At 41.3% G+C, this 288,358-nt stretch overlaps 1 protein-coding gene across 7 annotated transcripts; it reads right to left on the bottom strand.

Annotated features, from left to right (window-relative positions):
• Positions 1 to 72,522: 72,522 nt before the first annotated feature.
• PIK3C3 (phosphatidylinositol 3-kinase catalytic subunit type 3) lies at positions 72,523 to 209,985 on the bottom strand. Of its 7 annotated transcripts, none has more exons than XM_073343431.1 (25): positions 209,823 to 209,985; positions 207,768 to 207,956; positions 206,407 to 206,550; positions 204,738 to 204,867; positions 184,328 to 184,414; positions 182,556 to 182,651; positions 175,684 to 175,755; positions 169,911 to 170,015; positions 169,257 to 169,349; positions 164,917 to 165,102; positions 163,340 to 163,494; positions 160,139 to 160,229; positions 158,837 to 158,904; positions 153,779 to 153,884; positions 152,759 to 152,875; positions 149,643 to 149,774; positions 142,472 to 142,600; positions 142,030 to 142,099; positions 136,495 to 136,559; positions 133,889 to 133,973; positions 132,320 to 132,394; positions 112,984 to 113,152; positions 106,948 to 107,038; positions 79,625 to 79,750; positions 72,523 to 73,592 (listed from the first exon to the last, which is right to left on the bottom strand). In XM_073343431.1, exons 1-25 carry the CDS (start codon positions 209,888 to 209,890, stop codon positions 73,578 to 73,580), a joined length of 2,664 nt encoding a protein of 887 aa, XP_073199532.1. In that variant the 5' UTR covers positions 209,891 to 209,985; the 3' UTR covers positions 72,523 to 73,577. The 7 variants fall into 7 exon arrangements, 6 of the variants coding, with proteins under 6 accessions (XP_073199532.1, XP_073199534.1, XP_073199537.1 ...); XR_012158836.1 differs by lacking the exon at positions 72,523 to 73,592 and adding an exon at positions 97,413 to 97,548 and having other exon boundaries at positions 79,661 to 79,750; XM_073343432.1 differs by lacking the exons at positions 72,523 to 73,592; positions 79,625 to 79,750 and adding an exon at positions 87,396 to 87,479.
• Positions 209,986 to 288,358: the final 78,373 nt, after the last annotated feature.

Raw genomic sequence — 288,358 nt, 5'->3', positions numbered from 1 at the left:
AGATCATAACCTTTCCCCTGATCCCTTCCAAGGCCTGCTTCATATGTAGGATCACAATCATACATAAATGAGGAATATGGGGGTTACAGGGTGTTCCCCCAAGGTACAAAATGTCTCAGTCAGCTTAACTACTTGCACACCCCTGAGCAACGTAGGTGGGGAGATCTAATTTTCTAGTGTTGACCCATCCCTGGCTACCGCCTCTGAGACAGGTAGATTATCTACGTCAACAGGAAACCTCTTGCCATCAATGTAGGAAGCACTCATGCCTCTTGCCATCAATGTAGGAAGGACTCATGTGAAAAGGCATGATTATTTACAGCTGAGAGCACTAACAATTCTTCAAGTTAATATCTCTCACTGGGTCTTTCTTGCCCCACAATCATTCTTCCATGTTGATTTCCCCAACAGAAAACATCTCCTGTAACAATAATCTCTTATTAGTTTCCCAAGTTTAGATATGCTTATGTCTGCATTTTATTTATATATGTTAAGGAGATGGTCTCCAAGAATATCTGGAGTCCTCTAGACATGAAGGCACCCTAGAGTTATTAAATACAGCAGAATGAATAAATTCCTGAATAGGGTTACTTATTGGACAAGACCAGTGTTCTAGGCCTTAAAATTCAGACATACTCTTTGTTGAAGATAAAGATTCTAAAGAATAGTTAATATATACAAATCAAACATACAGAAAGAATTAACTAAAGGTATTACTAACAGGTACTAACACATGGTCACCAACAGAAAAGCCCATTCTGTTGACATAGGCTGAGACTACACTATGGGCAGCTGGTAGTCACTATCTCACAGGTTCCCTTTGGGATGAAACGCAGGTACCTGAAAGGCAGTAGGAACTGCACGATAATAAGCAATTGGTACATAAGGGACAGTGTACCTGGATCCCAAGTGGAAGAGTTATGAGATTGAGATTCCACCACAAGACAGCTAAAGGCAAAAGGGCTAACACCTGAGGTGTGTACATTCAGAGAGACCAGAAAGGAGAGGAGGAGCTATCCCTATAACCATATGCATAAAGAAATACATTTGCAGTAAATCAGCCAATGGTTCCGCTTACCACCTAAAATCCTCCTTTTCAGCTGAAAAAAGAGATTCCGCCACCAAAAGTGGTGCAGCAAAACTGTTACACAGAAGTATTTTCAGAGTTAGTTTACAACAACAGGCACGTCTGTGCCATGTCTGTTTCAAAGTAGAGTGGGCACTGCCTACCTTAATAAACCACAAATACTTTATGCAGTGTTCCAGCAAATGATATGCTTTCTATTCTTGTAAAAGCCTGGTAAATGAAATCAGTTAGAGTTGCAAAAACCTTTTGGAGAAACCCAGACTAGGAGAATCTCTCTTGGTTTTCATATATACTCAGAACCCTGCCCAGATTAATTAATCTTCCATCAGAAGGCTACCCCCAATCTACTACACCATTTTATACCTCTGCAACTACACTGAGAGCATTTTGTAACCTCCAAGAAGCTTGCCTGGGTTCCTGGGTCTCTGAGTGCTAGTAAGTCAGGGAGAGGTACACTCTCCCTGGAAGGAAGGGGGCCAAGGGCCAATTCAGTCTTCTAGGCAACCAAGAGGGAATGAGGAGAGACCCTGTTTAGAGTGATAGGGGTCCTGTTGGCTCAGGGAAGCAACAGCTGGTGCATCTGAATGGCCACTAACATGCCTGCTGAGACTTGGAGCAGTGCCTGAGAGAAAGGAGGGGGTTAGAGTCAAATGACAGACAAGTAAAAGCCCAGGATGATGTGCTAGCCTGACCAATAAGGATAGTCTTCAGGGAGATGCCTGCCTCTCGGAGCCCTATGACTGGGGAGAAGACACTTTGGAGGCACCTGGAGCCAGGCACTGTAAAGGTAGGACTGACTGAGCTCATGAGTCCCGGGCCTGCATGCAGGGTTTTCCCCTGAGAACTGCCCTCTGGGTGCCTGAAAGCAAGATCCCTTAGCATAGGCATTTCCCTATTCAAGGGAACTCCTAATTTATAGAGGTCGATTAGGAAAACTCCCAACCCCATCAGTTTGTTAGCCCTTCCGCTTCCCCTATTTGAACCAGTCACCACCTGGCAAGTACTGTTTTGGCTTCTAGTTCAGGGCTGCCCGCCTGCTCTGATTGAATCTGAGTTCTAGGGTAGGAGATCAGGCGTTAGGAGTTTTAGGAAAGTTACTGTAATTTTCACCTGATCCCTGTATCCCTTTATGGTGAGGGGAAATCTTAGGGAAAGAAGCAGCTGGATCCTTGCAGCTGGCACTTGCCCGCTACGATTGTCAGCCTCTCTGCAGTTGCTGAGGAGTTGAGTTTCAGCTCTGAATCTGAGGATCCTTCGCGGAGTGGTGTGCGCACCGTCTGATAGGTAGACAGTCAGGGAAATTGTTTGGGAGACCCCCTATTCCCCGAACTGTATCCTGAAACCAGGGGAAAGGGTTTGCGGATTTTATTACCTATTAAACCTATTTATTACCCGTGGAGGGACTTACCATCTTATCCCATGTGAAAGTTTTTTAGGCTGTACTAAACTAAGTCGGCCAAGTGGTTTTATTGCTGCTGCAGATGATATCATTGCCACAGGTCAACAAGGGCCCCTATAAAATATGCGTGCCAATCGGGCACCAAAGTTTACTCTTACTATATCAGGTTACATGACTGGGGAAATTAATGAATACCTAGCATTGTGGGGAGGGCACTGGTGGCCTAGTGTTTTACCTGATTATGTTAGATTTACTTCCTGTTTAACACAATTGTTCTGTTGAATATATTGTCTGTGTTTATGTTATTCCTTGGGAGTCTCCAACTATCCAGCAAGTAACTGGGGGTTACCCCGTAGGCAGAATTTTCCTTCCAAGCTGCCCAGGTGGCTCTGCCAGGAAGGAGCGAGAGGGGTGGAGGTACAACTAAGTCAATTCATATGGAAAGAGAATAAAGACATTACACCCTGCAGAGCTGGGATCCAGATGAACCCAGGCCCGTCCATCAAAACCTGTAAGGAGACTGGCGCTAAAGCAAATAACCAGGTGGATGGGACGCTGCAATTTCTTTCAATGGGGTTACACCAGATTTACATCAAGGCAGCAGCAGAAACTCAAGCACCAAACTTTGAAAGCCTCCAGGGTGGTGAACGCCCTCGGTTCCCATTAGCTTCTCAACCGATGGCCCAGAAATAGCTCAGGACCAGCAACTCAGAAGCTTGCTGGATCAAACTGTCTAATTTTGGATGTGTTTGCAATTTAGAGCAAACCCCAGGGGAAGAGGGAGAGGGCCTGCAGAGCCACCTATACTGAAACCAAATACATGGCTCTCCAACTACCAAGTGAAAAGAAACAGCTGAGCTGCACAAAACTCCTGTGCAAACACCATACCATCAATGACCATGGAGGAAAAGAAGAATGGTCCAGTGGTTAAGGCACTGGCAGGATACCCAGGTGCAAAGCCCTGGACCATCACAGACTCCTTGTGAGATTTTGGGCAAGTGACTTACTCTTTCTGTACCTCAGTTCCACCTCTGTAAAATGGGGATAATAGCCACTGCCCTACCTCACAGAGGTGAGGTGAAGGTGAATACAGTAAAGATGGTGAGGCACTCAGATATTATAGGGGGTCAGATAAGTACCTCACTAGTTTGGTCCCAAAGCACTGAAGCCCATGCTTAAGCACTCTACTGAATGAGGACCTAAGCAAATGTTATCTTTTCTATTCACTGGATGGACAGATAGGATTCAAACAACATCATTCACCCAGGAAAATAGAACTAGCCATAATTTTCGCAACATTTTGCAAGGCTCCCCCTGCCTGCCCAGGTAGCCACATGAAGGAGGAACTTTGCAACAGAAGGACACGGTCCAGTAGACTGTGACATTTAGTGCTGTTGCGAAGTTAACGATGGCGCTTCTGCTCTTTGCAGCATAGATAAGCAGGGGAAGCCATTAAAATTGTATCCATTTTGCAGTAAAAAGAATCGAATGGGCTTTCACCATTTCAATCAATCCCAGGCTGCTTTTCATGATGGAAAAGACATCCATTCCCTCTTTGACCTTTTTAAAGGCAGGGAGGTTATTGTGTAAAGATGATAATTAATTTGTAGCTTTAAAAATATATATCTAGGAAGAGCCCAAAGAGCACAACAAACATTAAAGTAATAAAATATTGGCCTTAATTTTTTCCCCTTATCTATTCTTTCCCAGTCCCAACATCTGGAGCAATAATGAGGCTTCACAATCAATGGGTTCCTAATGAGACTGGCTTGCAGAGCAGCTACAATAATCAGCTTTTGAAAAAAAATCAATACAGAAGGAAATGTGAAAACAATTTGATGTGAGGTGTGACTTCCTTTATTTCCATCTATTCTCATAGTCCACATCTCCTTCCCCACATCCTTTCCCCTCCTTCGAGACAGGAAGTATATCTACATCTTGGAAGATAATCAGATAATTAAGATGTATGAAATGTGTCTGCCTAAGACACGTGAAATACAAATATAATGAAAGAAACAACACAGGCATGTATTAGGGGCCTTCTTGACCTGAGTAAATGCATTTGCTGCCATGCATAATATATATAATCGTAAAAAATAGACCTTCATAATAAATGGGCTGCATAAAATGATATTTGCCATGGCACTAAGGTAGTATGATAGAATGGATACCAAAAGGCAAAATATAATTGAGCAATAAAATGTATAGAATAGATGGAGAAAGCACAAACCAAGATAATCCTGGGCTTCATTCTGTTGTCTTATGCCAACAGATAAACCCACTGCGACTGGTTCACCACTACGTGTTGCTCCCATTACAAGCTAGTGTAATTTAGTTATGCTATTGTGACTAGTCCTTAGGACATGGCTAGGTTATCCCTGTACCCCAGAGATCCCCAGCTTCTAGAGTGGCCCCTTGTGGCCACACTGGCACCTGTGTAAAATAGAGCAGCCCTGAGTCTGTTGTGGACCACCACAGCAAATGACCAGCTCCGAGGGCAAGGGGCCAAAAATATGTCTTAAAGCCACCTGTGCATGCCCATTCCCCGAGCTGCCCTAAGCACTCCTCAAGCTTCAAGAGCTTTAAAAGAGACAATGGGAGCGCTCACTGGAGTAAATGCCCATAAGACAGGCTAAAATAAAGGCTGTGACTGATCACGAACACTCTCTCTTGACAGAACAGCCCCACTTTCCACAGTGGCAAAGTGAGGGATTGCTCTCCGCTGTGCCGTTTGTGAACTTTTCCCAAGCTTTAAATGAAACCTCTGGATACGAGTCAATGAGCCCATGTTACTAACTGCGTAAGTCATCCCAGTTCCAGTGCAGCCTCCAAAATAGCCCCTTTAACATTGCCAGGTGGAAAATAATTTTGGAAAAGTGTCATTTCAATAGAGCGCTAGCTCAGTAATTTTCAGGGGATGGAATAGTCGGGGGGGATGGATTAGAACTTGTCTGTCACCCTACCAGGTAAGATAGGAATAGAAACATCTGTTCTGTCAAATTGAGTCCCCACCTGCTTTAGCACTCATACTTCTCTTTAGCACCAAGATGTCTTGGGCTTTAAATCAAATGTCAAATATAATTTGACTCTGGATACAGAAGATACATGGCTGCCCGTGGAGAAACTTGATAACTCAGCGCACTGTGAGCCAAATGTGTGTCTACCTGAGAGCTCACTCCATAAAACCCCTACCTTGCTCTCCTAGGACTGCAAAAAATAGTCAGACTCCAAATGGGCTGCTTGCAATTTACGCAAATAGTCCCAGTTGGAAAGAAAACCTTCACATCGGAAAGGCAAAACTGATGATTGAAAGTTGACTTTGAGTTAAACTCTCAAATGGCATTGCTGCACATTGCATTAGTATGCCACAAGTAGACATTGGTTGTCACATTAGCCCTGGATGGCTCAGCACAGGGTGAGATGTTATGCTGAGTTACACATTCCGTTTCCCTCTGGGATTTAGCTTTGGAAGCCAATGTGTTTCAGACGTCTTAGGTGCAGAAAGTCTCCTGAGATGACCCTGGGAGAAAACAGCTACATAAATGTATTTGTGAACCTGCTAGGTTCTTGAGGCTCCATCACTGTATTTGCAGAGCACTTCACAATCACGAATGCATTTATCCTCACATGCAAGGAATTACTATTGTACCCATTTCACTGATGACAACCCCATGCACAGAGAGACTGTGGGTATGTCCACACAGCAAAAACAATGCACAGCTAGCTTGAATATACCTGAGCTAGCTTGAATCCAATTATCAGAGTTAACAATAGCAGTGAAGACAATGCAACACAGGCTTCAGCATGGGCTAGTTAGCCAAGTATGTACCTAGGACCTGCACCAGGCTTGGACTACCCATGCTGAAGCCCTTATTGCACTGTCTTTGCTATTGTTATTACTATTGTTGCCCATGCTCACCGGGTTTCGGCCAGCTTGGGGAGGTTAGTCCAGGCACGGATTTGGCTGTGTAGCTATACCCAAAGTCTCTTGACCAACGTTAAGTTAAAAAACGTAAAAAAAAAAAGACAAGAGGTAGACTGACCTGATTTAGCTCTGTTCTGAACTGTTCCATAATTTATAGACATGAACACACAAATATATGAAAACACACCCTTGGTACGCACTACAGAATTATTTCGGTATTATTACATTGCTTAGGGGTGTGAATAATCCACAGCCCAAGTGATGTGGCTATGTCCCAGAAGGAATTGGAGTGTGTTACTCAACAAAACATCTCAGTCTGTGCTGAGCCATCCAGTGCTGATGTGACAGCCAGCATCTACTTGCTGCATACTAACTGCGTGAATAATCCACACCCCAGACCTACGTGCTGGGGTAGATAGTGCTATGTCAGCTGGAGAGCTTCTCCCGCCAACATAGCTACTGCCTCTCCTGGAGGTGGAGTTAGTAAGCTGATGAGAGTGCTCTCTGCCGTCGGCTTAGAGCATCTTCACCAGAAGCACTACAATGGCACAGTTGTGCCTCGGCAAGTTTGTAATGTAGACTTCAATACAGTCAGGGAACCCTCTCACCTCTTTTACAGGTTGGGTGCAAATTAGCTGTAAGAGTTGCTACTAAATTATTCCCATGTTATTATTTTCTATCGTGTTTGACTCATGTTCTTATATTGCATCCATTACCATGATTAGACTGAACCATACTCATTCCACTATTAGCCTGTGCAAGATGTTGGAAGAAGAGCTCAATTCATTTAAAGTTGCAGTTTTATTCTTCAGACTTTGCTGTTTTTGAAAACCCTGCAACAGTAACATTCTCGGAAGAGTGGCAGACATTGCACAGAAGGATAGAAATAAATATGCAATATCCCTGTCAGTTACACAAAATGACAAGTAATTCATAAGCCCAAATAAAGCTCATAAGTCGACTTGACCTTATCTCTGAAATGGTCACATCTGTGAAATTTTTGTGTTCTTGTTCCAAGAGCAGCGGGTAATAAGTTTGACTCCTGTATCTAAACAATCTCTGCCCTTCGTTACCTCCCTGGCATGAGAATATTGTTTGCAGTCACTTAGGACAGGAAAACGGTTCCGTTAAAACAACCCACCTTGATTTTCACCTATTCCTCAAACCAAGAGATAAAGCTGATGCTGGACCTACATACCATCCCTGTAAGTTTCCATTTGGGTCATCAAAAAGCCTGGAGGTATTTGTCTAAAATTCACGTATATAAATTTAAAGTCTCAAAATAGTCACTACACAACTCCACCAATTCCATCGATTTCCCCAACCATGCAACTTTTCTCCCCTTCTCGGATCCATTTTCCCCCTCCCCAGTCCAGTGTTTCTCTCTCCCTCATCAATTCTATCACACTCTCAGTTCATTAATCTTCCTCCCCTTCTCCTAGTACCCAGTATCCTTCCAGCCCCTCAGTTCTCTTCTCCAGGTTCCCATGTTCCCCCAGTTCTCTCATTCCACCTTCCTTAGCCAAAAATACCACACACAGGCTGTTCTGGGTTCCAGGCTATTTATTATAGGCTCAGAGGAAGAAAGAATGCACTTGAAGAAGGAAAAGGATGTTTGCATTGTAACTAATACTCTCAACATTGTTGACAAAATTATGAGCAAATACAAAAGTTAAAACACTAGCAGGTGGTTAGGGAAGGAGTCAGGAGAATAAAATAGGATGAATGTACAAGTAATCCCCACTTACATATCTGCAGATTCCTGCTGAAAGCATGACATTTCATCCGCCATGCAACAGGAGGATGCATTACAGAAGCCTCTAATTTTCCTCCATCCTTAAAGTTCTCTGCATCTGTGGAAATGCACACAAAAAACGAACCCAAAGCTTTCAAATTCAGAGCCAGCAGTCCAAGGTCAGACCCATAAAACTCAGCCGATGTGAAAATGCAGGAGCAATCCATTCCGCTCAGGATCCATGACCAGCAGACATGCAAACAAGAGAACAGTCCAACAAGGTTAAGTATTGGTATAAATTAAACAGAAAGCACATGAGCGCTAGCATTGGCCTTTCAAGTCAAGAGCATAGGCATGATTAAATAATTGAACTCCCTCACCTTGCACAGTCAGATGGAATTCCGGCAGGAATAATTCCTCCGTAAATGACTGCTAAGAGAAGGGAGAACATACTCAGCAACTGGGTAGGGCAAGTTTAGAACTTGCTTCCTTAATGGGTTTTGGACCCTTGTGATCAGGATCAATAGGTTGCTTTGTTTTTTAACTTAGTAAGCGTGTCAGTTCCTTCATCAGGCCTGATCTGGCATCAGCTCCTTCCCTCGCTAACCTGAGATTCAGCTGTTACTCATGTCAAGTGGTGTTGCAAATTATGGGTCATTAAGTTGCCCTTTGAACACTGATTCATGCTCCAGTGCAGCCAGAGTGTCATTTAAAACCTGAGCTGCAGGACTAATGCGGAGTCTGATCAAGGTCTTAAGGACTTTTGTGTATATTTCTAGGGCCTTCTGCAAGTACCCAAACAAACAAGTGCCGCTTAAAAACAACAGGACAGGCCTAACAAAGAAAATAACAGAACGCCACTAGCCGTCACCTTCAGCCCCCAACTAAAACCCCTCCAACGCATTATTAAGGATCTACAACCTATCCTAAAGGATGACCCAACACTCTCACAAATCTTGGGAGACAGGCCAGTCCTTGCCTACAGACAGCCCCGCAACCTGAAGCAAATACTCACCAACAACCACATACCACACAACAGAACCACTAACCCAGGAACTTATCCTTGCAACAAAGCCCGTTGCCAATTGTGCCCACATATCTATTCAGGGGACACCATCACAGGGCCTAATAACATCAGCCACACTATCAGAGGCTCGTTCACCTGCACATCCACCAATGTGATATATGCCATCATGTGCCAGCAATGCCCCTCTGCCATGTACATTGGTCAAACTGGACAGTCTCTACGTAAAAGAATAAATGGACACAAATCAGATGTCAGGAATTATAACATTCATAAACCAGTCGGAGAACACTTCAATCTCTCTGGTCACGCAATCACAGACATGAAGGTCGCTATCTTAAAACAAAAAAACTTCAAATCCAGACTCCAGCGAGAAACTGCTGAATTGGAATTCATTTGCAAATTGGATACTATTAATTTAGGCTTAAATAGAGACTTGGAGTGACTAAGTCATTATGCAAGGTAGCCTGTTTCCTCTTGTTTTTTCCTACCCCCCCCCCCCCCAGATGTTCTGGTTTAACTTGGATTTTAACTTGAAGAGTGGTCAGTTTGGATGAGCTATTACCAGCAGGAGAGTGAGTTTGTGTGTGTATGGGGGTGGGGGGGATGTGAGAAAACCTGGATTTGTGCAGGAAATGGCCCAACTTGATTGTCATGCACATTGTGTAAAGAGTTGTCACTTTGGATGGGCTATCACCAGCAGGAGAGTGAATTTGTGTGGGGGGGTGGAGGGTGAGAAAACCTGGATTTGTGCTGGAAATGGCCCACCTGATGATCACTTTAGATAAGCTATTACCAGCAGGACAGTGGGGTGGGAGGAGGTATTGGTTCATATTCTCTGTGTATATATAGGTTTCAGAGGAACAGCCGTGTTAGTCTGTATTCGCAAAAAGAAAAGGAGTACTTGTGGCACCTTAGAGACTAACCAATTTATTTGAGCATGAGCTTTCGTGAGCTACAGCTCACTTCATCAGATGTGGAAGTGAGCTGTAGCTCACGAAAGCTCATGCTCAAATAAATTGGTTAGTCTCTAAGGTGCCACAAGTACTCCTTTTCTTTTTGTGTATATATAAAGTCTGCTGCAGTTTCCACGATATGCATCTGATGAAGTGAGCTGTAGCTCACGAAAGCTTATGCTCTAATAAATTGGTTAGTCTCTAAGGTGCCACAAGTACTCCTTTTCTTTTAACATAAAATTCAGTAGACCCAGGCTGTTCTGCTGTCGTTATCAATGAGGGAAGATAGCTTTTTGCAGTTCCTTTTGAGGGATAAAACCACACCTAGCTCAGCTCACACCTGTGATTTACGTTACAAAAGAGTTTCCCATCATTCTCCCTGTCATGCTGCCTGCAGTGGTTCAAGACCATGAGCAGCCTGAGATCAGACTATCAAAAAAGTAGGGCAGGCACCCCAAACTGGCGGTGTGTTCTATTGCATTTTATCAACCCAGTAACACAGGTGAACACCTGACGCACAATAACAGTCTTATCTATGGAGTCCCAGATAGGCCCCTTGGGCACCCCAGTCTATCTTGCCACTCAGACAAACTGGACTTAGTGATAGCTGATTGCCATACACCAAAGATCACACAAGATTCAGGTTGCTCCCAGTCCTGAGACCAGTCACTTACCTCAGATCAATGTGTACCTCAGATCTCGCACCAAAGACAACACATGTAGCTAATCCTATAGTAAACTAACTAAGGATTTGTTAACTAGGAAAACAAAATGAGAGAGTTATTTACAGGTTAATGCAGGCAACATATATACACAAATGAGTTACAGTCTATGGTTTTAAAAGTTGTAGCAATCTGACAGCTCTGACTTTTAGGGCTAACCCAGGTTGACCCTGGGGATCTTTGCTTCTGTTTCCTAGCTCCAGCCCTGTGAAAGACCAAACAGCAAAAGAGAGAGAGAGAATTTTTTTTCTTGTGTTCCTGTTTTATCCCCTTCTTCCAGCATTCAAGTTGATGAGATGGGTTTTCTTGCACACAGCACCTTCATAGGTGTGAGATGGCCATTAACCAAATCTTTGTATTGTGATGTTCCACAATGGCCCATTTCGTTTTGACAGTCCTTCTTGATGGGTGGTGGATTATTCCTCATGACTGGGTTCACAGGCATAGAGCAAGCATTTTCACAGTTATAAAGCAACACTTACATATCACCTGTTAGCATGGGATAATGCATGCAGCAACTTACAAGCCTTCCATAGAGTCTAAACACTAAACATATTCTTACAGGTCTAACAATCTTGAACAATACTAACATGCTGGTGAGATGGTCTGGTTTCCAGCTATGAATTTGTCAGTGCTCAGCTGAAGTTTACAGCTTTGGCAAAAGCTGGAACCTGATTTGCCAGCCTCAGACTCCCATTTCCAACATCAATGTTTCTTGCCTTTGACTGGCCCAATATCTATTTTATATAGATTTTTATACCACACATCATCCAGTGACCCCCATCTCCCGAACTTGATTGCCAACAGAGTCTCAAGTCTTCTCCTGAGTTTTGTACCCCGAAACAGCAAGGCAAGTAAAAGTATATTCTGATATCCCCTACCCAAGATCCTTTCTCCTTCTGCAGCTGCCACCCCGTTCTCCTTTGAAACTCATTGAACAAAGGCTGTCCGATGAAGTGAGCTGTAGCTCACGAAAGCTCATGCTCAAATAAATTGGTTAGTCTCTAAGGTGCCACAAGTACTCCTTTTCTTTCATTGAACAAAGTATTTTCCACCACTGCCTCTAGCTCCTCTCTTCTATCTCCATCCAGCATCTCCTCCAACCTTACTTCTATCCTGTCCACTCCACTGAAACTGCTCTCAGCAATGTCTCTAATGAGTGATTTCTGGATAAATAAGAGGGCCAGTATTCCATGCTCATTCTTTCACCTCTATTGCCTTAACACTGCTGTTCATAATTCCCTGTCTCAAAATCTTTCCCTGCCTCTGTGCTTTCATCATTGTTCTCTTTCTGAGCATCTTTAACCATTACTTGAGTCTCTCATTTTGAGTTTCCTCCCACCCTCTCCCAGTCTCTTTTGGGTGCTCTCAGAGGGTCCTGTCTTCATTCCTTTCCTGTTCTCATTCTACACCTTTCTTACAGTCATGTCATCTACTCTCACATCTTTATGTCAATCACTCACTAATCTACACATACAAGAAGGTATAATTTGTGCATCAGTAGCAGATGTAAGCAGGTGTAAACAGCCCTAATCCTGCTGAAAAACTCCCAGAGAAACCAGAAAGGATGTAACTTACCTCATGAAAGCATAAGTAGATGATGTCCTATTTTAACTAACACATACAAGTGCTGAAGTCGGAGGCAAAAACTCCTTTGGGGGGGCTCAAAGTAAGAGGTAATGTGTAAGGAAGGTGGCGGGAGGGGAGGAGATGGCTTGTTGCAATGCGGGAGTAACAGAGTCTAAATTTCTGCAATGCACTCACCGAAGGGCTGGAAAATGGTGTAAATTACATCATCTTAATACAACTCTGAATTTGGCCTAAATAGTTCAGTGTGTTACGGAGGTATAACCAAGAGTACTACGATGGAGTATGAACCTTTCATTAGTTACATTTCTTCCACCATCCATAACAATGGAGCAAGAAAGCTACATTCAAGCTGAAACAGGAAGGCAGCTTCTTAACACTCATGTCTCATGGACTGAGCATTAGTTTTCTCTAGGGAAGAGGTGGAAACCCCACGATCATGTCTTTTATGAAAATATTAGAGAAGGGGCTGCAAAATATACTGGAGGCAACAAACCAGCACTGGCAAAGGTATGGACTAGATAATCTAATGGGCCTTTTCCATCTCTATCACCTAGGATTTTGGGTGCATTGTGTGTTCTTTCTTTCATTGTGATAACTATGCTGCTCCCTGGGTGAGAAAGGTGTTTACAGACTAACTGTTTAACATTGCCAAGCCAAAATGTCTCCTGCATTGGGAATACCGTGGCAACATATCCATGAGAACAAAGATTTAGTTTATTGGAGCAATGGGCATACATTGCCAATATGTAGTCTGTCAAAAAAACGTTATTTAATCTCCATAGAGATAGCCATTCTTGACCCTGGAATCACTCAGGCAGCCACAGGTGCATAGCCTTCTTCTTATAAATGTCAATTATTTTTGATCTTTGACACGACAGTGAAAAAGCTTTTAACATTTTGATCAGAATGGTTGTTAAACACAGAATCATATCTGCTTGGCGGCATTTATTATAGACATAACCGATCCACACACTCATTCGCGGCTGACACAGAGATGACCAATAGTCAGCAGCAATAAATGCAGGGTACAGTAAGTTATTTTACTTGCCTTATAATTCTATTAGGAACCCATTGTGAGGTGGTGTCACCTGGTAATTCTCTAACTGAGATGGGACTTGGGAGACCCACATTCAAATCCCTGTTCTGTCACAGATTTCCTGTGCAACCTCTGGCAAGCCATTAAATCTCTATGCCTCGATTCCCCATCTTCTAAAATGGGAATCACAGCACTTTCCTACCTCACAAGGGTGTTGTGAGAAAAACTGTGATGGGCTCAAATATTACAGTAATGGGGGCCATATAAGTAGCTAATAATATTTCTAAACATAATTTTCAAAACAATATTTTACATGTCAGTCCAGAAAACAGGGAAGGAGAGAAGACAACATGTACAGTTAACTGGCTGACTGTTCTGGTACTGATGCGTGTTTATTAGATTTTGCTTATTACATAGTCATGTCCTAAGTTGTTTTACTCAGTAGTCATATCCTAAATTATTTCACTATGGCAGAAGTGAAAGGTCAGTCAGTTAAGAACGACTCAGCGGGTTTATTCTGCCTCCCAGTTGTATTTGTGATCACAGAAGTTGCTGTCTTTTAGGTTGTGCTAACGCAGTAATGAGTTTGCAGTTCATTTCAGACTGACATTGGAATTAGTTGTTGGTCATTATATGCTGGGATTATCTATATTTATCTCACATTATTAATATGCATTATTCACATTACATATATTAATACACATTAAGCACACTATATCAACATAACATTATATATTGTGTGTGTATATATTTCTAGCAGTTATGTAGCCTATGTTTTTTCTATAATCCTGTTAATTTATGCTACGTATCCCATAACACATTGCAAACCTGCATTGGCATTAGAAAATAAGAAACTGGTCAAAGGCCAAATACTTTAATATTCTGCCATAGTACAAACAGGAGAGGTACCGTTCTGTACGGGGAAACTTTGGCAAACCAGTAAAGTGCCTGAAACCACTATGGATTATTGCTAAAAGCAGCCAAGTCAGCAGGCTGTAAATTGGCCATTCAGCACTCTCAGTTTGACCAAGGCAGGAGGGGAGGGGGTTTTGGATGCCACAGAAAGCGCAGCTTGACCCCGCGTCCCACCTGATAAGAATTGTGTTGAAGTTGCTGATTCAGGCATTTTAGAAGAGCAGGATGTGCCCCAGGAATGTCTATTGAGGCCTCAAGGCTGCAAACTCTGGAAAAACCCACACCTGGTTAATCAGTAATCAGAAGGAACCTCTTTCTTGACCATTGAAACTGCTTACTTAACAAGTTTTCTTTAAGGGACATGTCATTCTATTACTAATGTATAAATAAGGGGAGAAAGTTTGAGGTAGTTGGACCCTTTTTGGACTCTCCCTCTGGATACATCTTGCAGTCCCCACTGGGAGACGGAAGATTTGGTCACCGGAAGCCTGCTGCTGTGTCACTCGAGAGCCACACTCAGCTTCAATAATTATCACGGGTTGGGGTGTTTTACTAACCTGCTGCGGACGTGTATAAGTGCTTCAGACTAAGTAAAGTTTAGCTTTAAGTGAAAGTACTCTTGTGTTGTCCTGTTTGTGCCAGCCATCGATCGGTTGGACGGCCGTGTCTCCCCTGAGTTATTTCCTGACACCACCTCTCACAGAGAAAAAGTTACCAAGAGCATTGGGTTGAAAGAACCCCGGGTAACAGTTCCAGTATCTGGAATGCTAGTATCCAAAACAAAGATAAGAAAAGTACAGTACAACAAGTTAAAGAACTGGTATGAACTGGTGGGTTGGATTGTAGTGATGTGCAAATAATTTTGTAAGCTGTAAAATCATGCTATAAATACCACTAGCTGAAATGTGCAACTTGGAAGCAACCCTTCTTTATTAGGGGAATTCAGCAATGACACACAAGACAGCTTCCTAGAAATCGATAGCATATTGAACTTTTTTTCCTGTACTATACTATTACTGACTTTTAGTAATAAACCTAACTGGTATTGGTTATTTGATCTCTTGAGTATATTTGATAACAAATCAAAGTGTGGTCAAGCAATTGACTATACACTTTACCAACATTATTAGCCATTAAAAGGGTAAATGGAAAGTGACCATGTGTCCTGCTAAAACAAGGAATAATCAGAGTTGTCAATTGTGCAATTCTTACTGTACATACATGGAGAAAATTAAATAGCTGCCCTCATTTTGGTCACATATCTTATTACAAGCAACAATGATATCTTGTACTGAAAAAATTACCCCAAGCACAGTCTACCATTTGTTTCAGCTGAACCATATGTGCGAATAAACCATAATTAGTGTTGCCAGCCCCAAGCATTCAAAAATCATGAGTTACACTGATTTGCACCAGCTGAGGATCTGGCCCTAGGCATTTTGAAAATTCCTCTATGCATCTAGCTGTGCCTTTACATGCCTAAATAGCTTTACAAATCTGGTCCGAGTTTTTTAAATACACTTTGCCTTCTCAGAGAAGCTGATTATTCAGTCATATCCACACCTCCAGCTTTTTTTCTGTGCATACCCAGTGAGCAAAAATTGGCAGAAAGTCTGAATTTCACATTTTGCAAGATTTTCTGCATGAGATCTTTCAGAAGGGCTCAATGTTGACTTAATTGAAGTCACTGAAGTCAATGAGAGCTTTACCTTTGATTTTAATTGGAGCAGAGTTAGGCCGGTGCTGGAGCACTTGTGAAAACTCCTGTGTTTCCAAGACAAGCAGTCCAACTTGCATTTCCCCGATGGCTGGGACAATAATATGGCTATACTGGCAATAGCATAGCTATAATCACTCCTTGGAAGTTTTTCAAACATGTGTGGCATTGTGTAGCACACATCCCATTAAACTGTGTAGGAGTTAAGTCACTGAAACTTGACAGAACATTACCGCTTATTTTATACAGAAATCCAAAAGATGCTGCAGCTTGTTAAATCAGTTGTCTCTAACATGCTGAGAATATTTAAATAGCAGTTAGTGGAAAGCCTGATGGCAAGCAGTGAGAAAATTAACATCAGGTGTGTCTGTGTATATTACTTTGTCAGTGCCAGAATCCTATTCTACTGATACTCTTAAAATTGGAAATCATTACTTTCCTTAATATCACCTTGCAGCTTAACACCGCACAGGAGGATGGGGGACTCACTAAGTCAAATTCCTCCCATCTAGGCTGAATATGATAACATGCTAAGTAGCGCTGATCAGGGAAAGAGGTTTGGATTTCAGCTAGCGTGGTTCTGATAAATTGTAGTTACTGGGATTCTTGCCAGTGGGCTTGGGAAGAATGCGTCTTCTCTAAGGAAAACAATCAAAGATCATCTAATTTTTGTAATTAAGAGTCTGGGGTCAGTACCCTTCTCATTTAGCCTGCATCCTGCTAACAGAACTGACCCCTGCTGCAGAAAGTTATTGACTTCTTTGGAAGACTGGGACTGTGGTTCTTAGTATTAGCATACAGCAGCAGACCCATGGTCCATCTAATCTAGTATCCTGTCTCTGACTGTACCTAGTGTGATGGGTGTGGTCACAGAGACCCCCTTGGGACTATCCCCTGATGTGCTGAAATTACCTCTGAGCCCATTTTCCCTGCCATCTTGGGACTTCCAGAACCCTGCCTCATTAAGCCAGACACGCTAGCCTGCTGCAACACAGACTCAGGTCTGGTCCATGCCCCCAAAGCTGAAGACTAACTAAAAACTGCTCAGCAGGTTACTTGCCTCCAGCACCCAGACACCAAGCTCCCAATGGGATCCAAACCCCAAATAAATCCGTTTTACTCTGTATAAAGCTTATACAACGTAAACTCATAAATTGTCCGCCCTCTATAACACAGATAGAGAGATATGCACAGCTGTTTGCTCCCCCAGGTATTAATCACTTCCTCTGGGTTTACTAATAAACAAAAGTGATTTTACTAAGTATAAAAAGTAGGATTTAAGTGGTTTCAAGTAATAACAGACAGAACAAAGTAAGTCATCAAGCAAAATAAAGCAAAAACACGCAAGTCTAAGCCTATTACATTAAGAATCTGTTTACAGGTAAAATCTCACCCTCAGAGATGTTCCAATAAGCTTCTTTAACAGACCAGACTCCTTCTTAGTCTGGGCCCAATCCTTTCCCCTGGTACAGTCCTTGTTAGTCCCACCAGACAACTTAGGTGAAAATCAGGGGTGTTCTCATGACTGGCAGCCCCCTTTGCTCTGTTCCACCCCCTTTTATAGATTTGGCCCAAGACAGGAACCTTTTGTCTCTGTGGGTCCCCATGCCTCCTTCTAAATGGAAAAGTACCAGATTTAAGATGATTCCAGTAACATGTGACATGGTCACATGTCCTCTGAGACCTCATTCTTCATTACCTAGGGGCTGGCCCACATATACACAGGAAAGCTTACAGGTAAATAAACCTATTCACAACCAATTGTCCTAGTCAATAGGAGACATCAAGATTCTAAGCCACCATTAATGGCCCACACTTTGCATAATTACAATAGGACCTCAGAGTTATACTTCATATTTCTAGCTTCAGATACAAGAATGATACATACATACAAATAAGAGGAATATATCCAGTAGGTTAATGATACTTTACAAGAGACCTTTTCCAGAAAGCATAATCCAGTTACATTATATTCACATTTATAAGCCTAGTTTCATAAAACATATGGAGTGCAACGTCACATGTAGCAAAGCTGGTCTGAAAATTTTCATCAAAACAGTTTTACACTGAAAAAATGACCTTCTGACTAAACCAAAATGTATTGTGAAATCATATTGAGTCTGATTAAATTTAATTTAAAAAATTGGAAGACACATTTCAACACTTTTGAAATGAAAAGTGCTGGTTTCTGTTTTGTTTTGAAAATTTACTTCATTTTATATTCAAAATTAAAAAATAAAAATATTCAAATTTATTCCAATGAAATATTTTGATTGACCTGAAATTATTCTTTTTCTAGAATTTCATTTCACAAAAAATGCAAATGACTGGCTTTACAATCTGATTTTAGATGTTATATATGTTTTGAAACCTTGACTTTTTTTTGCAGGATAAAACATCCATATTCTGATCAGCTCTCGTGTCCAGTACCAGATGTTTCAGAGAAAGGTGAAAAAACCTGTAATAGGCAGATATGGGATAATCTCCCTTCCCCCTCCAAAAAAAAAAGAAAAAGAGATCAGAATGAGTCCTAATAGTTAGAGACTGTATTAAACCCTGCAGTCCAAAATTTTTACTGTTATTAGTTGTAGTAACTCAGCATATTCTTGTTATCCATATAAATGTCCACTCCCTTTTTGAATCTCATTAAGTTCTTGGCCTCAGTGACCTTCTGTGGCAGTGAATTCCACAGTTCAATCACATGTGTGAAAAAGTATTTCTTTTTATTGGTTCTGAATTTTCCACCTTTTAACTTAATCTATTGCCCCCTCGTTTTTGTCTTATGAGAAAAAAAGAACAGAGATATCAGATTTACGACCCCTAGATCAGTTATTTTATTTTCTTTATCATGTCTCCTTTTATTCATTTCCTTTTTAAGATAATCTCTTCAATCTCTCACTGTATGAGCACTTTTCCAGGCCCTTCATCATTGTTGCTCTTCTCTGAACTTGTCCTAGTTCTCATATGCATAGTCTGACTGGTTTCCAAGGACTGCATGCTTGAGTAAGGATTGCAGGGTACAGTATGAAAAGAGAAATATGCTAGAATTATAGATCCTGATTCTGATCTGATTTACCAATAAATCAGGGGAACTCCACTTACATCACTGCAATTACAATTAGGGCTAGACAACAAATTGGAATTATTTTCCATGAACATTTTTTAATTAAATGATTTTGCATTTGCTTTATATTTGCCACTGATTTTTCAGTGACATTATTTATAATGAAAATTGATTTTGAATTAATTCAAATACAAACACATTCATTTGGACTATTTAGTGAAGTGGAGTGGCCTCCCTCTGAACTGGAGAGAGAGGAACTGCTATACTCCCCCTGATGGCTGGAGCTAAATCCCCCCCACCTCCCTCACCAGAAGTCCTGAGTCATGATGTGAAGTATAAAAGGAGAGCTCTGGAGCTCAGTTGGGGCTGGGCCACAGCAGGGAGCAGACATCTCTTCAAGGGAGCTAGGACTTCTGCAAGAACCTGGACTAGCTGCCGAGATGAGCTGTGCCCTGCTGTCACAGGAGACAGAAGACCCCCAAGGAGGGACTAAAGTGGCTGCCACCCAACTGTGCGCAATGAGACAAAGCCCCTGCTCGACGGAGCACCAACCACTAAGTGGTGTACAAAGTAGCCCAAGAGATCCATACCTTGATGCAGTTGGGCTGCCGGAAAGCAAGACAGTGTGGTTCAGTGGTTTCCCCGCTGACCCAGTGTTGGGACCACCTGCCACTAACGGGGACATGGGCTGGGACCTGGTAGAGTAGGGTGGGCCCAGGTCCCCCTTCCCTCCCCTGCTGCCATCCCACACCTGGGGTGGCTGCAAACTCATTCTAGGCCAAGAGGCCTGCCCAGAGTTCCAGAACCCCCTATAGACTATTACTTTCTGTCTGCTCCAGTCAAGAGGCTGTGGGCTAAAGACTGTGCTCTGCCCCACACAGAGGACCAGAGCTCCCCTAAAGACTGGCTGCCTGTTGTGAGGCAGAGTGTCCTCCCTCACCACATGAGAGTGAGGGACCACTACATTCTCAAATAGAATCAAAATTAACATGGGGGGGGGGGGTTGTTAAACCTTCTCTCTGCTTTTTTTTCTGTCTAAAAGACAGAGGGGAAGAGAGGAAGAGGAGCAAAATTGAAGGGGAAGGGGGCAAAAAATGACATTTTTCACTGAAAAACCTTAGATGCAAAATTTTCAACCAGCTCTAATTACAATAATATTAAACTAGTTGAAGAGAAATCAAAATATTGCCCCCATTCAATCTGAGACTTTTGAGTTCAGAGGAGACATTCCACTTCCTGAAATCAGAACTTGTCAAAATTCTAAAAGGGTATGATTTTTTCCCCAAAAATTATATTTTTGTCAAATAAGAGGGAAATGCCTGAAAAAATCACCATTTCCATCTCCATTTTAAACCAGATCTATTTGCAATATTCTCCTGCATAAAATATATAAAATTGCTCCATCCAAGCTATAAATATAAAGGGAAGGGTAAACACCTTTAAAATCCTTCCTGGCCAGAGGAAAAACCCTTTCACCTGTAAAGGGTTAAGAAGCTAGGATAACCTCCCTGGCACCTGGCCAAAATGACCACTGAGGAGACAAGATACTTTCAAAAGCTGGGCGGAGGGAGAAACAAAGGCTCTCTCTCTGTCTGTGTGATGCTTTTGCTGGGGACAGAACAGGAATGGAGTCTTAGAATTTAGTAAGTAATCTAGCTAGACATGCGTTAGATTATGATTTCTTTAAATGGCTGAGAAAATAAGCTGTGCTGAATGGAATGTAGATTCCTGTTTTTGTGTCTTTTTGTAACTTAAGGTTTTGTCTAGAAAACTATGATTCTGTGTTTTGAATCTAATTACCCTGTAAGCTATTTACCATCCTGATTTTACAGAGGTGATTCTTTTTACTTTTTCTTCTATTAAAATTCTTCTTTTAAGAATCTGATTGCTTTTTCATTGTTCTTAAGATCCAAGGGTTTAGGTCTGTGTTCACCTATGCAAATTGGTGAGAATTTTTATCAAGCCTTCCCCAGGAAAGGGGGTGTAGGGTTTGGGGAGGATTTTGGGGGGAAAGACGTTTCCAAATGGACTCTTTCCCAGTAATATACCGGTTAGACGTTTGGTGGTGGCAGCGATAAAGTACAAGGGTAAACGGTAAAACAGTCTGTACCTTGGGGAAGTTTTAACCTAAGCTGGTAAAAGTAAGCTTAGGAGGTTTTCATGCAGGTCCCCACATCTGTACCCTAGAGTTCAGAGTGGGGAAGGAACCTTGACACAAGCATTGGCTAGTTAAAATTATTTAAGCATTTTGGAAGAATCTTTTTTAATGTTTGTTGTAACCTTTTGTTAAAGGGACATTTTTAGGATTAAAAAAAACTGTTAAAAATATTATTTTGACCCAGGATCAAAAGGTGACTTGATTATGAAGTATAACTATCTTCACAGGGAGAAAATGCCACATAACTAAAGAGCTGTTTAATCTAGTGGGAAAAGACATTAGAAGAACCAAAGTCTGACAGTTAAAGCCAAAAAAATTCATATTAGAAATATGGCACAAATTTTAACATAGTGAGGGTGATTAACCCAGGGAAGTTGGTGGATGGATTCTCCACCCCTTGAAGTTTTCAGATCAAAATCGGATGCCTTTCTGGAAGATATGCTTTAGTCTAGCTCAGTAGTGCCGCTAGTGCGGATGATGTAAGCTGATAGGAGAGAGGTCTCCTGTCAAATTAATTACTCCAGCCCCCACTAGCAGTGTAGCTATGTTGGTGCGAAAAGTGACTTAAGCCATGAGGAAGGGAGTGCAGAAGGCCTAGAGAAGGAGTTGAATATTGAACTGTCAAACACCCCCGGAAGGGGATTGGACAGTTTAGTGGCCCAACTGGAGAGCTGGGACCCAGAAAGGACCAGAGCAGGCAAAGACCGGGTCTCCAGGGAGGAAGCCCTGGGGATATGGCCCCATACCAAAGCCAGGACTATTTAGTCTGCAGAAGAGAAGAGTGAGGCGGGATTTGATAGAAGCCTTCAACTACTTGAAGGGGGGTTCCAAAGAGGATGGAGCTAGGCTGTTCTCAGTGGTGGCAGATGACAAAACAAGAAGCAACGGTCTTAAGGTGCAGTGTGAGGTTGCAGTGTGAGGTGGGGTCTAGGTTGGATATTAGGAAAAACTATTTCACTAGGAGGGTAGTGAAACACTGGAATGGGTTACCTAGGGAGGTGGTGGAATCTCCATCCTTACAGGTTTTTAAGGCCCGGCTTGACAAAGCCTTGGCTGGGATGATTTAGTTGGTGTTGGTCCTGCTTTGAGCAGGGGATTGGACTAGATGACCTCCTGAGGTCTCTTCCAACCCTAATATTCTATGATTCTAAGTAAGCTGGAGAAACATGGACTCGGTGGAACTCCCATTAAGCGGATATATAATTGGTGAAACAACTGCAAACAACATGTAACAGTTAATGAAATGATGTTAGATTGGAAGGAGGTCTCGAGTGGGGTTCCATATGGATCTCCTCTGGGTTCTGTGTAATTTAACATGTTTATTAATGACCTGGATGTAGGAATAGAGAGTATACTGATCAAATTTGCAGATGACACAAAGCTACAGGAGCTGCAAACACTTTGGAGGATACAGCTAAAAGGCAAAAGGATCTTGATAAATTGGAGAATTGAGCAATAGAGAACAAAATGAAATTCAACAAAGATAAATGGAAGGTGCTAAACTTCGTGAAGAAAACCTAAATGCACAAATACACAATGAGAGATAATTGAGGTGGCAGCAGCACTGCTGAGAAGGGTCTGGGAGTTGTGATGGATCACAGCCTCAACGTGAGTCAACAGCGTGATGCTGTTGCAAAAAAAGGAAATATAATTATAGGTTGCATTAACAGAGTCATAGCATGCAAATCACCGGAGGTGATAGTACAGCTCTATTCAGCACTGGTTAGGCCTTGGCTGGAGTACTGTGTCCAGTTTTGGTCACCAATGTACAGGAAGGATGTAGAGAAATGAAAAAGGATACAGGGGTGAGGAACAAAGATGATGAAAGCGATGGAATGCCAGCCATATGAGCAAAGGCTGAAGGAAATGGGTATGCTCAGTTTGGAAAAGAGGTGATTAAAGGGGGACATGATAGCAGTCTTCAAATACTTGGAAGGTTGCCATAAAAAACATGAAGAAAAGTTGTTCTTTCTTGCCACAATGGGCAGGGCAAGGGACAATGGATTCAAACTACAGCATAGCAAATTTAGATTAAATCTCAGGAAAAACTTCCTAACTGTAAGAACAGGAGGATAATGGAACAAACTGCCTAGACAGATTGTGGAAGATCCTTCGCCGGAGCTTTTCAGAAGGAAGCTGGATAATCATGTCTTGCATGGTTTAGCATCATAGAATCATAGGGCTGGAAGGGACCTCGAGAGGTCATCTAGTCCAGTCCCCGGCACTCATGGCAGGACTAAATCTTATCTAGACCATTATTTAGACACAACAAATCCTGCATCTTGGCAGGGGGTTAGACTAGATAACCCTTTTGCGGACCCTTCTAGCCCATGGTTCTATGATCTCTGCTAACTTTTTCTCTTTCCCCCCAAAAAGGATAGTTATTACCATATTTGATACTATCTAAAAGACTATCAGAACAGGGGTGGGGTCTCCTTATAAACTTCTCTACAGCTAACGGGAAAGGGAATAACAGATATTGTTAAAATTATAGCTTTTCCTAATACTTCATATTTCAAATGCTTTAACTGTTTTTCCTTCTTTTATGTATCTTTAATAAATGGTCAAAAACTGGTGTATTTGCCATAGCACTCAGCAGGCTGAGGTCTCTCTATTCCCAAACTCCAAATCAGGTACAACGTTGTAACAGTCTGTAGTGATAAAGTCACTTTTGACTCTTGGGGCTCATTTATTCCACCAAAATTAATACAATCACTATAATGATGAAGAATTTCAGCCCTTCTAACTATAGAAGTCATTTCCAAAAAGCAACAGCTGAAATCAATATGTGATTTCTCAAGTGGAAACTTAGGGTCTATTCAAGAAATTATCATTATTTGGGAAACCACTTAAGCACACGCTTATTTCCCATTGAAGTCAACGAGACGTAAACATGTGCATAAATTAGTTTCCTGAAGAGGGGCCCTGCTGAGCTTCATGGGTCAGAGGGTATAGAACCTTTCACATATGGGTTGCTCCTTCAAATCCAATAAAGGTTGTTAGTAAGTGACTGAAAAATGTTACCATCTTGTTACCAGTTGTTGCCGCCTGTGAAATTAGTTTGGTGTCTCAATCTAGCTCTTCACGCATGGACATGTGCCCATATTCCTACAACCACGGACACACCAGGCTCTAAGCGGCAACCTGTTGGTAGTCTCAGCAGAACGGGCTATGGAAACAGCACTTCCCTTATGAGGTGTTCCCCACAAGGCATATAGGTGGAGGAGCATAAAGAAGCATCCATTCTGTGGAGAAGAGATTTTAGTCTCCAGGGCTGTCAGCTTTGCTCCTTGCATATAGCCCTGAACTTATTAATAAATCCTAACAAGCCATAGTCCTCAAGGAAGGAAAACAGACCTGAATAGCTTAGCCCTTTATTATCCGTGTAGTGGTACATAATGTTAAAGTAGAATGAAAGCATTCTAGCATTCAGGACTGTTGGAGTTGTCTGCTTTTGCTCCTGTCAAAACAACAACAACAAAAAAAAGCTTCAGAAAAATCCATGCACAAGGGGCAGATTTTTTTTCTAATCAAAGGATAAACAAACATGTTGTTCGTCAACTTCACGCCATCGTTTGGCTCTCTACACTCTCACACTGAGGTCTAGCTTTATCATGATTTCTACTTTGCCACTAAGCAAAACTAGCCCACTGCTGCTGGTCCAGACAAAGCAATTCCAGCACAATAACCGCTCGGTCTGCTGTTGCAAGGAGTCTACAACTCACTGAGCAGACATTTCTGGGATAACTGTAGTTCTGTGTTTCTTGCTGCTCCTTACGCACAGTGCTTTACATCTGTCACCCTTAAATTTTGCTGGTTAGGAGTAATGGTTGTCAAACAGTAGGTTGTCTAAAGCAAACTTGCTAAAACCACCGATACTGGAAGGCTGTCACAGAATGACTGGCCCTTTATGAAGGAGTGGGGTCCAGTGCACCTGGACTAATTACCTGCTGTCTAACTAGGCTTAAGGGAAGGCACCTGGGCTTTATAAAGGAAGAATCAGCATCAGGAACCTGGAGTGGAAGCATGGTGATGCTACAGAGAGTTAAAAGGCTCCTGCAGCTTCACTCTATCACAGCTTCCTCTTCTGGTTCCCCGTTTTGAAGGCTCAGGTGCTGTCCCTTAAGCTCAGCTGGGCAGCAGGGAGTCAGTCACAGGTGCATTGGAGCCCATTCCCTTCTAAAGGGCCGGTCACTTTGTGCCACAGACATTTTAATTTCCAACAAATTTCAAAGGGAAGATATCAATTCACAGAGGTTAAGTGAGTCCCAGCATACACATCCTTCTCTGGGGACTGGCTTTTTATCAAAAAAATAGAAGCCTGCCTTTTTCAATTACATCAGTGCACGTGGAGACAAATTCCTTTCAAGAGCAACAGCCAGTGGAAAGAGCTAGATGTCAACAAGAGATCATATGGAAAGTCAGCAAGGCATTTTCATGTTGGCAAAAAGCACCCTGCAAGGGAAGGCCAATTGGCACCCAAAAAGAAATTCCTCTGAATGATGAGCTAGATCACATAGGTGAGATGCGATCACCTTTTCTATATACACTCGATAGATCTGAAGTATTAATCAGATGTGTTTCGCTATACACAGATGCTTTGCCATTAAAGCAGTTGGCAATGTATAGACAGTCTGTATTTCTTCCTTCCCAGTTTCCTTTTCCCATTAAAAATGTTTTTTAAAAGTTAAATGGGTAAATGGAAAGCTTGAGCAAATGCACTCCTGTAAAAGCCAAGGTCTTTGCACTGGGCTTTGTATACCTTGTGTGTAGATATTCAGTGGGTGTAAATTGTCATAACTCCGATAAAATCAATGGAGCTATAACAACTCACATCAGTATGATTATCTGCCCCATTATGTCAGCGTGTGAAGAGAAAGGTAATTTGCTATAGTAATTTTACTTTGCACTTACGGCATCTTTCAAATGAGGATATCAAGAATATTTTATACATGCATGTAAGCATTGTTATCCGCATTTCAGAGATAGCTGAAGAGGGGCAACAGGAGGTTAATTGACTTGGCCAAGATTGGCTCTATTCCCAGCCCTACACAAAGGCCCCAGTCCTTCAATGGGTTCCACACAAGCAGACCCCTTGCTCAGAGACCCACTGATTTCATTGAGGATCTGCATGAGCTCAGGGGTCAACCCACACCAAGTTCATTGCGGGAGCAGGGCCAAAATCTCCAGTCCTCTCCTCCAATAAACCGAACACATTGCCTCTCCCATTGCTTCCTCTCACGTACTCCCCATTCAATATAGGCCCACTGGTGCTCAGTACCGTTTTAACACTCTGATTGATAATGGAACATTGATGCTTATATGTTATTTTTGAGAGACAGGGATTGCTACCTGCCAAATCTTAATTTTAGAATAAGTAAATAAACAAATAACCTATAAACAAGTGCTTCCATAGTTCTTGGAGAGAGACTGCCCCTTTAACAATCCTGCTGCTGGAACAAATGATTGCTCACTGATAACATACACATTGCAGTTGTCATAGAAACACACCTAGCAACAAAGAATCCCTGACCTTTTCCCCATCTGTTTTGAATTTTCACAGTGGCACATATATACATGTAATCAAAGGCCACATTTTATGTGGCTCCCAGAGGCCAGTGGGGGCTTAAAAGCAGAGGTCCAGGTCATTCTCAGCTGGTGTAAGTGGTTGACTTCAATGGAGCTATTTCAATTTAGACCAGCCAAAGATCTGGCCTGCTATGCTGCTTAATAAGATCAAATTAATTTAAGCTCCATCTCTGAAAACTCATACTGAGGTTATTACAGCGCCTGAAAACTTGATTCAAACTGGAAAAGCTGAGAAATTAACACTGGTTTATTTATGAGATGTTTTAGTTGGGAAAGAGCTATGCAGCCAGGGTAGAATCAGAACATTCTCTGTGAACAGATGGAGCCCATGGAAGACAGGTTGTGTTATTACATGTGTATATAACAGCACCCCCTACGTAATGGAGTCAGTCCTGCTCAGAGGACATAACTAACGTCCCAAAAGAGAGAAACTGATGACTTTAATCCAAACTATGAATAATGATGTAAAAAATACCGTTGTTGCAGACACACAATTATTAGATAAATCACACTCATGCAGGAAGGTAGGGTTAGATCCCTGTCTTTTCAGTCATTACATCACAAGCATTTGCCATTTGAGATAAATGGGATTAAATTAATCACAGGATAATTTAGAGCTTGTCAAAAAAAGGAAAAGCAGTTTTTCAAAATACTTCAAAGTTAGTTTTATTCTGCATTGAAATGAATTTTTGTTTTTTTAAAGAAACATTAAGCTTTTTTTTCCCCATAAAAATCCTTCCCCCCTTTTCCCTCCAGAATGCACTAGAATGAATTATATCCAGGGTGGAGTTTTTTCTCCACCTTTTTCCAAAGGTCCTCTAGTCCAGACTCTGCATTCATGGCAGGACTAAGTATTATTGACTAAATCATTCTGTTGTGTTCAGTGGTAAAATCAGGAGGGGGGACAGATCAGAATGGGGGAAAGGAAAATGGGGATCAACAAAAAGCAATTTTCAAAAATTTTATTTTAAAAAGTTTTAAAATTCCAATTTTATGGAAAATCAGGAATTTTTTTTTTAAAGGAAGATTTTTGTGAAAATTTCCAGTTTCGAAATACGATTATTTTTCCTCAGGAAAAGTTTCAAATAAAACATTTCAGCCAGTTCTAATTTAATGTGAATACCAGAAAAAACAAAACCAAACAATCTAACTGGGAGATGGGTTAGGTTGTAGGGCAGTCATATAAAGGAAAACCTTCCATTAAAGTAATATAAACCTGAACTGGACAAAGCACTGGTCAATATATTGTAGAGAACAACTTTGCATTTACTGGAGGGATGGATCACTATAGGTTGTTTTTAATTTCTAGTTGCTACGACTGTACACCTGCCACTTTAGTGTGAAATAAAGAGGATAATTGCTGAATATTACTAACACCTATAGAAGATGGTGTCTACAGATCTGCTGTGTCCCATCACTGCTGTTTATTGTTTAGCCATCCTGGCTAATAGCGATTGAGAGACCTATCCTCCATGAATTTATGTATTTCTTTTTTTAACCCTTTTATAGTCTTGGACTTCACAACATCTTTTTGCAAAGAGTTCCATGGGTTGTCAATTAGCAAAAATATTGGCCCAGTGAGGACAATTATTGACACCATATTTTAATGAAATATTATTGCAGCTAGCTGATCCCTTGATATTTCTGAGGCAATGGACAGGAAAGTCACTCTGCCTGATACACAGAGGAATGAAAGGTAAATTTGGGGGAGTACTCAGCCAGAAAAAAATGGACAAAGAACCAACTAGGAGAGAGAAAGACATGGAGAAGCAAAAGTGAGCAACAGAAAGTAAAAGAGAAAAAATAGTCCAAGAAGGATCATAGAATTATAGAAGATTGGGGTTGGAAAAGACCTCAGGAGGTCATCTAGTTCAACCCCTGCTCAGACCAGGACCAACCCCAACTAAATCATCCCAGCCATGCACATACAGGTTATGAGGGCTCCCTAGCATGCACATTGTAGGGAGAGTTGTCACTTTGGATGGGCTATCACCAGCAGGAGAGTGAATTTGTGTGGGGGGGTGGAGGGTGAGAAAACCTGGATTTGTGCTGGAAATGGCCCAACCTGATGATCACTTTAGATAAGCTATTACCAGCAGGACAGTGGGGTGGGAGGAGGTATTGTTTCATATTCTCTGTGTGTATATAAAGTCTGTTGCAGTTTCCACGGTATGCATCCGATGAAGTGAGCTGTAGCTCATGAAAGCTCATGCTCAAATAAATTGGTTAGTCTCTAAGGTGCCACAAGTACTCCTTTTCCATTTTACAGATGGGAACTGAGGCACTGAAAGGCTGAGTGATTTGCCCATGGTCATACAAGAAGTCTGTGGCAGAGCGGGGAACTCAACCCAAGTCTCCAAAGTCCTAAGATATCACCATAACCACTGGATTATCCTTCTTTTCTCATGAATTGGGACAAGAGCAATCATGCCTAGTGGTTGGAGCAGGAGCAGGAGTCAGGATCTGAAGCCAGTGACCAGTACCAGATTCAGGAACCAGAAGGAAAGCAGGGCAGGACAGAATTGGGGTTTGGATCAAGACCAGGAGTAGGGGAGGCACAGGAGAGATCACAGCTGCGGGCAGGTGCATGGGGCAGACAGAGATCAGTTATTGCTGTTGGGCTTAAGGGTAGGTTTGCTGACTTCCTCAGCCAATCATGTGGACTAGTCAACCAGGCAGCCCGACCGTGGCTCAGATATGCTCACACTCTGCCAGGAGACTGAGCAGGGGCAGCTGCAAGTTCTCATTCCTGATACTTTCTTTTCCAAGACATGGCACAATGGAAAAGCAGGAGCAAGGCTCCATCTGCAGAGGAAAGAGTAATTAACTAAACAGATCTTCTCTTTCTCCGTTTCTATAATCCTACTATTCTGGTTGATGTTTAAGATGAAGATGAGGAAGAAGGCTATGAATATTGCATGTAGTGCTCTTTAGAGAGATTCCCCAAAAATCCCGAGCATAAAAATCACAGAGCAGTGTCCTGATGTTGGTACAGCTGTATTTCAAATATCATTAAACTTTGCTGAAATCATAATGTGCATCTTCATATAAACCTCTCAGTGGATGGATTTTAAAAGCGAGGTAGATGCCTCTTAAGTATGGGAGGAAGAGTGCAGCATGGTTTTCAGACGCAGAATCTGCAGCCTACTCATGGTCAAGAAAGCCATTCAGCCTGAAGAAGCAATATTTCAGGGAATAATTGTCCTATGACATCCTCTTTCCCTAACTTAAATCAGGGATGTGACAAGTGCTGGAAGAAAAGAAATAAGCCAAAAAAACCCACAACCTTTCTTCCGCATGGATAGGGGAGGGAAAACATTTTACACAGGGCTAAACAGAGTAGGGCAAGTAATTTTACTTCAAGGAAACTATTACAAACAATGGAGAATAATGTATTTTTAACAGTACTGTAGATAGTCTGTGACCACATGGGACTTCAATGACAATGACAACGTACTACACCCATTTATGATTTCATGATGGCAGAGGACATTAAATCATGATATTTCTTCTCCAAAAGCACAGGCCAATACTACTTGAGCTAAAGGACAAACTTAACCATCTGTTAAGAGTGTATGGGGTTTATGACATGGAGCTGAACAATTCTAAACCAGTCCAGCAGAATGCATTGGCACACAGTCACATGACAGTTCATTGCAATATTTAAAAAAGCATTTGTAGGTGTCCACTGCTTTTAAAGACAACAAGAAGCAGTCTGAATTATCATATAGTATAGTCTCACTAATTGACCTCTCAGCAGCTAGCACGTATATTCCCTACATTTGCATTGCATTCACTAATTTAAGTCACACATTAAAAACAAAAACAAGAACAATCCTGCCCCAGCCGCCCCACACACACAATCTCTGAACCTAAATACAATAGCATAGGGGCAGCAGGGCATGAGAACCATTGTCAGAGACACGGGAAATGAAGAGACAATTGACAGCCGGCTAAATCCTCTGGGGCCATTCACTGAAGGTGCAAATGTAGGAAGAACATACCATTCCTGATAATGTGGCAAGTGGGAGAAGCAGCAGGAAGCATCTTCTGTACATCACAGAGGGAATATCTGGCTATATTCCTCCAGCCTGCAGTACGTTTGGGGAGGAGGAAGTTGCCATGTAGGGTTAAAGAGTCCCAGAAAGTCACTTTCTTCCAAAACTGAAAAAGAAACATTATTAGAGTAAGGAAATGTATTCCCCCTACAGCCACACGCTCCACTGTTGTTTCTGCCTAATGTTTTCTCCTGGCTGCCTGCTGCAGATTTAAGGAATAAATATAAAAGGTAGAGAGAGAGGAGTAGGAATGTTGCCAGCATGGCCAGGATGCAAATATGAAAGAGCCAATCCTTGTCTTGGAAGACAGCAGTGAACCATGTCTGCTGTTCCCTTACACAGTGTAGTAGCCAGCTATTCAGTTTGATGGCCCTGTAGCCAAAACACTCCTATTGTGGGGCAGTGCAGCAACCTCAGAGCAAAGCCTTTTTCTCCACTTTCCAGGATGTGGTCCAGCATCAGCAGTGAAAAGCAAATGGTTTGTTATTGTTTAAACGTATCTCCCTATGAAATCATCCTAAAAACATAGGACCAGGAAGGCGCTCCTGGGTCATGGAGTCCAGGCCCCTACTATTGCATGAATAACTGTAACCCTTCTATCAGGTAGAGCCGGCAGCCACCAGGGCCGGGTCCAATATCTAGGGGTTCCTTTTTAACAATACAACACTGAACCATCTTGAGTCCCCACCCAGTAATCTGGGGAAATTACACACCATCCCTGGGCACCTCTGAGAGTCAATACTTCCCCACTCGCAAGCACAGAGTCTGAGTGTAGAAAATATTTTTTAATGAAAGGAGGGAAGTCACCTGACATTAATTAGGGAAAATGCCACAAGCAGGATTCATAATCATAAAACTGTGAGCAGGACGCCCACCCCCGAGTGTGTGGGGCAGAGCCTTCTGTGCCATGTTCTTGAATTCTACAACCAAAAGTTCCTTTTCTCTGCCCCCCTCTGCTCCCTCACCACACCCCACTCACAGTGGTTGTCCTTGGTCAGTGAAGAGCCAGAGTTCAGAGGTGCATCTGTGTGAGTTCACCTCCCACCTGGAGAAGAAGGTACCTGGCTTGTTCTGCCATCTGAGAATCATAGAATCATAGAATATCAGGGTTGGAAGGGACCTCAGGAGGTCATCTAGTCCAATCCGCTGCTCAAAGCAGGACCGATCCCCGACTAAATCATCCCAGCCAGGGATTTGTCAAGCCTGACCTTAAAAACTTCTAGGGAAGGAGATTCCACCACCTCCCTCGGTAACGCATTCCAGTGTTTCACCACCCTCCTAGTGAAAAAGTTTTTCCTAATATCCAACCTAAATCTCCCCACTGCAACTTGAGACCATTACTCCTTGTTCTGTCATCTGCTACCACTGAGAACAGTCTAGAGCCATCCTCTTTGGAACCCCCTTTCAAGTAGTTGAAAGCAGCTATCAAATCCCCCCTCATTCTTCTCTTCTTCAGACTAAACATCCCCAGTTCCCTCAGCCTCTCCTCATAAGTCATGTGTTCCAGTCCCCTAATCATTTTTCTTACCATCCGCTGGACTCTTTCCAATTTTTCCACATCCTTCTTGTAGTGTGGGGCCCAAAACTGGACACAGTACTCCAGATGAGGCCTCACCAATGTCTAAAAGAAGGGAACGATCACGTCCCTCGATCTGCTGGCAATGCCCCTACTTATACATCCCAAAATGCCATTGGCCTTCTTGGCAACAAGGGCACACTGTTGACTCATATCCAACTTCTTGTCCACTGTAACCCCTAGGTCCTTCTCTGCAGAACTGCTGCTGAGCCATTCGGTCCCTAATCTGTAGCGGTGCATTGGATTCTTCCGTCCTAAGTGCAGGACTCTGCACTTGTCCTTGTTGAACCTCATCAGATTTCTTTTGGCCCAATCCTCCAATTTGTCTAGGTCCCTCTGTATCCTATCCCTACCCTCCAGCATATCTACCATTCCTCCCAGTTTACTGTCATCTGCAAACTTGCTGAGGATGCAATCCTCACCATCCTCCAGATCATTAATGAAGATATTGAACATATCGACCCCTGGGGCACTCCACTTGATACCGGATGCCAACTAGACATGGAGCCATTGATCACTACCTGTTGAGCCCGACAATCTAGCCAGCTTTCTATCCACCTTATAGTCCATAAATCCAGCCCATAATTCTTTAACTTGCTGGCAAGAATACTGTGGGAGACAGTTTCAAAAGCTTTGCTAAAGTCAAGGAACAACACGTCCACTGCTTTCCCTCCATCCACAGAGCCAGTTATCTCGTCATAGAAGGCAATTAGTCAGGCATGTCTTGTCCTTGGTGAATCCATGCTGACTGTTCCTGATCACTTTTCTCTCATGTAAGTGCTTCACGATTGATTCTTTGAGGACCTGCTCCATGATTTTTCCAGGGACTGAGGTGAGGCTGACTGGCCTGTAGTTCCCAGGATCCTTCTTCTTCCCTTTTTTAAAGATGGGCACTACATTAGCTTTTTTCCAGTCATCTGGGACCTCCCCCAATCGCCATGAGTTTTGAAAGATAATGGCCAATGGCTCTGCAATCACATCCACCAACTCCTTTAGCACTCTCGGATGCAACGCATCCAGCCCCATGGACTTGTGCTCGTCCAGCTTTTCTAAATAGTCCCGAACCACTTCTTTCTCCACAGAGGGCTGGTCACCTCCTCCCCATGCTGTGCTGCCCAGTGCAGTAATCTGGGAGCTGACCTTGTTCGTGAACACAGAGGCAAAAAAAGCATTGAGTACATTAGCTTTTTCCACATCCTCTGTCACGAGATTGCCTCCCTCATTCAGTAAGGGGCCCACACTTTCCTTGATTTTCTTCTTGTTGTTAACATACCTGAAGAAACCCTTCTTGTTACTCTTAACATCTCTTACTAGCTGCAACTCCAGGTGTGATTTGGCCTTCCTGATTTCACTCCTGCAAGCCCGAGCAATATTTTTATACTCATCCCTGGTCATTTGTCCAATCTTCCACTTCTTGTAAGCTTCTTTTTTGTATTTAAGAGCAGCAAGGATTTCACTGTTAAGCCAAGCTGGTTGCCTGCCATATTTACTATTCTTTCTACACATCGGGATGGTTTGTCCCTGTAACCTCAATAAGGATTCTTTAAAATACAGCCAGCTCTCCTGGACTCCTTTCCCCCTCATGTTATTCTCCCAGGGGATCTTGCCTATCAGTTCCCTGAGGGAGTCAAAGTCTGCTTTTCTGAAGTCCAGGGTCTGTATTCTGCTGCTCTCCTTTCTTCCTTGTGTTAGGATCCTGAACGCGACCATTTCGTGGTCACTGCATTTGAGTGCAACTAGATTTATTAAAAGTAATAACCTCTATGATCACACAGAACATCCTCTAGCATTCTATTTATTTTTGTATGACTTCAGAGATTAGGAGTCCCTGCTATTTCATTGATGAAAAGGGCAAAAACTGCAAAAAGCTCTCTATAACAGAAGCAATCAAATCAAGGCTGGGCTCCTTAATAAAGGCTCTAGTTGTTAAGTTCTCTGCATTGCAGGGAAGTTATTGTACATATAAATTACACCCATACAGACTATGTTAAAAGCATGTGAGGTTGCAAAGTCAAACACTCAAAACTTAGAAATGCCAGAATTCAGCTTGCCTGTGCAACCTTGAGTCATCCCTCTTGCATTGATGGTCTTTAATTATATGTTCACATACTATTTTTCCCACAAGACCCTTGTCTCATTCTAGAGAAGCAACTGCAGGAAGAGTCATTCTCAGCCTCTGGAGCCCTGGGATGGAGCATGCACAATCTCTCTGAGGGAATGGCATATGACCACAATCTAGTCAGCATGTAGGAGCGATGAAGGGGTGGCACATGTTCAGTGCAGACAATGTCTTTGGAGAATTTAGATGCAAAACTCAAACAAGTCTCTATGGAGCATGTGTAAGTTTTTTTTCAGAGACTTATGCATTGAGTTAATTTGGGTGAATTTTCATACGGGTAAGAAGCATATCACTGATACCTGGTGACAACCCCACCAAATTTCAAGTCTTTGTGACAAAGCAAGAGAACTTCTCAATGAAATGGTTGTAAGGATTTTTTTAACATGGGCTAAATAATGTATTTTCTCCTCCTCTTGTTCTCAGAAATATCTGGTGTGTCTGACATGATACCTGGCCAAGAAAATTTCAGGACAAATGTTCAAGTTTGACAAAGTGTAAGCAACTGAAAGCAGGGTCTTATAAAGGAAAATGTTGGGTGAACAACTTTGCATGATGCTACCTGTGCCAATTATAATATAAATGTAGGGCCGGAAGGGACCTGAGTTCATCTAGTCCAGCCCCTGTGCTGAGACAAGCTTACAGATACCTAGACCATCCCTGACGGATGTTTGACTGACCTGTTCTGAAAAACTTACAATGAGAGGGATTCCACAACCTCCCTTAGAAGCCTATTACTATGCTTATAGTTATCCTTATAGTTAGAAAGCTTTTCCTAATATCTAACCTAAATCTACTTTGCTGCAGATTAAGCCTATTACTACTTGTCCTACCTTCAGTGGACATGGAGAGCAATCAATCACCATTCTCTTGATAGCAGCCCTTAACATATTTCAAGACTTCTGTCGGGTCCCCCTTCAGTCTTCTTTTTTCAAGTCCAGATTTTTTCCTCTCATAGGAAAGATTTCCTAAATCTTTTATCATTTTTGTTGCTCCCTTCTGAACGATCTCAAATTTTTCTACATCTTAAAGTGTGACACCCAGAACTGGACACAGTACTCCAGCTGAGGCCTCACCAGTGCCATGTGGAATGGAGCAATTACCTGCCATATCTTGCATATGACACTCCTGTTAATATACCCCAATATAGCCTTTTTGCAGTTGCATAACATTGTTGACTCGTATTCAATTTGTGATCCACTATTACCTCCAAATCCTTTTCAGCAGTAGTACTGCCTAACCAGTTAGTCCCCATTTTGTTGTTGTGCATTTGATTTTTTCCTTCCTAAGTGTAGTACTTGTCTTTATTGCATTTCGTCTTTGATTACAGATCAACTCTCTGATTGGAAGGTTGTTTTGAATTCTAATCTTATCCTTCAAAGTACTAGCAACCCCTCCCAGCTTGGTGTCAGCTGCAAATTTTATTGGCATTGTGACAGGTTGGACTTGGCCCTGAGGGCCTCCTGCCATATCCTGACCCAGAATAGGGCAGCGAAGAGGGTTCTCCAGGCTGTCATGAGAGGGTGTGTGGGATGCAGCCAATCAGAAGGGGTTAAAGGGAGCAGCCAATTGGGGCCCAGCAAGATAATATAAAAAGAGCTTCAGGGCCACTGAGTTCAGTTCCTTGCTGGACCTGGAGGAGTGTGGATGGTGTGCCTGGCTGGCTGAGGCAGCAACAAGACTTCAAACAGACTAGTGCTGGCACAGACTGGCAAGAGCAAGAAGGCGCTCCAGGCTGGCTGCTGGGACTCAACCAGGACAAGGTCATGAGCGGGTTGCTTTTATTTCACATACAGTCTGTGTGCGATTTGGCCGGAGGGCTGAGTTGCTGAAGATCCACCACAAAGCAGAGAGAAAAATACAGGCACACACACTCAGCCAAAGGGGGTGCTCTCAATAGTTGAGGGCACCCCATTACAGGCATACTCTTAGGTTGGCCTGGCATGATTTGTTCTTGACAAATCCATGTTGGCCATTAGTTATTACCTCATCCTCTAGGTGCTTACAAATTGATTGTTCAATATTTTGTTCCAGTACCTTTCCTGATACTGAAGTTAAGCTGACTGCTTTATAATTCCCAGGTCCTCCTTGTTACCCATTTTAAAGATACGTACTACATACTATTTTTGCCCTTCTCCAGTCAAGTGGGACCTCACCCATCCTCCATAAGGTCTCAAAGATGATTGCTAATGATTTCAAGTTTGCTTCAGCTAGTTCCTTAAGCACCCTAGGACAAATTTCATCAGGCCCTGCTGACGTGAATACTTCTAATTTATCTAAATATTGTATAACCTGTTTCCCTATTCTGGCTTGTGTTCCTTCTTCCTTGTTGTTAATATTAATGGTGTTAAGTATCAGGTCACAATTAACCTTTTGTAGTGAAGTCTGAGGTAAAACAGGAATTAAACACCTCAGCCTTCTTGATGTAGTCTGTTAGCTTTTCTTCCCCACTAAGTAGTGGATCTACACTTTTCTGCATCTTTGTTGCTCTTAATGTATTTATAGAACCTCTTCTTGTCTTATGTCCCTTCCTAGGTGTAACTCATTTTGTGCTTTACTCTTCCTGATTTTTGTCCCTACGTGTGTGCTATTCTTTTCCCCTAGTCCTTAGCAATTTGTCCATGTTTCCACTTTGGGTAGGACTCTTTTTTTATTAATTAAAGCACTCCCGATGGAGCCATTTTGGCCTCTAAATATTCCCATCCTATCTTTTCATCTCATTGGGACACCTTGCTGTTGCAACTTTAATACTGGTTTGGGGTGGGTGTTTTGGGGGTTGTTTTTTGAGAAACTGTCAGCTCTTCTGATCTCCTTTCTCCCTTAAATTTTCTTCCCATGGGACCTTATCTACCTATTCTGTTTGTTGCAACCTGCTTTTTGGAAGTCAAGTCAATTGTCCTCCTGTTCTCACTCCTTCCTTTCCTTAATCATGAAATCAATCACTTCATAATCACTTTCACCCAAGTTGCCTTCAGATTTGCAACCAATTCCTCAGTCATAATCAAATGTAAAATGTAAAAGCACAGGATTATCTTCCGGATTACTTCCTCCACCTTCTGAAATAAGAAGCTGTCCCCAATACATTCCAAGAACTTATTGTGCATTTTGTGTTTTGCCATATTACTTTAACTACCCTGATATTTGTTGAGGTAGTCCCTCATTACTACCAGCTCTTGTGTTCTATTTGTTCTAGAAATGCCTTATCCCATTCCTCCTGATTTGGCGGTCTATATAGACTCCTACTTTGTCAATCCTACTTTTTCCCTTTTGATCTTCATGCAGAGACTTGAAATATAGCAGGTAAAGTTAGTTATGGGGCAAGGATCTTCTTTTTGTTCAGTATTTGTACAGCGGCCAGCCCAACAGGGAACCTAAGCATGATTAGGGCTCCTAGGTGCTACTGCATTACAAATAAGATGTTTGAAAGACATTCTGCTTGTCTGAAATATATATTCCAGATGCCTGTGAATTACTTGAAGTTCATATCCTCTTATTCCCTCCATCAAATATGGGCAGAATTGACCCAATGGTGGCTTAATTAAACAGAGTGCGTGTTCCACGGGATAATCCCTGCTGAAGTTCACTGTACAATACTACCCCATTCCTATCTTAATCCTCAGGAATACACTCTACAGGAAGTTACAAATAATAAGAGGATAAGAAAAATACTTAAGAATTCAACAGCTAATTGCTGATCCTCTGTTTATTACCTTTCAGTTCTATAGGAATAATCCTCTTTTCTCAAGGAAACAGGCTTACTTTTAAATTAAAAAAAAAACCCACAAAAGTGTAATCAAGTTCTTAAAGGTTACCCATGAGGTCTTAACAAAATAATAACCTCTACATGCATTTTGCCTTTCATGCCAAAGCAGCATGCAGATTATTAGATTCAGTCTCACCCTGAGGCACTATACTCTTCTCTGGTGCAAAAAGGAGAAGAGACAATCAAAAGACAGAATAATTCTGCCTCTCCACAAGGAGTCTCTCTCACATTCAAATACACAGCCAAGACATTGGCTTGAACTGTACACTATTAGCAACTGAACATTTAAACCAGAAACACTTCACTATGGTCCTTATTATATAACAGCATTCTTTGGTTTCGGGTTTATGGTTTCACCTGTGGTCTTGGTCCAGCCACTGGTGGATACATAGCTCTGTCATAAAAAGCCGCCATCACAACTGGCCCAAAGTAGAGAGAACAAGAACTGAGCAGATAGGGAGATCTCACTCCCCTCTAGGTTGGGAATGCTATGCACTCACTGGGTAGTAGGAGGGAAAGCTATCCTGTCGCTTCTGGTGATATATCTGTTGCATGGTTAATGAGAGGACCCCACATGTCATTGGGGCACCCTTACCCAGCACTGGAGTCATTTTGGACTAGAGTCACAAATGGACCTGGTGCTTAATTGCTCTTTAGATGCTAAATCCTAGAATCAGGCCCCATTCGGAGACACAAAACACCCGCTCAACTGCTGCTGAAATATGGAAGTGCCTGAATTTGCTCGGTGCCTGTTATTTTTGCAGTAAAAGCTCCCTAGGCACCTATGTTCCAGCAGCCAAGCTGGTGCCCTGCAGCAAGATGCCTAAAGACCAGAGTGATTCATGGAAGAGGGAAGATAAGCATTCCTCTGTGCTCAAGCTGACCTACCAGATTGGTCCCCTGTGGCAAACTTACACAAAATTGTGGTGATGGCAGCACTCCCTCCTAATCTTTAGCCCAGTGGTCAGGGTACTCACCTTGGATGTGGGAACCCCCTGGTTCAAGTCTCTCCTCTGCCTGAGAGGGAGAAGGGATTTGAACAGAGATCTGTCTCTTATCTAGTGAGTGCTCTGGGATATTCAAATAACCAGGTTTCAGAGTAGCAGCCGTGTTAGTCTGTATTCGCAAAAAAGAAAAGGAGGACTTGTGGCACCTTAGCGACTAACCAATTTATTTGAGCATAAGCTTTCGTGAGCTACAGCTCACTTCATCAGATGAATAGACCAGCTCCCTCAATCTCTCCTACTGAAGTTGTTCCACTGTGGACAACTAATGAAAGTTATTGGGAGCAGAGAAACAGCACCCTGGGTCTCCCAGCTCTCAGGTGAGTGCACTAAACACTAGACTACAGTGACAAGGAGGGTGAGAATTTAGTTTACTGAATCAACTTCTGTTGGTGAAAGAGGCAAGCTTTTGAGTTTACACAGACCTCTTCTTCAAGTCTGGGAAATGTACTCAGAGTGTCACAGATACACACAAGGTGAAACAGATTATTTAGCATAAGAAGTTAACACATTTCAAGGGACTATTCAAGTACCTTGTCTCTCTATTATCCTGGGACCAACATGGCTACAACATCGCTGCATACAACACTAGACTACAGTGTCATTCTCATGTTTGCATCCTTTCTGGTCCAATGAGTCTTTCATTTTTTTTTCTCCACAGGCATAGGTGTGTTGATGATCAACATTGTCACACCTAAGTTTCTTTGAGTGTAGCCCTTTAAGGCTAGATGGGTACCAGCTAAAATGTTTAAAAATTAATGTCTCAATGCTTAAAACAAAACCCAGAAAACACTTCCTCAGCCCTAACACAAGCCGCACAATCCTGCTGCTCTAGATACACTTGCAAATACATTTCTTTCTGGCTTTTTTTTAAATTAAACTCTTTTAATCTTCACAGTAAGTTGAAAGAAGATCATACTAAGATGAGGGGATAATTTCCTCCCTCAAGTTCCTACTTTCTCTTTTGCTCTTGTTTTCACTCTACAAAAAAGCGTCTATTGAAACACCCACAGCTTTTCTTCTCTGTATGTCTGCTGAGTAAAACTCCCCCAAACCATCAGAGCATCCCCATTGGGGTTATACAGAGGATCCTCCATTGATGTGTATCGATCAGAGGCAAGAAAAGAGCTTGAACATACTGTCCTTTTTAAAAGCAGAAGCTGTATACAAAAAGGATGGCTTAGTTCAGAATACCTAAATCCACTGAAACTCCTCTGGTGGAAGATGTGTTGCCATGGAGATGCAATTCCTACAGATATCCACCTGAACTCTGGAGAAATGTGATCTAGACACAGCATCTGGTCACTATTATCTGGGTAATAGACCAGACCAAACCACAACCATATACCTGGGGAAAAAACCACAGAAACAATATAGAAATTCAGATCCAGTTCCAAATTCTGTGGCTCTGGGACTGAGTGTAGACGTTAAAGACTTTCTGTACAGTTCTGAGGGAATAAATGGGCTGAGCAAATCAAAGGTGTTAAGGGGGACATGTGACTGTCCATCACTAAACAGATTTGAACATGGTTTAGGGTTTTGGAATACAGAGATGTCAGCCTGCTTAGTACCATGGCAAAAACAACATTAAATTCCTGTTAACCTTTAAAATATATGGGGGGGGGGCACATTTTAAATGTAAAGTATTAAGGCTTTTCTTTTAACAATATCCCTTCTTTCCTCTTCCTTTAGCTGGAGAGAGTCTTTAGAAGAAAAAACCCTGTTTGACAGTCATTTAGATGATATTATAGTTTATGGTAATAAACTGTCCTTTTGCATGTGTGGTGAAATTAGAAGATATCAGCTGAGATGGGCCAGAGCTGCTGTTCTTGCTGTTAAAGTTCCAGCCTGTTTTCCTGAAGACAAAACAGGATAAACACAAAATGGGAAAGAACAGAACAGCACAGATAAAAAATCCAGCTGGATGGTAAATAGGGGTTCTCGTGGCCCTGGCCAGTGCAGCCCCCACGATACTTCTGCTGGTGCTGGGGGGTAAATGCCTCACCCTAGCTGTGCCCCTTCCAAGCCTGCTGCTCCCGTGACAGGCCCACAAGGCCCCACTGTTTCTCATAGTTGGGCAATTCCCCCACCCCGAGTCTCCTGACCCCCAGCAGCAGGTCTATCTGGGCTACTCCAAGCCAGCCTCATCTTCTGCACGGCCTGCTCAGCCACTCTCCAGCAAGCTCCAGAGCAGCTGCGTGACTCCTGCCTGCTCCCAGTGCCCACTGCACTTCCTGAGATTGTGATCAATGTCTCCATAGACTCCTGGGTATCCCTCTGCTCTGGGGCCGGCACATACTGCCAGCTGTACAACCCTGCACTGCTCCCACACTTGGGGAGACTCCTGCCTGTTCCCTTTTGAGACAGTGAGGCTGGAGAGCAGGGTCATATCTGACCCACATTGCTTGGCCCCCAGGGGCACTGTGGGGCAACAGGTTCAAGGTGGTAAAGGATGTGCTGCTGTCAGTAAAAAGCATGAAAGGAGCCCACAATCTGCAACAGTGGGCCCTGACTCTCAGCCATGATGTCTGTGCCCATGGCAATTGGTCAGCACCCTATGGGAGCCCCAGCATGGACTCTGCCCCAACTCTCTTTCTAACCCCCTGCCTCCTAGGATGGGTTCTTCTGTCCCTGGAGCCAGCCCAAGCTCGGTCCTTTCTCCACTGAAATGGGTCTCTGTCTCCCAGATGTAATCCCTACCCCACCCTGGGACATAATCCATGCATGACCCCACCTCCATGGGATGGGGGGTCCCTGTATGCCCCCCCACCCATGGGAACATGCTCACACAGGGTCAGCCTGGCCCTGCCTTTACCCCCAGGTCCTGGAGGCCATGCTGAGGGAAGCCACCATCCAGTGTAGACCAAGTGTGGCTTTGTCTTGTGCAGAGTGCAGGTAAAGCAGCACCTAGAGGACATGGCTGCCTGGGGCCAGTGCCAGGACCCCCAGGACTGAGCAGATGCTCCCTGGCCCAGCCTGTGGGCCACTATTCATCACTCAGAACCAGAGACCGAGCAGGCCCTGGAATCTGCCCGATGGCTGGGTTAAGCCCTGGGAGGTCTCCGCATGCCCCTGTATGGCTGTGATGTGGCCTTGTCAGGAAGCCGGCATCAGCTCTCCTTTTACTGCCAATGGGGCACCAGTGCTGAATATCTGACTCACACTGCCTCAGAGCCTTCCAGCCTCAGCTTGACAGGATTGTCCCCATCACTAGGCCCTGCACCTGCCTCCTCATTTTGCCCCCCCTCTCTGGCCAGACAAAAACTAGCTCCCACCTTCCCTGCAAGACTGCTAGTCCCCACCTGGCAGCTCTATGCTATAGCTGTTCCTCTCCCATACACCAGAGTAAGCCAGTAGTGTCAACCCAGTGTACAACTGGTGTGAGGTAAGAATCAGGACCAGTACTTTGCTTTCTGCTTAATAATTTTGGTGTGAATTCCTCTTTGATCACATGTGATTTTTTAAAATTAGTATCTGGCTGATAATTTGTAGAAGACTGTTTGAAGGGTTCTACAGTAATTAAGTTTCATCTTTTTAGCCTGTTCTTTAAATGTAAAGGTAATTGCTTTCCACAGGTATAAATCTTAAGCAGAGTTCTTCAAGCAAAAAACAGGGAACTGTATCTTAGTAATTGTCTATTGACTGCACTTTCCAGTATGAATTAATTTTCAATTACAAACTTCCTTTCTTACTGGATCAGGTCAAGAGTCTGCATCTTCAATTGATGAATATTCTTATCCTGTGTAGGTTTGTCTCATATTGTACGAAGGTGGAAAAACAAAAGAGAGATTCATTTAGCACACATTAATCTGAATATCAATACAGTATGACAGTAATAGCATGTGTCAGACTTGCTCTCCAAATTCCCAAAGAACAACAGAGACCTTTCCAGCCCTTGGTATTTTCATTGCTGCTGCACCGTACTCTGCCACAGTGTTGCTGTCGAAGCTAATGATTTGATTTAGAGGGAGACCCAGGCTATGTGGGGGGAGGGATAGCTCAGTGGTTTGAGCATTGGCCTGCTAAACCCAGGGTTGTGAGTTCAATCCTTGAGGGGGCCATTTAGGGAGCTGGGGGAAACATTGGGGACTGGTCCTGCTCTGAGCAGGGGGTTGGACTAGATGACCTCCTGAGGTCCCTTCCAACCCTGATATTCTATGATTCTATGTCTAGACTGCACTCTAGTGCAGACTTAGGCATGAACTGGAGAGCACACTAAGTTGTTGCACTCAAACTGCCCCATGTGGATGCTGCTGGTGCGAACTAAAAGGTACGGAGTTCATATTAATATAGTCTTCTTTCAAACAGTACTCTGTTAACATGAAGTAGGTACCGTCTAGTCCCAGCATCCACATGGAGCAATTAGAGCACAACGTGCTAGCTCACACTGCAATTCATGTCCCTGTAGCCCGCACGGCAGGGTCATTGTAGGCAAGCTCTTAAATTCACTGAAATCGCCACGGCAACCACACTCCAAATCCACTCCTACCACCGCTAGCTCATATTATTTCAGCTACCAACTCTAGGTAGTTCAGACCTACAATAAACATTTTCAAAAGCAGTTAAGTGACTTTAGAGCCTAGAACTAGATTTTTCAAAGGTATTTAGGTTCCTAAAGATGCAAATAAGCATCTAGGGAGTTTTCAAAAATGCCTAGGAAAGTTAGACATTTAACTCCCAGTGAGTGTCATTTTACTGGAATTGTTAACATAAAATGGAAAAAGACTTTTGGCAATGTTGAAACATCCTGTTTTTACATTTCCAGGACTAAACATTTTGGATTTTCATATTGAAACAATCTTTCATTTCATTTTTTTTAAATTTTATTATAATACAATTTTTTTTAAAAGTCAAAGATTAAATGAAATATTTCAAATGATCCAAAACAATTTTTTTCTGAATTTTCCATTATAAGAAATTTTGGATTTCAGTTTTTGCTTCAATTAGGAATGAAGCCAAGTTTCAAAATCTTAAAGTCCTTCACAAAATGGAACTTCCATCCTCCACAGAGTTCTATTACAAGGAAAGCTAAACTGCAATAAGCCACTCTGAAACCCCAATAAGAGTGCCTATGGCAGGTTTTGCACCAGTTTAACTTTTTTTTTTAAACCAATTTAAGTTAAGAGTACAACTTTCTCATGTAGACAGAGCCTTAAATCTTCAAGCCCATTCAGTCCTTGATCTATCCGCAGAGACTGAGAAAGAGGATGTTTGTTCTGACAGTATTTTTGTGATGTAGAAAATTGTGTATTATGACCCTACTGAGTCCACTAATTTATTTCATACTGGCTACCAAACAGCTCTCTCTAAATGACTGGTTTCAGTCCTGCCCAGTCAATTGAAAGACTATGCACTGGGTTTAATATTTGTGTGTGGTCACTTAATATTTTTCCACAGGATAGAATGCTAGATGGAGCCATTTATGGGAGCAAAAAAACATGGTCTTGTTGTATTTCAGTTCCTGGATGGAAGATATAGCATAAGGTGCGGTCTCATGTCATTTTAGCTCCATGATGGCTCCCCGAAACAAAGAAAGCCCATGAATATCATAAAGAGACCTGAATAAGTGCTCTGTGTAAGCTTGAAAGCTGGTCTCTCTCACCAGCAGAAATTGTTCCAATAAAAGATATTACCTCACCTACCTTCTCTTTAATATCCTGGGATCAACATGGCTACAGCAACACTGCATATAAAGATACCAGAATATTCAAGTACACATGGATAAACTGTACTGTGCACTTTAGGAGCATTTTCTGCCATAATTATTCAGATTGAGTAGTTCCTTCCTCCGTAAGTAGTTCCATTGATTTCAGTGGAATTAGCTGTGAGGTAAAGCACTACACTTAACATTGGAAAAGAGGGTAGGATCTGGCTCTTCATTCATGCATAGGAAGTGAGGAAAAGGCAAAAGATCTTTTATAACCATTTTCTAGGGGAAGCAAAGTTTGTCTATAAAAATCTTGGGGGGGGGTGTTGGGGGAGAGGAGAGGGGCCAACCTACACGTTTTATATGGAAACACGGAGCTGCTTTTAAAAAAAATAAATGAGGTAATTGAGTTTTTCCTCTATTACTCTGCTTTCTATTGCCTCATTTTCAGTTTATGAATCTGAATAAATATGTTGGGCTCAGAGTTATTGATTTGCCATAGCTACAGAAAAAGGTTACATCTGCTGATGACAGCATAATTGGGTATCTATCTACCATGTGCCATTTTTCTGTTCTCTGGTATTTGTTTCAATTGGAAAAAAAATTTAAAGAAGACTGAATATCTGCCTGACGCTCCCATACATGGAAATTGTGAAGATAGGAGTTCAGGGGGGTATATATTTACTGGGGTCTAAACATGCCTTTGACTCTAGAGAGTTATAGGTACTGTACTGTGAATGTGACCATTTTAGACAACCCACATTCTGCTTGGGATCTAAAAGGACAGAACTTTTTCCCCCCTTCTTCTCCACAGGCTTGAACTCCCCTTCCAACTGGAGGGATGCAAAGACTTCCTCCGACGGTGTCACCTCCTGGGAATTACTAGGTACTGCATTGCTGCAACCGTAACTACACACTAACATCTATGATGTCACAAAACAAAACCTTTCAGTGATCCTGTTGGTTTCTTCCTCTCTTCTCATCTTCCATATCTTTGAACACCTGGTCGAAAAGGGACCCGCCCCAATCCTTCCCTAGCCTGGTGTAAATGAGCGAGTGAGTGAGGGTGGGAGAGAGCAAGCAACAAAGGAGAAGGGGGAATGGAGTGAGCGGGACGGAGCCTCTGAGAAGGGGAAGGGCAAGGATATTCAGTTTTGTTCGGTCAGAAAGCTGGCAACCCTAAAACTTGTAATTTCATCAAAAAAAGATATCAAGTTAGTTTGACTGGATCTATTTCCCATAAACCCATGTTGATTTCTATTAATTATTACCCTTCTTTAGTGCTTTATTAATCGAGTCCCATATCAGCTACTCCATTATCTTGTGCAGGATCAATGTCGGGCTGACAGATCTATAATTCTCTGCTTCTTCACACCGTAGTGCATTGGACTAAGCAGAGGTGGACTGATGCTGCAGAATTCAGATCTAAAACTGGATTGCTAATGCTCATTATGATTGGTGATGTTCTGATCTGGTTGTTTTAGTTTGGGCCTGTCTTAAGTGATCAATGGCTCCATGTCTAGTTGGCAGCCGGTATCAAGTGGAGTGCCCCAAGGGTCGGTCCTGGGGCCGGTTTTATTCAATATCTTCATAAATGATCTGGAGGATGGTGTGGATTGCACTCTCAGCAAATTTGCGGATGATACTAAACTGGGAGGAGTGGTAGATACATTGGAGGGGAGGGATAGGATACAGAAGGACCTAGACCAATTGGAAGATTGGGCCAAAAGAAATCTGATGAGGTTCAATAAGGATAAGTGCAGGGTCCTGCACTTAGGACGGAAGAACCCAATGCACAGCTACAGACTAGGGACCGAATGGCTAGGCAGCAGTTCTGCAGAAAAGGACCTAGGGGTGACAGTGGACGAGAAGCTGGATATGAGTCAGCAGTGTGCCCTTGTTGCCAAGAAGGCCAATGGCATTTTGGGATGTATAAGTAGGGGCATAGCGAGCAGATCGAGGGACGTGATCGTTCCCCTCTATTCGACATTGGTGAGGCCTCATCTGGAGTACTGTGTCCAGTTTTGGGCCCCACACTTCAAGAAGGATGTGGATAAATTGGAGAGAGTCCAGCGAAGGGCAACAAAAATGATTAGGGGACTGGAACACATGAGTTATGAGGAGAGGCTGAGGGAGCTGGGATTGTTTAGCCTGCAGAAGAGAAGAATGAGGGGGGATTTGATAGCTGCTTTCAACTACCTGAAAGGGGGTTCCAAAGAGGATGGCTCTAGACTGTTCTCAATGGTAGCAGATGACAGAACGAGGAGTAATGGTCTCAAGTTGCAGTGGGGGAGGTTTAGATTGGATATTAGGAAAAACTTTTTCACTAAGAGGGTGGTGAAACACTGGAATGCGTTACCTAGGGAGGTGGTAGAATCTCCTTCCTTAGAGGTTTTTAAGGTCAGGCTTGACAAAGCCCTGGCTGGGATGATTTAACTGGGAATTGGTCCTGCTTCGAGCAGGGGGTTGGACTAGATGACCTTCTGGGGTCCCTTCCAACCCTGATATTCTATGATTCTATGATTCTAAGTGCTGATATTGCCCCCCCCCCCTCATTTCTATAGGGAAAAAAGCATTATTACTTATTTGTGTGACAATGACCAAGGTCCCAAAAGAGGATCAAGAAGCTGTTGTTTTAGGAGTTGTACAATCCTATAGAAAGACATATTCCCTCCCTTAGAGACATCACAGCCTAACTTCAACATGCTAAATAGATAAATGTCCAGGCTAGCATGTATCATTGACCTCTTCATTACAAAGTTAGTACTGTGTGTTGTAGAATCTCTGCTGCTAGGTATTTGCAGAGGTTGTCATGTAGGTAACATGGAGGGGGGCTGTGCAAGAAGATCTGAATTGTATATTAGCCACCACACAAGTCACAATGGACCTGGGTGTTTAGCATCGGGACAACCGTGGAGTCCTAAGCCTCACATTGCTGGGGAAAAAAAACAACAACCCTGAGCCTCTTAAACATCAAAATAAATTGGAATGTAGGACAGTTTAGTCCCCATTCAACAGCTAAGTCATACTAGGCTGGCAGCGAGTCTTGGACTATATTTGAGTCAAATCATGGAATCAAAGAAAGAAAAGTTACAGGAAGGAGAGAGAAGGGACCTGTTTTCAGGGGGAGATCAAGAGTCAGGGATTTTACTTGCATTAGGTCTGCAGGACTATGCCCAAAGATGACAGAACAGGATTCAGTTTTCATTGCCTTGAGTAGGAATAATCTTGCTCGATAGTAAATTTCACTCTTTTGCACAGCAACAGGAAATACTGAAGAAGAGAGTGAGTGGCAGCATGTTTAAGGTGTATTTTATAACAGTACCAGTACTGCCGACTCCAGGCATTCAAAAAAAATCATAACTCAGGCCCCAAAATCATGAGATTAAAAAAAGTATGATTTTTGAGCCAAAATATAATAAATTTGGGGTTGAGCTTTTAGCTTGCACTCAAGTCATGTTTCCAGGCTTTGCTCTGCAACCATGAGACACAGAATTTTACATTAATAAAAGAAAAGTAAAGCTGAGGTTCTCACAACAGAACGTAACTCCAGGCTCTAAAACACAAACCACAAAATATCACAAGATTCATCATTAAATCATGAGTTAGCAACACTATGTCCTCTCTTCTGTATTCTAGCAGCATGATCTATTAGAGTTTATGAGTAGAGGAAGGGTGGTCAGAAATTGAGCGCTCTAATTCTGTATCTATCACTGACTTGCTGGGAAGTCTTGGGAACTCAACCTGTGTCTGTCTCTCAGTTAAATGGAGATAATACTGTCGACGACTGGCTTGTATATGTCGCTCCACTGCATGAACCCAGGACTGTTCGGCTGATAGAGATTCCCAACTGATAACAGATAAGACTCTTCATTATTGCCTGATCTATTGATTGTCCATTAATTATTTTGATCACTTAGGAACTCCCAATTAACTCTGAGGTTTGGTAGGTTCCTGCCCCAGGATCAGGTCCAGTATTATTAGAATTTCAGTTGGGAATCCTGAGGTGCGTGGTTGCAACACTCACACTCAGGGAAAGCCTTTTGAATCTGTAATAGTTTTATTAACACAATTAGAAAAGTCACAAACACTCCAACCCAGAAAGAGAAAGATACTACAGAACGAGTGTCCATATACTTACACCATCCCTTGCAAAAGGACCTGAAGTGTTAGTCTTCATCCTCATGATCAGACTCACCATCACCAGTTGTCATCCTGGCATCCCCCAAGAGTTCCATCTCTCAATGCATGCAGTGTTGTTGCAGCCGTGTTGGTCCCAGGATATCAGAGAGACAAGGTGGGTGAGGTAATATCTTTTATTGGGCCAACCTCTGTTGGTGAGAGGGACAAGCTTTCACCTTTACACAGGGTCTTCTTCAGTCTGGCAGAATGTAAGCTCGAAAGCTGGTCTCTCTCACCAAAAGAAGCTGGTCCATTAAAATATTACCTCACGCACCGTGTCTCTCTATTATCCTGGGACCTACACAGCTACAACAATATTGCACCCACCTCACCCACCTTGTATCTCTCAAGGCACACAGGGTGGGATACAATTTGTGTGTTACCTGATGCCACCATGCCAAATCCATATTCACTAAGGGTTTCATCCTCTGGCCTTATTTATATTTCCTCGCCCTACTATAGTTGGGGTTCCCTTCTCTCATAAGTTACTAGACCCTTTACCTCAAGCTTATTAGCATATATATCAGTTACCCTGCCATGCTTGTGGTTAGACATCTGCTGATGTTCCTGACTTAAAATATTCCAAACGGGTATAAAGTAGCATCTTGTGGTTACCTGTCAGCAGCGTAGTTGTTGCAGCATTCTATCCTGTGATATCTTATGACCTGGGGATAACTCCTGGTTAACTGCTTGTGCAAAGGCTTTTGGGTCTTATGCCTTATTTGTCTAAGCTATTTCCTTGCAAGCCTTGTAGGCTCATTACATTACTGCCTTAATTGGTATCTGTGCCCACCTATAAGCTACATCTTTAACTCACATGGCAGGGTGGCTGTGGTTTTGGGGCAGAATGATATGGGGTAAAATTCTGACCCCACACTGAAGTCAATGACAAAATCCCCACTGTCCTCAATGGAACCAGGATTTATTTCATGGATTCCATCATTCCCAGGTTACAAACAGTAATCACCTTGAAGTTCCTAACTAGCCTCTGGATTTGTTACACCACCTACTGAGAGGTGCAGTGAGGATGTACTAGTCAAATGTTTGCACTGTTGTGTGAAAGGTTAGCTGCAATTAAAAAAAAAATCTAACATACAAATGTCTACTAGTCTCCTGTACACACTGATTGAATCACATAGCAAATTGCAGCTTAAAACACCTGCCAGCGTATATTTAAGGCCAGAAGGGTCCACAATGATCATTTAGTTTGACCTCCTGCCTAACACAAGTCACAGCAGTTGTGTGGAAGGGAATTACTCTTTCCTATGACATAAATGAACTCTATCAACCCCAATAACTTATGGTCGAACTAGAGCATCTCTTTTAGACATCCAGGCCCTATTTAAAGACTCCATGTGAATGCACCACATTTCTTTGTAAGCCCTCCCAGTGGTTAATTACCCTCATGGTTCAATAGTTATTGCTTCTTTTCAATTTGACTTTATCTACTTCAACTTGCAACCATTGGATCGTTTTATGCCTTTGTGTGCTAGATTAGAGACCGCTAATATCCAATACCTTCTCCCTGTGTAAGTGTAACCCACTGCCCAATGTGTGCTACACCCTGCACTCTCTGCCTGTGTGATGGCTGCCATCTTGACTGACACCAGGGTTTGAATTTGCAACCTCCAGAGCTAAACTCATGACTCACTACAGCTAGAGGTGAAGAGCCAGGCCCTTGAGGAACATCCCTGCCTCTGTTGTGGCTCAAGCCCAAAGAGGGACATAACACACACTGATCAGTGGGATATATCTAACTTACAACAGATGTGTATCTGTTACATTTCCAGCTAGAGCCTGATTCTTAAATTCAAGCACATGTTCAAGCTTTTGTAACTACCATCCTTTTGGCTGGCACATGGGGGATTGGACTGAGGATCTCCAGAGCTAAAGAGCTATGATTCTGTAGCTAGGGGCTCTAACAAGTCATATCCCCTCTGTATTGGCCCCAGGGCTGCATTAACGGAGGGGCTTGAGGGGCTGGGCCCCAGGCTAAGGAGGGCCCCAGCACAGCAGGGCTCAGGCAGGCTGCCTGCATGCCATGGCCCCACGCCCCTCCTGGAAGTGGCTGGCTGCTGGCATGTCTCTGCGGCCCCTGGCGGGGGAGTGGGAAGGGGGCAAGGGGAGGCAGCTCCGCGTGCTGCCACCACCCCCAGCACCATCCTCACTGCTCCCATTGGTCAGTTCCTGGCCAATGGGAGCTGCGGGGGGTGGCACTTGCGGGCACAGGCAGTGCACGGAGACACACTGTCCCTCTCCCCCCAGGGGCATGCAGTGACGTGCCAGCAGCCAACAGCTTCCGGGAGTGGCATGGGGCCACGGCATGCAGCCTGCCTGAGCCCTGCTGCGCTGCCAGCCAAGAGCTGCCTCTGCTAAGCACCTCCTGGCTGGAACCTACACCTCACACCCTCTCCTGCACCTCAACCCCCTACCCCAGGTCAGAATCCCCTCCTGCACCCAAACTCCCTCCCAGACCCCGCATTCCCTCCTGTACCCCAACCCCAGGTCAGAATCCCCTCCTGCACCCAAACTCCCTCCCAGACCCCGCATTCCCTCCTGCACCCCAACCCCAGGTCAGAATCCCCTCCTGCACCCAAACTCCCTCCCCCCAAAAACCTAATATAACAACTGTTCTAAGGTAAGAAGCAGACTATTTTGAATTAACTTAACTATATTCTACATGTTTTAAGACTGAAATGTAACCACAGAATGGCTTTATGTTAATTAAAAGGCAAGTTTAGTATAGCGTTAATAGCCTCGATGCCATAATTGTGATCATTGTTTTAAATTAGGAAAAAGACTTGTATACAGGGGCCCCACAAAATCTAATAGCTCCGGGCCCACAGGAGAGTTAATCTGGCCCTTTTTGGCCCAGAGAAGGACCTGTAACACATGATTACCAGTGCAGGACACTTTTATCTCTGGAGAGCCCTAGTTCAAGCCTTGGTGGTGGCCTAGACGGTGACCATCATGTCATGATAATGCTTGGGGAAAGTGTCACCCCACAGGAGAGGGTTTTGAGGTCAGAATGGAAGACCCAAACCAGCACAATATGCTCATAAAGAAAGATTTAAATATGCAGTGCAAACTGGTATGACACAGATTGCTAGGCAGGGGCTGAATAAAGCCAATGCATTTTTCATATTCTTTGAAAATGTTATTTTTTAAATGAAAAGCTGGAATGTTAAATCAGCTAAATGCATCAGTTTGATAAAAGCCATGCAAACCTTAACAAATATACAGGCACCATCTATAACACTGACAAGTCAGATAAAGGTTTTGGTTTCAGTCTAAAATATAAGTTCCAAATATGGAATGTAAATGCAAACATTTTTTAAGTGCACTGTATTTTTTTTTCTATTTCTGACAGTTACAAATTGCATATATTATTCATTCCCCCCCTCCCCTGCCCTCCCAAAATTACTTCTTAATATTGTAAGAGACTGGCCAGAAGCGTACAAATATATGGAGGAATAAATAGGGAGAGAAATGATACAGCTTAAAATAAAATAAATAGCAGAAGGCAATTCAAATTACCGAATTTAGGTTAGATTTAGTGGTGTTTCTTACTAGCCTGGTATTAAAAATTAATCCATCAAATATGCCAGAGAAAAGTTTTTACCACATGGCAATCAGTGAGATTACTACCCTTTATCTTGAGTCACAACCTGTTCTTTTTCACTTGAGAACTGATTGGGCTTCATGTGCCATGACCAGCTTCAACTTCTGCCTGTTTAGAAAGTGGACAATACAGCTACTAGCCCTGAGGAACTAATCCATTCAAGTGATTTGCCAAACCAGGTCTGCCTGGTGAAAATAAGCCTTAGGAAGTATTCAGTTCTATCCATTTGAGTACAGTAGAGGACATTGTTTGGTGCCAAAGCTGTTTTGCTGAGATAATATATGTAAATTATCTCCTTAAACTAAACCTCTGACATAATTGGGATTTTTGGACTGGCAATTAAGACAAGTGTAAGGGACAATGAAAATCCAAGAAGCTATCCAGAGATCTGAACATTAAGAGGATAAACACAATTGTGAATTAAAACAGGCTGCATTTCTTATCGTTTAGAAACAGGTGAGTCAGTCTCATGTCTCCTGGAATCAGGATAGGTTATAATGAATTAGAAATTCCAGCCCTCCCTCTCTTGATTATATAGATAACTAGAGTTTAAAGGCTCACCATGAAACTCAAAACATGGGAAACTCACCTGGGTTATTAGCAAGTTTGCAAACTGGCCAAGCAATGTGGCCTCTTTTGGCATAAATGTAAGTGTGATACTCATTTAATATTTATATTTCCGCAGTGACCAAGAGTCCCAGTCAGGATCAGGGCTCCATCAATCTAGGTGCTAGGCAAAAGCCCCAAAGAGTTTAGAATCCAAGTGCAGTAAAGTGGTCATCCTGGGTTTAACTGGGTTTCTCAGAGTATTACGGCTCAGAGCCATGCTTGTTCCCTGCCACAGCAGTCCTCCATCCTCCAACCCCCCACAGTGGTGCCAGCTGGCAGGTTTGGCTTTGTTTTCCTCCTCATGCTATTGAGAGCTCTCTAACTGAATTATTCTTTCCCTCCTCCCCCCTTGTCAAAGTATCATCTTATAGTTGCTCCTCGGGCTAATCATCACACACATACGCATTACACCTGGGTGCTCCATGCAGACACCTTTTGCAGTGCACCAATCTTTTGCTCCATTGCCTCAGTTCGCTTATATAGTACACTTGGGTACAATGTTGAAGTGATATTTGCATACTTCAGGGACTTTTTGCTCCATCACTGAGCCTCTAACCGAGACAGAGGCTGATTATTGTGCCCCTTAGCTTCCCTCCCCACCCCCAGTTTGAAACCATTTAGCCACCCTGCAGATATTAAGAAGAGCCTCTGAAAATACTTGTCTTTTCTGAGATGCATTAAAGCACAAGCCTGGAAACCTCTAGAAATAGCAATTTATTGGAATGACTCAGACAAAATTGCAAGGCTGGGCAGAACTGTTAGAACGATTGCACCTTGATTGACCTCACCTGTAATCCCAACAAAATGCGGCCATTTGGACTGTTTATAGACTTGAGCAGCTAGCCAAGCTGTGTAGCAGAATTTTAAAACTTTTATCAGCTACACCCCTCAATAAACTGTAATCAGGGCAGCCATAGTCTGCTCTTAGTTATGCAAGTGTAAATTCAGAGTAACTCTGGAGTTCCACAGAGTAAATCTACATGTGCGCCAATGGAACCGATAGCAGAATTCGGCCCAGTGGCCTCAGACAAAGATAGCTCTAGCACCTCTCGTTACAGCGACCAAACCAGCAGAGGGGCTAAAAACAAACCCACAGCTGGGCAGTTTAGCATCAATATGTAGTGGGCATTTCTGAGTTTTGGACGACTGTATCTTTTAAAGCAGAAATGGTAAAACTGCTTTCTTTAAAAGAGGCACCATCAGGTCACATCCGTCCAAAAAAATTTAGATTTTTGTAAAATCTAAGCTTCCGTTAACCATCCCAGAGGGATGCAGTTTAATATAATTCTATTTTACAGCGAGGGAAGCAGGCACAAAGGGTCTTTGTTAAAAAGTGGCCTCTTATTTTGGGTGCTCAATTTACAGTCCATCTCCATATTAAGTCAATGCGGAATTAGTGGTGCTCAGCATATCTAAAGGAGGCCATAATTGGCTCTCATTAGGCCAATAAAATTTTAGCCTATGCAACTTTTATCCATAACACAGCACATCAGCAGTAGAATCATCGATCAGAACTCCGGAGCATCAGACTCTCAGTTCCGCATGCTAATAAAAAAACAGAGAGGCACCTATTTTGCAAGATGCTTTATGCATGTCAGTAATCTCATTGGTTACTCCTGTGCTTAGACACATGTCTAAGCACTTTGCTGAACAGAGGCTATACTCCCTTTCTTTTTCTGTATCCCCAAGTCCAAACTGATTCCTGCATAGGATGAGCTTTCAACGAGCAATTAAATCGTAAGGATTTTGGTGGTTATAATGTGCAGCTTATGAAAGGCTAGTTTAGAATGGTCAGGAGCAATTTGTGAAAGATGGGGCTCAGCAGTCTTTAAAGGAAGCAAGCACTGCATTATTGCATTTGATTCCATTTGCAGTAATGAGGATAATGAGGACAGTGGTGATCTTAAGGGAATGAGTAGAACTGACATCTGTGACTCATGACTGTCCCTGATGTTTTCAGTCTGCTATGCAGGCAAAGCAGCTGACTCGTGGGCCATGAAATGCACTGTCATTATTATTGCTAAAAAGCTTTTAAGTGCTCTAAATTTACATGGCACTTTCCAAGTGGAGGAAGACAGGCGCCATCCCAAAGAATGTACACTTTACTGATATTTCAATGCACTTCCATTTCTTAAAGACCAGCTTCAAGTCTTCTCTATTAGATTGCCTAGCTCTGAATTAAAGGTTACCTTACACTCTCAAATTATCTCCCTGGAATTTATGCATTTGAATGAAGTCTGATTATAGGATCACATTCTATTTTCCCCCCCACATGGCTCATCAGCAACCTCTGAATGCAGGATCTTCAGGTCCACAGCACAGAGCCCTTCCACTCGAGCTGTACATTAATGAAGAACAAATAAAGAGAACCTTATTTTGTGCCCATCCTACTCTTAAACCACATTAAACTATACTTTTCTTCCAGATCTGGGACTAGAACCCCCAAATCCTGATTCCCATTTCAGTGACTACAGCACAATCAGGGTCATTCAACTTAATAGGGTAATTCTGGATTTACACGGGTAAAACTGGAGAGCAGGATTTTCCCCAGAATATAGAATCATAAAAGATTAGGGTTGGAAGAGACCTCAGGAGGTCATCTAGTCCAACCCTCTGTTCAAACCCCAACTAAATCATTCCAGCCAGGGCTTTGTCGAGCCAGGCCTTAAAAACCTCATATCAGAAAAGCAAAATGTTTTTGCATAGAAATTAGAAGTGCTTCTTTGTTCTTCACCCCAGTAAGACAACGTAGTTACTATATGTGACTGGTATTTCACTGCTATTGAATATGAATGCCTATGAAGTTTTTTGGGTTGTTTGGTATAGTTCTTGGTTTGTAAGGTAATTAAAAACATAGGATAAATGACTGGAAAGGACCTCCTTGGTCCTCATATGTTCAGCCCCCTGCTATCATAGGAAATCCCCTTATATAATCCTGTTAATAAATTTATCAAACTCCATCATAGGAACAGGAGAACAGCCTTACTGGGTCAGAGCAATGGTCTATCTAGCCCAAATATCCTGTCTTCTGACAGGTGCTTCAGAGGGAATGAACAGAACAGACAATCAAGTAATCCATCCCCTTTAAGAGCCATCTTAAAACTAGTTAGGGTGTTCTGCTCTGCTACTCCTCTATTAGAAGACCCTCATTCCTCCTATGATTAGAAACCTGCTAGTTCTTAGATTCCAAGGGTTAATGCATTCTCTGTTATGGCTAAGGAAGGATATTCATCCTAAACAGCACCATTCCATCCATCCAACTCTGAGACCACTTTAACTATGGCATACAGAACAGGACCTTCACTAATCTTCTGCACCAGAATAGAATGTATACTTACGTGAATGGAGCTCGAGGTTTGAGAGTCTGGTTCTGAAAGCCTTGTCCAACAAACAAAGCCTCTATCTGGTGACACACATAGCAGGCATGCATCCCCGAGCTATTTGGAGGCAGGAATTCTAACCTACTGTAGCAGTGGAAAGAGGTTAATTGCTGTCAAACACTGAAGATTTCATCCAGGCTAAAATTATTCCTTATGTGATACCAATCTCATTGATTGGTGTTTACTCAGTGTAGTTATTGTTCTTTAAAAGACTTAGCTGAAGCAAATATTAATGTAAATATATGCAACTATAACCTTTATTTACTCCCTTTATCAGAATAGGGTCCATTCTCATTAAGGCAACTTTAATTTGCCAGTAGGGGGGCAGATTTTGCTCTCGCTCAGCTGTGAATGCAAAGTATGATGAGTAACTCCATGGAAGTCAGATGAGTTAGCTAGGATTTACATCAGTGAAACAGAGCAGAATTTGTACCTACAAGTTTTTTTGGGGAAAAATCCTTTTCAATTGTATCACAGTGCATTGACCCGTTGGATGCAGAGAGTTAAGCTGTGCTACAGAGTCAGAAAGTTGCTCCTGGAAGATGTTTGCGATTATAAACCTTCCTGCTCAACTTTACCAAAATAAGAGCACCAGACTTATTGCAGGTCCCCACATCTGTACCCTAGAATTCATAGAATCATAGAATAACAGAGTTGGAAGGGACCTCTGGAGGCCATCTAGTCCAACCCCCTGTCCAGAGCAGGACCAATCCCAACTAAATCATCCCAGCCAGGGGCTTTGTCAAGCCTGACCTTAAAAACTTCTAAGGAAGGAGATTCCACAACCTCCCTAGGTAACGCATTCCAGTATTTCACCACCCTCCTAGTGAAAAAGTTTTTCCTAAAATCCAACCTAAATCTCCCCCACTGCAACTTGAGACCATTACTACTTGTCCTGTCATCTGCTATCACTGAGAATAGTCTAGATCCATCCTCTTTGGATCCACCTTTCAGGTAGTTAAAAGCCGCTATCAAATCCCCCCTCATTCTTCTCTTCCGTAGACTAAACAATCCCAGTTCCCTCAGCCTCTCCTCATAAGTCATGTGTTCCAGACCCCTAATAATTTTTTGTTGCCCTTCGCTGGACTCTCTCCAATTTCTCCACATCCTTCTTGTAGCGTGGGGCCCAAAACTGGACACAGTACTCCAGATGAGGCCTCACCAGTGTCGAATAGAGGGGAACGATCACGTCCCTCGATCTGCTCGCTATGCCCCTACTTATACATCCCAAAATGCCATTGGCCTTCTTGGCAACAAGGGCACACTGTTGACTCATATCCAGCTTCTCGTCCACTGTCACCCCTAGGTCCTTCTCTGCAGAACTGCTGCCGAGCCATTCAGTCCCTAGTCTGTAGCAGTGCATTGGATTCTTCCATCCTAAGTGCAGGACTCTGCACTTGTCCTTGTTGAACCTCATCAGATTTCTTTTGGCCCAATCCTCCAATTTGTCTAGGTCCCTCTGTATCCTATCCCTACCCTCCAGCGTGTCTACCACTCTGCCCAGTTTAGTGTCATCCGCAAACTTGCTGAGGGTGCAATCCACACCATCCTCCAGATCATTAATGAAGATATTGAACAAAACCGGCCCCAGGACCGACCCTTGGGGCACTCCGCTAGATACCGGCTGCCAACTAGACATGGAGCCATTGATCACTACCCGTTGAGCCCGACAATCTAGTCAACTTTCTACCCACCTTGTAGTGCATCCATCCAGCCCATACCACTTTAACTTGCTGACAAGAATACTGTGGGAGACAGTGTCAAAAGCTTTGCTAAAGTCGAGGAATAACACATCCACTGCTTTCCCTTCATCTACAGAACCAGTAATCTCATCATAGAAGGCAATTAGGTTAGTCAGGCATGACTTTCCCTTGGTGAATCCATGCTGACTGTTCCTGATCACCTTCCTCTCGTCTAAGTGCTTCAGAATTGATTCCTTGAGGACATGCTCCATGATTTTTCTGGGGACTGAGGTGAGGCTGACCGGCCTGTAGTTCCCAGGATCCTCCTCCTTCCCCTTTTTAAAAGATTGGCACTACATTAGCCTTTTTCCAGTCTTCCGGGACTTTCCCCGATCGCCATGAGTTTTTAAAGATAATGGCCAATGGCTCTGCAATCACATCCGCCAATTCAGAGTGGGGAAGGAACCTTGACAGAGCCTTTGACAAGGTCCCTCACCGAAGGCTCTTAAGCAAAGTAACCTGTCATGGGATAAGAGGGAAGGTCCTCTCATGGATTAGTAACTGGTTAAAAGATAGAAAAGATAGTTCTCTGAAAACATCCACTCAATGTGCAGCAGCAGCCAAAAAAGCGAACAGAATGTTAGGAATCACTAAGAAAGGGATAGATAATAAGACAGAAAATATCATTTTGCCTCTATATAAATCCATGGTATGCCCACATCTTGAATACTGTGTGCAGATGTGGTCACCCCATCTCAAAAAAAGATATATTGGAATTGGAAAATGTTCAGAAAAGGGCAACAAACGTGATTAGGGGTATGGAACCGCTTCCCGATGAGAAGCGATTAATAAGATTGGGAGTTTTCAGCTTGGAAAAGAGATGACTAAGGGGGGATACAATAGAGGTCTATAAGATCATGACTGGTGTGGCAAAAGTAAATAAGGAAGTGTTATTTACTCCTCATAACACAAGAACTAGGGGTCACCAAATGAAATTAATAGGCAGCAGATTTAAAACAAACAAAAGGAAGTATTACTTCACACAATGCACAGTCAGTCTGTGGAACTCTTTGTCAGAGGATGTTGTGTTGGCCAAGACTATAACAGGGTTCAAAAAAGAACTAGATACATTAATGGAGGATAGGTCCATCAATGACTATTAGACAGGATGGGCAGGGTGGTGTTCCTAGTCTCTGTTGGTGAGAAGCTGGGAATGGGTGACAGGGGATGGATCACTTGATGATTCTCTGTTCTGTTAATTTCCTCTGGGGCACCTGGTGTTTGCCACTGTCGGAAGACAAGATACTGGGCTAGATGGACCTTCGTTCTCACCCAGTATGGCTGTTCTTATGGCAAACCTCAATATTTCTAGATGCATTGACGCATGTGAAAGGAACTCAGCTCTAAAACGTTCCAAGGTATCCTTGTACAGCTCTCTCACTCAGCAGGTGCTGCATTTGTGGCTTGCAGAGGTGGGTGGGTGGGAGATACAAAGATGCTTTTTGTACCTTAAGAAGATTTACTTAAATCACTCACAAAGTAGAACTTGGCTTCCTATCCCCGTCATTTTGAGGGAGGCCTGCTGGCTTGTTCCACCTGATGTCTTAATGGCAGAAGTAGGATCACCCCTCTCACCCAGTTACTAAGGTTCTCTCCCTTTAAGGGCCTCTCCATCTCCACTCAGCATACTCCCTGCAAGCCATCCTCCATCCTGCTCATCGCAGAAGGGAGTCATCCCAAAACGGAGCTAACAGTACCAGTGGCTTAGTAACCAAGAATTCCTCTCATTGCTACCTCACTCCAGACCCTTAAAAGGCACAGTCAGTCTTTTGAAAAAAGGCAGCTTTAAATAACCCCAACATAAAATTGGTTTGTGTTTCCAATCACCACTCCGTGGGCACATGCAGAACTTCCCTAATAAGATGTATTTAATCACAGTGCCCCACTGAACCCAGTCCAAAGGCTGCTTCAATTGCTATTATCTTCAAGAGGGAACTTTCTTGCCTAGACTTCGATTAACCCCCAAGACATCTGATTTCTCAACATACCTAACCCCAGACAGATCCTTTTCACAAAAGCCTGTCACTGCCACTTTGGTTTTCTTCTCAGTTGGAATCTACTAGTCTGAAGCCAAAAAAAAAAAAGAGAGTCTCTTGTCCAGATTTTTTCTATTCTGCACCAGTGTAAGACTCTTATTTAGATTCACAGTCACCCCTGTGTGTGATCCATTTTATTAGTGATAGCAAAAACAAAAAATATGATCCTCAAATATTCAGTGTCCCGAGTTACAATCTCTTTTAGAGATTTGTCTATTTCTCTCTTTTATGCAAAGTAAACCCTTTGTTATTTTATTTCCCCTTTATCATTTCAGAATTGTTCCACAGTGTTGCCTTTTCTTAAATAAACACAAAGGAAAAGTTACGATGACCCACTGCTTTGGCATATACTCCAGGTTTTATGACAGTTTCTGATTCAGTCCTCAGAATAAGAGATGCCTATATCCCTTAAGAGTCAACCTCTTCCTTTAACCTATTCATTGGCGGGGTGGAGTAGGGAGGAGAGAGAGTCCTTAATTCCCACCTCATTCTATTAGAAACATAAACCACTCATTTTTTCAAACTTATCTACTCTGTTGCATGCAACCTGCAAAGTCATATTAAAGTTCCACTTGTGCTTGATTAGTTTTCAATATGGAATTTGTTAAATTATATTAAAAGTAATCCTTTCACAAAATAGCAGAGTCCTAAAACAGGGATTCTCCTGACCCCCAGTTTGAGGTTATTACATGGGGGGTTGCGAGCTGTCAGTCTCCACCCCAAACCCCGCTTTGCCTCCAGTATTTATAATGGTGTTAAATATATTAAAAAGTGTTTTTAATTTATAAGGGAGGGGTCACACTCAGAGGCTTGCTATGTGAAAGGGGTCACCAGTACAAAAGTTTGAGAACCACTGTCCTAAAATATAGCACTACTAATGAGTGACTACACAAAAGTGGTACCTTCTTACTCACCAAATTTCTCCTCAATTCATTTATTTCCTTTCTTTGTTTGATCCAAGACCCCTTTTACACTGATTTGGTCATAAAAGGGGCCTTACAGTGCCCACACATTATATTCACACTGTAAAGGCCTCGTTAGTAGAGCGGGTTTTCTGCAGAAATATTCAAACTTTCCATTACCGTTGAGTTTTAACCCCTCCACCAAAAAAAAGAAAAAATAATCCCCATTTTTTGCCCATTTCTCTCCCATCTCTTTTCCAGTGGCAAAATGGACAAAAGACCTGAACATGTCCCAAGAATGAATCTTTTGGGTGACTATTCTTAAAGGCTTTTTCTATTGAAGAATGTTTGATGGAACATTTCCTCATCAGCACTACTATTTACACTGTAAGGGGAGTGTACAAGAGCCTCAATACAAATGGCAATCAAGCCAAGGCTGGACTCTTAGCTCGGCCCTGTCCCAGCATAGTCACAGAGAGATGGATTTTATTCTGGCTCCGCTGCGCCTTTTAGATTGCTCAATTTTTGTCTCCAGTGACGCTGTAAAACACAAACAGCCCAAGTTAATTTTCAGCGCGCAACCTGATTTTCCCGGTCACCCTCCAAGCCTTGGATTTGCATTCACAGCTCCGTGTCTTCCCTGTCAGCTCCCTAGACTGCTGTTTTTTGTCATGAGACGACAGGCCTCGCACGCCAAACGCAACAGGTGACCGACAAACTACATGACATACAAGGAAAGAACCCTCCCAAATTAACACAAGAAGTGGCAGAGAGAACACATTCAGAGACAGCACAAGGACTAACCACCAGACATTAGAATCATTTGACTATTCAGACACATATATCGAGGTAGGAGTGACTATCCAGGGTTGTCTCCTCTACACAAAGAGTTGGCTGCCTGCAGGATTGTGCCAGTTGTCTACACAAGTTGGTTCAGTCACAGCAGTTCACTTTCATAATGTGTTTTTGAGGGGAAAAAACCACACCACACCTCTTCTTTGTCTTACATTGAAACGGACACAGTGAAGATGGAAATTGAACATATGTGCTGGTTCCCTGGTGATAATCTCATGAATTCTGGCCCAAATTTAAGATGAACTCCCATTGATTTGGGCAAACTTCTTTGCAGATTTCCAAGGTCCCTGCTCTTTGCTGTAGTAAACACTTCAAACTACTAATCAGTGCCCAGCTATGTTATGCCAGTGCACTTTTTCATTTGTGTGTGGTTTGGGCTGAATGTTCTATTAATGATTTGTATTGCACACTGACTGGAGGGCCCCAGCCCCACTGTATTATGCACTGTACATAAGAAAGCAAGAAAGAAAGAGATGGTCCCTGCCTTGAAGACCTTTCATTCCACAGGTGAAGCAGTAAGAGACCACAGATAGTTACTGTGAAGTAAGAGCTGCTTGAAACACTGGAGTTTGAAGTCTAGGATTCTGGGAGGCTCTATACACGGTATTTATACACATGGAAGTGCAAACAGCTGGCATCATTTCCACAGAACACAGGATGAAGTCCTCATTCTACTGTGCCAGAACAAATTCATTGTAATAATTCCAATTTCCTTTCAATTAATGCTCATATCTTCATTTGTTGTTAATAATGCTTGATGATGAGGATTTTTAAAAAGAGGATCATACATAAGTGTTGCCTCAAGGAGCCATCAATAACTGTGCCGTCATTACCAATATATTTGTTAGAAATATAGTTCAACCAAATCTTCAGCTTGTGCTATGTAAATAATTCAGCCTTTAACAGAAATGATTTACTACTTAATTTTTCATCTGACACCTTTTCATCAAGGATCTCAGAGTGTATTAGTTACCGTAAACCTCACACAATGCCTGAAAGTAGATAAAGAGGGAGCAGAAACACTGCAGTTGAAATGTAACTATCACAGCAGTCCACACACAGCAGATGATGGTGTCATAATCAGTGTGTAACAAGTGAAGTAGACGATCACAGTCACTTAGAACTTCTGGGGGAACAGTACTAGCCAGGATGTAATTATCCGAGTTGCAACTGAAGCCGGCCTACTCTTGTGGGAGATGTCTTAGGATCTTTGACCATGAGTGATTATGAATTTGGATTCCCATTTCATTAGAAAGAGGGCACTTCCGGTAGCATGGTGCCTCCTACTTCCTCCACTGGGACATTGTTTCAGTGCTAAATTCAGATCTGTTGAGACACCAATGCTTAGTACAGTTCCTAGAGTTCTTAAGTTTCAGAGCGGTAGTCGTGTTAGTCTGTATCAGCAAAAAAAACCGAGTACTTGTGGCACCTTCTTAGGAGGCCTCTCATCCACCTGTATAATCCTGCCTGTAAAATGGGATAAGGATAGGTTAGATGCTGAGGTTGGAGTACTAATGCTTTGATACAGGTAGTATACTAAAGTTGAGAACCTCTAGCGTAGAAATCAGGTTTGTGCAAACCAAGTTTCTTGCAATATTTTCAGCTGGAAACATCAGTTGTATTATCACAGCACTTAGAAACCTTAGTAACAAACCAGGAAACCATTGGTTTAGGTGCTGTACAAACACAGAACAACAACAGGAAAGATGGTGCCTCCCACAAACAATTTACAACCTAAGAATAAGACAACAGACAACCGATACAGACAGGGGAGACAAGGAAACAAAGAGACAATATTGGTCAGCATGACTGGACATGTTCACAGCACACCAGCAGCCTAACCATTGTCAAGTTTTTTGTAGGGGCAAAGGAGAGTTTTGACGGGGTTTTTGAAGGAGGATACGAGTTAGTTTTGCAGGTGTTTACAGCTAGAAGATGATGGGGATGCCCAGCCAGGCCTGTCGCCATTAATATATTCTGTCCTTGCAGAGGACTTACCATGGCAGAAGGGTAGAGACATGGTGCTGTGGACCCCTGCCTGCCTGCTCACACAGGATGGGCAGATCACCGTTAAAAGGTCCCACCCATTTCAGCACCAAATACTGGAGTGGTCCAATCCCTTGATTGCAACCTTTAAATATCTGACCATCTCACCTCACATGGAAAGCCAAGGCATACAAGGCTCAGACAACAAAGCTCCTGGCTTCATATGCTCCCTGCATTTGTGTTACAGAAAGGTGTAAATTCTAATACTTAACCCAATTGTAGGCCTGAACCAAAGCCCAGCAAAGTCAATGGGAGTCTGTCCATTGGCTGCAATGGGCTTTGGATCAGATCTTATATGAATATGACTCAAAGTAAACATGCTGAAGTCACAGAGAATTGGGAAAATCAGCAACCACCACTAATCACCCAGGCTTTTTGCTGATTCCAAAGATATTAGAGAGCCCAGAAATTCAATAAGGCACCTGGACACAGTATGGGACCAACAAACAGGACAGAAAAGATCAAATTAACAGTCTGCTATAAAGGAGTATAAACAGGCAAATGGCTAGTGATTTAACTTATACTTATGCAATAACAAAAACTGGAAAAAACATATGCTAAAGGAACCCATTCTGTAGGACACAGATTAATGGAGATGTAAAAATGCATTCTGGGTGTAGAGATTTCTATAGGGTTATACAGTCGTGTCTTAAATGTGTTGGTTTCCTTACTACTTTGTAGCTCACTGTCCATAAGCGAATTCACTCCTTGCAATTCATACTTCTGAATTATTCATCTACAAATCCATTTATAATCCATACAGTATTAAGTTAGGGACAATACATATCACCAAGATACTGTAGCTGCACATCCACATTGAAGAAAAGACTTACCTGCTACAGCATTTATTTTAATTTGTATCAAGCTGTGGGTCCCATTAGACTAGACAATGTACACACAGTAAAAAGAAAAGGAGGACTTGTGGCACCTTAGAGACTAACCAATTTGAGCATGAGCTTTCATGAGCTACAGCTCACTTCAAACAGTGAAACATTGGGCCTGCTCAAAGACATTACAATGTGTCTGGCAGTTGTTGGATACTTGGATTATGTAACTGATAGTTTCTCATTCTGTTGTATTTTTGTTAAACTTTATGCTGTGCACTTCATTGTATCTTTCATCCTGATACAGCTGGAGTATGAGCAATGACTAGCGAAGACAGATGAAGCACTCTCATTCTACTTCCTTCTTCAGTAGTCTTCTTGAGAGAGTGCCCCCAGAGAGCAGGAGAGGAAGGCAAGGACAGAATAAACACAGTGGATTTGGGATAGAGTAGGACTTCTAAAATGAGTAGCTTTTTATTAGAACCTGTCAAACTTGATCTCTGGGGGTTAATTTTAGGTTTTAAGCCATAAATCAAAACTGAGTTTGAAAAGAGGAATTCAAGTGTTATGTGTATTACAGAATGCCTGGAGGTTCCAGCCGAGATTAGGATCCCCTACAAAACACAGTGAGACAGTTCCTGCCCCAAACAGCTTACAATCTAAACAGACAAGACACAGGCACAAGAATTTGAAATGACTTGACCAAGGTCTCACAGCTGATTAGTGGCAGAGCCAGGAGCATAACCCAGCTCTTCCGACTCCCAGTGCAATGCTCTCTGGTCTATCCACCAGACCACGCTGCTTACCTAAGCCTTAATGTCCAAGAGCAGTTAATGAAACTAGACTCTTGAAATAGGATTTGGGGCTTGTTTACACACGAACATATTTGCTGAATTTTTCCATCAGCAACGAGAGTGACTAAACATGCTACTAGTACTACAAGTTACTAAAGTGCTAGTAAGATAAGCACAATATTGTGTAACCCTGATCTGAGAAACAGCTGCTCAGAAATCTCGAACAAAGTGTTCCAATTGTAAAGAGCTTATTCTCTTTCAAGGTCTTGTACTGTTGATGTACGTTCCTTAGTAAAAATATTGAATTAACTTCCAATGTGATGCTGACAGAATCTGGGAAGGGACCTCAGATGGATCACTCCTTAAAAGAAACTTTTTCCCACCCATTCACATTGGCAGCCTCACCCCAAGGTTTTGAATGAATCAGATAATCATTACAGCAGCAAGTGGATTCTCCCTTAAATAATAACCTGTGGTGGGTCAGAAAGTTTAAGTCAGTCAGTGCAACAAAAATAACTAGGGGGCTAGAGCACATGACTTACGAGGAGAGGCTGAGGGAACTGGAATTATTTAGTCTGCAGAAGAGAAGAATGAGGGAGGATTTGATAGCTGCTTTCAGCTACCTGAAAGGGGGTCCCAAGAGGATGGATCTAGACTGTTCTCAGTGGTGGCAGATGACAGAACAAGGAGTAATGGTCTCACATTGCAGTTGGGGGGGTTTAGGACGGATATTCGGAAACAAACTATTTCACTAGGAGGGAGGTGAAGCACCGGAATGGGTTATTTAGGGAGGTGGTGTAATCTCCTTCCTTCGAGGTTTTTAAGGTCAAGCATGACAGGAGTGAAGCAGTTATCAATACAACAATAATTCTCAGTAGGGATTAAAAAAAAAGCTTAAACTAGAGCGGGAAAAGTGCCTAGCTACAAGCTGCCCAGAAGTAGTATTGGACATTCAACAAAAAAAATCAAACAAGCCCAAATCAGATATATCATTCCAAGTGTCTTATGAGCGTTTCCATCACAAAGGATATCACAGAGGAAGTCTTCTAATGGACGTGAACTAGGGCAACTAATGTCACCAAACAAATCGGGAAAAGTTCAAGTATTTACTAAAAAATAATCTAACGGGTTATAGAAGAGGAGATTCCCCCTTAATGGGGCATAAATACCATTGTTATGGGGCACCTTCGCTCTAACCTTGCAGGATAAGTAGACCTCTCTGTACATTAGCACACATGCATGGAGTATGCAGTTCCATCTGAAGTTTAAAATTAATTGGTTTGTGAACAATGACAGCTTCACTTCATTTTTTCCAAGGACACGAAGAGCTGAAAACCTGTCCAATTACCTCCCACTTTCCTGCTAAAAAGCTGTGGTTTTTGTAAACATGCCAAAGATGACGAATTTCATTTTAAAATTATGACAATTTTTTGTCTCTTAAGTGGGTTGTTAAGTGTGCAAACAGTGAGGGACACTATGTGAAACAGATATGGCAGAGACAGGGGTTACAAGATCAAGGACAGCCAAAGCAGTTAATTCACCTCTATGGTATGTCTATGTTTCTAGGCTATTTCTTATATTTCCCCTTTCAATGACTGCAGCACCTGAGCATCTCGTAATCTACAATGTATTTATCCTAACCACTCGTGTGAGGAAGAACACATTTTACCAATTGGGGAATTGAGGCAGAGTCCATGTGACTCACCCAGGGTCATACAGGCAGAGCAGGGACTTGAACCCAGATCTCCCACATGCTCAAACCATCGGAAAATCCTTCCTCCCAACAGTCTTTGCTGTTCTTCACTGTTGTCATTTATGCTCTTCCCCTCCTTCAAATCTCTCACAAAGCTCCACTTTAAACCAACTAATGATGGCTCAGGCAAGGGGCAGTTGGAATGCTGCATGTTGTGGCAAACTATTTCACTCTGGGATGTTCTTGAAATGGATGTGGTTAAGCACTTTTCTTCTCAAGATGCCCCTATTTTCACTGGGCAGGGTCCTTTCTAAATCATGGCTCCCTGGAAGGACAGAAGAGCCCCAACATAGTAGTAAAAGCTTCTTCACTATTACAAAAAAACCCCACTTCAACATAACAGTTTCAAAGACCTATTTTAACACAATCCACCTGCAATTTTATTTTTTCAATGGGTCCCTTAAGACTCCTTAACTGTACAAGCTCTGGATATCTTGTAATAACCACTATATTTTACCATCCACTGATGACACTGGGTCCTAGGAGTAAAGCCTGGGCTCGCAACAAAAAGAGGGTCATTTAACACCAGCTTTACTTTGTAGGATTCTCTCAATGTGTGTTTAGATTCTCTCCTCCTCACCCCCCAAAGTCTCTCCAACTTGCTTTCTCTGCAGACTACAGAAACAAAATGCTGTGCCAGATAACTGTCTATAGAACAGGGGAACAGGAGCTAAAAGGATTTATTATTTTATATAAACCCTCATACTATTTCACACTGGGATTTAACCTTGCAATAGGAAGAGAAACAAAGCCCCATATTATTTCACAATGGGACTTTAACCTTGCAACAGAAAGAAAAACGTTTGCAATTATTGCATCCTCTAAGGAAGAAAAACTGGAAGGCTTTGTGCCATTTTGTACTTCTGAAGCATGTGCATCTGAAAAGAACCAATAATGCTATATAGCCAGGGGAGAAAAATCTAGTGGATGATTTCCTCTTCCCCTCACCCAGGACGAAACAATTGTAGGATCAGGGCAAATTAGAAAGGGATTAAGTGAATGTGAAAGTGGGTGGTGGTGCTCAGTATTGATTATATTGCTAATTGTGTAAAATGTCAGTGCTAGGGAAACAAACTATGGCAAACCCACTGTCCATATGATAATTTTTTTCTGTAGCTATTTAAAGGGACAATATATGAAAAAACCCATTGAAATAAACATCCTGACCCCATATTACTCAATACTTTAGATTTCTGGAAAACAGCATGAATGTTAAAAACAAAGTTTATTATACACTATTGATGCTTTGTTTTTCATTGCTCTCTTCATGGGTTGTTAAATCAGACTGAACAGTTTAAAGGCAATTTCACCTTCTGTCTCTGTTAGGCACAAAGCTACCATATTTGGGTTGCAAACCAGAACAGCTTTTTTTTGTTTTAATTAAGATTTTCATTGGATTTTTTTTAAAAAAAACATTGTATTAGCCTCTGGATTTGTAAAAGTTTGATTTTCAAAAGCCTACCTTTGGGGCCAAAACTGATCAACAGTGTCCTTTTAACTAACTCCAACATTGAGAAACAGTACATTATAGAAACACAAAGGCCCCAATCCTGCAGCTGACTCCATACAGGTAGACCTTTGAGCCCCATTGTCTTTGATGGAGGCTTTGTGTGGGTGAACTCAGAAGAGCTGGATTCTATTCCTGGCTCTGCCACTGGCCTGCTTAGTGATCTTGGGCAAGTTACATCACCTTGGTGCTTCACTTTCCCTATATGTAAAACAGGGATAATGATACAGACCTCCTTTGTAAAGTGCTTTGAGGTCTACTGATGAAAAGGCCTATATAAAGAGCTAGGTATTATATTTAGAAATAGGGATTCTATTTATAGTTTATGAAGGATGAATACATTAATAGATGTTTTAATATATGGTTGTTATAATTACACAGTCCAACAGGTTGCTTATAACCATCCATAACATACTACTCATATGTGTCCCATGCTTATTCAAGCTGAGTGAACAACTGATTTTTCAGTTTGCTGGCAGTTCTGAAATACGCCCCCCAAAAATTCTGTTGGGATTTAATAGACAGAAGTGGTGATGAGCACATTAACTAGTGGGCTATAGAGTTAGTCTCACTCTTTTTCCCTGGCCCAGTGATTACTGTCATTCATAGTGTCAATTCATAGACATTGAAGTCACAAGTTTAAATCCCTGCTCCAGTGTCTAACTATTTATAAAAAGTGGAATAGCAACAGGAGAGATCGACACCCGAATAGCCCCTAGCCCTGTGGCTAAGGTGCTCTCCTGCTATGTGGGAGACCCAAATTCAAATCCCTTCTCCACACCAGGCAGAGGGGGTAACTGACCCTGGGTCCCTTATACCAGATGTGTGCCCTAACCACTGGGCTAACAGTTATGAGACCACCACCAATTCCTCCTCCCTCATACCTCCATCTTGTGAATGGCATATAAATCCCAGGAAAAAAGCCCAGACGAACCTATTTAGCAAATTCATGTGAAATTCACAAATAGTTGTGGGTCTCCAGAAGCTTCATTTTTCAGCAAATAAATTCTTCATCCAAAAAAAAAAAAATCACCGAGCTTTAATGCTTTATAACATGTGTTACTCATTTAACTCTTTATGCCATTTATAAAATGGAAGTTGATATTAAGTATCTCCATATATAGTTTAATATTAATTAGGCTATTGGCAACTTTCCTAATTAACAAATTCTGGATGAGTAATTTAAGTAGGATAAACTTTAAGTATGAGTATGATAATTTAAGTACGAGTAGGATAAACACTCAACGTAAGCATTTTTTAATAGAAAATTTCTAATAAAATTGGAAATCTCAGTAGTCCCTATATTCTCATAACTATACCAAACATCTCAGGATGATGGGCAAAGCACTGTAGACCTACAGAGAGAATGAATTGGGGGTGGGGGGGGGGGAGAGAAAAAACACACAATGGGCCAGATTCACCAAAGCAGACCGGGACATAGTAATTACTCTTCCCTCTGACAGCCTGGCTCCATGCTCTACTGGGGAATTTCTGGGAGCAAATGCAGTATTGCTGTTTCTTTCCGGGAGCAGTAAGTTTTGCAAGGTAAGGGTAGCTTTACTTAGGGTACGTCTACACTGCAATTAAAAACTCATGGCTGGCATGGGCCAGCTGACTCGGGCATGGATGACGGGGTTGTTTAATTGTGGTGTAGATGTTTGGGCTGCAGCCCAAGTTCTGGGATACGCCAATGGGGGTTTAGAATATGCACTGCTACACTGCAATTAAACAGACCCGTGAGCCCAAGTCAGCTGGCATGGACATGCTGCAGATTTTTAATAGCAGTGTAGACATATCCTCAGTGGCCAGCGCTACATAGGTGCTAGGACAGCAAAGGCTGCTGACAAAGGTGAAAGTAAGCCAGTACGCCCCGGTACGGTGTACCGGCAAGAGCCGGTGCGCTGTACCAGGACTAGCTTTCCCAGACAGCAATTTAAAGCCCTGGGGTAGTGGCGGCAGGGCTCTGGTGGGGATTTAAAGGGCCCAGGAGCTCCAGCCACCGCTACCACCCCGGCCCTTTAAATCCCCTCTGGAGCCCTGCTGCCGAACCCCTAGGGTAGCAGTGGCGGGGCTCCAGAGGGGATTTAAAGGGCCGGGGCGGTAGCGGTGGCTGAAGCCCCGGGCCCTATAAATCCCTGATGGAGCCCAGCCGCCACTACCCCAGGGCTCAGGGAGCAGGGCTCAGACGGGGATTTAAAGGGCTTGGGGCTCTGGCAGCCACTACCACAGCGGAGCCCCAGGCCCTTTAAAGCTCTGCCAGAGCCCAGAGCGCCAGGCTCCCCAGGGCTCCTCAGTGATTTAAAGGGCCTGGGGCTCTGCTGTGGTAGCGGCAGCTGGAACCCTGGGCCCTTTAAATCACCCCCAAGCCCCGGGGCTCCCAGCCACCTTTGCAGCTGGTAGCTCGGGGGTGATTTAAAGGGCCTGGGGCTCCCAGCCACCACTACTGCAGCTGGCGCCCCGGACCCTTTACATCAAGATTTAAAGGGTCTGGGGATTTAAGGTCCTGCCGCTTCCAGTTTAGGCCACGCCTCTTCCGGTTGAGGCCACGCCCTCTGCTCTGGACTCCGGTGTATTGGTAAGTCCTTTAACTTACTTTCACCCCTGGCTGCTGAGGAGTTGAGCTGTGTTGACTCTAAAGGCCATCTGACCAAGATAAGGTTATAGATGCGCTCTATCCCTAAAAAGAAAAGGAGGACTTGTGGCACCTTAGAGTAACAAATTTATTTGAGCATAAGCTTTCGTGAGCTATAGCTCACTTCATCAACTTTCTCCTATCAAAGCCCCTTGTCTGGGTGTAAGCCAGCAGAAATCAGCCTAAAGCCAGATTAGCTGTGTTTGATATTCATGAGATTCAAACCAGTTGATTTTTTTTCATTTCTGTAAGTGAAAGTCCAGCTGGCTTTCCTCTCTACTCCTATCTTCTTTGTTAAAACATGTTTATGAAAAAAAAAAAAAAAACATACATGCCCTTTGAAAATGTTCATATGCATATAAAAAGCTAATTATACTTGATCATTCAAACAGATTCAGCATAAATCCTTATGTGTGACATGATCATTTTCTTGTAGCCTTATTTTTACAGCATTTCTGTATTGGTATTAAGCCAGGAGCGCCAAACACAATCCTTTAGGATGCCAAGTCGGTGTAGGAAAGGACAAATTCAAAAGCTTAAATGAGACATCTCAAAACTGCATCAAGGAAGAATTTATTAGAGTCAAGGAAAATATTACATGTGGTCACTGTACATTGATGTTCATAGTTAAAGTTAGACTTTGCTATGAACTTATACTAAACCTATCACGGTGCCTTCTGGCTAGTCTTTAGGTTGACAGATTCAGGCTAGCTCTCTAAAAATAGCGGTGTGGACAGCGTTTCAGAACTGTGGCTTGGGGTTTGAAGCCTACCCCTTTCTCCCTAGGCTGTGGAGCCTGAGCTCCAGCTGAAGTCGCAACTTCAAAGAGCTGTCTACACAGCTATTTTTAGAGTACTAGCACAAGTCAGCACTAGCATGAGTCCATCGAGCTGGGCTGGCAGGCTCGCTGCCATGGGCTACATACTGATTATTTCTAATTCTGTGCCTGTATTTGGCTAACTTATCAGCCATTAAAAATATCGTTTTGTAAAGTAAAGAAGAATGATTGTCCTTTCCATATGAGAACTTCTTTCCAAATTGGGAAACGGTTAGATGAATCCATTAAAAACTTTAATTCCAGGTGAAAACTGTTGTGTGTGTTTGTTTGGGGGTGGGGTGTTCAATTATCCTGTTTCTTAGGCTAATGAGAAATCACAATATATACCGTTATAGGCTGCACACTGCATGTATCAATGTCCAAGTTAAGTGCAGCAATGGACTTCAGTTTCTAGGTCCCAAAATATAGTAACCAAGACACAAAAATAAATTCACCAGCAAGTGCTGGATCTCTCTTCTGCAGCCTCTTCCAATCATCCATGACATTGGAGGAAGTTGCCTATTTTACCTACATGGCTTAAGTATCTTACAAGTAATATATGCAGGAACATCTAGGCCCAAAGTGGGAAATAAATACATGTTTTCTAAATAATTGTCATTTTTAACCTTATAATAGTGGTAACCCAGAGACCCCTGTCCTCCAAGCACTCTGTGCTATCAAATGAGCAGTTCTCGCCTTCAGGTGCTGTCTTGAAAAGTCCATAGATGGCTCAAGAAAGTCTCCTTGTTGAGCATTAGATGATATTTCCATTTCCAGCAAAAGCCGTTGATGGGTTTATTTTCTCCAATACTAGAAAAGAAGACAAACACAGTAGGACATTTATTCAGCTTTGATATTCGCAGAAAATCAGTTAAGTGTAATTGTACTCTGGGCTGTAGATTTCACAACTCCATAAAATGCTTAAAGGCAGGTGAACCTCATGACCCTTAGCAGAACAAATATCTATGAAACACACTCTGTTTATGTTAGTTTTTCCACTTGACAAATTGTGTGTGCTGGATGAAAACTTTCTCCCCGGCATCTGAGGCATTTCATTGGGTTTACAGGGTTTGCTTTTCCAAATTGGAGAACAAAATTGGAACTTGGCAGAAAATGAGAAAGGGGCACCATCTACCACAGATTTGAGATGCAACATGGGATGCTGCCAAGGCTGCTAACTAAGCCCACAGTGCTTGAGAAACCCAAAAGCAAGTCACCCAAATATGATTTAAATGCAGCTTATTCCCACTCATCCCAAATTAAAACCCTGTGACTAAGTCTTTGAACTGTTTTGCTACAAAAAATTGTAAAGCTGTACTGAAGAGTTGCAAACATGAAAATGCTGAACAGTGCTTAACATAACAATCCTGAAATGCAACTGACTGAGTTTGTAATTTATAAGGAAAAAAAAAGAATTAAATAATATGGTAACTTCCTCAACTGGAAATGATCAAATCTCATTTCTACTATTTTCAATCTCTATAGACATGGGGACTGCTGCTAAAATGAAAATAACCATCTCCAGAGACAAGGATATTTAGTCCTTTATAAATGTGAATTGAAATTAATATGTGCATCCTCTTCTCTTGAACAGTTACTACACAAATATATTACACTTTCTTGAGGCAAACTGTATTTAAGGGACATTCAACAAGAGAAGATTGAGATACTGAAAATGGAGATATTAAAAAAAATTATACAGGATCTCAGGTGTTCAAATAGATTAGAAAAAAAACAGGCGTGTTTTCAAACAAAGAGTCTCCATAACATAACTTCTTTGAATCATGTCTCTTTAAAATGTTGTCATTTATATCAATATATATCACTGCTTCTCAGTAACACAACAGATGCCAAAATAATCAGTTCTCTCCATACAACATGAGTTTTACATACACACACGCACACACACAAAGTGGTGTGCAAGAGCACTGAAATACAATTGTTACTACAATAACCAACCTTATTAAAAGCTCTTATATTAACAGGTGAAACAAACAGCACAGACTGCATACTAGTATTTGCAAGTCCATTTTGGAGGTGGGAAGAAAAATAAATCGACAGATGGATAAACAAGCATAAACAAACAACGAACTGAAGGGCATTTCAAACAAAAAATTGCATGGCTTTATGCCAATATCTGCTGTTTAAACAAGTGCCTAATTTTAGACAGTATTTTCAGTTGCTATTTAGAACAATACTATTTGCAATTCATCAAAACAATATTATGACATAAGCACAAACTGAAAACTTCAATTTGGCCATTGTGCAAGATCACTGGTTTATTGTCAATTTAATTGAGTATTAATTGTTCCTTTGTCTACTATTTTACAGCGGTAAGTCCTATAATTTTTGTACAGCAACTTCTCCAAAAAGAAAGCTAGACAAAGAGAAAGTTAAACTGATTAACAAGCATTAAACATTACCAGAGGATGTTGTGAAGGACAAGACTATAACGGGGTTCAAACAAGAACTAGCTAAATTCATGAAGGATGGTTCCATCAATGGCATTACCCAGGATGGGCAGGGATGATGTCCCTAGCCTCTGTTTGCCAGAAGCTAGGAATGGGCGACAGGGAATGGATCACTTGATGATTACCTGTTCTGTTCATTCCCTCCAGGGCACCTGACATTGGCCACTGTCGGAAGACAGGATACTGGGCTAAACAGACCTTTGGTTTGACCCAATATGGCCGTTCTTATGTTCTAAGAATGCTCTAATTCCAATTGTAATAACACACAGCTTAGAGGTGAGGTTCTTACATTATTTCCCTTGAATAATTTTTGCAATCACAATTTTTTTTTTTTTAAATTGTCTCACACTGGGGTTCTCACACCCCAGTCCACCAATGCCTCACTGCTCCTTCAGTCCCCTCTGCCCTCTCATGGCTTTGGACCTTTTTGCATATGAGACCCCAAGCCTGGAAGAACGTCCTAATTAGCATACTCTAACCCCTCTCTTTTCTACAAAAATATTGCTAAAAATCCATCTGTTCCATGGAAGATTCCCGCTTCCATGACCACACACTCCAGGTTTGTTAATGAGATGCATCCTCACTTGTTTTAGACTGTTTTCTACTCACTCATGCCCTTTCGGTTTACGTGCATGTTTTTCAGAGGCACTGGGCACACACAACTCCCAATCAATGAGAACTAGGTGCTCAGCATCTCAGACAATAGGCAACTGTGGCAGGAATTTTGTCCTACATTTAGAACTTCTTATGTATTACAAAGCACTAAAACCCAGTATACTCCAGTGCCTATTCAGCACTAAGTCTGTTTACATGCACAGGCTAACAGAGGGTGACCAGATGTCCCGATTGTATAGGGACAGTCCCGATTTTTGGGTCTTTTTTCTTATATAGGCTCCTATTATCCCCCACCCCCTTCCCGATTTTTCACATTTGCTATCTGGTCACCCTAGGCTAATATCACTTACCTTGGGAAAATCTAGATACTGAATCTAGGGGAAATATGGAGCTCAGAATTAGAGATGAGGCTGGTAACACTACCGATTAAGGGTGCCTGATACTTTCCATTGTAAGACTTTGTTTTCAGTTCAGTTTCACAGATTCCAAGGCTAGAAGGGACTATTGTGTTTTGCTTATAATTTTGACAAAACTAACTGTTTGGGCAGAAAAATGTAGCCAAAACAGTTCAGCCATTTCCAAGAACTAAGTTAGGGAAAATTACATTGTTACACACATGTTAAAAATTCTGACCAGTTTTTCTTTGGAGCTCTAGTGTGCCCTACACAATGGAAAAGGGACTTGAAATTTGGCAGAGGTGGCCTTTGTGTCAGGAATGTGCCTTTTGCCATTCTTGTGAAAATCTGCTCAAATTTGGGCAAGTTATAATCCTTACACCCACAGAATCAGTTCCACTATATGCTGCAATATATAGGCATAGTAACAAGGTGAAGGACAAAGCAGCAGTCTATATACTTCTCATCCTATTAGAAACCATTAGTTTCCTGAATCAGGGGCTCTTACAGGTACAGCCCTCAATCAATATGAAAACTGGGTGTGTGCTGCTAAACCTTAGGCCCTGTTGAACACAATTTAAGCCAGCTTTTAAATGCTTTATCATCAAACACGTCTGCAATTTAAAAACAGTGGGTAAATTAAGAAAATAGTTATGAATGAACAAGTTAATTTTTTTTTTTAAATGGATGACCAAGATCAAATCTGCAAACTCTGATTTATTAGTGCTGCTTGGAAAATGCATTAGCAGCTAGCTGGGAAATTCTGACAGCCATCTAAGACAAATGAACTTCTATTGCAGACATGTCTACAAAAGGGCTAGCATAATACTTTAAAAAAAAGAAATCTGTTTACACCTATGTGGGTCCATTCAGAATCAAAATCAGTGTTGTAGTCACACCAACTCCCCCACCCAAAAAAAGTGTACAATTCTTTAACTTAAGGTGATAGCTTCTTAATACTTGTACTCTAAGCCCTTGTCTACACTGGGGGGGGATCGATCTAAGTTACGCAACTTCAGCTATGTGAATAACGTAGCTGAAGTCGACATACTTAGACCTACTCACCACGGTGCCTTCACTATGGTGAGTTGACTGCTGCCGCTCTCCCGTCGACTCTGCCTGCGCCTCTCACGGCGGTGGAGTACAGGAGTCGACGGGAGAGCATTTGGGGATCAATTTATTGAGTCTAGACTAGACGTGATAAATAGACCCCCCCCCCGCCACTGGATCGATTGCTGCCCGCCGATCTGACAGGTAGTGTAGACATACCCTTAGGGCCCTGAGCTCAGTTCTTACAAGGAATCAATCATTGCCTGACATCTAGTAATTACAGTAACCTAGAGTGACCAAGTACAAATATGAAAGATTTCTCTTTTTCTCTGCATTTTCCTTCTGTTCACATATAAAAACAGTCATAATTTAAAAACACATATATTAAGTTAAGTTTATATTGTTTAATCTGTACGACAGGAGTAGTCAATAGGCGGACCATGGGCCAAATCTGGACCACCAGACGCTTTTGAACGGACCCTGAAATCTTTTTATTTACTTATTATCATTATTATTATTTTCTCAAGTCTGGACCTTGACTATACTTTGACCAAGAAATTTGGACCTTGACAAAAAATAACTGACTACCTCTGCTATAGCGTAACACACTACTTGAAAATAAAAGATACGAGTCTGCATCAAAAAGAGAATTAAGTGGAACATCTTTTGCCCAAAGGATAGCCATAGAAACAGTCCTCCGCACATGAAAATTACAGTTTGTATTTGATTTTGATCATTCTTTTGGAAAATAATTTTTTCTAAAAATATTTGGAAGCCTGACTGGATTTTTTGAGATCAACATTTCTTGATTCTTCTCTGAATTGCAAGTTTCCTCATAAGACTAATAGGTTAGGCCAACAGGCAGATTTAAACAAATCCCTGATAAATGTGAGCTAGACAAGTCAGAAAAACATTATGATCTCAAAGATGAACTAAAATGCTTTTGATTTTATTGCACAATGGTATTAGTCATTTTATCACACCCACAACGGACTACAGTCACATTAGCACATACACTTTATGTGGCTAAAATTTCATTCTTCACATACGGAAGTGTGCATTCTGATATTAAAAATGATAGCAGGAAAGGAGAATATTCCCCCATGGAGGCTTCAGAGGTTTGTAAAGATAATTAGTTGGAATACACTGTTTAGAAGCCAGCAATAAAAGCCACCATCAACAAAAGTCAGTAGCTGTGGGGGAACCAAAGCAAGAGTAGGAAAATGAGAACTTTAGTCTTACTTGCTAAAATTTCTCTTCTTGGCGATATCATCCTCAGGAGTGGCAGGTCCTCCTCTTGCAGGATTCAGAGACAGCACAGAGCTCTGTCCAACAGGTAGACTTGACCCCTAAGGACCCACCCATGCAGAGCCTGCCAAAACAGACTACTTGCAGGACTGAACAGCACTCTCCAAATCAAGAGTTTAGCTGCTCACTTGCTCCTGCAAAGGGAAGACTTTTTTGGGGGCATGTCTTTAAGAAGGCTGTCCCCAGCTGAAAACAGTGTTCTACTGCTTCTGAAGTCTGCCAGGGAAAGACATACCTAGACAAGGGGCTGCTGGTCACAAGACAAATGTAACCACACAGTATATTTAACAGAGGAATAACTGACAGAAGATTGCTCTTATTGAACTTTTTTTTCTATTGATTTAATTTTCGTAATGTATAAATAATACAAAGGACTATCTAGCTCATGTTTTGTGAACTGTGAATCTTAAAGCTGTTTAAGATTTCAAATCTTTACTACATAGGCAGAAAATTTAAAAACTTTAGGAAAAACTTTTTCACTAAGAGGGTGGTGAAACACTGGAATGCGTTACCTAGGGAGGTGGTAGAATCTCCTTCCTTAGAGGTTTTTAAGGTCAGGCTTGACAAAGCCCTGGCTGGGATGATTTAACTGGGAATTGGTCCTGCTTTGAGCAGGGGGTTGGACTAGATGACCTTCTGGGGTCCCTTCCAACCCTGATATTCTATGATTCTATGAAAATTACAAATAAATACACTTCAAAGCTAAACTCTTGGGAAATCCTTAACTTGCTAAAATATGAGATGGCAGGCCCTTAAAAGTTTCCTCTCTCCTGGTCGAGCCATTGACCATACAAAATTGCAGAACCTTAAGGCAAAGCAGTATCTGTAATGTCATCCATCACTTGGGCAGCTGCTCTGAACTTAACATTTTTTAACCATTTCAAAACTCCTTAAAGCACAGGCTGGCAAAACGTTCATCTCTCTGTTCCCACAGTCAGTCACTCTCTCTACCCCTCTTTTCACCGTGAGGCCACAGACAGCCCATCAGTCTGTAGTATCTTACCTGAGCAAACTTGTGTATTTGTTCTACTACAGCTGCAAAGAGAGCGTGGACACTTTCATCAATTAGACTCTGCATGTAATGTACAGCTTCTTCATCAGAGAGGTCCAAACGGAACTTGTCCTGCACCTGGTAGGAAGAAATTAGAAAGATCAGCCCTTTTATGCAGAAAGAAAACTCTGGCCCTGTAATTGTAGAATTCCATTTTTATTATATTTATATACAAACATCTTCCAAGCAGCACAGACAGCTGCCACTGGACTCAGCACAATTGGGGTTGCCAACTTTGGTTGGATGAATTCCCAGAGATTTCATCACATGACATTATCTTTGATTTAAGAATAATCTTTAATTCCTGGGGACTCCAGGACAATCCTGGAGGGTTGGCAACCCAAAGCACAACTGAGCTGCAAACAAGTATCTATGGGCAGAAGAATTCAATCCTATTGTTCTATATGCATTTCTTGGGGGGAAGGTGAAGAAGGGAAAACATCTGAAAGACCAGCTATATTTAAAATAGAAAGAAAATCCTATTACTGAATCACCTTCTGGGTGTGCTGTTCTGTCCCATCTAGTGGCACTGAGACCACTTAGAGACAGAGATAAAATGAGTCTGCTCTACAGCCTTAGGTAACAGCCATTTGGCTTTTAGCTCATGCAGTAGAGGCTCATGCACTAAGCTCCAGAGGTCCCTGGTTCAATCCTGCACGCTGACGGCCAGGGTTTGGCGGTGTTACAATAATCTAATTCCAAAGCAAAAATAATTTCTCCCAACAATTGAAATCAAGTTTTTTAAAAAAAAGTTTTGGAAATCTGATTTTGGTGAAATGGCCAATCTATTAACACAGAGTTTCAAAACAGGCAGCCTACTCAGTGCTCAGCTAGAGCAATGGGTGTCACTACAAGAACCTACATAAACAGTGGCTATGAGTAAGCGTAGCATTCATTATGAGACACATCAAGTTTGATCTCTACATGTAGACGAGCAAAAGCTCTTTGTTTTATTGTGAAAATGCAGCTGAAATATTTTGGATGGTCCTAAGAGTTGCTGAAAGCCTGCAAAGTTCCTTTTGCCTAAAGTTAAATTTAGAATAAACTGTCTTTTTGAAACTGTAAAGCAATTAAGTAAAGAATATGGAATCAGTGTAAGAATGAGCACATTACTCCTATGAAAACTGATCTCCATATGGTAGATGAGAATTTGATTAACTCAGATTACATCCTTCATAGGTAAACAGTGGATTGGAGATACTGCTACTCTTACATGATTTGTTGTTTTGACAGCAGCATATTTTAAATATGGTGCCAAAACGGTTTGCACAGTACTTACAAATTATACACAAACTAAATGCTGAGAGCATTATAATTAAGGACAAAGCAGCAAAATGTCTAGCTTTTATTACTAGAGAAATTCTCCAGTTTCCACTTCGTTTTTCTTACCTCTACTCTGAATAAGCAAAAATCACCCCACCCTGAGATGAACACTGCAGACCCTGAGCATGCTCAGTGATAACCTAGGATTTCTAAATGGTGCCCTGGCAAAAAGCCAAGTGTGTGTGTGTGTGTGTGTGTGTGTGGGGACAGGCATAATCACAGCTCTGAGGTAAATGAAAACAATGAGCATGTGAAAGATTGGTAGCTATTGAGCATGTGCAGTAAGGGGTGAGAGAGGTCAGTTAACTGAGCACCTAGCTGATCAGAGCCCACTCATATCAGTCAGAACTTGTTTTAAAGGTCAGAGCTGTCAATCAGAACTCTGAAGTAATGGTTGATACTGGGCATGTGTGAGTGAGGTAACTGCTTCTAAAACAGAAAGATATATTCGGAGGGAGATACAAATGTAGCTACAATGTAGCACAAAAGGCCAGCTGCCAGGAGGCAGTTTTGGAGTCTGAGTCTGAGTCAGCGAGAGAGAGAGAGACGATCGGAAGAAGACAAAAGCCAGGAAGATGAGCCAGAGAAAAAGCTGATGGAAAGAAGCCAGAAAAGCTGCTGCAGAGAGAGAGAAAGAGAAAGACGAAAATCGGAGCAGAGTAAAGTTGATTGACCAGAAACTGTGCAGCAACAGGTTTTTAAAGGAATACAAAAAGGATTTATAAAGTAAGCCTGTTATTCATTTAATTAGAGTATTAGTATAGTGTAGAATAGTATATAGGGTTAGCGTGTGTGTGTTTATAAGAATGCATACGATTCTGTTATTAATTGTAACATATCTACTTAAACTTTAAAGCAATTTAAGAACTGCTGTCAGCAATGTGTTACAAACTGGCCACTTGTAACAAATCGCTTTGCTTAGCATCATTTAAATTATATACTATTGTAGTTTGAATGCTCTTTAACTCACAATAAGGGATTGCGTCTCAGGGATTTTTGTGTTTCATTTAGGATTTTAGGTTAGACTGTATTAGGGATTATTATTTACATCAATTCATAGATATTTTGTTTTGGAAAAGAATACTGCCTGTGTCAATTACTTTATCGGAAGGATATATCCATGTCCTTTAATATTTCCTTAACAACCCTTGAAACTTATACCTCGGGAAGAACAGACGAAGTGGGCGATAGGCAGACTATTATAGCAGTGTCCCCAAATCCATTTTTCGAGGTAAAAATCTTTTTCCCAACCTCACGCAAAAGCTTGACTTATGTACATTTCATAAAGGTGAAATCAATAACTTTTCATAAATGGAGACCATCTCGTTAAGAATTGTTCAGCAGTTGTCAAGATAGCAAAATTGCAGAAGTGTCTTCCAAGCACAGACATGTCTTCCCTATATTCAAGCCTTTGTTTTAATTCAGCTGGCAACAGCTTAGCTACACTAGCAAACAGTACCTTGCTTCTCAATAGCATTGGGTGGCCAAGGAACCTAAAGTGCTTTGGGGGCATTTATTAAGCCTCACAACAGCTGGGTTAAAATGACCATTTCACAGATGTGCAGAGTGAACAACTTCGAGGCCAACATCTTCAAAGGAAGTCCCTAAAGTTAGTCACCTAAATATCTGGCCTATTTTTCTCATGTGTTGACCACCTAGTAGCTTTCATCAGTAACTGTGAGTGCTCAGCACCTCAGAAAAATCAGGGCCCTTGTACAGCTGGCATAAAATTGCCTCAGGTGGCTTATCCAAGATCATGTGAGTCCGTACACCTGAGAATAAAACCAAGGAGTCTAATACACTGTCTCTTCTAACCACTACCACTCTTAGCCCTGCTGTTTAAAATTCCCAGTAGCAATTTCACAGGGTGACTAGTCTCTGCAACAATTTGACTAATGTATGCCTACAGGGTACATTTTGAAAGGGCTAAGGTTCAGTCTCTTATTTTGCTGGTACAAATTTACCGCTTCATTTTGTGGTCCTAAAGAATGTTGTGTAACAAATATGAGCACTTGCACATCTAATTAATAGATATTAGGAGCAGAATGGATCATTGTACTCACTAGTCTTACCTCCTGCAAAACACAGGTCATAGAACCCAAGGAATTTCTGTACAAGCAAATCACTTTTTGAGCTATAAGTATATTTTTTAGAAAGGCACCGTCTTCACTTAAAGACTTCAGGAGACAGAGAAACCTCTTTGTCCCTAGGTAAGTTGTTTCAGTCATTAACTATCCTCATTATTTAAAGACTGTCTTATTTCTAGTCTGAATTTGTCCAGCTTCAGCTCTCAACCACTGGATCGCATCACACCTTTTTCTGCTAGATTAAAGAGCTGTCCATCATAAGAAATCTCTTTCCATACAGGTATTTATAGATTGTGATCAACTCATCTGTTAACCTACTCTTGGATAAGCTACATATATACTGAGTTTTTCAAGTCTCTCCCTATATGTTTGTTTGCATGACTCTGAATATTTCTGTAGCTTTTTTCTGAATCCTTGCCTATTTATCAACATCCTTTTTAAAGACTGGACCATAAGAACTGGACACAGTAGAGAGATATTACTTCCCTACTCCTACTTTATATTTCTCTGCTTATACACTCATGATCATGTTTGCCCAATTAGCTACAGCATCATACTGGGAGCTCATGTTCAGTTGATTAGCCACCATTACCCTCAAAGTCCTTTTCAGAATCACTGCACTGCAAGACACTGTTTTGCAATTTGTAAGTGTGACCTTCATTCTTTGTTAGCAGATGTATGACCTTGCATTTGGCTTTATTAAAATGCATACTGTTCAAATAAGCACTCTGTACAAACCAATATGGTCATCTGTATAACTGATCTGAGCCCATCACTATTTACCACAATAAGTGTGTCTCCTCTGCAAGCTTTATGAGCAATGATTTTATATTTTCTTTCAAATCATTGATAACAATACTGAACAACAAAGACCCAACAATTATCTGTGGTAACCCACTAGACATACCCCATTTATAGTTACTTTTTTATCTCTAGCAGCTAACCAGTTTTTAATCCATTTAACATAGGCTACATTGATTTTGTATAGTATTACTTTTTTCAATCTGAATGCCAGGCAAGACTAAGTCAATGACTTACAAAAGTTTAAGTATATTACATAAAAAGGGTTACCTTTATCAAACAAAATTCTAATCTCGTCAAAAATCAACATCAAGTTTGATAAGACCCATTTTACTTAAAATCATGTTGATTTGCATCCTTTAGGTCTTTATTGACTATCCCATATCAGTCTTTCCCTGAATTTACCCAGGACTGATTTTGTGCTAACCAGTTATAATTACCCTGGTCGTCTTTTTAAATATTGGCACGTTGGCTGTTTTCCATCCTCTGGAACACTGAAGAAGTTCCAAAAAGTGTTAAAAATCAACATCAAAAGTTCAGAGAACTCTTTGGCCAGTTCTTTTAACATTCCTGAGAGCAAGTTACCAAGTCAAAAAATATTTACTAAATATTAATTGAATAGTTGCTGTTTAGTACTTCCCCTAGTGATGGAACAGAAAATATATCACTATAAGATATGAATACATCCTTTTCCCCTCCCCCTCCACCCAATTTCCTGAAGTGCGCTAGCAACTGAATTCTGGATAGAAAATGTGGGTGTCAGAGAGCAGAAAAAGCAATCGATCTCAGAAATATAAAAGAAAGAAAAAAGTAGGCTAACAAGTAAACCTATGAGTGGGAAAAAATGTTCAAATTGTTCAGAGAAAACAAGAAAAAAAAGCAAAAACCAGATGAGCAAAATGTATGGTTTTAGCTTAATGCTGCGTCTTTCCATCAGTGTCACCCCATTGATGAAGGGGCAGCAAGACCAAAAGAATCAGAGGAAAAAACAGTTTCACCTTCATCCCAGGCATATTTATACAATTGACAATCCATCATGCACATACTGATCACAATCAAGAGCTGAAAACAAAGATCACTCACTCATTGCTCGGCACCAGAACATCCTTACAGCAGTTGGTCATTTATATGTCTATTACTTGCCTAATGCAAACATTTTTTCTAAATAAGCCTCTTATTTTTTACATTATACAGTTTCAAACTTTTACCAAGCCACTAGGATCCCTATTCAGAAAGATACTTTAAACAAGCAAGTAGTTCCCAATTGACTTCAATGAGACTAGTCATGCTTAAAGTTATACACGTGCTTAAGTACCTTCCTGAATCAGTGCAGAGATATTGTGAGGACACTTCAGCAAACATGTTAACTACATTTATCTAAGAAAAAATGAAACCCTTGCAATGCTAAACTGTGCTCTGTGCAATTCTTGTAATCAAGCACTTACTCCATCCACCTTTTAATCTGCTTGTAGAAGAATGTCCTCTTTGAGAGCCTTAAAGCTACTGATGTTAAAATGCTGTATCAGCCAAACGCTGGTAATGACGATTAAATATTTATTGCCTTTCTTGAGAGGAGACCGGCACACATTTCTGTTCAAATATACCAATTCTAGATTAAAATTAGACTGCTATTAACAGTAGGATCAAATGTTGCTGAGCACTAGATCCTTGCATGACAGATTTTCAGTGCTGCAATAAAAAAAATGACTGCTACAACCTAGGTGAGAAGGAATATCATAAAATGACAAATTATTTCTTGAGATGCAGTAGTACCAGAAGCAAGATTAATGAACATTGACGTATGGCTCTTATAACAAAACTAATACAAAGGTGTTACTTCTAATCTCTCAGTAGCAAAGTAACCCATAATTTCTCAAAGAACAGGTAGTACTGGAAAGAGATTTGGGAGTTTCAGATCAGATGATTTGGGAAATCATAAATACTTTAATTTGTGTGTTTCATATCTGAAACAGACTGGAAAAGGGCTAATGTAGTGCCCATCTTTAAAAAAGGGAAGAAGGAGGATCCGGGGAACTACAGGCCAGTCAGCCTCACCTCAGTCCCTGGAAAAATCATGGAGCAGGTCCTCAAGGAATTAATTCTGAAGCACTTAGAGGAGAGGAAAGTGATCAGGAACAGTCAGCATGGATTCACCAAGGGCAAGTCATGCCTGACTAATCTAATTGCCTTCTATGACGAAATAACTGGCTCTGTGGATGAGGGGAAAGCAGTGGACGTGTTGTTCCTTGACTTTAGCAAAGATTTTGACACGGTCTCCCACAGTATTCTTGCCAGCAAGTTAAAGAAGTTATGGGCTGGATGAATGGACTATAAGGCGGATAGAAAGTTGGCTAGATTGTCGGGCTCAACGGGTAGTGATCAATGGCTCCATGTCTAGTTGGCAGCCGGTATCAAGTGGAGTGCCCCAAGGGTCGGTCCTGGGGCAGGTTTTGTTCAATATCTTCATAAATGATCTGGAGGATGGTGTGGATTGCACCCTCAGCAAGTTTGCAGATGACACTAAAGTGAGAGGAGAGGTAGATACGCTGGAGGGTAGGGATAGGATACAGAGGGACCTAGACAAATTGGAGGATTAGGCCAAAAGAAATCTGATGAGGTTCAACAAGGACAAGTGCAGAGTCCTGCACTTAGGATGGAAGAATCCAATGCACCGCTACAGACTAGGGACCGAATGGCTCGGCAGCAGTTCTGCAGAAAAGGACCTGGGGTTACAGTGGACGAGAAGCTGGATAAGAGTCAACTGTGTGCCCTTGTTGCCAAGAAGGCCAATGGCATTTTGGGATGTATAAGTACGGGCATTGTCAGCAGATCGAGGGATGTGATCGTTCCTCTATTTGACACTGGTGAGGCCTCATCTGGAGTACTGTGTCCAGTTTTGGGCCCCACACTACAAGAAGGATGTGGAAAAATTGGAAAGCGTCCAGTGGAGGTCAACAAAAATGATTAGGGGACTGGAACACATGAGTTATGAGGAGAGGCTGAGGGAACTGGGATTGTTTAGTGTGCGGAAGAGAATAATGAGGGGGGATTTGATAGCTGCTTTCAACTACCTGAAAGGGGGTTCCAAAGAGGATGGCTCTAGACTGTTCTCAGTGGTAGCAGATGACAGAACAAGGAGTAATGGTCTCAAGTTGCAGTGGGGGAGATTTAGGTTGGATATTAGAAAAGCCTTTTTCACTAGGAAGGTGGTGAAACACTGGAATGCGTTACCAAGGGAGGTTGTGGAATCTCCTTCCTTAGAAGTTTTTAAGGTCAGGCTTGACAAAGCCCTGGCTGGGATGATTTAATTGGGGATTGGTCCTGCTTTGAGCAGGGGGTTGGACTAGATGACCTCCTGAGGTCCCTTCCAACCCTGATATTCTATGATTCTATGAATAGAGTGCCTACTGCAGAGACATTAAAAACAAAGACGTTAAGCTTGTGCAACTTATATACAACCTCATTTTTGGAATTTGAAGTACACCAACATTCCTCTGTATGCTTTTAAAGTTGTTACTGGTTGGCTGTCACTCAGCAAGAGAAAGGAACATCCTCTGTTCAAAATGTACAGGATAAATCTGGTTGGATTTCTTTGCCTAGATTCCAGAGAGGTATGTTTAAAAATTCAGCTTTTCTATTGAATCAAATTAAACCTAATTCCATATAAATATTGCCTATCGTGATTTATATGTTCTAGAATGAGAAGCTTGGACAAAGATTAAAAGGTTGGATAAAAAATTGACTGACTGTCTTTTAAGGCTTCAAGTTATTGTATTATTGAGGCATCTACAGCCCAAGCCAAGGACCAGGATCCCATGGTGCCAGGCACTATACAAATACAAAACAAAAAGGGCTTAAAGTCTTCCCACTATTTAATTGTATTGTACCTTCAGTACATTAATAATAAAATTATTTTTGGTAGCACCCAGTGTGTGCTAGGAATTTTCCAAATACAGAAGAGGCACAATTCTCATCCCCAAAACAGACAATAATAGGGGGAAAGAGAACAATAGTTACGTTAATAAATACATATGATTATGACAAGAAAGCTAGACTTCAGTTACCCTCAAGCATGGCAATGGCAGTATGTTTCTTATAGTCTTCATAAGCAACTTGACTGTGGGGAGGAGACAGACCATGAGGATGAAATAAGGAAGGCCCTTTTGTGAGCAAGGGATAGCATGGATGAAGACATGGAGACAAACAGAAGAAGCTGCTCACTATTTAAATTCAATGCATGAAGGAAATGAATAAAGGGCAAAACAATATCATATCTTTGTTCTGTTTATTGCAGGCCCACCTGAACTGTGAGCTCAGCTGGCTACCGAAGAAAGTAAAAGGAAAATTGCAATATAATCCTAAAGCCACTTTGCTATGTGATCTCAACAGATAGCAGACAAAACTGGGTTAGACTTGATCAGTAAATGGTTGGGAAACATCCAAGAAACAAAAATGCCACAGGAGTTGGAATTGGAGATTTAGTAGGTGATACTCCCCTTAAAATCTTCTCTGAGCCAGTGACCCAGCACAGGGCTATGAAGCATTGCAATTCTGGACAAAGATTTGTTTTAACTGATATGTGCCAAAGCTCTTCGATATTCCATTACTGCTGCACCAAACAGGTTCCACAGCAATTGGAGAGACTGCAGATAAAGCGTCAAACAAAGCCTCTTTCTGCTTTGTCCGACAGAGAAAGCTTTCATACAATATTTGTTTTAACATGGTCTAAGCCACACTTAGTTGGAAATTCTGGGTCAACTATAGAAATGATGTCTGAGTTATTGCAATTGGGAATATTTTACCTGCAGTTCAAATGATTTGAATGTGGATAGAAGTAAACAGAGTATTGTATAACTGAATTTCAAGTGTGTTTTACAAAAGAAGTGAGAAGACATTTCACACGTCCTGCTGGTTCCATAGTCATGTAACAGTTTATTTCTTGATTCATTATGCTTATACATACTAAGCCATTAAAGTATGTTATTTGGCTAGGATTCCTTTTTCTTAGTAAGCTTAAAAATATATAGGTAATTATCAGCGAAAATCATTTACAATGCTATTGTTAAAGAAAAAAGTCTTATCTATTACCAATTTGAGGGTCGACATTGAACTTATTCTGGTTTGACTGGACTCCCTTTTAAAGCAGGCAGCACTGATCCTTAAACCAGTCAGAGAAGTTGCACATGAGCGACACACATCTCTCTCTGTTCCCCAAAGAGCTAACCTCTGCAGCACTGCTAGCCTGAGCTGAGGTGTAGGCTAGAAATGTAATTATTTTCTCCAGATTCATTAAAAAAAAAATCTCTAAGGCAGCATAGGACGGCTAGCCGTTTATTAACAAACAATATAAAGGATTGACTGCACATAAATATTCGCCAAAAGCCTGAGATAAAAGATTGGCTTTGTAGCTTGCTCAGTAGGTTAACAAATCTGAGCTCTGGGGGACAAAGAAGGGAAAACTAGTTCCAAAGCCAAACAACCCTCATGCAGTATGATCTGTTACCAGCTCCTTCTTGCAGGCATTAAATGTTCTCCAGATGAGAAACTGCCATTGATCTCATTTTGGGGCAGCATCACACAGGGAGGGAAGCGCTTGCTCAGTAAAAAGGTTCCAAACTGTTGGTGGCTTTAACTTGCAAAGCCCTAACCTTGAATGTCATATAAAAGTTCACAAAGCCAGAGCTAGTGCAGTGCTCTCAATGTACTCAACATGTTCTCTATGTACTGAATTTCAGCCGCTTGCGTGGCCGTGCAGATCAGTACCACTAGGACAGTGGGCTACCTCAAGTGTGTGTGTGTGTCTGAAAATAGTGTTCAAATGTAACATTTTAATTTTACTTTTTTGGGGGTGGGGGGGGTGGGGGCGGGGGCTGGTCTGAATACCGTCCCACAAGTGCTGATCATAAAAGTTCTGCCACCTGGGACTCCTTTCTTCATCTTTGTGGAAAGTTAATTTGATGCAATCGAATACAAAATGACGTGTGCTAGTTTAAATGTGTAATTTGTTTTGCTCTATGAGAAATAGGAACAATCTAGGGAATACAGAGAAAATAACAAATCCAATGCATAGTTCTTGCCCACGCCATCAAAATTTTGGGCAAGAATTGAGTATTTCCCATTGCCACAGATTTGACTTCCAGTGGTGTGCCATAGCCACTGTCTTCCCCAAATAAAGGATTAATAGATTTTTACACCAGAAGGGACCAACAAATAATCTCGTCTGAACTCCCGTACATTACAGGCCATTACATTTCACCCAGTTATTCCTATATTCAGCCTAATAACTTGTGTTTGACTAAAGCATACCTTTAGGAAAGAGATCCAGGTTGATTTCAAGACCTCAAGAGATAGAGAATCCACCACTTGACTTGACAGTTTGTGCCAATGGTTAATCACACTCACTGTTAAAAACCTGTGCTTGAAGTGAATTAGTAACCTGGGGGGCGACTTCAAGCCTCAAATTTTCAAGATGTTTTGCAAAACTTGAGTTAGCTCTTTAGGGCAATATGTTATCACTATTTAATGCTTATCCAAAGCTGCTTGAATGCTCCACATAGTTAAATGAGAAAAGATACCAATGTTCACATTTTCACTGAATAGTACATATGCAAGCTTTTTCCTTAAACGCTCTGATAGTTATTTCACAGACTAATTGTAAGTCAGTCATTGTGAAAGCTGACTGCTACCTGTGCCTCCAGCAAGGTTAAGTACCACTGCAGGTGTTGACTACGATTAGCTACTTAATAATTTGATCACTGGAATACAGAATTACTCATTGCAAAGTCAGCTAGTGACATTTTTAAGACACCTGTGTGCCTACAACTGAGTAACATCCTCTAGATCAGTGGTTTTCAATGGGTTTTTCATTTGCAGACCCCTACAAAATTTCAAATGGAGGTGCAGACCCCTTTGGAAATCTTAAGACATAGTCTTCAGACCCCAATGGTCCACAGACCACAGGTTGAAAACCACTGCTCTAGATCAGTGGTTCCCAAATTTGTTCTGCTGCTTGTGCAGGGAAAGCCCCTGGCGGGGTGGGCGGTTTGTTTATCTGCCGCGTCTGCAGGTTCGGCCGATCGCGGCTCCCAGTGGCCACGGTTCGCTGCTCCAGGCCAAGGGGAGCTGCTGGAAGCAGCGTGGGCTGAAGGATGTACTTGCTGCCGCTTCCAGCGGCTCACATTGGCCTGGAGCAGCAAACCGCAGCCACTGGGAGCCGCGATCGGCCGAACCTGTGGACACGGCAGGTAAACAAACTGGCCTGCCCCGCCTGGAGCTTTCCCTGCACGAGCGGCGGAACAAGTTTGGGAACCACTGCTCTAGATGAAAAAGCAGTGTGTCTTTTGATTAAGCCGTATAGTACACATGTACATACATACCAGGAGCACCATTGCTAGGACTTAAAGAAAGGCATTTGATATCAAATGCTATACAGAAACAATAATGCTTTGTGCAGGGATTTTTTCCGTTTTGCATCTAAAGTTGTTAATGACAGTCAGCATTCAGTGTTCAAGATGGAGAATCTAGTCTTAAGTTTCTGCCTTGACTCCTACCACACTTCACAGTTCCCTGAACATGGGCATTGTCTGGTTATCTCTGCTCTACAGTATTATGTCAAAATAAAAGGAGTACTTGTGGCACCTTAGAGACTCTAAGGTGCCACAAGTACTCCTTTTCTTTTTGCGAATACAGACTAACACGGCTGTTACTCTGAAATATGTCAAAATAGTTAATTCTTTCACCTATTCACATGTTTCTTGCATTCACGTGGAGAGATTTACCGAGGTGGTGTTCTGGAGAGGACCACATCTTTTGTCTTTGGGCAAAAATCCTACCATATGGAATAGACTACACTTTCTATGAAAGCATCTAGAGTTTTCTGTAAGGTTTCCTCTACAGCTGCAGTTTTTACAGAGATGGATGGAAAAATCAAATAGGTTGCTTACCTATAACTGGTTCTTTGAGATGTGTGGTCCATATCTGTATTTCACTGAGGGGTTATGTGCATGTGCCAGGAGGCAGAGTTTTTGAAAACAGTACTGTGTGGCAGTCCTCACATGTGCCCTGTGCCACTTTGTGGTCTCACCCAAGGCAATAAAGGGCACAGCGTGCTGCCGGCACCTCCTGTTCCTTCTCTACAACACAGCTGTTGAATCTACAGCAGAGGGGAAGCAGGCTGGGTCTGGAATACAGAGAGGGACCACACCTCTCGAAGAAGCTTCAGTTACAGGTAAGTAACATTGTTTTCTTTTTTGAGTGATGGTCCCTATTGTATTTCACTGAGGGTGATTAGCAAACAGTACCTATGTAGGAGGAGACTGTGGAATGGAGGACTGCTGCTCCAAACGAAGCATCAAATCATGGACTACAACATAGCGTGTGGAAGAGGTGTGCAGTGAATTCCACGTGGCTACCTTGCATATGTCTGCGAGGGGCAAATTGTGGAGTGTGGCCATAGCGGATGCTTGCACTCTGGTGGAATAGGCCCGAATCCCTTCAAGTGGGGATTGTCCCAATTACTGATAGCAACGTGTAATGCACCCTGAGACCACACTGGGAGATTCTTTGGCTGGAAATGGCTTGCCCTATCATTCTCTCCGCTATGGCAACAAAAAGCTGAGGAGATTTCCAAAAGGGTTTTGTCCTCTTAAGATAAAAAGCCAATGCCCTTCAAACATCTAATGAGTGAAGCCTTCTTTCCTCATTCGAGGCATGAGGAAGAAGGTAGGTAGTAAAAGCATGTGTTGATTGAGGTGGAATTGGGAAACCGCCTTGGGCAGGAACTTGGGGGGGAAGTCAGAGAGACCTTATCTTTATGGAAAGTGATGAAAGGTGGGCTAGCAATCATGGTTTCCAGTTCGCCAACCCTCCTAGCCAATTTAATGGTGATGAGGAAAGAGACTTTCATGGAAAGGAGAGAGTGACCATGGGGCCATAAGTTCAAAGGGGGCAGACGTCAACAAGGTCAGGACAAGGTTGAGGTCCCATAAGGGGGGAGGGGAATAGGTTGAATGGGAAGGTATTTTCATAGAAGGCCCTTCCAGAACCATTCAGTTAATGGCCGTCCACCGGCAGGTGAAAAGCGCTAATGGCAGCTGCATGCACCTTAATGGAACTGAGGGCCAGTCCCAAGTCCTTCAGATAAAGAAAATATTCCAAGAGTCGTGGGACGCCCACTGCTTCAGGGACAAGGTTCTGCCAGGTAGCCCTGGCAATGAAAAGTGTCCATTTGGCTACATACGAACATCTTGTGGACTCCTTTCTGATGCTTGAGAGAACATCTCACACTTCCAGAGAGCATTCCTGTGCTAGTGGAGTGTCCACCAAAAACCAAACCGCCAGGTGGAGTGTGCGCGGGTTAGGGTAAAAGTCTGCTATTGTTTGGGTCAGTAGCTCCGGGAGCATCCAAAGCCTGAGTGGCAGGTTCTTTGACATGCAGAGAAGTGGGAACCAATATTGGCAAGGCCAGAAAGGGGCGATCAGGATGGTTGTTGCTTTCTCCCATCTGATCTTGTGGATTATTCATAGTAGGAGGGCTGGAAGTGGGGGGTGGGGGGGAGGCATAATTTGTCTGGTCCGACCAATCGAGGACTAGGACGTCCCCTTATGATTGAGTTCCAGTCCCTCCCCTTGAACAACAACGGGTGCATTTGGTATTGTTGTGGGATGTGAAAAGATCCCTCACAGGGGTTTCCCATCAGCCAAAGATGTTCGTGATTACAGAGTCATGCAACTCCCATTTGTGGTCAATGGCAAAGTTTCTGCTGAGAGCATCAGCAATCACGTTCTGGGTGCTCGGTAGGTAGGCTGTTGTCAGAAGAATATAGCATGTGATGCACCATTCCCAAAGGTATGTAGCTTTCACACACATGGCTCAGGATCTTGTCTCCCCTTGCTTACGTAGAGGACTGTGGTGGTGTTGTCTGACATGACAAGAATGTGTCGGTCCTGGATGGTTGGTAGGAATGCCTGGCAAACTTTGCATGCTTACCAGAGTTCCAGTATGTTTATGAGCATCCTGGCCTCTCGTGTTGTTCAGGTGCCTGTGTCATGCAGTTGCACATCTGGGCACCCCAGCAAAAACAAGAACAAACATTACTTCCAGATTCCTGATTCCTACTACTGGATTGTTAATTAGTGGAAGTTAGTGAAGAACAGACAGCTTTAATGTAGTAATGTTCCCTACCAATCACAACAGATCAGCCATCTCTTAAGCTATACTAGAGCTGACTTGTGGCATGGTACTGACTTATTGGAACATCCCAAATGCAAATCAGATGCCTCACATATGTTGCTTCATTGGTATGAAGCGCTGTCTAGTGATTAGAGCAGAGAATCTCTAGAGCTTATCTATTTATCCAATGTGTGTAAGACCTAATTGCCTCACAGATGTACTAAGAGAATTAGTTATTGCTGAAGTACTTTATACTGCCTCTTACCGAGGATCTCAAAGTACAAGAGTGAAGGATTATTAATAAGTTCCTCTTTCCTGAACCAAAGGACTCCCATTGACTTCAATGGGCACTGGATCAGGCTACCAGTTCTGCCAGTGATAAATTCTGTAACCTTAAGCAAATCCCTTCACCGACCTCCATTTTCCTGTCTGTAAAACGGGGGCATATTATAGACGCAGAAAATTTCAACCTGTGAAATATCAATGAAAAAAACAAAGCCTCCCCCTTTCCCTGTTTTCTGACAAACTCTCCTACTCATCTCAAAGAAGTGCTGTGCGGATTAGTTAATATTTGCACAGGGATTTGAACATGCAAAGTGCTTTATAAGTGCCAAGCATTATTATATTCTCCAGCAAGAAAATTGCTCCACTTGAATATCACTGCCTTTCTGCACATACTTAACTACCCATACTGTAGTTAACAACTGCTTGCTGGGGGCAGGGGGACTTTTCTAACATATCCTGGCCTATAAATGAAACAATAGTGACATCTACTGTAATCAGTGGACAGTTGAAGCAGAGCTCAGTCAATTTGAGTACTGTATTCTTTAATGCTTGCTGAGTTCTGTGTGTCTCGATGAATCATTGATCCCTGATGTTTTCTAATTTAAAGGTCACATTTGCTATGAAGGACAGATACAAGCCATCTGGCTGTTCTGTTCAAAATGGGAGGCTTTTTTAAAAACTATTTTTCTAAGTGTGACAATGGTGTATGCTCCTTATATCTGGAGAATGATGCTCCACCTTTTGAGATATTGGCTTTGCAATTGGTTGCAGATTTCAATCATTATTAAAAAAAATATAGAATTGTCTCTTTTTGAAAAAAAAACACCCCACAATTAGCAATTACTGTAGCAGCTGCATTTTACTGAAAGCAAGCTGTGTTGGCAGGGAAACATAATAGGCATTTATATTATGATTACTAGTTATACAATGGCAGCGGAACATACATAGATTTTAAGGCAGTCCCTATTCTGGAAATCTTCAGATTTAGCAGAAACAGACCAAAAAAACCAAACGGGAAGATTCAGAAAAAAGGGATTCCCTTGCCCGAGGCTGGGGGGGTGGGGTGTGTGCAGCACTGCGGAAACCTGCCTTTCCTTCTCATTCTAGTTTTAATTGTGTGACATTCTGTGGGCAACTAGGGGTGGCGCATTGCGAGTGAGTTCCATGCAGAGGGATGGGGAAGCACGAAGCAGGTGCTAGTCGCTGTGACTGTTTCCTTTGTAAGTAGTGACAGGAGGAGAAGATGGGGAGACCAGAGGCAAGAAAGATTAAGGCTGCTAGTCTTCAGCTATGATCTCCAGAGCCATTTGTCACATGCTGAAGCATTTGCTATCATCAAATGCTGAGACTTCCTGCTAGTTGTAGTCAAGACTAGGAGTGCTCCCAAGGCTGCATGTTTGTTTTTGTTTTGTTTTTTGCTGGGGGTGGGGAGGGGCACTAGTCCAGTTTCATTGATTTACGTTTCCGTCGGCTAGGTGTTTCTATTCACTAAGTTTAGTTTTAGTCCTGCACAAATTTGAGGGGCAGCAAAACAGTTTTTTTCCCTGAGCCGGAGGAGGTTCACAGCCCTGGCATGTACTAATACATATATGGAAACAAGAATATTTTTAAAGTTGGAAAATTGGGGAAATTTTGACTTGGAAAGATCTCATTTAACTTTTTGAAGTGCTACCAACAAAATATGTAAAATTTAATTGTTTGATATTAAACATAAAACTGTCCAATTAAGTTAGCATCAGTTTGCATGCAGAGAGATCTGAACCTGAAAAAGATGGTTATTGAAAATAAATAAAAAGACAGGGCCTGACTTTCAGAAGTACTGTACATTCACATCCCCAGCTGAAGTCACTGAGAGGAGTTGGTGCTTGAAAAATCAAGTCCATATAGTTCTGTATTTGGTGTCAGGGCCGCTAATGGGGTGGTGTGACCTAATGGTCAGTCAAAAATGGAGTCAGGGCCGCAATCGGAAGTCAAGCCGAAGGTCAGAGTCAGGAGCCACACCAAGGGTCAGTGCCAGGGTAGGAATCAGGAGACACATCAAAGATTAAGACAGAATTGGAGTAAGAAGTCATGCCAAGGGTCAAGCTGCAGTCAGTCAAAAAGAGTGATAACAGGAGCGACAAGTGGGAACCAGGCAAAGAGGCAGAAAATTGATCTCAGAGGTCTGATCACCAGCAGACCTACCAACTAGTTGCTCAGAGAAGAGGTGGGACAGGAACAGGAAGCTTTATATCTAGTGGTGTCCAATCAGTAGTCTGCTGCTAGTCACCTGACTCAGCTGAGTCTCTGGGTGTAGCCTCTGGTAGTGGGGTGTTTAGCTACAGTTCCCTCATCTGACTTTGCAGTGCAGTGGTACAGAGGACAAGGCTCTCACTCAGCCAGGCCAGGGTTCAAGACCCATAGCACCTGATAATTCTTCAGTTAGTTTTCCTATCTTGGCAAACAGCGAAAGTCACAATTTGGCACTATATCTTGCTCTCTGAATAAAGAATGCAAAAGCATCTTCACAGATGAGATAGGCAGGAAGGCCTGCTCCACTTGCTCCGTCCTGTGCCATAAACCATGTCAAACAGGTGTAATCTATACTTATTTTACAGAAAGCTGTACATGACATGCTGCTATTTCCATTTTTTCTTCCCTATTCACATATTTCACAGCTATCGGACTCAAGTGATATCTGGGCAATTTGCTTTCAGTTAGATTTGAAGGTTGATTATAAACTTACATTCTGCCAGCTAGTTCCTTGAGATATAGCACATGCTTCAGGAAAAAAAGATGATTCTTTGGAGAAAGCATCCTCAATTTATAAAGAACTTGCCTTCCTGTCCAAACCTCAGCTTGCTGATATTTTCCTCTTAATTCTTTATGCTTTTGCCAGTGACAAGGAAAATACCATGTATATGGTGCTAGCAATGGTTGAGAGAGTCATAATTTTGAACCCCTGGTTTTTCAATTAAAGGCCATTTCTTGTGACAATCAAATGTTAATCTCAAAATAAGTATTTTCTGAAAAAAGTCTGCTTACATTAATTAACTTTTTTTTTTTCAAAAATATTCTGTTATTTCACTATTACCGTAGTAAAATCAAAGACTGATTTCATTCCATGGAATCTGCTTTCATGCAGCTCCTTGTCAACCGACTGTGTCACATCCTGATTTGCACGAACAGGAAAAAAAGGGACACTGTGCTCACAATTCATCTGCATACACCTACAGGGAATATAGCAAATGCACCTTCTTAGTACGTGCTTTGTTTATTCATAGAAAGGTGAAGGTGAAGTACAAGAATGAAAGGAAACTCAATCTGTAAAAAAAATGGCAGCTCAGAGTTTGTTTGTATTCTGTTTTAAATTGATTTTTATACTGTGCCATAATGATGAACATAACATCAGGGCTGAAGAAAGAAACTTTTATATTAAGAGGTGTTTTAAAAGATCTAATTCTTTTTCTTTTTTTTTTTTAAATAGAATAGAGTATTCTCAAGCTGGCGGTGGGGAGCTAAAGAAGGATTTTTGGTGAAGTCCTCACCCACAAACCAGTAATAAATAAGAGATATGAGATTGCTGATACCTTACACACATGCACTGAATACCAAGTGGATTACTGTGGTCATGTACACAATCCCAACTCCTCCCACATATACTGAGAATGTATTCTTTGTCAGGTCATATGCAAAGTTTGCAGGTTAGACTTGAACCCATAGCCATCTGGCAGCATGGTGTCTTAACTTCTCAGACATCTCTCTGGTCACAAACATGCTTGCATAACAAAATCTTTCCTTCCATCAGTGAGCTTCAGAGTCCCTGCACCCTCAATGTATTGTTCACTGGAAATGAAGAGCTGTAATATAGCCATAGGGTCACCTCCATTAGCTTTAGATAAAAGTAGAGTAATTTCAGATGTCTAAAGATAAACATGTTCCTTTGTCTTCTAGTCCCCACCATCTCTATCTATATAGACATAGTATTGTTGGAGCAATCTACACCCATTGATATTAACAGTATTACAGTTAAAAAGAAAAGGAGGACTTGTGGCACCTTAGAGACTAACAAATTTATTTGAGCATGAGCTTTCGTGAGCTACAGCTCACTTCATCGGATGCATTCAGTGGAAAATACAGTGGGGAGATTTATATACACAGAGCATATGAAACAATGGATGTTACCATACACACTGTAATGAGGGTGATCAGGTAAGGTGAGCTATTACCAGCAGGAGAGCGGGGGTGGGGGGAAACCTTTTGTAGTGATAATCAAGGTGGGCCATTTCCAGCAGTTGATAAGAACATCTGAGGAACAGTGTGAGTGTGTGTGTGCGCACGTGTGTGTGTGTGTGTGTGTGGGGGGGGGTAATTTTACTTTGTGTAATGACACATCCACTCCCAGTCTTTATTCAAGACTAAGTTAATTGTATCCAGTTTGCAAATTAATTCCAATTCAGCAGTCTCTCGTTGGAGTCTGTTTTTGAAGTTTTTTTGTTGAAGAATTACGACTTTTAGGTCTGTAATCGAGTGACCAAAGAGATTGAAGTGTTCTCCGACTGGTTTTTGAATGTTATAATTCTTGACGTCTGATTTGTGTCCATTTATTCTTTTACGTAGAGACTGTCCAGTTTGGCCAATGTACGTGGCAGAGGGGCATTGCAGGCACATGATGGCATATATCACATTGGTAGATGTGCAGGTGAAGGAGCCTCTGATAGTGTGGCTGATGTGATGAGGCCCTATTATGGTCTCCCCTGAATAGATATGTGAACACAGTTGGCAATGGGCTTTGTTGCAAGGATAGGTTCCTGGGTTAGTGTTTTTGTTGTGTGGTGTGTGGTTGCTGGAGAGTATTTGCTTCAGGTTGGGGGGCTGTCTGTAAGCAAGGACTGGCCTGTCTCCCAAGATCTGTGAGAGTGATGTGTCGTCCTTCAGGATAGATTGTAGATCCTTGATGATGCACTGGAGAGGTTTTTCCACTGAATGCATCCGATGAAGTGAGCTGTAGCTCACGAAAGCTTATGCTCAAATAAATTTGTTAGTCTCTAAGGTGCCACAAGTATTCCTTTTCTTTTTGTGGATACAGACTAACACAGCTGCTACTCTGAAACCAGTATTACAGTTGTGTCTACTGAAATACTTCAATGTTCTGGATCACTATAGCAACTGAATTCTTCATTACAATAATTAAAGCAGACAACCCTCTTCAGTAAGTGTTTCTTGCTTCAGGATAATGAGCATCAGCTTTTTAAAAAAAATACCTTCTACTTTCCTTAACCCACACACATTTCATTATAGTTTCACCACCAAAATAATTACAAAAAATATTCTTTCTCCTCTTCAAGTTTAAAAGAGGGTTAACCTAAACATTATTTCCTTGCTGAGTTTACTTCATTACTTCAGCCAACCCAGCAGATGAGCATGTTTTTCCTGTCTGAATGCAGCCCTGATGGATCACTAGCCCATCATTAAAAGTATAGCCATTGTAAAACTGAGAACAGCAGAATCTGAGTACTTCAGTACGAAATGAGAAAATGCTGGCTGTGAACTTCCATCCACATTAAGAGGCAGAGGGGATTTGTTAGATAAACAAAATGTTTTTAAATCTTCACCTCAATCTTCCATGAGAGTGAAATTATGGCTGAAATGGCTATTGACTTTACTCAGACACCAAAGGTAATTTAATTTTACAGGTCAGTCCAAAACGGATCTTTAGCTAATTTGAGTTTCTTGAAATATATATGGATTTTTTGTTTAAAGCTGTAAAAAAAAACAAAAAAAACCCCTGAAAACATCTATTTAATTCTCTTACAGTGAGGTACAGTATTATCTTGTTAAATGACTCTGAACGAACTTTTCTCTCAACCTAAGAAAGGTAAAACAGCTAGTTCCTTTTTTATTAGTATTAAAAAACTCTCATAACTGATGTCACACCGGCCACTGCATGTTTAGTAATTGTAATACAGGTATTTCCACAACAACAATCTTGTCTTAAATCTAGCAGTGATTTACACACATTCTACAGGGTACCACGATAATGTTTCTGATCCTACCTGATTTTTCATAAACTTTTAGCTAACAGTGTATAATTATTTTTCCCTTAAAGTAAAAATGAAGTCAACACACCCAGAGTATAGAATCTCTCCAAAAATCAATGTCACTGTAGCTTTGGATAAAACTATAGATTTTTTGGTAGGTCATGAAGCCAATTTCTGCCTTGAAGAGAGGAAGTAGGTTTAAATTTTTCTTAAAGATGATGGGATCCTTTTATGAAATGGAATTCTCGCACAAAATTTAGTAGTGAATTCAAACTATAAGCATTAAAATCCATGAGAAGGAATGGTTCTCTTGGCTTCTAAGCAGTAAAGTGTTTTGAACCTATAGAAATTTGTTTGAAAACCTGAATGCTGACATACAAGGATGAAAAAAAAAAAAAAAACCATGTAAGAAAAATGTGATTAATAAAGAAGTAGCAACAAAATTGAACAAATAAATTCAATCTAACAAAGGAACTTTAGTTATTCTTTTGAGAATATCAAGAGTGAATCCAGACCATAGAATCATAGAATCATAGAATATCAGGGTTGGAAGGGACCCCAGAAGGTCATCTAGTCCAACCCCCTGCTCAAAGCAGGACCAATTCCCAGTTAAATCATCCCAGCCAGGGCTTTGTCAAGCCTGACCTTAAAAACCTCTAAGGAAGGAGATTCTACCACCTCCCTAGGTAACGCATTCCAGTGTTTCACCACCCTCTTAGTGAAAAAGTTTTTCCTAATATCCAATCTAAACCTCCCCCACTGCAACTTGAGACCATTACTCCTCGTTCTGTCATCTGCTACCATTGAGAACAGTCTAGAGCCATCCTCTTTGGAACCCCCTTTCAGGTAGTTGAAAGCAGCTATAAAATCCCCCCTCATTCTTCTCTTCTGCAGGCTAAACAATCCCAGCTCCCTCAGCCTCTCCTCATAACTCATGTGTTCCAGTCCCCTAATCATTTTTGTTGCCCTTCGCTGGACTCTCTCCAATTTATCCACATCCTTCTTGAAGTGTGGGGCCCAAAACTGGACACAGTACTCCAGATGAGGCCTCACCAATGTCGAATACAGGGGAACGATCACGTCCCTCGATCTGCTCGCTATGCCCCTACTTATACATCCCAAAATGCCATTGGCCTTCTTGGCAACAAGGGCACACTGCTGACTCATATCCAGCTTCTCGTCCACTGTCACCCCTAGGTCCTTTTCCGCAGAACTGCTGCCTAGCCATTCGGTCCCTAGTCTGTAGCTGTGCATTGGGTTCTTCCGTCCTAAGTGCAGGACCCTGCACTTATCCTTATTGAACCTCATCAGATTCCTTTTGGCCCAATCTTCCAATTGGTCTAGGTCCTTCTGTATCCTATCCCTCCCCTCCAGCGTATCTACCACTCCTCCCAGTTTAGTATCATCCGCAAATTTGCTGAGAGTGCAATCCACACCATCCTCCAGATCATTTATGAAGATATTGAATAAAACCGGCCCCAGGACCGACCCCTGGGGCACTCCACTTGATACCGGCTGCCAACTAGACATGGAGCCATTGATCACTACCCGTTGAGCCCGACAATTTAGCCAGCTTTCTACCCACCTTATGGTGCATTCATCCAGCCCATACTTCCTTAACTTGCTGACAAGAATACTATGGGAGACCGTGTCAAAATCTTTGCTAAAGTCAAGAAACAATACATCCACTGCTTTCCCTTCATCCACAGAACCAGTAATCTCATCATAAAAGGCGATTAGATTAGTCAGGCATGACCTTCCCTTGGTGAATCCATGCTGGCTGTTCCTGATCACTTTCCTCTCATGCAAGTGCTTCAGGATTGATTCTTTGAGGACCTGCTCCATGATTTTTCCAGGGACTGAGGTGAGGCTGACTGGCCTGTAGTTCCCAGGATCTTCCTTCTTCCCTTTTTTAAAGATTGGCACTACATTAGCCTTTTTCCAGTCATCCGGGACTTCCCCGGTTCGCCACGAGTTTTCAAAGATAATGGCCAGTGGCTCTGCAATCACAGCCGCCAATTCCTTCAGCACTCTCGGATGCAACTCGTCCGGCCCCATGGACTTGTGCACGTCCAGCTTTTCTAAATAGTCCCTAACCGCCTCTATCTCCACAGAGGGCTGGCCATCTCTTCCGCATTTTGTGATGCCCAGCGCAGCAGTCTGGGAGCTGACCTTGTTAGTGAAAACAGAGGCAAAAAAAGCATTGAGTACATTAGCTTTTTCCACATCCTCTGTCACTAGGTTGCCTCCCTCATTCAGTAAGGGGCCCACACATTCCTTGGCTTTCTTCTTGTTGCCAACATACCTGAAGAAACCCTTCTTGTTACTCTTGACATCTCTGGCTAGCTGCAGCTCCAGGTGCGATTTGGCCCTCCTGATAACATTCCTACATGCCCGAGCAATATTTTTATACTCTTCCCTGGTCATATGTCCAACCTTCCACTTCTTGTAAGCTTCTTTTTTATGTTTAAGATCCGCTAGGATTTCACCATTAAGCCAAGTTGGTCGCCTGCCATATTTACTATTCTTTCGACTCATCGGGATGGTTTGTCCCTGTAACCTCAACAGGGATTCCTTGAAATACAGCCAGCTCTCCTGGACTCCTTTCCCCTTCAAGTTAGTCCCCCAGGGGATCCTGGCCATCCGTTCCCTGAGGGAGTCGAAGTCTGCTTTCCTGAAGTCCAGGGTCCGTATCCTGCTGCTTACCTTTGTTCCCTGCGTCAGGATCCTGAACTCAACCAACTCATGGTCACTGCCTCCCAGATTCCCATCCACTTTTGCTTCCCCCACTAATTCTACCCGGTTTGTGAGCAGCAGGTCAAGAAAAGCACCCCCCCTAGTTGGCTCCTCTAGCACTTGCGCCAGGAAATTGTCCCCTACGCTTTCCAAAAACTTCCTGGATTGTCTATGCACTGCTGTATTGCTCTCCCAGCAGATATCAGGAAAATTAAAGTCACCCATGAGAATCAGGGCATGCGATCTAGTAGCTTCCGTGAGCTGCCGGAAGAAAGCCTCATCCACCTCATCCCCCTGGTCCGGTCCATCTTACAGAACTGGTGAATACCTTGCTGTGCTGAGAAAACAGGATGACTTTAATATGCCCTGCTACCGTAGTTTTTTTTTTTTTTTTTTTTGCTTAACCAATAGTTGTAAGCACTGTATTTCCCTTCCCAACAAAGCAGCATTTTAAATGATGGAACTGATGTGCTTTTCTTTTAAAGTATTCATTAAATAGGTTGCGGGTACTGTTTCAGTTCTAGTATTTTATTGCAAGAGGAAGCAAGGAGGGAGAAACCCCAGGACAGTGCATCTTATGAAAGATGTAGATGCCAAGGTATTAATAAGGAGCAAGAATGCTATATCCTAACTGGCAAAGAACACTGGAAGATTCAGTTTGATAAAAGCAATGTCAGGAAGCTCACAAGAGAATGTCCAAGGAGAGAATGAATACTATTAAGTCAAGCAACAGTGAACTCCTGACAGAGATGAATGAGATTAAAGTAAGTGGTATGTCAGAACCTAAACGATACAGATGAGAAAAGGACCAAGACTTTTGAAATTTGGTACGACTGCCAATTATATTTCTTGATTGTTTCAGTCAATGACAAAAATACCCAAAAACCTTGCACCAGAAACCCATAGGTTCTTGAAACCAGAATCTGACTTTATATAGCCCAGTCAGAGGGAATTCACTTGGGATGTTGGAGACCTAGAGTTCAAGTCCCTGCTTTGCCTAATTCAGACCATTTGGCTACCAGCTATTCTGTGGTAAGGGTCTTTTTTTTCCCCACATCATATTTCAAAAGGTCTTTTTCTTGCTGATATGGAAGAAAAAAGTTCTGAAACCTTGATTTTTTTTTTGTGAAACAGAACTGTGCTTTTTTGACCAGCCCTACTGAAAAGAAATTGAGCAAATTCTCTGGTGTTACAGAAGAAGCCTGCAGCAGAAGTGGCATTAGAACACAAACCTCTTGGATCCTGCAAGTCCAGTGACTTCATTTAAAAAAAAAAAAAAAAATCTTTTCCTTTAATGATGCAGTGAACTTTATTCTACTTTAAAAAATTCTTTGGATAACATTGGTTATATTAAAACATGAAAAAGTTTTGTCCATTAAAAATAAAATTCTGACTCTCTCTGCATTATGGAGAACTCTCAACAGACTACTGTGTTGATAGAAAACTACTGTTGATGATGACAAATATGGAATATAAGTCCCTTTTAACATTCTCTTTATTGCATATATACCCCCTAAAGTCTTGCATAGAACTAAGGCAACAGATAACCTCCACTGTAAATCAAGGTATCAAAAAGCCAACATTTACCTACACTACCACTGTAACATAATTAGTGCTCTACCAAATTCACAGTCCATTTTGGTCAATTTCACGGTCATAGGATTTTAAAAATCGTAAATTTCATGATTTAGCTATTTAAATCTGAATTTCACTGTGTTGTAATTGGAGGGGTCCTAACCCAAAAAGGAGTTGTGGAAGGGTCGCAAGGTTATTGTAGGGGGGTTGCAGTACTGTTACCCTTACGTCTGCGCTGCTGCTGGCAGCGGTGCTGCCTTCAGAGCTGGGCGGCTGGAGAGTGGCAGCGGCTGGCCGGGAGCCCAGCTCAGAAGCCGGAGCCTCTGCCAGCAGCAGCGCAGAAGTAAGGATGGCCTGGTGTGGGACTGACACCCTTACTTCTGCGCTGCTGCCTGAAGAGCTGGGCCCTCAGTTAGCAGCCGCCACTCTCTGGCCACCCCGCTCTGAAGGAAGCAGTGCAGAAGTAATGGTGGCATGATATGGTTTTGCCACACTTACTTCTGCGTTGCTGCTGGCGGGGCGCTGCCTTCAGAGCTGGGCACCCGGCCAACAGCCGCTGATCTCTGGCCTCCCAGTTCTGAAGGCAGTGCAGAAGTAAGGGTGACAATACTGTGACCCCCCCCGGCCCCTAAAATAACCTTGTGACCCCCCCAGGCTAACATTTATATGAATAAGAATACTCCAAGGTAGAACAGTTAATGTAACTTATTTTTAAAAAAACCTCATGCTTCAGAGATTAAACCAATTTAACTAGTGGGGTGTTGACCTCTGACTGTTTCTTATGCTTCCTAACTAACCTTAAGCTCGCTAGATGCAGGATGACACTATAGCAGTATAATATTGACCAGTGTGGATAGCTTATTAGCTTGGAACACGCCTAATGGCAAGTAGGTGAACTTAAGTAACTGGATTATTATACTTGCTACGATTAGGGGCCTATTGTATTAGTGTGAAGCCTTATGGTATTAGTTATGCTAAAAATTGATTTTAATAGGAATATAATAGGCCTAAAGAGATATCCAAAGGTCAAACTCTATATACTCATTCTCAGAGGCAAACAAGTGACCACAAATGAGTACAGTATACCACAGGATTCCACAAGAAGGGTGAGTGGGAGGGGGCTTTAGCAATTGGGTTTCTATGCAGTAAGCAGAAGTTAGAGCACATTTATATATAGGAATTAAGAAATGTGTCTTGTAGTTTATTAATATTAATGACTATAGGAATGGTTATGACACTCAGAAGGCCACATATGGATAATGGAAGGGAGACAATTTTGTCATGGTCACCAAAAGTGGTCAAATATTGTTATGCATCTGAAAAGTTACCTAAATATCGGGTATAAAATATCCTGTCTAGTTCCCTATTTTTAAGTTCCTCTGGGCTCTTAATTGGTATCAACTGATCCACGGACTTCTGTGTGCTGCTCCACTTACTGATTCTTCATCCCTATGTAAGTCTTTTCTTTTAGAGTGTAAGTATGAAATGAGATTAATTATCTCTACTATGTTGGGTACATGGGTTATCTCGATAGGTTTGTGCTGTCTAGCCATTTTATGCAGTATAATTATCTAGTTTCTTTGTAAAGTTATAACTGAATCTATACAACTCTATCACAAATTACATCAATCCCTTAAAGAAAAAGAAGAGTTTCTGAGAGAAACTTGTGTAGCCTACCTTGGGAAAGAACTTGTGATAATCAATGGACATTACAAGGGTGGAAAATATCTAGTGTCATTATTTAACATGGCTACTGGGGATTAAGAGGAGACCTTCATGGGGCAGTAGTTTCTCTCACATTTAACGAACAAGAGGTTTCCTGCATCTTTCTCAGAAACATCTGGTATTTGCCACTGTCACACTGGCTACTAGACTAGATGGACCACAGTTCTTATCCAGTATGGCAATCCCTACATTCTTATGAACATAACAGATTGTATGCACGAGGTGTTGAAACTCCATCTATTTATATATATTAGTTAAACTACACTAGTCCCTCTAAATGGTAGAACCCCATTATTTGGGACAGTAGACTGGATTATGGACTAATATGTGTACAATAGCGAATATTCTTGAGTGCATTCACCTGCAAGCACAATAGGTATTTTCCATCTCTAACTTCAGTGATTCTATGAATTGCCTGAGATCCATTATCTTGGCAATGAGTAGTCCAGAGGTCATAATTACATGTAAATTGCCCTTTCTGAACTACTTAAAAACACATTATGAAGTACACAATCTGTTTACTCTATCTAATAAATAAAGTTTTGTGGTTACCTTTTTCACAGTCTTGTCAGGTTCAAGAGCAATATCTGGAATGTTTGCATCCACCATGAGGGAAAACAAGTTCAAGATCAAGTTGGAATACCTAACGAGAAGAGCAGAATAAGTAAGGAACATTTTGTGGACAACAGTCTCCTGTATTAGTCTTTTCCCTTATCTAAAATATTTCTCACACACCACCTCCAACATAGGCAATGTGAGTTGGTAATGCTCAAAAGAGATGATTTGTACATAACATATTAGTTGGGTATGTATTCTTGTTATGAATGCAATGGCCCTGCAGTTTGCTCTGTACTGAAAACTAACTTTTGTATCTCAAAAGCTAGAGCACAGATATGCTCAATATTTTTTTCCTTTTAAACATCTAAAAACATTGAGGAATATAAAACTGGAGATCTATGTAATATAGATTATAGCAGCAAATATTTCTGGAGTCAAGAACATTAATCTCTTTTGTACCTTTCTATTCCACCTGACATACAGAAGTATGCTAGATTAAAGGGACCCCAAAGTGTATTCTTTAAAACAGGGACATTCCATGCAACAGTGATATCTACTTAAATTAACAGTCTTAAAAATTGAAGTCTTTAAATTAAAAAAGATTTTTAAAGATGTTGTATGGGAGGTTGTCTAAATAGGATGAGTATGTCCCTTAACCACTTGGTTTAACCGGAGTTAAGGCTGCAGCTGCTCAGTGAATCTGTAATAACTTGCGTAAGTATGCTGCACATCTGAAACACAAAAGGTAATTTATCACCATTAAAAAAAAGCAGCCCTGTCAGAGTTCCAGTTTAACATGCTGTGGTTGGAAGTACTCATGATTTTTTTTTTAAAGACCACCATTTTGCCATTGCAGGAAATTAACTGCAAGTCACTGTTTCAGAGAATAATTTTCAAGCTGTTCAACAAACTGGAACCTTCTTTACTCTAGCCACAGAACTATTTTTCCCGCCTTTTGGAAGATGCCTTTTATAAAAGCATTTTAGGAGCTTAGAAGGTGATGGTGATGGAAAGGAAATTCAAAATAGCAAAATAATTTTAGCACAGCTTCTGAATACAAACAAGACAACAATCATATGTATTACTGTGTAAATTGTCATTTTAGTATCATACAAAAGAAGAAAGGACAGGATTAATCTCCAAAGAAAACAATCAGATCATAAAACCATATTTCTTTTTACGAACTAACAGTACCCTCTTATGGATCAAAATTTTTATGTTTTCATTGTGTGCAAACCTAAGTAGTTTGATTATATGCAGAGCTGATAATCACTGCCTACAGTTTAGGTTGCCTGACACTTTCCATTATGAGACCTATTTTATAAATTACTGAACTTTGCAAAGTTTAATCATTCAGGCTGAAGTTTTCAATGCTCAGCGTCTGCCTCAAGCTGGGTTTTTTTTTGGCAGGGGGCAGAGGAGGAAGCGGGATTTCTTGTAAACTGTTAAAACAACATTAGGGAAAGATAAGTTTTGGATATCTTAAAAAAAAAAAAAATCTAACAATCGTTATGCTGAGACGCTCTATTCCCTTTTTAAAGCCGGGCCACAATATTCAGCAGAGCAGTTGCCTGGGTGTTAGGGATGTCTCTTTTGTAATCCCCATAAAAACGTGCCCATATTTGTCCAAGTTGTAAGCCTTTGAATCATCTCAGTTCCCACATACTCAGCAGATGCCCATTAGAGTTTGGCACTCAATTCTCTGCAGGTTCTGTACTGAGCATATTCCAGCTAAGCATTGCAATTTGTCCAATGCAAAATCCCCTTTTGTGAATCTAGCCCTAAAACCAAAATATTCAGCAATTGCATTTCAAAACCCTTTTCTGTACACTGCTGTTATTTTTGCCAGTTCTCTGTTCTCAGGAATCCAACCAATCATGGAATGCCATCTAAAAATATCATATTTTATTTTTAATATTTATGTACTTTTAAAATTTGTGAAATGTATATTATATGGATTGGACAGTATACCTCATTAATATCCGAAGTTTCAGAGAGCTGCATGAGCCCCAAGACCATTGTTATCTGCATACTAATACCTAAAAAGTATTCTACAAACTCTCACTCTCTTTTATAGGCAGAAGCAAGATTCTTTAACGAACCTCACATTTTCATATTTTAAGTGGTTTTTACAGAAAAAAAATGGTCTTGCCTTCTTTCTACCATAAATATTTAAATAACCCTTCTGAATTAGTTGAAATATAATCTAAAATTTGACACTTTTTTTTTTGTTTCTTCAACTATCCTTAACATGTTTTATTTTTCCGAACCAGATTGTTTATACTTTAAAAGCTACAAGCTTTCTGCTGCTCTGTGCCCTTGCTCAGGCAAACTAGACTGTTTTGCCCTTCTGTCTATTTGGATTTTACTGGCATGCATTTCAACTGCAGCCCTTCCAACTGTTTCTATATTTCCCACTTCTATGCACTTGATTTCAAATACATCATAAAAACACTATAAAAACTCCTTAGACAATTTCAGATTCCTTCAATGTCAGCTTTCCTAAAGACACAGGCTCATGTTATTTCTGCTGTGCTCTTATAAGCATTTCAGATCAAATCAAATTGTTAACATTACATCCTAAACGTACCTCGATTTTAATCGTATTATTTATTACAGGCTTCTTTCCTGACTGGGGTCCAAAACTAGTTGAGCCTTAGGCTCTTCAATAAACCATGCAAGAATGCAGTACTCCATAAGCTAACTTCAAGGCACATGTTCCTAACAATATGGGGATAGGGCTGAAAAATGTGAGAATCTCTATCATTATGCATTTAAAGCCTTTATTTTCTTGGCCTTCAACTCCTACAAAAACCAAGGATGAGTTCACAGAGGGATCACATTGGCCTGAGGTCTGATTTCCCCGAAACCAAAAAGGAATCAGTAACAATTTTAAAAGTCCAGTATCTTAAAAATCACCAGCGTCATTTACAACTTTTGAACTACGTACACTATTTGTTCCTACTCCTGGCAAGCTGAGTCATTAAGTGAACCCCGCACCATTCCGATTACCATCTTATATTTTTTTCTCCATTCTTCTGCCTCACTTGCTATGATTAGCATTCAGCAACACTAGCATTCCAAACAAAATCTTTGAAACTGTTTCCAAGCTTTCAATCTATGAAGCACAAATCATTGGCTCTAAATATAAGAGATAATTTGGCTGCTTAAAAAAAAAAAAAAAAAATCACACCCCCATCACCGTTGAGTTAGAAAGAAATTATAAATTCCAGCCAGGCTGACTCAATTTTAAATTTGGATTTCTCACAACTTATCAGGCCTAATCACACTTATGTGGATCAATGAAAACACTTTCAGGACCAGTACAAGCACTTTACAGGCACTGGTCCTGAATTCATGTTCAGGAGAAAAAAAAGTCTAAATTTATGTCAGACTCTTTACTCAGAAAGCCTCAATCAATTAAAACAAAACAAAAACAAATCAAAACACATTTTCATGAAAGATATTGAGGTTTTCTCAAACACTCATATTGCAGGTCAGTAGATATGTAACCTCGGAATCTCTATTGAGTTTTTCTAAACTATTCTCTTCATCACTGCCAACGAATGCTAACTAGACTTTTTTTCTATATGAGCAGCAAAACTGCTCTCTCTTACATTACTCCTTGCTTCTTGTGGCTGAGTCATGGAGTTTCCATGGTTCACCATTAAGGCCCTGATTCACCAGATACTTAACTATGTGCTTAAGTACCTTGCTGAGTCATGGCCTATGTCCCTGGCTCTGAGTCCCTAGTTTACCATTTCCAATCTACTTTAGAATAATAAATTTATGAAAGGGTGAATACAAATCTAATTGCCCCATAAATAATCTGAAACAAAACACAATTACTACAGACAAACAAGACAAAACAAAACACCTGAAAGGCACTTCTCAGCATGGCCAACAAAATGAAACTGGACATCATAAGCCAAGAGATAAGCCACAGAAATATTAGGAAATTTTGAAAAAAGTAATGGACAGGAATTTTTATTAATATAAATATATTATTGTATTAATAAAATACAATAATATTAATCAATTAATATATTTTATTAATATAACAGTACTATGATGTCTTTTTTTTTCCCCAGCATGTGACGTTTCAGGGACTTTGTTTTTCTTTTGGTGAAGTTTGGTGTGAATGGGGATGAAAATTAGACGTGCAATACAAAATTTGCTTCACTCTTAACAATTGGTTAAAAAGCAAAAAATAGGTTAAATAACCTGATTAATTTATACAACTGTCAGTGTATCAAATAGATTTTTATGCCAACATGCACAATGACAACAGCCTAGTCCTCCATTCTCTAATCCATTAGCCTGCTCTATAAGTACACATTCCTGCTAACCATTATTTTGAGCCGCAGATGCTCAGAATGTGCTATTAAGATTCATATAGTAAAGTCCTTATGCCTTTCACATCAGGAGCTTAAGAACTTCTGTGAACATGACAGATTTACCTAGAACAGTAAGTTAATATTTTGTATTTGTATAATACAAATACTTTCACATTAAACTGTATGTATACCGAAGAAATGAATGATCTTCAAATACAACTACAATCCTAGGGATTTCAACTAATATTTTAAAATGTTAATTTTATATTAAAAATTACTGGATCAATGCACACCATGCTACTAAGTATGTCCTCTGATGCCAATCACTGTGTTACCTAGTTAATTCAATGGATAATCTTGCAGAAATTTAAAAGCTTTTCCCATTGAAATAGTGAACATCAACTTACATCTCTTTAAAGCATCTATGGAAACATAAGAAATGAGTAATTTTGTATAATAACTTCAGTCCTCAAACAATTTTGACTTATACTCTGCTTGCAGAGTACACAGATTAATCCCTTCATGATTATTCTCTGGTGTGATGGTCGTTATCGTGGCTGCTGATTAATAACTTGTCTTTGTTTTCTCATTGTGTTGAATTGCTGCTAATGCATTACAAATGACAGTTTATAAAGGCAGTTACTTTTTTTCTCCTTTCAATAAGACGGAATACGTTTTACATTTCTTCAGCAATTATTTCACATTATCTTGTCTGCCTCCTTTCTAAGATCACCATTGTTCAATATACTTTTTTCCAGGCTTTGGAGTATTTTAAACTAGACAATCCAGATATTAAAGTGTAATTTGTATATCTCCATGGAAGACTTCCTGAATCACTTAGCAAATAGAAAAACTGTTCACCTGCTCACTGTTGTAACAGGACTGGAGGGCAAAGCTGAGCCATTCTGCCACCCAAAGGACAAACAAGGCAACATATTTTAAATGAATTTTGTAGGACATGGTAAAAGGTGCTTAGCAATGGAGAACGAAAGTCTTATTTGTCCCCAAGACAGACAATGGCAATGCAAGCTTCTCCGATCCTGTGCCTGAACTCTGAAAGAGGGCATTCTTGTGGTAAGGGGGTAGTATGGTAGTTTAGTCTCTATGCCTGTTCAAATCTTTTTGAAGATTCTACTATTGCCAACGTTTAATAGTGGATTCTGAGAAGTGAATACTTATTCTCCAGGAACAGGACTAAGATTTCCCAAGTCAACTCACGTAGGCCACTGACAAGCCAACAGAGGATACATGTGTTTGGCTGTGACTAATCTGAATTTGGGGGCAGTAGTCAAGAATTGAAAGGCTCTGTATTTCATCAGTGATAACCTGAGACACCAATTTGCCTAACTAGAAAACATTCCAAGATTTGCTAAGCAACAGAACACCGCATCTCCTGAATACGTTATCAATCATTTACCACCTTGCAGGAGTGTTGCAAACCTAAATTAATGTTTGTAAAGTAATTTGAGCTCTTTGGACAGAAGATACTTTATAATGATAAATGCTACTGAAGGGTAGTCAGTGCCAAAAGCGTGATTAGAACTCAAGAATTCCCATCTCTCAGTCTCTCTTCTTTATAGCACCGTGGACATAAACAGGGGTATATATAAGTTCTCATGGTTTTGGGGGGAGAAAAAGCACCTCCCCCCCACTGTTGATCAAGCAATTGTTAACACAGAAATAGGGTTGCTACCTGCGGAGATGTAGAAAGGCTGTGTAACACTGTTTGCGGAACTCCTGGTACTGCTCACTCTGAGTGCCTCCCATACCTTCCACCATTTCCTTATTCAGCTTCATTGGGGGAGGCAGAGGCTTAGGGTCACGACCCAGAATGTAACCAAAATCGATGTGAAACAGTTTACCTGTATTAGGCAAAAAATGCAAATGTGTAATTTTATTTTTTACTATTACATTTAAAACAGTAAAAAAAGTGTTGATGTTCGCCTTCAAAAATCAATCAGCAGATATTAATTGAACCACACTTCAAAGTTTTAGCCAAGTATCTTCTTTAGTGCCCTTCATTGTAGACATTGTAAGGCATTCAGATTTTGGATTATCTCAATTCCAAATTATGTTTGTCTGAGCTGAAAGCTAGTCTCCAAGATCCATTCAGTTATTGGCATCTTTGCCCATGTTTCCAGTCTGTGAACCACTTGAGGTTGTGTCATATGGACATTTGCTCATGGGTAACTGAATTGAGACAGAACTTATTTTATATAGGCCATTAAACAGATATCAGATGGTAATTTTAAAGAAAACTCTGGGGATTAGTGATAATCTATTGCACAACCGTATATTCACTAAATGAAAATACTCTTAAAGTAGATTTTATACAGCTTTTAGTTCTTCCACGGATTGCTCACTCTCTCTCCGTAAAGAGCATTGTTTTAACTATATAGCTTTGTGATTCCTGGGAGGAAGATAAGCCTCACAATCCACAGTATGAAACAGAAGATTTATATCCCACTTAAAATCACTGACCAACAAAATGGTTTTAAACTATTGTAAAGTAAATTCTCTAACAGGTGGTCCGAATGTGGTTAAACTCCATGTATATAATTAACGCTATTCACTCTGAAAAAGCTCCAAAGTTTAGTGCTACGATTCTAATTTTAAAAGTATATTTCAGAAGCTCAAGAGTCCATTTAGTAATTTACTTTTCTTTGTACTAAAATGCAGTGATTACCTTATCTTGATAATTACCCAAGTAACTTTCCTTCCAAGATTACTAAAGAACTAGGCTGACCAGTTCCAGGTTTGAAAAATATGTATGGCCCATAACCTATAAACATCTTGTGACACAGGGAAATCAGCTTAGATTCAAAACAATAGGTGGTTCACCTGTCTGTGAACTTCAGAGGAATGTGAAGAGGCACTGTAATTTGCAAACCAATCAATGTATAAAGTGCAACTGAATTGTTAAATTTGACTATATCCTGTTGCTTATTTGTTATTATGCATGCCTTATAGTAAATAACCCTAGATCAGAAGAAATATTAATGCTATTGTATCCACTTGTTAGAATAGAACAAAGGAAGATGTCCTCACACATGGCACGTGTTACATAAATTATTTACACTAAGTTTACCTGTGATTGCTGTCTCTATATTTAATTCTCTATTTAATTAACCCTGGAACAATGTGTGTTAGTGTTTAGTTGTGAATTCATTTGTCTAAAGTTGCTCAGCAAGGAGGAACACTGACTTCAAAGTGTACGGCGTTGTGTGCTCAAAAAAGTGAAATCTATGGACACATGCTATGCTAAAAACAGTTGGTAGGCTGTTTTCAACTATAAATATTGGACTTTGGGAATGATCCTGCCATCTCTTGATCTTTTAGGATGTTGTCAGGGAGGTGTCCAGATACAAGACAGAGTTTCCCATATCCACTTTGGGAAAACCCTGAGAGAATTTATGAAAAGACTCAGACTGGCAGATTGCTACATCACTGCTTTCATTTTGAACCTACAAACCCTAATTCACCTGTAATGTATTTTATCTGCTTTAATCTTGCTATAACTCATTAGTTTTTCCTAATTAATAAATCTTTAATTTTAGTTTACTGAAGGATTGGCTACAGCGTGGTCTTTGGTGAGATCTTGAGCATATTGTGGGTAAGTGACTGTCCCTTTGGTGCTGGAAGTAATCTAAAAAGGTGAATTTTGGTTTTAATAACCTTTCATCATTAAGTCCAGTCTGTCTGGGTGGTAAAGTAGGCTCCAGAGAGCCTAAAGGGGACTGTCTGTGGCTCCATGGTAAAACTAATATAGTGATCCAGGAGTACACTTTTGTTACTGGGTAGGTGAAATCTAATGATACAATATGCCATCAGTCTGGGGTGTCTGCCCTGATTTCTGACCGGAGTTTGGCACTCTTAGCTGTGAGCCACTCCAGGCACCGTGACAGACCTTTTCACATCTTTGGCTGTAAGAACAGAGTAAGTCTATACAAAATCAGGGCCCATGCAAATTTAGAATTTTACTCAAACATTTTGTTTGGAATAAAAAATGAAAGCATTGTCCAGTGTCCATTGTCAATGTGGCTGTTTTAACCATTTACCAAGAGATGCAAACTCTCTCATGTGGTACTAAGTATGATTACAACTCTCAACCTCCTCTTGGGAAGCGTGCATTGCCAACGAAGTACCAATAGTTACAGATAGTTAACATTTCAAAAATCATCAGAAAGTTTGTAAACAGCTACAAATGAACAAAAAGAAAAGGAGTACTTGTGGAACCTTAGAGACTAACAAATTTATTTGAGCATAAGCTTTCGTGAGCTACAGCTCACTTCATCGGATGCATTCAGTGGAAAATACAGTGGGGAGATTTATATACATAGAGAACATGAAACAATGGGTGTTACCATACACACTGTAATGAGAGTGATCAGGTAAGGTGAGCTATTACCAGCAAGGGAGCGGGGGGGGGGGGGAACCTTTTTGATAATCAAGGTGGGCCATTTCCAGCAGTTGACAAGAATGTCTGAGGAACAGTGTGTGTGTGTGGTGGGGGAGAATGACAATAAACATGGGGAAATAGTTTTACTTTGTGTAATGACACATCCACTCCCAGTCTCTATTCAAGCTTAAGTTAACTGTATCCAGTTTGCAAATTAATTCCAATTCAGCAGTCTCTCATTGGAGTCTGTTTTTGAAGTTTTTTTGTTGAAGAATTGCAACTTTTAGGTCTATAATCGAGTGACCAAAGAGATTGAAGTGTTCTCCGACTCATTTTTGAATGTTATAATTCTTGACGTCTGATTTGTGTCCATTTATTCTTTTACGCAGAGACTGTCCAGTTTGGCCAATGTACATGGCAGAGGGGCATTGCTGGCACATGATGGCATATATCACATTGGTAGGTGTGCAGGTGAACGAGCCTCTGATAGTGTGGCTGATATGAGGCGGCCCTATGAATAGATATGTGGACACAGCTGGCAATGGGCTTTGTTGCAAGGATAGGTTCCTGGGTTAGTGGTTCTGTTGTGTGGTGTGGTTGCTGGTGAGTATTTGCTTCAGGATCACTCTCGTTACAGTGTGTATGGTAACACCCATTGTTTCATGTTCTCTGTGTATACTATGAATATAAATCTCCCCAATGTATTTTCCACTGAATGCATCCGATGAAGTGAGCTGTAGCTCATGAAAGCTTATGCTCAAATAAATTTGTTAGTCTCTAAGGTACCACAAGTACTCCTTTTCTTTTTGAGAATACACACTAACACGGCTGCTACTCTGAAACCTACAAATGAACAGTTATTCAATAACCTCTCATATATACAGAAGAAATTCTAATTTTCTCAGTCTCTAGGAGGTCTGTTATACTTATCTTATTACTACTTGTTAACTGGCATAAGTCAATCACACATTAGGAAAGGTATTCTTGCAAATTTTTTTTGAAAACCAATCTCCCAATTTTGTACAAGTGATAGATCTACTCAATATTTCGATAGAAAAGCAAATACCTTTTTCATGATTTTTTGTTCAAACTATCTCCGACAACACAGAACTCAAGGGCGCAAACAAGGTTGGAAGGAGTTCAGAAAAGCAACAATGATCAATGGACTAGAGAGACTTGATTTATAAGAAACCAAAGAACAATATATATGAGTGAGTTTGCCTAAATGATGGCTAAAGCAGGATGAAGGGAGACTAGAACCTTTTGAAACAAGCACTGTAGGGAGAGGAGAGGAATCATTTAGGATGGTCGGAGGAGGTCCATATCTTGAAAATTTAAGCTGAATACGAGGAAGGTTTTTGACAGAAGTCTATTAGCCAGTAGAATAGTTTCTCGGTGGAAAAAGTTAAAGTTCCATCATTATAGTAATTTAAACCTAGACAAAAACAGCGAAGAGGATGCACTGTAGGGCATAGAGGGAAAATCTTAAAACCAAGTAACTTCAAGATGGAAGAGACCTGGTATGATTTCATACAGTTTGCACCTCATGCAGTACCTAGCATACACTGAATATACATCTAGAAAGCCTTTTTCAAAATTATGTATGTCCAAGATTTTTTTTAAATAGGTGTCTCAAGTTAAAGCCCCCAGAGCCCATATTTATGAACCTAAAAGTGCCCTATTTTGTCAGCTTCTAGGTGCCAACTTTTAAAAATCAGAACCATTAATATTTTTGAAAAGCCATGCCTCCCTGTCCATTTTACTGACTACTTTATCACTGGATGAACTCCTCATGAGCCTGGACTTCAGTCCAAGATGCATACATTTCAGAATGGTCAGCTTTCAGAGAGGCCACAAAGATGCTTTATTAGCATACAAAGCAATCAGTCATTGGCAAATGCCACAATCATTAGTTTTTGAGCCTGGTGCTCAAAAAGCCTTCTTAACCATTTGAAAGACCCAATAAAGTGAATCACCAGTGAAGTGAATCACTTTTTAAAGTTTTTAACTTTTTAAACTTAGTTTTTTAAAGAAGTAGGCTTTGCTATATATCAAAGTAATAAGGTATGTTTAACTCAGACGTTTGAGAGGTTCTTTTTTTTCCTGTCCATTTATTCAAACCTGTCACCTTGAAGAGTCAAGAGACAACAAGTAGATAAAACAAAAACTCTTGTGACTAAATATGTTTGTATTTAACACTGTAAACGCAGAATAAGAGAGTGCTAATTAATACATTTGTATAGGTAATTAAGATGTTTCTAAAAAATTTAGTTCAAACCAGATTAACATTTTAACAGCTGATGCTGACACAGGTTTATATAAATTAATGATACAAATAATTGACTTTTAATAAACAGTCTGTTTTCAGGACTGAAACATGAAAGATAATGTTTAAACAATTATGATCCTCTGGTGCCTTGCTCAAAAGTTTTAAATTCCCAAATTACACTTCACAGTGCACCAGTGATTAGTCCACAGCTATGACAATAATGCAAAGTGTCAGAGTCCTCTTGAATAAAAATAATTCTGAGCCACAGATGGGCCTAACTCAGCACTCTTACATTGCTGTAACCACTCTGAGGATCAAACAAGTTACACCTGTATAAGGAAATGGACAATTAGGCCTCAAGACACAGCTGAAATATCTGATTCAAAGCCCCTACTAAAGACAGGATATTAACTAGGTGGACACTTTATTTGGTCCACTGTGGTCATTTTTAAGCTTCCTACAAAGGATATTTCTTTTTTGTGTGTGCTCTCCGTGGAATGCAATCTACAGATAAAAAGAAAAGGAGTGCTTGTGGCACCTTAGAGGTTAACAACTGAAACTTTATTTGAGCATAAGCTTTCGTGAGCTACAGCTCACTTCATCGGATGCATTCAGTGGAAAATACAGTGGTGAGATTTATATACACAGAGAACATGAAACAATGGGTGTTACCATACACACTGTAACGAGAGTGATCAGGTAAGGTGAGCTAATACCAGCAGGAGAGCGGGGGGGGGGGGGGGGGGGGGGGGGCTCTCCTGCTGGTATTAGCCTATGAAGTGAGCTGTAGCTCACAAAAACTTATGCTCAAATAAATTTGTTAGTCTCTAAGGTGCCACAAGTACTCCTTTTCTTTTTACTAAATACATTAAGACCTGTCTTAGTGACCATCCAATGTCCAAAAACAAGACACTGTCCAATGGGGGAGAGAGGGAGAAGTCTAACTTTAAAAAGCAGTGACAGTGTCCTAAGTGATTAGTTCTGGGGATAAGGAGTTAGGATTTTTGGGTTCAGTAGTAGATTCTACCACCAGCTTGCTTTGTGACCTTGAAGAAAGCCTCATCACCCAGGTCATCTCAAAGATATTAACACCTATCCAACTTCAACCAGATCAATGGATGCTAGATGCTGGGAAGCTGCAAAGTATTTAAGGGTGGAAAAACCTGTACTTGGAAACTTTGCGAGATACTTTAAAGAAATGGCATAAACTAGATGTGTCTTACTGAAAAGGATCCTTTCAGTATGTTTTGCCTTATATAAACAGTACCACAATTTAGTACATTTCTCATTTTTATTTTACTCTTGATGTGCATATAAAACAAACAGTGGGGAAAGTCTGGGGTAGCATTTAATTAAACTAAAAAAGCTGGAACCTCGCTTCCATTTTAACTTCAAAATCCACTATTTCAGCAAAAGAATCACTGTTCCATTTAATGTTAGCAACACTCACCTGCACTTCCTGCAGCCTTCAGTATATCAACCTACATGGACTTTTCTGCCACTTAGTCTTTCACTCTCACCTCTTTCATCCCTCATTTCTGTAAATTCACTGGGTTGATCCCTCCGATCTGCTCTCTTTCCCACCTTTGGCTCCCATGCCTGCCTCTCTCTCACACAACGAAGTCCATACCACTAACCCAGAGCTCTCAACATCTACTTCCTCAGCACTTGCTTTTTTTGGTGTGATTAAGAGCTCAAAACACACCTAACCCACCACGGGTGCTGCAAATAGCTAGTAACTAAATAATACCTGTAGTGCTGTGAAACACTATAAACAAACTGTGAAACAAAGGTAACATATCCATTTTCCTTAAGCAACAAGGGCTATGCAGAAAATGACACTGATCTAAAAAACTTTATCCATTTGAAAAGGATTTTCCTCCCTCCCCCCGCCTCCCCCCCTCCAATCTAGGTAACATTTTTGTACTAAAATCACAGTAAAATAAAACATTTGCCTTATTTTTCAGAGAGTTTCCACCATTCATACACTGTGACTGCCCTTCAGTTGTGAAGTTCTTACACAGTCCTTTAATTTTTAATATAACTATTTACCCAGACACATTTGTAGGGAAGGATGTAAAAAAGCCATCCAAAAACATCTTAGCTGTTCTTTCCTGTCAATTTAATCAACCAGTTTCCTCCAAAAGTGGTACTCCTCAATACACTACTTGTTTTAAATTGCTCAGATTCAACAGATATTGCAGTGCCTGAAAACAGCCTCAGATAAAAATCCAGCTGAAGTCCACTGGCGAAACCAGCACCCCATTTCAGAAGTTACCATCGTTTTTATGCAACATGACAAAATTTGTAAACACTTATTTGAAAGTTTCCTGGAAGTTAGGTAATTGGGTGGGAAAGAAACCTTTTCAAGAGCTATGTCAGTATTTTTCAGAGCAATCTGTATGAATTAAAGACCGGAAGCCTGATAGAAGCATCAACCCTTCCACTCTACAAATCAGTAGTGAACCAGTGTGGACACTGTAGTAAACATTTATTTTAAAGGCAACTTAAAAACCCTGTATTCTACAGAATACAATTAAACTCCTTTCCTTCTAAATATAGTGTCATTATCATGTGATAAACTGCATTTATTCCGACAGCCACATCACACCTGTGCTCCAGCTACTAATCCAGCTTTTCTGAACTTGTTATAACAGCTCAACTCAGAGAAGCTTTAAATCAGAAGGATTCTCTAATTATTAAGTCATTCACCTGGGACTCCAGAGATCAGAGTTATATTCCTATCTAAGCAAATGGGTACGAGTCCACTCACATCGAGCCCCACCCAATCAAAAAAATATTTGAATTGGTACAGAAGTCAGTCCATGCAGAGCAGCTGGAAATGTAGTTAATCGTGATAACAGAAATATCTTTTCTGATTTCCCAATTTTAGGAGGTAATTTGTTTTCTTTATGGAATATATAAATAAATTTCTTATCTTTAAGGAACAAATTACTTTTTTGGATTAAGGATTTTAAATCCTCAAATAAATACAATCCAAAGCTTTGGCATCCAGATCTGAGTCTGTTCTCCCATCTATAAAAGTAGGTCATTTAATTCCCTGGTTTTCAGCACAGTCCTAACCAAGACTTCATTTTTGTACCTGAATCTATTTGCGGTGTAGCAAGTATTTACATAGTTGAACAACATTAAACTGCACCCACAAATTAGATACTTATATATAGGGCCCTACCAAATTCATGGTCCACTTTGGTCAATTTCACAGTCATAGGATTTTAAAAATATTAAATGTCATGATTTCAGCTCTTTAAATCTGAAATTTTACGGTGTTGTATCTGTAGGGGTCCTGATCCAACTCTGAAGGCAGCAGCGCAGAAGTAAGTGTGGCATGGTATGGTACTGCCACCCTTACTTCTGTTTCAGAGGAACAGCCGTGTTAGTCTGTATTCGCAAAAAGAAAAGGAGTACTTGTGGCACCTTAGAGACTAACCAATTTATTTGAGCATGAGCTTTCGTGAGCTACAGCTCACTTCATCAGATGTTTTTTTTTTTGAAAGATGAGCTTTCGTGAGCTACAGCTCACAACATCTGATGAAGTGAGCTGTAGCTCACGAAAGCTCATGCTCAAATAAATTGGTTAGTCTCTAAGGTGCCACAAGTACTCCTTTCCTTACTTCTGTGCTGCTGCTGGAGGGACACTGCCTTCAGAACTGGGTGCCTGGCCAGCAGCCACTGCTCTCCGGCCACCCAGGTCTGAAGACAGCGCAGAAGTAAGGCTGGCAAAACCATGACTCCCCTACCTTGTAACCCTCCCACAACCCTCTTTTGAGTCAGGACCCCCATTTTGAGAAATGCTGGTCTCCCCCGTGAAATTTGTATAATACAGGGTGAAAGTACACAGAACACCAGATTTCACAGGGGATACCAGATTTCACAGTCCATGACGCGTTTTTCACGGCCGTGCATTTGGTAGGGCCCTACTTATATATGTGAGTGATATCCATTGAGTCCCCTAAATACAGGTAGGTGAAGTGTTGTGGCTGTAGATTGAAGGGGAAAACAACAAACAAAAAAAGAACCCTTCAATTTTAAAACTCTGCCTCCGTATGCTCAAGTATTAATACCTGCACCTTTGCCAGCATTGTCATCCAGTCAGATTCTTGCAACTGAAGTAGGGTTACACCAGATTAGCACTAAAACTGGGAGACCACCAACCAAAACTCAGTGCTGCAGGGAGTGGTCTTTCCTTTAATTACGACTGAATAAATGCTACAAGGAGCTGCAGGAGCTAATATGACACAAAACGCAGGTCCTAGCAATTTATGATCATTAAGATCCAACTGCACTTTTTACAAGAGCAGTGCTCTGGCCAAATTCTATGTCAGGTAATTACACTCCACCTATTTAGAGTCCCCTGCAGTTTCGGATAGATATATTTCACTAGCAGGTGTTTTGTTTCTTATGATATCCATCCTCTATCTACTTCACTGGAGTGTTATGAGGATTAACTACTTAAAGCCTCTTGAGTATTTAGAAGTCCTTGAATGAAAGTTACCACAAAACTGCAAACTAGATTTTAAACACCACTGCCAAAGGGCTTCTTACATTTTAATAAGCTGAAAGTCCCCTCAAACTACTCCAAGTTCATCTTTCCCCATTTTCAGGAAGATAATTTACTGACATTGAATTTAAATTTTGAAGATGGCATTAATTTTGTTTCAAACTACAGCTTCCATAGTAATTTTGAAAGATTGCTATCCAGGATCCTATATTTATTAAGTAGCAAAATTTATACTCTGAAAGGTGGGCCACAGCTAAAAGGGGGAACTTCCTCTCATGAAAATGGGATGGTAGCATTCAATTTCCCCTAGAGTTATGCTGTCACCATGAAAAGGTCTGACCTGCTAAGAGAAAGCAACAGAACCCTTATGGTGGTTGCACCTCTGCTGGAAAATTACAATTCCTAATTCTCCATCATTGCTACCACTGGTAATTCACCACCAATGCCGTTCTGCAAGTCCTAATTTTACTAATTTAGACAAGGCCAGTCTGTGCCTAAGTAGGAAAGTGAAGTAGAAAGGAGAGTGTAAAGTGATGTGCTTATTGTTCAAATTCATTCAGTGTGCAGATGTTAAATCCTAAACACACTGACAAAAACTTTAAGGTGATCCAGATAAATATATTCTGCACTTCTATTTGTATTACTGTTGCACCTAGGAGCCCTAGTCATGGATCAGAACCCCATTGTGCTGAGCACTGTATAAAACACAGAATTTAGTAAGACAGTCCCTGCTCTAAAGAGCTCACAATTTAAGGATAAGACAATAGATAGATGGCTACTGCCAGGAGAATCCAAGAAAACAAGGAGACAATATTAGTCAGCATGATAGGCAGTGGTCTTAGGACAATGGCAAGGCTGCTGGTTTAGTAGGCATAACAGAAAAGGAGTTTTAAGGAGGGATTTGGAGGATAATTAATTTTGGAGATGTTTACAAGCTAGTATGTTCATTCTCTCTCTCTCTCATCACGTTTTTTTTATTTTTTTATATATTCATACATAGGGAGAGAGAGAGAGAATGTTTTAAAGCTTCTTTATTTTACATACAACAGGGTCTGGTAAAATCAGCAAATCTACTTATAGTGCCTGCAGCACTTTTGGGGAGCATCTGGAGTCCAACTATCTTTCACTTTGGCGTCTCCTCAGAAGAGCTGCATTAGACGATCCAATTGTAACAATGAAGAGCTGAGAACACTTAAGGGCTTGCATCAGGCACAAAAAACTGTTCAAGGGCCCTGTTGTCTGGGGGCCTGCAATCCTGTTCTGACTTTGCAGCTCTCTCCAATGAGACCAAGGCATGCAGAAAAACCCGTGTTCTTTCCCTAATGTCAGGCTGGGGTCCCCATTCTTGGTAAGACTCCACAAAGTTCACAGCTGGTACAATCCTTGAGTTCATTACGTTCTTAGACTCAAGAGCAATGTGCCCTGCCACATACACGCTTGAGGTTTGAGCATGCTTTATTCGGCTGGCAAATAAAGTCAGGACCAAAGTCTCTATTTCCATTCATATGCCAACTTGTTTTACTGATGCAGTCATACTGGCTCCATGCTTTCAATAATAAAAATAAAAGAGGGGACAAAAGCAAAACAAAAACCCCCAAAACAAGTTGCCTTCAATAAATGGAAGAGACAAATGTTTTAAGATGGGTTGTTTCAAAAAGATGCAACTTCTGGGAACTTTAGTCTTTTTAAATGTGTTCCATCAAGTCGGTGACAATTCAGCTTCACAACTAGCAGTTCTTTCTAAGGCAGCGAAGGGTCTACTGACGGATGGCATTCAAGTACCAGTATTTATATATGCAACGATTTGTGATGCAGCAATGATCGATTGATGTTGTTTGAAACTGCGTATTTTGCTGGAAGACAAAGTGTCTCATTACATAGTTGCTGCCATACTGCCTGATCTTGGCTTTGGAAGCAACAAATTAAAAATGCATAGGAATCAATGACAGTTTATAATGCCAGGTTTCAGAGTAGCAGCCGTGTTAGTCTGTATTCGCAAAAAGAAGAGGAGTACTTGTGGCACCTTAGAGACTAACCAATTTGAGCATAAGCTTTCGTGAGCTACAGCTCACTTCATCAGCTACAGCTCGCTTATGCTCAAATAAATTGGTTAGTCTCTAAGGTGCCACAAGTCCTCCTTTTCTTTTAGTTTATAATGCATCTCAATTCGGTGAGATGCAAGACAATATCTATTCTCATACAAAAGGAATCGCTTGCAGTGCTGTTATTTTGAAGTATTTTACAGAAACAATACCGAGGCATAATACGTACATTTTAAGTTACATAGGCTCAGGTACATTGTATATGAATTGCCAAAATATGTATTCATGTATCAGAAAGGCTTTCGAGTTTGAAAAAATGAGAAGCTACATGACTTAGTTTACACAATTATACTTTTATCTATTAAATGTAATTAATACTTTGTTCGTTACCACTAAATCTCTTTACTGAACATATACTGAAACAATACATGGCAGAGTAAAAATAATTGAGCTTACTAAAATAAATCTAAAAAAATTACAAATGCTTCAGTATTAAAGGGACAATAAAAAAATGAAATAAATCAGCTATGGTTACCGGTAAAAATGGGGGGAGGGGAGAAGAGAAAAAGAGCGATCTATTTTCATTTTGTTTACTTTATGATTTCAACAATACTTTGTAAAGTGTCAATTTTATTGTTTCTCCTGTATGGTCAATCTCTTCTTTTGTAGAAGCCCCTTTAGCTCCCTGATTTAAAACAAACAAACAAACAAACAAAAAGAATAAGGACATACTATTTAAAAGTTACTCAGACTCTGGATTCATTTTTCTTTGTCCCCCCCCCCCCCTTTTTTTTTTTTTTTTTTTTGTTAAAGAGTACATGGTGACACTGTCCCGTTTAAGCTCTGGAGACAAACTAAAGTGGCAATTCTCCAACAAAAAAAATTCAAAAACAGACTCCAATAAGGGACTGTTGAATTGGAATTAATTTGCAAACTGGACACAATTAACTTAGGCTTGAATAAAGACTGGGAGTGGATGGGTCATTACACAAAGTAAAACTATTTCCCCGTGTTTATTTCCCCCCCACACACACACACACACTGTTCCTCACACGTTCTTGTCAACTGCTGGAAATGGCTCACCTTGATTATCCCTACAAAAGTTTTTTTTTCTTTTTCTTCTTCACCACTCCCCCCTGCTGGTAATAGCTCACCTTACCTGATCACTCTCGTTACAGTGTGTATGGTAACACCCATTGTTTCGTGTTCTGTGTATATAAATCTCTTCACTGTATTTTCTATTGCATGCATCCGATGAAGTGAGCTGTAGCTCACGAAAGCTTATGCTCAAATAAATGTGTTAGTCTCTAAGATGCCACAAGTACTCCCTTTCTTTTTACAGAAAATTTTAGAGCCCATAAACTACTACATGTATTGTTATCTTGGTTCTACAGTACACTGATTACATGTTTCTGATGTAGAGTAGGGAAGAGCTGTTTTCATATCCTGGTGTTCATGTTTAATGCTGTATTCTGCCTAATAAAGGACTAATTTTACATTTAGTTTTGTCATAAGCACAAAATACCCTCTACAGAAAGAGCTGTGATGGTGCCCATACTCATGCTATCCCACAAAGGAATTACACCTCTTCCCATGTGTTGAGAGGAAAGACAAGCCCTATGGAATGGACTTTAAATGCAAGACTTGAAGGAGCCGACAGCTATGGACTATTAAGAGAAAGCCATAAAAGGCTCCTGGGATCTGTTGAATTTCCTCCCACATGGAACATAAGATCGAGTACTGAAACCCACAGCTGGGTCCAGTAGTACCCTATTTATGGCCCCCCATTGCCCAGGAGGGCTTGCACGGTTTAAACAAATCCTGCTAAGAAGGGAAAGCTTTGTGGTTATACAAACTATATTGCCAGAAAAATGTTTGTGTTTAGCTTCTCAACCACAAGAGAAGACTAGAACTAGTCTTTTTGCACCAAAGTCAATGGGAGACTCAGTGGTAAGTATAAGGCCGGATACCAAGTGTTTGTAGGATTGATTCCATACAGGTACTTTTAATAAACAGGTTCCACACTTTCAAAAATACCATAAATATCAGTTTATATATTTTTCTTCCTCAAACTGATGCAGAATTTAAGATTTTGAGAAGTCTGCTTACCAGTCACAAAGGAAATCATTAAGGAAAAAGGTACATTCAAACCCACATTGTTTTACTATCTTATGGAGTATATATTACAACACAGAGATAAGAGGAATTTCAGACAGAATTTATCATGGATAAGTACTGCCCTCTGCTGCACTGCTTAGGATTTTCCAGTGGAAAAACTAAATTCAGTCCCCAGTGTAAGGATTTTCATGTGAATTGGAGTGCAAGACAGGGGCTTTATTTTCTGCAGCCTTTCGTACGCATTGTATTCAAAAATATTTTACAGGTTCACAATACAAACAGCAAACTGACACACAAAACTAGATGCAAATACAAAGGAGAGTAAATGTTTTGGGACAAAGATATTTTGTTAAAGTTTCACGCTAGTTTTCAAACAATTTAAATCTGATAAAAATGAAATGAACACAAACTGCGGCCCATCCAGGAAATAAATAAAACCTTTACTAAAGAGCTTAGGTCAGAGATTCATTCCATATCAAAATTCATACTCTGCATTAATACTTAAGTGCATCATTTAACAAAATCAGAGTTTATACATTGGCTCAGTTTTCTCTCCAGCCATTTAATGTTGTGTTCTGTTGATTACTCTGTTTTAATTTAAGAAAGGTTTTAATTTAGTTACAGTGATACCAGTTTCACCTTTAAAAATAACAAAAATGCTAACGTAATTATGAGAGAGGGGCTTTGGGTAAATATCAAATTCCAGATGGTGGGTATTTACTGAATGTAAGGATGTTAAACCAATATATTTCAACTGTGGTTTTCAACCTGTGGTCGGTGGACCCCTGGGAATCCTCAGACTATGTCTAAGGTTTCCAAAGGAGTCCATACCTCCACCTGACATTTTTTTAGGGGTCTGCAAATGAAAAAAAAAGGTTGAAAACCATCGTCTTACAACACACTTCCAGACACAAGTAAGAATTTGGAAACTCTTCAGAATTGTTAAACATAATGTAGATACCGGATCATCATAAATGGTGTGTGACAAGCTCAAGTTACCTAAAGTTCAGTCAAGACCGTGGACCTACATTTTATTTGCCATAAATTGAAATGGGTAAAGCCATTGTAACTGGTTTGGTCCCCAAATCCTTTTACTACACCAGCCTGTTTGAGGTCTAATAAAATAGCAGAAACATACACTATGCTAATTATGTTTTTATACTTATAATAAAATGTTATCAGGTGGACTTAAAGAGTCAGGCTGGAAAAATGCTATGTAATTAGGGAAATTATAAATTGAATGCTAGAAGCCTTACATTCTTCAGTAAACAAATTTGACATATTGGAATTTAACTAATCTCTGCAATTCAGGAACTGTGTTTGACCAGTTTTAGGGTGACAATGAAGAAATAACAATACATTTATTTACATCACCCACACATTCCAACTTCACAAAACCTTGACAACTATCAAAATGGGGTGCTAACTGTGACCTGCTATGGTTAAGGTTGCATGACACTTCCCATGGTAATGTCACTTTCAACAGTCTGGGGCTTCAGAAAATGATCATCTTTCAGGCTCAAAATCTCAATCCTAGGTTTATGTCCAAGGTACTTTTTTTTTAAAAATTTTTTTTGAGGGGTGGAGGGTAAGGAGAGAATAAGAAAATGTTCCTCTGTTTGAATATATGACGAAAAATACACTCTTTCTTCATAATAAAAAAGATCAACTTTATAGAAGTAACAACTGAAGGTAGAAAGGTGATATTTGGCATGGAGATAGTCCTAATTGCCTTTAAGCCTTTCAGAAAATTAGCTTTTTTTTTTTTTTTTTTTTTTTTTTTTGAGTTATGAGCCTTTGAAAATCATTCTGTGAATACGGAGAACATTTTGCATGGGTAACTGCTAAGCTCATAAAGGAGGCAGCTAAGAAAGGTCATACTCTGTTAGCTGGAAAACTACGTGACAGCTGAATGCTCCACACCTGTCCCTATAAAAATACCCTCTCCAAGGAAATGTGCACAGGTTTGGGAGTCTAGTGGTCTGAAGTTCTGTTCCCATCTCCCCAGCTGATTGGCTTTAATTCTCTGCCCTTATTTATTGAAGCCTCATACTCTCTGGAAAGTAATACATACTACCCACCTTTTACAGAGAACAACTGAAGTGAAGCTAACATTTTCAGAAATTGCCTCTTTATTTTGGGTCCCAATTGTTAGACTAAGTACCTAGATATTCAGAGGTGCTGAGTTTCTGGATCTCAGATTGACTTCAACTGTTATATAATTAACAATGCAAAGAGGTTGCAATCAGGAATAGGGAGCCTTTTTGTTAAGTGTTCTACAAAGAACATGTCTCAGGGTGTACTGGCTCTTTAAAGACATGCCCAAACCAAGGCCCAGTACACTTGTTACTATTGAAGCCCACATCAAACACATTCTGGGACTTGCAAGTTCTAGGGTGCTCAGGTTGAGAGCAAAAGCTTCTGGGAAAGGGGTTGGGACCATAAGTAACCTTCTCAGAACAGGGAGAGAACATGAAGTGAAGTGACTCCAGCTGAGAGGAAAGCATAGAGGGAACCTACAGGGAAAAAAGCTTGTGGAATAGCTGGAGAGGAGGGCCAAGAAGCAGGCAGGAGGATAAGAACTCTGGGAAGGAATGTGATGTGTGTGTTTAGTAAAGAACTGCCTGTGAACCCCTGCACCATCAAAGTTTAGCAATGCACCAAGGGGTGAAGGTTTGTGGACTTCAGTTCTGTTGGACTCGTTTACCTCAGAAAGGGAAGAGGTAAGGTTTTGCGGGAGGGCTAAACTACCCTACCAGGAACAGTGTAATTGAGACAATGACCATGCTTAACTATAAACCACTACAACTATATTATATGGTCACTGCCTCTAAGAGCTTACAAGCTACAGCAATTAAGACAGGATGCAACAAGTTTAACAAACAACAGGGTACAGAAGGGTAGGTAGGAAGAATGTGTTTAAAAAGGATAGCTCTATATTTACAAAGGCTAGCTAGTGCACAATTTGGTGAGTCCAATTCAATTGTAAACATTTTCAAACACACGTGCCTATTGTTTTTAAAACTTCTGCCATTGCCTAATTTGCTTTTTTAAAAAAGTTTTGCTTATGAAAGTTTCCAGAATCTCTCTCTCTCTCAATTTTAATGCACAGGGTTTTTTAAACATGCATTTCAGATAATTGTTATACCTTTGCCTGTATAATTATAACAACATGCGTTAGAAACACTGAGAAAAAATATTAAGGATTTTAGACATGCATTTAAGATTCTAGGACAGGGGTCGGCAACCTTTCAGAAGTGGTGTGCCAAGTCTTCATTTATTCACTTTAATTTAAGGTTTTGCGTGCCGGTAATACAGTCATGATTTTAGAAGCTCTCTCTCTATAAGTCTACATTATATAACTAAACTATTGTTGTATGTAAAATAAACAAGGTTTTTAAAATGTTTAAGAAGCTTCATTTAAAATTAAATTAAAATGCAGATCTTATCAGTTAAGTGCAGTGGTTCTTAACCTGGGGTGCACGCACTCCCTGCAGGTGCGAGACATGCAAGATTTTTTGAGAAGGTAAATCATCGAAAACACAAATTAAGCACAGGCACATAAGTACAACTACTTTGTTTCATCAAACCTATGTATTTATTAACATTATACATTTAACAATTACTGTAATATACAAAGTTTTTAAGTTTTCAAGTTTTTAAGGTTTCAGAGTAGCAGCCGTGTTAGTCTGTATCTGCAAAAAGAAAAGGAGGACTTGTGGCACCTTAGAGACTAACAAATTTATTTGAGCATAAGCTTTCGAGAGCTACAGCTCACTTCATCGGATGCATGCAGTGGGGTCCCAGCGACCGGCCCCGCTCAGCCTGCTGCTGGCCTGGGGTTCCGTTCACACAGGTAGGCAGCGGGCTGAGTTTTTAAGCTAACTGTAGTGCAATTTTTTTTTTATAAAGGCTGCAGAGCGCTGGGCCCAGGCCAGGAACAGAGCCCTGGGCTGGCTGCCAGTACCCCAAGCCAGCAGGAGGGCTGAGCAGGGCCGGAGGCCTAGACCCGGCTGGCAGGGGGCCGAGCGGCTGGAACCCCAGACCAGCAGCGAGGTGAGTGGGGCCGGTGACCAGGACCCCGGCTGGCAAGGGGCTGGCGGCTGGGACCCCAGACTGTCAGCGGGCTGAGCTGGGTGACGGACAGAACCCCAGACCAGCAGCGGCTCACCCACTGCCAGTCTGGGGTTCCGCCAGCTCCTGCCAGCCAGGGTCCCAGCTGCCAGCCCCGTTCAGCCCCCTGCTGGCTGGGTATTCCATTCACTCAGGCGGGCAGCCAAGACCCCGGCTGGCAAAGGGCCGGCAGCCGGAACTCCAGATTGTCAGCGGGCTGAGCAGGGCCGGCGGACAGAATCCCAGACCAGCGGTGGGCTGAGCAGCTCAGCCCGCTGCCGGTCTGGGGTCCCGTCCGCCGGCTCCTGCTAGCCAAGGTCCCGTCCGCCGGCCCCGCTCAGACTGCTGCCAGCCTGGGGTTCCGTTCACCCAGGCAGGAAGTGGGCTGAGTGAGACTGGGGGCCGGGACCCCGGCTGGCAGCAGCATGCCAGTAAAAATCAGCTCGCATGCCACACGTTGCCGATTCCTTCTAGGAATTGACAGAAGGACACATGGAACCACTTTTAGGTTAAAAACAGTATTAGAACCGCAGGAATGAGCAGGGATATCTTGGTGTAATAATCAAGATGGTCGAATATCAATATAACTAGTACTAACCAAACATGTTTAAACTTGTACTGTATTTGGAATGCAGCTGAGTGTATAATAGCTGCCAAATCTGTCTGCAAAAAGTCTTTTTACAACGGGCACACAATTAATAGATCCTGAAATTGCTTTGAGACTGTGTGAAAGAGCCTATGAAAAATTAAACAATTTTATAAAGAACAATTAGGATTTTTGGAGCCAGCATTACTTTCTAATTAGTAATTACCCATTAATTTCATCGTTTTCCTAACGTTTCAGCTAAAACTTGAAAGGTCTAAGTTATCAGTGTCAAATTTCCTGTTTTGAGGACAAAATTAATCAGAGAGGCAGTTACAATAAGCAACTCAATTTCATTTTAATCTGCTGAGTGTTGCTTTCCAGCAATGCACATTTTAGTCAACCAATTTTGTAACTGACAAAATTTTTAGCAGTCCTTAATTTGCACAGAACAGGAATTTCAGTATTATTGCATTGTTTGTACATTAGCCTGTAAAGAAAAAAATAATTCGTTTCCAAGCCACTTTTAGTTATGAATTCTAGTTTTTCTTTAAACACACAAGAATGTATGTAGGATAGGCACAACAGTATAAACTGAAAAGTGGAGAGAAAATGTATTGTGTATAAGAATATTGGTATTTAACTGCAATTACTAGACTCCCATTATATACCTCTCCATTGACATCAGTATCCAACATGCACTCATTTTACATGGTGAAATAAGTATTTAATTCTATGCATGATGCAGTCTGCTCCCTACTTGCTACCTCACTAATACGTTCAATCTCAAGCTATAAATTACTAACAAGTCAACTTTAGATCGTCTGATGTAGCCTTAACATTAAAAAAAAAGTCTAATCCACAACTATCATTTGTTGGATGTTAGAGTGTCCATAAAATAAAATTCAACAAAACATTAGGCCAAGATATATTTGCAAAGTTATACTGTAGCAGAATTTGATGATTTTTTTTTTTTAAAATACCTGTTTTTGTTAGCAAGAGATTATCCAGATGTCGGTCTCCAACTCCAAGGATATAGGTAATAACACAATAACCAGCTGCAATGACAAGTAAATTATAAACAATCAAAAATATTCCATATCCTGGATATCCTGTGTTCCATACTGTTCATAGTAGTAGGTTTACCATTAGCTTAATTCTTGAAAAATGGATAAACTGGGAAAGCAAGAACATAGGGAGTATAAAGAACAACTTTTGAAATAAAATGAAATGCAAAGAGAAATGTAGTAGGTATCTTCTTATGTATTAATGAAATCTTAAAATCTAATACTGTATAGTTGTATGTACATTTACAAGGCTACATATGCTTAAAATCTGAAAGTCACCTTATTTCTTCCAACATTAGATCAGCAGGGAATGATTTAATACACCATGAAAGTGAAACTAAAATAAATATTTTAAAGTCCTGCAAATAGTATCGTTTACACAATTCTATTTGCCAGTGTTATACTGCTTTCACACTTGGCTCCTATAATCTTATGGTGACAGTGAAGTTACAACTAAGTCATCAGTGAGTCCCTAATGCTAACAATGCTCACACTATTAACATTAGACTTGGAGGGGAAAAAAAAAATCACTGGAATAATTTTTCTGAACAAAACCAAAAATAAATTGGAAGAGCGTCTAGCTTGTGAGTAATAATACCTGAGGTCTCAAGAGAGACCAATATAACAGCCTTTCAAGACTTTCTGTAATCTGCCTGCAACAATATCTAGAGTGAGAAATACTATTTGTAACCAATTTCTTTAGTGAAACTAGCTTAGTTTGTGTGTTTGGTTTCACTTGCTTAGTAATCTGCTTTGTTCTGTTTGCTACCCCTTTTATCACTTAAAATCTGCCTTTTGTAGTTAATAACATTGGTTTAATATAATAATAAAACCCAGTTTCTATCATTTCTAACTGGGGGGGGAGGGGCAAGAAGTTGTGCATACCTTCCTCCACATTGAGGGAGGAGGCAGATTTCATAACACATCTTTGGGTCTGCACTCCAAGGGAGGTGGACACCTGAGTGCTGAAGCAAGTCCCTTAAACTGAATCTTCCCAGAGCTGATCTGCAGCTGGGTGTGGCCCTACCTGTGTGTGTGTTAAAGGAGGCTTTAATAGCCTGGCTCAGCAAGACAGGTTAAAGGGGGCCCATGCTGGCAGAACTCAGTGGTAGACTCAGTAGACTCAGTGGTATATCAGCACATCAGGGGGCTTCCTAAGGGGCCTAACCCGTCACACTGCCATCATGTTGTTAGACAGGAAAATACATGATTGCAAGATATGTTTGGGAAATCTAAGTATTCATTGGTTAACCAATATTTATCAGGATCACTGTGATACTATACTACTTAAATGATGAATTCCTCTCATTTCAGGTACTTGAAAAATGAGAAAAGTTAAAAATATCTATCACTATTTTTTAATAAATTCTACCTACAATGCATCTGAATATTACTAACACTACAGGTCCAATAGTGGCACACTACTGTCCTTTGTGCCAATAGTGGCATATCTAATCATCAAGTAAACATTTGTAATAAACTTACCACAACTTTTAACATAAGTGTCCATGACCTCTGCACTTATCCCATTAGGACCAGTCTCGCTTGGCGCATGTTTTCTGAAGAAGTTCTGGAAGGACATCAAAAAACTTACTTATCCCATAAAGCTTTAAACTAACTTCAGGGAAGATAGAAAAGTTAGCAGTTTATGTCCTTGGTAAATCTATTACCATACTCTGTGAAGAGACACTTCTGGTATTAATCTTGAAACTTATAAGAATGTCAAGGTTGAATTCAAGAATGTGTTATGTTCAAAGTTGACAGATAACGTGAAACCAACAAAAAAAATGTAGCAAGTTATGTTTTCATGCTACAGTTTAGATCTCCGTTCGCATTTTCTTATTCACCAAAGCAGAAACAGATTTAAAATCACTGTCACAAATTGAAGTGCTCTTCCTTTAAAATAACCCATAAAATTAAATTTGCATTGCAGAGTTATTGTATGATTACCATGAGCATCAAAAATGCTTCCATAGTAAATATATTTTTCTGCTAGACTAGAAAAAGCTAAACAGCACTAGCAATTCAAATTAATCTAAAAGTTGAGTAACATCTTAGAATAATGTGATGAACATTAGACAAATTATGCACTAATACTTTATGCCGCTTACTTCCACTCAAAACAAACAAATCTAGTATTTTTTATAGAAGTAGTCACAAGGTTTAAAGCTGAAATTTGGAATGGAATTAAGCTTTTATCAAGATAGTCCATAACCGCCTTCTGAAGGAGACTGGTTTTGATTTTGCCAAGTTAGGAACATTGGAAAATCATGTATTGAACTTGAGAAGTGGAGTTTTTTCATGAAGTAATCACCTAAAGAAAAGGATGTGCAGCAAAGTTATCAGTTAACTGGTTAGTACCCTACATTGCTGAAAATGGCCAGGATACAGAAGTGAAGGGCCCTTGTCGATATTGTAATGTATAAAAGTGCAGGCTTTTGAAGTGCTGTACAGGAGAAAGTCCTGCTTTGGTATGCCTTGGGAATTTAGTGTAGTGTATGTAGTGTAGAATCCCAGGATATTAGAGAAAGAAGGTGGGTGAAGTGATATATTTTATTGGACCAACTTCTGGTGGCAAGACAAGCTTTTGAGCCACACAGAGCTCTTCTTCAGGTAAAGGTACTCAGTGTCACATCTAAAATGCAAGGTGGAATAAATTGTTCAGCATAAGTAGTTAGCACGTATTCTAATCTAAGGGATCATTCAGGGTAGAGCGGCCTGTGACCTCTACAATCACAGGACAAAAAGAGGGGGTTAGCAGGTTATAGATTTTGTAATAAGCCATAAATCCCATGTCTGTGTTCAGTCCATGATTTTTAATGTTTAGCAGAGTTATGAATTTAAGCTCCCAGGCTCATCTTTTGAAAGTGTTGTGCACGTTTCCTTTGAGGAAAAGGGCAGACAGGTCAGACAAAGTAATTGTTTTATGTTTTATGAAAAGTGTTCACCCACAGGTCATATGGTGTTTTTGTCTTTTATCATTTTCCTGTGAGAGTTCATTCAGGAATGTAATGATTGTCTGGTTTCACCTACATAGTTGTTATAGGGTCATTTAGTGCACTTGATGAGGTACACCACATGTTGTGATAGACATGTAGGATCCATTGATCTTGAAAGGTATGCTGTGGGGGGTGTTTATCATTCTAGCAGTGGCAATATGTCTGCAGGTTTTTCATCTGGTCTTCTGGTAAGGTCCAATGCTACTTTGAGTTGGCACGTCCTGGTCTGTGGGGAGCTTGCTTATGACGATGAGCTTGGAGAGGTGCGTGCGCGCATGTGTGTGGGGGGGGGAGGAGGGGGGCTTGAGGAGAAAAGGTTGTTTGAAGGCCAGAAGTGAGGGATCATGCAAGATTTATTTCAGGATGGGGTCCCCCTCAAGTGTAGGTTGCAGTTGTCTGATGAAACGATGTATGGGTTCCAGTGTGAGCTAGTAGGTGACAAATAAGGGTGTACAGTTGGAGGGGTATTATTTCTGTCTTGAAGCAGGTTCTCAAAGTATTTGGGTGGTGTGTTCCATGATGCAATCTACTTCCCTGGTGAAGTGTCTTTGGTTGGTGGTTTTGAGCATGTTAAGGTGTGCATCCTGGACTTTCGCTTTGGAGCATATTCTGTAATATCTGAGTGTCTGTTTGTAGATAACAGATTTCTTGGTGTGTTTGAGGTAGTTACTGGATCTATGAAGGTGGTGTGCTGATGAGTGGATTTTCTTGTATATGGTTGTCCGTAGGGTTCCATTGTTGAAGCTGATCGTGGTATCCAAAAAGCTGATGCTAGTGTGGGAGGTCCCAGTAACAAAAAACACTGGTATGTATCTCAACTGACTGTTCTAAAGCTTTTGCTACTATGAACTCCTATAGCAGACCTAAAACTAGAAAAAAACCAGTTCAGAACAAGACCCATAACTATCAGTTTCAATTAATCAGTAAAGCACAGAGTTTCAGTGTTAAAACTAGTTGAGTCTTGCCCTGAATTCTTCAAGAATATTAATTTTAGTCATTAAATATCCATGCTGCATACTCGTGCAAAAGATCAGCAATATGAAGACACTGTCCCCAAATGAACAAAAAAAGAAGAGACACCAGATCATATACCTGTATACTTTCTTCGGTAGCAAGAACTTCAGCAACAGGGACTGACTGAATAAACTGCATGAAACCTGTGATAAGAAAGCAGTATCTTCAGTACTTGAAGGTGTAAAATAAGTAGAGAATAACTTTGGTGAAGAAATAAAGCTATGCACCTTTTATTCCACTGCACTCAGCAAGCAAGGTTTTGCCAGTAAACATATAGCCTGCAGTAAATTTTAAATATACTTGTCACAACTACACAGCTGCTTGACCCAGGCTGGAAAGATACCTGGCTTGTGAAGGAATCTACCTAAGACACTATCTTGGGTGACGAATTACTATTTGTAACCAATTCCTTTAGTGAATCAAATGTTGTGCTTTATTTGTTTGGTAATTTGCTTTGTTCTGTTTGCTACCTCTTTACCATTTAAAATTCACCTTTTATAGTTAATAAATGTATTTCTTTTTTTTATAATATAATTCAGTTTATGTAATTTGTAACTGGGGGGGGGGGGGAGGCAAGAGGTTGTGTAGATCTTCCTCCACATTGAGGGAGGGGGCAAATTTCATAAAACCTTTGGGTTTGTACCCCTTAAAGGGAGTGGGGACCAGAGTGCTGGGGAAAGCCGCTAAGGCTGAATCTTTCCAGAGCGGATCGCTCTCTCTGTGCAGCTGGGTGTGGCACTGCCTGTGTGCTTGGCTGGAAGAGGCTTGTGAGCCTACCCCAGCAAAACCAGGTAAAGGGGACCCAGGCTGTAAGAATAGGCTGACTCAGCAGGATCCAAGTACATCTGGTGGCATTCAGAGGGGACAAACTGTCACATCCTGTTAAGAAGGTAGCCATTATACCCATTTTTTGCATAGAGAAGCACATAGAAATTTTACATGACTTGCCCAAGGCTAGGCAGCAAGCTAGCAAAAAGTTGGAACTATAACTTGAGTCTCTTGATTCTTGTTATGAATAAAAATAGACCCTTCTATAGAAGACTGTACAGATTGACAGGTTTCAGAGTAGCAGCCATGTCAGTCTGTATTTGCAAAAAGAAAAGGAGTACTTGTGGTACCTTAGAGACTAACCAATTTATTTGAGCATAAGCTTTCGTGAGCTACAGCTCACTTCATCAGATGCAAGTAAAGATTATGACTACCTGTTTTAAGAATCATAATGATAGAACAAAATGGTATGAAAACAGCAGATTCTAGTGGACTTCAATACAACTGGATCATGAGACATTTTAAAGACTGCAATGGTACAAATATAGGAGAAAGAGGAGGTTACTTACTTCAACTGGAGGTTCTTCAAGATGTGTGGTACCTGTCTGGAATCCAGACATGGGTGCACATGCACCAGAACCAAAACTGTTCGGTAGTGTCTGTTGACCCACACGTGCGTCATCTGCATGTCTGCTATAAGAGGCTGTGCGGGTCAACGCCACTTCAGTATCCCTCTTATCTGAAAGAAATGGAGTCTGCAGAAGAGGGCATGAAGGGCAGTATTGGAATCCAAACAGGGACCACACATCTTGAAGAACCTCCAGTTACAGTAAGTAACCTCCTCCTTCTCTTCTTCTTCAAGTGATGGTCCCTATATGGATTTTAGACATGGGAGAGTGGCGAGCAGTGCTCAGCATGAAGGTGGGTGCGTGGCGTCGCGTGAAGTTATAGTCTGGAGGACCGCTCGGCCGACAGCCGCATCCACCACCACCGCCGAGGGAATGGCGTAGCAAGTAGTGAAGGTGCTCATGTGCCTCATTGAGGTGACGATCACTTTCATGGAGAGGTGGGCGAGGGAACAGATCAGGAGGGGCTCAAAGGGATGTTTAGTGAGGGCAGAGAGGATGATGTACATTTTCCAAGAGGGAGTTCCAGCAGACAGGCATTGAGCAAGCCTTTAAGGAAGCAAGCGATGGTCAGGTGAGTGAAGACAGAGGAACCATCCACGGGGGGTTGGTGGATGGATGGAAGGTGGATCGGAGGAAAAGCGGAGAGGTGGAGGTGGTCGGTGAACCAGTACTGGCGAGGTCAAAAGGGGGCAATCAGGTTGATCATTGTTCAATCCTTTCGTACCTTGCACAGGACTTGCGGGATCAGAGGGATGAGTGGAAAGGCGTAGCAGACTTTGGAGGTCCAGGGCAGGAGGAGGGCTTCGCCCCACAAGCCCATCCCAAGGGTCCCTCTGGAGGAGAAAAAGGAGGAATTTGCAGTTCTCCAAAATCCCAAAGAGGTCCCAATGTGGGGTGTCCCACCAGTGTAAGATGGAGTGAAGCATGGGATCATGGATCTCCCACTCATGATTCATGTAGAAGGACCTGCTGAAAGTGTCTGCCAGGAAGGTGCACGGTGTGCAGTGTGATCCCATGCTTGATGCATCAGTTCCAGAGGTGAAAGGTTCTGCACAGAGAGAGGGCGACCTGGCACCACCTTGTTTGTTGATATACACAACTGCCATCATGTAGTTGAAGAGTAGCTGAAGGTGCCAGGACCATATGAGAGAGAGGTGAGGGCTGCAAAGAGATCCGTTAGGAGGGAAGTGCGGCCCATGATAGAGTTCAAGTGAGCCCCAGTAAAAGTGATTGCTTGGGTAGGGTTGAGGACTGATTTTTCCTCATTGATATAGATATCCAGGTGGATGAGGAGATCATGAAGGGCATGGATAGGGGAAAGGAGGCAGGTGTGCAATGTTGCAATGCGGATCCAATTGTCCACGCAGGGAAACACAGAGTGGCAGAAGTGGCGTACGTAGGTGGTGATGACGGTGAAAATCTTTTTGAACACATGTGGAGCGGTGGCAATATCAGTGGCGAGGACCCGGAACTGATAATGGGAGTGCCTCACGGTGAAACAGAGAAATTTCTGATGAGCCAGGTGGATGTCAATGTGAAAATAGGCATCCTTCATATTGAGAGCCATGAACCAGAAGCCTCAGGGGAGGGACGGAATAAGGTAGGGGCAGCATGACCATCCAGAATCAGAACTTACGGGTGAGCTTGTTGAGCAACTGGAGGTCCAGATTGGGCCACTGGCCACCCTTTTCTTGGGAATAAGGAAATAGGGGGAATTGAACCCTCAGCCATGATAACAGCAGGAAATATGCTCTATGGTGCTCTTCCGGAGCAGGGCATCTGCTTCCTCTTGTAGGAGACTGCAATGGGAGGAATCTCCAGGGGCACTTCAGAGTAGGGGCATAGGAGGTGGGCATGTGCCAAACTGTCTGTGCTGGTTGTAGAATGGTTAAGTGGCTAGGGAAAGCAGTGAGGGAGGGTCCAGGTGGCAGGAGGCTATCCAAAAGTTTGTTTTGCGGGTCCTGGACCTTTTCCCACCATAAGGTTGAGAGCCTCCGCCATGCGCCGAAGCAGGTTGTGGTACTGGTGATGGTCATCCAGAGGGGAGAGAGAAAGTGGAATTAATGCCTTGTCGGGTACGACCAGCGGCACCAATTGCACGATGACCTCTTCCTCCTGTTCATCATACCCAGAGGGGGACATGGTGCAAGCAGGGGATGGCTGGTAATATGGCAGCAGTGGTAGCCCACATTCTACGTGGGGTCCCATGGAGGCCAGTAGGGCCAAGCATAGGGTTCGCCACGCATTGGCGGGCCCTGGGGCAATGGAATCACGGCACAGTGCAAGAGTCATAGGCATATGGCTAGGGCGGGTAATGCCCACAATCCGGGCTGAGAGAAGGGGTCTCGCTTGGAAAACCACTCAGACTCAGAGGATTGATCTGGTAGAGGTGGAGCTGTTGGTGTGTGGGTGGAAGAGGAGCGCCACTCCGGAAGGAGTAGGAGAGGTTCATCCGCTGGAGAGGTAAGCATGAAGCATCCGCAGATAGGAAACTGGCATATGGGAGAATGAACTTGGCTATGGGCATCAGCAGTTCCAGGCAGCCTGGAGTGTGGGAGCCGGGCGTGCCAGTCTCAAAGGGCCCAGTGGCATAGATGGTGCCGGCGGTGAAGATGGCGGCAGACTGGGAGTCAGGGTGGGAAGCAGCACCTACGGCTTGCATTAGTGTTTCATCTTATACTCTGTCCAGGGCTTCTTAGGAGCCGCAGCAGCCGGCTCGGCATGTTACTTCTCACCCGACTGGGCACGGCTCGGGGAGGCAACGCTGTGCTTAGGAGCAGTCCCCATCGGGGAGGCGCCCTTATGTCCATGTCTGGGTTTCTAATTCTCACAGTGGGGCTTCAGCGGATGCAACAGTACGTAGGGTTCCAGTAGGCGGGAGAAAGCCAGAGGGTCACTCACCAATATTGATGGGCACCATTCCAGTGAATCCAACTGCACACATAGCTTCCTCCATGAGGAACACGCGGAGGCGAGTTCCCTGCCCTCCCGAGTCCGAGCCAGGAATGAGCAGCAGATGGAACAGTGGACGAGGACGTAGACTTCACCGAGACATTGCTGGTGCTTGACGCTCACGGAGAAGAAGAGCAGGCACAAAGCACAGTTCTTCAAGCTAGCTTGTCGGGGCATAATCCCAGGGGTGTGGGGAGAGGAGGTACTGTCTCCCCTCCAGGGGAAGAAGTCCGACAGGGGAGCCTAAATAACTAAAACTGAATGCATCCGATGAAGTGAGCTGTAGCTGACGAAAGCTCATGCTCAAATAAGTTGGTTAGTCTCTAAGGTGCCACAAGTCCTCCTTTTCTTTTTGCGGATACAGACTAACACGGCTGTTACTCTAAAAGTGTACAAGAACTACTCTATCCAGCGAGAACATGCTAGCAATTATATACAGGTGAGAATAAACAGATAAAAGTTCTCTTAGCAGACCTAAGAGCAGCAAGGAACAGGGGTTCCGACTCTGGCCACACGGTGGTAAGATGGAACTGGAACAGCATCGACATGCACGTCCACTTATAGCTCTTGCACATGGCGCACATGCACACCCATGTCTGGAATCCATATAGGGATCATCACTAGAAGAACTTACTAGTTTTCATCCTAAATTTAGTTGTAAGGTTTCCTATTACGGAGATTTATTATTTTTACTAAGCGTAACACAGTACATTTACTATTACTCAATGAAATCTCAACACTTGTCAAAATAAGTTACTGGAGTGCATTTCATAACGTAACATCTTTACTTTTTGTTGGTCCCTACCCAAGCCCGAATGACTACCCTGCAGTTTTTAGCCCCGCAATCCGAGCCCCACAAGCCCAAGTGAGCTGATCTGGGCCAGCCACAGCCATGCCACCATTTTTTTTTTTAATTGCTTTGTAGAAATATCCTCAAAGATCAGAGAGGGAACAGAGGTGCAGCTAGCTCTGAAAGAATGACAACCAGTATTTCACAATTTGGCACTAGGTGAGGCAAAACAAGCACTTGACAGTAAAGCTGGAGAGGGGAAATAGAAGGTAAAGAATAAACACTAATCTGATTTTAAGCAAGTTTCCCAAGTTTGTTATAAAGAAATCTTACAACCTGAAGTCAGCTGTACCCTCCTGTGACACTAACAAGAAGCCTGAGTTAGAGAATGTCTGCATCCAGGTAAGTGAAACTGAGGAAGACAAATACCTGATTATTTTCAGTGTTTTTTTTTAAAAAAAGAAATAACTTTACCATGCTTTGTACTAGTAGCCAGCACCTTATATGGTGTTAGCTTCAAATCCAGATTCTCCTTACGTAACAGCTGGAAGGAAAACACAAACATGAGTGGAACAGTTAAAAATAATCAAACATTTTTTTAAAAGAGGCTAGGTTGTGCTGTGGTTTAATACAGTAACTTATTCCCTTTTGAGGAAACTTAGTTCAGATCTGTCATAAGGCATAAGTGAAAGTCTGTTTGCTCATTTCTTCTTTGTCCACAGAGGACATTAAATAATATTTGTAAGGACTGGAATTTTTTGGAATGTAACAGCTACAATAAAAGAGTACTGAATTAAGCTGCATTAATATCTTGTGTTTTCTGGGTTTTAACCAAGAAAAATTTCCTCAGCTTGTATAAACAATAAAACAGATGTTTAATAGTGAGATTAAGAAACACTTGATTAACGTTCATCACCTTGTCCATGAGTGAAATAATTTGAAGAATAAGTTGATCTTGACGTAAATCATCACCATGTTTAAATATTACAGGATATTTGCCTCCATCTTCTGTCTTGAAGAATAACTGGGCAGGCATTAGGGCACTCTGGAAAAAGAAATTAGCCATGAACCAGTACACTAGAACAAATTGAATACTCAACTTCACTGGGACAAATCTAAGTTGGGAATCCTTCCCTACATGTGAGTAAATTCATTTATAATTGCCTCTCTCATTTGCTTTTTAGCCTTCTAGCCTAATACATCTGCAAAATGGTGTGTTTTGCAATAGGCTCTGAAGACTGCTCCAATAGGACTCATTTGGCACTCTAATATTGTGTTCCATAGTCCATGACACTGCATCAAGAACGTACTGCCCCCACTTAGCAAAAGTTTGACCATAGAACTTCCAGTTTTTATATAATTTCTAGATTCCATTCATCCACAGAGGATATAGCACTCCGTGAGAAATCTTAGAGAAGCAGTAAGACAAATCAAATGGATCCTGGTAAAAAAAAATTAAATCATTCTTTCCTCTTTAATTAGGGGAAAATGCAGAAATTAAGTTTGTGCACATCTGATTCAAACTTCGAAGCACCATATAAAAGAAGCAAAACATTTTAAACTGACCAGAAAAAAAAAAACCCATAGGGAAACTCAATAATTACATTATAAATGTCAAAGAAATGATAGGGATAGGACATTTTCAAACCAATTAACTGCTTTCTCAATTAATTAAGCAAAAGTAACAAATTTAAATGTTTTTTTAAAAGAACTAATTTAATTCTGTTTGCAGTTTCACCCTTCATAAAATGAGCTGAAGATCAATTATCTACATGAATAAATTTATCTACTGTAATTCATCAAGTGAGACCTCTCAAACAAAAATGAAATAAAAATCAGGTACACAAGGGAGATTTTTAATGGATCAATTTCACGAGAGCTGTTTGCAGTAAGTGCTCTGAGGCAGTGGTTTTCACATCTTCTACTGATACTTACTTTTTCTCTGAAAAATTTCGCTCCTTATTCTTCTACACAAGGACTTAATGAGGTTGTAGAGAAAAGCTATGACTGAAGTCAAAAGATGTTACTTAGACTCAAAAGCACAGAGGCCCCATCCTTCCTCAAGGACATTTTTTCTGGTTCTGTAGAGTTTACTAGTTACTGACTAGTCTCCAACCTCTTTCTCGGGGGAAGAGATAGAATTGAGTGGCCACCATCTTCTCAAAGTGCACTTGGACACCAATGGCACCTACTGAAAGATTGGATCTAAATTCTGGCTCTCTTTTGGGCAGCTCATGAATTATACGTATCTTGCTTGCTTTAAATAGGACCATGCTGGACCTCCCAATCTTGCTTTGTTATGGTTTTTCTTTTTTAAATTGAAAAGAAAACCACCACCTCATGTCAAAGGCTGACTTCCAATACATTGCTAAAGTAGCTGCTCTGCTACACGATCCAGAATCTGTCTAGACAATTAAGCATTACATTCCCACAAAGATTCAGCGTGCTATGGGTGAACGACAACCATCTGTCAAAGCTTTTGTTGCAAAACAAATTGCTCTCCAAACAATAGGTGATTAGTTTGCCAGGATCAGCTAAGGGTTCTGCAGTGCTCTGGAGCTGTGTCATAGAGGAAAGTGACTGCCCTACAGACCAACGAACTACTACAGGAGTACTGTGAACCTCAGATGACAGATAGCTCCTTGTCCTCTCCTAAACAATGGGTACGTCTGTTGGGACAAGGTCATTCTTATCCCGGCTAAAGAGCTTGCTATTTTGACTTGTAAAAATCTCCCTAATCCCACCTTTAGTTTTACGTGTAGCTGTAGAAAGACAGTGCATCCTAAAGAGCAGTCATAGTTTAGGTGGCTTTGGGGGTGAGCTCTCATTGCCAAGAAAATGCCTCATCTGATTAGCATAATGTATAGCCTCTGACAGCTAAACTACTGCTTGCCTTCTCATGGCAGAGCTGTTCTTAGTTGAAAATGGGAGTGTGAACGGCGAGTATCTGGCACCTTATAACCAGATTGCTCTGGGCAGGTGGGGCTCATTCAACCTAGTCCACCTAGGATAATGGACTCTGATTTCAACCGAAGAACATCAGGCCTGGCCAGCCAGTTTGTAAAAGTGTGCCGGGAAGTGTGCCAAACACATATGCTCTATGGGTTTTTGTCTTCAGGGACCACATCACTAGAATGCTATGGCATCCCCTGGAATCAACGTGCAACCACTTCACCAGACAGCTGTGGAAAATATGAAAAGGCCACCCCATTAAGGGCACATGCAGCTGAAGAAGCAAGCCCAAGAATTATGTTTGGTTTCACTGAATGTGTAAACAATGACTACGAAATCAAGAGAAGTAGCTGAGACACAAAAGAAGGAGAGTGCATATTGCCTGCATACAAGAAACAAAATGGAAGTGGTCAAAATCCATAAACACTGGAGATGGTTACAAGATAAAGTATTGGTTTCAGAGTAACAACCGTGTTAGTCTGTATTCGCAAAAAGAAAAGGAGGACTTGTGGCACCTTAGAGACTAACCAATTTATTTGAGCATGAGCTTTCGTGAGCTACAGCTCACTTCAGTAGCAAGGAGGAACAGAGTATGAATAATTGTAGCAGAATTATTACAGGACAAGGTAGAGGTCATCCTAAAGAAGAGCAACTGGTCAATGAAAGTTAGAATAGTACTGAGCAGAACAGGGCTTTGGATCTGTGCTCCGGCTCTACTCCAGCTCCAGCAAAAACCCCTGCAGCTCCGCTGCTCCGGAGCTGCTCCACGCTCCAGCTCCGGGCTCCGCTCCAAAGCCCTGGAGCAGAGAACAAATATTTGTGGTTTTTTTTTATTCGGATATGCACTGCAGGTTGGTTGTGTGACTGAGGAGAAGGCAGAATTCCAGATAGTGCTGAACCCAGTGACAAGTGAAGTTCCACAAGCAGAGTACTTGATTATTGGAGCAGACCTCCACACACATGTAGGAGAACACAGTGACGACTACAATGACGTCATGGAGGATGAGACTTTGGAACCAGAAATGAAGCCGGTGGCGCTATCTTAAGAGTTAGCCAGAGCCCATGGCCTGATTATTACCAATAGATACATTGTAAAGAAGGAAGAGTACTTAATTACACACGAGTGTGGTACCAACAGGTCCGAGGTCAATTGTTTGTAATAACTCTCCTGGGTTGAGTTTAGCCTCTCTCACATTTTTAGATCTCTTCCTCTTGTAAGGAAGTAACCTAAAAATGTGAGACTAAACTGATGCCAGGAGAGCAAATCATAAGCAATTTATATTGCTGTGCAATTGACTTCTGGGTGAAAAGGCTAGTGGGGGACAAAAGATAGTTGTGGAACGAAGAGGTAGAGCCTTGCGGAAAGGGAAGTTAGTCTGAGGTATAAGGACAAAGATTCTACTGAGTTCGGGCAACGATCAAACTGACCACAATGATACCAAAGAGGTTTGGGGGAAAATATCCAAACACATTACTGACTATTCACAAGCTGCATGTGGCCAAACAAAATGAGGGAAAGTTCATTGCAAGGGGACATAGTGGTGGTCAAACAATGTACAAGAATCTGTAAAGAAGAAGGAAAGGTGTAAATGATGGCAGAAAGTAGGAATGGTAGACAATTATGAGGAATACAAGCTGGTAAAGAAAACAGCAAAACAACAACAACAACAACAACAACAAAAGAGCAGTTACAGAAGCTAAGGGTCAGGCGCTTAAAGTCTTTTACACAGGACTACTATGGAAGGAAGGAGGGAAAGGAATATATAGATTACCCAAGATTAGGCAAAGAAGCACAGAGACTTGGGAACTGTGAAGTGGATTAAAGAAGAAAACAGAAGAGCACTGGTGGAAGAGTGTGACGTCATTAGGAGGTGGCAGCAGGTTTATGAGAAACTGCTCAGTAAAGAGAATGTAAAGAAACCACTGAGGAAACTATGCACAAGCAACAACCTTACAAGATTTACCATCCTGGTGGAGACTCAGACATTGCTGAAGATGATGAAACATGGCAAGGCAGAGGGACCGAATAGTGTACCAATTGAGGCATTTAAAGCAACAGACCATGGTTATGACGACAAACTTTTTCACCTTAATTAACTATACTGGAAAATTGAAAATTCGTCCCTATTTTTAAGCATAAAGGAGATGTTCAAGAATGTAGTAATTACCAACCCATCAAGTTAATGATTCACCCGATGAAATGCCTGCAAGAATTATAAAGACTGTGGGAGGAGCTGGAGCACCAAGTAAACCACCACCAATTCAGGTGCATGCCAGGACGGTCAACAATGGATGCAGTGTTTGCAGCCTGAGTGTTGCAGAAGCAGCACAGGGAGAAACACAAGGAATTGCATTTAGAATAAGAGATGTCTTATGACAAAGTTCCTAGAGAATTATTATGATGGCACCTGCTGTGGCATAATCTGCTGGAGACATACGTTCGGACTATCATGGCCATGTACAAGGGTAGTGAGAAGCAGTTGCAGCTACAGTGAGTCATTCACCATGATGGTAGATCAACACCCAGGATCAGCCTTAAGTCCATTCACGTTTGTGATTATAATGGATACCTTGACACAGGACATCAGGGGAAAAGCTCCTTTGGGCATGCTTTGTAACAATGATAATATGTTGCGCCAAGAAGATAATACAAACTGGAAAGGGGGTTACGACTATGGAGATCTGCATTAGAAGAAAATGGTTTATGAATCAGCCAAAAAAAGATGGAATAATATGATGCTTTGTTGAGAGATAATGAGAAGCCAGTAAAATTAGATGGCGTAGAGTTAAAATCTGTGCAACAATTTAAATATCTTAGCACAGCGTTGAGTCATAACAGGAAGGTAAATGCAGATGTTAGTAGCCACATGAAAAGTGCTTGGTGTAAACCAGTAGTTTCCAACCTGTGGTCCACAGATCTCTCGAGGTCCATAGAATATGTTTAAGATGTTTGTGAAAGGTTGTCATTACCATAGAACAGTAGTTTTCAACCTGTGGTCCGTGGATCCCCGGAGGTCCACAGACTATGTACAAGATTTCCAAAGGGGTCCACACCTCCATTCAAAAAATTTTAGGGGTCTGCAAATTAAAAATAAAGTTGAAGGGAAATCTCTGCAATAAGAATATGCCAAGTAAACTAAAGAACAAAGCGTATAAGTTCATGATTATGTCAGCCATGATGTATAGATCAGAATGCTGGCCAATGAAGAAGAAAGAACAACAACTCTTCACACTCCTGAAATGAGTATGCTCAGTTGGACGCCAGTGCCGATAGGCTACACAATGAAATGGTACAAACCACAATGCAGGTTGCCCCATTGTGGAAAAGCAGAGGGAGCATAAACTGAGATGGCTAGTCACGTGAGATGAAGTAGTCACAGGGTAGTCAAAAGCTAGTAGTCACAGGGTAAAGACCATGAGGAAGACTTAGAAAAGTTGGTTTGTGATGCTGAAGGAGGACATGAAGAAGGCTCGTATCAGCATGGAGAAGACACTTGACAAGAATGCTTGAAAATGAACAACAGAACTACCAACCCCAAATGATCAGACAAGGTGAAGGCAATGAAGAAGAAACACTCTATTCCGAAGAAAACATAAATGCACACATGGAGAAAACTCTACAGTGTGGCCAGAGAAGGTGAGGTGCTGGAAGATTGTAGGAAGATGCACATCTTTGTGATTTACGCAGAATTTTGGCAGACACATAAGTTATGCACCCATTTGCGCATCACCACTATTACTACCATTTGCACCCAGTTCATAACAAACAGTCTATCAGCAAGGTTTGACTCTGTTGATCATGGATTTTTAATAAGTCATATAGAATGGATGGTGGACCATTGTTGTGCTGGCTCTGATCTCTTAGTAGCTAGCCCTCAGATAGGGAAGTCCTGTCTGAATATCAAAATGTTCATGGATCTCACCCCGCTCAGAACAAAATGTAAAGCCCATCCCTCTACGTCAACTCCATTGCTTACAGTATTGTGGCCAATTACGCTGGAGGGCAGGGATAGGATACAGAGGGACCTAGACAAGTTGGAGGATTGGGCCAAAAGAAATCTGACGAGGTTCAATAAGGATAAGTGCAGGGTCCTGCACTTAGGACGGAAGAACCCAATGCACAGCTACAAACTAGGGACCGAATGGCTAGGCAGCAGTTCTGCGGAAAAGGACCTAGGGGTGACAGTGGAAGAGAAGCTGGATATGAGTCAGCAGTGTGCCCTTGTTGCCAAGAAGGCCAATGGCATTTTGGGATGTATAAGTAGGGGCATAGCGAGCAGATCGAGGGACGTGATCGTCCCCCTCTATTCGACATTGGTGAGGCCTCATCTGGAGTGCTGTGTCCAGTTTTGGGCCCCACACTACAAGAAGGATGTGGATAAATTGGAAAGAGTCCAGCGAAGGGCAACAAAAATGATTAGGGGTCTGGAACACATGACTTATGAGGAAAGGCTGAGGGAACTGGGATTGTTTAGTCTGCAGAAGAGAAGAATGAGGGGGGATTTGATAGCAGCTTTCAACTACCTGAGAGGTGGTTCTAGAGAGGATGGTTCTAGACTATTCTCAGTGGTAGAAAAGGACAGGACAAGGAGTAATGGTCTCAAGTTGCAGTGGGGGAGGTTTAGGTTGGATATTAGGAAAAACTTTTTCACTAGGAGGGTGGTGAAACACTGGAATGCGTTGCCTAGGGAGGTGGTGGAATCTCCTTCCTTAGAGGTTTTTAAGGTCAGGCTTGACAAAGCTCTGGCTGGGATGATTTAATTGGGGATTGGTCCTGCTTTTGAGCGGGGGGTTGGACTAGATGACCTCCTGAGGTCCCTTCCAACCCTGATATTCTATGATTCTATGAATCAATTAGTATGCACACACTCACAGCATTTCATAAGGAAAGAGTAGAGGATACAGTCTTTTAGACCAAAATGCCACTTCAGCATTGGTTGCACTCGGGTACAGATACTTTGATCGTGCATTGCCCCACTAAATTCAGTGATATTAGCCTCCCAACTTCAGGAGCACAAAGCTTGTTTGATAAATTTAACAGCAAGTAGTTTTTCAAGGTAACGTTTCTGTTAGTATTTCAAAAATTAAGGTTTAATTGTAACTCACTTATTCAATGGAAGACCTCTCTCATTTACCTTAAACAGTGTAGCTGTCTCTGGGATTATTCCTCTGATTTTCACCTGAGGCTCTAAAGGAAGTGGAATAAGTTCTACATCTGATAAATTCATCTTCTCATTGTCTGCAAGTAATGCCTGTAGCCTCTCATTCTAAAAAAAAAAAAAGAGTAAAAACCCAAAAGTCCAATTAGATGAAAATGCAAATGGAGTTTAAAAGAAATACAGATGGAAAAGCATGAGAACAACCTTTGCAGAAATGTTTATATAGTTGGGTATAAAAATGTGCAGTAACAAAAAAGCAGATGTATATCCAAATAATATAGCATTTATAAAGCACTTTATGCCTTCAAAGCAATGTAACGTTCATCTTTAGCACAACGTGAAATTTAAAAAAAAAAATGCAGAACAGGCAAAGTAATCAGATATTCTACACCCAGTTCAAAGTCAGTCATAGAAATACATGCAGGTTTAGTTGTGTCAGGGATAGTAACCTTCCAATAATTTCTTTGTATTTTTGTAAATTGGTTACATGCCCCTATGAAGGGGTGTTGGTTTTCCACATTAATAGAGGTCTTTCATTCTCTTCTACAAGGTCTGTTCATGCTCTAGGACAGTGATACTCAGATCTCAGGGGTTCAGGAGTCAAATTAGTGACCAACATTACCCAAAAGAGCAATAGTAGTGTGAGTTCATTGTTCCAGTTACTATAGAACTATTCATATTTAAAACTGTATGATGGGGGAAATATTTACTTTTATATAATTCTCACAGCAAATAAGTTAATAAACTTAGTGCAAGTTGATAACCTAATTGGTTAATAACATGATGAAAGCATCCTGATTAATAACTTAATAACTGGTTAATAATTAAATCACACAGTGTTTTATATCATGTGCTTCAAAGAGCCAAAGAAGATGCATTAAAGAGCCACTTGCGGCTCACAAGCCACACTCTGAGTCTCACTGCTCTAGGATATGATCCTGCACTTGGAATTATACTGATGGAGCCCTGCACCTGTATGGAGCCCTGCTGACTTCAACGGGTTCACTCGTGGTGGTAAAAACCTGCGACAATCTCACTGTAGGAGCTGGCCCTAGATTTATAATATTGAATCTACTATATTTTAAAATAATCAATACTGCACACATTTTTAAAACTACAATTCAGTCAGAACTATTTACCTAATAGCCTATATAATAAAGAACTTATGCACCAAATGCTCAACAGCCGCCCTATTTCCTCCTGCCAACCATGCACAGAATAGACAAGAAGTGAAGAGAGATGCAGCAGATTCCACTGATTTTACCACCAGCCAGAGGCAAACCGGAGGGGCATAGGTCCACTATATTAGCTCAAACACCCCTGGGCATATTTACAATGGCCAGTTGCTGCAGGCCAGATGATAGCCCGAACCCACACATTTGAGTTATATAGAAATATGTCGGCAATTACTATATACGATACATGTTGCAAGTGTTTCTCTGTGGTTTATGTGTAGGATAGATTATAGGCCAGAAGCACATTTCAAGAACATATGCATATTACCCAATTTTCATAATGTATTTTCCCCTTTATGTATTATAGATACAATCACACAAAGCATGACTAAATATATTCCTTTTTCTGGATAAACAGAGTGTGAGAGTGTGTGTGTGTGTGTTCGTTCAAATAAATTCAACTTAACAGGCTTGATGAAAGTTATAAATGCATATTAAAAATATCCAAGACCTCACAGAAGATTAAAGCTCCTTGTTGAATATTGGTATAAAGAACCAATAAACATATAAAAAGGGAGTTGTTGTGTTGTTTTTGTTCATTTTAACTCATATGCCATAAATACTTGGATCTTAAAAAACACTATATAGAGATTGGAACATATAGTATCAAGCTCTTCAGCTAATATTTGTAATAAAGTTCAGACATTTTCAGTGTGTATCCAAGATCTCTGAAAGCTCAGCTACAATGCAAAGTTTGTTTTTAATTAGAAAGATCCTGATTCTTATCCAGATTTTCTGGTGGATTAAGGAGGAGATGATAGTAAAATCTAATGATTAGTCTAAAATCAGATTATGAAGTCCATATGTCTCAATCTATATTAGTATTTAGGATTATGGTGGTTTCCAGTGTCTTGCTGCTGCTATACCACATTCATACTTTTCCATGTAAATGTATATGAAAATCTCAGGCACAAATCAGTATTAAAAAGTAATTTAGTACATGCTATGGAAAATGGGTCCTACAATAAGGAAATGAAATTTTCAGCACAACATTTTTGGGGGAGAAAGGAGGTGGTGAAACTGTTATTAACGATGCTATTGAAGGACTGAAGGACACAAGCAGTAACAAAGATAAAATGAATAGAATGAACATGGCATACAGTCAAATGTCTCAAAAACACAGGACCAAAAAGATTAAAAGAAAATCAAGAATCATAAATATACAACCAAAAAACCCATCGGTTTCTAACTCCACTCACCAAAGGGTGAAAGGGGAAAAAATAGATAAACTACTGACACAGTAAATATACCACAATTAATAGCTAAGAAAGGCGTAAAAAACCCTGTCTAAAAAACGCAAAACATAAGCTACCCAAGTACATACCCGGAGAGAGGGTCAGGCAGAATTGCATTCAGGCAGCTGCCATGACCACACTGTTTTTAGGCACTAGTTCAAGCAGACCTAGTGCATGTACATCTACCTGAGGTAGGAATCACACTTCCCAGCTGCTGTGTAGATGTACCCTTAGAGCCAAAGCGCTACTCTGAATACACCTTCCAGAGGGTACAAGACAGTTATAGTTGTATAAATTAGAGAGGAAAAATAAATTGATCAAAAAGCATCTTTGAGAAAAAATTTCCCAGAAATTTGAGTCTTCCATGTGTGTTTCCAAAAAGGCGACCAAAAAAACCCAAACAAACAGAACTAGAATAGCTCAAAGCAAAAAAGGCCAAAAGAGCTAAAATACTTCAGTCTAACCAAAACACATACACTGCATATTAGCATATATGCTTAACTAGATAAGACATTAGAAAAATTCAGAATATCTTGTTACACAACTTATCAAAAGTTTCCAGTGAAAACTAACACTCCTACTCTAAAATTTTAACCACAATTTTTTTTATTCCTGCATTTACCTTTTTTTTACGATTCCCACTTTCACGCTGCACTGCCTTCATTAGATGAACCAGTCGATCTACAAATGTCTGCTGCGCTGCCAGCAAAGAACGCATAACCCTGACAGATTTATCACCCTACGTGAATGAAAAAGAAACAGAAAATTAGGTCTTTGTTCCATAATTACATCTGAAATTTGTACATTTATTCTTAGTCTAGCTAGATTTCCCAAGTTAATAAAAAAGATCAATTATCTTTCATTTCAGAGTTCATTCAAAGCACAGTATTTTCTGTAAAATGTAATCAGAATTACCATAGCTGGCAATCAGTTATCTGACCTTTCAGTGCACTTCCATTTACATCAACAATAATAATTTGAGGGGTAAACATTCATGCATGACAAACTAATTCACAGGGGGGGGGGGGGGGGAAGTAAGTTTCATGAAGATTCTTGCATGTGAAATATGCCTTTGTACTACATGAGTCACATAAAAACCTTGAAGCAGCATTAATGAGATGTGAAGTAAAATGCAATGAAAGATACCTGACTGTTGGACTTAAGCCAGCTAACTCTGTACATATATGCCAGATGTTATGAACTATAGCTCAGGAGAAGGACCCTTTTTCACTACATCAGCACCCTCTACTGCTGACACACAGATTGGCACTGCTTCTTGATTCAGCAAAGGCTAGTGATCCAGCCTCCAGTTTGTCAAGCAGGGCCAAATATTCCTCCAAAATATCAGACATTCACTGCCAGATGCAAGGGGTCTACAGGCAAGCATGATATGAAAAGTCAGTTTACAATTTACCTGAAAAGCAACAAATAGAGAAAGGGAAACACTTCCCTTGATAGTTGCATTCATTTGTTCTGAACTAAAATTACACCATTTACAGCAGATCAAATTAATTCCAGGGAGAAGTAGGGGTTTGGCAGACTGCAATGCTTATGCTATGGCATCATAGGAAACTAGTGTCTTTTTAAAGAAAGCAAATACCTGCAAACTGCTTAATCTTTCATTACCTAAGGGATGGGTTACCTTTAATAGAGCCTGACTAAACCGTCTCATCACATTTAGGTACATTTCATGAGTTTTTGGATCCCTCTGCTGAGTGTCTTGGTCTTCACATTCCACTATTACATACCTTTAACACAAAAACAATCTCAGTTAGGTTGTCCTTCTGCAACACAAATCCCTTACCTGTGCAGTACTACAGCTGTGTAATAAAGATCTGCAATTACAGCAAAACTAATCTTTACTTGATTCAGGGCAAAACCTGAACCTTCAGGTAGCAGTATCAGGGACAGACACCCTGGGTCTTTCCACTGATATATGGAGTACTTGAAACACTTGAGATTTACTTTCACTTAAGACAGAGTGGTAGCACTCAAACGGAGCACGTATGGATGGGTATACCAGACACACACCTCTGCCCCATTGCATATCCATCTACACTAATCATTTGTCCTACCACTCATTGAGAGGAGTATTTCCACCATTCTCACTGCTCTATTACCCATTCCTAATCTGAGTGCTACAAAATGGCAGTGCAAACAACCTCTTGAACCCCCATTCTCCCCCGCCCAATGCATTGTCACTGCATGTTCCATCAGCAATTGGGGTGGAAGAATAATTGAGTGATCCCAGAGCATGGCTTTGCAAAGAGGTTACTGTTCATTTTTTAAAGGACCACCAGATTAGAGGCCACAACCAAAGAAGAGAACAATATTTTACAATCATTTTTAATTTCATGCCTTATTTTGGTAAATTGTGTGTGGTTCTTACTCTGATTGACCTTATAGGTTATTTCATATGCAGCATAGAAATATAATTTCACTTATAAACGATAAAGTAATGCTAACCAAAACAGGCGGTTTGTCAATTATCCTCCTTCTATCCTCTGAGATATAATATAGCACAATACATACAACTGTGCTGTCATAAATATAAAGGGAAGGGTAAACCCCTTTGAAATCCCTCCTGGCCAGGGGAAAGCTCCTCTCACCTGTAAAGGGTTAAGAAGCTAAAGGTAACCTCGCTGGCACCTGACCAAAATGACCAATGAGGAGACAAGATACTTTCAAAAGCTGGGAGGAAGGAGAGAAACAAAGGGTCTGTGTGTCTGTCTATATGCTGGTTTTCTGCCGGGGATAGACCAGGAATGGAGTCTTAGAACTTTTAGTAAGTAATCTAGCTAGGTATGTGTTAGATTATGATTTCTTTAAATGGCTGAGAAAAGAATTGTGCTGAATAGAATAACTATTTCTGTCTGGGTATCTTTTTTGTAACTTAAGGTTTTGCCTAGAGGGGTTCTCTATGTTTTTGAATCTAATTACCCTGTAAGATATCTACCATCCTGATTTTACAGGGGGGGGATTTCTTTATTTCTATTTACTTCTATTTTTATTAAAAGTCTTCTTGTAAGAAACTGAATGCTTTTTCATTGTTCTCAGATCCAAGGGTCTGGGTCTGTAGTCACCTAGGCAAATTGGTGAGGCTTTTTACCAAACCTTGTCCAGGAAGTGGGGTGCAAGGTTTTGGGAAGTATTTTGGGGGGAAAGACGCGTCCAAACAGCTCTTCCCCAGTAACTAGTATTAGTTTGGTGGTGGTAGCGGCCAATCCAAGGACGACGGGTGGAATATTTTGTACCTTGGGGAAGTTTTGACCTAAGCTGGTAAAGATAAGCTTAGGAGGTTTTTCATGCAGGTCCCCACATCTGTACCCTAGAGTTCAGAGTGGGGGAGGAACCTTGACATGTGCGTATTCTAGGCGGGGCTATTTAATATCTAACTGAATACATTACATTTTCTAATGCTTGGTTTGAAATAGATCAAGTGACTATGCAAATGTAGTGAACCTAATCAGTCTTCACAGACGTTATGGACTAATTCCACCCATGCTGTGACAGTTACCTTTCTGCTTACCTTATGGTGGTGCCCCAGGACTGGAGCTCCAACATGTTAGGCACTACACAGGCTCAATGGAATACCTCCTCCAACATCAGAGGTGCATGGGCAGAATATTTTTGTTACTGATTGGATAACTGGGTTTTTAAATACTGAGAAAGACCATAGCAAGTTTGAGGAGTGCTGACAAGAATGTTGATTACAAATTAAACCAAATGAATAAATCTGAGAGCCGAGCTAACTACACTTTTCCTAATATTAAGTCTAGTTGATTTTATGCTCTGCTGAACAATTACGTTTCTACTTATCTTATGCAACATATACTTTGTTTCCATTTTAGATCACTGAAACTGGTTATATGCTGGGACAACTACTGTCCAGTCAGTGCTTAATTTGTAATGAAAGAGGTGCTGGGGCTCAAGCAATTTTTTTACATTCGTAACAGATACAGCAAGCCTAGAGGTGCCGGGGCTATGAACTGCCAAGCCCAGCGGTGTCAGGACTCAACCCTGGCAAGCCCTGGCGCAAATTAAACACTGTGTCAGGCACCTGAAAGAGAAAGAAATTCATTTAACAGCATGGGAGATGAAAGGAGGAAACGAGGTGACAACTTGAGCCAATTCAAAAATGGAGCTGCAATTCCATTCCCAAGACAAAACTATGCAAAAGTTGACAAAACTGCACATGGATACAAGGACTAGGTGCAGAGGATTGTATGACCTAGCTACATTTCTGGATTGAAGAGCATGTTTTGAGTAGACAAGGATTAATATCTAAATTTGGTAGCCATAGAAGAATGTATCAAAATGGTCTCTTCTCAATGTAGAAAATCAACTGCAGGAAACTGCACAATCCATTAGATAATCTGCTGTCGTGGGCTCTCTCTTCAAATTGATTCAAGAGCTTGCTACATATCAAGTGTGAATTTTCCATCAAGCTTGTCTGCGATACATCGTTCTAAACTAATTTACAAATTCATAACAAAATGTGAAATACATTCAGTATCCAGACAAATACTTGTATTTCACAAGGGCTATAATTTTGATAAATCCTATAGCTAACCAGAAGTCATTTCCAAAGCTCTCTTACTCTTGCAGCAGTGATTACTAGTAGGATAGCCTTTTTTAAGACTACGAATTTAGATCTTACTACAGAGGAAATGAAGTCTGACAGCTTCTCATGTATATTTTCAAAGCTTATGTACTCAACAAGCGAAGGGGAATAGGGAAAATGCAAAGAAATGCGTTAAAATGTGCCTTTATCTCATCTTTCTTTGCAAAGGAAAGTACTACATGGTGTCTCTCTAACTTCTCGAGAGGCAGGCCCAAAGGCCTGATATCATATGCCTCAGTAGATGGTGCATACACAAAACACAGTTTTAGTCATCTATGCACAAACGTGAAAAAGTACAGGAATGGCTCTAATATCACAGTAATATGAATGTGATGCCGGAGTTTCAAGGATTACTGAATTTTTCTATTGATTGCTTTAAGCTCATGCTGCGTCTGGTTAGCTGAAAAACATAATGTGATCAGCAGCCAAAAGGATTTATGGCTATGCCAGATCAAACTGGAGCTGTGACATTTGGATTTTGTCACTGAGAAATTGAGATGTCTGAAAGGAAAAGAAAGAATAAATTAGTTGATTTTGTGGTCAGAAGGCAAGAGTGTTTTGAGAGAGCTTGACAGTTTGTTGACTGAATGAGTTAGGAAGAAGAAAGTTTGTTCCAAGTTTCAGAATGCAATGTACTTGTATTCTCTAGTGATACAAACCGCACACAATCTTGCATGTATGAAAAGGTTTTGGGTTTTATGTAATTGGAAAAATGCAAAAGCTTCAGTAATGACTGTGAAATGAACCACACATTTAAGTGAGCGAAGCTAGACTAAGTTATTTCTATTTCAATAAATAAGAATGTTTGACCAGACCAAATATTTAACTTCTATTTCCAGTAATCACGCTTGTAGTTCCTTATCTTCAGAAAAGTAGCCCATTATATTTTTAATTTAAACAAATATTCTAGGCTATGACAGAGAAAAAGTGTATGCTAGCATGTTCACCATGTGTTGTAGTAAATCATGCTTCCATTTGATTAATATTTTTAAATTTAAATATTGTACGTGAGAGGGAAAACAAGGAGATATTTTGCGAGGATGGATTTACAACTGGAAGCACTGTCAGAATAAGTCATTTTTTTGGCACACCATTTTGGACAATGTATTTTAATTCACCCCTTTCATTTCCAACCATATGTGCTATTCATAGCATATTAGTATTAGTTACAGCATACTACTGATAACCATTTTCAATCAATGACATATAGAATTATAAAACCTGGGTACATATTTAGTGCAGTGATTTAAGTGCAAAACTTCAATCACCTGGACAAGGCATCACAACTATAGGTCATTCATAAAGGGGGTGAGGGGGAACCATTTGCAGCACTGTCTTATTTAGATATCCTATGGTACTCATCCGTGATAGCTAATCAAGCAAGTCTTAGTTTAGCACAACAGGTTTACAATGACTTATGCCAATTATGCATTTTATTAAGTGCTAGAATACAGTGCACGAACTGAGTACTATAGACAGATTGCTATGAAAGCCAAAAAATTATTACACAATCCAAAACTGAATTACAGTGTTTATTTATTCCAATTGAATGACACTTTTAGACCATAAAGTGAGAATTTAAAATTGTATTTTGATCATTGCAAATATAATGCTCTCACTTTATCTAGAGACATATGCATACACATTTGTTATTCTGTAAACCAGTGACTGCCATCTTTATACTATGACAGGTTTCAGAGTAACAGCCGTGTTAGTCTGTATTCGCAAAAAGAAAAGGAGTACTTGTGGCACCTTAGAGACTAACCAATTTATTTGAGCATGAGCTGTAGCTCACGAAAGCTCATGCTCAAATAAATTGGTTAGTCTCTAAGGTGCCACAAGTACTCCTTTTCTTTTTGCATCTTTATACTATGTAACTGCACACTGTGTAATCCTCATCCCTCCTTTTGTTTATTTAAACCCACTGTTGCATCTGTCTCAAATTTAGATATTAAGTTCCTCAGGGCAAGGACTAGCTTTTATTCTGTGTCTGTACAGCACCTTGCACAATTGGACCCTAATCTCAAATTTGGAGACCCTCAGTGCTACTATAATACGAAGTAAGACTTGACATACCAATATAAGTAGTTAGCCAGGGTGGAATTCTTGCAGGCTCGGGATATCAAGAAAGTGCAAAGGTCTTGCTGGAATAAATTAAAAAGTGAAAAAAAAAGTTACACAGTAGAACCTCAAAGGTAGGAACACCAGAGTTACGGACTGAACGGTCAACTGGATACCGTGTGAAACCGGAAGTAACCAATCACACAGCAGCAGAGACCTCCCCAAACAAAAACAAAAACAAAAAAACTCAAGTACTCTACTGTGTCTGTACTGCATCTTCAAGGTAAGCACATGTGGGCTGCCTGTTCCCATTGCCACTCGTGGGGCAGCCACTTACAGCTAGGAGGTGAAGACACTGGTGCTGCCAGCCCAAGGCAGCTGGAGCTAGCAGAGCAGGAGTAGCACCGAGTTTGGAGTCTCCACTCCCCACCCACCCCCCCAGCCAGGAAGGGGAGCGGTTGTTTTCACCCTCCCTCCCCTCCAGCCGGAAGGGGAATGAACTTGAAAACTCAGTCCAACCCAGGGAAAGAAGCTGCCTGCAAGGAAGCTGCCAGGGCTGAGGAGGGAACTTCTGCTAGAGCAGGAGTGGGCAAACTTTTTGGCCCAAGGGCCACATCTGGGTATAGAAATTGTATGGCAGGCCATGAATGCTTATGAAATTGGGGGTTGTGGTGCAGGGGCGGGTGAAGGCTCCAGGGGGGATGTGGGCTCTGGGGTAGAGCCAGAAATGTGGAGTTCAGGGTGCGAGAGGGAGCTCTGGGCTGGGGCGGGGGGGTTGCAGTGGGGGTTGGAGGGTGCGGGCTCTGGCTGGGGTGCGGGCTCTGCGGTGCAGGAAGGTGGGACTAGAATATATGTAGGCACAGTCAAGTTACCTTGAATGTAATATTATATGCTCATTATTTTTTTCTACATTCATTTTTATCTTTACCAAATGGTACTGATCTTTGTGCTTAACAGAAATATACATAATGTAACATAAACCTATTCCTATTAGTGTGACTGTGTTCATAAACAACTTGGATATAAACATTCAGAAAAACCATCAGTATTTTCTTAATAAAGTAATCTATATTTAGTTCACTTGAAATTTTCATCTTAACACATTTATATTCCCAGGGCAAGAGTTAAAACTAAAGTCTTATCTTTTGGACCATGCAGCAATGTACTTTCAGGAACAGTCAAACATCATAACAAGTTTACGAACTTGTTATATTTAGATTAGCCAAATTCTATGGGATAAAGACCAATACAAAACAAATACCCATTCAGTTATCATCTTGGATACTTCTTAGTTAATAACTAAGATGTTTTACTTACTTCAAGGTTTTCACTCTCTGCAGAATCCTTTGTTTTAGAAGCAGGAGGTGGGGAGGATACAGGAGGAAGGGGACTTGCTATGATCTGGGAGCTGTAAAGTAAAGAAGCAGCACATGTTTTACAGTTAGGATTTGGGATCACATTAACAGTTTAAAAAAACTAAAACCATGGTGTACATTCCATTTGCAATGGATATTAACTAGATTGGGAAACCTACAAGAATGGACTATGATTAGCCAAACAGGCTCGATAACTAACAACAGTGGCAACATTAATTCCTACAGAAAAATCTAAACTTAGTTATAATGTGGTTGTAAAAAAATTAAGCATGAAAACTTCAAGCACGTGAACGATCAGAGTGCTGGCAGAGCCTATTTCAAGCAAGATGGTGTAGTAGGATGCTTCAGTGGTGAAGCTCTCTCACTATGCCTATCAGGAGAAGTAAGGTTTGTGCCGGAACAGGCCACATCATCAACATATAGTCTTGATCAGCTCAGGTTTTTGCTTTGAGTGACTTCCTTTCAAAGCACTACAGGGCTTGCTTCAAAATCAGATTCATGACAATCTCACTAGGAGAGGTTAGACGAATTCTTCACATTCCCAGTGCATTGTGAGATATCTGCAGGCAAATCTGATGCCCCTGCACTTAGTTTTAGTCTGAGGCAGTAGATTTTAGCCTTTCAGTGACACTGCTCTGTCACACAGACATTATTTGAAGCCAGAAAAGTGGTCTGCCTTCCTTCCTCCTTTGGGACTCTGAAAACACTCTCTCAAGAGTAGGCTATCAAAAAGAATCACTGAATTTGAATGCTTAAATGTCAAGTCAGTATTGAAGTGACTACAAGGCACCTTAAGCACAGACACTAACTGCCATAGATAAAGTTTTCAGAAACATCTAAGTCATCTAACTCCTAGGAGCTTAAGTCCCATTTTCAAAAGCGACTTGGGCACTTAAGTTTCTTTGGTGCTTTTAAAAATATAGCTCCAAGAGAGCTGGGCTTAAGCTCTGAAGCAAAAATTTAACAGCTTGAATCTGGCTGGAAGGGCAGGAACACCGTGAGGGATACCTGACAATGCTTTACATCAGTTCAGGTATAAGGACTGGAGCAGCAACTGGACAAGCACACCTGTGGGGACCTGCTTTGGCAACTACAGTCAAGATGGAACCAACTGGAAGATTTAATGTGCAACATTTAAACATAGAGGTTTGTGCATGGCTGCTGGTAACGGGACTACCTCATGCTCCACCCAGTACTATTGCTCTAAGGATTAAAGTATTTCAGAAGCTTAGGGAGTCCTGTGTGTCTCATACTAAGGAGTTGAAACGCAGGAGTGAAAATCTTGGTGGATGCTTGTTAGGATATAGATATTCAGGGCAGGAGGATCCCAAAAGAAAAAAAAGGGGTGGAGTGTTAGGATATAGATATTCAGGACTGTCAGTAAAGGCCTGTACTCTAAGAATTTAGGTGTGTTCTTATCATTTGGCTAGTTATAGAGGTATAAAAGAAAGAATCAAAATCACTGTCTGCCAGTGTAAGGTCCTTCTCTTACTGTGACAGTCTGAGGCCCTGTTCTTAGGCTAAGGCCTTTGGCTAAGCAGCAGAGGCAGCCATAAGCTGGGAAGCGACTGGTCACATCGTCACATTGAACTAAAGCGCTTTTGGGCTGTTAGGAATACAATCCTGTCCTGATAATGCCTATCACCTCCAGAGAAAGGGAAGTGCCTAGAAAATGTAAAAGGAAACTTAGTTTGATAGCATCCTGTCTGGCAAGAACTCACTTATCAATAGCTGGGATGTGAAATCCTCACTTCTGTATTGTTTTGTCATTATAGTTCCCACTTTGCTATTGTTTGTCTGTATTATCTCTGGTTCTGTGATTGTTCCTGTCTGCTGTACAATTAATTTTGCTGGGTGCAAACTAATTAAGGTGGTGGGATATAATTGGTTACATAATCATGTTACAATATGTTAGGATTGGTTAGTTAAATTTCAGGAAAATGATTGGTTAAGGTATAGCTAAGCAGAACTCAAGTTTTACTATATAGCCTGCAGTCAATCAGGAAGTGGGTGGGTGTGTGGGTGGGGGAAATGGGAACAGGGAATGGGAGTGGGGAAATTGGAATCATGTTTGGCTAAGGGCAGGAATGGGAACAGGGACACAGGTGTAAGGCTCTGTGGTGTCAGAGCTGGGAAGGGGGACACTAAGGAAGGAAACTAATCATGCTTGCTGGAAGTTCACCCCAATAAACATCAAATTGTTTGCTCTCTGTTCATGCAAGAAGGACCAGGGAAGTAAGTGGGTGAAGGAATAAGCCCTTAACAATGCTATATTTAAAGAAAGGCTTTTCCTCTAGCGCAAATAGGTAGGAATCCTGGGCAATGGAGGCTGTCCTTCTGTGAAGGACTGAGGAAAATATCATATGTGATGAATAATCACATAGTAATTTTCCTGTATTGCAGGGAACAGGCATTCACAGGCCTCAGTACTTCTTTGCCTTCTGTTTCTGTTTTCATAAAAAATAAAGTGCCCAGGACCTCTTCAAATTAAAATTTTTATACCAAGTATCACAAAGGTTTGTGCTGGATACCCTCAGATGACTGGGCTCTTGCTAGCCAGCCACATACAGATTAAGGAAACCCAACCTATTTCTAAAAGAAACTTTCTACCAAAAATTCTCACCCAGTTCAATTACTAGCTAGATGTATTTAAATACAAAGAATGAAACAACTGCTTTAATGTCTCAGGAATGGCACTATGAGACTTTCAACCAAAGAGACCCCATAGCAGCTTCAGAGCTTTAAGTCTTCAACATGGTAATGACTGGAAGCATCATGAAGGTCCCATAAATAAAGCAAGAGTAGCAAGCTTGCAATATAAACTTAAAAAGAAAAGGAGTACTTGTGGCACCTTAGAGACTAACCAATTTATTTGAGCATGAGCTTCATCGGTGCATCCGATGAAGTGAGCTGTAGCTCACGAAAGCTCATGCTCAAATAAATTGGTTAGTCTCTAAGGTGCCACAAGTACTCCTTTTCTTTTTGCGAATACAGACTAACACGGCTGTTACTCTGAAACCGAAATATAAACTTAGTATATGCCAATGACAAAACTGCAGCATGCCTGCAAGAGAGAATCAGTATTTTACTGCTGATGCCAATATTACTTGTTTCTTCCCTTCTAGAAGCAAAAGCACCTTACCTGTCTATTTCTGCAGCATTCATTCCTGAAGTTGCCATACTCTCAGACATTGAACCCTGACTGTCCCTCTTATTTGGCTCTAACCCATTCTTTATGTCATCAAAATTTTCATATTTCAAGGCCTGGACCAACTGCAACAGGTACATCAACAAATCCTTGGAAGGAGATAACACAGAGAAAAAAAAAAATAGATACACTGAGAGATGAGCTGTTGGATTATCAGCACTTTTGAGAATTACACCATTTATTCACAAGCCTAAATCAGGGTTCAGTGATCAGTAAAGAAATGGAATCAGGAACTGAGTAATGACTAGTGTAGGGTAGAGAGAGTGGTCATGAATATAACTTTGCACACAGATTTCTATTTCTTGCACTGTTTTCATTATTAAAAAGTCACAATAGCAATTTAAATACACATCTAAGGGCGTATATTTCTGTTTTAGAGTGGCTAGCGTTAGTCTTCCTCATACCTTATTGTAATCAACTTCCACTATCTGTTTAATGTAGCCATATTGGTCTTATACAATGAAAATTGGTGAAACTATTCACTTTAATGTGTTTGACTTCCATCTGTAAAAGCTGGACAGCGCCTGGGACTTGGATATCCAATGCTGACTCTTCCCTTATGCACTATCATAAAAGCAACAAAGCAATATAACAGTCCCTAGATTTGAATTCTTAAGACAGGATTTTAAATTAATTACCACCTAAGGAATTTCCCCCCTCTGCTGGTCTACCAGAACCTGTTTAGTGATCTTCAATGCATGGTGCAAGGAATGTCTTTTTGGTCAAGAATATTATGGGGCGTATTACTGAGTCAGTCAGTCTTACTGTGCATGGGTGCTAACTAGGGGGCAATTAGTGTTCCCTATTGTGAGCCGGTCAGTTTTATGGGCTGCTTTTAAAAAAATGTGTTAAGACGACACCCAGAAGGCACAATCATGAGTGCATAGGATTCCCTATCATAAAAACAGGAGGCAGATGTAATATGCATATTAAAACCTAGATAAAAGATTAGATTCCATTAAGTTCCCACCACTCAATGAGTGTTTTTACATGGGTTTTCAAAAAGAAATCCCCCTTTATCGCAAATGTTTTATCTCATTTCTAGCTAATAGAATATCTTTCTGCACCTTCTTCCTCAAAGGAATGCAATGTCAGGACATACCTGGTATTTACAAAATACATTGCTAGAAGCATCTGGTATACTATTCAACAACGGAGCAGTTAATTTTGAAGTGAACAGGTTAGCATCAAAACTGATCTCTTGGGTTGTGGGGAGAAAGTACGATTGTTTTAGTCTGCATAGCTGAAGACATCTAATAAGAGTATTGATTTGCATTGTGAGGAATTTTGCTTAATAAAGCTAGAAGTTTTATTCTCTCTAAAAACAGAAACTTACATTGATCACCCTTTTATTATCTTTCATAATTACCTTCCTATAAAAAGTAATAAATATTCATGTAGTAGCAAACATTATGGAAACTCTACATTTCTCCATGTGCTACATTAGGTCCTTTGATTGTCTCATGGGTGAAAGTAAAGTACACACACGGAACAGCAGAGTCCTTTAATACCTCATCATCTGCCTGTTGCAACCTGGCAACAGCATATCGCCGTACTGTTGGGTTGGTGAAATGAGATGATAACAGTTCCAGAGAATCTTCTACGTCCATTGGCTTCCATTTACCCAGTAACTCCAGTGCCTGCTTTGCCTCCTGGGGCAGGTCCCAGTTGACACATTTCAAGAACTTCGTCAAAGCCTAAACAAAGAAGATTAGAAAAACTGACTATTCCTAAGCAATTACAGAAATCAATGAACCGGAAGATTTAGAGTTATATTTTTTAGTTTCAGTCTAGACAAGACATAAGACCAGATTCTTATTGCAATAATATTAGCATAAACCAGGGGAACCCAATTGAAGTGAATGGCAATATTGTGGGCAACTAAACTTGTGTGACCACACACCAGTGGGAATCAGATCTCCATTCTATTCCAAGTTACGCTACTGACTTGCTGCATGACATTGGCCAAGTCACTTAATCTCTCTATGTATCATTGCCCGCACACCTATAAGACGGGGTGATAATTCTTACCTACCTTGTTGGGGTGTTGTGAGGATTAATTCTTCAATTTTTGTAAGGCCCTCTGACTTTAGATAAGGTGTTACAGTGTAAGAGAATTACATCTTCTGTAGCAGAAATCTCAAATTCACAATTTATTCTCCTCCCATTTAACACTCTCAATTATCACTAGAGACTATGGGGTTTACAAGCACACCAAAGGGGAAAATAAACCCTTAAAATCTGCATCAATCATGGTGGAGATTGTTGGGGGAAAAGGGTCTTTGCAAGGTTTTAGGGGTCTTATTGTTGTGTTAAATAGACCCATCTTTCTGCTTAATATCACAAACTTGAATGAAAAAACATTTGTTTGCTTTTTAAGAGTATCAGCCTTACTGTTATCTAGAGTACTAAGAATTAGGGCTGTTGATTAATCACAGTTAATTCATGTGATTAACCGAAAAAAATTAATCACGATTAAACGCAGTTTTAATCACTCTGTTAAACAACAGAATACCAACTGAAATGTATTAAATATTTTTGAATGTTTTTCTACATTTTCAAATATATCTATTTCAATTAGAACACAGAATACAAAATGTACAGCGCTCATTTTATATTGCTTTTGATTACAAATGTCTGCACTGTAAAAATGACAAACAAAAGAAATAGTATTTTTCAGTTCACGTCATACAAGTACTGTAGTGCAATTTCTTTATCGAGAAAGTGCAAATTACAAATGTAGATTTTTTTGTTACATAACCGCACTCCATAACAATGTAAAACTTTAGAGCCTACAAGTCATAGAATCATAGAACATCTGGGTTGGAAGGGACCTCAGGAGGTCATCTAGTCCAACCCCCTGCTCAAAGCAGGACCAATCCCCAATTTTTGCCCCAGATCCCAAATGGCCCCCTCAAAGATTAACCTCACAACCCTGTGTTTAGCAGGCCAATGCTCAAACCACTGAGCTATCCCTCCCCCCACTCAGCCCTCTCAGTCCTACTTCTTGTGCAGCCAACCTCTCAGACAAACAAGTTTGTTCACATTTACGGAAGATAATGCTGCCCGCTTCTTATTTACAATGTCACCTGAAAGTGAGAACAGGCGTTCGCATAGCACTTTTGTAGCCAGCATTGCAAGGTAATTACATGCCAGATATGCTAAACATTCATATGCCTCTTCATGCTTCAACCACCATTCCAGAAGACATGGTTCCATGCTAGTGATGCTTGTTAAAAAACATGTGTTAATTAAATTTGTGACTGAACTCATTGTAGGAGAATTGTATGTCTCCTGCTCCCTGGTTTTACCCGCACTCTGACATGTATTTTGCGTTATGGTAGTCTCTCTGACGACACAGCATATGTTGTTTGATTTAAGAACACTTTCACTGCAGATCTGACAAAACACAAAGAAAATTCCAATGTCAGATTTCTAAAGATAGCTACAGCACTCAACCCAAGGTTTACGAATCTGAAGTGCCTTCCAAAATCAGAGAGGGACGAGGTGTGGAGCATGCTTTCAGAAGTCTTAAAAGAGCAACACTCTGATGTAGAAACTACAAAACCCAAACCATCAAAAACAAAAATCAACTTTCTGTTGGTGACATAGGACTCAGATGATGAAAATGAACATGCATTGGTCCGCACTGCTTTAGATCATTATCGAGCAGAATACATCATCAGTATGGACACGTCCTCTGGAATGGTGGTTGAAGCATGAAGAGACATATGAATCTTTAGCACATCTGGCATGAAAATATCTTGCTACCCCAGCTACAACAATGCCATGTAAATGCTTGTTCTTACTTTCAGGTGACATTGTAAACAAGAAGTGGGCAGGATTATTTCCTGCCAATGTAAACACACTTGTTTGTCTGAGCGATTGGCTGAAAAGAAAAGGAGTACTTGTGGCACCTTAGAGACTAACCAATTTATCTGAGCATAAGCTTTCGTGAGCTCACGAAAGCTTATGCTCAAATAAATTGGTTAGTCTCTAAGGTGCCACAAGTACTCCTTTTCTTTTTGCGAATACAGACTAACACGGCCGTTACTCTGAAACCTGGCTGAAAAGAAGTACAACTGTGTGGACTTACAGGCTCTAAAGTTTTACATTGATTTATTATTGAATGCTGTTATTTTTTGTACATAATTCTACATTTGTAATTCTACATTTTGTACATAATTCTACATTCAACTTTGATGATAAAGAGATTGCACTACAGTACTTGTATTAGGTGAATTGAAAATTCCTATTTCTTTTGTTTTTTACAGTGCTAATATTTGTAAACAAAAATAAATATAAAGTGAGCATTGTACACTTGGTATTCTGTATTATAATTGAAATCAATATATTTGAAAATGTAGAAAACATCCACAAATATTTAAATTGGTATTCTATTATTGTTTAACAGCACAATTAATTGTGCAATAAATCACGATTATTTTTTTTCTCGCTTGACAGCCCTACTAAGAATGTTCTTTTTCAGCCACTTAATACCCCTATGTTCCAGATCACAGTAATAGATTGTACCCTTTGCTTAAGGCACATGGAGGGAACTTAGTTCTGGTAGTTCTTGATAATAGAGTGCACAAGCAGTTTGCAGCGTCACTTCATTTTCCCCCCAAGCCACCACAAGCAAGCTTTTCCAGAAGTAATCCGATGATCTCTGGGACACCTTTTCCCCAAAGGCCTGTGGGAAATACTTCAGTGAGACAATGCTGACTCAATCAATGGTCTCTTCCATTATGCAAAATGTCCAATTCCCAAGGAGCAATTATGGTATCAGGTGGCAGCAACCAGCAAGGCAGCTATAGAGATTTGGCAAATCAAGGACTCTGATTTTTTTTTTTTCCTTTTCTTTTGAAACAATCTTTTCACTTCAGGAGTCATTAACAGAATACTGGCTAGACTCAAAGCACTGACAACAAGGTGTTAAGGATTACTCAATGTATGGATTCAGAGTAACAGCCGTGTTAGTCTGTATTCGCAAAAAGAAAAGGAGTACTTGTGGAACCTTAGAGACTAACCAATTTATTTGAGCATGAGCTTTCGTGAGCTACAGCTCATGCTCAAATAAATTGGTTAGTCTCTAAGGTGCCACAAGTACTCCTTCAATGTATGGAGCTGAATAGGAAGAAGAGAGCTCAGCAAAGCACATACTTAAATGATTTGCTGAATCAGGAATTTAGATCCTCCGCTAGAGGTCACCCAAAAATATAAACAAATCAAGACTATGGCTTCAGCCTTGTTTATAACTGAATACCTGCCACTAAAATAACTGGTAATTTTAACCGGTTACCTATTTCAACATTTTAACATAGTCCACCTCCATTTTCTGGGGCCTCACGTAAGGCAAATTAGAAAGATACCAGCTAGAGCCAATGCAATGCTATTCATTAAACAATCACTGAACAATACATTTTTTTTTTTTTGGCATTATTTGACCATCTAGTTTTAATTCACTTTCCAGTAACCTATCCTATTCTCTAGGACGCATGTAGCTTGCAATTTGTGCTATATTTGCAGAAGTTAACACCAATTTTCTTTGGTGGATTAATCCTGGCAGGCTTGGCAGAAGAGCATTTTAAAGGAACTCACTGGAGATTTTGAGCTGCAAGTTTTAAAAGTATTTGCCAATAGGATTTTAAAAATATGGTCACTAGTCTTTACCAGCATAGCTGTTCCATTAATGAACAATATCTTGACTAAATATACTTTGTCAGCTCAGAGATTCACACCTCTGAAGAGGCAGACACTTAAAAAAGCAGTTGCACTCAAGAAACCGGAAGATAAATTATTCAATAACAATGTACAGTGATCAGTATATATTTAATACAATTAACTTTACCTTTTCTTGATTAGTAAGATAGTATCTGAACTTCCAAACTAGATCCTGTTCCTCATAGGTCAGTTGCTTTGTTGGTGGATAACTCACTATAATCTATTAAAAAAATTCCAGAGAATAATTTGTCATAAAAATTATACATATTGATCTTTTAAAGAAGTTGAGAGAATTTAGTGTGTCATGTGCCGTACTGACCACATAGTAGAATGAAGGCCTTTGTCTATCGACAAGCAGAACAAAATGGACAATTTCCCCATACTACACACCAGTGATGCTCTTCAACCCTGATCTTAGATGAACCGCCCATAGAGGTCAGGGTATCCATAGACCTATCAATCCTTGGCCCTGCTGCTAAGACTGCCAAAAATGCCAGTTAGTATGTGTGATGCGGATTCCTTCGCACTCAGGAGTGTAGTAAGACTAACTCATCTCAAAGTAACCAGATGGGAATGACTGGCCGTTCATGAGCTGGGCCAAACTACCACCCACCTCCAAGTTGTCTTATTGACAACACATAAGTTCACATTAACAAGAAATCACATAACATCTACTGTATTCCCTTCAAACTCGACGTCAGATACTGAATAAAGTCATTTAGCAAAACTGAATCTGTATTCTTACAGACACCAAAAACTCAAATGAAAGTTACAAACTTACATTAAGCTGATCTCGAGTAGCTGCATTAGGCTTGAGATCATGATCAGAGGGCCCACTTCTTAAACTTCGAGCAAGCTTGTGATGTTTGCTCTCTACTAAATTCTCCTAAAAATACACAAAATAAAAGTCAGCGGTTATAAATATTTAACTCCACTGAAAATAGTCTTGAAATGCAACTGTCTAGAGACTCACCAACATCCTGAATAATATATTACATGCTTAAGTATTCATATCTAAAAGCTACTCTATCTTCTGGATTCACAACTTAAAGTGCATGCACTTCCAACAGCAAGCGGTCTTATTCCACTAACAATGCCATCGCTTTAGGCTTAAAATTCAATTTATAATTATTTCTCACCTCGGGTGAATGGCTGTCATCAAGGTATTTGTTCAAAGTGAAAGTTATTTACACAGCACCTAAACATGCTAAGGCACTAAAGATGCTAGACACTTTATGGCTAAGCACCACCCCAAAGAGCTTAGCCTAAAGAAGGGGTGGCCAACCTAAGCCTGAGAAGGAGCCAGAATTTACTAATGTACATTGCCAAAGAGCCACAGTAATAGGTCAGCAGCCCCCCCATCAGCTCCCCCACCCCACTCCCAGCACCTCCCACCCACCGGCAGCCCTGCTGTTCAGTGCCTCCCCCTCCTTCCCCACACCTCCCAATCAGCTGTTTCGTGGCATGCAGGAGGCTCTGGGATGGAGGGGAGAGGAGCGAGGGCACTCCAGGCTCAGGGGAGGGGGCAGGAAGGGGTGGAGTGGGGGCAGAGCCTGCGGCAGAGCTGGGGGTTAAGCAGTGAGCACCCCCGGCACACTGAAAAGTTGGAGCCTGGAGCTCCAGCCCCAGAGTCGGGGCCTATACAAGGAGCCGCATATTAACTTCTGAAGAGCCGCACGTGGCTCCGGAGCCACAGGTTGCCCCGGAGCCACAGGTTGCCCACCCCTGGTCTAAAGGCTCTGCATATATTAGATTTCCCTCTCGCCCCCAGAGTTTATAGTTAATACTGGTTCAGCTGGAGCCATAATAGCAACAGTAGAAGCAACAGTGTGAACAAGATTTCAGCACTGCAACAACTGGACTACCCGACAGCAGTGTTAGATGGCATGGTGCTGACAATGGTGTCATCAGTCGAAGCCCCATCTACATACGGGCTCCTGAAGTTGCGGCTGGACTGGCATTCACAATAATAGAACTGCTTTCTAGAACTGTATTTAGGCAATAAGGACAACAAGGACAACAGAAGGAAGTGGAACAAGAAAGGGATTTCACATAAGCAAAGTACCTGGGGCAATATTTAACTTGCCTCTCCTTAGTTTCAATATTTTCCCCCTCCTCTGTTCCTTGTTGCCTTATATCTGCACCTACCCATCTCCTTTACTAAGGTAACAATCACCCTCCTTTCTCACCTGTCTCCAACTTGCCTCCCCTTCCCTCACCACGTAAGTGTTAATAGTGTAACCCCCTCCCCCACATAAATGAAGGTTGGTTACTTGTAACTGGAGTTTGTCAAGTTGGATTCTGCATATTCACACTCATGGGACTTATGCCAATGCAGCAGGATGATAGAACCCTCTGGGAATAGTGCCTATCAGGGTGCCAATGTGTCACCCCCGCCCCTCGCTCTATCATGTTCTGAGGGTGTGGGTATAAAAGGGGTGTGGCAGCAGTTGCCGCCTCAGTCCCTTCCATTGCTAAAGCAGAACCCCAACATATTGAAATTTGGACTCCGCATGGGGAAGATAGGCAGGGAGAACGAACATGCAGAGTCCATCTCGAAGAACTCCGGTTACAAGTAACCTAACTTCACTTCTTCGCGTGTCCTCTGCATATTTCTACTCATGGGATAGTTTAGTAAGCAGTATAGTAAATTGGCTGGAGGGGTGTGAAGTCATAGTTAAAGACTGGAGTACTGCTCTACCAAAGTATCAGCCATGGATGCCAGATCCAATGCATGATGTTTCGCAAAAGTGTGAACCAACCTTTAAGCAGCACCTTTGCGTGTATCAATAAGGGAAAATATTTTATCCAGGTAAGATGCTAGTGCTCTCTTAGCAGCTAATGAATGTAATCTGGCCTTCCCTTTACCTGAATGAGGCTTTGGAAAGAATATTGGTAGACTGATACTTTGATTTACACAAACCTCCAAAGTTACCTTGGGAAGGAATTTAGCAGCTGGTCTAAGAACCACTTTTTGTCTTTATAAAAACTGGTATAAGGGGTCTGTCATCAATACATGCAGTTCACTTAGTCTTCTACCAGAAAATAATAGCTATTATAAAAGCTGTCCTCACTGAAAGACAGGCAAACAAAGAGCAGCTCATTAGAGGTTCAAATGGGTGAGACACGAGTTGAGTTACAACTAAATTCAAATTCCATGGTGGGACAAGGTTCCATAATGAGGGATCCAGGTTGAATTGGCCTCTTAAAAAGTTTCTCACCAATGTACATGAAAAAATAGATTTTCCATTAACATGAGTATGATGCACTGTTATTGCCGCTACATGGGCCTTACTGGAGGGCAAAGACAACCCTATTACTTTTAAATGTAACAAATATTCTAAAATAGGTTGTATGGGAGCTGAAATTGGTCAACACGTTTTTCAGTTGTCCATAAAACAAATCTTTTTCACTTGAACTTGTAACTTTTTTCTATTTGACAGCTTTCCGAATTAATTATATCTTGTTGCACCTCAACCAAACACGATCTTTCTGACTCGATCAAAGGCATATTACCCATGCTGCTGGATGTAACAATCAGAGATCTGGATGGAAGACCTGGGGCAGCAGGTTTGTTGATAACAGGAGCATCTTGTAGTTGCTGTTGGATGAATGGAGTAACTCGGTGTACCACTGTTGCCTTGGCCCTGCTGGAGCAATGAGAATCACCCTGGCTCAATCCTGCCTTATCTTTTTTAAGTCTCTGGTGACAAGTGAAAATGAGAGCAATGTATGTATCAAATGCATCCCTCAATGACAGACTGCCTGAGCCAGCCTTGAGCAAAAAACGGACATTTCTAACTGAATCTTGTCGCAAAGAGACCTATGACCAGAAATCCCCAAATGCTGAAAACATTCTGGTAACAGAATTCTTTAGAGACCATTCGTGCATCTGCAACAAATCTCTGCTCAGTTGATCTGCAATCAAACTGTGTTGCTTCACTATGTGTTGGGCAATTGGGTATATATTTTACTGGATATACCAGTCTAAACGTTTTATTGCCTTTTTGCATCGTTGAGAAAAATCGAGCGCCTCCTCGTTTGTTCAAATAATACATTAAGAACATAAGAATGGCTCCACTGGGTCAGATCAAAGGTCCATCCAGCCCAGTATTCTGTCTACAGACACTGGCCAATGCCAGGTACCCCAGAGGGAGCGAACCTAATAGGTAACGATCAAGTTATCTCTCTCCTGCCATCCATGTCCACTCTCTGACAAACAGAGGCTAGGGACACCGTTCCTTACCCATCCTGGCTAATGGCCATTAATGAATTTATCTAGTTCTCTTTTAAACCCTGTTATAGTCCTAGCCTTCACAACCTCCTCAGGCAAGGAGTTCCACAGGTGGACTGTGCACTGTGTGAAGAAGACCTTCCTTTTATTGGTTTTAAACCTGCTGCCCATTAATTTCATTTGGTGGCCCCTAGTTCTTATTTTATGGGAACAAGTAAATAACTTCCTTATTCACTTTTTCCACACCACTCATGATTTTATATCCCCCCTTAGTCTCTTCTTTTCCAAGCTGAAAAGTCCTAGCTTCTTTAATCTCTTCTCATATGGAACCCGTTCCAACCCCCTAATCATTTTAGTTGCCCTTTTCTGAACCTTTTCTAATGCCAGTATATCTTTTTTGAGATGAGGGGACCACATCTGTATGCAGTATTCAAGATGTGGACATACCATGGATTTATATAAGGGCAATAAGATATTGTCCGTCTTATTCTCTATCCCTTTTTAAATGATTCCTAACAACCTGTTTGCTTTTTTGACTGCCACTGCACACTGCGTGGACGTCTTCAGAGAACTATCCACGATGATTCCAAGATCTTTCCTGATGAGTTGTAGCTAAATTATATCGTATGTATAGTTGGGATTAATTTTTCCAATGTGCATTACTTTACATTTATCCACATTAAATTTCATTTGCCATTTTGTTACCCAATCACTTAGTTTGGTGAGATCTTTTTGAAGTTCTTCACAGCCTGCTTTGGTCTTAACTATCTTGAGCAACACATTGCCCATGGCCACTTGAATCACCTCATTCCGCACATGTGAAAGAAACGCTTTGAGACCCAGACAGATTGACCTCAGTGCTAGTACATTTATATGTAATTGGGATTCTCTGTAGGTCTAAAGACCTCGAACAAACATGTTGTGAAGTTTTCGTCTCCCTCCCCACACTGTCTTTGTGGAACCTGTAATTACTATTAATGAAGAAGAGCTAGGTTGAATACAATTCCCTTGAGGACATTCTGTGGTTTCAACCACCACATTAGAGGAAGATACACTTTCCTCGGAACAGTGAGTACTTTTAGCATACAGTCCATAATGGGATTGAAGTTCTTTAGGAGCCAGTGCTGAAGATGCCTCACTCTGAGCCTGGCATACAGAGTCACATATGTTGTGACACACTCAACCAAAAAACTACATTCTGAGAGGGATGTTGAAGGACTCTTTGGCATTTATGATTAAAAACCTCTTCTGGAAGGAAAGCTCTTCCTTTTATAGAGTCAAGAATCACACCATTGAATGGAATCTTTTGTGATGCGGGGAGAAGAGACTTTTTCGATTTATGAACAATGGGGAGTCTGATGGCACCTTAAAGACTAACCAATTTATTTGGGCATAAGCTTGCGTGGGTTAAAAACCCCCACTTCTTCACTTGCATCTGAAGAAGTGAGGATTTTTACCCACGAAAGCTTATGCCCAAATAAATCTGTCGGACCTTAAGGTGCCACCGGACTCCTAGTTGTTTTTGTGGATATAGACTAACACGGCTACTGATACTTTCCATTTATGAGAAGAACTAGTGTTCTGAACACGAGTGATCGGAATGGCCTTCCTTAAACCGTCAGAGGGAGCCTTCAAGAGCTAATCATCTAAGTAAGGGAAGATGAAAATTTCTTACCTCCTCAAATACACTGTTATTGGAGCCAGGCATTTTGTAAAAACTCTGGGTGCAGTGGAAAGGCCAAAGGGTAAGACTCTGTACTGGAAATGGTGTACCAATAGAAAAACATAGGTACTTGTGATGCAGGAGTCTTAGTGAAATATGAAAGTACGGATCTAACAGACAGATTCAGGTCCTTTCACTGCCGTGGGTGGAAGGAACTAAGGGAGCAATGAGAGCCATGCCCCTTTTATACCCATACCCTTAGAGTATGCTCAAGTGCTAGGGTGGGGGTGAAGCTGCAGGGGCATCCTAACGGGCACTGCTACCAGGAGATTCTAAGGTCCTGCTGAACCAGTCAGCACAAGTCCCAGGAATGGGAATATGCAGAGGACACTTGAAGAACTAAAAATATTTGACCATCCCACCAATTCTAATATCAAACTGATAAGTTACAATTCTCACTACTATTTCTCGTCTAGGTTTACTCAAGACTTAACACACTGGCAGTAGCCACAACTTTGTGCTGCAATTAAACTTACTTGAGACCATAGCAGATATAATTGTCAAAAAAGTTTTTCTCCGCCACTTGCAAGAACTTCACAGCACAACAAAATTTCATTGTGGTATGATCTGGATTGTGTTGCACAGAAAATTACTCACCATCGACATCTGGGGATCTGGAACCTTAACAATCTCAGAGCTTGTTAAAATTGGAGAGGACTCATCACCATCCTGGATAACAACATAATTGAAAGGCACAATAAATGTCACACAAGTTATAATGAACATGACTTCCGTCAAAATTTACTACTTTACATATTCAAGAGAAAATAAAGCAATTAAACTTTCAATGGACAACCAACAAAGGGCATAAAGGATAAGAAAATATAGAAAGAAATTGTTCTAGCTAATTTTTGACAAAGTTGAGAAGATTGAACGAAATAGGAGACCGAAGGATAAACTCCGTCTATTTATGTGACAAATGTAGAGATAAGTAAGTTTAAAACGTCATCAGCATTAGCATTTTAGTGAAGAAAAAAATGGATGGAAATGTTTACCAATATTATTATGATGTATCCATCATGGGAGTGCTTAGAGGGCCCCTTTGTGTGGGCAAACAATTTTCAAAACCTGTAGCCAAAACACTTATGGACAAAATTTAAATGTCCCATCTTGAAAATGGGTTGACTGATTTGGAATATTTGCTGAAGTTGAGGGAAAATGAACACACAGACACACACCCTATACTGAGGGGTCAGTATAGAATGCAGCACAGACCACCACTTTGGGAAGCATCTTTTTAGAAATTGCAGAATGGCACAAAGCTATCTGTTTCTAGTTTGAACTGGGAATTATAAGGAATCTGCTTCCCCTCTTTACCAGTCCCTGCATTTATTTATTTATTTTTTTTTAATATAGCTAGCCGTTTTCTGGATGGTGAATGAGGCAGACTAATATATAGCTCACTTTTTTGCGCATTTATGGTTTCTACAGTGCTGACTACAGCAAAAACTTGGTTTTGCCCCAGTAAATTAAGTATGCGTTGGAGGAATTTTCTAGGCAGAGACAGCTAATAAGTGAAGTAATACAGTAGTGTTTTTACAGGCAAAGTTCTGGTATCACACTGCAAGCAATATTTTTTAGCTAAGAAAGATACATATAATATGGGGATGATGTTAAGCCCAGCCTGTGAATAAATGTATGATTGGTTTTCATGTTAGATAATTTAACGTTTTGATTTTTTAAAAATCCAAGTTAAAAAAGTCAAAGAAAAGGGACAATCCTCTTCAGTTCTGCTGAACCCAGTTACAAAATTAAATACTAAATTGCATTGATAGTGACTTTAGTGCTAATTAAGATTTATGGTGCGACAGTATATATTTATTATTTCTATCACAGGAGCACCTGCCTGGGAGTGACAATCAAGGATCAATGGCCCCATTGTGCCAGGCACTATACAGACAAGGAGCAAAGATGATCTGTCCCTGTACGTGAGAGCTTACAATCTAGGTGTTAGACAGGAAGCAGCAGGCAGATGAGGGAAAATGAGTAGTGGGGGAAAGAGGTTTAGTATAAAAGTAGAACCACTTATCTAACCACTACTGCCACCCCCCACCACACACACACACACACACACACACTTTAACCATGGCTAATCCTATATTATAAGCGTTTTCCCCAAAATATCTAAAAACATATAGTAAACTCCTCCGTGGAATGTGCTTTATGATGTTTTCCCTTTAGCATTTTCTATTTGTGCAGTTTATCATAATGCATTTAATAGTAAATATTTAGTATGTAGTATATCTTCAAATTGCTGTACAAACATTAGTTCATTAATCTTAACAGTACCCCACAGGATAGGTAGGTATCTCATTTTATTGATGAGAAATGTGAGATTCAGGGTACATCTGCACTTGATCTGGGAGAGGCGAGTCCTAGCTTGCACAGAAGAACCCCGGGTGGGGGAGGTGGGTCAGGTGGGATTATACTCAGAGCTGCTACTCATGTCACTGTGGACACACTACTATTTTCAGGCGTTAGCTGAAACCTAGCTATGCAAGTTAGGAATCACACCTCTCAGCTCAAATGTAGATGTACCCTCAGTGACTTGACCAAGACCACACAAAAAGCAGTGACAGTTAGGATAAAGACTCAAGAGTTCCAGATTATTAAAAAAAATAATTGCATACACACACCACAGATACTGAGCCATTCGCTTCCATGAGAACAGAGGCCAGTGCTGAGAGCTCTAGAAAATCCTACCCACTGTCATTGTCTTCTGATTTAAGACAGTATTTTTAAATGCGAACATTTTGTGGTGGTCTGAGGAGAAAATGTATTACATTAAAATAAGAAACTGAAATTTTCTGGACCTCAGATTAGCATATAGTAACTCCTCACTTAACGTTGTAGTTATGTTCCTGAAAAATGAGACTTTAAGCGAAACGATGTTAAGCTAACCCAATTTCCCCTTAAGAATTAATGTAAATGAGGGGGATTAGGTTCCAGGGATTTTTTTTTTTTCTTTGGCCAGACAAAAGGCATTATATACATTTTAAACAAGCAATTTAATACAGGCATTAAAGAGGCTGGTGGCCCCCCATCAGCTCCCCTATGCCCCCCACGAGCCTTGCGCCAACCAGCGGACCCCGTGAATCAGCACCTCTCCCCTCCTTCCGCTGCCTCCTGCCTGCAGCAATCAGCTGGTTTGCGGCGTTCAGTAGGCAGGAGACGGAGGGGGGTGGCTGCGTGTCACATCCTCGCTCCTCCCCACAGCCTCCTGAATGCCGCAAGCCAGCTGATTGCCGTGGGCAGGAGACGGGGGGGATCAGCGAGAAGGCGCTGATCTGAGGGGTCCGCCGTCAGGTGCTGGGGGGGAGCATAAGGGAGCTGCCAGCTGTGGCCAAACTATGTTATAGGGGAGCATTGCAAAACTTTAAATGAGCATGTTCTGTAACGGAGCAGGGATGTAACATCGAAACAACATTAAGCGAGAGGACGTTAAGTGAGGAGTTACTATACTAAATTCAGCCCTATATTATTTAAAAGAACCTGCTAGGGACCAGTGATGGTTTTTAGAGCTAGTACTTCACAAAGCTAATTTAGAAATGGATGGGTTTTTTATTGGTTAATTGGGCATCGTTTTCTCCAGTGGTGTAAACCATTCTTTTGTATACCTGTTAGGTCACAAAGTATTGCTTCTTAACAACAACAAAACATTCTGGCTGCTGTCTTGCTTTTTATCCATTAATTAAATTGTGACTTTAATCAGCCTTATTCTGGAGAATTCCAGAACTAGAAATCAATATTTCATATCACCTGAAAGCCTCGAATTCTATCTTTTAAGATGGTAGAAAACATTAACAGGAGATTTTCAAAGGCCCCAAGGGGAGAGAGGTGCCCAAACTCCACGGACCAAGTGGAAGTTGGGAGCCTAACTCTCCTTTATATCTTTGAAATATCTCCCCCTTCATATACAACCACAGATGAGACACTGGCTACTAAAAATCATAAATTTAGGTGAGAAAAAGGCAATACAATCATTAGGTCCGACATCCCTTGCATCCCAAGGCTAAAAAAAAAAAAAATCTTATACCACTGGAAAAAAGAAACAGCCAACTTCTTCATGATTTATAACAGTGGCAATCTTAAAAAGACCTAAAATACCAAGAATTCACTTTGATATAGCAGTAAACTGTTCCAAGCCCTAGTGCTCAACTAGTGATTTGAAAGCCAAGAATTCACTTTTTTATAAGATTTCATCAGCTTTGAATATTTTAGTTAAAAACAAAAAAGTGAAGTGTTTCTACCACCATGCTGTTCTGTTACAGTAAAGTCAAACTAAAAAAAAAATAAAAAGCAAAAACTTTACTTAACAGGTCAGCCCACCAATTTTTCTAGATTGCACCTAAAATAAATTGAACGTGAAACCCAGAATAATCTAATTTTCTTACTTTAGTTATTCAGCTCAAATATTATTCAGCAGGAAACTGTCTTTACAATTTCATTATTTTTTAGCACAAAACCACCTTTAAACTGTAACAAGAATTTGCAAGTTGATTGAGTTCTATCATTGCTCTCATGGGCCAAATTCTCTCATTAAAGATAGCCTATTCTGAAACACAGCTATTCTCTGAAATACCCTGGAGACAGACAGAATGTCATCAGTCAACAGAATAAGGATGTTGGCAGTTTTGCCCGCCTTTCAATTGGATAGGGAATGTGCAACTCTGACCCCTCTATTTCACTCAAAGAACATCAATATCTATTATAGTGTCCCTGAATGTGTAATCTCAATAATCCATGCCAACAATTGTTTACCTGCTAATTTGCCATGGAGGTCTCAAACAAATGTGAGGCCAAACCTCATAAGAATACAGAGTTAGTTTTGAGTTTGGTTTAAATATTTTATAGCATAATATTAAAGATACTCCACTATATTCCAAAACCACCATTTTTACAAATGTAAGACCTCACTACCACTCTCCATTATTTATTCTTTGATGAAAGGTGGAGAGAGACTGCCAATTTTGCAGATTATAGTGTGTTACGGTAAAGCGAAGTGTTGCTCAAGCAAGGTTCTGCTGTACCTCTTTGAAATTACAGTATTTATCAGTTTCTAAAACACTAACAAATAGAGGGTTCGATTGATCTCATACTATGGGGTTAGTTAAACCGGGGTTCCAAGGTGTACCAGCAGGATACAACTATCTGTATCCAGAACCTAGATGGACACACAGGCAAAGCTTCAGAGACTGATAAAAGCCAATTTTTTTTAAAATACTGGGGAAGATATTCTAATGAAAAAATCCTTTAAATGGATCTGGCTCTGCAACTGCCCTATTTATCCAATACAATGCTGTTTTCACTTGAACCCTATATGAAAATACATGTTCATGAAAAATTCTGGAGTTCATTTACCCATAGAGATGAGATACTTGCATTTTGGAATTCACACAGTGATATTTCCAGAGTGAGTGATGTTTGCCTAAAAGGGAAATTGGAAGTTGTGTTCTTGCTACCTGCAGACTGGCATTCCTCGCATTTTAAATACTGCATTAAAATTAAATTGATAGAAAATACAGAAGGGGCCACTGCCACTTGATTTTATATATAGTAATTGAGTGTTAAGTCACAGAATCTCAGATTCTATCAGCAGCTGTTTAACAGGCTGGTTCTCTGTCACAACACCAAAAAACAAATCTATCAACACAACTGTGACAAGTAATTTTCACTTAGACTATCACTCAGAGACAGGTGACAACCTACCCAAGTTCCATTAGATTCTATATGCTCAATAGGTGATCTTTATATTTTAAGTGGAAGCATAACAAACTTGAGAAGACAGGCAACTAATTTATGGACTGTTTTCTGCCGTTTCTAGAAAAGTGGTCCTGAATTTGTGTGAAGTAGCTTTTTAACAAGTCCTTCAAATTGTGGCTATTTCTACTTTTAAGCTGTGCCGTTAGCCACCTAATTATCTTATAATACTTAGTAAGCCAGTTTTATACCTTGATTATATTTCTTCTTCATGCTTCTAAGACTATTTCCTAGCTTGTTTGCAGAGCTGTGCAGAGCAAAGTAATTCCATTTCGTAGAGGATTTCAGTTTCAAAATTTGGTTTTGGTCCAATTCAGAATGAAAACCCAAAGATTTCTAAATTCTCTGTGAAAGGGAATGGAGTCATGACAGGTTTCATCAAACCCCTGTCCGGGTTCCATCAGAACTTCATTGAAATCAAATAGTGTCCAGGAGCCATTTTTATTTCAAATTGGAAAATTCCAATGAAAAAATGTGTCATTGGAATTTTTCTGACCACCTCTACTTGTTTGGTTTAAAACCAAGCTTTCTCTCTCCCAATAGCAACAAAAATATACACAACACATTAAGACAGCACAAATTCAGTTCCCACTACAATCAACGGTGCATGCAGGGGGCAAAAAACATGCATGTTCCATAACCATCATTCCACTCTGAAGTGCATCATTCAAATGCAACAGCAGCACTTCAAAGATCATAGACAAAGGGAGCAGCAGAAAAGCAGATATCATGATACAACATCTGTATACAAACACAACACTTTATAATATCCAATCTATATGAGCAAATGCCTGTTATGAACCTTATGATCATACCTTTTCTACAGACCATAGAACAAGATATTAAAAGTGATGTGACTATACTAGGTAAGCAAACACAATCAGACAGCCTCCACAAATACACTTACCTGAGAAAAAACATCATCAAGGTAGGAGAGTTGGATGGTTTTGTGGCTAAAGCATATGAAAATCTGAAAATCCAGATTCTCACCCCAGCTTTTCAAAATGCAATGTGGTCTTGGAAAATTCACTTAACCACTTACCTTCATCTTCCCATTTGTAAAATGGGGATAATAATACTTATTTACCTTGCAAGTTATTTGGGGAAGTTTGTTAATGGTTGGCCTGAGATCCTTAGAAGCAAGATGCTACATAAATGCAAAATATTATATAATACTGAGGAATGCAGAGATTTCATCTATTTGTTATTGTCGTGAAAACTTATTCAAAGTATCAAAATGTGTCTTAGAATATACCAATCAATATGGGGAAATAAATCTCCATTATTCGCTCAGACAAATGAGACTGTCTATTGGCACAGCTCTTGTGCAAAGTTTTGATAAGCCAATCCCGTATCAAGTCTACTAATGAAGACATGTAGATCTCTTCATCCCAATCCAAGAACTATTTTTACATAAAGCTACTCTGAAAGTACTACTTGATTTGGGGAACAATAAATCAAAAAGTTTTTAATCACTTGCACGTATTAAATTCTGAAATCTTGAACTGCATTACATGAATGATTGACTTCTGTAATCTTGTTGTAGCTATACTATTTGATTTGTATGTACATAAACAGCTGCCACTGACAGCTGTCTACTGCTATCTTGCAAAAAATATTTCATCTCAGCAGGAAAACCTGTAATTTTTTTTGCTGCAAGTTTGCTTTTTTCTTCCTAAAGGAGATCATAAAACCTGCAAGGCACATACCTTTTCATAGTAAACTATTCCATATTCTTTATCATCACACTTGACACATCGAAACTCAATCATCAAGTACATAAAATTAGAACTTCGTTTTTCACTCTGAAAAGAAAAAAGGCTAAAAATGTGGATTGTATATTAAAGAAGAGCATCAATCTTCAGCATTTTCTTAACAATAATAACCATATTTCCTTTGTGCTGTAAGTGATGGATCAAATTATCAGATGTTGTGGCAATTACTCAGTTTATAATTTCACATAACTACTTACTCTAGGACAAAAGGTTCCTCTGGCATTATATATTGTCATTCACACTCCACAACAAACATTTGCATTCAAGAAGAGAAAACAGTTTAAGTGATCCAATGGAACAACAGAGTTAAAGTTGCACTATAAAGGTGCTATGTTGACCCCCAATGGCTTCAAGATATAGTCCGCTCAGTTTACAAGTTTTCTAATTGCTAACACTGCAGATAAAACTTGGGATCTTGGAGTTTTGGGGTGTGTTGTTTCTGATTCGCACATCAACACCAGGAATAAAAATTCTACTACTGAACCTTGGTAAACAGCTCTGCACAACTCACAAGAGAATTAGCCCGCCCACCCAGGGAGGTATTGACTCTCCAGGAAAGGGAGGTTGGTCTTGGAATTAAAGCACAGTCATGAGAAAATCAGAAGATAGGGTTCTGCCACAGACTGCCAACTTAACGTAGGGTAAAATCACTTCTTCCGTGCTAATTCTCCCTTCTGTAAAAACAGGTATGTTTCATTGAAGGTTAGAATTTGCACAGTACTTCAGAGTCACCAGTGGAAAGTGCTATAGAAATGCAAATCATTATCTCTGCAGATCTCATTGAAATGCCAAGTAGCTTTTAAAAAAAAAAAAAAAAAAAAAAAGCATAACTTAGGCTTTGTCTGCACTGGCAAGTAAAAGACAAAAAACTTTTGTCCTTCAGAGGTGTTAAAAAAACAACAACCCACACACACTTTCCCCAAAAGACAAAAGTTTTGTGGATGACAAGCACTGGTGTGAACAGAACTTTCTCAGCAGATGTGCTCTCCTGCGGACAACATTAACACCACTAGTTATGGGTGGAAGTTTTTTTGTCGACAAGAGCGCGACACTGCCCTCCTTTTATCACAGCCGTGTCACTAAAAGCTGAGTAGTGTAGACATAGCCTTACACAAGCAAGTAGCTGTCAACACAGGGAGCAGATGTGTTGAGTAAGGTGGTCATTCTATACACCTTTCAGAGCACAGGCCATTTAAGGAGATAATTTTTGGCTTCATGGGTTAACACTTCCTTCCTGAATTGGGGGCAGGAGTTCACTCTGTAGGTTAAAAACGAATAAGCAATTGATTTAATCAAAAAAGTCTCCAGATGCAATATTTTCCCTCCCAAACCAATATCAATTTAAACAAAAAGTAGTGAGTCGATTAGAAAATGATTATAACTTTAATGCTGAGTTTATATGGGTTGAAGTTTACTGAAGGAAGTTGTTGTGACAACTTCAATTCCACCCCACCACATGATGCTCTAACAGTCTTAAGCACCTATAGCCAAGTTAACGAATATCTAAATCTGCCTATTTTCAGCTACCTCTGTATCACTAATGCCAGAGAAAGTCATTCTTTTTAGATTGATTTCTTCCTTTAATGTGCACAAGAGAGAAAAGAAAAATAGGGCAAGTCATTTGAATTACAGTCTCACAAGCAAGCCAAGGCTTCCATATCAACAAGATCCAAAACCCATTATAAAGCTGATATATGATGACCTACCTCATTGATCATTTCTATTTCTCTAAAGGTCAGTCTGTCCAGCCAGTCTACTTTCACCATGTGACCTTGTCGATGAGACTTGGTGAGCTGCCATAGAAATATATAGTGATACTATTTAAATTGCTGTGACTAAAAAAGAATATCCAGGCCATAATTTCAAAGACAATCACATATGAAAGGGATGGGAAGAGAGGGAGTTTAAAAGCTTCTACATTACAAATAAAGTGGGCCTTATAAACCATCTGCATTATAAAAATATTCCCAGGATCCAAAACATATTGATCACGAAAGAAAGGACAAAATATATACATCACTAACTTTAGTTTTGAATTCATAATAATATGACATATATTAAAAGTGTCCTATTTGTAAAGCAGAGCTCTAGTATGACAATAGTTATGGCTTAGTGGTTCATTTCATGTGAAAGATTTCTGAATCTAAAATCTCCAAAATTAGAGAATGCAAAAGTTTGGTACTTCATTTAACTTTATAAACAATACTTCTTGTCCTTAAAAGTAATTTAAAGATATGATTTCAGTAAGTCTGTCTTCACCAGTGATACTGCATACAGCAGAGATTCCAAAACTGTGGTCTTGAATCTGCTGGTGGTCCATGAAGAGCTGGATGATATGTTACTGGTTCCTTCTGTGTCTCATTAAAATACATTAAAAATACATTCCTAATGCTACTATTCTGACTAAGCAAATGCCATAGTTCCTACAGAGAGGTCATGTAACTATCTCCTCTTCCAATGGCAGTCTATGAGACAATCTATTAATTGTGGTCCACACTGTACAGTTCAAGAAGAAACGTGGAAGAAAGCAGTTTGTCAATCACTTGGGGGTGCAATAAAAGCTTACAAGAAACGGCAAGAGGCACAGGCACATACAAGTAGGAGCACTGGGCCCTCCTAAAGCTAAGAAATTAGGAAAGCCTTGAAATACAGTAAAGTTACCATCTTTTTTGCCAGAACAATAGAAATTATAGTATGTAGAATGTAAGGTAAAATTTTTGACACAAGTTATTTCTGAAAATTAGACACACATACTTTTGATTTTTTTACCTTTCATATCCAGCAAAAGTCCTCAGTCTTTATAGCAGAAATAAGATAATGTATTATATTACGCTATAAGGCTTGAAGACTTGTAAATTAAAGACTCCTGCAAGGCAACTGACTTGTTAATTTTGTATTTTTCTAGTGTGGTGGGGGGGGGTGTTTGTTTTTTTAAATAATCAGAATGTACCATGGCCTGCATTAAATGGATCTAAAATTAGGTAACTGACAAGGATCAAAATGTAACTGTAAACAGATAATCATGCAGCATTTTCTAGTGGGGTCCTGTAAAGATCTATTCTGGGCCCTACACTATTTAACATTTTTATCAATGATTTGCAGGGTTGCCAACTTTGGTTGGACGAATTCCTGGAGATTTCATCACATGACAATCTTTAATTAAAGATTAATCTTTAATTCCTAGAGACTCCTGGAGGGTTGGCAACCCTAATACTTGGAAGGGCACATAATATCAACACAAAGTCTGAAATGACAAAGATTGGGGAGTAGTAAAAAAAAAAAAAATGGATATGACAGGTCACTCAGAGTAATCTGGATGGTTTGGTAAACTGGGCACAAGCAAACAAAATGCATTTCAATATTGCCAAATATGAAGTTATACCCTAGGGAAAAAAGAACGGAGGTCATACATACATGTAGACTCTATCCTGGGAAGCAGTGCGACTGAAAAATTCCTGTGGGTCATTGCAGATAATCAGCAGCAAATTAGCTCCAAAGAGATGCTGTTATCAAAAGGGCTAATGTGATCCTTGGATATATAAACAGCGGTATCTCAAGCAGAAGTAGAAGGATTATATTACTTTAGTATTTGGCACTGATGCAACTGCTCCTAGAATACTGTCTGCAGTTTTGGAGTGAACAGTTCAAGGTAGATGATGATAAATTGGACAGGGTTCAGAGAAGAGCCACAAGAATGATTAAACAGTTGGAAAACATATCTTATTGTGACAGACTCAAGGAGCTCAATCTATTTAGCTTAAACTGAAGGTTAGACTCTGATTTAAGTCACCCCTAAGTACTTACATGGGGAACAAATATTTGATAATGGGCTTTTCAATCTAGCACACAAAAGATATAACCTGATCCAACGGTTGGTAACTGAAGCTAGACAAATTCAGACCAAAGAAATAAAGTGTAAATTTTTAACAGTGAGGATAAACAATCACTGAACAACTTACCAATGGCAATGCTTTATTCTCCATCATTGGCAATTTTTAAAATCAAGTTTGGATGTTTTTCTAAAAGATATGCACTAGTTCAAAAAGAAATTAATTCAGGGAAGTAAAATTCAGGTCAGACTAAATGATCACAGGAGTCCTTTCTGGCCTCAGAATCTATGAAAAGTTATGTTAGTACTTCTGTTAAGCAAATTATTATGGCTCAGCAATTGTTCATAGCCAATATACCAGTAATTCAAATATGGACAACAACAACAACAAAAAGCATTGAGTGCAAAGCATAAAACAGCTCATTTGCCTTATAAAAATCTATTAAGTGGAACTACACGGGCATAGTACGCTATCAAAATACATGCACAATATGCTGCTGCTATGTGGCTGTCCTAGCACCATTCTGCAAGTCTAAAATGTAAGGGCTGAAAAGTGAAGTATTGCTTTTTCCAATGTGTGTCTATAGACAGGCTCAATGAGTATTAGGATAACTTATTTTATATATAATATGCATGCTGTGTATTTACATTGGGTAAAGGAAAGTAGACAAACATTCAAATTTCTTTTACTCTTTTCACAAGATACTTTCTTTTGACTGGGGGGAGGGGGAGTGAAGAACAGAAGGGGGAAAAAAACTCAGTCCAGCCAGAAGTTTCTCTTCCTTTCTGTAATTACCGTAGCACCTTCAGGCCCAAATCAGGGCCCATTGTGATCGTATTGTACAAACATGTAATGAATAAATTGCATGGAGTTGGCAATAATTTCAAAAGTCATGAGTCAAAAGAAAAAGATTTTTTTTTTTACACCTTATTTAAGTCAGTCAAAGTATATTTTTTTAAAAAAACCTGCCACATGTTGTTGGGTTTTTTGCCTTTATAGAGAGAAGCTGCATGCCCCCAATTTGCGTGCAATCACCACAGAGCTAAAATTCAACCTTAGATGCACACAGTTTAAACCTAACTGTTCACTATCTGGAAAGGATTTTGCTTACTCTCTCCTTTCACCTTAGGTGTGGGGAACTACCATTGTACCCCTCTCTCTACCTGGACAGGACTGAATTAGAACTACTGCCTCTTCTTTCTCTCCATGATCTCCCTCAAGTCTTCTGTCCCTATCACCCGCATCCATTTGCCTCCCCATATTTCCTTCTTATTCTGCTACATATTTGTCTCCTTCTCTGCCATGCCACATTTCCCTGTATCTGCTACTAAAATTCCTTTGATTCCTGACATATTCTCCCTCCCTGTTGCTCCCATCATCCCATTCTCAACACCTCCCACATTCTCCTGCTTATTCCTCAGATGGCAGCTAAGGCAGCCACCATGTTCCCTGAGCAAGCTACCTTCAGCCATTGGAAGCAATGAGGGCTGGTAGCATCACTTTCAGTTAAAGAAACCTGGAGGCCATCTTGCTGTGGGCAGTCTGTGGCTTCAGTACACTGAAACTAACTGAAAACAGCTAATTTGGTAAGGGTACAACTTCAAAAGACTGAAAGCAGGAATTAGAATGACAAGAATCCTTTTAAAAAAATTACCTAAATGAGGAACTGTAGTTCCCATGGTAACAACTAAAAGATTATGATTATGCAGGATTGGTTAACTTTCAGCTGTGTGTGTGTGATCTGTGGATCCTTCCAGTAAATCCCCCAACATTTGCACCTGCTCAAATCTAATCTACAAATTAAACTGTACAGCAGGGAGGTAGAGCACAGCAATACTCTCTCAGTATATTGGACAGTATGGTAGTCTTCAGACACAGATTTTTTAAATTACAGCTATATTTTCCATCTCTCCCATCGCAACAATGCAGAGTGCCTCAAATTATAAATCTTGAAGTATTCTTTTACCAGGGCCAGTCTCTCCACTCTAGCAAGCTTCACCAAAGCTGGAGGAAAACGAAGAAACCAAGGTTATGACATCCAAAAGCCAGCATAACTCAAAGTTGAATTTTGCTCTCTATATAGCATTACTGGAATAGAGGATGGTAGACAGGTTGAAAGCCAAGTTTGTTCATTGGAAGCAGTTTATTAATGGTTTCCTTGAGATTAGTTATTTGATTACTGCTCTGGATATTTGTGTGGAAGGCTGAAACGGTGTTGCTGAAATCAAATCCTACTTACTCTGGTAATCCATCACGGCTAAATGTTATATACGTGACCACCATTCACTGGATTCAAACTTGCAATGTTTTCCATTTGTCTGAATATACAGCACTGAGCTTTTTCAAGATGATTAAAGAAATAGATTTGCCAAATAAGGGTCCCATATCCTTTGTAGTTTTTTTTTTCTCCCTTCTGAATCACCATGTTTCTTCCTCATTTCTCAAATTGGTGCTGCTGGGGTAAGTTTCCATTTAGAGGAAAATTCCTTTTATTTCTGAGGTGGGGAGGAGTTTCCCCCTCCAGTTAGAGTACAAACAGTGCCTTCACTGGTGTTATATAATCAATCAATACAACTCCATTTAAAGATAATACTATACTGTCTTGTACAGGGCACTACTTTGTCCCAAGCACACAAGCTGGGGTGAGGAGTCAACCTCATCTTCTCCTCCCCTCAAACATCTCTGCATAATAAAGGGATGGACACACAAAAGGAAGAGATGCCTTGCAGAAGGTAGGTTCCCTATTATTTTGAGGGCTGGGTTTACCCACAGCCTGGAAGAGTTTAACTCTTTTTGCTTATATTAGCATATCAAGGTTCTCTAATGTTGAACAGGTTTTACTACTTGTTGCAGCATTTTGTTTCTGCTCAGGCCTCCCCCCAAGTTTGTAGGGATACTGCCAGGGAAGAATGACTTCTAGAGTAAGGGATGTTGAATCACCTCTAACTTATTTCTATATAAGGTCACAGAGATAAAGCAAGAACAGGCCTTAAGGAGCAGGGATGCCAATCTGGTGGCAACTCAATGAACATTTCTGGAAGCCCCCTTGCAATGGAAAGAAACCTATGTCTATTTATAAAAAAAAATACCTTTAGCCAACTTCTGTGAAAATTCTAACTGGAAAGGATGAGAACATGTACAGATATCTATGCCCACACCGCACGAGCATGCTTTCAGGCATGTCTCGAGAATGGTGTTGGTTAATATTAGAAATGGCAAATTTGACTATCGAAAGCTTTAACCAAGTAAGCAACCATAAAAAACTCAGCCCTTGATTAAAGGTAATTTCACATCAAAAAAAATCACAGTCCATAGCAGAGTGGGAAGGTTTCTTATTAATAAATGTTAGACTGCTTAGTGTCAGAAGCATGCACTCCCAAAACCAGGTGCTGACAAGCTTTGCCCTCTTGCTACTTACTTCCTCCATATGTTCCTTGTCAGGCTCCTATATTAAAGAAACTTGTTAATTAACATGTTAAAGGACTGTGATTTCCAAATATTTAATTGGAATTTAATATTGTATTTTATCAGAATTTTACCACATGGGGAGTTAAAGGGCACTCACTATCCCTCAAGAGAAGCTTATTGCATCACAGGATCAGGTTGATAGTGAATACAATCCCCCTACAGCCCCCTTACTTGCTTCTGTATCATGAATGCTTGGTTATATCCACAAACAAGTGAGGAGAGCTCACCTCAGCTCAATCTTAAGTGCCAGGAAAAGAAAATTTAAATGCATCAAAAGAAACAGACCAAAATAAACCTTATCTTTTGAAACTTCTGAATCATACCACACATCTATATTTTAAATTCATACCTAAACCAAATCCACCCAAGATATTGCTACTCCTTTCCTCTTTAAATCAATACACAAAAGGGGGGGGGGGGGAGAATCACGTGCTTCTCCTTCACAATACATTGTCTGTCCTTAAAGACAAAATACACTTGGTTTCTTTTACTGAAAATCTTTTTTAGATTTGCCAGATCATGTAATCCTATAAGATAAATATAGCTTCAGGGGTGGGGCACCAAATAAAATATGCAGAAGAGAGGACAAAGATCTTGAGCGTAGTGCTTCTAAATTAACTTCACATTTTACATGAGGATCTAATATAATTTTGGTCAAGAGATGTTTACTTTATGACCTTTTTAGTGAAGCTTTTGAAAAGATTAGTAGATTCTTGAAGACTTTTCCTCACCTATTTTTTTTTTTTAAAGCCATTGCTTCAGTAAGGAAACTATACATAAATATTAGTAGCTTTTTAGGGCTCAATCTTAGATTGTCAAAAACTCAATTTGATACCTTACCCACCTTGGCTAATATATTTTATTGGACCAAGTTCTGTTGGTGAGAGAGAAGTTGGTCCAATAAAAGATATTACTTTTCACCCACCTGGTCTCTGTAATATCCTGGGACCAACACAGCTACAACATCACTGCATCTAAAAACTTCATTTAGTACACTTGCTATCATAGATCTCTGGACAAAGATAAAAGGTTCTGACAGCCTCAGACACTGCTAAGCAATCTAATATTAAGTGATAACCAAGATTTTACTGAGGAATGTGAGGAAGAAATCACGTTCAACTGCACCATGAAAGTACATCACAACACTGCAGAAGAAATACATTTGTTTCAAACAACTTGTGGGTTTGTTTTTATAAAAGTAGCTTTGATCATGATTCTGCATCTCAAACTCTTTACTCTTTACACTGCAGAATCAATCATCTAAATTATGCTTCATGAACTTAAGCAAAAGTCTTCATAAAGGCTGAATTTACTGGAGATACTTAAAAAAATCCTGGGATGGACAAAGCATGAGATTTACTAAGTTTTTAAAATGCTTTGAACAGCAGCTGACACTGACAGTACAGCCTGACTCTAGCCACTGCAGGAAGGAGGCCTCAACATAAGTATTTCTACCATGAGTCAACCACTACCACATAGGTCTTGAGGACACTACACAGGTCTTTCTTCTTCACTAGGAGGCAATGATGCTGCAGGTCTGTACAGAAAAGTGCATTTGATAACCATTGGGAAAAAAATCATCCTATTCCCCATGGTACTAAGACTGGCTCTGTAGCCCAATATCAGCCTTCACTGCAACAAGTTCAAGCTATCAGAGGGGTAGCCGTATCAGTCTGTATCCACAAAAACAATGAGGAGTCCGGTGGCACCTTAAAAACTAACAGATTTATTTGAGCATAAGCTTTCATGGGTAAAAAAATCACTTCTTCAGATGCATAGAGTTCAAGCTGTTTGTCCTTGCCTTAAGGCTAAGCATTTTAACCTCACCCTATCCAGCTACTCTATATTGTGTCAACTGTCCCCATCATTCCACCAGCAATGTCAGCCTTGACAGATCTCTTCTCTCACGAGCACCTCTTCACTTTCCCCTAGAACAGGGGTTCTGAACCTTTTTCTTTCTGAGCCTCCCCCCACTACCCAACATGCTACAGAAATTCCACGGCCCAGTTGTGCCACAACTGCTTTTCTGCATATAAAAGCTGGGTCTGGCGTTAGTGGGTAGCAAGCAGGGCAACTGCTCAGGGCCCCATGCCACAGGAAGCATCGCAAAGCTAAGTTGCTCAGTCTTCGGCTTTAGCCCCAGGTGGTGGAGCTTGGGTCCCAGGCTGCAGTCCTGCACAGCGGGGTTTGGCTTTCTGCCTTGGGTCCTAGCAAGTCTAACACCAGTCATGCTTGATGGACCCCCTGAAACCTGCTAGCGCTTCCCCAGGAGGCCTCGGTCCCCTGGTTGAGGACCATTGCCTAGAATACATAAGGGGTGGAATGAACGGCACTGATCTACATTATAATAAATCCAAACTTTGGTTTCTATGCTATGGTCTGCCAGTCATCTTTTGTGACAGATGTCTGATCTCTCGGTACTCAGCAAAAAGAGTCACCAACTCATTTCACATCAGATCAAACACCTATTAACTTTTGATCTGATGTCAGAGAGCGATACCAAGGGTGATGCATATGCCAGATACAATAAGCAATGCTGCTTTCAATTTGAATGAGCTGGTACTGTAATTACTTTTTGTACTAGCCTTTCATCGCAACAGATCTGGATTCAAATCTAGGCCAGGACCCTCATGAAAATGAGTACAATATTCACTTCTTTAATATTTGTCCAAAAATGAGTACAATATTCACTTCTTTAATATTTGTCCATTTCACAAATTCTGTACTTAAAATCAGCATGATATGCTGAACCACCAGTTAGAAGGAACCAGGGTAGATTTGATTTAAATGAAATTGATTTAAATCATGATTTAAATCACTAGTCAGGAAGACTCGATTTAATCATGGTTTTCTACATAAAAGTGCGTTCTCGTTGGTTGTTATAACCTTCGTACATATTCTTCACAACTCAGAGATAGATGTAGATTTCATTTTTAGAAGGTACACGGGATACATGTTTAAATAGTGATTTATTTTGAAAATTTTTCAGATTAGTTTTACAGCTATATCAGAAAATGAATGATCGTTTGGTTATTTTGTTTACCAAAGGTAATTGAATCAGATATATATGAAGTCTTTGGGGGGGGGGGGGGTAAACGATCTCTGATTCAACAGGTTAATCATTAATATTTGGAGGATTTTCGTGCCATGCTGTATTAGGAGGAGAATGTCACCAGACAGTCATTTAAATTGTGTTATTTAACTAAAACAACAACGTTAAGTATTCTGGATTTTTTTCTTCAACAGCAAACATAATATTTTAACAAAACAAGCATATGTCCCTCGCTTCTCACATTTATCTCCAGACTTCTTCTTCCTGTCCATATCTATTCTGCCCCCAACAATCTTCTATTCATTGAACTTTTTGAAACTTTGCACTTTTAGAGAGAGGTAAGGGATTGACTCCGTGTACACAAATTTGCAGAAGGGCAATAGAGTTGAGGTCTGTTATTTCTCATCTCTATATATTATTTATTTTAAAACATTTTTGCTGTTAACAAGCATGTTACCTCTTGAGACACAAATCCGCAGTTTGAGAACTGCAAAACTAAGCATCTGTGATGGTATCGTCTAGACTGAGCACTGAGTCCCATTGAGTAGATAGAAATAATCTATACAGAAGCCCCTGAAACCCCATAAGATTGGGTCCCTAATCCATGAACTATTGGAAGTCATTTACAAAACTTTTCTTAAACATTACAGGAATATATTGTCTCATACTATAGAATTCGAATTTATAATCCCTATTCCATGACGAGATATCTTTGAGCTATAATGGATCTTAATTAAAAATATCTTTAGGTGGATTTTTTTGATAAAATGCTTTGAGGAAAAAACCTAATTTAAATAAAAAATTTGTTTTGATTTTTTTTTAAATCATTTGTTTTTATCGACCCTGGAAGGAACCTAAGAATGGAACAATAGGGATACTGCAGTCCAGAATTAGGGTTCAACAGAACATCTGCAGAAAAGTTTGAATCATACCTGTCCATAGTTAAAAGAAAAGGAGTACTAGTGGCACCTTAGAGACTAACCAATTTATTTGAGCATAAGCTTTCGTGAGCTACAGCTCACTTCATCGGATGCATACAGACTAACACGGCTGCTACTCTGAAACCTGTCCATAGTTAGTGATTCTAGTCAGCAGTTAGTTCTTATTTTCACGAGTATTCACGCTGAAAATCCTAACATACAGCTATCCAATAGCGGGGAAAAAGACTGCTATGAAATTTATCTTCATTGTTTGCAGCTTGACCTCTAAGCAATCAGCCATTTTAAACCAGTCAAATTGAAGACTGGCCTCAGGCTTCTGACGCCTTCTGTTCTGAAACCTTTCCAACGGGAATATTAGAAACATGAACTTGTACCAATGTCTATCAGGTTATGTGCTTAAGGCAGTTGATTTACTTGACATTATTTCGAGGCTCTCGACTCCAGTATAACCGAACCTAAGTTACAAGCATTTGATAAGTCACAGACAGCAACTTTCTGAATTTAATTCTCAGAAATTGAAATATCACCACCTAACTCAGTAAACTGCAGTTACTAATTTTTTCCTGGTAAAGCTCATGCAAAATTTTCTTTCATAGAATTCATCTGCTGACCATCTAGAATCACAGAAAAGGAACTGGGGAAGGGAAAATCCTATGTTGTGCACTCACAGTCTGAGCAGCTGGAAAGAAAGTTTAGAGAAGACACAGATGAAGGGGAAAAAAAAAACAAAAAAAAAACATAGCCAGCTCTTAGGTTTCAAGCTGAATTTTGTACTGGGTACTTCTACAACCAAATCACAATGACCAAAACCAGTAGTCTCTTGTAACTTTCCCTTCATGTGTCCCCTCCTTCAAACAAGTCTATGAAGACAAGCGTTACAGATCAGGCCCTACCGAATTTATGGCCATGAAAAACACGTCACAGACCATGAACTCTATTTTGTTGTGTGCATTTACCCTATCCTATACAGATTTCACAGGGAAGACCAGCGTTTCTCAAATTGGGGGTCCTGACCCAAAAGGGAGTTGTAGGGGGGAAGAGGGTGACAAGGCTATTTGGCGGGCAGGGTGGGGCACAGTATTGACACTATTACTTCTGCGCTGCCTTCAGAGCTGGGTGGCCGGAAAGCGGCAGCTGTTGGCTGGGCGCCCAGCTCCGAAGGCAGCGCCCTGCCAGCAGGCGCACAGAACGAAGGGTGGCAATACCATACCATGCCATGCCACCCTTACTTCTGAAATGCTGCCTTCACAGCTGGGCGGCCGGACAGTGGCGGCCGCTGACTGAGGGCCCAGTTCCGAAGGCAGCAGCGCAGAAGCAAGGGTAGCAGTGCCGCAACCCTCCTACAACTCCCTTTTGGGTCAGGAACCCCACAATTACAACACCATGCAATTCCAGATTTAAAGAGCTGAAATCATGACATTTACAATTATTACAATCCTATGACTGTGAAATTGACCAAAATGAACTGTGAATTTGGTAGAGCCCTAACTACAGAGATGCCCTTCTCTCTTTGGATCCTCCTGTCCCAGATTTTAGAGTAAAACCCCTTTCTCTCCAAATATAGACAAACCTTGTCTGAAGATTCTAACCAAGCTCATTTGTATTTGATTATTTCCCAGTGGTGAAAGCCTCCCTGGTTTTGACACTAAACCACTGCTGGGATTTCCAAACAGACGTAGCTCAGAAGGTCATATCCCAGGGGCATTACTGGGGCAGTGTGTGTCATGGCTACACCCACAGAGCACCAAATGATCTATACCCCACCCTTCAGCACAAAAGCATCTAGTCCAATGATACTGAGACTGAGGCTCACAAGCTGCAAGTGGCTCTTTAAAGTGCTGCAAAGAGCCACAGGAGACATGTGATATTAACACACTAATTTAATTATTAACCAATCAGGATGCTTTCACTGGATATTCTCATAAAAAACCAACTTTCCACACAAACTTCCTCGTGGCTGGACTTTACAAAAACTAGACAAGCCATTTACAACACACACTTTGCTTCTCTACAAAAAAAAAAAAAAGGACACTAAACTATCTAAACTACTACATGCCACAAGGGGCCACAACAGTGGTTCCCTTAACCCACCCAGCAATATTGTTAATCTATCCAGCTATACTCTTAGCCCAGCAGAAGAATCTGTCCTATCTCGGGGCCTCTCCTTCCGCCCCTCCACACCGACAAACATGATACAGTTCTGTGGTAACCTAGAATCCTATTTTTGATGTCTCCGACTCAAAGAATATTTCCAATACACCTCTGAACAACATACTAACACACAGAGACCTTCCTACCAAGACTACAAAAAGAAGGATTCTGGGTGGACTCCTCCTGAAGGTCAAAACAACAGACTGGACTTCTACATAGAGTGCTTCTGCCGACGTTCACAGGCTGAAATTGTGGAAAAGCAGCATCACTTGCCCCATAACCTCAGCCGTGCAGAACACAATGCCATCCACAGCCTCAGAAACAACTCTGACATCATAATCAAAAAGGCTGACAAAGGAGATGCTGTCGTCATCATGAATACGTCGGAATATGAACAAGAGGCTGCTCGGCAGCTCTCCAACACCACTTTCTACAAGCCATTACCCTCTGATCGCACTGAGAGTTACCAAAAGAAACTACAGCATTTGCTCAAGAAACTCCCTGAAAAAGCAAAAGATCAAATCCGCACAGACACACCCCTGGAACCCTGACCTGGGATATTCTATCTACTACCCAAGATCCATAAACCTGGAAATCCTGGGCACCCCATCATCTCAGGCATTAGCACCCTGACAGCAGGATTGTCTGGCTATGTAGACTCCCTCCTCAGGCCCTATGCTACCAGCACTCCCAGCTACCTTCGAGACACCACTGACTTCCTGAGGAAACTACAGTCCATCGGTGATCTTCCTGATAACACCATCCTGGCCACTATGGATGTAGAAGCCCTCTACACCAACATTCCACACAAAGATGGACGACAAGCAGTCAGGAACACTACCCCCGATAATGTCATGGCAAACCTGGTGGCTGAACTTTGTGACTTTGTCCTCACCCATAACTATTTCACATTTGGGGACAATGTATACCTTCAAATCAGCGGCACTGCTATGGGTACACGCATGGCCACATAGTATGCCAACATTTTTATGGCTGACTTAGAACAATGCTGCCTCAGCTCTCGTCCCCTAATGCCCCAGTCTACTTGCACTACACTGATGACATCTTCATCATTTGGACCCATGGAAAAGAAGCCCTTGAAGAATTCCACCATGATTTCAACATTTTCCATCCCACCATCAACCTCAGCCTGGACCAGTCCACACAAGAGATCCACTTCCCGGACACTACAGTGCTAATAAGCGATGGTCACATAAACACCACCCTATACCGGAAACCTACTGACCGCTATTCCTACCTACATGCCTCCAGCTTCCATCCAGGACACACCAAACGATCCATTGTCTACAACCAAGCTCTACGATACAACCGCATTTGCTCCAACCCCTCAGACACAGACAAACACCTACAAGATCTCTATAAAGCGTTATTACAACTACAATACCCACCTGCTGAAGTGAAGAAACATATTGACAGAGCCAGAAGAATACCTAGAAGTCACCTACTACAGGACAGGCCCAACAAAGAAAATAACAGAACGCCACTAGCCATCACCTTCAGCCCCCAACGAAAACCTCTCCAGTGCATCATCAAGGATCTACAACCTATCCTAAAGGATGACCCGTCACTCTCACAGATCTTGGGAGACAGGCCAGTCCTTGCTTACAGACAGCCCCCAAACCTGAAGCAAATACTCACCAGCAACCACACGCCACACAACAAAAACACTAACCCAGGAACCTATCCTTGCAACAAAACCTGTTGCCAACTGCGTCCACATATCTACTGAGGGGACACCATCATAGGATCTAATCACATCAGCCACACTATCAGAGGCTCGTTCACCTGCACATCTACCAATGTGATATATGCCATCATGTGCCAGCAATGCCCATCTGCTATGTACATTGGCCAAACCGGACAGTTTCTATGTAAAAGAATAAATGGACACAAATCAGAAGTCAAGAATTATAACATTCAAAAACTAGTCAGAGAACACTTCAATCTCTTTGGTCACTCGATTACAGACCAAAAAGTCGCAATTCTTCAACAAAAAACTTCAAAAACAGACTCCAACGAGAGACTGCTGAATTGGAATTAATTTGCAAACTGGATACCATTAAATTAGGCTTGAATAAAGACTGGGAGTAGATGCGTTATTACACAAAGTAAAACTATTTCCCCATGTTTATTCTCCACACACACTGTTCCTCACACCATCTTGTCAACTGCTGGAAATGGCCCACCTTGATTATCACTACAAAAAGTTTTTTTTTTCTCTCCTGCTGGCAATAGCTCACATTACCATACACACTGTAATGAGAGTGATCAGGTAACACCCACTGTTTCATGTTCTCTGTTTATATAAAATCTCCCCACTGTATTTTCCACTGCATGCATCCAATGAAGTGAGCTGTAACTCATGAAAGCTTATGCTCAAATATATTTGTTAGTCTCTGTGGTGTCACAAGTACTCCTTTTCCTTTTGCGAATACAGAATAACATGGCTGCTACTCTGAAACCTGTCAATACTTCGTCATTGTCCTGTGAAAATAATATATAATTTATATATAAACTAAATATTTTCCCGTCATACTGTTTAAATATGAATATATAATACATGAAACAATGAATTCACACTACTGTGGCTCTTTTGGGTAATCTTGATTGCTAATTTGGCTCCTGAGCTACTGAGGTCTGAGCATCACTGATCTAGTCAATCACTTCAACCCATGCAAAATTGCTTCCTACTGTCTTGTGCCTCTTCTACCTGAAAGTAGAGTATCCAAATCTGTACAGTAGCCACACTAATTTCCCTTTACGCCAAAAGGTAAAAGTAGAAGACCTTATAAAATATTGATGTATGCAAGAGGTCAATCATTATAGCAGGTTAAATGTAATCCTAATGAGCCAATTTAGTTCCCCCATTTTCTTCCCCACAATACATCACGGATTATCTACATATATAGAATTCAGGATGTCCACAGACACTTACCCCTTCAGAAACAATGTCGGTCTCTAGAAATACATAAACACCTCAAAATAAACAATTAGAAAGGCGGCCAAGCGTTGTGAAATAAGAAATATGTTCTCTGGAAGATGAATCCTATCTTACCCTGAAGAACCGAATGCTTTCACTGATGTTAAGGACTAGGTGGTGGTATGATCAGCCAATTTCATTCAGCTGATAGGAGTAGTGATGTGGGTAGAGGGGAGGGAAAATGGAAGAAGTGATAATTTAACAGCAAAGCTTTCTTTTTAAAGCAATAAACCAACCTATCAGTCCTAAGGTAGAATTATTTAATTGTAATGTCCTAATGTCATTACCATTAAACAGAGCACTAAAATGTTCCACTCTCTGCATATAAATTACGGAGATAAGGGAATGGAGCTTGCTTTGCCAACAATCCCCTGGGAGGGCAACTTCATAGTTTTCAGCCACGCTGACAGTTTTTGAAGCAACTTTCAAACATTTCACATTAGCGTGATGATATGGCACTCCATTACCAGACTGAATGCTTGCCACAGTTTCATCAACCTGAGAAGGTTATGTATGAAACATTTTCTTTCCACAGCAGAATGGGAGTTTCAACAATGTCCAAAACCTACACGAGCATGACTGAATTCTTCGTGTGGATCAACGAAGTGCTGGTCAAAAAAGTGTCAAGAAATAAAAAGGATTTTCCTTCAAATGGAAAGCAGCTCTTTCAGCTGTATGTATTTTTTTTAAGTAATAATTCATTTGGTGGATTTCAACCTGGTCTCTAGTGTCAGGCAATCAATCAACATCATAAGACCATCACAGATTATCATAAATCAGACCAGTACTTTAACTGCAAACATATTACAGAAGTCAGTGAGGATGACTTTGGAACACAGCGTCCACAGATACTATGCCTACATTTAACCAACACTGTTAATGGCTCATTTTAACAAATATTCAAATTCTCTTTTACATACAGCCATACAAGATCACTAATTGCTCATCAACTGCTAAATAGGTTATAAGAACCACTGAAAGTCTGTTTTACTCAAGCAGCTGCTTGAATTTAAGAATGCCATAGCTCAGATTAATCCATTTGCTAGAGCACACCTGGGTAAGTGAGAACTCTTTTCCACGATCCAGAAACCCTAGTCAATTGAATTTACAGCAGGTATGATAGGTAATCTACCTCCACCACTGCGAGGCTGAATCTAAGCACAACTGAACAGGAGGGGGAGAAAGACAAGGCAACCTGCTATTCCAAAAATAAAAAAAGATAAGTAGAAGCTTTATTTGGTGGGAAAAAATTGCCCTCTTGGTAGCCGACTGGAGTTACAATGCTACACCACTGATGGGGGAAATATGAATTTTGTATATTGAGGCACATGAACAGGATAAATGACTGCCAAAGGGGAAAAATACAGAGTCAGTATCTGAACTCTTAAACACTGACTATGAGAGGTTGATTGCCCTCAGCACCTGAGCAGATTGGACCTTTGCTAGAGCATGGGGGATGATTGCCTTCAGTGTGCTATTCATAAATCAGGACTTTGTAAAACTTATTTTGTGTGCTCTGCGCATGGTTTCAAAGTTAGCCATAAAGCAGTGTAACCACAGAGCAATTAAGTACACAACATTGTTGGTTTTGGTCACAAGTACCAACACTGTTTATTATGGAACACTGAAGTAGCACGGGTTTGTTTTGCCAGGACATTGCTAAGAACCTAGAGTTCAGGTAGCTTGGGTGCCTTGTTTGAACATTGCAGCCTCATCTCCCGTGTTTTTTGAATTTATAACACTTATGTCTAACATTCTTGAAAAGTAATGCACTCACAATGCCATATTAGTCTGCAACCTTAATTTTTTTCTGTTGGGTGGGATATTCTCTAAGTGTTTTGGTGGTTTTTTTTTTAATTGTCAAAAACTGCTGGAGAGGAGCCCTGTTTTTCTGAAAGTTCTAGGAAGTCCATAAGAAAATGGGCCCAACCTAGTACACCTTAGACAGTCAGGTGGAAAAAATGCTGCCTAGTCTGCTAGCCACAAAATCTCTTGCTGACCACGTTCACTGCAGACTTTCTAAGATCATTTGAGAACAAACAAACAAACAAAAAACCCTCCTGCAAATATCTTCAGGGTTAGTGCTCTTCAGCATATCCTGGAAGGTGCAGAGCTGTGTAGCTTCCAATGTTTTTGGTTCCTTATATATGTGGGACTTGTCGTCGGGTGAGCAGGAAGGGGGACAAAGCGGTTAGCACAAAGCTTGGAAGTGGATGCACGTCAGCAGCGTACGGAAGTAGCTATGCCAACGTCAAAAGGAAAACTCCAAAGTGAACAAGTCCTAAGTGATGTGAAAAACAAAACCTTGTAGATATAAATGTAGGAATAAAGGAATACAACATTTCACTACATTAAACCAATTCACCATACTAAAGCAGAAAATTAAGATCATATGCACTTAGTTTCTTCCTATGCTAACTCTAAACACAATGGAATGTCTTCCTCAATGCAATACAAAAAAAAAACTCAAGACTTGATGAAATATTCCATGCGCAGCCAATTTTCCTAGAATCCAATGAGGAATATGTTCAATAGAAGGCTATATAGTGTTGATTCTAAACAAAATTAGTATTAAGATTAACAGGTGAGGCAGTCATTATATTGCTTTTGTTCCCATTCCAAAAAGAAAACCATTACAACAACAAAAAAAATAGCATCTGAAGCTTTCTGTGGATAAGAGTATCCTCTTACTGCTCTTGAAATTCAACCTTGCTCATGTTATAGTGACCTGCTGACTATAAATGAGCAGATTATAATGAGTTTTCTATTAGAAACTCAAGGTACACACAGCTTAAATGAAAGTTAGTTTATTGCCATCATAAATCTCTAGAAGAGGAAAGAGATTTATATCACAAACTTTCCTTGAACAATTATGAAAGCAGTTGGCTGCCTTGAAAAGCTAGGAGACAATCACCAAATTATTAAATCTGACCTAAGTCTATTAATTAAAATAGTTGACCTATTAAGTGAGCATGGCCTAAGTTTGCTACAAGAAGGTGGACTGATAGGTTAATCCAATGGTTCATGATTGAACTCAGACTGACCAATTACAGAAATCATCCTTTATGGTCAGGGATTCTTCAAGACAAGCTTTGAGGCAACAGAAAAGTATATTCCATTATTTTCTGGCAGTGAAACTTTGTTTCTGCACAAAATTGACATTAATACCACTGAGTCGCCAAAGCAGTGCTAACATCTAATCTCTCTTCTTGCAATTTCCACCTAAAATAGTCTTAATGTTATGCTAGAACTAATCAGTACTGACCGGAAGAGTAAAGCCTGAGCTATGCTACAAAGTTAGGTCGACATAAGCCACCTTGAATCCATGTAGTTGTGCATGTGTCTGCACCTAAATTTGTCTCCCACTGATGTAAGTGCCCCATTACACAGAAATAGTAACATCACCTCCCCAAGCAGGAGGTTGACAGAGCACAAGCAGACACACTGTGTTATTGATGTCAACCTTAACAGTTCTCTAGCAGTTGTTCCACAATGCCCAACCCTGACCGCTCTGGCCTCAGTTGTGAGCTCCACTGCCCAGAGGTCACGTCATTCAGAACGCACCCCGCTGCTTGAAAGTCCAGCAAATTTTTGTAATGCCCTTTCCTACTTATCCAGTCTTGCAAGCACACCTAGTAGCTCACCACTGTTGTGAGCAACTGCCTAGCTGACCATGTGGCTACATGCTCTAGATACGCTCCAACTTGGAGTAGACAGGAAGTATTGGCTCTCCTGGGCCTATGGTGAGAAGAGGCTGTGCAAACATAGCTATGGACCAGCCACAGAAACGTCGACTTTTCCCCCTTCACTTCATAGATATTATGCAGGACACAGCAGGCAACTATAACCATCAAGATATTTTTCTCTCTGAGATTCAAATCTCTTGAATAAACAATGCCAGCATTCCTTCAATCTACCAAAAGCATGTTCAACTGTCATTCTGCGCCTGCTGAGCTCTTCCTTGATGCTGTTGAGGTGGCCGGTGTACAGCTTCATAAGCCAGGGAAGCAAGGGGTAAATTGGGTCTCCCAGTATCACTATTGGCATTTCAACACTGCCAATGATAATCCAGCGGTTGAGAAAGTAAGCCCTTGTTTGTAGCTTTCTGAACAGTCCTGTATTCTCAAAGATGCAAGCATCACTTGACTTCCCTGACCAGCCCATATTGATGTCGGTGAAGCATCCCTGGTGATCTACCAATGCTTGCATAGCCATAGAAAAGAAACCCTGTTGATGTACTCTGTGGCAAGGTGCTCTGGTGCCAAAACAGGGATATGCATGCAGTCTATTGCTCCACTGCAGTTCAGGACCCTCTACTGCAAATGCATCTACTATGTCCTGCACATTGCCAAGAGTCACAGTCCTACATAGCAGAGGCAATTAATGGCCCTGCACACTTTCATGACAACAGCCTCCACTGTGGATTTTCCAGCTCCAAAATTATTTCCCACTGATTGGTAGCAATCTGGCATTGCAAGTTTCCACAGTGCAATCGCCACTCGCTTCTCCACTGTCAGTGCAGCTCTCATTCTGGTGTCCCTAGGCCGGAGGTCTTGAACAAGCTAAGCGCACAGATCCAGGAATGTCGCCTTGCGCATCCAAAAGTTTTGCAGCCATTGCTCGTCATCTCAAGCCTGCATTGCAATGCAGTCAAACTAGTCAGTGCTCGTTTCTCAGGCCCAGAAGCAGTGCTCCACCACCTGCGGCTGCTCCGTGACCATCAACAACAGCCTTGAATTGGTTCTCACTAGGTTCCACAGCAATCTGTCCTCCGAAAAGTTGTCATGATCGCATTATTCTTGTGGCACTGGAAATACCAGAGAATCATGCGTCCTTGCTTGCAACGATTAGGACAATACTGCAGAGCTCAGCAGGCTCCATGCCTCTGTCAGACATGACAGAATGAGGAGAACCATGAGGGTTCATGGGATTTTGAAAAAAAGATGCCAAAGTTATGGGATACAGATGACCTGGGATTAAGACAGTTGCATGCTGGGAAGTTAACCCCTTGCTCCCAGTAATGACTGTGCAACTTGTTTTGGCCGCACCATACTTTGCCAAAATTTCCCAAAAGACAGTGGCCAGTTGCACACTGGGATACCTACCCAAACTGCACTGCACTGTGCATCAACACAAACGCTCTTGGTGAGCAAGCACAGCGCTGATGCAAGGACACAAACATGCACACACACAAGCAATACATGAACTGGGGCAGCTTTATGCCAACGTAACTTGCATCGAACAAAGTTTGTAGTGTAGACGTGGCCTAAGGTTTTCATATTTAGAAGACGACTACTGAAGAATGCTAGAGAAGTTACATGGAAATCTCTTAAAATATAAGCTCATTAAAATAATTCTTATTGAAACTGAAGAGTTCAGCATTTTGGTCTTCCCTGAGCACTTTCAAGGGATGCTCATAAATTCCTTACAGAAGACTGGGGTGTTTAGTATGATGTGGCCAAATATTAACTTTTATATTTTGATCTACAGCTTAATATGGAGAAATGCTACAGCACACCAATAATCCCTTATAGTTAAATGAGAAGGTAAATATCTTTAAAAGCATGATAACTAATGTCAGAAAATGGCACGCAAAGCAGGTCTTCCATTCCTGGCTTCTAGATTATAGATGCAAGCAACCTTAAAGACCTAACTGAAGAACTGTTACATTACCTTAGCCAATCGGCTCATCTGATCTTCAGAGAGAGTGCTACTGGTCCTCCCAGGAGTTTTGGTGGGCTCTGAGCCATCAGCTTCTACATTGGGCCAGACTTTCAAGTCATGCATTCCTTGACGAAACATACTATAAGACAGATGCAGCATCACTTTTGTAAACTGAAAATACCACAACCATCAGTATCCAAGTACAATGATAGTACTCCCACATTCCTTTTGCGAAAATTTCAGAATCAGAATCACACTGCCATGCATTATTTAACTGAACTGCAAAGTGCATGGTAACTCGTATCTTAGGTGGCCTTCATTTTTGGTGCCATGTACAGTTTAAAAATAAATGAAGAAGATTCCTGGTAAGTGAAAAAAATTGTCAATTCCCAAAGTCAATGGGTGGCACAGGTGTAAACTGAAGGCAGAACTTGGCCTTCTATTTTTATTACCAGTCACGATGCACGAGGCAGTAAGCATGCCGCCTGGTTTACAGATTATGCTGCTGCCTTTGAAGAGCAGGCACTTAGGAACAAATATCTTTTTTACTTGTAAACGGAACAAGTTTGCTCTGTCAGTAAAGACAAATATGGAACCCTTCAACGCCATTTGCATAATATGTTGTATGTAGTGTTGTTGTAGCCATGTCAGTCCCAGGATATTAGAGACACAAGGTGTGTGAGGGAATATCTTTTATTAGATCAACTTCTGTTGGTGAGAGACACAAATTTGGATCTTACACAAAGATCTTTTTCATGTTTGCCAGACCTTAAGAGCAGCTCTGAGTAAGCGGGAAAGCTCGTCTCTCCCACCCACAGAAGTTGGTCCAATAAAAGATATTACCTCATCCACCTGGTCTCTTTAATTTTCACATGATTTTTTAGACACGCACAGAATCCACGATGATGAGCGCAACACAGGCTAGCGAGACCACGCACCAATGCACACCCAAAACCCTGACTCCTGGCGTACATGGCTGGACTCTGCATTTCAGCTGGGATTTTTAACAGACTCCTAAGGGAATTAGGTACAGAACTCCCACTGATTGTCAGTCACAATTGGATGTCTAGTTCCCTTACGCACCTTTGACGATTCCACTCTTCCTGGATTAGCTTTACCTTATACTAATACTGCATAGACAGGTATTTTTCATTACTTATCCTTTTAAACCAAAGACTAGTCCTAATTTTATGATAAACTCTGGTTGAGACAAGTGTACTGGTGCCTATCAATGTCATTACAACACTTAAAGAGCACATGCCAGCCAAATGTTGATGATCTGTTCATACTTCAGGCTAAGCACATATTTCCATACCTATATAAACATGCAGTGCAGACTGTTGCTAATATATGAACCTACCGGAGTACATGATTTGAAGTGGTCTCAGCACTTGCCATTTTAAAACTTAAGAGCTTTCAGAACTTTCAGCCTAAAGGCTTGTCTCCTCTAGGGACTTTTGAACCAAAATAACTGCATCTTTGCAACACCCCAGGGCAGATCAGTTGCCTGACTGTAAAGCAGGGCAAGTCACTTCTGTACAAGCACTGCTTTATACCATTGCAGCAATGTAGCTACATCAACGCATCACTCCCTAATATGACCATTGACTCTTATTATTGTGCACAAATGCAGTTCAAACTATTATTTTACGGTACCATGCAAGGAAAAGAAACATACCCATATTTTCCAAAGAGTGAGACTGTTGTTCCCCCTACCGGAACTGCTTTACCTGGCCCATACACATCCCAAATTGTCAGAGCCACTTGTGCATTACGGGGCAAGTCAGGATACTTCACAGGCAATTTTAGCCATTCATTCCAGCTGAGGAGAGAAACTCGCTGTTAGTTATGAACGTCATATTTTAAATTGTTCTATTTTATACTCCATACTGGTATTTTTCCCTAATATTTGAACTTTGAAGATATGGCTGAATATGTTCACTTGGGCTCTGGCCCAGTACACACTTACACACATGTGTAAGTGTTTGCAGGACCACAGCTGAAGAGAACATATTCAAAATTCATAACTGAACTCTGTTTATGGGAAACAAACAGCCTTGCAAAATTGTCATGAACATTTACAGGCCCGGACCAAAAAATAAAGTTAAATAAAACTAAAATAAAATGCAACTCAGCCACACTTAACCAACTGAATAGAAAAAAGGTACAAACACACACTTTAGTCACACCTCAAAAATAGCTAATAATAATTATTATTGTTAGTCAAGTTACTTTAAATGCCAGGGGTGTTACTCTGAAAAATCAAAATTACAAAACACCATTTGTCACTCATAACATTTTTCTTTATAACTGATCATTACAAAGATAGCTTTATTTTACACATCCTAATATATCTGAAATATAGAATTTTTGGCTTCTCTAAACGGGTGAAAACTGTTTCACTGAAGGAGATATTTCAAGCAGAACACAAATGAGGATTTCTGCCCTTTTCCCCGTTAGCAAATGGAAATTGCTTGGCTTGATGTAGTTTCCACTATGTAGTTATGATTTTCAAAGGAGATACATTTTGACATTTCCTTTGTACCACAATGGGATATACTGCTTAGATTTCCTAGCAAATAGAATACGTATGCTACTTGTTATACCAAACAATCAAATCACTGTTAACCTTGCCTTTGCTGAGATTTTACAGCCAGAAGGACCCATTATGATATTCTATCCTAACTTCCTGCATATGCTGTTCCTCTGCCTGATCCCTCACCTCCTCACATTTTATTTGTTTTTCTCCGCTTGTTCTCTAGCCATATGTTAGGACTGTAAGCTCTTTGAGGTAAAGAGTATCTTTTGATTACATGTATGTACTGTATTCAGCACAATGGAGCTCTGACTGGAATTCCTAGGCACCAGAATACAAATAATATTAACTGTATTAAGAATCAAGAATGTGAAGAAAACATCCCCAGACTATTGATTAAGAGTTTCTCTTTTATAATTTGTAAATTTTGGAAAAGCCACAACATATATTAATGTAGTTCAATGTCCAAATACTTAAGATGTATATGAAATATAGTCACTTACTTCCATCTAGTGCTAAAAGCTTTGTAGGAAGTCCTAACTGGAAGAGCAAGAGGTTTCCCTTCTGCAAATACTTGGCAAGTTACATACAAGTCAGAACAAGTCTCCTGGTATAATCCTGAGAACTTCAGCATAGGGTCTTCCAAAACAGCTTTGTAACTCTTCTGTTCTCTTTTCCCTTCCAGACTTCCTCTAAATTAAAAGAAAGAAAGAAACTGTCATATAATGCCAACTTCATTTTAAATAATAGATGTCCACAGAAAGAACTGGAGAGTGAATGGGATTTTTATTGAAATTATTAAGCACAGAGACTGGCTATCTTAGTCTTGCAATCATTAATTGTGCTGGATTACTATTTTTCAGAGAGAAATGTCATCTAACTATGTGAGAAGGATTCAGAAATTCAGTGAAGTGGCATCAATGAATTTAGCCTATTTTTTTTAAAATAGATTATTTAATGTTATGTATGTTGCATGTTAGCAGAGAAAACAGTGAAGTTTCTTGCACTGACTGAAGTGGGGCATTTTGGGGCTCGCAGCTGGAGCCCACCACCCACCCCAGTCTGACAGCTAGAGCTGTGAGCCCCCATGCGGATTCAATTTCACAATAGGGAGCCTAGGAACAGTGCAATTCACATTCTTGTTAGTTTCACCACTACCTCCCTTCATAGCAGCAGCATGGGATTCACAGCTGGAGCTGTGAAACAGACAAGAATGTCAATTTCCTTGCTGATATACTCTCTGCTGTGAAATTCAGCCCCTAAGCTCACAACTCCAGCTGTGGCCCCTAGGCTGACAGCTGGGGGTGGGGGGACAGCTGTGAGCCCAGCGCCTGCTCATTTTCACAGCAAGGAGCCTACTAGCTGTGAAACTGACATTCTTGTCAGTTTTAGCTGGCCCTGTGAGCCCCACATTGCTGCTCTGAGCCAGAGGCAGCCATGAAACTGACAAAAATGACAGCCAACAGCCAAGGGGAGTAAGGCAGTGTCGACACAGACACTGCGTTGCCCTAACCACACCGACATAAGTGCTATGCCTCTCGTGGAGGTGGAGTTATTATGTTGGTGTAGCAGGCCACTCACTTCAGTGGAAGCAGCATTTTAGTGTAGACACTGACACAATTAGGTTGACGTAAGCTGCCTTACCTCGACCTAACTCTGTAGTGTAGACCAAGCCTAAGTTATGAACATACTTAGTCAGGCCTGGAGGCTGTGAACACTTGTCTATACCGAATCTGCAAAGTGGTATCAAACGAACAAGGTGAAGAAGCTGGGGGAGGGGGAGATTTTCTCCCCCTTCTAATATTAAGTCTTAATTGTAATACAAGCAGGTTATCCGGCATAGTAGCATTAAGCCAATAATGCACCTTTATCAGCTGACCTGTTCAGACAGCGCTTTTACCAGGTTAAGACCTAACCCCAAAGAAACGTGTCTCCGGTTTTTGGAAGGTAACCGGACAGTTTTGAGCCAGCGGCTAGTACCCAGAAGCGCCGGACAACCAACCCTGCTGCAGCTGTGCGACCCTGAAGGTGCAACTGAGCAGGCTGAGCATGACTGCCCCAGCTGAGAGACCCACAAGGCAAGGCCCTGGGGCTCCCAGCTCCACTGCAGGGGACACTGCGATCGGGCCCGAAGCCAGGCCCAGGCCCCCTATGGATGAACAGAGAGCCCCCTTTGGAGATGCAGGGCCATGGGCCCATCCCAGCTCCCTCCATTGCCCCGTCCCGACCCCGGCTGGGACAGGGCAAACCGCGGGCCCAGCTCTCCCCCCCTCCCACCCCGCACCCCGAGAGGGGAGCCCTAACCCAGCCCTTCCCCCACAGCCCCCACCGTCTCCAAGATGGGCTGCGCCCCCCTCCCTTCCTGAGGGGCCCCCCTCGCCCACCACCCCCGCAAGGAAAGATCCCACCTCCCCCTCAGCCGGGGGGAGGGGGGGCGCCCCGAGTCCCCTCCCAGCCGGGGGTGGAGGGTGGCCCCGAGTCCTCCGCCGCCCCCCCAGCGGGGGGGGAGGGGCGAGCGCTGCCCCCCTCGCCCGGCCGCCCCCCCCCTCCTCACTCACATCTTCAGCTGCACGTTGATGTCCAGGTCGCAGCTATAGACGTAATAGAACTTCTCGGCCTCCCCCATGGCGGCTCCAGAGGCTCCCCCGGCCCGCTGCAGCCGCCGGAGCCTCACTCAGTACCTCCGACCCCTAACCCCGGCGGCTCTGCCAATCCCAGCATGCCCCGCCGCCATCTTGCTTAGGGGGACGCCGGCGCCGCCGGCCGGGAGAGCTGCCACAGCCCCCGCGTTAGTTCTTTACAAAGATGGCCGCCCCCAGGGAGCGCCATAACCAAGATGGCCGCGCCCACCAATGGCTTCGCTAAGATGGCTGCCCCTGTGGGATTGGAAAGCAAGATGGTGTTCCCCTCCTTCCCCCACTGCTGACGCCCCGAAGGCTGTCTCCTTGCGCCTGCCCAGCCTAGGTGGCTGTCCCCATAGTATTACAACCAAGGTGGCTGCTCCCTGTTGTGACCAGGAGTGTCACCTGTCCAGGTTTTCCCAGGCTTCCCCGCTATTGAGATAGCTGTCCTGGGAGATCTGCAGGGGGCTCAGTGCACACTCCGCGTCTGCTTTGATGGGTTCACGACTGTCCCAAATGCCCTGGATTTTGTGCCCCAGCGGCAGCGGCTCTGCGGGTTCTGCCAGGTCACCCTGCCTGACTTGGGGGGGAGAGGGATGTCCCAAGCACCCTCGGTTTCTCCATCTTCCTCACCCCCCCAGGGGATCCCCTCCATCTGGTTCTCCCCTCTTCTGTAGCCTGCCACATGCCCTTGGAAAGGGCTCCTGGCTGTGGCTCTTGCCCCCATTCAAAATCAAAGGGGCTTCTGCCTTTGTCTCACACCTAGAGTTGCCACCAGTCCAGGTATTCCCCTTTTTTTAGGTAGCTGTTATAGACTCATCAAATATCAGGGTTGGATGGGACCTCAGGAGATCATCTAGTCCAACCCCCTGCTCAAAGCAGGACCAATCCCCAATTTTTGCTCTAGATCCCTAAACGGCCCCCTTAAGAATTGAACTCACAACCCTGGGTTTGGCAGGCCAGTGCTCAAACCACTGAGCTATCCCTGTCCTGGAAAGTCCATTAGTGGTCGGGTGACCAGACAGCAAGTGGAAAAAATCGGGACGGGGATGGCAGGTAATAGGTGCCTATATAAGAAAAAGCCCCCCAAATCAGAACTGTCCCTATAAAATCAGGACACCTGGTCACCCTAATCAGGGGGCTCAGAACACACAGCTAGCTCTCTGGTTTTATGGGCTCAGGATCATCCCTGATATCCCTTTATATTCCTCAGAGATGGCAATGCTACTCACACCACAGCCTGAACTCCACTGAGGGAAGGTTGTTCCCCATTGCAGCCCTCCCTCCAGAATTAATAGGTGGCAAGCGCCGATGCCCCTCCTCTATGGGTCATATAAGCAGTTATCTCCACCTGCTCATAATGATTATGAACATTTATTATTTGTACTGCAGTAGTGATTACAGATCCCAGTCAAAGACTGGGGTTCAATTGTGCTGGGTGCTGCAACACAGAACAAAAAGATGGCCCCGGTCCAGAGAGTTTACAATCTAAGTCTTAATTAAAAAGATGCTTGTGAATGCCAGCATAGCAGACTTGTGCTTTTTTATTCAAACAAATGATTCTGCAAATACTTTTTTACTATATTTACTCACCTCTGTATTTATCCCCAAGCTCTGCCCTCTGTTCCTTGAGAAATATCTCTTTGTATCTTATTTTTCAATCTGTAAAATGGGGATAATAGCATCTGCTATTTTCGAGCATGTTGTGAAGCTTAATTCATTAATCAAATCCAAAACAGGTCAATAATGATCAATGGTTAATAATCAACATTCTTACCACTAGACGGTGTGAGGCTCAGTGTCTGAAATTGTTAGGATATAGATATTCAGGCCTGTCTGTAAAGGCCTATACTCTAAGAATTTAGGTGTATTCTTATCACTTGGCTAGTGATAGAGGTATAAAAGAAAGAATCAAAACCACTGTCTGCTGGTGTAAGGGCCTTCTCTTACTGTGACAGTCTGAGGTCCTGTTCTTAGGCTCAGGCCTTTGGCTAAGCAGCAGAGGCAGCCATAAGCTGGGAAGCGAACGGTCACATCCTCACATTCCAAACTAGTCACATTGAAATAAGGTGCTATTGGGCTGTTAGGCACTATCAGGACAGGATTGTATTCCTATCACCTCCAGAGAAAGGGAAGTGCCTAGAAAATGTAAAAGGAAACTTAGTTTGATAGCATCCTGTCTGGCAAGAACTCACTTATCAATAGCTGGGATGTGAAATCCTCACTTCTGTATTGTTTTGTCATTATAGTTCCCACTTTGCTGTTGTTTGTCTGTATAATCTCTGTCTGGTTCTGTGATTGTTCCTGTCTGCTGTATAATTAATTTTGCTGGGTGTAAACTAATTGAGGTGGTGGGATATAATTGGTTACATAATCATGTTACAATATGTTAGGATTGGTTAGTTAAATTTCAGGAAAATGATTGGTTAAGGTATAGCTAAGCAGAACTCAAGTTTTACTATATAATCTGTAGTCAATGAGGAAGTGACTGGGGCGTGGGTGGGGGTGGGCATGGGCATGGGGGTGTGTGAGATGGGCATGGGCGTGGGCATGGGCATGGGCATGGGCGTGTGTGTGTGTGTGTGTGTGTGTGTGTGTGTGTGTGTGTGTGTGTGTGTGTGTGTGTGTGTGTGTGAGATGGGAACAGGGAATGGGGGTAAGAAAATTGGAATCATGTTTTGCTAAAGGGGGAAATGGGAACAGGGAATGGGAGTAAGGAAGTTGGAATCATGCTTGGCTAAGGGCAGGAATCGGAACAGGGACACAGGTGTAAGTCTCTGTGGTGTCAGAGCTGGGAAGGAGGATACTAAGGAAGGAAACTGGAATCATGCTTGCTGGAAGTTCACCCCAATAAACATCGAATTGTTTGCACCTTTGGACTTCGGGTATTGTTGCTCTCTGTTCATGTGAGAAGGACCAGGGAAGTAAGTGGGTGAAGGAATAAGCCCCCTAACAGAAATGAGCTGACATTCTTCGTCTATCTGTTAGTGGAGTGGTTTTCCAAATGCAGAGAGCCACCATATCATTTCAGTCCGGTTTACTTTTATTTTACATTGAGGAGAACAACAAAATCAGAAAGAGTAAAACTGGCTGCTGTCTCTGCATACACGGAGCAGTTAGAAATGTTCAAGTGCAGCATGCTGAAAACAAAGACACCACAAGTTTGTTGCTGTATGCCTGTATTCATATGTTACCAACTCTTGTGATTTAATGATGGGTCTCATGATATTTGATGTTTTCTCTAAAGCCCCAGCTGCTGGAGTCAAGAGGCTGCATTTAGATAAAAAGTAAGTTTCTAGTCCCCATGGTTGCAGAACAAAGCTTGAAAATATGAAGTGAGTAAATTAGAGCTGGGCAAACTTTTTCTGTTGACTAATAAATTCACCAGACCAAAATTATTAAAAAATAGTTTAATCCAAATGACAAAGGAAGATTTTTTTTAATAGTCTAAATGGCCCGTTGTGTCATTTTCTAATTAACGGCTTCAACATTTTGTTTTGAAACAAACTGTCACATTTTGAAATGTTTCAAAATGATGTTTGAAACATTTCATTTGAACTGACCTTTTTTCTTTAATTTGTTTTCTCATTTTGTTGAGAAAACATGAAAAATTCCCATTTTGGATTTTCGGTTTGGCCACTGAATCAAAATCTCAATTATTTGCTCAACTCTAGAAATGAACCTTAAAGTCTGAGAGACTAGATGGCAACTAAAAAGCACCCAAAACTTAATACTTTAAAAAAAAATCTCATGATTTTGAAGCCAATCACATGCTTTTTGGGCAGCCTAACTCATAAATTGTCAGTGCTTTGAGTTGGTTATACTAGTTACAGTCTCATGCCATCACATTTCACTGATATAGGTACAAAATCTAAGGCTATTAGTCAAGTTTTAATCAGTTCTCAGGAAAAACTGAGGGGGATAGTACTGACAAAGGACCTCCAGACTTAGCTTTTGTTTTTATAAGTTTTCAATGTGTATTTCCCAACTTTTTCATAGATTTTGAAGTGTACAAATAAATAAATAAGTGAGGGATGTGGGAAGCAAAAGAGGAGAAGAAATGTTTAGGAAAGATTTTTTGACAATAAAATTACAGGAACATGCAATTTCAATAAAAATGTTGTTTTATGCTACATTCTAAAATTAAAAATTGTACATTTTTAGGCTCCCAAATACTGCAGTGACAGGTGCTATACCAGACAGACAGAAAGATATCATTTTTCACCCTGAAGGCTCCTAAAGTACTTTAAAAATATTGTGAACTAATGTACAAATTATATGCATGATTCATTTCAAACTGCTAAAATGCAGCCATCCTAAGGTGACAGCTGTCTAACAGTGTAGAAGGTCCCTCAACAATACACCACAATCAAGGTAATAGAGCTCAGATTAACTGATCTGATTGATGCTGCAAATAAGCAAAATTACACAAACTGGACCTTCACCAGGACAACATCCCTCATTTGCAAAAAAGCAAACAGGTGATCTTCAATGAGCAAAAGTGATCTGATCGAGAGCTGTGTAAAAATTTTCATGACTATGCCTCATAACCAGATGAGAAGCATTTGGTTTTGACCAGAATGTGAAATTCTTCACAGCGCACCAGTCCAAGAAAGGACATCTGGCCAGTCCAGAATCCATCGTTCCTACTCCAGGAAATTCTCTTTCAATCTCACTGCTGTCGCTTATATGGGTCCTTAGTGCCACTCATAAGCTCAGGGATACCTCAGAATGTACCATGCTGCTAGGAACTGTTCTCTAAAGTAATTTTCTAGTGCTCTGCCTTGTCACCCCTTTTTCTCTCTTCCCATGAAAAGATCTTAAAGTATTTTACAAATATTTATTAATGAAGAACATAAAAAAATCCCTCCCAAAGGATTACTTCTTGCATGATGCCTATAAAAAACTGGCTGATTATGCCTAGTCTGTTAATACTCTGGGATATTCTATACATTTTACCATTGAAAACTCTAAAACATTTATTCAACTAATATATGGCCATGGACAATTCCATCTGGACTACCTTGTTCACATGTTACACACCTCCCCAGTCATTTTGTCCATTTGTTCATCTCTGCGTTTGTCACCTTCTTGGGGCAGAGACTGTGCAAGGACTAATACTGTCAGCACAGGATAGCATGTTCTTATTTATTTTTTTAAGTGAATGTGTTGCTTGTGACAAGTGTCATATTGATGGCTTTGGAGAATGAGCACACTCTCAGTCCAGATAACGTACATACATTACATTAAGGGGAGAAGCAGATCATGCTTCCTTGCCCATCCCTGGGAATGTACATCACCCATTCTTCTGTTCTATAGGGACTCCCATTAGGAACAAAAGAATTGTTCATGTCACATGTTTAGCCAGTCCTCGTACGCTTTGCTGAGACTTTCAGCAAGGTTGCCAAAGATAGTGATGTGTTGTTTTTTTTTTGTTTTGTTTTTTTGGGAGGGGGGACAGAGAGAGAGAGAGAGATGGACATCTGTCCACTAGGAACTGGACCGAGACTACCAACATGTCAGTTGGCCCATGGAACATTCGTCAGATGGTAATGACTTTCAGTCACTAATGAACTGGAACAAATCTGAATTGGCAACAGTCTTTAACCCCCTAACAATATCCTAAAAAATGTTTAAAGTGGTGAATAGGCAGCAGGAATAGTTAATGGCATTCAGATACCACAGTGGTGGGCATGGTATAAGAATAGAATACAATAGAATAGAAATCCTGCACAGTAAACTTTCTATTCCATTGAAAAATAGTTTTAGAATATAAACCAAGAGAGATCACACATGTACCTGCCACCCAAATACATTTATTTATTTGAAATTACGCATACAGTAAAAATGGCAACTATCCATACCCTCTGGTTAGTCCAGACTTAACAATAAAGTACCCACATCAAACAACACTTCAATATAACTCAAGTGCACAGAACCCAGGCAAAGGAAACCAGCCAAATTCAAAGGGTAACTATCCTCCCACTCCTAAAATTCATGACCCTCCCAATTCTCCCCTGGTTTCAGATGCCTGGGAGGTGCGGGGGGCGGGGGGAGTGAGAGATGAGCTTTGCAGCATGCTCTTGAGGCCATCAGATTTGGCCTCATTCAGATCAGGAGCAGGGAGTGAATGTAAAAGTCACAGGTCCTCCACAGCAGGGCCATGTGGAAGGGAGTGGGAAGAAAAAAAAGCAGTTTGCCTTGGGCCCTCCATTTGAGGGGACCCCCAAACCAAGTGATGTTGTTACCTGGTGCGCGGGGTCACAGTGCCATGCTGTGCTCTCATGACAGAGTGGTGGTTTGATCAAGTATGAGTGAGTAGCGTTGTGACCTGGAGCACGGGATCACAACGCCACTCAGATTTGGCCCTTCATAGAATCATAGAATCATAGAATATCAGGGTTGGAAGGGACCTCAGGAGGTCATCTAGTCCAACCCCCTGCTCAAAGCAGGACCAATCCCCAATTAAAGCATCCCAGCCAGGGCTTTGTCAAGCCTGACCTTGAAAACTTCTAAGGAAGGAGATTCTACCACCTCCCTAGGCAACGCATTCCAGTGTTTCACCACCCTCCTAGTGAAAAAGTTTTTCCTAATATCCAACCTAAACCTCCTTAGGTGTTCATGATGAAGGGGCAGCCAGGCTAAACCTGAATGATGCTGAAACTCTGTGTGCCAGGTCACAATGTCTGGAGTGGGAAGACAGGCCCAGGCCCATGGAACAGGAATGCTATTGGGGTGGAGTTGTGAGGACAGGACTTGCTGTCCTCTCATCCCCCTCTCCCCAGGGATGAAGAGTTGGTAGGAAGCACCCGCCTCAGACCCCCGAAAACATGTGTGTTGCCCTGTCCCACAGAGAACACTCAGCCAACTGTCCCTTCTCATTTATACCCCTGGGGCTCCAGCTTGAATGCTACCAGTGATCAGATGAAAACTCGTGGCGAACGGGGGAAGACACGGTCTTCCACAGTATTCTTGTCAGCAAGTTAAGGAAGTATGGGCTGGATGAATGCACTATAAGGTGGGTAGAAAGCTGGCTAGATTGTCGGGCTCAACGGGTAGTGATCAATGGCTCCATGTCTAGTTGGCAGCCGGTATCAAGTGGAATGCCCCAAGGGTCGGTCCTGGGGCCGGTTTTGTTCAATATCTTCATAAATGATCTGGAGGATGGTGTGGATTGCACTCTCAGCAAATTTGCGGATGATACTAAACTGGGAGGAGTGGTAGATACGCTGGAGGGGAGGGATAGGATACAGAAGGACCTAGACAAATTGGAGGATTGGGCCAAAAGAAATCTGATGAGGTCAATAAGGATAAGTGCAGGGTCCTGCACTTAGGACGGAAGAACCCAATGCACAGCTACAGACTAGGGACCGAATGGCTAGGCAGCAGTTCTGCGGAAAAGGACCTAGGGGTGACAGTGGACGAGAAGCTGGATATGAGTCAGCAGTGTGCCCTTGTTGCCAAGAAGGCCAATGGCATTTTGGGATGTATAAGTAGGGGCATAGCGAGCAGATCGAGGGACGTGATCGTTCCCCTCTATTCGACATTGGTGAGGCCTCATCTGGAGTACTGTGTCCAGTTTTGGGCCCCACACTTCAAGAAGGATGTGGATAAATTGGAGAGAGTCCAGCGAAGGGCAACAAAAATGATTAGGGGACTGGAACACATGAGTTATGAGGAGAGGCTGAGGGAGCTGGGATTGTTTAGCCTGCAGAAGAGAAGAATGAGGGGGGATTTGATAGCTGCTTTCAACTACCTGAAAGGGGGTTCCAAAGAGGATGGCTCTAGACTGTTCTCAATGGTAGCCGATGACAGAACAAGGAGTAATGGTCTCAAGTTGCAGTGGGGGAGGTTTAGATTGGATATTAGGAAAAACTTTTTCACTAAGAGGGTGGTGAAACACTGGAATGCGTTACCTAGGGAGGTGGTAGAATCTCCTTCCTTAGAGGTTTTTAAGGTCAGGCTTGACAAAGCCCTGGCTGGGATGATTTAACTGGGAATTGGTCCTGCTTTGAGCAGGGGGTTGGACTAGATGACCTTCTGGGGTCCCTTCCAACCCTGATATTCTATGATTCTATGATTCTATGTCTTAGGGAAATAAGGCCATTTCAATCTGAAACCCCCCATGCAGCCCGTTCAGATCACAGAGTAAGGATATTATATGTGTGTGGTGGGATACTCTGCTTAACGAGCAAATCACTGCATTCTGCACCAGCTTCAGATTCCTAGATGGGTTTATATTTCTCCTAAAAAGCTTTTTGATGTACACTGCAGGTCCTTGAGGCAGGAACTGTTTACTATTTTTTGTAGAAAGCCTAGCACAACCCTGTTCGTGGTTGGGACTGAGGCATTACTGTAGTAAGTATAATAAACAATCCTTTTCAAAGGTGTCCACAAGGTGTCAATGGTTCTTTAAGTACAACAAGGCCACCTCTGTAATTAGCTTTTGGTTCTAGGACGTTTCAATTCTTCGCTCCTGAGCTCTCACACAATGTTGCTGCCCTTTGTGCTCACATTCCAAGGAAATGTTTAAAACCAATAGAAAAAAAAATCCTCCTTTCACTTGATCAGATTCTGACTGGTGCTGCACGCCAGCATCTCCTCTGGGGAACAACCTTTTCAAAAAGGCCGGAGTTTCTACTGGTGGTCAGAGGAGCTGACAGCCAAGTATGGGGGTCTAATCAAATAAATTCTTGATAATACTATGTGGTTTTCTAAACCCGTGTCGTAAGCCTGATCCTGCCAAGTATTGAGCACCCTCTGTTCCCATTGACATCCCTGGAAGCTGGGTGTTCAGCATCTTGCAGGGTTCAGCATTATTTTTCACTGGAATGACAACAAGGCTCTGGGCGTATAGAATCAGCTTTCCGTAACAAGCATCCTTGGAGTAGGTTTCAGAGTAGCAGCCGTGTTAGTATGTATTCGCAAAAAGAAAAGGAGGACTTGTGGCACCTTAGAGATTAACCAATTTATTTGAGCATAAGCTTTCGTGAGCTACAGCTCACTTATGCATCCGATGAAGTGAGCTGTAGCTCACGAAAGCTTATGCTCAGATAAATTGGTTAATCTATAAGGTGCCACAAGTACTCCTTTTCTTTTATCCTTGGAATAGTTTGCTCCCCGAACTCATTCATTCCTGCATAACTTGAATTCAATAGAGTTATACTAGGGATGAGTTTGACCCATTAACGTTAATGTTCTAATGCTGTTTACTTGATAAGCCCTACTGTTCCCAAAACTCAGAGGGTGAAAAAAATAATAGCAAACATGAAATGTTAACATTGGGCCCAGTGAAAAAAAAAATGTGTTACAGCAAAGCAAGAATACAGGACCCGATCCTCAGCTGGTATAACTCCCCTGAAGTTAATGGAACTATGTCAATTTACTCAGCTGAGGATCTGGCCTAGAATTGTCAGGTTTCAGTTTTTCACTATGCCACAGAATTTGTCCAAAAAAAAAAAAAAAAAAAAATAGCAGCCCCTGCCAGATTTGGCAAGTTCAGTAGGCTGTTTCCAGAATCAGTAGCGATATAATGAAAACAGGAGTGCTGAAACATCAACACATGTGGCACTCCTCTCCTTCCAGTTCAATTTTATGCCGAAGGAGACTGGCGGAGTTCCTGCGATGATTCAGATCTTATGTCAAATGCAGAAACTTGCTTTCTCCATTCTCCTTTCCTATCCCCATGTCCCATCAATCAGACTTTTTAGCTGCACAAAAGGCTGAGCCATCATTAAGGAGGCAGCTTGCATCCAAATGTAATTCTGCGCTTTTAAAAATAATACTGATAACAATGCCACGGGGCAGGGTCATTCTCTAACCCCAGGCAATCTGCCTCTCAGTCAACAGAGCACTGGCTGAAATAACATGTCCGCTGAACAAGCAGTAAGCTTTCCTGCTGCTGCCTTTTTGAAGACGAGCTGCTTGGAGTCGCTGCTGCTGCTGGCTGCCGTTCTGTCTGTCTTTTAAAATATGAAAATCTCTTATGCATGTGTGGAGCTTGGTTTCCTACTTAGCATTTCAAGAGCCCCAAGGACCTTGAGGGGGAAAGGAAAACAGATTCAGAATTTTCAATTTTGATGACAATTTGCTTTCCCTACAGGATATGTTGAAGCACCTTGAAAACTCGTCAGATGCATGATAGGAAATGCTCCATGCACCAGGAATAAGGGCAGGTCGCCTTCAGCTAAATTACAGAAATTACAGTGGCAGTTTATAGGAATAGATTCAAACTGTTACCTGCTCCCCCTTTCCCTCCAAAACCAAGGATTGTGACAGGTGAGCATCCAAAGGGTCAGTAGTTTGGGCTGCTCTGTAATGTAAATAATATTTTGCACATGTTAATTATGCTTGTCATGGGATTACCACAAAGCACTTTAAAAACATTTATTCATTAAGCCTCACAATTGCCCCGGGGGGGGAGGGGGCAATAAAGTTTTATTGTTTCCATTTCACAGATGGGAGAAATTGAGCTACAGAGGTTAGGCTGCTGGTGCATTGATACCACGGCCGATCATGCTGACTGATGTTGTCTCATTGCACTCCCCCTGTCTGTCTGTCTGTCTGTATCCTCTTGTCTTGTACTGGGCTTGTCTCACCTAATCAGTTCCCTGCCATCGCAGGGGCCTTAGGCATTGGTGGCACACAGCAGTTTAGTCTCCTGAGGACTGAAATGGTTTAGTCTAACCCAAGTTTATCAGGCTTAGAATGGGGATACCTGTCAGGCATGGTTTAAGTAATAGCTAGTCCTGCCTCACTGCAGGGGACTAGTCTACATGACCTATCGAGGTCCCTTCCAGTCCTAAATTTCTATGATCCTGTACCACTCAAGTCTTTAAAATAGGGCGTACGTGATTCATATGCCTTGTGTTGGCCTTCTGCACAGGGGTAAGTCTCAAGTACAATAAAGACTGATACAGAAAAGCATGTAGGTGAGTGTGGGTATTTGCACATGTTGTATTTCCATGGGACAGATTCTGCTCGTATATATACATGGGCATCTTCCACTGATTTCACTGGAAATTATGAGCATGTATCTGAGGGCAGAATTTAGTTCATCCATCCAGAGTCTTTTATTGGGGCCCATCCTCTTGTATCTGAGTGCCAAGCTAACATCTAGTCCATGATAGAAGTTTGTTAGTGTGAATATAACACTTTTTCTAGCAAAATATATTTAATAAATAGACTGCTGGTCCGAGAGAACAAGTCAAAAACTCACAATAAATTCTTTTTTTCTTTCTTGGAAAAATTAATCACTTTTCTCCCACTCTCTGATAAGAATAGTTTTTGCTCTCTATTAACCCCAGAGGCTAAAAGATAGTCTGTTCTCTAACAGGTGAATTAGTGCTAGATAGCATTACTACAAATGCCAAGTCATTACACATGTAATTGGAATTTTTTTTTTTTTGCTATCTTAACTTTTCTACATTATGAAGGGTCTTTACAAACTAACGACCAGAATATGAAGCTGCCCCGAGAGCTATTTGCCTATTAAAATTGGGCATGAAAAACTCCCACCCCATCACACGAAGAACTATCCCACCAATTTCCAATTACTTCTGCCACTGACAGTTCACTGGACTGTTAAGTTATATTGTGTACCATGCTGTTAATGTGGTTAAGTCAGGCAGGTAGTTGCTATTCTTCTTTTTTTATTATACAGCAATTAAGCTATGTCACTAATGGAAAAAAAAGTTTTAGGAATATTGAAATACAGTTCATTTAAAAGATGAATTTCCGGCAAAAGAATAAATCCACAGTCATGTCTTGTACCAAAAATGTTGCTGTGGGCTTGTGCAGGATGCTCTGGAGAAATCCCCATGACAAGTGGCACTCACTAGCACCAGTTGTAGGTTGTCTCAGCAGAGAGAGACTCAGGACTTAATGTAGATCTGGATCTGAGTTTGCAATAATCAGAATATAGGACCAGATTCCACTCTCCTTATTGATAATCTAGTTTAAGTACCTATCTGGCTCCCATTATTGTAGTAACTGAGCACCTTACAATTTTGAATGGACTTTGCCTCACAACACCCCTGTGGGGTACCATCATCCCCATTTTACAGACGGGAAACAGAGGCACCTCACGGTTAAAGACAGGTCTACACTTATAATGCTGTAGCACTTCAGTCAAGACACTTCAGTGGGAGAGCTTTTCCCATCAGCATAGTTAATCAACCTCCATGAGAGGTAGTAGCTCTGTCGATGGGAGGAGCCCTCCTGTTGCCATAGTGCTGTCTACATGGGGGGGTTAGGTCGATGTAACTGCATCACTCAGGGATGTGGAGTTTTCACCCCCTGAGTGACATAGTTATACCTATTTAAGTTCATAGTGTAGACCTGGCCTAAGTAACTAGCCCAAGGTAACAAGGCTGTGACAGAACAGGGACTTGAACCCGGATCTCCTATATTCTAGGCTGGGGCCCTAGCCACTGGATCATCCTTCTTCACTCATGGGGTAAAAATTGTATCCGCACAGAGAGCCTGAATAAGGATTTATGACTTATTTAAGCCTCAGTGGCTTCAGAAGCACTTAAATAGTATTAGGCTCTCTGTCCATTGGTTCATTTTACCCTTTGAGTCGCACCTTACTCAGCAAGTATTTTTATTCAGTCTCTGTAATTTAAATGGGATTCTTTGCTGAATAAGGACCTATTCAACCTAAGCAGGGTTAGCAGACTCAAACACGAAATGAACTTTTCACCAGGATATCATGCCTGAGACAGAGCCCTACTCCAGACTTCCTGAAATGTTCTTCACTTTGCACTGCCATCCTCACTGTATATCCAACCATCTTCCCGATATTATCCATAAACCCCTGGAGTGAAATCCTGGCCCCTTTGAAGTCAGTGGCAAAACTCCAACTGACTTTAGTAGAGCTAAATGAGGCTTCTTAAATTTGAGCAAGGCCACAAATTATGTCTCAGGGATCCTGCTCTGTTCATACCTTCTCCAATGCTTATTTAAATGGTATCAGAAACATGAAACTTAACTAGGGAAAGGTACCACTTCAATACAATTCTGCACTCCAACCCCACCCAGCTGGAAATTGTAGCACCATACATGGGCCTATGAACACTGGGGTGTGTGGGGCACAGATGAAAGAAAAAGGCACCTTTTTGTGTATGTTGAAACTGGATTCTAGTCTGAAACTGCACTAGTAAGAAGATCCTGTGCTTATTCCAAAAGGTATTGCACATCAGTGCACTAAAGTACCTTTTTGTTAAGCTACCCAGAGTGGATAGTTTATTTCGTATCATTACCTCCAAACAATGGATAATCAATTTGGAAGTGTCCTTATTTATCTGGACAAACCCAGGAAGGCTTTGCAATTTAATGGCCTAACTGTTTGTTAGAACAAATAGACGTATGCATTTCTGAGATCGCAGTCAATCCAGCTGTTTAAAGCTGGTTGATTTCTGCTCTTGAAATGTGAAATTAGTAACAACATTAAATAAATTTTTCAGATGTTATCAGAAAGTCACACTTTTAAAATACATTGTTGCATCTGCCCACTGTAGAGTGAAAATCACACTGTTCTGAAGGTCAATGCAAGGCCGATGCACTTTTTAAGATCCATGTAAGCCCCAAGGGAGATGTAAGTATGGTATAGATCTTAGTGCTGGCTTCTACACAGGGTGAATTTCACCCCGTAGAGCCTAGATCCAGGCTCAGGAACTGCTACTTATTAAAAGAAATATTTTTTGTACATTTGTATTTGGCATCATTGGTATAATGTTACTGTACAGAGACATTAAAAACAAGGGGCCTGATTTTCTATGTCCTTATGCCCTGGTTAATCATTTACACCAGCACAGAATAGGTGTTAAATGCCACCATGTTGATTTATTAGTATTTTCTACTCTGCTTTTCATGTAATTGACCAGAAGGTGCAACATGACAGAGAGTCAGGCCTAGGATCCGTACCCCAAATATCTTAAAAGATAAAGGAGACGGTGTAACACCCTGGCACCCCTTTCTGCACCACCATCATATAATTAGGATATGTTTTGTACAAAGTATGCCTTGTGAGGTGTCATTCTAAGAGTCTTGATCTGCTACACATTAATATTTCATTGGATTGTATGTGCTCTCATTGTATGTGAAGTTATAAAGTTTGGCTAGGTATGTGTTACTGAAACCTGTTGGGAGGTTGAGAACACCCACAAGCCGCCTTTCAGGTACAACAATAGAAAGGTCAACAATGTTAATGGCTTATTGAGAAAATGCACACAAGCACAAGGATTACTCCAGGAACTGTGTACAGTAGAAACCTCTCAGAGATAGCACTACACATTGGGAACTGTTGGACCCAGGTCACAGCAAAAGAGCTTTCTAGCAAGTTGGAAGAAGATATAAAAGGGGGAAATGACATCATGATGGTACCTCACTCTCCCTACAACAACACAGCTGAAAGTACTGGAGGAAAAGGACTGAACTGGGCAGTGGGGTGTATGGGTGGGTGGGGGCAGGGAGTGCTGGTCCCAGGCTAAAGAGATTTCTATCCTGTGTATGGAAACTCGGTGGACTGCTTTATCATCAGTCGGGATGAGAGATTACTGATTCAGATCTTTAGCAAATATTGAAGGCTTAGTTTGTATTTTGTTTTATTTCTTATGGTAATCTACTTTGATCTGTTTGCTATCACTTATAATCACTTAAAAGCTCTCTTTCTGTAGTTAATAAATCTATTTCATATTTTACCCAAAACATTGTGTTGTCTGAAGTGCAAAAGGGATAAATCTCAGTTCGTGAACAGAAGTTGGTGTATGTCCACTTTCCTTTGTAGAAGTGGTGGACTGGGTAATAAATTAATACTGGTCGAGTTTTGCCCACGGCAGGACGGTACAGCTCTGGGGTCTTAGCTGGGGAACTGGGGGTTATTTTGGCTGTAGCCTCTCTATTGTGGGTTCCTGAGTGTCTGGCCAGAGCATTCATGAACACAGCTAGGTGTGGTCCCTGCCTGTGAGTGCAAGATTGGAGGGCTTTACAGCTTGTCACAATGTCACAGTGCAAAAGGGAATCCAGCTTAGTGAGACAGAGGGCTCAGCTGTACACCAGTTCCAGGTGGCACCTTGGGGAGGGACCCGTCACAGCTGGGACAAGATGCAGAGTTAGGAAAAGGCACAAGATAAGCTAACAAGATTGATTGTATTATATAGGTTCACTTATGCTGGTTTGTTTATTTCATTTTCATTATATTTAATTAGGTACAGCTTGAAAGTGATGGTAATTGCTGGAGAGTTTGCTGAGGAGGGTCTCGAAGGAGTGGGAGAAAACCTGACATACGGGATTAGGTTGAATATTCTAGGGGTAGCAACCCCAAGTGAAAATCATCACCACCAGGCCGCTGTTTGATGGTCAGTGTAAATGAGTTGCTTCTCCCAGTCCAAGCAACGCCACCCCTGATGGCACCCTTTCAGGGGATAGACTTAAGTGGGCTATGTTGACTGGACTTCTCTGTAACACCTAGAGGTAGTCCCTCTAGGTCATGATTGAGATACACTGGTAGCCTAATACTGAGATGGAAATATACTCTGCCAATGCCTCTGCTGCAAAATAGATAAATAAAAACCTCTGGCATCAGGATCTCAGTCCTGTTTCTTTCACTGGCATTATGATCATTTTTAACAAGCAATCCCCCACCATTAGCGACTTCAAATCCGGCAGTGATACAATGTTTAGGCTGAGATATGACTATGACAGAATGTGCTCCACAGAATGTCCCAGGTGAACCTTTCCATGATCAGTGTCACACACCAATTTATGGAATTGTATATGCAGGAGGAAACAGTCTTGCTAATAGTGAAAGGAAGAGTGGAGAGCCAGTGTGGAAAAGAGTGGGTCCAAGTCATCCCTGGTGTAAGTCCACTGACTTCAAGAATTACACCCTGGAGGAATTTGACCCAGTATCCATTGAAACAGAAAGTGACACAATTATCACCCAATTATCAAATAACCGTGCTCAGATACTATAGTGATGGGCATACTAGATAGAGTGACAGATGCTGTGATAGCTTTGCAAATGAATGGGAAAAATCTGAATACTTGTCCTCACATGCAAATCAGCAAGGTAATGGATTCAGTTTCATTGAACGGAATGGAGTATGTGCAGGCTAGATTGGAGAATATAAGGTAGGGAAAGATCCTGCACTGGCAGCTCTTTCCAGCCCTGTGAAAAGAATAAGTGATGAATCTGCAGTTTTCACAAATCAGCTTCTCTCCACTTTGTAACACTGAAAACACGTAGATCTGTTGCAAGGCAGCAGCAGCCAGACCTTTAAGAGCTGTGAATTTTTATTTTATTTTATTTTATTTTTTGATTGCACAGTACAAAGGGGGGAAAGTAATTGAATCCAGAAAAATAAACAGGGAAATGAAAGGTTGCTTTTTATTATTTTTACTTTTTTAAAAAGTGACCAGATTTCTTCGTTGCTCAAAAGGCATAAAAAGTCTGAATCTAAACAGAAAAGGAGTACTTGTGGCACCTTAGAGACTAACTAACTTGGTTAGTCTCTAAGGTGCCACAAGTTCTCCTTTTCTTTTTGCGAATACAGACTAACACGGCTGTTACTCTGAAACCTGAATCTAAACACCCAGCCCAGAAATGCAAATAAATATCCAGCCACTAGATGGTAGTTAAAGCACAGAGTTGGAATGAACCATTGTGAAGTGTATCAAGACAGGATGACTATAGCTTAGTGGAGTCAAGTCTGGGTTGTTTCTTCCCTCCCTTCGCACCCCAGATTGTGGGGGGGGGGGGAATGACTTAATCTCTTCTGTGTCTTTTTTGACTTAAAAAGAAAAATGGACATGGCAAAAGTGTTCCTGGTTAGATTGGTACCAAAAGATGATGCATTCTTTCTGGATGAATCAGGAGATAGGAGGCTCTGTCACTCTTTAGATATAGACCTGAAATACTAAGCTTAAATTTATAGCCCCTTGTATGAGCCACAGGACTCTGCAGTAGAATTGGGTGCAGTTCCAGCAGTTCTTCGGTACGATCAGTTACTTTATCATTTTGATGATTTCAAAAAATACGATAACTCTCTTTTTTAATATATCTTACCAGAGTAGATCTTTTATCAGCTCTTTTGGGGTTGAATCACATTTCTGGGACAGTAATCCCTTCCCCACCTCTTTCTCATACACACACATAGCTACTAACTCCTGCAATATAATTTTCTTTGCCTTTGGGGGAAATACAGTGCTTATTTGCACTTCCAGCTTTAATTTTAGACAAGATGCTCATTTCCAAATAGGAGGATGAGACTTCCAAATACAAGAAAGATGTTACATTGAGCATCCAGTTACTTTGGAATTAGAATATGTGCGTTAGCTGCAACATTTGGATTTTGGATGCAGCCCTAAGTATGAGAGTGTTTGAATCCAGAGGACAAAATTTTGATCTGATCGCGGTTTGCATTCTGACCCTCTCATGCCCACCCCACACTTTTTTGAGAATTTGGTTTGGGCTCATTTCTGATACAAATTGTTACACCGTGACAAAACAATGGCCGGTGAGCCCATTGCAGTTTTTTTTCACAGGTGGGGAATACCAGACTATTTACCAGAACCACTCTAACCTCTCCTATTAATTAATTGTGCAATCTCCTTTGGGGAAATTTCTTCCTGACCGCTATTGCTAATCAGCTTGTGCCTTGAAGCATGAGGATCAATATCCCTTCTAATGTTAAGCCTGTGTAATGGAAGCAGATGCTTCTCTTCTTCATACAAATGCCCACTCCTTTGAAGCTTCTCAAGCTATTTGCCTCAGTGAGATCCTGTGACACTGAGTTCCGTACACTCCAAATATTAGCTCATTACCTTCAATTATCCAGAATTTTAAAAAAAGTTTGATATATTGAAAACAAAAAAGAAAGTTTTTTTTTTTAATTACAAACATGAATAAGTACTTTTAGCCATGAATTAAATCTAAGGTTGAGAAGGAGACCCTATAAATGTTAGACAGTCCTATGTCATTCTGTAAATTGGTAGGATTTGTTCTGTTGCTAGTACATGGATTTTGTTTAGCAAAGTAGAGATTTACTTCTATTTCCTCATTAATAACTTTCTGCTTTTCTATGACAAACCTTATCCAAGGATCTCAGTTCAAGGATCGGCCTGATCCAAAGCTTTTTCAACTCAGTAGAAATCTTTCCCTTTGTGCACATGAATTCATTTAGCCTTATGAAAGTCGGGTAGTCTAAAAATAACCATCCTGTTGAGGGCTGTTAGAAAATTTTCCATCAAAATTTTTTTAGCGGAAAATTGGATTTTTGAAAAAACTATTTTCTTCACAAAAAGAGTCTGCTTTCCATGGAATATTTCAATTTTTCATAACCCCTCCCCCCCCAGAACATCTGAAAATGGAAAGATTTTGACTCTGAAATGCTGCTATGGTGCCTCATGGGAGTTGCAGCTGAGGTGGCTTCATGCTCCCATTCTCTCTGAATTGGGCTCTCAAGTCAGACTTAATCTCCCATAATGTACCATCACCCATGCGACTTCCTTGATGCACTCCATCCCCCCACCAAAATGGGGGACCATAGTGCATCATGGGAAATATAGTCTGATCAGGGAGCCTGGTCCGTAGGGGAGAATGAGAGCACGAGGCACCTCAGCTACAACTCCCATGAGGCCTCATGGTGATATTTCAAAATCAAAATATTTTGGGTGTGAGCCAAAATCTTTCAATTCTGGCTGAAATATTCTGCTGAAAGCTCACCGTTTCCCCACTGTGGGAATATCTACTTCAGTAGGACAGGCAAAGCCCACATTTGTTAACTTTCAGGGCATGCTTTAGGGCTCATCTACTCAGGGTAAAATTCACACCCGTGCAGACCCTCTGCAAAATACACATGCCCCTGACCTCTAACTTTGGATTTGAACATTGCATCGGCCCTTGTGCAAGCCTTCTGCACATAAATGAATTTTGCCATCTGGCTTTTGTGTGTAGCTGGCAGCTGGAGAGGATAGACATTTTTTCTGTCTGGAGAGAGGTCTGGAGGTCATTTTTGGCCAGTTTTGCTAATAAGTATTTTATAGTGACTCCACATGATGAGCCCCGACTCTGACAGGCGCATTTTAAAGAGATACATCGATTATACCCATTACACAGATGTGCATTCTGAGGCACAAAGAGGTTAATGTGCAGGCCCAAAGCATCAGTGGCACAGGAGGATTGACAACCCAGCAGAATTCCTTACTCTCACACCCACACTGAAAGCAGTGCTTCCTTAATTAAACCCTCTTCTCAATTCCACTGCAATCCCTTCAGGGATTTTTTCTGGTCTCTTCCTGAATTGGATGGCTTGATCTATTCCTGACCCAAACCTGAAACAATTCTTTTCTTCTGCTTCTCAGATTAAATGTAATATCATTTTTATCTGAAATATTTCTGCCTGTTGGGGACTTTATTTGGGGCTTCCAGAGGGGTTGGATTTAGCTTTAGTAACTACTTATCACTACTCTGAACCTAATTTTGCAGGGGGCCAATTTCATCCATGGTGGCAAAACTCCTGATTTCAGTGGAGTTACATCAGGGATTCATTTGATCCATGAACTTCCCAGGATACCATTCCGGACAAGAAATGTCTATGTATGTGAAGAATGGGGGTGGGGTGGGAGGAGTATCACAGGCAAGACTTTGAAGATATTGTTCGAGGACAATAGTAAGTCATGTGCTCATTGCTATACTGCACAGAATACACTAAAAGAGAGCAAGAAAAATGAAGAAACATGCAATTTTGCCCACTTCAGCAATTACATTTTTAAAGAATATTCTTAAAATGTCAGAATTGTGTTTAATTTAAAAAAAAGGAAAAAGCTTGCATCTGCATACTGTGTTATTGTTACATTTATTTATTATGAGTGGGCATAATTTTCAGGGTGAAATCTGGCTTGCAGAAGTGTCAAATATAGATAGAGAGACAGACAGACAGAGAGGTGCAGAGTAGGTAAGGCACTGAACTGTGCAGTTTACAGAGAGAATGGCAGATCTTTCATTTCAGAGATAGAAGCACAGTACAGTACATATGTGTTAGGAAAGTGTGACTCTAGTTCCCTACTTAAGTCTCTGCTGAAATTGCCCAGTACGTAGGGGAAAAGAGATGACAGAGTAATTAGAGATGTGCATGTAATTTATCATCCATGGTCTTGAACTTCCGATGCAGACTGAAATGACCAGATGATTTTAACTAGTAGACTAAAGATTCTGAAAGAACAGAGCTGAATATATAAAATAACTGTCGTTTGACACAAATGTTGAGTCTTTATCCCAGAGCAGCCAGAAGCACATTTGCAAATATTTGAGTGATGCTAAATACAGCTGTGAGAATTGATCAGCAGCTAGATGACAGATAAGCTTTGCTGCTCTCTCTGAGCCCAGTTCTGCAATCTGCAGTAGTAGTTACGCACTCAAGGAGTCTCATGAAGGCCACGGGACTACTTGGGTGAGTACATGCTATAGTGAGCATTGATAAGGCAAGCAGAATCTGGCCTTCTTTTGGGGTATGGTCTGTCCAGAAGGAGCTGTTTCCAGTATGACATTTCAGTGCTTGAAAAGGAGATTTGTGTTTCTGGTGAGCAGGGGAAGTTAGGAGCAATCCCTTTGAGCTGGACTTCTATTTAACTGAGGCAAGGGAGGTATCTTAAATGTACAGTAATGTAAAGTACTTTATTGAAACATAGATACATCTTAGCAAGGACCCACAAATTTTAGACACCCCCTTCTCTGTCTTCCCATTTCAGGTGCTGATTGGTTCATCTTGCTCATAGAGGAAGTAGGTTATACACAGAGATAGGCCAAAATTAAAACCATCTATCTGATACATCTCTCCACTTGCAGGCTTTGAGTGTTGACATAAAATGGGACCTTGGTCTGACCCCCCATTGATGTGAAACACATGGCTAATTTGGTTTTGCCCCAAGCACACAATCCCTGCCTTTGACGACTTTTATTTTTTCTTCTGAACACTTAGGTAAGATCTTAGCAGGAAAGGTGAGGGACTGACTACAATGTGACACCCACAGATGGAGAGTGACCTTCCTAGCCTCATCTACTAGACAGACACAGGTAAATTCTGGGACATCTCCTATTAACTGGCAGGATAATTCAGGTAATGCAATATAGAGCCATTCATCACTTAGTTAAATAAACTCAGAAATATACATTATATATTTCGGAATGTATTCACACTGAAAGATGCTTATTATCTTCTGAAATTTCAGCATGCTGGCTGGAACAACATAGGTAGAGATTCCTTTTAAATTACCAGAGTTACATAGCAAGATTATATCTGTTCATGAAGCTAAACAAATTTTAATGAAAATAAAATCTATCAGGGATTGTCCCAAAACCACATAATGGGCGACATTCCCCACTCACCTATGCCAGCTTTATCTTGATTTAATACTGGTATTACAGAACTGAGAATCAGCTATGCTAATAACCCATTGTTCAGTGTGTGTTACACATCACCCTGTGAGATTGAATAGATGAGTCTGCTGTGGCTCCCAGCTAGGGAGCTAGAGATGAGCTAGTTGGAAACTTTTTGACATTTATTTTTTTTTTTTGGCTGAAAAATGACAGTTTGTCTAGCTCCCAAACTGTTCATGGGAAAGATTTGGTTTTGATGAATATCTGCACTTGGAAAAAATGTTGAAAAGCAAAGTCCTGAAATTGCCGAAATGACACTTTCAAATAAAAAAACCGAAACTTTTTTTGTTTTGAAATGACATTTTGTTTAGAAATTTAACTTGTTATATATATATATATATATATATATATATATATATATATATATATATAAAGAAGAGGGAAAGGTTGAAATTGAAATCAGACATTTAACAAATATTGAAAGTAAATGTTTTGACTCATCCACGCTGACATTTATATATTTATTTCTTTATTTATTTTGGTTTGTCAGTTTACACACATTTTTGAGATTTCGAGTTTATGCCCTGAGTCAGGATTAGAATATTTTTTAGAAATCTTGAAAATTCTCACATGATGGGAAACTATTTCCTGTCCATCCCTACTAGAGAGGGTCATTCTACCTCTTAGCTCTGGAGGTTTCAAGTTGAATTCCCCATGGTAACCATGATGATGGCTCTTACAATGTGAAAGCTCATTCAGACCTGCTGTGGACTGCAGGTATTTAACATCACACTCTTCCATCCAGGGTAAGTCTGTCACTCACTTCAATGTGTGTTGCATGTCCTCTTCTGTACCTCATCCAGACAATCTGCTACTGTCTGCCAGGGGACTCAGTTCTTCAGTGCAAGGTGTCACAAATGGTCTCAGCTTTGGAGGACTTGGTCTCAATCTCTGATGGTGAGCAAAAAGACAGATCTTACAGTGAAATGTCTTTTGGATCCTCATCCAGATGTCTAAGGACTCTGGTTAGGATTTTCAGAGGAGCCAAAGGGAATTAGGCACCTAATTCCCAATGGGAAATCCCAACCTCCAGTCTAAAGCAATAGAATAACTATTTTGCCTGAAATGCATCCGAACTGGGGAAGAGGAGGGGGGTGTTGTGAGAAACACACCCCTTTTTTGGCTTAACCACACCATAGTGCTTAGATATTACACTAACAGGTTCTAAGTAAATTCCAAAAGAGAGACAGAAATTTGGGGAGATGCATTTACTCTCACACAGAAGGGATGATGAGGAAACAGGTTTCTCTCTTAGGTTTCTCCTTGGTGCCCAGAGTATCTGGGGTACTGTTTGCAATATAAAAATGTTCAACCCATCAACATTTTTGAGTTGCAGCTGAGAGAATCCTTCGTTTCAGGAGCAGCCCTGGTAGACTCCCCTGTGGTTGTAAAGGGAAGATTTAGCTCTCTTAGCAACATCTATTTTTCCCTTCAAGATCTACATCAGAACTCTCCATCTGAATAGAAATGCTCTATCCGTCCCTTAGTAAAACATCATTTATTTGCCAACTTGTTTTTCCCACAGACTCCCGCTCCCTTTTGTGTTTGCGCTAATGTTCTGAATGTCTACACCGCATAGCCGATGATTATTTGTGAGACAGAGTGAGTTAATGCAGATTTGCAAGCTGTTCCCATTTGTTAAATGTCAGAAAAACACATGCAAGTCACTGGCTTTAGCACTTAGCTGCCAGCTGGCTCTTCTGAAAGGAGGGGACAAATGACAGTCTATCAAACAGCATGCTTTCAAAGAAATAAGAGACCTGTTCCAGAACTGCGGCTTCAGAGTCTCTTTTAACAACATAAGCAAAACTAGGAGCCAACTTCATTTTTTCCCCTCTAGCTCTAATGAACACATAACTACAACATTTTGCGCTCCCCCCACCCCCCTCACTCCCAGTAAAACTAACCATAAACTGGGTTCACAAAGCTTATAAAGAAAACAAGTGTCCAAATTGCTGGGGGGCGGGGGGAGGCTGGCGCGAAAGTAAGATCTAAAATGTCAAAAGGAAAAGGAGTGGGGTTCTGAGATCAGCTTCAAATCTCAGAAGAAGATTGTGGGAAGCTTGTGCCAAATGGAAGTATTTATCCATGGGTAAATGCCCAGTGTAGATTAACATACTTTAATTATGGTCTCGGGGTTTGCTGTGTTCCCCAAAGAATAAATTATTTAGGCTTAATCGGTGAGCCAACATTGTGGGGGATTTTTGTCATATCACCCTGATGGCAAGTTCACTCCTTAGGAAAAGAGCTAGATTTACAGCCATGGAGAATGCAGAAGTGTTTATCCACGCAGAGGTGCTGGATGAGTGGCAGAAGTGCTGACTTCGCCACAGTACCCCACCCATGTGCCCCAACCCTGACTTGGAGGGACCAACCGCTGGGGTAGTGCAGTCACCATTTCCATTCAGCCTTCAGCTGCTTTCCTGAGACCATCAAAATGGAAGTCAAATTGTACTGGTGCTTTTTCTTGTGATGTCCACTAGTAGTTATGAGATCCCTCATTAGATAGTCTCTGAACTGTTGTCATAGAATCATAGAAGATTAGCATTGGAAGACACCTCAGGAGGTCATCTAATCCAACCTCCTGCTCAATATGGGACCAACTCCAACTAAATCATCCCAGCCAGGGCTTTATCAAGCCGGGCCTTAAAAACCTATAAGGATGGAGATTCCACCAGATTCCTCCCTAGGTAACCCATTCCAGTGCTTCACCACCCTCCTAGTGAAATAGTTTTTCCTAATAGCTAAACTAGACTTCTCCCACTGCAAGTTGAGACCATTGCTCCTTGTTCAGTCATCTGCCACCACTGAGAACAGCTGAGCTTCATCCTCTTTGGAACCTCCCTTCAGGTAGTTGAAGGCTGCTATCAAATCCCCCCTCACTCTTCTCTTCTTCAGACTAAATAAGCCCAGTTCTCTCAGCCTCTCCTCATAAATCATGTTCCCCAGACCCCTAATCATTTTCATTGCCCTCCACTGGACTCTCTCCAGTTTGTCCACATCCTTTCTGTAGTGGGGGGCCCAAAACTGGATGCAATACTACAGATGTGGCCTCACTAGTGTTGAATAGAGGGGAATAATCACTTCTCTCGATCTGCTGGCAATGCTTCTACTAATGCAGCCCAATATGCCGTTAGACTTCTTGGCAACAAAAGGCACATTCTGGATTTATATCCAGCTTCTCATCCACTGTAATCCCCAGGTCCGTTTCTGCAGAACTGCCGCTTAGCCAGTCAGTCCCCAGCCTGTCGCAGTTCATAGGGTTCTTCCATCCTAAGTGCAGGACTCTGCACTTGTCTTTGTTAAACCTCATCAGATTTCTTTTATTCCAATTCTCCAATTTGTCTAGGTCACTCTGGACCGTATCCCTACCCTCCAGCATATCTGCCTCTCTGCCCCATCTTAGTGTCATCTGTGAACTTGCTGAGGGTGCAATCCATCCCATCATCCAGATCATTAATGAAGATGTTGAACAAAATCAGCCCCAGGACAGACTCCTGGGGCATTGCGCTTGAGACTGGCTGCCAACTAGACATCAAGCTGTTGATCATTACCTGTTGAGCCCAATGATCTAGCCAACTTTCAATCCACCTTATAGTCCATTCATCCAATCCATACTTCTTTAATTTGCTGGCAAGTGTACTGTGGGAGACTGTATCAAAAGATTTGCTAAAGTCAAGACATATCATGTCCACTGCTTTCCCCACATCCAAAGCCAGTTATCTCATCATAGAAGGCAATCAGATTGGTCAGGCATGACTTGCCCTTGGTGAATCCATGTTGACTGTTCCTGATCACCTTCCTCTCCTCCAAGTGCTTCAAAATGGATTCTTTGAGGACCTGCTCCATGATTTTTCCAGGGACTGAGGTGAGGCTGACTGGTCTGTAGTTCCCTGGCTTCTCCTTCTTCTCTTTTTGAAAGATGGGCGCTACATTAGCCTTTTCCAGTCGTCCGGGACCATCACCCCATCACCACGAGTTTTCAAAGATAATGACCAATGGCTCTACAATCACTTCAGCAAACTCTCTCAGCACCCTCGGATGCATTAGATCTGACCCCATGGACTTGTGCATGTCCAGTTTTTCTAAATAGTCCTTAACCTGTTCTTTCACCACTGAGGACTGCTCACCTCCCCCCCATAATGTGCTGCTTAGTGCAGCAGTCTGGGAGCGGACCTTGTTTGTGAAGACCGAGGCAAAAAAAAGCATTAAGTACTTCAGCTTTTTCCACATCATCTGTCACTGGATTGCCTCCCCCATTCAGTAAGGGTCCCACTTTTCCTGACCTTCTTCTTGCTAACATACCTGTAGAAACCCTTCTTGTTACTTTTCATATCCCTTGCTAGCTGAAACTCCAATTGTGCTTTGACCTTCCTGATTTCACCCCTGCATGCTCAAGCAATATTTTTATACTCCTCCCTAGTCATCTTTCCAAGTTTCCACTTCTTGTAAGCTTCCTTTTAGTATTTAAGCTCACCAAAGATTTCTCTGTTAAGCCAAGCTGGTTGCCTGCCATATTTGCTATTCTTTCTGCAAATCGGGACGGTTTGTACCTGCGCTCTCAATAAGGCTTCTTTAAAATACAGCCAGCTCTCCTGGACTCCTTTCCCTCTCATATTATCCTCCCAGAGGATCCTGCCTATTAGTTCCCTGAGGGAGTGAAAGTCTGCTTTTCTGAAGTCTAGGGTCCGTATTCTGCTGCTCTCCTTTCTTCCTTTTGTCATGATCCTGAACTAGACCATCTCACTTCTACTTCCCCTACCAATTCTTCCCTGTTTGTGGGCAGCAGGTCAAGAGGAGCATGGCCCTTAGTTGGTTCCCCCAGCACTTGCACCAGGAAGTTGTTCCCAACACTCTCCAAAAACTTCCTGGATTGTCTGTGCACTGCTGTATTGCTCTCCCAGCAGATGTCAGGATGATTGAAGTCCCCCATGAGAACCAGGGTCTGTGATTTGGAAACTTCTGTTCGTTGTCCGAAGAAAGCCTCATCTACCTCATCCTCCTGGTCTGGTGGTTTATAGTAGACGCCCACCATGACATCACCCTTGTTGCTCTCACCTCTAAACTTAACCCAAAGACTCTCAACAGGCTTTTCTCCAGTTTCTTACTGGAGCTCTGAGCAATCATACTGCTCCCTTACATACAGTACAACTCCTCCACCTTTCCTCCTCCATCTGGTGATGACTTTTTATCACTACAGACAAGGGCTAGCTCAGTCTCTCAGTAAAAATATCTGGGGTCAGATTCTGATATACTGACATTGAGTAACACTTTACTGCACAAGTGGTCCCATTTCCTCCAGTAGGACTATTTGTGTTGTAAGACACTCATTGTTGTGAGCAAAGTGTCAGAATTAGGCATTGTTTTATGAAATGTGCACACAAATAACGTACAGTATATTGTCCTGAGGGAGATATCTAATCCCACACTAATATTCTGAAACAAGCGGTCTGCTCTCAAAGACTCTCTCAATGCATGCTTGGGCAGGACTTTGGAGGTTTATTGAGTGTTGCGTGGCTACACATTAAGCGCAGATGCAACCAGCAAAGCTCTTAGTTTTGTAGCTGACTACTGAGTCTCAGTGCCTTGATTTAGAAAGCTCGAAGTCAGCCGGGACATGAGTATTACACAATAAAAGCACCCCAAAAATATCATCCTGCAGAGGGAAGACTGTTGCTATCTGAAAATTCCCCCTCCATTTGATTCTGGTTCTCTTTCCTTAGACCCTTGATGGAGCTGCTTGATTCAAGTCTTGCTGGAATAGTTCAGTTAAAGAGAGATGCTCCCCTGTTTGTCTAGCTTCCCACAGAGACTTGTGCGAAGAGACCTCATGTCTTAGCTTCACTGGATCTGGCTGGCAAAGCTCATCAAACAGAATGTTATAACACTGCAGTCTGTCAAAATCCCTGATGTCTGATCCTGAGGCATCATGATCACTACAAATTAGTGGCAGGTCAGCATATCACTCTGGTGTTTTTGCATTGGCCCAAGTGACTCTGTCTTCCATGAGAGTTTATATTCCCTCAGTAAATACCAATGCTCAGTCTGTCTCTGTTCTCTTGGACTCCAAGATCTGTCATAGTCATTAAGTGAAAAAAGTGTGAGGGTCAGTTGTCTCTTCCCCTCAGTTTTCTTCAGGACTGTCAGCTAGCACCGAAGTAGACAATATCGGTGATGAAAGGGAGAAATGACTCCTGTTGAAGGCTGATGACTGGGAAGCTGCATGGTCTAATGGTTACCGCAAGGGACTGAGAGAGAGGGTTCTTGTTTCTATACCTGGCACTGTCACCAACTCACTGCCTGACCTTACACTCTCTGAACCTCACATTTCCTATCTGTAAAATAGAGATAATAATCTAACCCAGCTCTTGAGGCTTGAATAAGTAGGCAATGTTTGAAAAACACTTTTGACAGCCTTGGATGAAAGGCATTGTCAGTATTGAGGTAAATATTTTTAAAGCACCTAAGGGCCAGATTTTAAAGGTATTTAGGCATCTAGAGATGCAGATAGGTACCTACTGGGATTTTCAGAAGCACTTAACCACCTAACATCTATGGATTTTCATGGTAGGTAGGTACCTGGGTACTTGTAGAAATCGCCTAGGCACCTAACTGCATCTTAGGTTCCTAAATACCTCTAAAATATGGCCATAAGTGACTGAGATAGCTAAGTCCTATTTTCCAAAGTGACTGAGGTGCTCAGAAGCTTAAATCTCATTGAAAGCCTATGCCACTTTGGAAAACGTGACTTAGCCACCTAAATCACTTAAGCTTTGCAACGCGGAATGGAGCAACACTTAAATATCTTTGAAAATCTGAGCCTAAGTGCCCTGAGGCACCTCTGATGATCCCAAAAGGTGCCTATCTTTAGGGCCTACATCCCTTTGAAAATCTGGCCCTAGATCACTTTTGAAAATGGGATTTCAGCTTCTAGATCACTTAAGTGCTTAGTTGAGCCTGCATTTCTGCACCCACAATTAATTGCAGGCAGAGGTAAGGTAATTTAAGATGAGTCCACTCTGGAGAACTGAAAAGTTTGTAGATTAACCGATTTAAGCACAAATAGTTCAGTGCATTCATGCTGGCCGTGCTGATTCGATTTAAGAACCCTTTTGCCTCAGATTCACAATAGCGCAATTCTAAGCCATGTCAATTGCAATGCCTTCCAGGTATTTATCCCACAGTACCTAGGATGGCCCAAAAAACCTACCAGTGCATTGGGGAACAGTAGCATGAGATAGAATCATTTCACTTCATTCATGACCACACTAACACTAGAACAATTCAGACTGAGACAGGTATCAGTGAACAGGTTCTTAAACCTAGTGAAAGCCGAAAATACTCCAAATGGCTCTTGGAGTACATGTAAACTGGTTGGAGGACCTTTTACTGCTCAAAGTGAGTAGGTGTTGGTGGCAAAACGGATTCTGCATTGTTCGTGGCTATTGTCAAGTTTGGAAAGGAAAGAGGAAAGGTACAGCCCCTTTCCAGTGTCCAGCAATGATCTAGGAGAGGGAAGATTGCTTGGAAAGAGAGTCAGGAGGCCAAACCTAAGGTTAAATCCTGTTCTTAGATCTTTTCTGCCAGCCATTTCACCGGCATTGGAGATCTACACTCTGAGAATGGATGGTGTTGTGGTGAAGGCACTGGTCAGTAACACAGGAGAAGTGGCTTAAATTCCTAGTTTTGCTGCATACTTCCTTGGGCAAGTCTCTTAAAGCCTGCTCCAAAGACCATGGAAATCAGTGGGTGCCTTCCCATTGAATTCAATGGGTTACAGATCAAGTCATTCATCTCTCTGCACCTCAGTTCCCCATCTGTAAAATGGGAATAATATTACTCTGTTCAAGAACAGCTGTCTGCCTAGATGGTATCAGCTCCAGGAACAGGGCTTGGCTTTAGGCTTGTCTAGACACACAACTTTCACTGGGGTGGGATGTATCAGTATAGACAACCAAAAATCTATTTCCATTTTTATGCCTCCACACTTTTATTTATTATTCTAGTATATATAGGTTCTCATATTGCACTCATCACGGTTGTACATAAGCACCCTCCGGTCACGCATTAAGCATTTTCTGTCACCTGCTGTTTGTTCTCTCATCTTCTACCCAGGGGGGAAAGCACATGCACAGGAGTGTCTTGTTTTGGAAAGGTTTTAAGTTGTTTTGTTCTAAGTATATATGTTGCTATATATTTACGTTTGAGAAGGCAGGTCAAAGAAATGTGTCCTGAATTGGAATAGAGTTGGTGAGGTTTGTGATGGTCTTTAGTTCATCCCACAGTGTCAAACTAGTCCCTGTGAAAGTTCTGTCTCCTGCACAGATGACCCTTACCTCTAATGGTGGAGAGTTCTATTGTGCCAATGAAGCATATTTATCAACCACAGGCTCCATCCGGGAGTTTTAGGAGAACTTTTAGATACCCTGAGCCCAGGTCATGGAGCACTTTGAAGATGTGGACACATCACTGAGCCAGTACAATGTTGCTGGCAGGGGTTGTGCCATTCCAAAAAAGGGAACAACTATGCCAAATAAACCGAGGGTTATTTCAGTAGGCGAGAGACATGAGTGTAAACACACACCTGCCTTTGCCCCCAAAAGTGAATTCGACAAGTGCAACTGTTGGGTGTAGGACCAGGCCTTGCTAATCAACTTAAGTTGAGCAACGTGAGTGATTAATATGTGAATAATGAAAGTTTCAAACAAGCCTGAATTCTCCAGTAAAAATCTGCTTGCTTCATTACAGATTTACCAAAATAGGCAAAGAAAATATTTCTCACTTATCTCAAGACTTCTTAACTCCTGACAATTTTAGTAAATCAAGGACCATTTGTAAGTATAAAATGTTAAATGTGTATTCCCCATTAATTTTTAATCAACTAACAATGGTGACATGTTAATTGAAGGCCATTAAGAAACCAGAACTTGATGCATTAGCTTTTTTCCTGTGCAGGGAAAACTTTCCCGAGGCTCTAAGTTATTGCTCGGCTCCTTTATAAAAAGCACTTTCAACATGTGTAGACCAGTGCTTTACAAACCCTAAACTTGGGCTAAGTTCACAAGGTTCAGTGAGGTTTGGAGTCAGTTTTGTGAGCCTGGGCTGAGTTTTAAACAAGGTCTGGGATAACTTTCAAGAGATCCTGCACTTTCTGGTACGGGCTGGGGCCTATGGAGTGATCATTTAGTGATTTCATATATCTTCAACATGAATGGTTTCAGTTCGGGGGGAGGGGTCTATGTGAATCTAAAGCTCAAAGTGAAACTCAGAGGAGTGCAATTTACCCCTATGTACAAGGGCTATACAACAATTTCGTTTCACTTAAGCCTTATGGGCCAGATCCTTAGCTGGTGTGATGTTAATAGAGCTATACCAATTTATACTGGCTGAGAATCTGGCCCTAAGGGTGCATAGCCCATGGGCTAACCCTTTACACAGGGTGAATTTCACCAGGGCTTGAAATGATTCAGATCAAAATTGGGAGAGAGGTGGAGTGTTTCCATGAACCACTGTATTCCAAAATCTGCTGAATTACAAACCTCTCTATTGTTAGATGCCCAGATGAAAGGCACCATAGACGTTTTTAGCAATGGTAATTGGTTTATGAATGAAGGGCATCAGTAAAGATCTACCAAAAACAAAATCTAATGCAGTTGGCTTGTTTTCCTTCTGATTTTGTGTTCATTGCAGTGAATTCAAACTGTCCTTGTTACAGTTAACACATAATCAGTGTCTCCAAACTAACTGCTAAGAAATAATTTTCTTTTTCGTATGAGGCTGCAGCAGATACATGGCAGAGTTACCTTCTCAAACTGGATCTCCACCTTGCAATATGGAGCTGTGTTTCCCTATGCCCACATATGCCATTTACTGACTTACTTAAGGCTACGTCTACATATGGAGCTAGGGGTGTGATTCTCAATTCTTGTAGAAAATACTTGAACTAGCTCTCATCAGATATAGTGTGGCAAAAACAGTAGCGTAGCTGTCATAGCAGGGAGAGTGGTGAGCGGCGGCACGGCCTAGCTGCCCCAAGTACATAATCACAGGGTCTAGGCGGGTTTGTATTCAGGATGGCTAGGCCTTGCTGCTGCTCACTGCTGACCATGCTACTGTGGCTACATTACTATTTTTAGTGCGCTAGCTTAAGGAGAGCTAGCACGAGTGTGTCTTCTTGACACATGAGTTTGGAATCACACCCCTAGCTCCCAGTGTAGAAGTAGCCGAAGAGCTATGTTTATAATGGTGGTTTGGCAAAAATCGTTTAGTCCAAGAACTTTTGGGCTCAGGTCTGACTCCAAGAGCCTGAGCTTTATTGCTTGTAGTTGGGGAAAGAAGGAATTCAGTGACCTGGTTGATGGTGTCTGGAGGCATTGTGGCTGCAGAAGGCAGACTCAGGCATGTGTGAGGCATAGGACAGGTGATATGTACCTCTCTGATTCATTAGCAATAAGTGATAGAATCATAGAAGTGTATGGTTGGAAGGGACTTTGAGAAGTCATCAAGTCCAGCCCCCTGCGCTGAGGCAGGACCAAGAAAATCTCCGACCATCCCTGGCATGTGTTTGTCCAATGTGTTTTTAAGAACTTTCAATAATGGGGATTCCACAAACTCTCTTGGAAGCCTATTCCAGAGCTCAACCACCGTTTTAGTCAGGAAGCTTTTCCTAATACCTTACCTAAATCTCCCTGGCTGCAGATTAAGTCCATTACTTCTTCTCCTACCTCCAGTGAACATGGAATTGATCATCATCCTCTTTATAACAACTCAACATATTTGAAGACTGTTATCAAGCCATTTTGTTATTTTAATATTTTTATAGTATGTGTGGGCTGCTCTTGCAGCTGCCACATGAGGTAGCAAACAATGATTCAACATATCTCCAGACTATGGAGGTCTCAATCTTGCTTTTTTAAAATATAAATTTCAGAGGTGTTGTCATCTCAGAATTTTAATTGAAGTTCTCTCCTGCAAGACATGCTGTGTGTAATGTAAAAGTCCACCGTCCCAGCTCTAGTCTTGAGTCCACTTATTACCCATTTATCTGGAAATGTTCCCTCACACTGGTGATCTCAGTGTGAAGCAGTAAAACCATTCTGTAGGCCACTTATACCATCTCATCCCTTCTGATATCTCAGCTCATTTTTATCCTACAAAAGAGATGAAACTCCTCCTCTCAGCCCTTCAGAAGTTGGTTCTTTTCCTTCAAAGACTTTTTACTCTGCTGCATGATTTCTTTTCACACCACAGAATTGGCTTTCCTGGAAGCTGTGCGTGACCAGAACCCTTCCACTTCCTTGAACGCTGAGGGGCACACATTGATCTCCCTACCACACAGAAAGGCATGCCTGACAATGGAATGTAAAAGTCAAGAAAACTTTTTTGAACCTCAAGAATGAGTTGGATTTGACCTGGATCTAATTCCACCCCCAACATTTTCACCCATACCTAACTCTAACCTCCTTGCTCCATGTTAGCGTGCTTCTGTGGATATAACCCCAAATCACTCTGAGTTTGGTGGATGCGGGATTTCCACCTAATAGGCGAAAGACAGCAGCACACTGGCACTCACATCCTACTGAACAACACAGCTGTGAGGAGGAAACAGACATTCTTGGATTCGGTATGTAGGAGATAGGTTGACAGCTTGACCTGAAAAATCCCTGCACAGTAAACAGCATGGATTGCAATGTATCTACCTATGAAAGATCCACTGCTGGGATTTGAACCGATGGTTCCAGAGAGTCTGGGTATTTCAAGGCTCATGCTCATACAACTAAGCATGAATCAGAGGCTCACCTAGCAGTGGCAGTAAGTCATGCTGCTGTGCAGAGGTTCTCATGGAATTTTGATTTCCTCATTTCTGAACCTACCTTCTCCTCCAGGTGCTTTGGTGACTGGCTTTGGTCATATCTAACCTTCTTCTGGGTGCATGGGTCAGCCTCATGCAATGCCTGGAAGATGGGGGAATAAAGACAGGGAGAATGGAGGGAGGATGTCAAAGGACTCCTTTCCCCTTTGGAACAGATTCACAGATTAATTGGTTTTTCCATTGGTTTGCATCAGCAGCACCATAGCTGGGCTTAAACTGTTAGGTTTGACAATACCTGCCGGGAGGCAGGAAAAATGTCTCTTCCCAGTATTAGATTTTCTCATATTGCTTGTCTGACAAAAGTTATTTCGTCCTGGCTTCGTTCCAGTGAGATGAAGCTTAGGTTGATTATGAGCCCTTTCCCCATGTCCCTTATTCTTTGGCAGTGATATTAACAGATACAAAATGTCATGGCTTGGATTTAAAAATAACCTTCTGTTTTCATCCACCTTTCATGCTTGAAAGGAAATTTATAAATTGTCAAGTTGACTTAATTTTTCCTCGGGACTCACACCTATTTGCCGCAGTAAGAATTTCCCCCTTGGGTTTCACTCATCTGCAGTATGTGGCAGGAAAAAGGGATTAGGATTGTATTTGTCTTCTTTTTGAAGCAGCTACCCTTTCAGCAAGTCCGCTATCAGTTCTAGCTGCCAAAACAGCATTTTAATGCTTTACCTGAGGGTCAAGTATTTTATATTAAGTTAACTTTTGCCTCTGCCGACTTTTCCTATTCTATTTACTTTTGAATCTTCACTCCATACAAAGCTTGCTATTATTTTCTGGGTTTACAAAGCTGTATTATAGTCTTTGATGCATTCTAACCCTGCAAAATACAGGGAAGGAGTCTTGGGGCTTCTTCCTCCTCCAATAATGGGCAGTTTTAATGAGTTTATCCTCTGGTTTGGGAGCAGCTCGTAACCCCTTGGCACCAAGTGATGCGATTTCTTGACACTAAGTGCTCTGCAAATGCATTTTTGCCAGCGCTATGGACCATTGGCACCAAGGGGATTTACACGGTATTTAGCAAACCCATTTATTTGCAATACAAAATAATGTTTTGTTTACAGCATCCTCCTCACAGGGCATTAATCTTAAGGCACCTCAGCTTGGCTGCAAATTGACAATAACCAAGGGCTCCTTTTATTCATGTCTTTGGGTTCCAAATAATGTAGAGGATCTGATGTTTCTTAGGGAAGAATATGGAGGTGGCTTTTGTGGGGTTACATCTAGTTCTGTGTGCAATTTATTTCAAGGTGACTTACCCATTCACAAAAGTTTGTAAGCTGTAGTCCTTATAAAATAATAACACTGTAACAATCCATAGCCATGTAGGACTTTTTGGTTCCCAATATGCTTCCCTCCTCAGTAATACATAACTTCACCTTTGGAAGGACTAGAACTCAAATCTTTCTGTTCCAAAAGCACTGTCCTGAAACATTTTGGCTAAAGGAGAATCCACAGTAGCCATTAGCAGTAGAGGACATATGACACACATTTGAGCAGTTCTGATTCCATCTAGTAGAAGGCAATGGAACACATTCATAGTATCAATTAATTACAATATATTGCTTGTATATAGTCAGTCTAGGGTAAATGCAGGTAAACAGAGTTTACACACTTCTGATTTGAGGAAGATGGAGTTTAGCCACTTCTTTCTTGGGGGAGATGGAATTAGTTTACCCACATCTTTTACTACTACACCAGTGTACATATCACCCATTCTAATGATCTCAAAGCACTTTAGGAATATTAATTGGTTACAACACACACAATGCAAGTGATATACAACAAATATTATTATCCCCGGTTTGATCATTTATTATTTATTATTATCCCCAGGTGGATAAACTGATAGAAAGAGAGTTTATGTAAGTTGCCCAACATCATATAATAAGTTATTTGCAGAGTCAACAGTAGAACCCAGGAGTCCCTACACACAAGATTTCTACTTTAACCACTAAACATGTTGCCTGTCATTTATAATTGTAGTGTGCAGCATTGTAGCCATATTATCCCCAGGACATTAGAGAAACAAGGTGGGTGAGGTGCTCTTTTTTATTAGACCAACTTCTGTCTCTCTCACCAACAGATGTTGGTCCAATAAAAGATAGTACAGTACCTCACACACCTTGTCTCTCTAATTTATAATTGCACGGATTCTTCTATACAATTTGACTTTTCCTTTCGAAACATAATTGCAACTGGGCACTTAAAGGAAGAATCTTTTTAAAAAAAAAACTTACTTCTTTGTTCGATGGAGGTTGACATTTTGTGTTCTGGCTAGCTACAAGGTCAGCAGAGGAGTTTGTTTTTTCATGCCACTAGATAGGTGAATGATACCAAGTTGTTCTCAGCATAGCTGGTCAAAAAAATCAGTTTCTTGCTTCTGGGGTCAAAAAGATACATTTTCATTTACTTTATATTTTTCATGAATTTTTTTACTGATTTTTTTTCAGTTTTCAGTTCACCTCGCTAAAGTTTTTTTCCACTGAAAAACAAACAAACAAAAAATCACTGAAAAAACCCAACCCCAGAACATTTTGGGAAAAAGTGAGATTTTGGGTGAAAATTTTCATTTTGGGGGGGAACTAGGCCTGTGCGGGGGGTGGGGTGGGGGGGAGAGGAGATATTTTTGCTTAAAAATTTTCACTCAGCTCTAGTTTCCGTTTGGGTTTCATGCTTCCTCTAGTGTTATCTGTATCCATTTTTCAAAAACCTCTCTCAACTGTCTTTTCTGAAGACCCACTTCTGCCATACTGCTTTCAGCCAATCAAGTTGACTTGTATATAAATTGACTATTACTGCTCCTCATCCTTCAATATCTATCTACCGCTACTCATGGGACTACTCATAGTAGTAACGATATGCATGTGCATAAGCATTTGCATGATTGAGGTCATAAGGAGCCTCTCAGAAGAAAGACTGCCCTTCTTACATGCCTAGGTCACAGATGGTGCTGCTGTGAACTAATAATTAGAATGATGGCCATTGCCCTAATCCCGAGTTGCTTATACTTCACTGATGGGTTGAGATGTTTGATTTTGGAGCATTGCTTAGGTTTGGATAAGCATGTGAGATTTCAGGTGTTCAGCCACTCCGTAGTCAAACTCTGTGGGTTTGTAGAAAATTAGTAGGTGCCACTTTCGGCCAGTATCTCTCAGGAGGACCAATCCCTGTGTATCAGTGCATCCATAGTCTGACAGTCATCAATGTATATTTTAATTGGAACAGTTACTCTTTTTTTTTTAAATTGTGAGTGACAATTTCCTTTTCTACCGGACTAAGTTTTATATTCACCTGTTAGGGAAGCATGATATCTGCTTTACAGCATGTCATACAGCATCAGGATTGTCCACTGCCTTGCATGAGGTTATTATGATAGGTCCCTGTGTTTTTCTGGCCTGGCTCCATGAAGCAAGTCACATTTGATGAATGTCTGACAAATGTGAATTGCCATTCTTAGTCTTGATTTAGACAGGAGGAAAGTTTTTGCTGGGAGAGCTGTTCCCCCTGGATGTGTACTGATTCCAGCCCTTTCAGTGCAGGACAGTCAGTCTGCAACCCTGACTGAGTGATGGGTCGATATACAATAACTCATGATCAAAAGCCGAAGTCTTTTTAGTCAGCACAACCTGGGTTTCCTTCAGGGGATGAGAATAGAGCACAACCATTCTGATAGGTTCCAGTTGCCTTTAATTTGAGGACACTACAGGCAAAACAAACCTGCCATGTAACATTTCTTCCCTTAATTACCACAGCCAGATTTAAAAACAAAATAGTAGTGTTTGTTTGTTTGTGTGTCCTTCCACTTAAGATCAAACCTATGCAGTTAGGGTCAAGTTTTCTTTGGAACCTTGTATCTTCTTCTTAACTGAATAATATAACCTGAATGTTAACTTCTGCAATTGCACACAAAAACACTAAGAAGACATCACAGTGCTCTTACTTTTCATAACTAAATTGCTAAGTGCCACATGCCCTTAATTCAATGAGTCAGAGAGGAATGACAAATGGATCTAATCTATCACCATTCACCGTGGTACCAAGGTACCTAGCATGAAAATTTATGATGGCCACAAGATTTCACCATAAAGAACCTGCTGTCTACTGCCTAGTTTAACCAGTGTTAGAGATTTCTCTCTCCTTCCTGTTTTCCTCTATGCATGAGATGTGTTGAGCTTCAGATCTGTTATGGAGGCAAGATCTTTCAAAGATGCCAGTGTGATGCATGTTATCTGTGTATATGGCCAGTATTGGACTAAATTGTATGGACCAAGTGAAAGTTACATTTCGGGTTTGCTTTTTTCTTTTCATTAATTGTTTATTGCAAGCATATTTCTTTTCTTTGTATGATCAGGTGATTTTGGGGGTATAATTTATTGTATTATTTCATTCAGCATTGTCACTTCTCCAGTATTTCAATGTAAATAATGACAACACCTTGCTCTCATATAGTGCTTTTTATCAACTGATCTTAAAGCACTTTACAACGAAGGTCAGAATCATTATCTTCTTTTTACAAACAAGGAAGTTGAGACAGAGAGGTGCCAAAGTCACCCAGCAGGCCAGTAGCGAAGACAGCAATATAACCCACCCAAGGCTTCTAAATCCCAGTCCATTGTGATATCCACTAGGCCACACTGCCTCTAAAGTCATTGACTCATAGAATCATAGAAGATTAGGGTTGGAAGAGACCTCAGAAGGTCATCTAGTCCAACCCCCTGCTCAAAGCAGGACCAATCCCCAACTAAATCATCCCAGCCCGGGCTTTCTCAAGCCTGACCTTAAAAACCTCTAAGGGGTTTTCATCACAGGGCTCGTTCCTCAGCTGAGTCAGTTGATGGTAGGAGAAGGTGACTTCATGCCATCTTTCTACATTTCATGCCAAGGCTAATTATAGGGCAAAATAGCACTCACTAAAACCTAAAAGAAGGGCTAAGTGATGATGATGAAATAATCCCTAAGAGTTTAAGGCCCATAAAAGTAAGAGCCAGATAGCATTGGCCAAAGCTAGGCAGAATGCATGAAAGTAGTGTCCATGTTTCCTCCCCAAGGTTAAATTTTGCTGGTGGCCTGCAACAACCCTGTTCTTTCTGACTGGTATTTCCTCTGAGCAGAGGATATAACTCAGGTGGAATGGTATTGTCATAAATATAAAGGGAAGGGTAAACCCCTTTGAAATCCCTCCTGGCCAGGAGAAAGCTCCTCTCACCTGTAAAGGGTTAAGAAGCTAAAGGTAACCTCGCTGGCACCTGACCAAAATGACCAAGGAGGAGACAAGATACTTTCAAAAGCTGGGAGGAGGGAGAGAAACAAAGGGTCTGTGTCTGTCTGTCTGCTGCTTTTGCCAGGGACAGAACAGGAATGGAGTCTTAGAACTTTTAGTAAGTAATCTAGCTAGGTATGTGTTAGATTATGATTTCTTTAAATGGCTGAGAAAAGAATTGTGCTGAATAGAATAACTATTTCTGTCTGTGTATCTTTTTTGTAACTTAAGGTTTTGCCTAGAGGGGTTCTCTATGTTTTTGAATCTAATTACCCTGTAAGATATCTACCATCCTGATTTTACAGGGGGGATTTCTTTATTTCTATTTACTTCTATTTTTTATTAAAAGTCTTCTTGTAAAAAACTGAATGCTTTTTCATTGTTCTCAGATCCAAGGGTTTGGGTTTGTGGTCACCTATGCAAATTGGTGAGGCTTTTTATCCAACATTTCCCAGGAAAGGGAGGGTGCAAGTGTTGGGAGGATTGTTCATTGTTCTTAAAATCCAAGGGTCTGGGTCTGTAGTCACCTAGGCAAATTGGTGAGGCTTTTTACCAAACCTTGTCCAGGAAGTGGGGTGCAAGGTTTTGGGAAGTATTTTGGGGGGAAGGACGCATCCAAACAGCTCTTCCCCAGTAACTACTATTAGTTTGGTGGTGGTAGCGGCCAGTCCAAGGACAATGGGTGTAATATTTTGTACCTTGGGGAAGTTTTGACCTAAGCTGGTAAAGATAAGCTTAGGAGGTTTTTCATGCAGGTCCCCACATCTGTACGCTAGAGTTCAGAGTGGGGGAGGAACCTTGACAGGTATCAAACTGGCTTCTTCATGATCCAGACATAAGAGTTCCACTGAAAATTCCCTCGATTCATCAAATCTATCCAGTGTAATCACGGCCCTTTGTTTTCAGGTTTTATTTTGTTTAAAGTTCCCCAGGAGTCTATCAGTGTTTATTACAATTTTAAAAAAAGAAAGAAAGAAAAAAGAATGGGTGAAGGTCAGTGCAAAATATTAACTTCACAATTTTTGGGATAAATATCAGGGTTAATAGCAGGGGATGGGAGGACAGGAAAAAAACAGTAAATAGGGAAAATAAAGAGTGTTGAAAGTAAAAGCAGTTTGATGTTGTGGTTTATTTCACAAGCTGTAAATTAATAGTACATACACCTATGCACGCACATGAGCCTGTGTGTGTGTGTATTTCTTCCACTCTATTGTCATATTTTAACAGACAGCCTCACATTTACACTTAGATTAATTTATTATTAACATAAACACATCTATCTAATGTCATAGATTAGATTTTATTCACATAGTCATTATTTTCATGTACTTGAATAGTCTAAAATTCAGCTAAAAATCGGTAAAAACTGAGTAATTACTTTTGTAAAACCCAGGACTTTTGGCAAAAAACAGGTAAAAACAAAAAATGAAAGGCCTTAAATGTAATTAACAGATGGAAGGAGAGGTTCATTTTGGTAACAGGAATTTTGAATTTTAGATAATCAAAGTATTTTTGTGAAGCAGGCAAATCTCCTCTGTGATTGAGGCCACTAAACTCATCTCACTTGTGACCTATTTGCCAGCATGGCTTGACATTGTTGAATTACTTCCCCAACCCTTACATGTGTTTCTTCTTTTAACTGTTACTCATTTTTACAGCACATCAAGTGTTTAAGGTTTTCTGAGCAGACATAAAAGCCAAGAAGTCCAGTCCATTAGTGAGGCGTAAAAACTGTTTGTGGTTTTATGTCTGCTATTTTAATCGACTTTTCTATAGAATACCACAGAGTCCCTTCCATTATATCACACTAAGGTATAGTAAGAGAGCGTGCGGCATCAGTATGATCAAAGCACAATGAGCATGAGCCCCATGAAAACTGAAGGGGGTGCCACCTGAAAACCCTTTTCCTTTTCAAGTTGCTTAAAGGACCTCTACTACTTCTTGTTTTTAAAAGTGGATCAGAGTAAGGTATTACAGTCCTGCTTAAAAATCAGAAAGACAACCGTATACCGTCAGGCAACGACTAGGATCAAATTTATAGAAATAATCCTACAATGTACTCCCTATCCATTTTAGCAGCACACAAAGTACCACTGAATAACTACAGAATATCCAGGACTTACATTAGGATTTCAGGTCCTCCAATCTCCTGGAGTGGATGACGGGGAACTGGGTCATGAGCTAGCACCTCTGGTCCCATTGCCAGAAGAGGAGATTGGAGTCAGGAGTTAACTCTTGTAGGATGAGGAGGCTGACATGACCCATAACTTGCTGATTCCAGCACAGGACTGTTGGGGGTCTTCAGTGGTCTTTTGCCTTGACAGTACTAAGGCCAATCCTGCTGATAAACATTAAAGCCCCAGTCCTGCAAACCCTTATATATGTTGGAAGTGCCATTGAATATACACAGGGGTCAGTCTTGCTAAACAAGAAGGACTATTTTTAGACCAATACCCTTCTTCCTCCAAATCTACCTCTAGCTACACACTGATCTCCTTCCAGCTTCTGGCTTGATCTTGGCACTTCTGTATTAGTGCTTGCAGGATGTTAATGGATCCCAACAATCACTTTTTGAAGGGGGGGGGCAACCAAAGATCAACGCATTGAAATGTTGCATCATGATATGCTTTTGTAGTGACACAATGAGCTGATGATGCACTTTAATGTATCAATGCAATATCACAGCCTTGGGACATGGAATTTTGTCCCACCTGAGAAACTCAATAAGGTGACAACCATAGTTGCCTACAAGAAGGGTGTAAAAAACTATGAGAGAGAAGGTGTTTGGGCCAAGTGTTGCATAACTAAAAATAATATTGAGTGAAATTCAGCTATGGAAAATTTATGCTGAATATTTGCATTTAGATACCGCAATGACAGGCAATATATACCTTTGAATGAAATAGCAGGAAAAATATGTCTTAATATTGAGATTATAGTACACCCAGGGTTTCCCAGTCATGCTGGTGGACAACAGAGGCCCTAGTCTGATGTTAATCTCTCTTATACCATTTCACATTAGTGTAATTTATTCTGGGATAAGTGAAAGAAGACCCAGGGTCTGTGAGTTCTGGTAGTCAATACAGTCAAAGGGCCAGACTTTCAGAATAACTCAGACCCCTTCTCAGGTCCTCAGGACTTCTGAGGACCAGTCCAATGCTCGACTCATCATGCTGTCATCTGTAAATGAAGAGGCCAGATTTCCAGTCCTATGGGGACTGAGTCATTTTGAAAATCTATCCAAAAGTATCTCTTCCTAAGGCACTGCCATTTGTTTTGTTTTTTTGTCGTCCTCCCCCGCCCCATAGAATCATAAAATATCAGGGTTGGAAGGTACCTCAGGAGGTCATTTAGTTCAACCCCCTGCTCAAAGCAGGACCCAATCTCCAACTTTTGTCCTTGAACACGTAACAGGAAACCCAATAAAACACAAGGGCCACTTTATAGAGTGTGTCTGGTCAGGTGCCTTAAATTCAGTCAAACTTCTAGAAAGTCTAAATATAGATAAAATTGTGTTGATTGTTGAGCTCTGACCTGATCTTGAAAAGACCTGAAGTTTGGGTGAAATATAATGTATCTGCTAAGCATGTTCACAGTAATAATACTAGAAGTTATTGAAGCTTAAGGGCAAGTAAAACAAAATAACAGATGTTAGGCCTAGTTTAGTTGTGGTAGCCCTGTTGTGACAAGACCAACTCTCTGATGTGCTCCACTGACTGTTTCTTCAATCTGTGTTTCCAGTGATTCGCCATAAGGTTGTAAGTATGCACAGTGCAGGACTGTAAGTATGAACAATACAGGAAATCACTTTACTGTACTTATCTTATTCTTATACTCACGTATATTGATTTTCTTTTGATTTCAGTTAGACTTGTCTGTATTATGAGAGGCTTATGAAGTTTCTGTGTGTCTTCCACCAATCTCATTTTCTTAATTAACTCTAAGGGCAAGTCTACACTACCTCTTGTGTCGATCTAGCTTAGGTTGCTCAGTGGTGTGAAAAAGACACCCTCCTGAGCGACACAAGTTACCGCAACCTAAGGGCTGTCCACACCAGTGCTATGTTGGCGGGAGATGCTCTCCTGCCAACACAGCTTCCGCCTCTCATGGAGGTGGAGTAATTATGCATCAGTGCAGCTGAGCTGCTGTAGTGTTTCTAGTGTAAACTAGCCCTAATTAGTCATCCGAGTACAGATTGGGCTACAACTTCTTCCTGCTACTGGGAAGAAGCCTTCCCATGGCTTTCTAGTATATATCTCTGATCTCCTGGCCTTAACTGGTAGGGTAAGAGGGGCCACCTGCCTAACAAATTTAGTGTACCCCCTGCTGATCCTGCACACATCCTGACACAGGGATAATGGATTTTACTTCCCAGAATCACCTTCTGTTGACGTACCCAGATGAATTCTCACTGACACCTGAAGGTCCCAAACACCCTAAAGGTGAGATCTCTTAGATAGTGGAGTATTCCCAGAGAAATAGTGGAAACCGCATTGCTTAAGAAATGTACAGTATAATCAGACTGGACAAAGTACTGAAAAATGTCCTGTATTGAACGATCTTACATTGGAAGATGAAGGGCTAGATAAACAAACAAGTCTTTTAAGTCACCAGCGTCAATGACATTTAATATTAGTATTACATTCAAAATACATTGAAAGAACACTTAGTATCATTTAAGAGACAGAAGGTCCTGTGAACTAGGACTCAGTGGACCTGATTCGATTCCTAATTCTCCCACTGACTTGCTGTATGACTTTGGCCAAGTCACTTCGCCTCTCTGTGCCTGTTTCCTTGCTTATCCTTTGTGTTGTTTAAATAGACGTAAGCTCTTCAGCACAAGGACTCTATGTACGGGGCTTAGTACAGTGGGCCTAATCTCAGGCAGAGCCTCTAGACACTGGCATGATACATCCTTTGAGAATGCCCAGACTCCTGTCACACCCTCTTTACATGATAAGTATTTTCAGAGCTATGGAGGAGAGGCGGGGAGTGATTTCTTGCTGATTGTAACTTTATCAAGAAATTCCCATTCTAAACTGTGGGAGCAAAGTTTGACGTCTACAGTCACCATAACCTTAGAGAAAAAGATACACATTGGAAATTACCTCTTGAATGCTGTCAGGATCCACACATTGCTCACATTTGAGCTATTCAGGAAACTTACTATGAGTTCTCATATTCCTGAGATGTACATATTATGCGTATAGTCTCCAAAGGCTTTGTGTCCATTTATATGTACTGCTAAAGGGAAATAAACTAGGAAAGTTTAAAGATGTCCATTTCACAGTGTGTCATGACCCCACTGAGCCAGAGTAACGTCACAGCTGACCATATATGTATGTTAAGAATATGGTTTCCATGAACGTCTCAAGTTGTATACACACGAAGGCAACCAAGATTGTTAAAATACAGCATAATGCATAAATTCCTAAATAGGGTTGCTTATCAGTCAAGTACCAGTGTTCTGGGTTTTAGAATTCAGACATATTCTTTGTTGAAGATAAGGAGTCTAAAGAATAGTTAATATAAAAAGGAATGAATCAAATATACAGAAAGAAAGAACTAAAAGCATTAATATTTACTAGCAGGTACTAACAAGGGGGATTTTGCAAAATGCCACTGTTGATAATGTGGGGGCAGAGCAAGGACAGCCATGCAGACTATGTAAGCACATGGTTCTGCATGTGCTCCCTGCAGCAGGAAGCTGAGAATGGCCTCCTACCCAGAAATTTCTCACTTTATGAACTCCCCCACCCAACACATGCTGGTCCTCTCTAGGAACCAGAGAACCAAGAACTCTATGGGTGAATCCTAGCTCCATTGAAGTCAATGGCAAAACTCCTGTTGACTTCTGAGGGGGCAGGATTTCACCCTATGAATTTAACAATGGCCAACTAGAGTGATTCAACACCACTGGTGTTAGGAATGTTGAGAGCTCTACTCCAGATAAGTTGCCAATATGCATTGCATGCCATGAGCTAATCCAGCTCAGAACTGATTGAGTCAATTACAGTGCTCCCAAACTTGCTAATGCTGATGGAGCTGAACCAGTGAGAAATCTTTAAAAAATCTTCTTAGTATAGACAAGCTTTATATGCTTCTCTTTCCCCATCCATGAAACTAATACATAACTACCTCAAAGGGGGTTTGGGAGTTTTAGTTCATTAACATTTATAAACTACTTTGAGGTCTTGGGATGGAAGATGCAACAGCAGTGCAAAGCATTGCATTTATTATTTTTTTTCCTTTCCCTTTTGAAAGAGGAGTATACCCTTCAGAGTGTTCTGTTTTGCAGTGGCACTGTTATGGTTGTTGGTGTATAAAATTGGTGCTTGGTGTATATAATTTATAACCAGTAAAAATGAGAAATAGCCCTGAGAAGCAGGAGTGATTTGTGTGTTGAAGTCATAAAAGTTTTGTGAAGAAAGTGAATTTGTTTGGGAAATAGACCATAACTTCCTGGGAACTATTATTTAACTGGTTCATAGCTACTACTGTAGGGACTATAGCTACTTACATTTTGGAAGTTTAATTTAGACAGCATCAAACGTATGTTGACACTAGCAGTGGTTGTTCAGGTCAATTGTAGCTAAAGGGAACTGAAGACACTCAGCACCTTACAGAAAGGACATAGTGCCTTGCCGGTTCAGACCCAAAGACAACAGAGCAGCAGAACATTAAGTGGGATATCTGGTCTGATCTCCAGATAATCATAAAAATTACACTTCTGCATTAGATATTGGCCACTGTTGGAGGCAGGATCCTTGACTTAATGGCCTAATGGTCTGATATGGCATGGCCATATCTATGTTCCTGCTTAATAAGCTATGTATTTTGTTTTGTATTTAATAAAAACTAATACTCGTTGAAAAAATGATTGGCAAATTGCCTTAATAATTTAGTCAACAATTTTCCATACAAACACAACATGGGTGCATAGGCTACAACTCCATCAGTGGAAGACTACCTGCTGGCAGAGAAGTTAGAAATGAAAAAGACCTACAGCATTAGGCCATCTAGTCCATCTTGTTGCCAGTGCACGGTTGTTCTCTAGGATACATTCTCCAGTGTACTTTTATGAGATGAACATGATGAAGGTTCTACTATTTCCCACAGAAAACTATTTTGCAGTCTAATAAATCTTCATGCTGGGTTTTTTTTTGCCTTGATATTGAACCTAAATTTTCCTTCATAACATCAAACCCAGTTATACCTCTCCTTGCTTCATCCTAAACAATTCTTCTCTCTACTTCAAATACTTGTAGAAAAGGAGGCCAAGAGAAGCAATACCTCCCAGGAGAGTAATGAAGCCTTCAAAAGAATATTCATAGATTCCAAGGCCAGAAGGGATCATTGTGATCATCTAGTCTGAACTCCTGCATGACACAGGCCATAAAACTTCCACAAAATAATTCCTGGAGTAGATCTTTTGGAAAAAAATATCTAATCTTGATTTTAAAATTGTCAGTGGTAAAGAATCCACCACAACACTTGTTAAATTTTTCCAATAATTAACTACCTTCACTGTAAAAAAATGACTTATTTGCAGTCTGAATTTGTCTAGCTTAACTTCCAACCATTAGGTCATGGTATATCTTTCTCTGCTAGATTGAAAAGACAATTATTAAACATTTGTTCCCCATATAGATACAGACTGTAAGCAAGTCACCCTTAAACTTCTCTTTCTTAAGCTAAATAGATTGAGCTCCTTGGGTCTATCACTTAAAAGCATGTTTTCAAATCCCTTTAATCATTTTCATGGCTCTTCTCTGGACCCTCTACAATTTATCAACATCCTTCTTAAATTGTGGGCACCAGAACTGAACACAGTATTCCAGCATCAGCTGCACCAGTTCCAAATACAGAGATAACACCTCTTTAGTCCTACTCAAGATTCCCCTGTCTATGTTTCCCAGGATCTCATTAGCTCTTTAAGAAAAGGAGTACTAGTGGCACCTTAGAGACTAACTGCTAGTACTCCTTTTCTTTTTGCAAATACAGACTAACACGGCTGCTACTCTGAAACCTGTCATTAGCTCTTTAGGCCACAGCATCACATTGGGAGCTCATGTTCAGATGGTTATCCCGCACAACCAAATCTTTTTTGAAGTCACTGCTTCCCAGGAGAGAGTTCCCCATTCCATAAGTATGTCTTATATTCTTTTTTTCCTACATGTATACATTTACAGTTAGCCATATTAAAATGCATATTATTTGCTTGTACCCTGTTTACCAAAAAGAAAAGGAGGACTTGTGGCACCTTAGAGACTAACCAATTTATTTGAGCATGAGCTTTCGTGAGCTACAGCTCACTTCATCGGATGCATACTGTGGAAACGGCAGAAGACATTATATACACAGAGAATATGAAACAATACCTCCTCCCACCCCACTCTCCTGCTGGTAATAGCTTATCTAAAGTGATCATCAAGTTGGGCCATTTCCAGCACAAATCCAGGTTTTCCCACCCTCCGCCCCCCCCCCCCCCACACAAACTCACTCTCCTGCTGGTAATAGCCCATCCAAAGTGACCACTCTCTTTAAAATGTGTATGATAATCAAGGTGGGCCATTTCCAGCACAAATCCAGGTTTTCTCACCCCCCCACCCCCCTCCAAAAAACACACACACAAACTCACTCTCCTGCTGGTAATACCTCATCCAAAGTGACCACTCTCCTTACAATGTGCATGGTAATCAAGGTGGGCCATTTCCAGCATAAATCCAAATTTAACCAGAACGTCGGGGGGGAGGGGGTAGAAAAAACCAAGGGGAAATAGGCTACCTTGCATAATGACTTAGCCACTCCCAGTCTCTATTTAAGCCTAAATTAATAGTATCCAATTTGCAAATGAATTCCAATTCAGCAGTTTCTCGCTGGAGTCTGGATTTGAAGTTTTTTTGTTGTAAGATAGCGACCTTCATGTCTGTGATTGCGTGACCAGAGAGATTGAAGTGTTCTCCGACTGGTTTATGAATGTTATAATTCTTGACATCTGATTTGTGTCCATTTATTCTTTTATGTAGAGATTGTCCAGTTTGATCAATGTACATGGCAGAGGGGCATTGCTGGCACATGATGGCATATATCACATTGGTGGACGTGCAGGTGAACGAGCCTCTGATAGTGTGGCTGATGTGATTAGGCCCTTTGATTGTGTCCCCTGAATAGATATGTGGGCACAGTTGGCAACGGGCTTTATTGCAAAGATAGGTTCCTGGGTTAGTGGTTCTGTTGTGTGGTATGTGGTTGTTGGTGAGTATTTGCTTCAGGTTGCGGGGCTGTCTGTAGGCAAGGACTGGCCTGTCTCCCAAGATTTGTGAGAGTGTTGGGTCATCCTTCAGGATAGGTTGTAGATCCTTAATAATGCGTTGGAGGGGTTTTAGTTGGGGGCTGAAGGTGACGGCTAGTGGCGTTCTGTTATTTCCTTTGTTAGGCCTGTCCTGTAGTATCATAGAATCATAGAATCATAGAATATCAGGGTTGGAAGGGACCTCAGGAGGTCATCTAGTCCAACCCCCTGCTCAAAAGCAGGACCCATCCCCAATTAAATTATCCCAGCCAGGGCTTTGTCAAGCCTGACCTTAAAAACTTCTAAGGAAGGAGATTCCACCACCTCCCTAGGCAACGCATTCCAGTGTTTCACCACCCTCCTAGTGAAAAAGTTTTTCCTAATATCCAACCTAAGCCTCCCCCACTGCAACTTGAGACCATTACTCCTTGTCCTGTCCTCTTCCACCACTGAGAATAGTCTAGAACCATCCTCTCTGGAACCACCTCTTAGGTAGTTGAAAGCAGCTATCAAATCCCCACCCCACCCCCCAGACTAAACAATCCCAGTTCCCTCAGCCTCTCCTCATAAGTCATGTGTTCCAGACCCCTAATCATTTTTGTTGCCCTTCGCTGGACTCTTTCCAATTTATCCACATCCTTCTTGTAGTGTGGGGCCCAAAACTGGACACAGTACTCCAGATGAGGCCTCAACAATGTCGAATAGAGGGGGACGATCACGTCCCTCGATCCGCTCGCTATGCCCCTACCTATACATCCCAAAATGCCATTGGCCTTCTTGGCAACAAGGGCACACTGCTGACTCATATCCAGCTTCTCGTCCACTGTCACCCCTAGGTCCTTTTCTGCAGAACTGCTGCCTAGCCATTCGGTCCCTAGTCTGTAGCTGTGCATTGGGTTCTGTCCTAAGTGCAGGACCCTGCACTTATCCTTATTGAACCTCATCAGATTTCTTTTGGCCCAATCCTCCAATTTGTCTAGGTCCCTCTGTATCCTATCCCTGCCCTCCAGCGTGTCTACCACTCCTTCCAGTTTAGTATCATCCGCAAATTTGCTGAGAGTGCAATCCACACCATCCTCCAGATCATTTATGAAGATATTGAACAAAACCGGCCCCAGGACCGACGCCTGGGGCACTCCACTTGACACCGGCTGCCAACTAGCTTCTTTTTTATGCTTAAGATCCGCTAGGATTTCACCATTAAGCCAAGCTGGTCGCCTGCCATATTTACTATTCTTTCGACACATCGGGATGGTTTGTCCCTGTAATCTCAAGAGGGATTCCTTGAAATACAGCCAGCTCTCCTGGACTCCTTTCCCCTTCATGTTAGTCCCCCAGGGGATCCTACCCATCCATTCCCTGAGGGAGTCGAAGTCTGCTTTCCTGAAGTCCAGGGTCCGTATCCTGCTGCTTACCTTTCTTCCCTGTGTCAGGATCCTAAAGTAGGTGTAGTAGGTGACTTCTGGGAACTCTTCTGTCTCTATCAATCTGTTTCTTCACTTCCGCAGGTGGGTATTGTAGTTGTAAGAATGCTTGATAGAGATCTTGTAGGTGTTTGTCTCTGTCTGAGGGGTTGGAGCAAATGCGGTTGTATTGCAGAGCTTGGCTGTAGACGATGGATCGTGTGGTGTGGTCAGGGTGAAAGCTGGAGGCATGTAGGTAGGAATAGCGGTCAGTAGGTTTCCGGTATAGGGTGGTGTTTATGTGACCATTGTTTATTAGTATAGGGCCAAGAACAAATCTTTGTGGGACCCCAGTGGAAATGCATCTGCTCAATGATAATTCCTTGTTTATATTTACATTTTGAGACTTATCAGTTAGCCAGTTTTTATTCCATTCAGTGTGCCATGTTCATTTTAAATCATTCTGGTTTTTTAATCAAAATCTTGTGTAGTACCAAGTCAAAATGCCTTACAGAAGTCTATTATCTCAACACTAAAAGAAAAGGAGTACTTGTGGCACCTTAGAGACTAACCAATTTATTTCAGCATGAGCTTTCGTGAGCTACAGCTCACTTCATCGGATGCATCCGATGAAGTGAGCTGTAGCTCACGAAAGCTCATGCTGAAATAAATTGGTTAGTCTCTAAGGTGCCACAAGTACTCCTTTTCTTTTTGCGAATACAGACTAACACGGCTGTTACTCTGAAACCTATCTCAACACTATTACCTTTATCAACCAAACTTATAATGTCATAAAAAAAGATAGCATGTTAGTTTGACAGGAAGTCTTTTCCAACACATGTTGATTTGCATTCATTAAATTACCCTCCTTTAATTCTTTACTAATTAAGTCCTGTATCAGCTACTGCATTTTCTTTTCTGGGACTGATGTCAGGCTGACAGATCTATAATTATGTAGGTCATCCCATTTACCCTTTTTAAAAATTGGCACATCATTAGCTTTCTTCCAATCTTCTGAAACTTCCCCAGTACTCCAAGACTTATTGAAAATCAATATCATAAGTCAACATTGTGCCCTTGTTGCCAAGAAGGCCAATGGCATTTTGGGATGTATATGTAGGGGCATTGCCAGCAGATTGAGGGACGTGATCATTCCCCTCTATTCGACATTGGTGAGGCCTCATCTGGAATACTGTGCCAAGTTTTGGGCCCCACACTACGAGAAGGATGTGGAAAAATTGGAAAGAGTCCAGCAGAGGGCAAGAAAAATGATGATTTAGTTGGGGATTGGTCCTGCTTTGAGCAGGGGGTTGGACTAGATGACCTCCTGAGGTCCCTTCCAACCCTGATATTCTATGATTCTATGATTCTATGAATATCAATGTTGCAGCAGGCTCCCCAGCCAACTATTTTAAAACTCTTTGTGTCTGGAGTGTAAGAAACGGTGTGTAACTGACTCAAGAGTAAAGCTAGGGTCTTCAGATCTAGATAAGTTATACCACTTCACAATACATATGAGAACAATGAGTACATTGATCTGATTCCTTCCTTCCTTCCTCCCACTTGCAGTTAGTTCTAATTTGCTTACTATTGTTCACTATTTTTATTTCATTAGCACCTAGTGGCCCAAACCAAGCCTGGAGTCCATTGTGTTAGGTGAGGTAGAAACACAGGGTTAGGACTTGTCTACAAAGGTTATTAGTCTGAACTAAAGGGGAGTGTATTCTAGTGCTCACTAACTGGCCTATGTGGACCCTGCTGGCATGCATTAAAAGTTCCCTACTGCTCATTAATGTAGTATTGTTTGAAAGTGCTCTGAAGCCTTCACAATTTAAATAGACAAGACACATTAAAGGTAGAAGGGGAAATAGAGGCACCCAGAGGGGAAGTGGCTTACTTACCCTGAATCACAGAGATGGCCAGGAAGTGAGACAGGAATACAGCCCCAGTTTCCCAACTCCCGGATCAGGGCCCAATCTCGTGCTTAATTTGTAATGAAAGAGGTTGCAGGACTCCAGCAGTTAGGTGCTGTAACTCAACCAATTTTTTTTTACTTTCATAACTGATGCGGCAATTCCAGAGGTGTCGGGGCTCAGCCCTGGCAAGCCCTGGCACAAATTAAGCACAGGCCCTATCATTTAGACCTTGCTGGCTCCCCTAACAACTATCTCATTAATAAATATTTACTTTCTGCTCTCTCATTGCTTAAACACTTCAGTATTTTTTGTTGCTAGAGTGTTCAGTTGGTCATGCATTGCTCTGCCTTTTGTATGAGAATTAAAATTTCATGGATTCCAGGTTCACACCGGTCAAATGCCATTGACTTCAGTGGAGTTGCTCCCAATCTCCACTTGTGTAAGTGAAAAGAAAATCAGGCCTAGCATTTCAGTTGTCATGTCCACAGCCCCCATAAATAAGACTAGCTCATTTGTTGCTGAACTTTAGAATCACCGTAAGGAGAGTAATAAAAGGGAACTTTTATCAAATGACCATATCCCTGATGTTGCGGGGATGATGGAATTAACACTTTTGTGCCACCAGCCCACTTATTTTAATTGTTATACGCAGGTAATATAAAAAAATCAACAAGGGCAGAGGAAACAAAAAGAAAAAAAAAACCAATTTGTTCCTCATTAGGTGTTAGAAAAGTCCAAGATAAACCTATTTAAAATTGATCTGATAAGCTGGGGAACTCTGATTCACTGATGTGTTTTTCTCTGCTAATGGTCTTCTGCTAATATTTATCCATTGCTTTGAGTAACTATTAATCTCCTAAGTTGAGAAACTCTACAAATGCAATTTCTAGAGCATTTAACCTTTCATGTTTGCTGCCTCCTGAGTTTGGGTTGACTTGGATATCAGACACTTTATTCTACTTAGTTTCCATGAGTTCAAAATTGCTAAGATAATAGCCCAAAGACTATTTAAAATGAGCCTTTTTTTCCTTTTTTGTCCTCAGCCAAACTAGTGTACTTTCCCAAAGTGGAATGAAGTTGAATGCACTTTTCCTTTCCCACATTTCCCACTTTTATCCATTACCAAAGCTCCTTCAACAGCTTGCAAGTGTCATTTTTCTCCTCTGTAATTTGACACCAGAAATGGCCACAAAGGAAACAGCTGAGCAGTATGAATGTCTCTGTGATGATCTCTTGGAATAAAACAAACAAACCACCTCACTGCAGGATTAATAATTCTAATAGCTTGCTACAAATCTTGGGTTTAAAAATAATGATAAATTTCCAAAACTTCCTTAAATATGCAGCCACTCAGGTTTATCTTTTCACCTCAGGGCATTTGATCCTTCTCTCTCTCTCTCTCTTTTTTTTTTTTATCCCATCCTGGCCATGACAACTAGAGGGATTTGAAAAAATGGCCAGGGCTCTGAACAAAGCCTGTTGTTGCAGGTAATTGTTGAAATATCAAGGGTATTGCGTCCTCCATTACTTAAGCTTTCATTTGTGGCTTTCATGGTTTTGAGGAATGTTTATGGCTGACAATCCTTTCTTTACGGCTCTATCCTTCAAGCTCTGGCTGATACTGCTGAGAATGACCGCATGAGTGACTGATAAAATGTCAAGATGCCATTATTTCCAGGAGAGTGTTTGGGAGCAATAAGATCCGTTTCAATTTATCTCATCCACCTGACTTTAAGACTTCAGGTTTCACTTCTTGGACTGCTACAAGGAAAAAAAATTGAGTTTCTAAGAGATCGACCGTAATGTTATGCAGATGGGTTATAATGGCAGCTGAGCAATGACGTTTGCACTATATTTCAGAAATCACATCAGTGCAATATTTTGGACTTAATTAATAATTTCCGTGAAAGCTGGTTTATGGATCGTAATAACCGTATTTTAAAACTTGTGAAATACTGCAACAAAAATGCAATTTACAAGGCAGATGGCGACGCTGGGTCTGTAGAACAATAGAACAGACAGATTTACAGTGAGTTTCAGAAACTCTTCAGCTGCAGTTTTAGCCTTGCCAAAACTGGGTCATTTCACTAGCAATCTGCAAGGGTCATCAGAGTTCTCATAAAAAGGGTGAGGGGGAAAAAAAGGAGCCAAATGAAATTTTAAAAAAACCTTAATGGTTTTCCAGTGAAATTACTGTAAAAGTGTTTTACCGATACTAGAAACAAACAAAACCAAACCAAAACAATACATTATGGCCATTTAATCTCCTACCAAGATTGCAAATGTATTTCAGTTGTAAGTTTTTGAGGGGAGAAACAATCTTTTGTGTTTGTACAGCACCTAGAACAATAGGATCCTGGTCCATGACTGGAACTCCTAGGTGCTACTTCAATTCAAATAATTAGATTTGTTTGATGTGATGATGTACATTTAGACCCCAGTTCTACAATTGGATCCATGCAAGGAGACCCTTGTGTTCCTGCGGAACTCCGCTGACTTCACTGGGGTTCTGCATGAGTGCAAGGGTCCGCCCTGATGGATCTGAGCACAGGATCAGGATCTTCATTACAAGTATGAAGGCTAGAAGAAGAGAATATGATCCATACTTGTGGCTTACACAACACAAAGGAGAAGGAACTCAACTATGCCCCCCACATTTCCATTTATTTCCAAAAACTAGGACACAGCAAGGCTATGAGATAGGTAGGAGAAGATTGTGTCTACTCAGGGGCATGAACAATGTTGGGGGGAAGCAGGGGCATGCCCCTCCCAATAATCGGCGAGGGCAAAGAACTCCCCTGGCCCCAGGGCTGCGGCAGGAACTGGCAGCTCCTCTGGCCCTCGGGGCTTGGGAGGGGGCACAGAACATGCCCCTCCAAAAGTGGTCAAATTTGTAGTTCTGCACATGCTCCTATGTCTACTGATGCATATGTACCCCTAAAAATTCCTCAGAGGGTTCACTGTTGTGTAACAGCAACTCCTAGCAGGCCTGACAAACTCTACACCTTGCACACTGATTTCATGGTATTTACCCAAAAAGGGTTGTGTGAGGTGTCTAACGGAAGCTTATGTCATACTGATCTTCCTAGTCATTGCATGATATTTAAGAAGTTCCATGTACGTATTGAAAATACGGTTTAGAATCTGACAAGCTGGTTTTGCCAGAGAAGGAGATGTGGAATCATCTGCCTTGGTTCATGCGTAAGTTAAACATTGTAAAGCCAACACAAAGGAGTTTTATTTATATGTGAAAATTTATTTGTGAAAATCAACAGGAAAAACAGGTCAACAGGTGGGGGGACATGCAACAAACAGGAGCATGGAAGACAGCTTGGAACCAGCGTGGCAGGAAGGAAGCTATGGGGAGCTATCCTGACTCTGGAGACCTACAATGGATTTTGGCATATAGAAGAATGGAGGGTGGTGTGGATTGCACCCTCAGCAAGTTTGCAGATGACACTAAACTGGGAGGAGAGGTAGATACGCTGGAGGGTTGGGATAGGTTACAGAGGGACCTAGACAAATTGGAGGATTGGGCCAAAAGAAATATGATGAGGTTCAACAAGGACAAGTGCACGGTCCTGCACTTAGGACAGAAGAATCCAATGCACCGCTACAGACTAGGGACCGAATGGCTCGACAGCAGTTCTGCAGAAAAGGACCTGGGGGTTACAGTGGACGAGAAACTGGACATGAGTCAACAGTGTGCCCTTGTTGCCAAGAAAGCCAATGGCATTTTGGGATGTATAAGTAGGGGCATTGCCAGCAGACTGGGGGACGTGATCGTTCCCCTCTATTCGACTGGTGAGGCCTCATCTGGAGTACTGTGTCCAGTTTTGGGCCCCACACTACAAGAAGGATGTGGAAAAATTGGAAAGAGTCCAGCGGAGGGCAACAAAAATGATTAGGGGACTGGAACACATGAGTTATGAGGAGAGGCTGAGGGAACTGGGGATGTTTAGTCTACGGAAGAGAAGAATGAGGGGGGATCTGATAGCTGCTTTCAACTACCTGAAAGAGGGTTCCAAAGAGGATGGCTCTAGACTGTTCTCAGTGGTAGCAGATGACAGAACAAGGAGTAATGGTCTCAAGTTTGCAGTGGGGGAGATTTAGGTTGGATATTCGGAAAAAACTTTTTCACTAGGAGGGTGGTGAAACACTGGAATGCGTTACCTAGGGAGGTGGTGGAATCTCCTTCCTTAGAAGTTTTTAAGGTCAGGCTTGACAAAGCCCTGGCTGGGATGATTTAGGGATTGGTCCTGCTTTGAGCAGGGGGTTGGACTAGATGACCTCCTGAGGTCCCTTCCAACCCTGATAGTCTATGATTCTATGATTCTAAGAAGGCACAAGGACCCCTCTTTTATTCTTCACATGAGGGGAAACTGGGCAGTGTGTTTCTACCTATAAAAACCGGATTTCAACCAATCTTGGCTGAAACACTGCAAGAAAAGGCTTTGGTGGTAAATTGTTTTAGACAAGGTTAGGTTGTTAAAGTTAAGTGTGAGTCTAGTAGAAATAGAAGACAGCTCTGTGGTGTTATGTTGGAGCTGATACCCAGCGGAAACAAACAAGCTGGTATGTCTGTGTTTTTCCCTTGGAGTAGAGAACCTGCTAGTAACCACGAGTGGACAGTGACAGGGGCTTCACACTATATGGGGATGTTCTCGGGGCTCTGGGGACCAGTGTACACCAGGTGTTTACCTACAAGGAAAAATAGGAGGTGGCAGAGCCCAGAGGAGGGTGCATGAGTTGCTGAAGTGCTGGAAGTGTCAGGGAACTGACACCCAGCTACCACAATAAAGACTCCCTCTCACTGAGGCAGGTGGGTAACACAGTGACTTTCAGTTTTGGAGATCGCAAGAAAGTGTCACAACATAGAAGACCCCCGCAAGCATGCCCTTTGCTATAGAATCGCTAGGTCTAGCTTTTTAAAAGGAAGCAGAATTCCCTTGTGGTTTCACCGTGAATCTCACCTCCTTCAGACCTCAACACCTTCCGCTCCAAGTGCAAGGCACACTTCTTCGACCTGCCTTCTCCATCACACACAGAGCAACATGTACATTTTAAATAACTCCCTCCCCAACCCAAAACCTCTCGGAGCAAAACTCTCCAGTGCAAACATAAGTCTCACCCTTAGAGAGAGAGCAAACCACACATGGCAGATGTTTAGAAAACCTGACCTATGAGGAAAGGTTACAAAAAATGGGCATGTTTTGTCTTTAGAAAAGAAGATGGAGACGGAACCTGATGAGAATCTTCAAATAAGTTAACAATTGTTATAAAGAGGATGGGGATCAATTGTTCTCTATGTCCACCAAAGATAGGACAAGAAGTAATGGGGTTAATCTGCACCAAAGGAGATTTAGGTTAGCTATTTGAAAAACTTCCTAAATATAAGGATAGTTGAGTAGTGGAATAGGCTTCCAAGGGAGATTATGGAATCCCAGTCATTGGAGGTTTTAAGAAGAGGTTGGACAAATACCTGTCAGGGATGGTCTAGGTATACTTGGTCCTGCCTCAGGGCAGGGAAATGGATTAAATGAGCTCTTGAGGTTCCTTCCAGCCCTACATTTTTATGATTCTGTTGCATTGCTTAATGCACGAATTGAAAGTGCTCTGCTAAAATGTGAGAGATAGAACCTCTATGGAACAGAATCATAGAATTCAGACTGAAATGAAAACCTGCAGCTCGGACATACCCTTCCCATACTAACCAATTAAAATAAAATGTAAAAATAGTTAAAAAAAACCAGCAAAAAAACTGCTTAAAACTAATTAGACAAAGAAATGGAGACCTTTCTGAATCATAGAATCTCAAGGTTGGAAGGTACCTAAGGAGGTCATCTAATCCAACCCCCTTCTCAAAGCAGGACCAATCCCCAGTTTTTGCCCCAGATCCCTAACTGGCCCCCTCAAGGATTGCACTCACGTTAAGGAAAAGTTAGCACATGTGACTCCATTTTGGTTTGAGGCCCACCATTGTTTAAATGCCAGCACATCATACACCAGGAGGAGTGATCCTTAGATACTGAATCCCTGTGAAAATCCTCCTCCTTGTCTCCAGCCTGCCTTGACTCCCAGTATCTGGTTTTTGTCAGTGTCTAACTCCCTGTCTCTTGGCCTTGATGTGAGGCCTCCCATCCTAATAATAAAGGTTACTGATGCATGGCTTTAGGACCATGCTGTGTAATTAACATACTGGTATAGCATGAGGAATGCACCAAGTAGGGATAGGTGGTAGATAAGACAAGGGTTTGTTTATTGGCTAAGGTTTCTGATGCATGAGGGCAACATGCTTTGCTAAAAAGTATATAACCTTTGTATAATCTGTATTCAGGGTCCCCTCCTGGCTAGCAGGGGGGCACCACGCTCGAGCGTAATAAACTTAGTATCTTTTGGGAACTCTGCAGTTGTGTCCTTTGTTTATGTGCCTCAGCCTAGATTCGAACTGTGCGTATCCTATCAGGTATAATTCGCAGCATTGGTGTGCGTGTCCTACCAGGTGTAATTCGTAGCAGTTGTGTGCGTGTCCTCTCAGGTGTAATTCGTAACACTCACAACCCTGGGTTTAGCAGGCCAATGTTTAAACCACTGAGCTGTCCCTCCTCGCTGTATGTAGTTTAGAATTTGTAAAGTGCTTAACTACAACAGTGATTAATAGAATATAAATAACCAGAATATAATTAACTGAAGGTATACTAAATTATATTAGCTTTAGTTATATTAGGGTTTTAATTTTATGAAGCATAAATTTGGTAACAGTTTCCGGTACGTGTCAGAATTGCAGAAGATAAGTGAAGCTGTGCAACCAGTTCAAAAAGACACCCCAACCCAGGTGAAATCCCCCTGGTTTGGTTTCAGATCAATCTGAAACTCAACCCAGTTTGCCAACAGTTTCAAAAACCTTGTCTGAGTTTGAGTGGATTTTCCAGGAAACCTCAGTTGATTCATGATGCTTAGCAGGAACTATGCAAAGCTGTGTGGGTTTGGTTGAGTTTTGCTTTGGAAATTGTGGGTTGTTTGAACCAGAAAGAAAAAAAAACCAAAAACACAAATGAACCAAGAGTGGAGAATGGTTTCCACAGACTCATATAAGTGGAAACCTCTGAGTTTTCCGTGCAGCTATACTAGTAAGGATGCTTCATAACACCAAGGTTACTGGTTACCAACAGATCAGGATGACTGATCTCCTTCTCCAGGGAGCATACATTTATCCATGTAAATGATTAAGGGTTGCTTTTCTGTTGCCCTGACCTTCTGTAGCCATTTATACTAGCATGAAGTGGACATAAAATGCTACCTAGTCAGAGTGGTCCTCAACCACCAGTAACTCACTTTGCACTGATATAAGCATCTACACAAGGTGCAAGGCAATGGAGAATCAGGACCCGATGTATCCATAAGACACAGAACATTAAGGATTTGTGTTTAAGCAAACATCAGCTAATGTTGAATGTACAACCTTAACTGTGCCCCCTTATGCATTAGTCATGTGGCAACTTTTAATTATGTAATCACATAGTATTTCTCAAAAAATAGGTTGTAAGTAATACAACATACTACAAATGGAGCATTTTGTAATACTTTTCCCCATCAGAATATAGGAATTGACATTCTGTATCAGTCCAATGATCTATCTGGACCATTGTCCTGGCACAACATTGCCTGACCAAAATGACCATGGCCAACACCAGTTGCTTCAGAATAGGGTACCAACAATCCCGTAGTGGACATTTATGGAATAATATATCCATCATGGAAGTTTAAGAACATAAGGATGACCATACTGAGTCAGACCAATGGTCCATCTAGCCCAGTCCTGTCTTCCAACAGTGGCTGGTGCCAGATGCTTCAGAGGGAATGAAAAAAACAGGGCAATTTTGAGTGATCTATCCCTTGTTGTCCAGTTCTAGCTTCTAGCAGTCAGAGGCTTAGGGACACCCAGAATGTGGGGTGTCTACCTGACCAACTTGGCTAATAGCCATTGATGGACATATCCTCCATGAACTTATCTATTTTTTTAGCCTAGTTATACTTTTGGCCTTCATAACATCCCCTGGCAATGAGTTCCACAGGTTGAGTGTGCATTGTGTGAAGAACTACTTCCTTATGTTTGTTTTAAACCTGTTGCCTACTAATTTCTTTGGGTGACCCTTGGTTCCTGGTTATATGAGGGGTAATTAACACTTAGTCACATTCTCCACACCATTCATGATTTTATAGACCTCTATTTTATGCCCCCTTAGTTACTTCTTTTCTAATCTGAACAGTCCCAGTCTTTTTAATCTCTTCTCAAATGGAAGCTGTTCCATACCCCTAATCATTTTTTGTTTTCCTTCTCTGTACCTTTTCCAATTCTAATATATCTTTTTATTTTTACCTGGAACCACCAGAACTACGTGCAGTATTCAAAGTGTGGGTGTACCATGGATTTATATAGAGCCATTATGATTTTTTTCTGTCTCATTATCTATCGCTTTCATAATAGTTCATAACATTGTTAGTTTTTTTGACTGCTACTGAGTAGATGTTTTCAGAGAACTATCCATGAGTTTCTTCCTAACCCTTTCAGTGAGTGGGTAATTTATGCTCTAGAACATGAAGGTTTATATGCCTATATATTTTAATCTTACTGTAATTGTGGATGTTCTCATATCCATACAAATGAATCCTTTTGAATCCTACTAAGCTTTTACCCTCCATTACGTCTTGTTGCAGTGAGTTCCCCAGGCAAATTATGAGCAATATAAAAAAGTTTGCCTCCTCTTCCTCATACTATGAGAAAGGGCATTTCCATCTACCCTATTTGCTTTCTCTATACACCTAATTATTTTGCAGTCCTTTATCAGCTCCTTTCTTATTCATCTATTTGCTAAATTGAACAGTCCTACGCTTTTAAATTTCTTTTCATATAAAAGTCTCTCTAGGCTTCTTATAATTGTTCTCACTCATCACTGGACAATTCACACTTCTCCTATATCTTTTTAAAAAAGAGGGTGCCCAGAACTGAACATAGTAATCTGGGTGAGGGGGCACCATTGATTTAAATATAACAATACTGTCAGTATTTTTATACTGTTCTTTAGACATATTTACATGTAGTACACTGAGGTGCCCACAGCAATGCCGTGGTCTTTTTTCTGAGTAGTTACAGTTAATTTGAAAACCTCACACCGCATAGGAATAATTCTTCCTTCCAATGTGCATTACCTTGAATTTGTCAACACTGCCATCATTCACCTAGATTTGTTTAGTCCTTCTGAAATCCCTTACAGTCTTCTTCAGTCTTGACTACTCATCTCAAAAGAGTGAAGCCTGCCTGTGTGCGTAAAGGTTGCAGGATCCAGCCTTTGACTTATAAGCCTGTCAGAGCAGGGATCTTGCTTGTATTTTGCCTGCCTCTAGAAATTTGCCCACCTCTAGAAATTAGTTTAAATTGTTAATGTTCAGAACGTTTCAGAACCCTTCTTTTAATGTCCAGTTATTGCTTGGGAGTCTACACATCACTCCTGTAAATCTTTCTAGAGAGCCTGTTCATGTGAGAGTCAGTCCAGCTGCCTAGATAGTTATTCAGTTTCAATGGATGCTTCTCTGAAACTAATACGAACTCTATTGTTGTTTTAGTAATATTACAGTATTACCCAGTGATTCTAACTGAGCCAGGGGACCCACTGTTTGGGAACACCGAGTAACAGAGAGTACCCGTTCTGTTCTATTTTGTTCAGGTTCTTGTCCTGTGCTCATCACCATCGTGTCTGAGCCTCTCCGCTGCACACAGCTTACAGTCTAAACAGGCAAAAGGTGGGAAGGTAAGCAAAACTGAAGTAACCTGCCCAAGATCACAAAGCATGCCAGTGCCAGAATTTAGTTTCCTGGCTCCCAGTCCCATAGTCTGTCAAGTAGATCATGCTGCCCCTCCAAGACCAAATACTTGTGCTCATGATGAATAGTGTTTCACTCATGCAAAGTCTTCATTTATGCATGGCTTTCAGTGGGACTCCTCATAGGAGCTGAGATACTAATCAACGAGAATCTAGCCCCAAGCTTTCTGAGCTCCACTGATCACTACTGTATCCGATTCTGCCACGCTTACTCACATCAAGCAGTCGCACTGTGAGTAAAGGTGGCAGAATCAGGCCCTTTATGATTTAGCCTTACGCCACACCATAATAACTTCCTATTCTCTGAGGATGTGTCATCCCTCTAACCAGATGCACTTTAAAATACAGTAGCCCCGTGAGCAACAAAGAAGGCATGTGAATTAAAAAAAAAAATTGAAAACCACTTACCTGGTCACCATTATTTCACAGGGTGCCGAGGTATAAATCAGACATAGTGCGACCTTCATAGAAATTTCAGATTTATTTACAGTGGTTTGCACGGATCGCTTTATCTACCAGTAGCTCAGTTTCCCCTTGGTGACTCATAAGTAATGTGGTCCACGCAAACCCGTGTAAATAGATCCAATATTTCAAAGAAGGTCATGCTATATACTCTCTTTCTCTCTCAAGAACAGATGATGGCTTACTGCAGGCCGGATATGACATTTATCTTCATGAGTGAGGAGGTTGATTGTGTGACCCAAAGCACAGTAGTCATGAGTAGTGGTACCAGAATGGAATGAAACACACCCCATAAAACTGTCTTTATTTTTGATCCTAAGTGAAACCAGCTCTCAACTTTTCAGATAATTTGAAGAGGAACTTTCGAAGTAAAGAGTAGTTTTGTCATTAACACGGGGAAGGAGAAAATCCCATATGCTTCACGGCATCATACAACCCCTAACTATTGGGGATTAGGAGGTGTAGGGAGGTTCTTTCTTAACTGCCTACTGCAGGGATCTTGCACCTTCATTTGAAGCATCTGGGACTGGCCACTAAAACTGAGTGGGAAATAGTTTTCCCATCCTGTGGATGTTTTCGAGAATTCTAATTTTTCCCATCTCAAATTAGGATGAAAAAGTGGAAATCAAAAATATTTGCAAACTGAAAAACTTCCCCAACTCATTTTGTGTCAACTCACACTTTTTGTTTTGATCATTTTGAAACATTTTGTTTCAATTTTGACCTTTTCCTCTTTTTTAAACCCCTTTTTCAGTCTCATTAACTTATACCTCAGAACAAAAAGTTGTTTGAAAACCAGATTTTTTAGTTTTAAAAATGTAACAATGAACGCATTTTTTTTTTTTGAGTTGGGAAATTTGTCAAACTCATCCCTGTTTCATGAACAGTTTCAGTTTTGATAAACTGGCATTTTTTGATGACAAACAATTCACTGAAGAATAGCTGAACAAGCTCTACAGGCCTCTGCGGATGTCAGGATACTGGATTAGATGGATCACTGGCCTGACCCAGTATGGCAATTCATGTTTCTAATAATTTGCAACAACGCTTTTACATAGATAGTGCCTTTCATCCTGAAGGATCCAAACCAAGTTTGAAAATGTATAAGAACATAAGAGCGGCCATACTGGGTCAGACCAAAGGTCCATCTAGCCCAGCATCCTGTCTGCCGGCAGTGGCTAATGCCAGGTGCCCCAGAGGGAATGAACAGAACAGGTAATCATCAAGTGATCCATCCCCTGTCATCCATTCCCAGCTTCTGGTAACAGAGGCTAGAGACACCACCCCTGCCCGTCCTGGCTAACAGCCATTGATGGACCTATCCTCCATGAATTTATCTAGTTCTTTTTTTAATCCTGTTATAGTCTTGGCCTTCACAACATCCTCTGGCAAAGGGTTCCCCAGGTTGACTGCATTGTGCATACAGTTCTGCCCACTCTTGTGGTTTTATTGTGAGTCATATGATATTTGCTGTTTTTATTAAAGCCTCAGCTTTGACACAATGGTATGAATTGTGTGAAAATTACAGCTTTCATTAAAACAGAAAAGGGAGTTTCTAGCCCTTGTGTTTGTGCAGAAAAGCTGGAAAGTATGAACGTTAAAGGCCCAAAAGCCAGAAGGCAAATAAAGTTCAAATAATTCATTGTCTTAACAATTATGAGATTTTTTAAAATAATTTCAATTTTTTAAAAATTTTTTAGTCATGACAATTTTCAAATGCTTGGGTTTGGTAATGCTGAAATTATAATTAACATGTCAATATTTACACAGGCCAAAAATTTTAAATCCATGCACCTAATGTTAGACTCCTAACTCTATATTCAGGCCACAATTTTGAAATATCTGTCTGCCTAAACAGTCATGATGAATCATGGGAGATGTAGTCCAACTGCGGAGCAGCACCCAGAGAGGAGACTGGGGTTGAAAGGGACTTGAAATTACAACTCCCCTGAGGCACACAGTGGTTTAGACAGACATAGGGATTAATGATGACACAATCTGATATATTGTGTTTAGATTTTCCTGATGGAAAATTCCACAGAAATCATTCTCTTTTCACCATGATTTTTTTTACGTTTGACAAAACACCATTTTCCCCACAAGAATATCTTTCATTTTAAATCTTTTGACCAGGATTTGTGTTAAGGAGGAAATTGAATGAAAAAGCGTAATGTCTTTGCCAGTGTGAGTCATGAGGGCATTCGCTCATGTGAATGTGGTCCAAAAGTTAGGCCCTGGCACAACAATGAACCAAAATTATATGAGAATATGAATATATATATCTAATTAACTGATTCACAAAGGGATATCTGGATTAGTACTGTTTTTTCCCAAACATTCCAACTTGTTACTTATTCTTTCCAGCTATTTTCCTTATGAAGAAGTATGGTTGTTTTGTTATTTAGAAAAGGACTGGGACCCAGAAAATTTGGGCTAAACTCTTTGCTTTGCAATAGACTCCCTGTGTGACCTTGGACAAGTCACATGGGAACAGATTCTTCCAAAGAGTTTAAAGACACATTTTAAGTGCTCAATTTCCACAATTGCATTATATGACTCAGTTTCCCCTACGTAAAATGGGGTTAACAATATTTCCTCTTTCTCATCTCTTTAGATTGCAAATTCTTTTGAGCAGTGGCTTCTTGTTACAATATATTTGTATAGCACTTAACACAATGGGGCCCTGAAATACAAGTAATAACAATAAAACAATAATTGTTTTAGTATCAAGTAATAATTGGTAATAGAAGTATTAACCCATGTTTAAAAGTCTGCATTATGTAAGCACTTCTGGTTTGTTTTAGTGCTTGTTTCATGGACAGAAGATGACCAGATTTAAAGTGAAGTCACCATATCAGTCCCATTCTGAGAAAGTAAGAAAGATAAATACATTTGATCTATGCTATCTATCAATCCTTGCTTTGTACACTTTGCAGCCACCACCGGCAACAGATAATCAATATGTATGAATTTTTGTCACTCAACTTATGTTGGTCTTTAGGAGAGAGAGAGAAACAAACATAAGGCAATGATTCCATTGTTAAGAAACCTAACCAGGACAAACTCAAGAGAAGTGTTAATATCTCTGAGAGGAAGTGAGCTGACAGCTGGTGAGGAGAAAGGTCAGTTGTTGTTGACTGGTTGGAGTGGGTGGGAGGGAGGTAAGGAGTGCGTGAAGATCAGAAGGTGAATGGGGTGCCCAGCAGGGTGGAATAGATGATGTCCAGGTGAGAGAATGGGGAGAAAAGCAACTTCAAAAAGAGCCTGTTGTCCAGGAACAACCTGAGTGACCCCAGAAGTGTCAGCAAGCAGAAAAGTAGTGGCCAAGACTGACAGCTGGTTCCTAGAGAATTTTCCAATACGCGGAGCTAGGTTTGTGAAAGAGATGGTAGGTGGTTTTGGAAGTATGAATGTTCAGACTGATCCTACATCTATTGAAGCCAGTGGGAAGTTTGCCATTGACTTCAGTGATGAGATTTGGATGATTAATGAATTCACTGTGGCCCCTTTGCCAAAATGTTGTTTGCAAAAATGTGAATGATCAGTTTTGTGGGCACAAACATTTGCAGCAATCCAGTATTAAAGCTGCACATGTGACTCTTTTCTAACTGGCAGGGATTGGGATGATACATTCCCTAGAGTACAAATTGACCACTATGGTGTTTCTTCTCTGAAGCATTTGGTATTGGCCACTGTCAGCAAAGGGATGTTGGACTAGATGGATCATGGGTCTGATCTGGTATGGCAAACCCAGTGTTCAACAGACTGAAATGTATACATATATAAATATTTTTATGCTTACATTTATTATTATGCAGTACCCAGTGTCAGGGCTTTTGATCACCATGACAAACTTTTAAAACAAACATGAACATTTCTGAGTCAGAAACAACTAGCTTAAATTGAATATATTGAGAGGAAGGATGGCCTCATGGTTAAGGGATGTTGGAGACTCAGAGGCATGGCTGGAGAAAAAGGAAATGGCTGGAGTGCCACTGTGCTCCAGTGATCAGTCCCCTCCTGCTGGAACAAACCCTTGTGGGTTGCTATGGCCAGGCACAAATTAGAGCAGCCATAAGGCTGCTCTAATTCACCATGGATGCTGGTTGCAGTGTCTGGGGAGCATAAAGTTAGCCTAAAGCCATGTTTCCCCACCCAATCTCAGGTACTGTGCTGAGTAGAGCTAGGCTGAACCCAGCTGTCTAGCCTCAATCATGTCACAAGTTGAAGTTAGCTCTAAGATAAAATGGAAAAAAGGTACATTAAAATCAGCAGAAACTTAAGAAATGCTGAGCAGTAAACCACATGTAGACACATCGGACGTACTTAACGGCAGATCAGCTGCATACTAGGCACATTTGGCAACCCAAAGATTCTGTTTGAGCTGTCTGTACCTGGAACATTTAGCAGCATATGGGTTAATTTAGCAGTGTCTCACTCAGAGTGTATCCAAGTATTCCACTGGTCGCTCCTGAGTTGCTTTGTGTCTCAGGTGAACTCAGCAAGTATTTTAAGAGGGGTAATGATTTTTTTTCCTGGTAGCTAGTACTTCCAGGCAGATATAATTTTAATATAAAGGGAAAGTTTACTAGAGTAGAATTTAAGAATATTAAGAAGGGATTTGGTTCGGAGAGAAATATTAGCAGCAAAGGCAGGGATAAGGATTTTAGAGAAATTTAATTAAAATTTAATCTTCTTTCTAATTAATTTTCCTTTTAATTAAACTTAAAATTAAATTCACTTTGTTTAATTGGAGGAATTTTAAAAGTATTACTTTGGGGTGTCAATCTTCTTTTTTGTAATATAAAAAAATAGTTTACCTTGGTTTGTCTAGTTTAAAAGATGAAATTTCATGTTGAACAAAAAAAAATGTAATAAAAACATGGCATTTAAATGTAAATCAGTTTACTGTTCAATTATCCTCTCCTGCCACTGCCTGCCCTACTGTCAAGGAGGACAAAAGGCTTTTTGCCCTCGGGAGCTGATCCTGATAGACAAGGGTGCTTTAACCTTTTTGACATGCAAGCCACATGCTTATTACGGAGTGAAGCTCTGGGCTGTCATGGTGGCTTTCCTTTGCTTCATGACTTTAACCACTTGCCTGCTAGCCCACTGTGATTCTGTCCCACTTCCTTTTGTGGGTGAAAAACATTCCTCTTCTGATCTGGCAGTGTTTCACACCTGCTTTGCGCTGGCGGAGATGACTGCACAAAGATAGCATGGCAATCAAAAATCTGGCCACACATATTCTTTTAATCAACTTGCCTCTAAAACTCCTATCCTATCTCCCTTCTCTCCTCTGCCTCCAAAATGCTGGAGCATGCCTTATATTGCCTTGATGTCTGCCGCTACATCTCTTCCCTTTGATCCCTTCTAATCTGGCTCCCAACCCTCCTCCTCCACTGCCTGTCTGAGGCCATTAGCAATCACTTCCCCTTAGCTAAACTACAGTAGAATTTTTGTATCCTCAATTGCCTTGATCTGTCTTGTTACCTTTGGAACTTTCAGATGCACTATCCTCCTCTGCTTCTTATGCTCTTTGCTCCCAGGGCTTTGTGCTCTTTGGATTCTCACTGCAAACTCCTGCCCCCTTTTTAAATGTCTCCTCATCCCCACCCCCTTTGCCCTATTTGTTGGTATCCCACAGGATTCTGCCCCAGGTCCTCTCATCTACTTTCTTTACATCTGCTCTTGGCAATCTCACTCATGCTCTTAGTTTCATTGATACAATGACTCCCATATTTACCTTTCTACCTCCAACCTCTTCCCAAAGTTATAGAACCTCTTAACCTCAGACATCTCCCCTTTGGCATCTCCAGCTTCCCGCCCCCCCGCCCTCCCTCGACTCTTCAACTTTCCTGTCACCATCTCAAACTCAATTTCTCACAAACCGGATTTCTCATCTCTCCCCAGTCCTCCTCCTTTGTCTGCAGTGACAACTCTGATACACTTCCGGTCTTCCAGGCATGCCAGCTTAAGGTCATTCTTCACTATTCGCTCTCCTTTTCTGCTCATTTCATCTTCCACTAAATCGTCTTACTCCTTCCTCTTTTTTTCTCTCCAAACCCAACAGTCCTTATGTCCCCCAGCTAAGACTGTTCCCCATGGTGTAGATGAAAGCCAGATCTTTGGACATGATGTGGTGAACAAAGAGAAAACATGGAGGGATCCAAAGAGAGAGGTTGTCGTAGATCTAGTCAAAGCTCCTCATGTTGGGTACTCAAGAGACTTCTGTGAAGGGGTCCAAATGTAGAATACCATATGCATTTTGCTTGCTGGGGCTCAGCAGAGTTCAGACACTCATCTCTGGCTTTGAGCATCTAGGCATGTGCTCCAGATATAGACCTCATATCTGACACCGCTCTTGGCCAATCCAGTTGCCTAGGTCCTGAAACTAGTGCCATCTCCCCCAAGCTTTCCCAGCAGCTCTTCCACTTTCCCCAGAGTCCCAATCAAACCCATTATGGATTACAGTTTAAATCATCAGGAGCACACAGCAGTGAAAGGAATCAGGCACACAGATATTGCACAGGAGTCTAAACTACCATTGTTCTTTACTTAAGCAATAAAGCACAAGAATGGACAGATCACTTAGAAAACAACACATACCCTGAACACAAGGCCCTTCACTCTACCTGATCCTTCTCTAGGAATCAGAGTAACAGCCGTGTTAGTCTGTATTCGCAAAAAGAAAAGGAGGACTTGTGGCACCATAGAGACTAACCAATTTATTTGAGCATAAGCTTTCGTGAGCTACAGCTCACTTCATCGGATGCATACTGTGGAAACTGCAGAAGACATTATATACACAGAGACCATGAAACAATACCTCCTCCCACCCCACTCTCCTGCTGGTTATAGCTTATCTAAAGTGACCACTCTCTTTACAATGTGTATGATAATCAAGGTGGGCCATTTCCAGCACAAATCCAAGTTTTCTCAACCCCCCCCCCCTTCCAAAAACCACACACACAAACTCACTCTCCTGCTGGTAATAGATTATCCAAAGTGACCACTCTCCTTACAATGTGTATGAAAATCAAGGTGGGCCATTTCCAGCACAAATCCAGGTTTTCTCACCCCCTCCCCCCCAAATATACACAGACATACACCTGTCTGTGCTCGGTAGGCTCTTGCCTCATAGCAATAGACTCAAGGACTCAAAAAGCTCAGTCTATTTAGCTTGAGAGGTGACCTGATCACAGCCTATAAATATCTACATGAGGAGCAAATATTTAATAATGGGGTCTTCAATCTAGCAGACATAGATATAACAAGAACCGATGGCTGGAAGTTGAAGCTAGACAAATTCAGATCAGAAAAAAAAGATGTATATTTTTAACGATGAGAGTAATTGACCACTTGAACAGTTTACCAAGAGTCATGGTAGATTCTCTATCACTGACAATTTTTAAATCAAGATTGGATGTTTTTATAAAAGATCTGCTCTAGAAATTATTTTGAGGAAGCTCTTTGGTCTGTGTTAATCAGGAGGTCAGACTAAACGATCACAATGGTTCCTTCTGGCATTAGACGCTATGAATCAGGCTCTGGCAGCAGTTCTCCTCAGTTTCAGCTGTTGAAAATGGCTAAAGCCCCAGAGCAGAGCAGCTCCTGCCCTTTATAACCTTCCATCCTCCTCTGTCAGGTGACTCCATGAGCAGCCTCCTAAGGTGATCATCCTATCAGGTGACTTCATTGCCAGACAGCCTCCTCTGACAAACCAGTTCTCCTGGCTAGAAGCCAGCCTCTTGTCTAGGATGCTTGTCTTTGAATAGAGGACCATTTAGATTTAAACAACCCTCTATTGTTAGCCTTTTTCCACTGTCCCTTGGAATTCCAGACCAAGGTAGAAGTAAAAAGCACAAGCGAGACATCAGATGCCTGTGCATTCAAAATGGAGTTTGCAGCTTGATAATGATACATACAGAGAGTTCATAATCTGACACAGAATTCAGAAATTGTATGGACAGATTGCCCCAATCATCACATTGGTACCATGGACAGATTGACAGAAAGATGATTTCAGTGGCTGTGGTCTGAATGGGCATGAGCAACGTTAGCAGGCACAGGAAACAAGAGAGAGCAGGAGGTTGCAGTAATCAAGATGGGAGATTCTGGCATTAGAAAGTGTTTTAGCTTGAATTGGGTAACTCAACTGATTAAAAAAAACTGCAAAAAACACAACAAAACAGTCTTCCCCACAATAACATAATCAGACTTTGCTCTTTAAATATTTCAGGCACTGGGGTCATCTTCTGCACTTGAATTTATAATAATAATAATGGGAAAAAAAGCTCAAGTGAAAGGATTAAATAAGAATGATCTGTGTGTGCGCTATGCAAATTGGTGACACCTTTGTATTCATGACTCATTGCAAGTTGTTATAAAGGTAAATAGAATTTTATTCTCATCACCTATGAGTTTCTCACATAAGTGGGAAGAGCTCTTTAAACTATTTTTTTCCTTCCATTTGATTTATGTTCTGGCTGGAGGTGCAAAACAAAGCACCCAAACAATTGTGATAGGCCCCAATCTTGCCTCTTGCATTGTTTTAGGTTCTGATGCTAAGGCCCTGAGATCTTGTTGCTGTGATCACCTGCATCCATGTAGAGACTATGCTAGCAGATACCCAGGTAGGATCAGGACCTAACACAATAGTGTTACATGATTAGGCTCGTTTCAGAGTAACAGCCGTGTTAGTCTGTCTTTGCAAAAAGAAAAGGAGTACTTGTGGCACCTTAGAGACTAACCAATTTATTTGAGCATGAGCTTTCGTGAGCTACAGCTCACTTCATCGGATGCATACCGTGGAAACTGCAGGACATTATATACACACAGAGACCATGAAACAATACCTCCTCCCACCCCACTCTCCTGCTGGTAATAGCTTATCTAAAGTGATCATCAAGTTGGGCCATTTCCAGCACAAATCCAGGTTTTCTCACCCTTCTCCCCCCCGCCCCCCAACTCAGTCTCCTGCTGGTAATAGCCCATCCAAAGTGACCACTCTCTTCACAATGTGTATGATAATCAAGGTGGGTCATTTCCAGCACAAATCCAGGTTCTCTCACTCCCTCACCCCCCTCCAAAAAACCACACACACAAACTCACTCTCCTGCTGGTTCATAATATTGAATCAGAACAAGAAGGATGCAAAGGAACCATCCCAAGATTTGAACCCACAGTTACAAGGCCACAAGACATTAGTAACAGGAACATTACATAAAAGAAAGATTGGGGAAAGAAACTAAAACACAGTTATCTTTATCTCAATGATCTTTAAACTAAATGACAAAAGAAAGTACAATGAGCCAGCTAACACTTGAGAAGAGAAGAGTCTTTGGCAGCTCAAAGGGCCTGATTCTCGACAGCCTTGTCAATTGCACCTGTGCAAGGGAAAGACAAGGTGTAACTAGGATGCTACCAAATCATTGTAAACTAGGTGTAAATGCTACCTTCTTTGCACAGGTGTAAATGACAATACAAGGGAGAAACCGTCCCAAAACTGTAGGCAAAAGCAGGCAGTTGATCTGAAACATGAGTTAGGTGTCAGGATAGTGTTTGTACCATTAAAATGGGAAACTAAGCACTTTTCATCATCTAATATTATTTGCAGTTTTATGATGGGGGAAAATTGCAATATCAGCATCTAATTTTATAAAATCATCTGTCAAAAGTTTTTATTTAATTCTTTGAGCTTTGTGTTTCCTTTGCAATAAACATCTGATGAAGTGAGCTGTAGCTCACGAAAGCTCATGCTCAAATAAATTGGTTAGTCTCTAAGGTGCCACAAGTCCTCCTTTTCTTTTTGAGGACATTAAGATATGCTTGCCACAAATTACCTTCTTTTTCTATTTTATACATGTCAAAATTTTATCTCTCTAACCCACAAAGTGAAGCAAAAAAATTAAATTGTTTCTACAGATACGAGTTCAAACCGGAGGCATCCTCTGAGCAAACAGTGTACTTTATTCAGAATGGTCCAATCCACAGCCTTGATCCCACAGTCACAGATACATTTGAGTTCTCGTATTGAGATCCAAAGGGATTTCTCACGTGTGAGATGTTAGTCCGTGTGCCTAGGGTTTTTTGCAGGACCAAGTCCTATACTTTGAGATTTCCAGTCTGAGTTTGTCAAATCATTGAAAATGAATAAGCAATAAAACTTTAAAATTGTACGATGTTGCCTGTAACAGCAGTCAGAGAAGTCAGTGGATACTAGATATTGAGCCAGCAAGCATGTGAGAATAGATCTGCAGCCCAGTGGTTGAGGCACTCTCCTGAGATGTGATACAGTCAGGTTCACACGCCTGCTCCAATGACTATGAAGAATTTTATACAAAGTGGAAGAGTTTCAACAGAAGAGCTTGAGAAAGCCTTTCCCTGCCTGGTCAGAATATAGCCCAGTGGCTGGGGCACTCACCTGGTAGGTGAGAGAGCTGAGTGGAGGCCCCTGCTTCACACCAAGGAGAATAAGGATTTGAACCAGATCTCCTTTATCCTGGGTGAGTGCTCTACCCACCAGGTTATTGGGTAAAGGGGTGGGGGAACCACCTCTGCCGATTAATAGGTGGTGGTTGATGGTGGGACTCCTAGTCTGAGGATCCCACTGGGGCTTAGGTGTAGGCTAGGTGCCAGGTAGCAGAACTGAATCAGTTTTGCACACGCCCACCAGCAGCAACTGAGGGACCTTCAGGGTCAGGTGGCAGCTGAGTCGGGGTTGTGAGGATGTAAATGTTGGATTTAGGCACCTAAAGAGGTAGTGAGATGCCTAAATCCCTTCACTGATGTAGCCCTTAGGATTGTGGTGAAGGTACAATTCATTAATGCAGCCAAGACCTACAAGGAGCAGGGGAGATCCCTAGGGGAAGCTTCTGGAGTCCCTGGAGAGGGAAGGGAGAGCAAGGCAAAAACTGCTACATGTCCCTGCATTTTGTGTGTGCCACAGATATTTTGCAAAAAGAACAAGAATACTTGTGGCACTTTAGAGACTAACAAATTTATTTGAGCATAAGCTTTCGTGAGCTACAGCTCACTTCATCGGATGCATTCAGATATTTTGATTTGCCATATTTTGATAATCACAAGCCTGAGAAAGTGTGGGGGGTAAGCTGTGACTGGGGATAATAAAATCAGTAGCTGGATGTTTCTGATCCAATGATCAGCTGTGAAACAGTTAATAATGCTGACATTACAGTACCTTGATAGGTTAGAGTTAACTACCATATTAGATGGTCACTTCTCAGAGCTATTTTATCAGGCTGCCAGCAGATGTCACTGCATCCGAATTACAGTCACCTTACATTTTTAAGGTTTCGAGTCACGGTAGTTGTGAAGAAAATATGATATTTTCTAAAACAAAACCTTTGATCCTGCACAATATTGCAATGGGGGGGGGGGTACTTAACACCCTCAGGACAGCTGTTCACAATGCCATAGGGACTAGGGAGAATTCTACAGTACCATATATCCACCACTGCTTTGTCCACTCAGTGGTTAGTTGTCCCAAGCAATGGGGTTTCCATAAGTTTCCTTAGGCAATTGTTCCACAATCTCTCACTGTAAGGAAATTTTCACTAGTTCTCAATCCAAGTGCTCAGTGTTATCCCATAATACCTCGTAATTCCCCCTGGGGCCACCCAATCCACCTCCTCTCCCTCCTCTGCATTTACATCCTTCAGCTTGCTCTCCTCACCCCTCTCCTTATTTGCCATCTACTTGCTTAGTATTCTTCCATGAAAATACTACAATTAGGCGCAATTATCCAAGCCTCTGCTCAGTGAAACAATGTTCCTGATTTACAAGTGTATTCCTGGTGCCTGAGGAGGTGATTAGTGTCTGCGTGCCTTGCACCACACCTGGGAAGGCAGAGGGGAAAGGGGAGAAGTGGCATGAGTCAACAAGAGACCAATTAAAAGCTAACCTTCTCACCAGCCGCAGCTTCCCTGCCTGTCTCTGCCTCCCTGGCACAGGTAGCCCCTATCTACTGCATGTCACATGCTGTGAGGAAGGGAAGATCTGGCTCTAAAGATGAACTGTTGTTAAGGGGGAGAAAACAGCAGAGATAAGAGCATGCACAGGATTGGGTAGCTGGGTCTAGATGGGTAGCAGGGGGAGGCTTTATTTGACTTAGCCAATTTGCTTTATAGAGACAGAAGCTTTGCTGACAGCAACATGTGGAGCAAGGCAGGGGGTAGGGGGGAGTGACTTTCCATGGGATTCCTTTGACATTCATGCTGCACACCTGACAGTTTCTTTGTCTTCCTAGTCTCTGTGAGTCCATGCCCTATCAAAACCTGCCAGGAGAAGGCCGTTGTGAGGTTTTAATGAAGAGGGACGTGGCCTTCACGACATCTTGCCAGCCCTAAACTGCACTGAATAGAGATGGCTTGAAGGGCACGTTTTAGCACCAATCCCCAAAAGCCAGGGTGACTGCAGTGCTAGTGCCCCCCCCCCCCACCCCCTTAACTCCAGCTGCAACTAAAGCTGGATCCAAACCAGCAAAATACTCAGGATTCCACATAGTTTCACAGCCTTTGCTTTCCACTGGAATAAATCCTGATCCCACAGGAGCCAATGGCCAAAACTTCCACTGACTTCAGTTGCCCCTTTGCCTTTTGTCTGCTCAATCTATAAACCTGACTTGTTTGTTGAAGTCTTTAATGCTGTTACTCTAAAACCCCTTACTAAATACAGATGATTGAAACAATTAAAAGACATTAATTCAACCTACAGTGCCAGGGGCTTCAAAGCCCTTCTCTCCTGCAGGGAGGAGCTGGTGTTTTTAAATATTGACTCAGTGTTCCTCAGTGGAATTCACCCCGTGGGCCAGCACTCTTTCCCCCACCAGGCAAGTGAGATTTTAATGGGTTAGGATTGTACAGAGAAGGTGTTAGTTAAAGGTGGGCTTGAGTTGCAATTGGAGCTGGTCAATGTTTTTTTTTTTAGATGCAGCAGTTTTCCATTCGAAAATGCAGTTCAGTAAAAATTGAAACATTTTGCGAGAACGTGTCAGTTTAGTTTGGGAAGTTCAGTTCTTTGCTGTAGCCTTTGCAGCACCTCTAGTCACGCAGTGTGAGAGAAGCAAGGCAAATCCTCCCTTCCTCAGTAGTAGTACGGTAGTGCTAGGAAGCCAGACTCAGGATCTGGGCCCCATTGTGCTAGGCTCTATACATACGCATGATAAAAGACCGTTCCTACCCTGAAGACTTGGAATCTAAATAGACAAGACACAGTGAAGAAAAAAAGGAGGACTATCACCCCATTTTACAGATGATGAAGTGATTTGTTCAAGGTCTCCCTGTCTCTTACCTTTAATTTCTTGAACCTCTTGATTTAGGAGCCCTTGGGTTTAGAGAACTTCCATGCATTCCCAAAGGGAGCTAGATTTGTGGTTTTTGGCCTGGGCACTCTCCCTCGAAGTCCCTTCACTGGGTCTGTGTGCTGAAGAGTGACATAGGGTTTGGGGATAAAGGATGGAGGATGGAAGGAAGTGCCATGTTCTGCAGCACTGCCTCTAGCATAGTGCCCAGATAAGAAGAAGATACCTTATGAGAAATTAATGCTGCTTTAAGCAATGTTAATTCCTCCTTATACTGGTACTGAACAGTCAGCTGCCTTCTCGGAACTCAGACAACCAGGTACTACAATGATGGGGGGTCACAGAAGAACCTGGGTAGGTAGATCTTCCAGAATGGTCCTTTCCCTAGGGATCCTGGAGATCTGTGAGGTTGTGAGGCCTCACTTTCTCCTCATTCTGTGTCCCCTCTATCCCTGTTCTTTGAGTGCTGAGTTCTGCAGAATTTGCATAGATTTTTTTTTTAAAGGCCAGAAGGTCTATTAGATTACCTAGTCTGACCTCCTGTATATCACAGACCATAGGATCTTACCCAGCTCCTCTTGTGGGAAGCTCAATAACTTATGCTTGATTTCATCCTATCACCCAGTCTTGATCTGAAGACATCAAAAAGATAGAGAATTTGCCCCTTCCCTTGGTAGATTAACTATTGGAACAACCACCCTCGTTGTTAAGCATCTGTGTGTTATTTCTAATTTGAATTTGTCCGGCTTCAACTTCCAGCCATTGGCTTTTGTTCTGCTAGGTTAAAGAGCCATTTAGATCCAGTATTTTCTTCCCATTGTGTTACTTATACCGTAACTGTAATCAAGTTTCAGAGTAACAGCTGTGTTAGTCTGTATTCGCAAAAAGAAAAGGAGGACTTGTGGCACCTTAGAGACTAACCAATTTATTAGAGCTGTAGCTCACGAAAGCTTATGCTCTAATAAATTGGTTAGTCTCTAAGGTGCCACAAGTCCTCCTTTTCTTTTTGTAATCAAGTTCTCATTCTGTAATCACCTCTCATTCCGTTTGTTCACCTCAATCGAGTCCGCCACTTGTGTCTCACTGCAAGGCATTTCTTCAAGCCCTCAGACCTCTTTGTGGCTCTTCTCTTCCTCCTCTCCAAGTTTTCAGCATCTTTTAGAACGCTGAGGCCAGAAAGGGGCACAGTGTTCTAGTATTGGTCTCTCCAACGCCATATACTCCCTGCTTCTACTCGCTGCTCCCCAGCTTATACACCAAGGGTCATATTTGCCCTTTTTGCTGTGGCACACTGCACACTGGCAGCTCAGGCTGAGTTGCTTCTCCCCATAATCCTTTTCAGAGTCGCTGCTTTCCAGGATAGAGCACCCCATTCTGTATATATAACCTGCGTTCTTTGTTCCAAGGAGTGTGACCACCCCTTTTCCTGCCCCTGTTGCCCTATCATGTGGGATTCCCCATGTGAGGAGGGGAATGTGTGTTTCAAATGATGTATTATTTTTTTTAATTTTATGAGTGCACAAACCACTTTTCAGAGAAAAAACCTGTGATGTAATTATAGAATTTTCTACAGCACAAATCAATTTAGCATCTACCCACATGCATAGGGTTGTGTTAACTGTGGAAATGAGCTAAGAGGTCTTGCTGTCCCATGATTTCTCTATCTAGACGTTGAACCAGATTTGTCATCCTTATGAAATCAAGCCATCCTGGAGACATACAGGCGTTACTTTCACTGCGTATCGGATGCCCTTCCTCTAGAATTCTGCCCAATGTTAACTTCACTGCTTCAAGAGTGTGGTATAGAATGCCTGCTCCTGGCACTCCTTTCACTGACTTCAACAGATCAAGCCAAGCACGTATAGCTTACAGAACTCCACTGCAAGTGAAAAAACACACTGCTAACTTGACAACCTCAAAGAAAGTGAAGTCTGAAGTTTCCCATGAAGGGCCTGTTCCAGATCCTTTAACATCAATCAGTGGCAGTATTTCTACTTACTACAATGGGTTTTGGATTTGGCGTCCTTAAAATTTGTAAGTAACAAAAGTCGTGCTCAGCACAAATATTTTGTTATTTAAAAATGCTATGTTAGGATTCACAACTGATATACAAACTTGTTAGAAATTGTTCTGATAACAGTGGCACAAACACAGATGGGCTTTTACATGTGCAATACATAAAGAATTGTGCATACATCAGCTTTGTGCAAATGTTATGATCATTTACTCTGCTTGCCCATCCTTTGCCCTATTGATTGATGGTCAAGAAACCTAATTACACTCTATTCACCCATCAAAAGAAGGTACCCAGAGTTGCCATCCTGACAAGTCCCCTTGTAACTATATCAGGGGTGGCCAGCCTGGGGCTCTGGAGCCACATGCGGCTCTTCAGAAGTTAATATGCAGTTCCTTGCATAGGTGCTGACTCCAGGGCTGGAGCTACAAGTGCCAACTTTCCACTGCTCAACCCCAGGCCCTGCCCCGACTCCACCCCCAACCTCAAGGTCCCCGCCCTTTCCTGCCCCCTCCCCTGAGCCTGCTGCACCCTTGCTCCTCCCTGCTCCGTCCCAGAGCCTCCTGTACACTGCTGATCGCAGTGGGCAGGAGGCACAGAGGGAGAGGGAGGTGCTGATTGGCTGGGCTGCCGGCTGGCAGGAGGTGCTGGGGGTGGCGGGGGGGAGGGGCTAATGGGGGGGCTGCTGACGTGTTACTGTGGCTCTTTGGCAATGTACATTGGTAAATTCTGACTCCTTCTCAGGCTCAGGTTGGCCACCCCTGGACTATATGCTTTGCCTCAGTTTCCTCAGAGCAATCTTTGCCTTACTGCAGCCATAGTGGTGACTTGGTCCACCAAGAAAGCCACTTTTGAGCATTCAAGCCCTTCTGGGATAACCGTCACTCAGGAGCCTAAATACCTTTGAAGATCTGGATCTTAAACCAAATCCACTAAAGTACTGAAGAAAAGAATCCTCAGTCCAGCTGGGCTCAGCCTTCAGCCCCCCACCTCCCAGCAGGCTCCCAGCTACAACTGCCTATCCTCCTATTTAGTGACCAGCTCCCTGGATCTTCTCCTGTCAGCCATCCAGGCGAGGCCTGTTCTCCTGCCAAGGGCTCCAACAGGCCACAGTCCTATACTCCCTGGTCTGAGCCAGGCTCCTTTGCTCACCCAGGAGCAGCCTGTCTGCTCTCCTTCACTGACAGCCCTCAACTGCTGGGCTTTCCTCCACTGAAGTCCACCACTCAGGACAGGTGTAGCAGGGTGGCACTGACTGAGCCCAGGGCTGCTCTTTAACCCTTTTCTATCTGGCTCAGGGGCTGTCTAGTCCATCACACTCATCCTAAGCAAGAAGCTGATCCAAAGTCCATTTAAGTCAATGGCAGTTTTTCTATTGACTTGAATGGGCTTTGGAACAAGCCTTCAGGAGACAGGTAGAATTTTGCAGGGCGTGCAAAGGTATTTTGTTTTATGTTTTGTTTTTGTGAATCCAAGTGAGGAATTGGAACTGATGTGCCCAAACTTTGCAGGGTCTGCATAGGCACCATGTGTTAGGATATAGATATTCAGGCCTGTCTGCAAAGGCCTGTACTTTAAGAATTTAGGGGTATTCTTATCAC

The sequence above is a fragment of the Lepidochelys kempii genome, chromosome 5, assembly GCF_965140265.1.
Source record: "Lepidochelys kempii isolate rLepKem1 chromosome 5, rLepKem1.hap2, whole genome shotgun sequence".
Taxonomy (NCBI): domain Eukaryota; kingdom Metazoa; phylum Chordata; order Testudines; family Cheloniidae; genus Lepidochelys; species Lepidochelys kempii.
This window is presented reverse-complemented; position numbering and strand designations above follow the sequence as displayed.

Excerpts from the sequence above, each read along its gene's own strand:
- PIK3C3 (XM_073343431.1), bottom strand. The coding sequence starts at position 209,890 with ATGGGGGAGGCCGAGAAGTTCTATTACGTCTATAGCTGCGACCTGGAC. Across the intron at positions 170,016-175,683 it reads CAGATCCCCAGATGTCGATG|GAGAATTTAGTAGAGAGCAA; the intron begins GTGAGTAATTTT and ends GTGTATTTTTAG. Across the intron at positions 163,495-164,916 it reads TGCAACAGGCAGATGATGAG|GATTTGTTGATGTACCTGTT; the intron begins GTATTAAAGGAC and ends TCTCCTTCCAAG.